This window comes from Gavia stellata, chromosome 32 (genome assembly GCF_030936135.1).
Source record: "Gavia stellata isolate bGavSte3 chromosome 32, bGavSte3.hap2, whole genome shotgun sequence".
Classification (NCBI taxonomy): Eukaryota; Metazoa; Chordata; class Aves; order Gaviiformes; family Gaviidae; genus Gavia; species Gavia stellata.
The window spans coordinates 2,484,842-2,737,268 of NC_082625.1; the positions used below are offsets into that span (position 1 = coordinate 2,484,842).

The 252,427-nt window shown below is 42.4% G+C and overlaps 13 protein-coding genes across 14 annotated transcripts; 7 read left to right on the top strand and 6 right to left on the bottom strand.

Annotated features, from left to right (window-relative positions):
* The first annotated feature begins 8,232 nt into the window (after nt 1-8,232).
* On the top strand, nt 8,233-63,119 carry CPAMD8 (C3 and PZP like alpha-2-macroglobulin domain containing 8). The gene is made up of 43 exons (XM_059831744.1): nt 8,233-8,315; nt 10,617-10,768; nt 12,039-12,061; nt 14,528-14,693; nt 14,833-14,885; nt 15,374-15,391; nt 16,374-16,428; nt 16,558-16,671; nt 17,501-17,585; nt 17,879-17,987; nt 18,459-18,686; nt 18,857-19,027; nt 19,439-19,567; nt 21,874-22,063; nt 23,370-23,542; nt 23,652-23,801; nt 23,912-24,073; nt 25,475-25,617; nt 26,619-26,684; nt 30,048-30,279; nt 30,935-31,088; nt 31,694-31,836; nt 32,301-32,352; nt 33,040-33,338; nt 33,764-33,989; nt 34,561-34,737; nt 37,488-37,569; nt 39,115-39,271; nt 39,757-39,831; nt 41,838-42,003; nt 42,547-42,633; nt 43,569-43,705; nt 44,083-44,238; nt 44,644-44,706; nt 45,086-45,324; nt 48,615-48,702; nt 54,195-54,269; nt 55,007-55,112; nt 55,202-55,312; nt 55,984-56,196; nt 56,662-56,736; nt 61,821-61,989; nt 62,296-63,119. Coding segments are annotated over exons 1-43 (5,553 nt in total). The 3' UTR covers nt 62,297-63,119.
* A 4,238-nt stretch (nt 63,120-67,357) lies between these two features.
* Nucleotides 67,358-69,188, bottom strand: F2RL3 (F2R like thrombin or trypsin receptor 3). The gene is made up of 2 exons (XM_009818377.2): nt 69,098-69,188; nt 67,358-68,433 (listed from the first exon to the last, which is right to left on the bottom strand). The coding sequence occupies exons 1-2, from the start codon at nt 69,186-69,188 to the stop codon at nt 67,358-67,360; spliced, it is 1,167 nt and encodes a 388-aa protein (XP_009816679.2).
* Nucleotides 69,189-74,744: 5,556 nt separating this feature from the next.
* SIN3B (SIN3 transcription regulator family member B) lies at nt 74,745-88,537 on the bottom strand. The gene is made up of 19 exons (XM_059831665.1): nt 88,439-88,537; nt 87,627-87,733; nt 86,893-87,046; nt 85,611-85,874; nt 85,073-85,216; nt 84,721-84,843; nt 84,178-84,267; nt 83,619-83,737; nt 82,678-82,885; nt 81,830-81,946; nt 81,228-81,466; nt 80,783-80,966; nt 79,967-80,561; nt 79,284-79,453; nt 78,549-78,722; nt 78,178-78,270; nt 77,762-77,856; nt 77,108-77,312; nt 74,745-76,728 (listed from the first exon to the last, which is right to left on the bottom strand). The coding sequence occupies exons 1-19, from the start codon at nt 88,535-88,537 to the stop codon at nt 76,498-76,500; spliced, it is 3,411 nt and encodes a 1,136-aa protein (XP_059687648.1). The 3' UTR covers nt 74,745-76,497.
* Nucleotides 88,538-89,361: 824 nt separating this feature from the next.
* On the bottom strand, nt 89,362-102,620 carry NWD1 (NACHT and WD repeat domain containing 1). The gene is made up of 18 exons (XM_059831635.1): nt 102,537-102,620; nt 101,712-101,828; nt 99,834-100,122; nt 98,170-99,442; nt 97,561-97,764; nt 97,219-97,378; nt 96,608-96,725; nt 95,962-96,126; nt 95,234-95,428; nt 94,669-94,791; nt 94,293-94,492; nt 93,884-94,156; nt 93,474-93,564; nt 92,921-93,075; nt 91,928-92,201; nt 91,000-91,556; nt 90,155-90,263; nt 89,362-89,651 (listed from the first exon to the last, which is right to left on the bottom strand). The coding sequence occupies exons 1-18, from the start codon at nt 102,618-102,620 to the stop codon at nt 89,362-89,364; spliced, it is 4,677 nt and encodes a 1,558-aa protein (XP_059687618.1).
* An 8,613-nt stretch (nt 102,621-111,233) lies between these two features.
* TMEM38A (transmembrane protein 38A) lies at nt 111,234-116,639 on the bottom strand. Of its 2 annotated transcripts, none has more exons than XM_059831770.1 (6): nt 116,516-116,639; nt 114,120-114,276; nt 113,352-113,536; nt 112,623-112,710; nt 112,388-112,505; nt 111,234-112,079 (listed from the first exon to the last, which is right to left on the bottom strand). In XM_059831770.1, exons 1-6 carry the CDS (start codon nt 116,637-116,639, stop codon nt 111,858-111,860), a joined length of 894 nt encoding a protein of 297 aa, XP_059687753.1. In that variant the 3' UTR covers nt 111,234-111,857. The 2 variants fall into 2 exon arrangements, with proteins under 2 accessions (XP_059687753.1, XP_059687754.1); XM_059831771.1 differs by lacking the exon at nt 116,516-116,639 and adding an exon at nt 114,649-114,902.
* Nucleotides 116,640-116,960: 321 nt separating this feature from the next.
* SMIM7 (small integral membrane protein 7) lies at nt 116,961-119,378 on the top strand. Its single transcript, XM_059831791.1, has 5 exons — nt 116,961-116,998; nt 117,093-117,134; nt 117,237-117,289; nt 117,933-118,023; nt 118,610-119,378. The coding sequence occupies exons 1-5, from the start codon at nt 116,973-116,975 to the stop codon at nt 118,623-118,625; spliced, it is 228 nt and encodes a 75-aa protein (XP_059687774.1). The 5' UTR covers nt 116,961-116,972; the 3' UTR covers nt 118,626-119,378.
* A 2,053-nt stretch (nt 119,379-121,431) lies between these two features.
* Nucleotides 121,432-142,853, top strand: MED26 (mediator complex subunit 26). The gene is made up of 3 exons (XM_059831852.1): nt 121,432-121,506; nt 139,690-139,764; nt 141,110-142,853. Exons 1-3 carry the CDS (start codon nt 121,432-121,434, stop codon nt 142,802-142,804), a joined length of 1,845 nt encoding a protein of 614 aa, XP_059687835.1. The 3' UTR covers nt 142,805-142,853.
* Nucleotides 142,854-146,540: 3,687 nt separating this feature from the next.
* On the top strand, nt 146,541-150,689 carry SLC35E1 (solute carrier family 35 member E1). The gene is made up of 6 exons (XM_059831754.1): nt 146,541-146,937; nt 147,586-147,656; nt 148,050-148,187; nt 148,876-149,001; nt 149,503-149,748; nt 150,208-150,689. Exons 1-6 carry the CDS (start codon nt 146,541-146,543, stop codon nt 150,439-150,441), a joined length of 1,212 nt encoding a protein of 403 aa, XP_059687737.1. The 3' UTR covers nt 150,442-150,689.
* A 5,797-nt stretch (nt 150,690-156,486) lies between these two features.
* CHERP (calcium homeostasis endoplasmic reticulum protein) lies at nt 156,487-167,481 on the top strand. The gene is given in 17 exon segments (XM_059831778.1): nt 156,487-156,525; nt 156,628-156,801; nt 157,379-157,560; nt 158,300-158,437; nt 158,671-158,822; nt 159,188-159,299; nt 159,653-159,742; nt 160,336-160,570; nt 160,917-161,095; nt 161,500-161,929; nt 163,867-164,105; nt 164,946-165,079; nt 165,372-165,458; nt 165,761-165,910; nt 166,043-166,159; nt 166,645-166,739; nt 167,288-167,481. Coding segments are annotated over 17 exon segments (2,733 nt in total). The 5' UTR covers nt 156,487-156,500.
* Nucleotides 167,482-169,917: 2,436 nt separating this feature from the next.
* C32H19orf44 (chromosome 32 C19orf44 homolog) lies at nt 169,918-174,748 on the bottom strand. Its single transcript, XM_059831636.1, has 8 exons — nt 174,701-174,748; nt 173,785-174,426; nt 173,166-173,523; nt 172,514-172,590; nt 171,669-172,140; nt 170,725-170,820; nt 170,428-170,594; nt 169,918-170,004 (listed from the first exon to the last, which is right to left on the bottom strand). Exons 1-8 carry the CDS (start codon nt 174,746-174,748, stop codon nt 169,918-169,920), a joined length of 1,947 nt encoding a protein of 648 aa, XP_059687619.1.
* A 397-nt stretch (nt 174,749-175,145) lies between these two features.
* CALR3 (calreticulin 3) lies at nt 175,146-179,123 on the top strand. Its single transcript, XM_059831637.1, has 9 exons — nt 175,146-175,281; nt 175,406-175,507; nt 175,660-175,863; nt 176,554-176,648; nt 177,425-177,634; nt 177,748-177,861; nt 177,952-178,095; nt 178,751-178,843; nt 178,956-179,123. Exons 1-9 carry the CDS (start codon nt 175,146-175,148, stop codon nt 179,121-179,123), a joined length of 1,266 nt encoding a protein of 421 aa, XP_059687620.1.
* A 1,883-nt stretch (nt 179,124-181,006) lies between these two features.
* EPS15L1 (epidermal growth factor receptor pathway substrate 15 like 1) lies at nt 181,007-221,989 on the top strand. The gene is made up of 24 exons (XM_059831707.1): nt 181,007-181,036; nt 186,240-186,281; nt 186,509-186,598; nt 186,946-186,993; nt 187,686-187,781; nt 188,401-188,463; nt 189,364-189,489; nt 191,061-191,120; nt 191,459-191,695; nt 192,300-192,457; nt 192,934-193,090; nt 195,490-195,575; nt 195,976-196,048; nt 196,585-196,746; nt 197,611-197,808; nt 198,086-198,250; nt 200,411-200,534; nt 200,660-200,710; nt 201,083-201,219; nt 202,268-202,328; nt 202,707-202,789; nt 204,195-204,327; nt 216,824-217,029; nt 221,640-221,989. Exons 1-24 carry the CDS (start codon nt 181,007-181,009, stop codon nt 221,784-221,786), a joined length of 2,733 nt encoding a protein of 910 aa, XP_059687690.1. The 3' UTR covers nt 221,787-221,989.
* Nucleotides 221,990-233,533: 11,544 nt separating this feature from the next.
* On the bottom strand, nt 233,534-235,975 carry KLF2 (KLF transcription factor 2). The gene is made up of 3 exons (XM_059831812.1): nt 235,892-235,975; nt 234,849-235,740; nt 233,534-234,418 (listed from the first exon to the last, which is right to left on the bottom strand). Exons 1-3 carry the CDS (start codon nt 235,964-235,966, stop codon nt 234,243-234,245), a joined length of 1,143 nt encoding a protein of 380 aa, XP_059687795.1. The 5' UTR covers nt 235,967-235,975; the 3' UTR covers nt 233,534-234,242.
* Nucleotides 235,976-252,427: the final 16,452 nt, after the last annotated feature.

Here is a 252,427-nt window from a genome sequence, read left to right on the forward strand (position 1 = left end):
AGTGCTTGGGGATGTGCGCTCATTGTTTCAGAAGAATCACAGGCAAGGATTTGAGCATTCTGGCCGTTCTTTTCCTTAAACTGAACACTTGCGTAATTCTTTCTACAAATGGTAGAACAAGTGTTGGATAAAGCATCTCAGCCTGTCCAGGAAAGGGTTTAAAACTATTTTGAACTGAGGCTTTTCCATCTTGATTTTTCCTGAATATTCTTTCTAAGTGGTTCTGTTTTGGCTCTTTGCAGAAGTGTTTTAGGCTCCTCCACCTTGAAATAGCCAGAGATATTAGATGCTGTCATACTGAACACTGTAAAACAACAACAACAAAGAACTGCAAAATCACTGGAGCAGGAGCTAAACAGATGTGACACCACTTATTTTGTATTTTCCACTTATTTTCTGACCATGTCACATGCTTTGAATCTGGTTGGAGTCCTAAACAACTTAAGGGCTCTTTTTATTCAGGTTATGAATATCTTCTTGAGTTTTTTGATTTGTTTTTAACCTAGAATTAATAGTGTTCTCCCTTCTGTAACTTGTATCAATGTAGAGATTTATGTTCTATCTGAACTTGTGCAGTACTTATTACCTATGTATTCATCTTTTAGGCCAGAAGTTCTTCTTGACCAATTTTTAACATTCATGTGTCCTGAGGTGCTTTTTTTTGGGGGGGAGGGCATGCTTTTTCTCTCTTCTGAAAGCAATGGTGAAATGAGCCAGCTGGGTCTGAGAGCCTGGGTGGGAAGAGGGGAGCACAGAAATGTAAGTACTCGTCCCCTGCAAAATTCTCTTAGTTGTTTAAAAAGCAATTGGCAAAGATCGTTTTAAGCTAAACCTAGCACAGATTGCCCTGCCCGAATTCTGGTATTTCTTTGGGAGCTCTGACCACATTCTCTTCAGTTAAGCTGGTGTTGCCTGACTGTTTCGACCACCAGCTCAGGAGGGCTGAGTCAAAGCATTTTTTGCTGTAATTCCTGTGCTCTCTGCGATAGGGTCGCCAGGGTCAACGCAAGGGAGCATCCCTCTTGCCTGTGGTGCACTATAGTGGAGCTGCAGCCCAGGAGATGATCGAGGCCCATTTGTCTCTTCACCACCACCCCCCATCCCTGTGATTCTTTGTTCACACTAGCTTCAAATGGAGCTGATTCTTTGCTCATCAACAGCAAGTAAGCAGCTCATGACCCCAGCAGATGTTTCTGCATTTTAGGCTAATGAGAACTTATTGGATTACTGCAGTCTTCCCTGCCTCGAAGTAAATACTACTTTGTTGGAGATCCGGAAACTCATACTGAATATGATAAACAAACTGCTGGCTGGACTGTGATTGCCAGGACATGAAAAGAGTTCCACAGCGGCAGAAGATCTAACAGCTCTGAAATGCACCACTGAGCTACACCAATTAAGAGTATTTCCAGTGATTATGTGAGCATTCCTGTTCAAGTCACAGAAATGATTTTAAGTTGTTTCTTCCGCTGCGTTTGTGTGTGGTCTGTAAAGCAAGCACAAGGATGGAGGACGAGGTTTGCAGAGTAGTCTCAAATACTTCTGATCAGTTTCTTTTAAAATATTTCTGTGATTATGCATATGCGAGACCTACCAAGTTTCCTGCTATTTCAAAATCTTAAATTTCATATGTTAGGGAAGTAAACACAATTTGCCTCTTAAGACATAACTAATTTTTTGTTGATATAGATAACGTGTGTTTGGAGATGGCCTGTAGGATATTAAAACTTTAATTCCTTGTTTTAATATCTACTGCATGTGAGGGGGTGGGAAGGTAAACAGTTGATTGAACAGTAGAGTTTTCAGGAATACTACCCTAAAAGATATTCTGTCTGTGGCACTTAACCTTTTCAGCAGTCAGGCTTTGTTGTGTATTTCTTCAGAACTTTTTAGACAGTATTTCAGTAAGTGAAATGGTGAACAAGTAACTACAGGAGTGCAGCACTGATCCCCAGCTAAACCAGGACGAAGCTTATTAGCTTGACCATACAGCAACGTTAGTACACTTATACAACTCCAGTGTATTATGGACAGGGTAAGTATATTATCTGTATAGGCAGTACCCAAAGATGTCGAGAGCCCTTAACCCTTTCTTGCTACCTTCTTTGTCTTGAGAAATTTGTCTTCACCTAACTGAACAAAATCAAATTTCTCAAGTTAATATGATTGGTATGATAAAAGGACACCTCTACCCATTCCTAGTTATAAAGGTGTCCAGTTTAATAACTCTTCAGTGTGGAGACTTCACAACCTCTCTAGGTCCCTTATGTATAAAGCTTCCACCAAAAACTAGATTATGCATAAACTTCTATTGCATCAGTCATATGTAGAGGCTGAGAAGAAAACGGAAGTAATTTCTTACTAAATGTCTTAATGACAGCCACTTCTGATCAAGCACAGTGCTCTGTTCCTGTTATAAATCAGCATCTGCCCATATGAATGATTTCTTAGTACTGTTTCAGTCATTTTGTCAGGAATTAAAACGTTATACTACCATGAAAGATCAGCCTTGCCTGTTCTGTAGGTGATTAATAAGCATTTTTGGCAGAACTATTTAATAATTATATTCTTGATATCATTATCCTGTTGTTATATGCTACTCGGATTACATTGTTATTTGGAATGTGCTCTTTAATTATCCTTTCCTTGTAATTTTGTTCTAGAGATGCTTGTATTCCTGGGAGGCAGGATTGGTCTTGTTCTACCACTCTGGACTGATATAGTTTCTGTTCAGAGGCATTATCCTCATTGCTGGTAAGCTTCCAGTAGTATGGCAAAGCCAACAGGACACTTCTTTTGCAGTTACCAGTTTCTACATTAGATATCTATGTTTGGCTAACAGAAAGGAGGCTGTCACAGAAACACAAAGGGAGAACAAAACTCGGAGTTAAAGAAATGGGTGTGGGTTTTTTACCATGAATATAATGCTGTAAAAATTAACCAAGACCTTATTCTTGTCTGGCGGTATGTAACAAATGCCCCAACCCTGGCAATATTCAAGGCCAGGTTGGATGGGGCTTTGAGCAACCTGGTCTAGTGAAAGGTGTTCCTGCCCACGGCAGCAGGGTTAGAACTAGATGATGTTTAAAGTCCCTTCCAACCCAAACCATTCTGTGATGCTATGAATGTTTTTCCATTGGGAAGGGTGGACAAATGATTCTGGCTTCCCTAAAGCTGATGACTTGTCTGTTGTTTATTATTTTTCACCCACCTTCTGCTGAAATCTAGTGCATACAGGACTTAATGCAAAACTAAATAATTAATAGCCTTGTTTTTACTGCAGCATCTTTTCTTATGTGCACAATTTACACATGTATTCTCAAAATCTTTAAATAAGTGAGTATTGCCTCCTGTGCCTTTAGGTCTGGTCATCTGTGTGACAAGTTAGTGATAATGCTTGTGCTGAGGCAGTTAACAAGGGCTAATTATTAATGGCATGATCCTACCCCTTGATTCTTGTGAGTAGTCTTACTGATTTGAATTTTGCAGTTGAGGGGGGGGAAAGCAAAAGGAGGCACAGCTGAGAGCAGCAGTACTCAAGAATTAGTATTATTTAGAGCTTAGTGTTAACTCTATTTTTCATTTGGCAAATACCTGTCTGATAATTTAACATTGCACATAGTTTATTTACTAGGTAGATGGGACATGGAGGCGGGGTGGAAGTTCTTTCTTCTGCAGAGTAATGATGAGAATGTACAAGCAGTCAGGATGTAAATTAGATCTAGTCAGAACCAATATAGATGTATTCACACCTTCTTCTGTAAACTTCAGTCCCTCCCTCACCTTTCTGACACACCAGTATAGCCATACCAATCCCCTGCACACTTTCAACCTGGACAAGAGCCTGAGATTCCTAAAATTTCATGAGGAGCAGAATTACATCTTTTGTAAACGAAATAAAAATCTGAACTATGCACAGTGCAAGCGGGTGGGTGAATATGGCCCATAGATTTGACTGATGAATAGTTTTTATACATAAGCAGTTCTTACAGAACTTCCTTTAAACTCCTAACTATTACCAGATGTGGGTTGCAGGCGGCTGCTGGAATTCCAACACCTGTTGCATCACACTGAATAGGATTCATTTTGGCAGGCACAGAAAATTCCATTTCAGTAACTAAATAGTTTGAAATGATATCTAAAGCCTCCTTTTTTTTTTTTTTCAGACCAAGCTGATTCTAGCCTTATTTACAGGATTGCACATACTTTCATAATTAGCAGATGGTTTGCAGTCTTTAGAGACTGTAATTGCCTGATATTTCTTGTAGTCAGTAAACATCAAATAGAAAATCTTCAATTTGGAAGAAATCTCTCCTTTAAAAAAAGTTAACAATGATTTTAAAGGTCTGTGCTCCACAAAATGGTAATTTCTAGCTGTGATTTCTGAAATGTAGAAATACACTGTTCTGGGTTCAAAAATATTATAGTATTATGCTGAAGATGATGGAGCTCCATTTTAGAAGTGTACTCTGCTGCATTCATCAATTCGTTGCTGAATCATGTTACTTCTTCAAAGTCCATACCCAGAGCTTTTTCAAAGATAAAATGGGGGATGACTACAGAATGGATCTTTAGTTGCACTTCGTGGGTGTTTGAGTACATACCCCATAGATCTCAGGCATGAGTCTGAAAGGAACCGTTTGTGGGTCTGCTCTATAAAGAGGTATGGATTAAGTGTAGAGAGAATTATTTTATTGAAAGCACGAGGCTGTTTCACACAAAACATACCTGATCTCTGCAGGACTGTTATCAAAATCATTGTTTTGATTGGTGAGGCATTGTACATCAGTTATAGGCTGCTATACCATGAGAACAGCAGAGGTGCTTCATTTTTGTTTTGCCTCTTTGTCTATAATCAAAGGATTCCAACATGTCATTAAGTGTTACCCTTAGGAAGGAGGCTAACATTAGTATGGCTACTTTGCAGACAGGAAAATATTGAGGCATACAGGGTTCTGTGGATGTATCTGAGAATATAATGAAGCTGAAAAATAATTTGGAATTACCAGATTTTGCTTTATCTTTGCATGTTTCTGTTTGTCTCAATAAAAAAAAAAAAATAATTTCCCCCTTTAATGTACTTTCTAGTAAGTTGCTTCTCATAAAACCTAGCTGGTTTGCTTGGGAAATGATCTCTATGGTTCTAGAACTTGAAGGAGAATGCAGCAGTAAGGAAGAATCCAGTCTTTTAAATTATTTCCATTTCTGTTTAAGTTTCAGAGGCCAAGCTTTGTTATAAAACAGAGTTATTTTTATTAAGAGTATCATAAACTGAAGTGCGAACTAGCTTTGACAGAGCTGGTGCAAGTAAATGTTGATCTCAACTGTGCCATAGTTGCATTTTGTATGGAGAAAGAGAAGACTAATGTTCTAGCGAAACATTTGTGGAAAAACACAGCTATTAAAAATATCTGAATGGCGGGCATTATATTTAATTCCATGTAAAACCAGTGTAATGCCAGTTGAACTGACATCACCCCAAAGAATACTAGTGCAAGGTTTGTGGAGAGTGTCCATGTCTTAAACTAATTATCATAATCTAACAAAACACATTACCTATTCTTACAGATACTGCCTCACTTATATCCTTGACCATCATAGCCAGTACAAGCTAGTACGTAGCTAATACAGCTCCTAGTACAAGAATAGTACCATTTGAGTACGATTAGACGTTTCTGAGGAATGGGAGATCAGAGGAAAAACCCAATATGCTTTAAAGATGGAGAGAAAAGATGAGTTAGGAGGGCCTCTTTTTGACTTCGTGCTTTCTTGCACGTGTCTTCAATTTTGGGCAAACAAAAGAGTCCCTTGGTAGCTCTTGTAGCGTTGTTTTGTCATGGGAAGATACGTGAGCAATGAAGTGAGTAGGAGAGGAGCAGTTGTGCTTAAATAGCACAGCTCAAGCAAAATGGATTCAGCTCACATTAATATTAAAAGCTGAAAGCTGCTCCAAGACATTCTGCAACTCCTCCCACAGATGAGCTATAGCTAGAAAAATCCCATTAAAAATAAATAAAAATAACCTTTCCCAAGGTGGTGAACAATCTAAAAACTTCTTGTTCAGTCATGAGAGCATAATTCTGATGTTCTTATTGTATTGAATAAAACTCCTTCAATTCTCCACCCTCATCTTGACAATTAGGGCAAGTGTTAGAACTGTATCTGTAGGCAAACATTAGTAAAGGATTGTTGGTGTAGTAAGAGTGGTTTAAATGGGTAATTTCCTTAAAATCTTCTAAACTTGCTCAGCTATGATTTTAACTGTCATGTCCAATCCTAAAAACTGTAATGAGCCTTGCAAAATGCACAGTCCTTTTGATTTGAGACTGTTGTTTAAGTTGTCTGGTATAAAAAGTATGCCTCATCTGAAAATTCCGTAAAGCCCTACCCTAGCTTTTTTTTTTATTTGACAAAATCTTTTCCTTCCACTTCTAGACTTGTTATGCCTCTCCACAGAAATAAGACAATGCTGTTTTAAGATAAGTTTAAGTAGGAAAATGTAGCCACACCTAGCAGTGTTAGCCATTACTGAAGATAATCTGAACTTATCAAAAAGCTTCTGAGTTAATGATTTTTATATTTTTTTTAAGAGAAGTCATATTAAAATTAGGGTAAGTTTCAAACAAGACAAAAATTTAGGCACCATTTTGTCGTTCTCCTGGCTATGGACTGATCAGCCCCTGAAGTCCTAGTGCTGAAGTAGTCAGGGAAACCTCACTCCTTTTGATGACTTTGTGTCTTTAGGGAATGGACTGACTTGCAGAAAATGTGTTAGTTAGTAATGATACTGCTAAAATATATGGTGATTGAAATAATTTTAAGAGGGGGAAAATAATTTTAAAAGTTTGGCAGCTTTAGCAACTTGATTTGCTGTTTTTCTTGTCAGAAGCTAGAAGAAAGGGCCTTTGGTAAGCTATCAAGTTGACTTTTGGATACAAATCTGTATCTTTGCTAAATAAAATGCTAGGTTCCGTATCAGTGATTTTTAGAAGAAGTGGAACTGAAGTTCGAATAACAGAGCTAACTTAGAAAAAAGAAATAGTAATTTATATTTTTTTTCTGTTTTCCGAGTAGTTTACCTTAAGCCAGGTGTGTAGTGTTGGGGGAAAAAATATGATTCAAACTACCTACATTGAGGGTATTCATTTATTCCTGGGGGAATAAATGAAATGTGCTTCAGCTCTGAAGCACATCTGGGATCCTGGCTTGCCTGCGTTGTCTCCAGCGAAGACTGGAGAAAATCATTCCTTGGTATCTATATGCAGCATTTAATCCGTCACTGTGAGACATGGCATTTATTGTGTCACCCCGACTCTGCTGTCGCTTTGGATATGCTTTTCGCGATCTGTGTAAGGTCTACTCTGAGGCTGCACCCTCTTCTTCAGACTGGTGTAGTGAGAGCTCCCCCTCCTGTCTCAAGCCCCTGTAACCACTGGCTAGGACAGAGGGATGGAGATGGATAGATTAGGGCCTAGGGATGGAGGAGGATAGAGCAGCATCAGTCCTGGCACTGGATTTTGAGTTGGAAAGCAGTTCTTTGGCAGTGCTCGGTGGAGCGCCTCGGAGTACAAAGGCTCAGTTAATGGGACCAGACCATGCAGGGGGTGCTGTGCCCTGGCCCAAGTTGGTGGGACCTGTAGGAACCTAAGCTTTCGCAGCTTTCGCAGCTCTTGCAGCTGCGTGAGGTGCGCCGGCACCTTCAGGGACTCGGGGAGGAAGGCAGAGAGCGCGGGCAGGTGCTCTCCCGGGGCTGGTTGGGCTGGCTAGAAGAGGAGCCGGTGCCACAGCAGCCCTCAGGGAAGCAGGCCGGCCAGGCTAGGCTGTCAGGGCTGCAGAGAGGATGGTGAGGGTGCGGAGCGGTGCCTGGGGCCGGCAGCCCGCCGGGGCCGGGGCCGGGGCCTGGCGCCGGGCGGGCAGCGCACCTGGGACCGGGCGGGGGCGGGCTGCGGCCCGCGGCCGAGAGGCGGAGGTGCGGGGCCCGGCCCCCTCCCCCGGTGCACGCTGTCAGGAGCAGGCGGGGAGCCGCAGACAAAGAGCCGGGGCCGGAGCCGAGCGGGCACCGGGGCCAGGAGGGGGCGGCCCGGGGGCGGGGACGCGGCGGGGGCGGCGGCCAGAGGCACCGGGGAGCCGAGCCCGGGAGCGGGGCGGCGGGGAAGCTCGGGCTGCGCTCGCCGGGAACAAAAGGCTCCTCCTGCCCGCGGAGAGCGCCGTGGCCTGGGGCTCCGGAGCAGCATGCCCCGCAAGGAGCCCGGCTGCGCCTGGGGGGTCCTCCTGACCCTCTGCAGCCTGAGCGCAGCCCAGCCCCGGGAGAGGCAGTAAGTACCGGGAGGAGGTCGCGCACCCTGCGGCGGGCGGGGACCCTCGCCGGCCCGCGGGCAGCCTCCCTCCCCGTAAAGGGTGGCGGGGAGGGGGACGAACCCCTCCGCTCTGCGAGGGGCTCCGGGGGTGGCTGCACCGGCCACTTAACAAAGCCTGCGGACAGTCCCCTCGAGGGGCTGGGGTCGGGGAGGCGAGCTGCGGCGGTTCCCGAGCCGAGCGGCACGTTTGTACTCGCCGGTGCAAAAGTGCATAGCACAGGGAAAGAAAAAAAGAAAAAAAAAAAAAAAAAAGAAGAAGAAAACCTCCTTAGCAATACCTGCCTCTAGCTCCTCCAGCGAGCGGCTGCAAAGCTTTTATCTGCGAACAATTATTTAAGGAATCCGGGGTGTTGCGCAGGGGCTGCTGTTGTGCTTGGGATGGTTGAAGGTAACGTTGGTTGCTCCCGAAGAGCATGTGAAGCATTCTTGGGGGGAAGATCATCCCGGGAGAAACGTTTCACGGCGGGGAAAGTTCAGTGGCTTCTAGAAGTTGAATCCACGGCTCGTTCCAGTGTATTTAGGTTAATTTTGATTAAGGTTTGCTTTGTTCTTTATCCCTAGCTTATTATAGCCCGTCAACATTGTGAATAGCTCCATTAACTGAGTGCCACGGAGAACTTATTTTCACTTGCTTACTAGAAAATATTTCACGTCCTGCCAAGTCTTGGTGTAACCTGACAGAGCTGTTAGTCAAATGCGCTTAAAGGATCTGTCCAGTCACTGTCCAGTTAACTGTTTAATTGCCAGGTTAAATATTTAATATCTAAATGCCAATTATTAAGTGATTTAAATAGCCATATCAACGGACTGATACTTCAGAAAGAGTTGCAGCAATTTAGAACAATGTGAATACATGTGCTTCACACATGGCACTGTAGTGCTGTGCTTATGTGACAGTTTGAATCTAATCATTTCATACTGGATGCAGATGGTACTCTTTCTCCCTCTGCAACTAGATCAGCTATGTCTTTCTTACCAAGAGTTTGCAGGCTAAGTAGTAACTTTTAATAGTTATTTATTATTGTTCTGATGAATTTTCAAACCTGGCAACCATAAGGTTTTGAATCTGCAAGTACCCCATGCAATTTAACTCAAATGCCACAGAGATCTGAACTTCCTTTGGGGGTAATGGGATCTCCATGGCAATGAGGCCTGCTGAGAGAGAAACATGGGGTTGGAATTTGATAAAAGATGACTTGGGGACTGTAAAACACCATCATCCTCATCCCAAAGTGATAATTAATCATGAACTAAAGCAACCTGACTCATGGAACTGTAGAAAGGCATGGGCTGAGAAATTGGGCTTAAAGAGTCATATGAGGAATTGCCTCATTTAAAAAAAATCCTTTTGGGTAGAAAAAAACTCAGAAAGGTGTTTCATGAAGAGAATATGAATGTGTTGCTTACAGCCCAACGCATCAAAGAGCTCAGAGTCTGTAAAGCTTTTAGTTGACGAGTTCATGGCATGGTGCCATTCAGCACAGAGGAATGGTACAGATTCCATTCAGAAACACAGGGATTGTAGTATATTTGGGAGGTCGTCTAGGGTGGCTTTAAAACTGTGTGTGTGCCTGCTAAAAGAATTCCTTTTTGCTGGGGTTTTTAAACTTGCAGGACATAATTGTTTGAACAAAAAAGTGGTAGCAGAACTGAGGATTTGAGCCCAATCTTCTAACTGCAGTTTCTGGGCTGCTTCTGTCTAAATTGGAAGTTTAGATGTGTTACACGTGTGAGAATCTGACATCTAGAAAGTGCTGAGTATCAGCACTGAGAGTCACCTTCTTTTTTTATACATCAAGTTGAACTATGAAAGCAGAGCCATGAAAAATAATTGAGGCAAAAATGTCGGAAGTATCTAAATTATTTCAAAACAAAGCATTATCTACAAAACTGTACTGGAGGTTCCGGTACCTCCTTATTCTTTCATGAACTTCAGATGGTTTTTATGATTAGCTAGTTGTATAGTATTGCATATATTATATATACAATAAACATCAACATTAGTATCTTTATTTGAATTCTAAGGATTTGTAAGCCACTTAGGCTCTGGCTCTGTTCATTTCTATGTGCATTCTGTGTTCATTTTATGCATATTAGATATAGGCCTAGACTGCTGGTGGTTACAAATGTGACCCTATGGGGCAAATATGTTACAGAGTAGTCTGCTCTTTTCCTTTTGTAATACATAAAGTGGCTTACAAATAAAGATTACACTCCTGTTGCTGTTCTTGACCATCCACTTCCAATTTTGCTCCTCAGGGGCTATTTGATTGCAGCACCTTCTGTTTTCCGATCTGGTGTTGAGGAAGCTATAAGCGTAACCATCTTTAACTCTGTCAAGGAGACAACAGTCCAGATTCAGTTAGTAGTCAAAGGAGAAACTGTGTCACGAGGCCATGGAACAGTTCTGGGTGAGTTCCTGTTATTCTGAACTTGAGAATTCGTTTATAAGTTGAGGTGCTGTGGGAGCACATCAATATCTCTTAGAGAATTGCTTTAGGTGATAATGGAACTGGAACAAAACTAATTTTTAATTATTGACTACCGCTGAATGTTCTCAGTTGATTGTGCTAATGTGGTTTTGATGTATGTGATCTCAAACATCCAAGGCTGATAATTTTGGAACACCAAGACATACAGAGACCCTGGGTAACTGATATTCAAGGGTTTTATAGTGAATATCTTTCATTTTGAAACCTGAATGTTTGACCTTGGGAAGCATTATAAGGAATAAGTATTTAAAGAAAAAAATGTAAAATCTACATCATCATCATCATCATCATTTTCTACCCTTATTTTAAAATGAGTGCTGGAAATGCAATCTCCCCATCTTCAGGACTGAGTATTGCTGAGAGAGGTGATAATCTTTGTGCAGTTGGATAAGTCTTTAAAATCCAAGACAGATACCTCTTTGTCCTGTGTGTAAAGACAAAAAGTGTTTTGATTATGTCCAACTTCATACTGAATGAATTTACATTAGCAAAAATGAAGTCCAGTAGCGCTGTTCTACCACTCCTAGTAGTGGTGTAAGCTGTAATGTAGACAAGGCTCAGGCAATCAGGGTCTTTAACCATCATGTTTTAACCCTTCTGTGTGTAAAAACTGGGAGTTATATAAAAGCCATTTCCTTTCTTGGAACAGATTGTCTCTGGTTTTATCCTCCCCTTGTCTTTTGAAATTGGCTGATAATTGCTAAGCAATTCAAAGGGAGTGATGCTTACACATGTGGACAACATATGCTAAAGAGAAATTTTAGGTATGGCTGTATCCAGCAATCAAAATAGATTCTATGAGTGTTTGTTTTGAGAATTTTTCAAGTCTCAAAAGAGACCAGGTCCTTTTTACGGCAAAATACTTCTGTAAGCAAAGGATGCCCTGTGCTGAAACCTCAGCCTTGGTGGTACTCTCTAACCATAGAGCACTTTGCAGTTTGCCTTGGGCAAAAATTGTGAATATTTGTGGACCAGGTTTATTTTGGAGGACTCTACTAGGTCCAACTTGCTCACCCTGCAGATTGTTTTACACAGTGCAGGAAAATTACTTCAAGTGAAATCATAATGAAGGGGTATTGCAATTAGCAGCTCTATGACATGGGGTCTCCTTTCATTCAACTGCAAATGTCTAAAATGTTAGTACCTTAGCTTGAGAAGAATAACAGTCTTTCTCTCTCTCTCGTTTTAGATAAAGGAACAATTAAACTGAAGGTGAGTATCAATTATTTTAAGATGTTTTTGGTGAAAGCATGAGGGACTTGCCTTCAACCACATCAGGCATTGCTCTCCGAGCAGCTGCAGCACAAATACAGGTCACATTCTGGTGCACACACTAGGGAGGAAGCAACCTTCGCAAGAGGAAGAGTGGAGAGTGAGAAGAACAAAGCTTAATCCATCACAGCTCATCTGTCAGGCCCTTACACCACTGAAGAAAATCAGTGGCTGAATCTGTGGCTCATTGCTCAACATAAAGTTCTATATTGTGGTCATTTTATAAGAATGGCAGTACATATCGTTATGTAAGTGACATGGAGCACTGGACAGACCACAGAAATCCATAGAAATGGCAGATTATTGAACATTCTGTCTCTGCTAGTTATTCTGGTACTACTATATTATTTATAAAACATAGGCTTTCACTTGTTTTTTCTACATTTTAGCCTTTGATATTAGTAATATTTTTGCCATCAGCATAGTCCATAAAATGAAGCTTACCCATACTAAAGAGGTGGAGGGAATGAAAACAACTTTTTATTTTGAAAGAGGATTTGTAGTGGAGTGAAATGATGATGAATTTAAATGCAATTCTGGCAGAGGGTTCTAGTAGCCATTAAAAAGAAATGACATATGGTTACCTTAGTAAATCACACTTTTTAAAGCAATATCTGGCTTTCTTTGAATCGCTAGGATACTGGAGATCTGGAGTGCAGTGAAAGGTAGTTGTTCTTAGAGCAGAAAGATATCCTGTGAAAGATCTCCCCTGCTTTGCACCTTGGGTCAATTATCCTTCCTCATGCCAAGGAGTGAGCTAAATGCTACTAGTTCAGAGTTCACTGAAAGAAGTTATTTAGTTTATGCTGTATGTAGGACTAAGTGATACCATGCAGAGAAAAATGAAGCTGTTTTCATGATTTCTGTGAGATAATTTGGCTGTGCTTCCATGCTAGTACAGGACCTTTGTCTCCATCCCTCTTCCTAGATCTTTGAAAAGTGGGGTGTAAATTCAAAGCAATATGAGTTTTCAGTCTTGTTGTTGATTTAAGCACCACCGAAACAGTTGGAACTGGAAGAGGTGTATTATGTTTGGTGATTTGCAGTGGAAGATTATTACTTCAAATGTAGGCAAAATGGAGCTGGACTGAAGAACAAGCCTTAAAAGCATTGGATCTCTTAACTTAGTCAGGACTTGCTTTGGAGTTGTCATTTCTGATGGGAGGTAAAGCGAGTGGGTGGAACAAATCGTATAAATATTAAATTGTGATGTGCTTCTGGAATAGCAGCAGCTAGTACTGTGCAGAGCTGTAGCTGCTGGATAGTATGCTAGATTGATCACTGTAGCATATGACCTTGGGGAAAAAAAAAATCCATATTGCATCGCTAGCTCTTGACTGAAGCTGGTCATGTCTGAATGAGTCTTTTTTATGCAGTGCCATAGGAAAACCAGTCTGTTTTCTTTGCAGTGGATCCAGGTTTTTGGGAACAGTTCTGTTGTATTACTGCAGCACAGCATAGATGCCTTCACTGCACCTACTGCATCATCTATGTTATCACTGACCTATAAGTAAACTAAAGCCTTTGATTTACAGAAGTCTAACTAGCCTGGTGATGGTCTGTCGTGACTGATTGGATCTCCTCTGCCTTGGTGGCATACCCCAGAGTTTTCTTTGCCTTCTCTGTAATTGCTATATGGCTGATGTCTGTCCTGCCAGTAGTTAAACTGTGTCTGGGAATTAGGTCCTAGACAGGCTTTGATACTTTCGCCCTTTACTGGGCTAATGTACAAATATGTAAGTATCTATTCCTTTCATTTCAAGAAGATATAATATAGACCTGTGTAATAGGAATCATCAGCAGTTATATCAAATGCTATAGATTTCTTTATCCAAAGACTGTAACTCACTGTTGAATAATATCTGCAGTGTCATTGCTGATTTCAGTTTTATTTTTTTTTCCACTCTCAAATTATGAGCTATTATCATAATATTTCCGTATTATCAGATTTTTACTTTGTAATTTTTAATCTAATGTGATTTTAAAAGGCTTTTATTTCTCTGAGCAACTGGTTGAAAATGTGCAAGCATGCATGTTTTGGTATTTTTTGTGGGGTTTTTTTTTCCTCTATTGGTAGAGCAGTGTGTTCCATAGCATGGTTGATTTCTGCATGTAACACACCTTCTTTAGTGGAAGCTGCACATGTAGATCAAATATCACTTTGCTTGAGTGATAAAGAAAGAGTAGAAGAGAATTTCCTGCCGTGTTTGTAGCATGACTGCCTCCTTTTGAAGTTTATACATTGTAAAAGATCTAGTATGTTCTTTGTTTTCTTTTTATTACTAACACATAGTTACACTGAAATGTGGCAGGTGGCTGCTCTTTGCTCACTTCAGTGTCAATTATATTCCCCAGAAAGCTCAAAGGCTTTTCTGTGTCTTCCTCACCTCGTGGTCTGTTTTCTAGGTGCCTTCAGGACTTCGTGGACAAGCACATCTAAAAGTCTGGGGCAACCGGCATCTAGCAGAGGAAGGCTACATTTTTCACAACTATACCACAGTAACCATTGATAGCAAAGGATCATCTGTGTTCATCCAGACTGATAAACCTGTCTATAAACCCAAGCAGAAAGGTAAAGTGACCTTGGAGATCTTGCCAGGTGCTAGGGCTGCTTTCAAGCAAAACTTTTTTCCCAGGGTAGATTCTAGGATGAGATACTCTGTTCAGTGTCAGCTGTGATGACTAATGAATTTCCTCTTTTCCTTTTTTAGTGTTGATAAACCTCTTTATGGTGACTTCTGACTTGAGACCAGTCAATGACAGGGTAAAGAAAACTGTTTTCTTTCACGCTGTAAAATATGATGGAATGCTTGGCAACCTGTATTTTATTCTAACGTACATTTATGCAGAAATATACTTGGATTTCTTAATCCATTTAGGCATATCTTTTGATCGCTTGTTGTTATTTACAATTTAGGTTTTTTTCATTTGGTCACATTACCTGAAGGAGAACATACACTTTTGTAGGGCTAGCAAATACAATGTAACTATGCCAAAGCAGTTAGAAGAATTTTTTCAGAGATTTGCACTCTATTTAGATAATGCATAAATATATAAAGTATTACCTTTCCAGTTAGCTGAGTGAATGAAACGTATGTTTCTCAGGCTACTCTTACCAAAGAAGAGATATTTAAACATCGTCCCTTTGGCCATCGTACCTTGCTTATGTCAACTGAGCAGTTCATCACAAGAAGCAGAAAAGTAGCTTTGTTTCATAAAGCCTTTTACTCTTTTTTTTTTTTTTTCTTTCAGATTGAAGCTTATGTGGTGGTGAGTATCTGTCTGCCAATCATCTAGCATGTATCCTGTAGAGGCACAAGATTCTTGTAGCCTTAAGAGGAACAAGTCATATGTCTGTACCTTTTCAAGTCCATTATGGCCATTCCCCACTGTAACCTATGCAATTATTTCTATCCTGTGTCTTTAACTGATCTTTGTGCCTTGCTTTTTTGTTATCACCAAAAAATATACTTGTTTTCTACTTCAGTTTAAGAAATCCATTCCCATTTTTCAGCCTGAGAAGAATTGGCTAGTTTCACTGGGGTTTATAAATGTAACAGTCCCACTCAATTTCTCCCTTCTTTCCAATGCAGACACACTCCTATCCTTCATCTGGCTGGGCTGATATAGCAGGGCCAATCTCATCTCTGCACCCAAACATTATGATAGTGGACAATAGAAATTCATGGCAAGGAAAGGGTGCTCCTGTCTTCTTCCTTATGAGGTGAATGAGAGGTTCCTTCTGTGTCTAGTGTTTTTTTTTTTTTTCTTTTTTAAACCATGTGTTTTCTTTAGCTGTCAGCAAGCGGAAGAATTCACCCTCTTGTTTGCATTCAGTCACAGATTTAATGCTGACAAAAACAGTGGGATTAATTTCATCTGACTTTGTCATCTAAAAATTGTCTTGCTAGTCATACGGCTCCCTCTGTGAATAGAAAGAAAGCATCTTCAGAGGCCGGTTCATGCCATCCAAAATAGGTGTCTTAAGATAGGTGGAAGATCTGCTGCTTGACAGTGCTTACTTGTGTGCATTGGCTAAAGAAGCAGTGTCCTTAAATGAGTACTGAATTTTAGAAAGCAAATACCCCCCGGTAAAGTATCTTCAGAAAATTTTCAACAGATGTTATTTACTTTTGAGCTGTTAGTGAAGTGTATGTATTACAAAATGAAGTTCTTTGTTGCAAACTAAGTTAAATGTATTAGTGATATTCATTTTCACTGTGATGTTTCTCATTCCTAAACCACTGTGCAGGATCCTCGGGGGTCTCGTATGATAGAGTGGAGCAATTTGAAGCCGTTTTGTTGTGGTAAGTTTTGGATTCTTTTTTTCTCAGTGTGCTGTTATTTGCCTTTGCTTATACTGAGTTGTGTTCAATAAGCCTTGACAAGGGCTGATGAGTGACACAGAGTTCACAGTATGTTATTTCCTTTTTCAGGGATTGTAAATATGAGTTTTCCTTTGTCTGATCAGCCTGTGTTTGGAGAATGGCTCATCTTTGCTGAAATGCAGGGGCACACATACAACAAATCCTTTGAAGTTCAGAAATATGGTGAGTTGTATCCAAATCAACTTTCGCTATAACCCAAGCGCATTTGGAAGAACAAAGCATTATGAAATGTTTTTACTTGAGATGAAACACCTGAGAAATAATGCATTTAAAATGTCATGAGGAAAAATTCTTCAGAGACTATGTACTTCAGGGCTATAGACACTTACAACTTAACCAAGCCCTTTGTTCACGTCCTCCACACTTCATAAAGTAAAGGACCTGAAATGGAGTGTCATATTACACGATCTATTCATGTAACAAAGATTTGATTTTGCTTTGAAAAACTCTTTAAGATGCTTCAGTCTGTCAGTGCTTTTCTTCCTTTCCCAGAGCCTTCCTTGGAATTCTGAATTCTTTTTTTGCTACCGCCCTTTTCAGTCTCAAAGTCCCTCTGTTTGATGAAAGGTGGGCATCGTTACACCCAGCACACCATCTATGGCATCTGACCTGATCACACAAGCATTTCTAGACACTGGCAACTGCTAATATCTCAGCTCTGTTCCTGACACATTGTGGAGGAGTCAGTAGCGAGTTGTCCTCTTTACCGTGTATCTAAGAGAAAAAGCTTGGGCTCAAATCCTGGAACACAGATCCCTCTGAAAAGAAGTAAAAATCTAAGGGTGTGTTGCTAAGGTCATCTTGCCAAGACGGTCGTGGTTTGCTACTTTTCTTGATTCATTCTCTGCTGAGTGCTGTCCTGCCTCACGTTAGCTACACTGCCCTCATCTGACCATAAGCAGTGATCTTGTCAGACCTGTGTATGCTTTTGCTATAATCTGGACAATAAGATCTCCTTGAAAAGATTCTGTTGTATTTCTTTTCATTGTAGTATTACCAAAGTTTGAGTTGCTGATTGACCCCCCTCGCTACATTCGTGACCTTTCACTGTGTGAAAAAGGAACTGTCCATGCCAGGTAGGAACATGTCCCAAATAAAGTTTCATTACTATAGACTGTAGTACAGCCACAGGATGGTGCAGTCACTGGAGCTTGGATCTCATCTGCTGCAGACTTTTCAGGTGATTTCTGCTCATCAGCAGAAGCTTTCTTATGTGAGAGCCTTCATAAAACGTTAACAATAACAAGCTGGAAAACCTGTGATATTTTTTTCTGTTTTCTAGATGTGCATGTCACATGGTACTAGCCTTGATATAATCAGAAAAGCAGAAAACAGCTGGAAGTTTTTCATTATCTTCTTTCCATTTCAGATATACATTTGGAAAACCAGTGACAGGAAAGTTAATTGTCAATATGACTATAAATGGCGTAGGGTACTACAGGCATGAAGTGGGACACCCTGTCCTCAAGACCACCCAGGTGAGGGAGACCAGTGAGTCAGCTGTGATAAAATGCCTGATTTGTACTCTTTGACATTAATACCATAGCTCTATTTTATGTTACTGATGGGAGATCAGAAAATAAATGAATAAATGTGATAATTGGGTCCAGCATAATAAAAATATTACATATTTTTACATGGTATGTTTATGATTTGGGGGATGAGAATTTGTTGACATTGTATTAATCTGGTTTTAGATCATATGGGCCTCAGGGAGAACATGAGAATGAGGGACTGTGACAGAGCTAGTCCAGACTATGGATAAGGGAGGAAAATGAAACTTGCTTTCTTTCCTCCTTCCTTCACCCACTCCCCAATTAATTCTCTCCACATCCTTTAAAAATACTGCTGCAAACTCCTATCAAGTGCCTACGCTTTAGATTTGGCTTCTAGATCCTTTTTGAATGTGAATGCAAACTTACGTTTCCATTCCCCAACACACTTCGTAGATTGATGGCTCTGCTGTTTTCGATGTGTGTGTGAAAGACATGATGCCAGCTGATGTTCCAGAACATTTTCGAGGCACAGTTAATATCTGGGCCACAGTGATCAGCTCTGATGGGAGCAAGCAGGCTACATTTGATGACTCAACGCCTGTTCAGAAACAGCTGATTGAAATCAAGTACTCCAAGGATACCAGAAAACAGTTCAAACCTGGACTGCCTTACAAAGGAAAGGTAAGATTAAAAGTAGAGACACTGACATGTGGTTGATGTAAGGTTATACTGACCTTATCTAAGACTGTTACTCTATGATCTGGTATGTTTTTCCCACCTGCTATTTCTGTTACTGACTGAAATTGCCTATAATGTAAAACCCATTGTTCTATAAATTAAACACTGTGTAGGTAGAAGTCACTTACCCTGATGGAAGTCCAGCTGACAGAGTCACTATCCGAATTAAAGCTGAACTCACACCGAAGGACAATGTTTATACAAGTGAACTGGTATCAAGAAATGGCCTGGTGGAGTTTGAAATCCCCTCTATCCCTACAGCTGCCCAATATGTCTGGCTGGAGGTGGGTGAAAGCTCTTTATAGGATTAACGGGCTTTAATGTAACTAATCTTGTCAAACCTGCACTTTATAAATCAGTGCTACAAACAGGAAATCAGTGCCTTTTAGCTTCAACTTCTTGATTTAAATGCAGCAAACACTTGCTTTGTTTCTTGCTGCCAATAGAACTGATGTTGATAACCATCATGAAAAGATGCTGCTCCAAATACAGCTTAACATTGAAAAGATGCTCCTCCAAATACAGCTTAACGTAGCAGTAAGGGTCCAATATTTGGAGAGGACTGTTGCTATGTAAAGATGACAAGAGATGAACATCTGGAAATTACAAAATGGGAGGTGGGGATACAGGGTAAGAAGAGAGTACAAATCAGGCTTTCTATGCATGCATAACATTCAGATGTAACTTTTGTTAAGACCAAAGTGACAGCGATTGATGGGAAACCCTCTGGGGATCAATATCTGCCAAACTACTTGTCCATCAGTAGCTGGTACTCGCCCAGCAAGTGTCACATCCAGCTCCAGGCACCAGATAAACCTTTCCAGGTATGTTGGTTTCATATTCCATTATGGCAACAACTGCATTTCTTGGCTTAAAGTACTTTGTTCTAATTAAATATTTCCAGCCATTTCTGTTTCTGGGATCTTGGACTGTTATTGTTTCCACTGCAAAGGTTGAAGCAGCTGCTTTTCAACCACCAAATAATTGCTCAGTGTGGGCTGCACACAGTTCTAAGCAAAGTGCCTTTGATGCTTTGTGGAGCATCTCATTCTCCTTTGTGTTGTTGGGGACACGGAAGAGAGGGTGGGTATAGGCATTGACAACATGTAAGTTTTTCATATTTGAATGTATGTTCTGTGCACCTCCGGTAACATTCACATCGTTTTCACCAAACAATTCATATGTGCTTTAGTTCAGGTCAACGCATGCTGAAAGATTGGAAGTGAAGTTAGTGGGAGTGGCTTAATTACTAAAGATCCAAATTAGGGCTATGTAGTCTCACTAGAACTTCCAGTTTAAATCTCAGCTGGATCTGTTTAGTCTTCAGTTATGGAACTATGAACATAGTTATCTTGTTTTCTTTTGTAATTTTTTTGGAGCATCTCTAAAAATGTAGTCCTTCCATATAAAAGTTGCCATCATCTCTCTTTTAAAGGAAAGATCTGATTTAACCATGATTTCTGTTGCATATTGTTTTCCTGAGAGTTGTTTAAGGTTTGTTGTCTACCCAAGAAGATGCTCTGAGGGTCTGCATATTGCTTTGTGGGGGAAAAAAAAAAAAAAAAAAAAAAGGAGAAAAGTGGGTTTTGGCAATATACACACTTAGATTTCTGTTATCAGCAGATCAGTCAGGTTGGTTTCAGACTCTTTCTATCCAATAAGAGCATTTTATTTTTTTATCATTGCATTTCATGGTAGTTAAATGGCTAATTAATCTTTTACAGGTTTCCTGAGGTATGGAAAGGGGATTATACACTGCTAATCTGAACACATTGTTCTTATTATAACCTGATTAGAACTAATTCTTCTGTGGGAAAGCTAGGAGTTGGATGACCAGCTGATGTGGGAACTGTTTCCCTGCTTTGCCAGCTCTTACTGGGTGTTCCAATTAGCTACATTCATTTTTTTAATGAATTGTTTCATCATTTGCACTGGGGAATTCTTAATACTTCAAATATTTAATGTCACGAGGCACTTCTTGGACTCTGTGGCATTCTCACTGTATTTAACCATTAGCTCCTTCTATTCAAGTCCTTGCCATTTTGGTTTGTGTCATATGTACATTCTGGCAAGGTGACACTGTTAGTGCTGAAGAAAGAGGTTTTTCAAAATATTTCATTGGGATTTAACATTGCTATTCAGTCTTAGCAGTCTTAGTTCGGCATTGCTATGCTTTAAATGCCAGGAGGATCAGGAGTGGAAGTTGCTGAAGAAATCCTACTTAATACAGGTGTTAGCTGCTCCTCATATCCCGGAAGCAAGAAGTCTGTGTTCCTAGGAAAGTCAGCTGCTCCACAGAAGGCTTATTACTCAGCCAGACATGACAGTCCTAATCCCGTGACTGAGCACTGACGTCTATTCTGTTGGGATTGGCAGTATTCGGGAGATTTTGTCTCCAGGGGATTCAGTACTTAGCGAGTACTTCTGGGTATAGGACTTCGGTGCACAAAAAGTACAGGAAGTCAGTGTGCTGCTCTGAAGCCTGTTGCGGGCATCAAATGAGTTTACCCCGAAAAAAGAAGCTCTCTTCTCATTTATTTGTGTGTTTGACAGCTCCTTGAGTGCCAGACTTGCAAATTAATATCAAGACTTGTGTAATTTGAAAGCATTTTCCCTGAGATCTATTCCCAGTAATTTCATGCCACATTGGTTATGTTCAAATTAGTATTTGCCATACGTAAGTAATCACCATGTATAATCTCAATTAAACTGCAAAGACTATCAAACGCACATCCCTTCCCACCCCCAGCCCATCTCTTTTTTTTTTTTTTGGGCTGGACTACTAAAGGGGTGTCTAAAATTCAACTAATTCTGACAGCTGCTCTGTGCCAAAAGGCTTAACTTTCAGGATTCCAGAGATTCCTTTATTGTTTTCATTAATGCGTACAACCCCCCAGCCCATTCTCCTGTTAGACTTGCAGGGAGTGGAGAGCTGAACACAGGCCCCTTTTTATTGTGAAAAAAGTCCATGAAAACAGTGCTAATGTAATATACTTTCCAATGCATACATTTCTTAGGAGAGGGGTCACATCTCTTGTGGACTGAATCCCAAATAGATTTCTGTGCTTTATAAATAAAAAGTATGCATTGTAACAGACCAGATCTTTTGCTTTTCTGTCTCTGGGTGCAGGTAGGAGAGGAGGCTTGGATTGCAGTGAAGTCCACATGTCCTTGCAACTTCACTCTGCATTATGAAGTGGCATCGCGAGGCAACATTGTCCTTTCAGGACAGCAGCCCAGTAACATCACCCAGCAGAGGAGCAAAAGAGCCACCTTTCCCTTTGAGAAGAACATTGATATCACACGCTTCCCAGGAACAGGTAGCTAGCATCAGCAATGCAAACGCACCCCTATTTTCAGGGAAAAACAACCTTTCTGCAAACCTAAGTATCCTCTTTTTTTGAAATTGATGCTCCTTAAAGGGCATAGAATAATTTTGTGCAAGAAAAATAGTGATATCCATTGCACACATAGTTACACAGAAAAAAGCTAAATTTCTCCAAGAGGGATAACTCTTGGAGAGTTTTCTCTAGTCTTTCTGTAGTCTTCCTCTCTTCAGAAAACTCTAGTCTTTCTTAATATGCTTGGCTTGGGGTCAGCTGAGTGATAGGGAAGTGTATGATGGGGCTGATGCAATTTACTAAGCTGCTTGAGCTTAAACTAGGAAGAGGACATTAGATGGACTGATAGCATGGATCAGGCTAAAGGAGATGATCATGCAGTTAGCATGGGGAAGAGAAATGAAGTGTGGACTCCTAGTTTGTATAAGGAATAACAGAAAGATACAAATCTAGTGAATTCAGGGAACAGGGGGATAAAGAATGGTATGCTTGGGAAGATGCATATAACAGCTGCCAAAGGAAAAGTCTGTCTATCCTAGTAACATGTCTGCAATAGCAACCAGTTTCAGGTAGTTAAGGGAAAAGTAAAAGAAATTTCCCTAGATGTACCCACCCAGCTTCTGGTAATCAATGGCTTAGGAATTTGTAATAACTTTTTGCACTGAAGGTTGGTTCTGAGTTGTTATATTTACGGGTTGCCCAGAGACATTGTGGTTGCTCTGTCATTGGAAGTGTTCAAGGCCAGGTTGGATGGGGCTTTGAGCAACCTGATCTAGTGAAAGATGTCCCTGCCCACAGCAGGGGGTTGGAACTAGATGATCCTTAAAGGTCCTTTCCAACCCAAACCATTCTATGGTGCTATTTAACTGCTGCTAGTGAAACAATGCTCTATAAACTGCATAAGCCTTTTTCAAACCCATTTTTACTTTTTTTTCTCAGCAGCGTTCTGCAGCAATAGATACCCTCTTCTGTTTATTTTAAATGGCTTGATAACTTAAATGTATATTTCCTTGATTTGATGTCAGGAAAAACACTGGGTAGTCATTCTCTATCCGCCTTCTCCATACTGCTCATTACATTACGGGTGCTAATTGCCTATCAGCTTACACAAGGAAAAGAAACAGGAATGGAAAAGATTCTGAGTTCAAGAAGAATGTGTGCAACAGGAACAATGGAAGGATGCAAGTCCTGGGTGGAGAGTTCTGTGCCTCGCAGCATTTGGATGGGGCAAGAAGAGAGTGATTTTTGATACATAACGCTGTCCTTTTTACAATTTCTTTTTTAGCACCTACCAGTATCCCTGCAGCAGAGGTTGAAGTTTGCATGACATTCCTCCGGTTCTCAGTAGTTCACAACATGGCTCCCTTGGGCCGCCTTTTGGTGTATTACGTCAGGGAGAATGGAGAAGGGGTCACGGACAGCCTGCAGTTCACTGTGAAGTCCTCATTTGAAAATCAGGTATTGTCAGTGTAGCTAGTGGAGAGGAGGGGTTGGTGTCTTCTTACTCTTTGTAGTTTTGTCTGCTGATTATGAGTCGACATAATGGGATTTAATGTTAACTGCCTAGGTTGCAGTAGCTCTCTCAGCAAATGAGACCAGACCTGGTGATGTTGTGAACATCAAGGTCAGAGCTGCAAAATCAAGCTGCGTCTGCATTGCCACTGTGGATAAGAGTGTCTACTTGCTGAAGACAGGTTTTCAGCTGACAGCCAGTCAGGTAAAAGGAAGCTTAAGGCACTGATGTCTTTTTCTTAATACTGCTATCCGCACTTTACCTTTAGTAAGTAGCCTTTATACAGGACAGCAGTCTTTTCCCTTTCCCTGCAGGTTTTTCAAGAGCTTGCAGAATATGATGTATCTGATGCTTTTGGAGCTCCAAAGGAAGAAGGGCACTTCTGGTGGCCAGGCATGTCCTCACGTAGACGCCGTAGATCTTCTGTCTTTCCCTGGCACTGGGACATCACCAAGGATGCTCGCTTCGCGTTTACAGTAGGAAGAATCAGCCTCACTTCTCTATGGAGTGTCATTTTTACTTTCATGTTTGCAGGATAATTTTCAGCTCCATAGGCCATTTTTTTTTTCACGTCAGAGCTGTTTCTTCAGGGGGTAGGCTGAAAAATAATTTCTGAGAACAGAGTACACTGTTCCAGCAAAGTTATTGGAGAAATGTGCTTTGATTTTGATCAGTCTTGACGAGAGGGCCAGATATCCTGTTGGGTGAAGGAATTCATACTGATGCTCTGGAGAATCAGACAGGGGACCAGAAGGTTCCTTCGGGCATGGGTGAGCATGCAGATCTCGTCTGCACTGACCTTGACAGGGAAGGAAGGTGGAACATAAGTCTTTCCTTAGAGCCTTTTCCTTTTTAGACTATCCTTTGGAAATCCTTTAAACTTCTTTCCTGCCCCAGTTCTGCCAGCTTCTGTGGCCATCTGTGTGAAAGATCAGTAATGTTTTCTTTGCATGCTTGATCAGGTTACCCTGATCCTCTGTCTCTTCATTCTTTGTCCTTTCTGCAATTTTAGCTAGATTGTTCTATTGTGTTGTCTTAAGCCTCATAGGCTTCCACATATTCCCCCAATGCCTCAGTCTCTTAATCATAAACTCTAAATCCTCATTACTGTTCACTGCTGCAGAAGTCACTGCTGCTTCTCTCCCTGTGATCTGTTGGGGTTTTTGTTCTGGTGCTTTTTTTTCTTACCGAGAAGCATAAACTCTCGGAAAAAGATACATACGTTAATAGCTGGTATGCATGCATTGCTGTATACCTGATTTGTAACAATTGGATGTGTATATAAAGAGAACAAAGCTCGTACTCCCTTTGGTGTCTGGGAACTGCTGTCTCTTATGAATAAGTGCATTTAGGGGACAGAGCTGGCAGACAGCTTTCTTTAAGAATTCTGTATTTTTACTGTGAAGCTGTGTGGACAGTTTCCATTTTGTTTGGCATTCCTGGTAGTACAGAATTGGTGATGTCTGATGTGAGAGCTGCCTGCTAACTGCAGCAGAACACACTGGAAACATTTAGGAAGGGTAAAAAGCTGTAATGTAGTATTCTAGGGGAAAAATATGTTTAATAATTTTTCACCTGTAGCTGCCTGACAGTTACACATGCCCAGTAATGTTAGATACTGGTTTAAATGAGTTTTCCAAGCAAACAAGAGCTTTCTCATAAAACCTCTGCCTATAAAGTGCCTATGTATTTTCACATTAACAGTCATTTTTAGATAAAGTTTTAAAAAATTCTCAAGTTTCAATTGAAATTTACCCTATAAATGTTGGAACAGGGTTGGGGGATTCTATTCAGAAGTGGTTTTATTGGTACATGTTTAATTTTTTTTTTTTTTTCTTTCTGGTTTTTGTTTTGTGGTCTTCATTTTTATTGTCTAGGAAACTGGCTTGGTTGTAATGACTGATATAGTCAGCTTAAACCACAGACAGAATGGAGGCATGTACACAGATGAGGCTGTCCCAGCTTTTCAGCCGCATACTGGGACACTGGTGGCTACAATGCATTCTAAGATAGCACCAAGGTAACATTTTTGTTGTAATGCATATTGTCTATGATACTCTTAGCTATTTTTTTTTCTATATTCTGTTTCCCACTTCCATGCCCTCAGGAAATTGCTTGGTTTAGACAAGGTGGCGGTGGGAAAACTCTCTTCCATTGCCTTGATAGACCTAACAAAAATTATAACTGACACTATGTTAAATTTAAATTAATTCTGGAAAAATGCAAAGTAGTATTCTTCAAAAGGATAATTTGAAACTCTCTGCATATCTCAGTTTTCTGTGAGTTAGTTGCTGCTTCTCAATATTTGCAAGCTAGCCCTTGTTTTGCAGAGTTGCTCATTGCTCGTTATTTTGACCATTCAGCTGGTGGTCAAAATAAATAAAATGAAGGACTGCAAGAAGAAAGTCATGAAATACTATGAGTAACGCTGCAAACTGAGGATGTGCCTTCCCTTTGTGTTCTGAACCACTGGTGGCCTCTCTTAGCAGAGTAAGTTTTGGAGGTTAGTTAAGAAAAAGATAATGAAGCATCACAGATGTAGAAAAATGGAACAAATTATGAAAATATTAGAGGTCAAGACAATTCCAAGAGAAGAAATGGAGGGGAATAAAATGTAGTGACCGTAGTAACTGCTATTAGTAAGGCTGTATCATGGAAGTCACATGCTTTATATGCTCCCTTTGATTTTGTTTGGTGAAAGGATTTGGATCATAAAACTTTATTTTTTTAGATTATATTATTTACACTAGTTTTTAAGTTTATCGTATTTATACTTTTTTTTAAAATTCTTATTTATGTCTCCAGACTGTCTGATGTGTGTGTGCACAACGGGATCATTTGGAGAGACTATGTAATTTGTGTTCTGAATGATACACCCATTCACTTTTTTATGATTCTGTGCTAGCTAGAGTTTTGGTTGGTCATGTGAGCTGCATTCAGGTGATAACGCTGATTTATCAGTTACTGTTAAAACCGTCTTATTAAAAGAATTAATTGCAGAGGACTTATTTCTTGTTCTAGCAGAGCAGAGAAGAGAAAAAGAACGTTCTTTCCTGAAACGTGGATTTGGCACTGCCTCAATGTCAGGTATTGACAGGGAATTCCCTTCATTATATCCAGAGGGTTGTATCCTCTTCAACTGTGGAAAACAAAGCTATTTAAAATCTCCTGGAGTTACACTGACATTTTCTGATTATTTTTTGTTGTTGTTGCTTTTCTTCATTACTGCTCTAATCAATAACCTTTCTCTGTAATGCTTCATCTGGTCTTGAAGTGTGTTCACTTACTTAAAGTTGAACCTGTCAGTTGTGACTACATTGCAACCCATGTGTAATGTCACAAACAGAGGAGTATCTTCAGGGAAGAAAAGGAGCAATGGTTTGGTTCAATGCATTTCTAGGTTTATACTCACTTATGGTAAGGGTGTATCAACAAGTTATTGAAGAGCAAGTGAGGATATAGGTTTGCAGGAGCTACCTCTTGCATAAGCTTCCCTCACAGTAAATGCAAGTCAGACTGCTCTTGCAACAAAAAGGGACTGTAAGATATGAAGTGATGATGCACTTCTTGCTCTGTGCTAAAATCTTCATATGAACCAGAATTCTATGTACTACCTAAGAGAGCAATGGGTAGTGGGAAACCTTGCTAGAGTTCACAGTCAGGAGGCAAGACCCAGCCCCTCAGAAGTGCCAGTTTCCCTTTACAGTGGGGAATGAGTTGGGTCTGGATTTGTGTCTGGACCCTAGGGTAATCCAGAAATGTCAACTTCAGCGAGTGCTAGTGTTTTTCTTCCTTTCCACCCCTATTCTAGTATCAATTGCTGCATATGCTTTAGTGGGAAAATTATCCCAGAGTAATATGTGTGAGGAGATAGAGGCAGAATAGCTGCTTCTGTAAATGCTGGTATAGCCTAACCATGCACTGGTGAGTATTCTGTATTGATCGCTTTTTAAATTGGACAGGGCCCTTCTCTCTTTTTCATCTGATGCAAGAGCATCTCCCCCAAACCTTAATTTACTGCCCAATAAATCATGGTTTCCACCTGGTACAACTGGAACTAAAAAAATTAATAAATGGATAACTAATCTCTCCCAGAAACAGCACATCTAGGATAATTTGAAGCAATTATTAAAAGGCTTCTCCAGGTTTGGAAGTAAACTTCATTCTCAATAAATTATTATAAATTAAATTTGACAGGAACTTGCAGCAAGTGTATTCAAATCTGTTCAATTGAGCATGAAATATGCTTTGTAGAAATACACAAAGAATTCCAAAAGTGCCCGTTTAGGCCTCAGCAAGCTGGGGCAGTTAATTGTAAGTGGGAGAGTGTGGAATAAAAAGTTGCAGATTGCATTTTCTCCACTTCATTTCATTAGAAACAACTAAGTTTTGAGCATTCCTTGATTTCCCCTCTCTTGAACAGGAAGAAATTTTTTTTCTTCTACCATTTATAATTATAATATACAATCCTCAAAAAAGAAACAAAAGCCTAATGTCAACTTCCCAAACCAGTTCTAAAAATTCCTAAAGCCTGGCTGGAGGGTCTAATGGCTGGAAATATGTGTGTACCTTGGCCCCCCGCCCAGAAGAGTAAGTGCCCTCATGTGTGAAAATAATGTTAATGCTGGTTATGGGCTGAAATCCCAGTGGAAAGAACATCAGCTGCAACAAATTGTCCGGTTAAACAGACTGGAATACTGCCAGTTCTGGAGCTAGGACACCCTTCTGCTCACTCTACAGGGCTGAAGTTTTTTGCAGGGACCAGCTTCCTAACTCCAGTTAGGATGAAGACCTAAATATTAAGAAACCATTGTGCTTAAAAGAAGTTAAAATAACTTGGTGCTGTCAAGTCAAGTGCATTTCCCAGGCTCTCCACTCTGTAGTTTGATCTGGGGAACCACATTCATTGGCCAGAGTGCTTGGAGACTGACTGAACCTAACATGCCTATTCAAAGGCATAGTGATCAATAGTTCTTTTATCAAACTATTTGTTGTAATACTTTTCCTACTGTACCAGAGCAGTATGTGGTATGCTGCCTAGTTAGTGACAGTTACAATAGCTTAGGCTCATTGAAAATTACAAACAGTTGATTTAGATGTTGAAAGTAAAGATACTTCTTTGATACCTAAAATGTGAATAACCTTCAGTTGAAAAGCAGTGAAAGCGCAATTCTTCAGTTTGTCCTGGATATGAATCAGGAGGTATCGCAGCATTGAAAGACAGCATGCTATGCTGTAGACTTGCAGAGCTTATTCTGAAGATCTCGCTTTCTCATTTTCCATGCCAACTAAGATGCCCGTTGCTCTCAAAAGATTGCAGAGGTAGCAACATGTGTATCAAGCTCTGGGGAATAAATAAGAACTTGAGAGAAAACAACCTTAGGGTGTACTCATAACTGCACCAATCATCCTGCCAGTTGAGCCATGAAATAGCTTTTGTTCTTGCTTTAGAGGAAATGTTTTCTGTTCCAGGCAAGGCCAAAGCTTCTTTGCAGGAGGGAAATAGCAAAGTCTGCAGAACAAAATTGAATTTCTATTATTATAAAGCATGGAAGAGGATACCAGGTTTATGATATCCTGTTGTGGTATGCACAGTAAAGCTAAATACTCAGAATAGAAATTTGATTTTTAATAATTAGTTTCAATCCTCATTGGAAGAAAATTATGTTTTTGGAAATTTTCTGAGTCAGGCATTCCAAAAACCAATGAACCAAATGAATCAAAATATGCTCCCCTGGACAAGCAGTTGCTGAACTTGGTGTCTGGAAAATTTCTCATTTGCCCTTATGTTCAAGCAGAGTCTGCAATGTGGTAATGTATACAAGGACAATGGGTTCCAACAAAAATTATTCTTATTTCACTAGCTGTTAAATAAATTATTGCTGAACTGGTTTTATCCAGGACCTCAGTGTAGCCTTCCCCTTCCCCTTCCCCTTCCCCTTCCCCTTCCCCTTCCCCTTCCCCTTCCCCTTCCCCTTCCCCTTCCCCTTCCCCTTCCCCTTCCCCTTCCCCTTCCCCTTCCCCTTCCCCTTCCCCTTCCCCTTCCCCTTCCCCTTCCCCTTCCCCTTCCCCTTCCCCTTCCCCTTCCCCTTCCCCTTCCCCTTCCCCTTCCCCTTCCCCTTCCCCATTCACCTCTTAGAAAAGTGACTCTATAGTGAGGCTGCAAATGCCTGTAAAGCTTTTAGCCCAGTAAGAATTTGTATGTTAGACTGTGTTTTGCATAAGCAACTACTTGCTGTTCTGCTCCTTATAAACGTGCATAGGTCTCAAAAAAAAACGATAGAAAACATTTTGCCTTTTATAAGCTGTTGTTCAAAGCAGACACTGATGCTATCGTGTAAGTTTGGACCTGGAGGGAATTCCCCAAAACATTTGGCTCTCTGTTCTTTACCATTCAAAAGCATTTCATTAATCTGACCAACCCATGCTGTTCCCTGTTCTCTTTCGTAGTAATATCTCGGGAGAAGCACAGCTGCACGTGGAAGTGCCAGACTCCATCACTACATGGATAACTGAAGCTGTGGGTCTGTCTGAAGAGAAGGGGTTGGGCATTGCCAGTCAAACAGAACTGAAGACATTTAAACCTTTCTTCATTGATTTCACCTTGCCATACCACGTCATCCGGGGAGAACAGACCAAAATCCCACTGACTGTCTACAACTACTTAGCTGTCTGTGTAGAGGTAATGGCCCTTTTTATTCCTGTTGCTAAGTCACTAAATTATGTTTTATCATCAAAATTTCCTAAGTGATCTACAAGTCATGGTAGATAAGGTGTAGAGAGAATGTAGTGATAAGCTCAGCATAAATGCTTTGAACAAGATAAAAATATTGCTTTTCAATATGAATAAATGTCATTGCTTTATTTACTTTTAGCTTCAAACAACTGTAGTAGTCTACTCTGAAGGGTCTTGCAACACTTCAGAAAGGCAAATATTGAAAAATGTAGGGAAGACAATTAGGAAGCTTATGCTGAACCACAGAGAAGAATTTCCTTCATAATCAGAAAGCTGCTAAGGTAGTTTATTTTGCAAGAATATTTTTGGGTTTGTTTTGTTGTTTTTTTTTTTTCAAGAAATCCTGTCTCCCTAGATGTTTTCTTCTTCTCAAACTCATTATCTGTCTAGCGCCAGCAGTATCATTCTGAACTGCTTGTAGAATTGCTGAGCTGAAAGTAATGCTGTCAGTCAAATATATTACTAGAAGGTTTGAAAAATGAATAATTTGTGCATACTATGATTTTTATTAAGCATTTTGTGGTTTTCAGATTTGTTTTATATATATTAGCTGGTGTTGCAGCTGAAATTAGCAATAAATGGCATTCAAAAATTTTCACAGGTGCATGTGAAGATTTCTGTTCCAAAAGGCATAAAGTTTGTTGGACACCCTGGGAAACACCATCTGACAAGAAAGAAGTGCGTTGCCCCTGGGGAAGCTAAACCCACCGCTATCGTTTTGTCCTTCAATGAGCTTGGACTGAGCAACATCACTGGTAGTATAGAAATAAATATAGCTTGCTGCTTGAAGGAGTTTTACAAGTGTTTCTTTTTCTTCCTCTTTCAGAAGAAAATTCTTATTTCCCTAGTACCCCAACGTGGAATCATTCATTCCACTTGCTGCCAACTTAGCTTTTCAACCTCATTTGTTTCTAAGAAACAGATTCTATAGCTGTGATGCATTGAAGAATATATGAACAAACTTCAGGAGGTTCCCTAGTCATCAGTTTTCCTGTTGTGTGATATGTTGTCATGTATGGTTTGGACCTGTTACATCTCCCTGAAGAGATCAGTGGAAACTCTTAAATAAGAGAATAACAACAAATTCTGTACGTCTTTCAAGAAAATAATCACAGTAAAAATTGTGCAACACTGGAAACTAGGAAAAAGTTTCTCTGTTGCTCTGTGACTGTCCAAATATTGTCCAATTTTAGATGTGACTATTCAAATACTTACGGAATAAAGGTAGTAAGAGAGCTGTAATTACAAAATGCTTGACGTATTGTTAATCAACTGTATCTAATTAGTTTAGATCTTCACTTGAACTCCTGAAGATCTTCCTATCACAAAATCTCTGCTGCTTTTCCCTTCTGTTTCTTAGCAAAAGCTTTTGCTTATGGGGGAACTAATTGCTGTCAGGATGGGATGCAGACCTTAAAGAATGGCAAGCACTCAGAGGACAATTATATGGACAAAAAGACCCCAGTGGGAGTGGATTATGTTCGCAGTAGTGTTATTATTGAGGTAAGAAAATATGAATTTGTAATAATTCAGAAAAAAAAAATTATAAATGCTTGGGCAAATCATGAAAGTTTTTAGGTGGTTAATCAAATGTGAATAAGTTTATAAGAATCTTCAAGTTCATTTATGGTATGTTTACATGATTGGAAATAATCCATTTTTGTGGTACACGTACAGAAAGAGCCCATTTGGTTCTCAGTTCGTGCTGGTGAATCTTCAGTACTGTTCAGAAGAAAAATTATGCTTGCTCTGTTCATCTAAGAAATATGCTGTAATGTGAGATTCGATGGTAGTGATTAGTATATATCTAGCTAACAGAATACAGTGTAATAACTTTTTTCTATAAAGGATATAAAACTCTGTACAGCATCAGAATATTATTTATGTATTTTGTAAGTAAAACTGAATAGCCGTTATTGCTAATCCAAGCACTGCATTTTTATGTATGGATTTCTGTCTTTATATAGCCAGAGGGACTGTCCAGGGAATACACCTATAGTGTGTTCTTCTGCCCAAATGGTAAGTTCATGATTTGAATGGGATATTAAGTTTGTTTGATTTAGTTATAAATAGAAACATGTGGCTTCATCTCATGGAAAAAAAATTTAAAAAAAAAAAAAAAATCTTTGTTTCCATTTCTCTGTGATTGATCAGTTACGGTGTGTAGGAGAAACTTTTGCATAGAGTCTTTCTTACCTGGCTGGCTAATTACGAATTTGCTCTAACTGCCCAAGTGATTTCTGGAAATGGCAATTAAATTCCTTTACTTTATGAAACAGTTTAAGTATTCAGCACTGTGGACAGTAACTGTGACTGTACTATATTTTCAGTTGATGTTTAAAAATTCAGTTCTGGAATCAGTGTGTCCTTTCTGCCTGAGATTTGGATAGCTCAAAGTTGGCTCCAGTAGCTACAGAGATGCTTTTGACCACTAGATTAGAACTGAAAAATCACTTACAGACTTCATAAGAAAACCAGCTGAGCAGCTTAAATTGAAAGATCTTCTATATTGGAAGGGGGTATAAATAGAAGGTGGCAAGAAACATCCACGTGTACTTTTGTAGTTTCTTTAAGAGAAGCTGGAAAAAAGAACATGTACTTGGGAAAGGTCTGTTTGTTTAAATTTTAGTAGTTAGCTATGGGTTATTTTTGAAGTGTGTGAGCTAAGCTCTAATTCTTACAACATTCCATTATTTTTCTGACTAGAGAAAATACACATTTCTACACCGAACAAATATGAGTACCAATACATGCAGAAACCTGCCCAGATGACACACTTTGACATTGCTGTGAAAGCACACAATGATGCTCACCTGGCCTTGTCCTCTGGTCCGCATGACATGGCAGAGATGACTGAGATTGTTATTGGTGGACATCAAAATACTAAAACATGGATTTCCATAAGCAAAATGGGTGAGCCGGTGGTCAGCAGGGACACACCTGGTATCCTCTCCTGGGATGAATTCCGCAGCTTCTGGATCAGCTGGAAAAATGGAATTATCCAGGTAGGAATTTATCTATGTAACGGTCTGGAAGTCTCTTGCTTTCTTAAATAGAGTTTGAGCGCACATACGGCAGATTTTCATTAGGCTTGTTGTAGAAGGCGAAAGCTTCATTTCTGTTGCTTTTTCTATATGAATTCTTGATCAGGCTGTTTTAATCAGAATATATCTGCTTGCCACGTTATGTTCCCAGGATCTCAGTCTTCAATGTTTTTAGTGCTAAGTGTGCTGAAAGCCTTGGAGGTCAAGCCTGTGGAATTCTCATTAAACTTCCTTGGATTGTTTTGTGGGTGGGAAAGAGAAAGGTACTGGTGCATCTACGATGTTCTCTGATGCACACGTAAGTTACTAGGTCCAAGGACAGATGGCAGACTGACCTCATATGTGTGGGTTCTTGGAACTGCATGGGGTTTTTTTGTTCCTTTCAGGTTGGCCATGGTACTCGGGTGCTAAATGAGTCTATTATTGTGGAGTGGACAGTCCCCAAACAGCTTGAGGTGAAGTACATTGGCTTTTCCACAGGCTGGGGGTCAATGGGAGAGTTTAAAATTTGGAGAAAAGAAGAGACTGATGAAAATCACAATGAAGCATTTACTCTTGGAGTTCCCCACAACATAATTCCAGGATCAGAAAGAGCTACAGCTTCAATAATAGGTATCAATTATGAGGAGGTATCACTAGGTACCAGTTGTCAAATATGAAGAGATAGTCCAGCTGTTACTTGCTTCTGACCGGTATTTGAGTAATACAGATCAGATAAGAATAATCATAGGTAGTTACAAATGTACGTGCTGCTTAATTCTGGGACAAATAATTGTTTGGGGGGTTTTTTTGGTCACTTGTTTGAACCCTATTTGGGTTGACAGTGACTTAAAGTTGATACCATCCAAGGGCTTTGCAGAGGCACTGCCTGTTAGGATCCATAGTATTCATTTCATAATCATCGTAATCACAAATTGTGCTAATTGTGTTCCAAACTAGTAATCTAAATTGGGAAGTCATGGATAATCAGACTCTGAAACATTAAATTTCTTTATTCCAACAAGAGCTTGAAGAGCTAAGACTTAACGTTAGAAGGACTTCCAACTTACAATACAGTTTATTTAAGCTGACTATGTGTAGCTAGTAGAAATTAGTGTAGCCAGGTGGGTTTTAATCATAGGACATCAAAAGGAAGTAAAGCGTAATTCCTTGATGCTGAACATGGCGCCTCTTTTTCAAACAGGAGATGTGATGGGTCCTACACTGAACAACTTGGACAAGCTTTTGCGATTACCATTTGGATGTGGGGAGCAGAACATGATCCATTTTGCCCCAAATGTTTTTGTCCTGAAATATCTGCAGAAAACCAAACAACTGAGTCATGAGGTGGAGAGTGAAGCTACTGATTACCTTGTTCAAGGTAATTCATGACACTTACAAGCCTTTTCTCCTTCTATAAATTGTAAGTTAGAGAGTTTTACTAGTATCACATTGTCCTTTCTAATCAAGAGTATCCCGAGTGGTGAGGATTCATCATTTCTTGTAGGATAATCTCACAGGTTAACAGATTTTGGTGGCAAGATGTTTTCCCTTGATATATGTAGCCTGTGTTTCCCTTCAATAACTCCTGGTTTGCATGCTTACTGATTTCTTTTTTTTTAATATTTTTTTTTTCCTTTGGCAGCTTATTTCTATGTTTAAACATTTCAGAAAGGAAAATAAAATTTAGTAAAAATCTGTATATTTAGGTTTTTGCCTAATTCCTAAATTGTCTTTCCGGTCCTTTAGTCACTACATGGCTCTTCTCTGAACTGTGTCTTTAACAGTATTTCCTTAGTAACAGTATACCCAAAATCAGAAGTTAGTATGCAAAGTAGTTAACCTAGAGCCATATAACGAAGGCTTTTCCTTGTCCTTTCAGTGTCCTGTCTATCTCACTAAACAGCTCAAAGCGATCTATCTTTTTATGCACTGTTTTTCTCAGCATTTGTTTGGGAAGAGCCGCGTGCAAAATAGTTTTATAACTAAACACAATTCTCAGGACAAGTAAGAATTCAGAGATCATTAAAAACAAGAATGACCCAAAGGGACAAAGCTGTTTTGTGTATGAGTCAGACAATAGTCATGTCATGAAATCAGAGGTGACAGGATTAGGTGGTTCTCCTCTCAAAATATAAATATAAAATGTAATATGTAATATATTTCTTGTATTCAGCAGCAACAGCCCAGTGCTGCTTCCTTTGTCTGGCTACAGTTGTTTCACTTTGTAATTTTTTTGTGCTTGCTGATAGCAGTAAGACAAAGGGAAATTTTAATAGTCTGGGTCAGTGTTTCCTTTGCAATATCATTTGCTTTTGTTTCTTTTTATGAATCTGCAAACCTTCCAGGTTTTTGGCTCCAAACTCTGCCTGCTAATTAACCCTTACAGAAGAAATCCTCAAGAGTTTTAAACTTTTCTGTGTTTACTGGAGCCCTGCCAAGTATAAGGTTTAGATGGGAAAGTCTGTTTGCTCACTCTAGAAGGCTTTTGTGACTTACCAAGCCAGAAAACTTTTTCATCATTTAGTCATCCATTGTACAAAGTGCTGATACCCAACAATTCCCATATAGTCCCTAACCTTTAGAAATGGCCTGAGCTAAACCAGTCAGTAATTTTTCTACTTTCCCACAATGCAGTTCTATAAAAGCAGGTGAACAGGTGAAAACTAGAAAGGTGAACCTCTCCAGTGAGTCCAAGCATCTAGAGGAGTGTTTAGAAAACAGAGGATTTCAGAAGAGCAAGCAAGACATAAAGTCTGTGCCACTATCAACCTAGCAAGCAAAGAAGAATAAATGTAAGAGCAATGAAGCATAAGTCAACTCAAAATGAACATTCAAATAAAAGAACAGAGACAATTAGAAGACTGATGTAAAAATACGAGTACTTAATTTTTCCATATAACACGCTGGAAATGAATGCTTAGGAACAATTCAAGGAGGAAGTGCGCAGTAGTAAATTACATCTGAGGCCTATGTAGAAGAAAAGCAATCGAATTTAATGTAACACCTGTTGTTTGGAGGAAGAAAAAAAATAATACTGTTATTTATGCTGTCACGTATATATCCCACAACTCCCAAGATGTTTTTGCTACAAGAGCATCATTAATCTCTAGGACTTTGTTCCTTCCATGTTTCAAACCATCCTATCTACATTCCCTATAAGCATTGCAAGGCTAGAGAGCAACAGGAAAAAGTGTAGGAGTCCTGGGCAGCCCTTACTCAGGGATTGTGGAGCTGCCTGTATCTGGAGAGGACAACAAAGAAACTTCATCTCCGGAAATGAAAAAGTAATCCATTCCCATAAAAATGTCATGCGGTGTGGAATAAAATGTCTATTCATGTATCGGAGAATTAAGCAGGCACTAACATCTTTGACACGGTCTTCTTGCAGGTTTGACATATCTCTGTATCAGAAATACCCTTTCTGAAGGGTTTGATCCCAACAGGCGTTTGTCAAAGTGTGTATTCTGTATTCCTCAATATAGAGGCTTAGAGTGCTTTATTAGGATGGGCAGTTCACGGTTATAAGATAAACAGGTTTAAGAAGCAAATTTTTTTCCTAACAGGAAGAGCATTTTGACTATCTTTATTTTCAATCTCAAAAGACATTCCGGTAGAGAGTTCCTATCTTCAGCATTCAACTCGTTAATAACTGTTGTCTAAAACAAGCCTTATAAGACAGCCCTAGTAGCTAAGAAGTGTTTGTATACGTTAAGATCACAGCTGTTATTGTCATGTTACATTAAGCAACAGCTTTGGAGAAAAGTCTAAATCCAGTTGTATCAGTAAAGGAAAAAAAATTTTCATCTGCATGATGCTTTCAGTAAAATGGAAGGAGAATGGCTGTATGCTTAAGTAAAAAAAATCTTTAATACTGCATCTTTTCAGAGGGGTATCAAATTTTTAACATTTCTACTGGCCAAAATGCAGTAGTTATAGTCTTACAGATGTTAGCCTGAATGGATTTCTGAATAAGCTACAGCGTATGTACTCACAGCAAAATAATAGGTTGCCTCGGGCAGCAGAATCCCTTACACTAGTGCCAGATGATCTGAGTCTTCATTCACTTTACATACTTGTTTATCTCTGTGTGAGGATTTTGGACTCCCCCAGTTCTTTTGTGACTTCCAGGCTACCAGCGCCAGCTGACCTACAAGAGACAAGATGGTTCATACAGTGCTTTTGGCGAGAGGGACTCCTCGGGGAGTATGTGGTGAGTTGCTATTTAAAACAGAGTTAGAAAATTCAGTGTTTGCTAAATGGGAAAAATACACAATTGGCAAGGAAAGAAGTATAATTTTCCAGCTTCCATCATGGTATCGCACACAGTAGAGAACAGAAATAATACTCAGTGACTATAGACTTACTGCTTCAATGCTGCTGAGTGTTCATGCTACACTAGTAGGTCTATGTTAGTTGTTTCAGGACTCGAGGGCAGTTAAGGTAGTCACATCTATTAATATGTCCAGGCTTTATGCACAGAAACTATAGTTAAGGATCACATTTGGTCTACTGGAGTTGGAGTAGCAATGTATGGTGCATTTAAGCACCTAATTCCACTAGGGAATGGAGCTTCACCTGAAGCATGTACAGAGAAACTTGCTGTCTCTAGAAGTGGCAGAGGCTTCTACCAGGGTAGAAAAAAACCAAACACCAAAATCAACCCCAAAAAACCCAAAGAAGTTTTTCTCCCAAGTGCTTTATTTTATATCCACTCACAGGAATATAAATGGAATGGTATGGATTTATGCCCTGAGAATTGAAGTGCAGGACCTTTCAGAGTCGAACAATATGAGAACCAGAAATTATGAAACTGAGAAATCAGCTCATCTCACTGATGTCCCCCTTAGGAAACCGTGGCCGTTAGGGTGGTACCTTACATCACGTTAGTGTGTTAGTTGACTATAATGTCTCAGATATAGTAGATTCTTGTCCTCCTTCCTTTGCTTGTGCTGTCGTTTGGCTTCTCCATCTGCTCTGTATTTTGCTTTAAACTGATTTTTCTTCATGAACTCATCTGAGGGGTAGTACCACTTCTATGATGCTGCTGTCTCACTGTTTCTAAGATAGTAAACTTTTATCTTGGATCTGGCATCTCCCAGTCCCTAGATGTAAAACATGGTGACACAGAATTACGTAACACTTGAAAACTCCCCTGCCAGGCAGCATGCTTTCTACCCTCCCATTCCTCAGAGGCTTGTAAAATGAATGATTCAATCTCCCAAAGCTGGCCAGAGTTTGCACTTGTTGCATGTCAGAGGTTTAGAATTCCAAAAACACTTCTGTTGCTTTCTTAAGTCTTAATTCTGTATAAAGTCTACCACAGCCTCAGACTTTAGCAAGGGGTCTGAATTTCTTTTTTAATTAAGACAGTAAGAAAATTGGAAAATTTACTCCTCTCTTTACAAATAATTCCATATTTATAAGGATATTGATTCTTAATTTAAAAGCTTTAATAATCTGGGTAGCAGATGAGCACCTATAAAAGGGAACTGAATTTCAGAGTGTGTCATAACTAAGACAAATATATCTTCCAGTTATACTTTTCAATTTAATTTTTTGACCCTTAATCCTGCTCTTATCCAGAAGTTTGGACAGCGTTCAGGTGCTTTTATGTACCATTGATGATTTAACAATATTTAGTGTTTCCCCAACAAGATTTTTAGAATTTGTGCTTTCTAAGAATGTTGTTTTCCCTTTACTGATACATTGTTCTGAGGGTGTTTTCTCAGTAAAGATGATAAATTTGTGTTTACAGGCTAACAGCTTTTGTCCTCAAGTCCTTTGCACAGTCTCGTGGGTTTATTTTCATTGACCCAAAAGAGCTAACAGCTGCCAAAGACTGGATCATCCAGCATCAGAAAGAAGATGGTTCTTTTCCTGCTATGGGCAGGATACTGAATAAGGACATTCAGGTAAAAACTATACAGAATCAAAATCATGCAATAGGTGCATGTTTAAAATAATAATAGGTGCATTATCAAAGCATTAAGTGATGCAGTTTCCTTATGCCTAATATGAATATTGCAGTTGAAAGGCTATAGAATAGTATAGGAAGAACCAGGAGAATTTCAGTTAAACCAAGTCTATCAGAAACATATCTGTGTGCTGTCCCATGAGAATGGAAAACAAGATGTCAAGTCTTAAAAAACACTTCAGAATTATGTCTCAAAGTATGAAGTTATGTGTGTTGAGTGTGTTCTCAGGCTATTGCTAGGGAAGGAAGCTACAACCTTGGCTTGGGTTCCTAAATTTTATACTACTTATGTGCAAAGGGAAAGAAGTTCTGTGATGCCACAGCTTCTCTTACAACATATTCTTTGTCTTGCTTCAAGAGTCTTTTTATCCAGTGTCCTTTTCTCTAGTTTTCACTCAGTGGTTTGTGTTCATTGCCCTCCAGGGTGGAATCCATGGTAAGATCTCCCTGACAGCTTATGTGGTTGCATCTCTTCTGGAAACAGGTGTAACTTCCGAGGTAACAAAAAATTAGTTAAAACAGCTCTCGCATTCTACATATTCTAAAAAGTCTCTCTTTTTTTTTTTTTTTTTTTAAACTTGACTTTACCGCTGTTCATTTTCAAAGGTTCTGTGCTCACTAGAGTGATAGCATCCAGGTAACAGAGGCTGTTGGAAAGCCTTGAGATTATTCTAAAGTTGAGGAATCAGTTCTGAAGTTATTCAAGGTGATGACCCATCCTTCAACCATCAGCTCAAGGTTTATTCTACCAGAGGAAAACTCTTCCCTCCAACCCCATCCCCCAATCTCTCCCAGAAATGTCTGCAAAAAATGTTTTCTGCCTTGTAATTTCAAGGTGTGGTTGCAGCCTATGCAGATGCTGGTAGCTTGCCTGTAAGTACTCAAACTTTAACTAGCTAGCTTAGTGCTAACAGCACTTTAACTAGGGCCACATAGGCTTCAGGGATCCAGAAAACTTTTGCAGTCTGACTTTGCTGCAGTGGCCAAAATGCTACTGCTATTAGATTACGGTATCTTTGGAGAGCTGCGCTCCTGTAATGTGCTGGATTGAGGACTCTGGAGAAAAATGTTTCTCTTCTTTGTAGTGAGACAGAACAGGAACACTACAGAAAAAAGAATAGCTATGTAGGAACGTGCAATTACACTGCATAATTTTTGAAGTAGGAAAAAGAAAAATCACTTCCAGTACAACTGGCGTTTTAGAGAGTCCTCCTTAAAACTCATGGTAAAAACAGTGCGCCTCTCCTCTGTTGTGGTTTCTTTTTTGCCTGCATGCAATTTCACTAGAATGGAGATGCTCAGATAACATCATAGTTAAACATTCCTGCTAACTATGACTGGGGAAATGCCCACTTGCAGATGTGCTGAGCAAGTCGTGAATAGAGTTCCTCACTTGCTCTTCAACAGCCAAGGGAAAGAGTGGTGGTGGGCGAGTAGGTCTGTACAGGTAGAACTGGAAGATTAAAACAGAAGGATTTTTGGATGTTGCAGTGTGTCTTGGTGATCTGTACTCAGAAAAAAGGATTGCCCATTCAGGCAAAACCCAGTGAATTTATGAAGACTTTGAAACAGTAGCTGCCAACAGCAGTATCTATTCAGAAACGCTCAGCACTTCTGATGGCATCCCTGTAGAGCTTGAAGAATGAGACCATGCTGCCACTGCAGATAGCCCCTAACCCCCAGTTCTTGTTGGAGTGTGGAAGCCCTCAACCTTATTAAAAATGAAAAAAAAAAAATTAGAAAATCCTCAAATGCTCATAGAGTAACTTTCTGCCTCTCAGTCAGCAGTGTCCCCCGCCTTCCCCAAGAAGTGATGTGATGCTCTCTCTGGGCTGCTGTGTGTCAAGACAGCCCTAGCATTTTTATGTGCTGGAAGTGCAGTTTATGTGGATCTAATGGTTTTCCTAGAGGAGATTTGCAAGTGTTACTAATGATCTTAGCTAGGAAATGAGGAAGGGGAAGGTTAGTGCCACAGGGAAATCAAAGGAAACCAAATTACATCAAGTCCAATTAAATTGTTTCTATAAATTATCCGAGCCACGTTCCTACATGGTGAGGTCATTGAGGGAGTTAATAAAACATGTTTGTGGCTGCAGGGACCCCTGGGAACCTTGGCCTTTATTATCCTCTGGCGTCTGCTAGACGCTCCAGAGTGTCAGGAACGCAATCAAACATACAGTAGAGAGCTCGCTTCTGCTCTGTTCATCTGCTGCCTTGCAGGGGCATGAAATTTTTTCAGCTTCAGGGGGGAATAAATGTGTCTCAGTGTTAGTCTAGATCATTCTTACTATGCTATTTGCTCCTTTTTTGAATCTGTGATGCACAGCTTTTCTTAGGGAAAGGAAAGCATTAGTGTCATTCTGCAGAGAGTTAACTGCATCTTTCCTAGTTGTGGTTTTTTTTGGCTTTTTTTTAATGGACACAAAGTAATGAGAAATAAAGTGATTCTAACTTCTAAGATATAGAGGCTGGTAATATGTCTGGGCTCTTTCCCCTAAATATAGGAAGAAAGAACAGCTGTTGAAAAAGCAAAACACTTCTTAGAGTCCAACTTGTATTCAGCAGAAGACCCCTACACTACTGCCTTGATTGCTTATGCCCTGACACTGCTACACAGTCCCTCTGCTGCTGTGACGCTGCGGAAAATGAACAGCATGGCTATTACGCAAGGTACTATGCTCCCGAGTCCAATCTGGCAAGTCCCTGAACTGGCAATCCTCATATAGGAACAAGCAAATAGCCCTTGCTACTTGAATGATATATTCGAGTTACTGGAGAGGATAGAGCCTATAAGATGAGGTCTTACTCATGGCAATCTGACTTTGTAAGGCAAGAGTTTTCCCGATTCTCTGTAGAGAGGGCCAAGTACCTTAGTTGCATACATGCTGAAGGAAGGCGAGTGTACCAGAGGCCCTGCAGTGACTTTCCTGTCAATATGACAGAGTTTGCCTTGTAACACGTCACATTCCCTGATGGTGTATTTTAATCTAAAATCCAGGAATTACCTAATTTGTCACACTGAGCCATCTTTGTAATTGCAAAGGGAGCCTCTTGCCCAAGGGATGCTTGTCTAAAAGGAGGGACAGTGCAGTTCAGGGCAGGAATCTGTTCTTTGAGTCAATGCAAAAGTAGAATTTAATTCTTCCCATATACAGAGGCTCAGCTGCAGTCCTGCTGTAATAATATACATATTCCACTGTCCCATTTTTCTAGATGGCTTTACACACTGGAGCTTGACAGGAACTCTTGTTACTGATGAAGATACCTTCATGGGATTTAATGACGGTCTCTCTCAATCAGGTACTTATGCTCCAAAGACAGAGATAAGGGAATGGACTGCAACAGCAGGCCACTGACTGCATGTATTCTTGTGAATTGTTTATATAATAGAAGGTATTCTGAAAATGGCAGTCAGTCAGGGCAGGGTCCGGAAGAAATGAGAACTCGTAAGAGGCGGGTAATGTTATGCTGAAAGAGCTGGTTAAGAGCAAATGAGAGACAAAGCTAGATGTGGTCAAGACAGGACTGGCTTTTCAGCCCCAGCTATCTCACCATTTTTCACTCCAGTTTTATAAAGACAGTGAGCGATACAGAAGAGTGAGAGCCATGTGGGATTCCATCAGGGAGGAATCATTTGAAATGGAAATCTGAGAGAAGTCAAATACATTGAATTTTAAAGCTGTTTAGTTTTGTATTTTCAAATAGACCTAGGGATTTTATACCCAACTTTTATTGCAGTCACTGGCATTTCAGCTGATTTCCTAGACTTTAACTATCAAAGCCACAACAACAGTGAATGATGCTATAATTTTCAAGTCACGTAAAGCCATTGTCTCTTCTAACATGATATAGGTGCACCAATGTTCAGGAAGGATCTAACTGGATATTGTATGAAAGTCCCTAGGACAGGAATACAGTATGGGCAGCAGCAAACTAGAACTGGAGTGGGAAAGAAATTACTTATGGGGTACAATCAAGTAGAAAAAAGGTTATCTATTGTGTGAAGGAAACGGCTTATGTTGGAAGCAGAGATATCTTTGGAAGATGATGCGTCTTGGGTGCAGACATCTTTCAACTTAGTTTTTCTCTTCCTGTGTTTACTTTTACAGACTCTTAACTTTTTTTTATTTTTCAGTTAATGAATATTCATAGAACTATCTCTAGACCTGCCCAGATTCTCACTGCTAGATAGTATTCTGATTTTATTTTTTTTTATTTCCCCCCGCCTCTTTCAGTTGTTTCTGCAGAAGTAGAAATGACATCTTATGCCCTTTTGACGTACACACTCCTAGGAGACGTGGCCTCTGCACTCCCAGTAGTAAAATGGCTTTCACAGCAGAGGAATGCACTTGGAGGATTCTCATCTACTCAGGTGGGCTGCATCCAAAAAAAGTAGCTTCAATGCATGCATAATCAGTTGTAGAAATCAATTGATTCAGGAATGGTCAATGTAGAGTTTCCGGGTAGAGTCTAGGCAGAAACTGTCTGTGTCCTGGTAAGAAGAAAAACTTTCCAGTGCTCTTTACTGCTTCCTTCTGGACTGATAATTTAAAAGGAACCTAGACTTTGTCCTTACAGATGCCTTTGACAGCAAAAGTGAACAAACCTTGATATTTCTTTTGCTATCTGAATTAATAAGGAAGATTCTTCTACTAGAAGCTGATGACTGTACAGCATAGTGCTTGTTTATAAGTTTACTATGCTCCTGTATTCTTCACTATTCTGATCTCTCCTTCTTCTGATCCCCAGGACACATGTGTAGCCCTGCAAGCTCTGGCTGAATATGCTATCCTTTCTTATGTTGGAGGAGTCAACCTCACCATTTCCTTGGCTTCTACTAATCTAGACTACCAGGAGACATTTGAGCTTAACAAGATGAATAAAAAAGTTCTCCAGACCGCAGTGGTAGGTGGTTTTGTGCTTATGTAGCCAAATTTTTAAAGCGATCCATCTGAGCTGGGTTCTGAATGACAACTCAGATAAGTTCAGTAATGGTAAAAGCACAAGTTAAACAATGTGAGATCTTGGGACTTTCTGGGGTTTTATGGCTGTGTTCTGATGTGAAGGAGGCAGCACTCAAAGTTAAAGGCATTTTTCACCATAACTAATGCCTGATGCTTATTTTGTGCTGCTGCTTGTTCCTACCACTGTTGAATGCAGGTGGCTGAGAAGAGTAAGCCATACTCATTCACTTCTGCCGTCTTCTTTGTAACTGGAAAGATCTTTTGTACAGAATAAAGCTAAAATTGATATTAATTTCCATTCTGAGTGCCATGTCTTGTCTGTGTCTTAACTGTGGATTCTCCCCAGATTCCCAGTATTCCAACGGGGCTGTTTGTGAGTGCCAAAGGTGAAGGCTGCTGTCTGATGCAGGTAAAGTTGCCATGGGGCTGGAGAAAGCATGTGAGCAGGTGATCTCTAAACTCACGGTCTGTTTGCTACTTTCTAATCCCAGTTTGCTATGAGGAAGGAGTTACGCTTTGAATTTCTCTCAAAGTAATTATATAACATGGTGTTGCTTTAATTCATAGAAGTAAATGTGGTTGTACTAGGGTGAATCTGCTCTGGTACAGCTTTACCTATATATAAACTGTGGTGTAAAGCCTCTGTTGCCTCTGTGCCTGCCATTACCTCTCTCTGAAGAGATCTGGTGTTTATGCTGGTCTTTAGGGAACATTTGTACATGCTATGAAATGTTGGCGTCTAATAAACTGCCCTGATTTGTTTTGGTTTTCCCCCCTTTCTGCTACAGATTGATGTTACTTACAATGTACCTGATCCTATTGCCAAACCAGCTTTCCAGCTCTTGGTTAACCTGAAGGAGCCAAAGTCAGAGCAGCATCTTCAAGCTCCAAATCTCCTGCGGTCTGTCTCTCCAGATGAGAATCGCTCTGAAGCCTTGCACAGAGAGAGGGCACTGGTGGATGATGATGACCCAGCTTCAGATCAGGACCATCGGGAATACAAAGTCATACTGGAGACATGCACTAGGTAGGAAATGCCATCTGCATCATGTCCTGCCTGTTTCTCAGAAACCATCTAGTTTGCTGATCAGCACATCTATACCGATACATTCATTGATACAGGAAAAATACCAAATTCTTTCTCGCTGCACTGTTCGTATCTCAAACAGTGTAAGATAGAACACCTCACATGCAGAATACAGAATTTCAACCATAATTGTGGGTTGTAGGACAGAGTTATTGCGTGGACATTCACAAGCATTGTCTGCTGGCATTAATAATGTTAGTGTTAAGTTTATGTCAAAGGTAGAGAAACAAGAACAAAATTTACAGAGAGGGCAACACCTTGGGGTTTTGTCATTAAGTTTCATTATTGCTTCTCCAAAACTTGAAGATGACAAATTGGATGTCATTTGCTTGTGTCAGGTGGAAAAGAAAAAGTTCTGGATTATTTTCTAGGCCTTCAGTAACCGGTTTTCCTTAAAAGCCAAAAAGAGCTAGGTAATTTCAACTGGTTAACTAATATCTTAAACATGTTGATAGTTTTATAAATATTATTGCCTTGACTTTAATGTTTGAGTTGCTTATTCTTTAGTTTTGGATACCAAAAACCTAACAGAAGATGCTTGTTGCCATGGTATGAATTTGGAATCTATGGTAAAGGCACAATACATGCAGATATTTGTTAATAAGCTCTCTAAAGCTCATTGCTTATCTCCTTGTTCCATATAAAGAAATTAAAAATAAGTTTTAAAGCTGGCATGATACTAAAGCTCCAGAAGTTTCATTCCTAGCTCTCAAAGCACTTTGCAAAGACATTAGCAGTTCGCTCTCATTTTACAGATTGGGAAACTTAAGATATAAGAGAAAACAGCTTGCCTGTAGACAAACAGCAGCAAGAATAGTTTCTGACCTGTATTCAATCCACTTACATGTTTTGCTTAAACATGTCAGTATTGCTGCAGTTATCAGGAGTTGCTGATCTCTTTACGAAATGTTTTGGTTTTTAAGGGGGTTGTTGGAAAGTTGGTCCAAAAGAAGGAAAGCCACAACCAAAGTAAATAGGAGAGCTTACAGCATCCTACTGTTTAACAGAAGAAACCATTCCCAAGAATTTCATAACTATTCTGCATATCTGTGACCAGGAGCATGGCAGGTGGTGGGGCTACAGCTTCACTGAACTGAAACAGCACAAATCAAGTGAACAGCTCAGATGTAATTCATGGAAATGGAAAACTTTCACTCCCCTATCAGTTTCTGTCTCCTTCCTTCCTGCAGAGGCCAAGTCATACAGTGACTACAGTCCTGAAAAAAGTTGCAGTGACTCCAGGCAAAGAGGAGGTCTTGTTATCTCTGTCAGCACACTTGCCCCTTGCTCACATGGCCATGTTGCTGGCAGATACATTGCCTCTCATTGCCACGAGCCTGTGTAATCCTGGGCCAGGCATTTTTCAGCCTAGTTGAATTCTTCCTCGCTCCAGTAACAACAGCCAGTGACAAGGAACTCAAACTCATCAGCCAAAAGTTTGCTGGGGTCGGTCTGGCTGTGTATAACACAATATCACTTTCTCAACCTCTTCTCCCCCTGCCTAAGCATTGCAGCTTGCATTGGGGAGGTAGTCTTATAAAGTCTTGTCAGTCCCTTGAAGATGCCTGTAACTAAGGAGGCTGCCCTGCATCAACACAACCTTTCTGTTGTTATTTCTGAAACTTCTGCCCTGGGAATTGCTGGAGCAAAGACAGAAATTTGAGAGGAAGCCCAGTCCAAGGAGATTGATTGCTTGGAAAGAAAACAAAAGCAAATGAAATCTTCTCTTTCCTCCCCTTCTTCCTGTAATGATGCTCTTTTAACTCCTTCATCATCTTATTTAGACAAAGTGAATAGAGGACGACATCTGAATGCATCTAAGGATGACAACTGAAATATTTTGAGCTGGAAGTGTGCTTCAGAATCTAATTTTTTTTAAGTGTTGTCTTGCTTAGTGAAGTCCTGGAGGCACTTTTGAGGAGTTAGGAAGAAAACAGTATGGGAAATTGAGGACTGATATAACAGAGAGTGGAGAAAAATGCAGGTAGAGATACTACAGGATTTTTTTAGGGAGTATGGTACATGTAGTTAGATTGGGATTAACAAGGCTTAAAGTCTCTGGGAGACTGTCAGCCCTGAACTGTCTTACACAGAGCCAGCTGGATCCGTCCACAGACCATCCCATGCTACTGTGGGCGTATGAGCTTGGGTGTGGCATTACATCCAGGTTGGCTCTGTGCAAAGCTTCAGCAAACTTGCATGCCCACCCTAGCTGTGGCGGTCTCCATATAGAGGCCTCCAAGCAGCCCCACAGGAGCCAGTTCAGATCTGGCAAATTTGGTTCTGGAAGCTGCCTACTGAGTTTTCTCAGTGCTGGGCATGAGCTAATAAGTCCTGGGTCCAAGCTCATTGTCTTTGGTGCAACTAAACAGCAAACAGGTAAGCTGCCAAGGAGGGATAGTTTAGAGCTGACTCTGTGTGAATGCAGAGAAAAGGAGCATTGTTCTGGAATTAGCAGGAGCTTCTTTGTTACGGCGTCAACTCTTCTGCCATGCTGCAAGAAATTGAAATCTTTTGCAATGGCCCAAAGAAACTTTCTCTCCACCCCTTGCTGTGTTTTTTTTTTTTTTATGCACACTTCAGCAGTAACAACAACTCTGAATTTCAGTGGTTTTTTGGAGTCTCCATTGGTATTATAGAGGATGATATAGGCAGTGAATTCTTTAACACTAGTTACTAGAGAGTGAGGTTGCTGACTCATTAGCAAAGACACTTTTCTCAGTGTCGATTAGATGCCGGAGGGAAATGGCCATTTATGAAACCCCAGGGTTGAATGACTGCCTGGTATTGGGAAGTAACATCCCTCTTACACCACAATCCATTTACAGCCCTTCACTTAGGGAAGAACGGAAGTTTCTTCTACTCCAAGGGGTTATTCCCTTTTACCAAATGCATTTTCTCAGTGACTGAAAAATGAGGCAAGCAGCCCCACAGGACACTACATCCTTCTCTTCCACTTTTCTGCTTCCATTGGCCTGGACATCTCCTACATCTCTGCCTTCTGTGAATTGTGCTTAATTTTTGTTGAATAAAAGCAGAAAAGAGGATTTTGTGAAGCAAAGTAGACTGTGGCTTTCAACAAGTCCTTCAAAGAAGAGTAGATCCTTTTAGGTTTTTTTCCTCTGAAGTTTGTTTCAGTTGTTCTCCATCCTGAGTTGTCCATGTACCATTTGTTACCTCGGATCCTGAGTTTGTTTTCATTCTTTCTCTCTTTTTGTTCTCATGGGAAGATGGCTGCACTCCGGATCGTCTAACATGGCTGTCTTGGAAGTGCCATTGTTCTCAGGGTTTCGTGCAGATATTGAGAGCCTAGAGCAGGTAAGATGCTGTAATGGGAGTGCAAGGCATGATCTTGGGCCAGGACCTGGCTCTCTTAATTGGCAGGGATTCCCTTTGGGGAACAATAGGAAGCAAATCCTATTGGATGTTAGAGCACTGTCCAAAAAGATGCAATTAAAATTGGGGGGGAGGCAGGAGATTTCACTTGTCAAAAAATATTTATCTGAAATGAGTAAATGGATGTTCTGAGCAAGATTAACAAATTTACCGAACATGGCCAAATGAAGGTTTATTACTGAGCACAGTGCACAGTAATTAAATGAGACCTATTTGGAAATGCTGAAGTGAAAATGTGCTCTAACAGGAGCTGTTTATGGCTTCTTAGTGGGCTGTGTTATCTCCAACATCTGGATTCCATTTCTTTGGAGGCTCTGTGTCTTGGAATTTTTTGCCTTTTTTTTTTTTTTTTTTTTTTTTTTTCCTTCTGGGAGAACATCATGTTTATTGCAAGCCAAACTGAGGTGGACAGAATGTGCCTCTTACCCAGCCAGCCTTCTAGGGGAGATGAACTGTAATCTTTAGCTTTGCTTTATATTTTGTGGAAGCATTACAGCGTGTTCACTGGTGGTTTTTGTGCTGCAAATAGAGTTTTTAAGGACTGTGTAACTAAAGAGGTCTAATCCTTGCATCCTTGAGAACTGGTAAAGAGCTAAAAAGTATTTTTCTTCCAAAAGATCTCTTCCATTAATAACTTTATTGTCATTATACTGGGGGGGGGGGGGGGGGCGGGCGGGGATTTGGGGAAAGAATTTAGAATATAGGCAGTTTAATTTGACATCCTAATTCAAGGAAGAGTGCACATTGCTTTGTTTTCTCTAGGATTTCACTTGATTTGGCTAATTTATAATACAAACACCATTGCATTTTCCTGGAGAAAATGAAACCAATATATTCCTCTTCAGGGTCTTACAATCCATGTCAAAATCTGCTGTCAGATAGTCTCCTGGGATGTCACTGAAGCCAGAGAAACTGGTGTATTAGTCCCTGAGAAGAGAATTGCATCCTTTCAGTATTAGGGAGCTGTACTGGAATACTTCTGTACAGAGATCTGTGTTGATCAGATAGGAAATTATTCCTGTAAAGAGAAATATAAAAGTTATTTTATATCCGTTCACTAGCTGCATGTTGAGAATTCTGGTTTCAAATGCATGTATGTAAAATGTATCTATTTTTATTTGCCTGTTGACTTTTGAGTGTGGTGTTCTCTCTCACATGCAACAAATGGTGCAGCAAACTGAATATGGCTATTCAGATGAGGCAAGACCATCAGTAGGAGGTCTCCAGTATCCCTGTGGTAAGACAAAGGAGGAAAACTAGGTGAGGAGGCCTGTAGTGGGTTTGGTTACTATTTTATCTCCTCCTGCTGAAGGTGTTAGAGTGACAGTCATTTGTACTGCTTTCAAACAAGTTCTTTTTCACAGTAATTTACATAAGTAATGGCAGGAAAAAATATGGATGGAAACCTCACTTAGGACCAGAGAACTCAAGATGGGACAGGAGGAGAGCAAGATATCTTTATGCTGTTAAACCCATGGAAAGTTTTATCAGCAGAGGACAAGGAGGAGTAAAGGGAGGGAAAGAGTTGAAACAAAGAATGCAAAGGGGTTTTCATTACAGAAGAACAGAGAAATTGTTAGGTTAAGTAACAAATCCCTGTATTCCTTATTTTTCCTGAAATGAGCTAAGAAGAAATTACAGACATAGCAGCTCCCATTGTCCAGGCTGTACTGAGTGAGTGTCTCCTTTACCAGTTTCAGCAGGGGACAGAGTTAAGAGTTTCTAGGCCGAGAGTCCTGAGAAGGACCCGTAAGCTCATGTGTTACAAGGGGCTGCATAGGTTCTGTCATTGCAGTCCTTGAACTTTTTTTCCTTTTTGCCAAGGCAGCTGTGCTCTGGTCTGAGGCTTGCTTACGTGGCTGGGCCAGGCAGGTGTCCCAGATAAAGACTTGTAAACCAAACATGCTTATTTTGGATTTAGTTACTACTGAAAGGCTGCTACATGCAGCAATCTGCTCCTGTGCTGTGCTGATGGTTTACGCTAACCCGTGTTCAGGGCATGTTGTACACGTTCTAAGTAGGGGAAACACTGAAGACAATTGTGAATATATGATTAGCATTAGGATATACACTCTGCAAGGGAATTCTGATTCTGGTTCCCCAATGAACTAGCTGTATAATGTTCCAAAACACTTTTGTTTGCAGTACCCCTTATTCTCTCTTGTCTTCTAGTGTGTTGCCATAATCCTCGTGCTCTGCAACACCAGCTTGCCTCCGATGTTCGGTTTCTCATGGCTTCAGAGATTCTTCTGTCACATTCAGTGCCATCTTGTGGTGCCTCAGCACTGCTAGTTCTTTGACTAGGTGCTGGTCCTCACTCCTAAATCGGAAACAAACAGTGGCCCTGTGGAAACTAGAGCAGAGAAACAGGGAGATGTGTCCACGCTGCTCATGTCAGATAAATGCGTCAATGTCTGGGAAGCACCATGTGTCAGCTTCATGCCCTTCCTCCGTTCTGTCATGTCCCTGAGCCTGGCCTGGATGGAAGCAGTCAGAGGGTAAAAGCAAGCTGCCCTGCTACCACGCAGGAGTTATCTTCTCAAAGCTGAATGAGCTCTCCAGCACATTAGGCTTTCTGTAGTACTAAGCAGATGAGGTGGTTGTGCTTTCCCTTGTGGCATCTTCTCACCTGTCTGAATCTCGTGTTCCTGCCTCTATGGGTAAAGAAGCAACAGAGTCACAGTGTAGCCCCATCTGTTAGGGTCTCTGGGCATAGAACAGCAGGTGCTTTGTCTTCCTTTCTCCTCCTGTTTTAATGGGAAAAGGAGCTGATTCTCTTTCTTAACTGGGAAGGCTGAGCTCGTGCAGCACAGAGCTTATCCGAGTTAAGTCCTTGCAAATCTCAGAAGGATGTCAGGTACTTCATGCAGTGCATACTTCTTCAGTGCTTGTCAGGTACAAATAAGCTGGTTGAAAACCCACTGTTTTGAAAGGTCTTTGGGTAAAAGACTGTGTAGTTGGTGCCTTGATTTGGAGAGAGGATTCTGCACTTGGGATTCAGTACTAGGTAGTCCATTTCTAAAACCAGAACAGAATTACTTACTTTGGGCAGTAGGAGATTTTGCTAAATTGGGAAGGATATTGCATCTCCAAAGGGGAATGTTCCCCTTGAAGAGCTGAATTCCATCTTTCTTATTGCAGAAACCCTTTGCATCTGTAAAAATGAAATGTAGGGACAAAGCTCAAGCATATATATAGCTAGGCAGTGAAGATGCAGATACAACCCCTATGATTTATTCACGGATATCAAATGTGTATCCAAATCATGCTGACAAAACCGAAATTTTTCCACTGATGACCCAGTACTAGTTTTGTCTTGTATTTTGGACACCACCTTCAGCAGAGCCCTGTCATTCCCACTGCTGCAGTTTCTTGTTACCCTAGCCATATCCCTCACCTCCTGGCGAGGAGGGGTAGGGCTGTAAATCAGATTTCCTTGTTTGTTGTTTGCCCTCACAAGGGAGCAGTGTGCGCAGAGCGGACCCACGTGCAGCTCCGGGGCAGTGATAGTTAATGAATGCTCTGTTGCACGTTGAGGGCAGCCCCCCTGGCTGTGCAGCCACAAATCCTTCTAATAATGCTGGGTGTCGACAAGGTCAGGAGGTCGCCACAGGCTGGTATATATCAAGCTTCACCAGAAAAATGCAACTTTAGCTGAGCTGAGCATTTCCCGGTGGCGCCAGCCTCTCCAAGCCCTCATAAAAGGACTGTCTGCAGCCATCTACTGCTGAGTAATAACAGCCACCATCAGGCCCCTAAAATTATAAGGACAAATTAAATTGGCCCTTTCCATATTGTGTGGGACTTAAACACATGTTCCTTTGCTTGTTACAGTAATAGCAGGAAGCTGTGTGCAGGGTTTTACAACTAGAAGCACTATGCTGAAGAAATTCACAGTTAAAGCTGTCGGTAGCAGGTTTGGGCAGATTTTGGTAGAAATTATTTTTGCTTCATGTCATTCTTTCTAATGCATAATAATAATGCTTTGTCCTCCTTTCCACGGGGTTTTCATTCTGAGATCTCTCAAAGTAACTTAGGAACATTAAAAATAAAAAAAAAAAGCGCCAAGGAAATATTATCCCTATGTCCCAAAAGGGATTGTCTGACGGAGAGGTTAAAGCAATAAGACAGTTTGGACAATAGAATTGAAGTATCTGCTCTGGCCCTAACTCCACTCCCCAAACTGGGATTAAAACACAAGAGTCCTTTTCCACAGACCGTCATCCTCCCCAGCTTCTGGATTAAATATTTTTCACATGATAGATGTGTTCTGAATACAGTTTATCAAAACAGTAATGACCAATCGGCTGACCAAGTACATACAGCATGACAGTCATTATAATACTGAGATGCTAGTATTCCAAATACGGAAAATCATAGGAGTAACTCCCTTGGAAATTTTAAAATAAAACTTTATAGAATTATAGCAGATGGTAGGATTTATATTTTGATGGTGATTCATTAGCATTCTGTACCAGGGAGATAGCTACTGGATTCTTTGAGGTGGTGCAGTAATTCCATAAACAAGGGCTCTTGCACTTTCCTCTGAAGACCATGATCATGATGTACATACAGACCTGCAGTCAGCGTGAGGAGATGAGCTAAAGCGTTTTCACAAATGGCTGGGGTAAATTAGGGGCAGTAGCACCCCAGATGCGGGAAGTACTCTTAGATTGTGTTCTGATGCTCCTTAGGTATGCAGATTGTCCCGGTAAATAAAAAGCGTAAGAAGAGGTAGTCTGTGGGCCTGACTGGTACAATGCAAATTACAAATCCCTGGGCCTCAGAGGGAGAGAAGATGAGTACCAGAGGCCTGGCCTGACCCCATTCGTCAAAAGGGAGGATGCCTAGGGCTCTTTCAAATGGCTGCTCTTTTCAAATGTAAGGATTAATTTTCCTGGCAGAAGAATGTTTTGGATTTTTCAGCTGGTGGGAGAAGGGGACCTTTAATACCCAGTGTGATCCAACAGCATAATTCCCTGGCGGTCTGAAGGAGTGTAAATAAGAGACTTTATCGAGTGTTTTGGGGTCTCTGAGGTCTTGCTTGAGCCTTGGTACTGAAAACAATCTGGGAGCTATTCAATTAGATTATGGATGATATGTCAGGCATGGTCTGAAGGAGATAAATGCACCAGGGACCAGGAAGAGCCCTCAGCATTGTGCACCTTGCAAGCATTCCTCATCAGGTCACAGAATAGAACACAGATGGCTTTTTCCTCAGTATGACACCAACCACAATCCTCTTTGCATTTCCTCTCCCTCTTACTGAAACATCCTCTTGCAGCAGCAGAAATCCCTGGGTTTTAGTGTCTGATCAGTTTTCCAAGCAGTCTAAAATCTTTCTTCTGTAATTTCAAACTGTTTTCTATAAAATGAGATGAAACTAAGCCTGTTGATTTTTTTTTTTTCCCCAGTTATTGATGAACAAGCAAATTGGATTAAAAAGATATGAAGTGGATGGAAGAAAAGTCCTTTTTTATTTTGATGAGGTAATGACTTTGTTTCTTGTAATTATGTTGCCTTTTTTTGTTGTTGTTGAAAGGCGAATGACCAGCAGATCAGGCATAGGTACACTGCAGTGATGTTGATGGTCCCTCACAGATGAGGATTCCCATGCAGCTTTAACTGGCCAGTTGCTTGAGCCTCTTTTGAGGCAGGTAGGTGTTGTGGTTTTGGTTGGAAACCAAAGCATAACAGAGGCAGGTGACTAGCTTCAGCCCATATAGAATTTCTGGGCAGATATCACTTAGTTTTTGCCTCAAAATAATCTCACCTTCAGGTACAACTAGCATTGCCTAAAGGATGGAGTAAAAATGCAGACTAATTCAGATCTCGGAGCACATACCTGAGAGTGGAAGATGAGATCTCTCCCAGCTTGGTCATCAGCAGTAAATTGTTAGCTAGTTGCATTAACAAGCTGGATGATGATAGGAGTGGTGTTAGTTAAGCCAGAGAATACAGCTTGAGTTTCAGGTTTGACTTTCTGACATTGTTGTATGGCAAGTATGTGCTTTCAAGGCCAGCAAAGCATCACGTATTTTAATTCATCCTGTTTGGCTTTTGTTCATTGTCTTTGTCTCTATAGCTAGTATTGGAGGTGTCTTCATTCTCCCCAAGTGTCCAGCACAGCGTGTTACATTAGGGGCACATGCTACGCTTATTTGTCTCTCTCTTCACTTAAAGTGCGTTTTTTGTTTCAATGGGTCTTTTACATCATTTCATACAGATTCCTAGCCAGTGCATGACCTGTGTAAAGTTTCAAGCTTTCAGAGAGCATATAGTTGGGAAAACAGCTCCTGTTCCTATCAAAGTATATGATTACTATGAGCCAGGTATGTGCCTGTTTTCCTTTGATTTTTGCCAGCATTAGAGCTCTAGGCATGAGGCTCAGTTGTGATTTCTCATTCTTACTGGCCTGCAGCTTTTGAAGCAACTCGTTTCTACAACGTGAGTGAAAACAGTCCCTTGGCTCGGGAGCTCTGTGATGGGCCAACATGCAATGAGGTGGAAAGCTCAGCTAGCCAATGGGTTGGTAAGTTGCACCAAAGCCAAGCAGATTTTTTGGAAAATAGAGCCCACAGACATACTTTCCAGGAGTTCAGAACTCAAAATTATATTTAGAAAAATGCTCTATCTCACTGTGTTAGTAGAAGTTTTACAAAGGTTTGTGGGGTAGCAATACTAAACTTATGACAGCCAAACAGACCAATGTAGTCTGCTCTTCAGTCACCAAAGTGACTAGTATTTGCTTCAGAGGCAAGATATAATGTATAATTTTGGAAGAACCTGCACAAGGTGAGATGTGTTAATAAATGTAAAGGTAAATCTTTAAAATGTAATTTGTTTTTCTTTCTCTAAAATATCTTGCTATAGAGTTCTTCTATTAACTGTGGGGAGATTGAACAATTTCGTGCATCAGTGAAAGGAATTACTTTCCCCATAAACTATATGTTCCTATCTGTCCTCTATGTCACACAAAAAAGTTGCAAAATATCTGGAATCTGCTGCAATATGGTTCTTTCAGAAAGACAGCTTTATTCTCAGAGCTTTTTGTTCGACCAAGTTTGTAAATTCTTATGAGAAGTCTTAGGGAATTCAAGATGAAAACTTACATCATAGAAATAGAAGAAAATTGCCACCTGATCTTTCCCTTCTCCATGCTATGCAAAAAGATTGCTTTGGATGTTTTTGTTTACTTTTCAGGCTTTGTTCACTCTGGACCATGCAATAACATTTTTGGCTGCTTGGAGGATGAGTATTTTGAGCAGTGCATGTGTTCACGAGATTGTGGCTATGATGGGGAGCCTGTATGTGGATCAGACGGACAGATTTACCCGAACCATTGCCAGATGGAAGTAGCATCATGCAGGAATAATACAAGGATAGAACAGATGCCCATGTCTCAATGTTCTGCCTGTAGGTTTCATTCAATTCCCTTTTCTGTTACGATCTAGTTGCAGAACGCTACAAATCCTCATCTAGGCAAATGACAATTACATAGGTGTGGTAGGGAAAAGAGGAGAATTCAAAACCTCCTATGTATTATTTTGCTGCTCATACTACAGGGAATTAAGTTAAAAGAGCAGCTGCCTTCCTGCTTAGCTCAGAATAACTGGTCTTCTGTTCTCGTGAATACATGTTTTACTAATCAGGATGAACTTCGGAGAAAATTAGTGATACTGTTTTATCTGAAGTGAATAATCCTAGATAAAAATGACATCCATGAAATGTAACATTCTTTGGAGATTCTGCATGGCTTTCTAAATGTGCAGTGTAGTAGCTCAGTGAACTGAGTATGCCACCTCTGGAAATGCAAACATTTTCTAGAGATTTGTTACCAAATTTTATGACCAATGCATTTATTTTTCTTTTTATTTACAGCCAAGAATTTGCCAGAAGAAAGGGAGACACACTCCCACACAGCTGAGCAACCCACTGTTCAACAAACTCCAGCAGGTAATATTGTACCCTTGCATTTATCCAAGGCCTTTTTCTTTAGCAAGGTTAAGGCTTATCCCATCACTGTATGAAAGTATATATGGCTCTTAAGCACATTTAAGTAAAGGTGCTGAATTTCTTCATCTTTTAGAAAAGGCAGGACATTCAGAAATCGGAAAAAATGAAGAGGTCAAGGAAACTTAGTCTGTTCTTGAATAGTTACCCTCCTAAGTCTTCTAGTCCTTTTCCTTTCAGGTAATCTTGCATGATACCTGCTCTATTCAGTGCACATGCAAGATTCAGGTAATTGTTCATAGGAGTGGGCAAGTGACCCTCCTATTTTCTCAGCCTTGGTATGTTTGAACAACACATGCTCTGTGATCTTTTCTTCAATATTAAGCTGGAAAGATCACATTTAAAACCAAGTTGATGTAATATGTTTCAACAAACAACTGAACAGGACATGACAACAGACCAAACCATCGCAAGAACTAGAATCCAGGTGGATTAACTTTGCCTCTAGCAGTTCTGTGCAAAAATTGAGCTGGCAGTCTTGATTCTCTTGGAGATGCTGTTTAGAATAAAGGGCCTTAGTGAGCAAAAATGTTAAGGTCAGTAGATGGAGTAGCCAGGAATTTGGCGGCTCATTTTATTTGGTGCTTATATTCATACACTTTTTTCCAAGACTCATGTCGAACTTGCTCATGGCTCACAATAAATCTCACCAAGAAGCAGTGGAGGGTCAATAGAATAGTTTGTTTCATGCTGTTTCTAGTAAATAAACTGGACTAGATTTTTCCTGGCTCCTTTCCACTCATTAATTTTCCCCTGGCCTCTAACTCTCCTAACAAATCGGTAAAACAAGTTCATTCTTCCAGAGAAGACTCTGTGCCTTCTCATGTCCTTCTTGTGCACCAGAGTTCAGACTAGCATGTGTCCAACATGAGAGACACCATCCTGTTCTCTGCCCTTCCTCTGTTCGACAGAAGTTGATGGACAGTTTTCTTATTAAGGTGTAAAAGCACGGTGAATATTCCATTATGACTATTTCTATAGGTCATTCAACCTTCCAGTGTTTAATGTCTCTCCTGTTTTCTCTCCCTTTGTTTCTGGACTTAGCGTGAATATATACATCAGATTGCTGTCTGTTAGTATAACTGAGATGAATGCTTGTTGCTTTTTATTCTGTGCAAATGCTATGTACTCAGCATGGAAACTGTTTGCAATCTGAACCCTTTAAAGCAGCATTCCCAAACTGCTCTGTAGGGCACTGCTGTTATGCAAGGCCATGCTAAGTGTTTTGCTGCTGGTCTACAAAATGGGACTGCAATTACATTATTTTAAAATAAAAATTTGATAGTAAAAAATATGGTTACCTGGGGAAAAAAATTGTGGAACTTGACAGTAGTCCACTATCCAAAAATTTTCAGAACACTGTTTCTGAGATAATCTGCGTTAAAGTATCTGTCTAAGAAAAATAACCCTCCGGTTTCTGTTCTAAACAGACAAAAGCAATGTTGGCTCAGCAGGCTATCAATAAGAGCAAAAGTGGAAATTCTGATTTTTATTTTTTTGTGCGTGTGGCATTTTTATACAGCAGTTAGATTAACAAACCTGTATGCCATAAGGATATATTTGTCAAAGCACAAGCATTTAGAGCTGGCTTTGTTCTAGGACCTGTGAGTGTTCAAGTTGAGAGTCTTCTGGAAGGCAGATACTCTTCTGAACTGAGCTGTCTGAGCAGCCATGGCAGAGTGAGCATTCAGAAATAAAACTGACTAAATCCTGCATCAGGAAAAGCGCCCAGCATGTGATTTTCATTAATCCCCTGGGCTCCTCTCAGGTCAACCACACGGTACATGAATCAAAGTTTAACAAATGAATGAATCCCTCCGTATACATGGGTCTCATTTGGACTCACTGGTTTGTTAGCATTGAAGCATGTGATCGGTTTAAGTCGGCTCAGGTGCTCTGGGTTTCTAGGGAAAGTTCTGATGAGCCATGTCTAAATCTGCGATTTCCTAAAAGGATGCAAAACTCCAGGAGCCAAATCAAGCTTAGGGCAGGTTGGTGAAACTGCCTTAGTGTGTTAATCTTCAGGAAATACCATTTTCTTGGAGAACCTCGTGGTGTTTATATTGTCTGAAATCCTTCTGTATTTGCCATATGACTTGTGCAGGCTCAGCTTGGTTTGATGGATGCTTTCATTGTTAGCTCTTGTCTATGCTACCCCAGCAATGGAAACAATGAGAGCCAGCTTCTTTCCAGCAAACAGTGGCGGACTTCATAATGTGTTGGGGCTCACTCTGGCAAACACAGGCTTGCAGTGTAGTTCCATATACACCAGTAAGTTTGCTAGAATAAACAACAGCTTTAGAGATATGCTATTCAAGGTAAGCAATTGTATATAGATGGTCCTGGAAAATCAGGATGCAGTGCTTCTACTAGCACCTAGCTATTGTCATAGCATTTTAAAATGCCTTTCAAAAGACTGCAGGAGATGTTACAGCAAGTGAGGCAGAATGGCAGAGGTTTGATCTTAAAACTGTAGCCTGTTTTGCACAGATAGGTAAATCCTCTTTGCATCTTTAGAAATACTCTCTGGATTGAGAGGGGAGTGTGCAGGGTGACAGGACTCAACTAAAACAACTCATGTCTGAATCACCTTCCTCAGCTGTTCTTTCTCACAGGCGAATTACTGAGACTTAAAGGGATGGAGCAGGTTTTTGATGAGTAGCATGGACCTGCCTCTGCCTCTAAGCATTGAAGCTCTGCTAGTATGCTTTCACAGCCTGTTCCAGTCATATTTGTTTGGACTGACAGCTCCTGGAGCAGGATTTTGGTTGCTTAACTGGAGTATCAGTGTTTCGAGTGCCTCTCTGTCTGTGGCTTTCCCAAGATCGTTGTCACACTAGGCTGCAAAAATATGGGTGGATTTCAGAGCCTTAGTGATCCTCAGTAGCTCTGATGAAATGGTGCTTTGATTGCTTCCATAGATCATTAACGCTGTTCTGAAATTCCCTAAATCTTCTCTGCCGAAAGTGCTAAATGTCTAGCCACTGATGTTGGAAGACAATATGTTGATATCACGGTAACGTCGGGATTCTACATGCATTTGATGGAAAAGCAATGTCGAAGCGTGGGGCAGCAGCACTCAGTGGTATCAGTGCTGCTGTGGTGCTGCACTGAGCAGACAGCCCACCCAGCTTCAGGCTGTCTCACCCCCCCCAGCCTTCTCCCCGCAGCTGGAGCTGTGTCATCTGTACAGTTCTGCTCTAGCAGTTAGAAGGGCCAGTAGCGGGAAGAAAATTCTAGGTGGAATTATGATACTTTTATTTCGTGGTGGTGGTGTTATTCTTTAAAAACTGAAATGCCATCGCCCATCACTAGCTCCGAACAGGAACATCAGAGTGAACTCTGCTTCCAGGTGGAATCATCTCGCAACACTCCGTGGCAGGCGCATTATTCACAGGACCGCTGTTCTTTTAGGATTGATTGAACTGGCAATGGGCCATTTTTCCTTTCACCCATCGGTGTTCAGCAAACATTGGCTTAGGCACAAACGTTTGGAGATGGGGGGAGTGGTTTGTATGCAACAGGAAACATCGGCCTTTCGTCTTTGCTTTGACTCCAATGCCGCATTCCTGGGAAGAGTGAGGTCTGTGATGTTAATTCTGTCCCTGGTGGACAGCAATCATCCATTCATAGAACGAGCTCATGATCTGGCAGGTTCTCGCATGGAGAAGGCCAAGAAGAAGTGAACACAGAGACTGACTCCGCTTTCAGGCAAGCGTTCCCTTGCCTAGGGCTGAGCTTGTTGCTGGGAGGATGTGGGAGACATCAGTGAAGAGCCTTCAGATATTTTATTTCTAGAGAACAAACATTTTCAAAGGCCTTGACAAGTGTTCTCCTTAAATAAAGCCAACTTTGCGGGGAGGGAGGAGGGGGACTTTTCCTCCCCGCAACAACTGCGTTTCAGTGATTGCTTTGGTTTGGATTAGAGCAGTGTATACAGAAAGCAAACAGGAAAGATGGACAGCTGAACTGGCTCAAGGAACAGTTTAGAAAACGGGGACCTATTGATAGTCCTAGAAGTTTTATCTTGCAGTTTTACCCTCTGGACAGTGAGCAATCACCCAGCATAGAGAGGCACAGCCTGTTTTGAGTGGTATATGTGCTGTGTGAGTGACCTGCCAATGTCTTAGTATAGACCGGAGTGAATGCGAGGAGGATAAATACGTGTTTCTGCCTGTGATGTGTCTGTTACTATCTTAAATGATGGAAGCTTCTTAGTGGTATGTGAGTGTGCTGAAGCAGATGTATCTCAGCTACTACTAGTTCACGCTGAGGGAGAAGTGAATGGCTTTGATGTAGGCTCCTGGACTGTTGTGCCACAATCTTCATTCTTGTTGGGCTGAAAAGAAATCTAGCTGCTTACACTGATCTGTTTCATGACACGCAGTAAGTAAACTGCTCCATCACAGTCTGCCCTCTAGCTTTGTAACTTACTTTTATAAAATGGCTTTTAAAAGAGCGCGCACATTACACATCTTCCTACGGATTGGTCTGTCCTTAACTGAGGTACTTGGCTTGGACCTAGTCAAAGGAGAGAGATGTGTTTTCAGGGTGCAGAGTGACTCATCTGTGACATTTGGCGTTCCCAAAGATACCTCTTACCTTACTATTTACAGGTCTCAGGGTGAACGGGTTCCTAACTTAAACACCTCAGTTAATTAGATACTTTAAAATAAGACTTTGAGATTTTTTTCAAATTATATGGCCCTTTTTTCTTTCTTTTTTTTTTTTCCCCTATGAGTCCTTTCATTTTTTTCCAGTGCCCAGGTCTCAGACTGGGAAATTGAAAATTCTGATTTACAGCAGCTTTTCTCCTTGCATGTGAATCTAAGCATGCGCATGCAGGTCCATTGACATGTGTAGCCTCCTTTACTCATGTAAGGCACTCATTTGGCCCCTGATTTGCCTCCCTGATTAAAATTCCTTTCCTTTTATGTCATTCACCTTCTCTGTGATTCAATATGTGATGCTGAAATGCAGTTTCTTTGGCTAAAGCACAACCTGAGACTCTGTGGTTTCCTTTCCAGCAGAGGAAGGCCCTCCGCTACAGACAGATCTGTCGTACTACTCCTATGAATATGACCCAGACCCCTATGCGTCGGAAGCTGACGTTTTTGAGATTGTGGCAGAACTGACAACAGCAAGCACGTTAAAAGAAGCGGACAAGATTCAGGAAGTAGTGACCACAGTAGAATGGTGAGCCGGAGAGCGGGGGATCATAAATCTGGTTTGAGAGTCAACATATAATGTACTAACTCATGTGTTGGGTCTAATAGATTCAGTTCTTCAAAAGGGGCATTCTTACAACTGACTTGCTAAACTCTTTAGCAGGAGCAAGGTCTTGCTAGGGCAGCATATAAAAGTCTTTGTGACCTGAATGTCTCCATCCCTCGCAGAATAAAAAGTGACCTTTTAAGCTTTTCTATGCCCAGCCCCAGTGATGTTTCACAAAGATATGTAATGGGAATGTGACTTTTCTTCATTATGTTCTCTTTTCAACAGAAATACATAATTTAAATAAAGAGAAGAGGCTCAGAATCAACTCCTGTATGAGTTTGTTCCTACAGACGACCTGCTGCAGAACAGAAACCGAACGATGACTACTTCCTGATGCACTCAGAACTGTAGGCTTTGCTGCCCCATGGGGGGGGACCTGGAGCGCTGAGGGGGACACTCAGCGTTATTTTTCTGTCAATTTTCCTGCCTTTTGTGCATCCTCTTTGGAGTACTTCCAAGGATGGGAGACCAATATGCTGTGCCCTCTAGGTGAGAAAAAATAGGGGCTGGAATTCAAACCTATAGACCATTTCAAAGTGTTTTCTCTACTATTGGGATACTGCAAATGCCATTTCCTAGCTACATTTAGAAGCTAAGTCCAGGCCTTGTGCTTAGCTGAACTGCTGTTTGAGGAAAGATGGCTGAGAAGTTTTTTCTCAGATTATAATAATAAAAATCAGTGTGTTTTGCTAATTATGACATAGCAAGAGGCTAATCATCTTCCCCAGCCGGTAAGTCTACTGCACCCACAACAATGTCCCACTAGAGAGCAACTTCCCTGGTGGCTCCACGTTCAGGGAAGTTGTTGGGAGGTACGTTTTACAAGAGAAAACTGTAATCCACTGTCAGGGCTGAAAGGCTTGACTGTCCCCCGTATGACTGCAGGCTTCAGGTGGGGAGTTTGCCAGCCATAGCAGTGACAAGGATTAGGTGGGTGAGCCCTCTTCATGTTGCACTATGTGCTGATAAGGGCTGCTTGCAGCCTTCTCAGCCCCTTTCCTCCTTGTAACCCTGGCATGAAAATAAAGCTGACCCAAGGCACAGTCCTTTTAAATCCTTGCCTGACTTCACCAATCACTTTTATTCTGCTCCCACTAAGATCCCTATACAACGGTTGTTCTGGATATGGTATCTATGCATAGGCCCTGGGTCTGCTGGCCAGTACGAATCAGTGGTGTCACAGAGACTGGACTCCCTTAGACTGACCTGCCCCAAGCAATGTGGTAAAACTAAAAACAAAAGCTTTGTGTTTCCAAAAGTACAGGAGCCAAGATTTTTTGGTTTCCCTTCCTGCCTGGAGCAGCATTGTTCTCTTTGGAGGAGTTACATGCAATTGCCTGTTGCAAAATAGTGTTAATATTTTATCTTCCCACTTCTATTGTTACCAGGACCCAGAGTGGGGTGGAAACTCCTTTTGAGGGTGTTTATTGGTGAATGGAAACAGGAAAAAGCCCAGCTCCATTCATTTTTAGGGCTTGTTTACACAGGAACCATGACAAGAATATATCCCAGCATAGACATTCCATTCCGGAATAAAGGCAGTTTTATTCCAGAAAAATGTCCACATGGGGACAAAACAGGAGCTATCCCAGAAGTTGGGAATGTGTAGTTTCCAGTCCTTTTTGTCTGGGGCCAGATATTTGCAGAATGTAGTTGACATGATGAAGGTCTGGGTCTTGAAGTTCCCAGAAATTTCAGAACTGCTTTGTTGGCAAGTTTCCAAGCCTTCCTTCATGGCTGCTCTGAGCTCTCCTCACAGGATCTTGACGTGGCTGCTGCCCATATGTACCCGCTGCCTCTCAGCAGAGGTTTTTGCCACGTCTCTTCAGTGTGCATGAACAGACCATGTCCTCACTGTGTCCGCACAGCACAGCGGAAGCACTGGCGGCTGCATTCCTGTCTGGCAGGTAAATAAATGCCTTTAAACTAAATTCCATCTCCTGTAAGCAACTGGCCTGGCAGACACTGGCTATTGTGTACACACACAGGACTGAGTCAATATTTATCCCCTGGGTAAATAACAGACCTAGTGTGAGCTGCAACAAGAGGGTTGTTTTTTGGGTTTTTTTTCTTTTCTAAATATCAAAGCTGCACAATACAAACCCTGCTGTTTGCTGGTTCCAGCCTCAGCTGTTTAATGCTTTGAGTCTGGGAAAATGAGACATTCAGTCACCCTGATAATGTCTGTGTGACTAGCTTCCCACAGAAGATGAGACCTATGTTCTAGATTCTTCAGTCTCCTGTCCTCCATCCCTTTCTGGCTTTAGTTTCCTTGTCTCATCCATTGTATGCTTCTGGATAGATACTTGGTCATTTTATATTGCTTGGCCCTCTCATAGATCCTTGGCCACTCAGACAGCATCACCACTGGGGACAAGGAGATGAAGGTAGGGAGTTTCAGCCAAGTATTAAACCTGACTTTCTTCACTTTCCTCAGGCCCTGGTCCGTGTAATGTACTAATTCAAGATGCAGACATCTCCCCATTGCTGCCAGCTAAATAATTCCTCCTGGTGGTGCCAGCCCATCAGTCACGGCCTTGTTCTGTGGGGTCTCTGTGTGCCAGTGCACTCACCTGTTTGAGGCAGAGGAGTCTGTCTTCTGCTTTACAACTAAAAGAAAAGCCTGAGAGACCTGGACCCTCAGAAGGCAAAGGCAGAGCAGCCTTAGCATCCGTACACAGAGACAGTTAGAACAGGAGTGTGAGGTAACGTGCCAGGGTTTCTGGAGCCTGACTTCACCGTGAGTGCTTCTTCACAGCTTTGGCGCTTTCAGGGAAATCACTAGTCCATCTGCTCTTGGCAGCCTCCGCCTCCCCCCTGCCTTGCCACACCGAACTAGCTCCTTTCTGTAGTTTAAAAAAAAAAAATCATTTTATGTAGGGAATTGAATAAAGGAACCTGCAATTACACAGTTGTGGTTGCCTTTTCTCCCCTGTCGCAGGAGTAAAGGAGCAGGTCTCTGCCCTCTTCTCCACCCCAGCTGATGGTCCCTCTGTCCACAGCTTTACCCTGTCCCAGATTTGTTTTTCGTGTTTCTTGTAATCATCATTAATTCTTATCTAGGGAAGAAAAATTCCTAGATTATTTTCCCTCCATTCTTTAAAATCCTACTTGGAATACAGAAACTCTTTAGGACTAGGTCCATGAGAACCACTGGACACAGCAAAGCCTTATCAGACTCAATGTTATTCAAAGGCTTTGGCCCAGTTCTGACTCTGAAGCTTATCAGTCACACTCCCATCCGTGAGAACACAAGGACATCTCAGCACTGAACACTTGGGCTCCAACTTTGTGAAGACCAGCCGATGATAGTTTGGAGAGAAGGGATTGATTTTTTTTTTTTCACCAAGGAAGAGACCAGCTTGGTGGTGGAAAGACAGCAAGGACAGCAGACCTTGCTGCTGCTTTGGGCTTTGAATTGTTTCTGGCTTAGAGACGTTTGTCTCCCTCTATCAGAGAGATGCTTCTCCTTTCCTTTCTCTGATGGTTCCTCATTGCAAAAGGAGAAAAGTGCCAGTGGATTTGTAAGATGCAGAGATTCCTGCTTACATCAAGTTATGTTACTGAATAGCTGCAGCAGTGCTAGTTATCAGTGATTTTTTGCTTGCAATCCTTTCAATGAAATTAATATTTATATATTTGTAACTGTACATTATGCAGAGTAATCATTACCGTGGTATTTATTTGAAAGCAATAGTTCCCTTGTTCTTTCTTCTCCAAGTGTTTTGGTCTTGCCTCTTTCCCTTCTTAATCAGCCCCAGTAGAAAACAAATACCAGAAGAATGTTTAGCTTGCTTGAAGAACAACATTGAAACAACAGCACTTGCTTTGCTGACGTTGACTATAGACACTTAATGCACAATAACCTGGTTTTCATTATTGCGAATAGATCAGCTATTTAGAAAACCTCAGTTCAGTTTGGGTTTTGGGGTTGGGTTTTGGGGTTTTTTAGTACTTGCTATTTCTGACTGAGGGGCAATAGCCCTGGCTACACCAGGTCTCCTGTGTTCGGTAGCTGGCACATCCTCTGCACACGCAGGACTGCACCCACAGGAGACAGGCTCTAGTTTTTCACCTGCATTTCGTCCCCGCACATACATGTACATGCAAACAGTTCTATGACCATTTTTGTTTAGTTCACACAAATCTTAGCAAGTCTGAGTCCAGAAAAGGGTTTGTTTTAGATTCTGATAAATGTTTTATTAAAAACTGATTTTAAGACAATCTTGTCTGTCTCTACTTATTCACGTTGTAGGCTCTGAGTTTGTTTGATCACAGGTTATGGTGAGGACAGAAGTCATGTCTGTACCAGTAAAACTGAAGAATTCAGGAACTCTAAGGAGGTTTATTGCTCATTTTCTACCTTGCTGCTTACTGGGATATGCCTTAGTTATGTCCGAGAGATGAGCTGGCTGCTTTTTGTCAGATTTGCAATAGGTTCCAATAAGCAACAAGCTTGGTCACCTGTTTCATAAGAGACAGCTCTTGATTGTGTGTAACGTTGCACAAAAGAAGCGTGGAGTTCTGGAGTGAGGGGTTTGTGAATTCCTTCTTTAATATTTCCCTTCAAAAGACATAATTTTTTTTAAAAAAAATCCATTAATACAATATTTGCCCCAAAGAAATTATGGATGCCAAGGATCATTTGCAAAAATAGGGATTAGTGAACGGGATTTTTACACTTGTTACCAACAATGGGCTGACATTACTATGGTGTTGCTTACTAATCAAGCCAAGAATGTACTTGCTAGAAAAGCCAGTGCTCTACGTTCTCTTGACAGACTATTTTAGATCAGGAGAGTATCTTTCACATAGGTACCTCCTAGTACTTTTGAAATGTTTAGAAATTTGATTTTGCAAGTGCCTGTTCTTTTTCAGTTTTAGGTGAAGGGAATATGCATTCAAGGACAGCAAGCAAGCAAGTCAGTAGGAGAAAAAGAAATAGAACACAAATAGCAATCAGTCTGCAAGATGCATTAGGAAAACCAGACCTAGGTATATTGGCAAGAGCATCCCTGGCAATATGTGACCAGATGAGAAGTTGCATGCAGTGTCCCAGTAACATATCTATACACGTTGAGCACTCCACGTCTTGTCTGGACTCCACACCTCTCAAGGAATCCTGTGGTCCAGGTTTATTCAGTTTTAGCCATGCAGACAGGAGAAAGGATTTGTCTCCTGGGAAATACCGCTCGCTGCTCTGGGATTGTGGGATTCCAGTGTTGTCTTCATCTCATCCCCAATGTATGTTGTGAGTGCCTTGGGAGCAGGGAGCTGGGATGGAGGCTTACGCCAGTGAATCTTTGGAACTTTTTTGAGGGAATGTTTCCTTGGAGGTTTTTAGGGATGTGGTGTTCTCTTTTCTGTGGCTGAAGAATCTCCTTCTCACCTTATCCCGGAAGTCTTCAGAAACGTAGTAGTAGACAAAGGGATCAGCGCAGCTGTTAAAGGTACTGATGGCCAGGCTCACCATGTAGCTGATATACAGGTTGCCATACAGCTTGGAGTTGTAGCTGGAGTAATGAACAAGCAGGAGAACATTGCTGGGCGTGTAGAAGGCCACAAGTGTGAACAGCACGAGAGCTGTGAGCTTCATAGAGTAGGAGTACCGCTTCCCACTGACCAGGAGGGCCCGCAATACCGAGCAGTAGCTGAACAGCATCACCACCAGAGGAGCGAGGAAAGCACAGGCGATCAGGCAGATGAAGTAGTAGAAGTAATACCCGTCATCCTCGTGCCTGGGGAGAACATCGTGGCAGAGAGTGATGTCTGCTCTGTACAGGGGATACGACTGCTGCTGCAGAGTCAGGGGCAGGGTGAGGACGGCAGCACAGAGCCAGATAGCAGTGCAGGTGCAGGCAGCAAAGGCAGGGGTGCGGAAAGAGCGTGACGAGAAAGGATGCACCACAGCCAGATACCGGTCGACGCTGATGCATGTAAGCAGCAGCACTGAGCAGTACATGTTCCCGTAGAAGAAAGCTGTTGTGAGCCGGCACAGGCCTTCCCCAAAGGGCCAGTTGTTCCCCAGGAAATAGTAGAAAATCTTGAAGGGCAGCACCAATACGAGCAGCAGGTCTGCTGCCGCCAAGTTCATCAGAAAGACAGTGGAGGTCAGCTTCTCCGCCCTGGTGGCCAGGACCCACAGGGCCAGCCCGTTTGAAGGCAGCCCCACCAGGAAGACGAGGGTGTAGAGGCAGGGGATGAGCCGCACCGTGACGATGCTGTCCAGCTGAGAGCGTGTGGCCTTGTGTATCAACAGGTACGTGACGTTGTTTATGGTTACCTTTTCCCCGGGGATGGCTCGAGGACACGGTGTGATCTCTGGTGTCATTACTTGCTCGTTGATGCTGTTCTGAGAGTAATCTGTCAGATAAATGCAGTCTGTTACTTGCTGTTTGTGCAGTTACCCTTGTACTTTGCAGAGCAGGCTGCATAGGTAATGCTTACCCCAAAGGCTATGGTTTTGCATTTTATGTTGGGGACCCTAGAAGTGGGAGCATTCTGTAAAATGCTGTTGTGTGATGGGCAGAAAAAGCTGGCTAACGGAATTAGGTGTGCAGGAATAACCATCAGCAACCTTACTGAAAATTTACACGATTCCTCTGTCGTGTGGTTTCCCACAGCTCACAAATGATTGTGATGTTGTACAACCATCAGCAGGCCTGGGAAACCAGAAAGCAATTCATCTGCCCAGCTTTCAAAAGAATCCTAGGATCTGGGGCCACTCCAGAGTAAAGTCATGGCTGTGGGAGTCTAACTTTTAGCTAAAAATTTCGGTTTCAAGTGCTCTCTGTTTTACTTCTCCTCTAATTTTTCTTTCTCTTTCTAGTTTCTTCCACCCCAGTTTCTTTCTCTTCTGTATCACCTTCTATCACCTCCTGCTTCAACTAGAGTACGCTCGAAGCTCAATTAGAGTGTGCTCCCATATGATCGCTTTAAAAAAATGAGTTTTCAGGGATCTCGTAAAGGTACCTAGTATCCAGTACTTTAAGAAGCAGCAATTTTTCGCCCAAAGATACACGCTCACCATCATAGTCTTGAGAGGCCAGGCAGAGTCCCCAAAAGGCACAGCACAGCACAAGCCTCTGTGACAGCCATCCACTCCTGAGGGTCTCCATTCTGCTGCGGGATCCAACAGTGCACTGCTGTGCTCAGAGCGGTGTGGGAAAGGCAGTGCTAGTGACCCTGCTTATGCATTTCCTTCTGTTGGTCCTTAACTCACGGAAGCACCAGGCTTATCCGTGAAGAATGAGGCATACGGGGGGCTGTCACGACATGCACGAGTATGTGTTGTCCAAGCAGAGACTCAGCTCCAGTGTCAGACATAGGACTGGGAGGCACATACGCATCCAGATCCACAGTACTTTGGGGCTGTACTTCATTGTCAGAGCTAGACGATGGCTCAAGTGACTCATTTGGGCCTCCTTCCTGCTCCAGAATATTCCTAGAAATAACAAATGTGGTCAGATTTGATGCAGTTTGAATTTGGTTTAGACTGTAAACTGTGCTTCTGACCTCCTATCAAGCATCTTTCCACTCAAGAGAGACCCAAGTGGCTCTGCGTGAGAGTCGAGGTCTTTCCCCACACCCTGATTCAAAATGCTTTCTGGTAGTACAAATTGAGGAGATACCATTCCCTCACAGAAACATAAATGAAGTGCAGGAGAGCTGCAGATCCCGAGAAAGCTTCCCAGCTCCCAGGGATCACACAGGGCTCCTGCACCCTCTTGTTGCAGCAGTTAAGGGTTTTTAGTGTCTGCCTTGCAGCCCCTGGATCAGGCTGGGCCTTTCAGAGTTCTCTTTTTCTTTATTTCTGCTCCTGCTCCCTGGCTGAACAGGGGGGAAAGCTCCTGCACCTTCCTTCTTGATCTCACTGCAGAGGTTGATTAAAAGTCCTGGAGGTTGGAGCTATTTGCATTTGAAAGGATCAGCACCAGCCTGGAGTGCCATAACACACAGAGAATAAGTGGCAAGGTCTCACGGCTTGACGGAGACACTGTGCTTCCGCTGATAAACTACCAGGAGCAGGGAGAGCAGCTCCATCCAGCAGGAAAGGGGCCTGACAAGGGTGCACAGGAAGTCTCTGCTGTTGGGTAGATAATGGTGAGTTTCAGTCACTCTTGCCCAAGAAGAGCTGTGTTTTTCCAGAGATGTGCAGTCTCCAGCCAGTAAACCCCCAAGAGGGCTGAGCGCTCTGTGTTAGCTAATAGCTTGGAGCAGCGGCATGCTGCTGCCACATATCTGCTGGTTGCATGGAGAAGACGACCCATATGATGTTGTGAGAGGGATTGGCAGATGTCACCTGAACCTTTAAGTTCCTTTGCTGCTTGGTCCCCCCTTCTCTAACTCTGTGAGGGTGTAAGGCCCTTCCATGCTCTGCCTTGCTGGGAAAGTCCCAAATCCTCTCCCATCGCCTGCATAAGAGCCCCAGCATGAGCACTTCCCAGTGGTCATCAAGTGGGTTGGCCAGTGGGGCAGGAGGTCGTGAGAGGTTGCTGGTTTTCAGGCTTTTGCTCTCCAGCCCCCTGCCTAGCTCTGCAAGGGAGTAAAGACGACAGAAGCTGGAGTCCGGGCAGTAGGAACTGTAAATTTGGTTTGGCAACCTGAGGAGTAGGTCATTTCTTTCTCCTCAGCTTATGAATGGCCTCCTCTGTGAAGGTTGCAAATCTGAGCCTGGCTGCTGTTTGATGAGATTCTTCTATTCCAAGGAGAAAATGATCCTATTTCCTTTGCTTTCACCATATTCCCACATCCTTGTGCCGAGCGTGTCGAGAGGTGGAGTTCCACTGGCAGGGACAGGGAAGATGCAATGTTAGATGTTTTGCTTTTGTGATTCTCCCAGGATTTATGAACCATTACAGAATGACTCATGTGGCCACATATTTTCCATGCCTCAGCCAGGATCCTTTCCATGCTCTGTATGCAAAAAATTAGACATAATCAGGTTCAGATAGTGTGCAAATCGCAGCCCTGCTTCCTATGGCCAGGTCTCTGGAGTGGAGCAGAGAGAGGTTACTCATTGCTGTATCCCTCATTTTTCAGATGCTGTGTGATCTTTAGTGACTGCTTTAGATGCAGAACAGCTTGCTTGAAAATTCTAATGCCAGAGGTTTGTCACGGCTTGTTAACATCTCTTTAAGTCGTATGATCCCTGCCCTGTGGGGTAACAATTTGGTTTTAAAGTAATTCATTGTGCAATAGATCATCTCCTGGGAGAAGGCGCTCTTTTATTCCATGGCTCTGAACCCAGAAGATGTAATGCTGGAAAACAGGCTAGGGATTTTAAAGCTCAGAGGGAGGGTACAAACACCACCTGGCCTGTCCCATACATCTTTAGGGCTTGGAAGAGCAAACTGTGGTAGGCAAATAATGGGGCTTGCTATTTCTGCTCTGTTCCAGCAGCTCCAGAGAGTTCTTCAGCTGCAAGCCAGCAGGTGTGAAGACCGAAACCTTAGCGCAGCTAATACCTGCCCCAGGCTGAGCTCGCCTTTGCGATGCAGACATGAGAGGCAGCCGACCATGGCGGCGGCAGCTGTGCCTTAGCGCCAGCAGCATGAAGCATTTCCACCAGTGTCAGCACAACCTCACATTTTCCATGAAGGCGATGCTGGCCCTGCCTCTCCCAGCCGCGGGGTGTGCAAGCATCTGAGCCCTCTCAGAACCACAAGGCACGGAAAACTTCCACTGACTATTGAAATAGAAACGATGGGCCTTTGAACCAGGATCCCCCCACCCCAGATTTGTCTTTGCAGGCTCTGGCATGTGCAAGACAACTTCGTGCCTTGGGCACTTCCTGACTTTGCCGTCACACCAACTCCCCTTCCTTTCACTTCGTCAGGTCTCTTACCATCACCCTGAGACTCTCCACGGCTCCAGGGAATCTCCCTGCCTCTCTCCTCTTCTGCTTGTTCCACTGGCATCCCACCCAATCTTTTCCCTTGGTTATGCCACACCTTTTGTGCTCACATTCTCCTCAGCACTTCTAAGCCTTAGCATAGAATCATAGAATCATTTAGGTTGGAAAAGACCTTTAATATCATCAACGCCAACTGTTAACCTAACACTGCTGCTGTAATACTTTTGGGGAGACAGGTCTTTTTTCAGAACTACTCTTCCACTTGCTTGCAGTTTTCACTTCAGAGTGTAGGAAGTCCACATGAAGCCATTTTTCAGGAATATTTGAAGTTTATTAGCATCACAACTCACTAGATGTTCTGGAATAGCTTCTTTTGGTCCTTTCTCAGCAAGATAATGACACTGGGGTAGGGGCTACCTTGTCTGATACAGACAACATCATCTCATTTCAGCCCTGGGTCTCAGGTGATTCTTTTTGGATTCATCCTTTAGCACAGGTATGGTTTAGAATTCCTAAATTTAGTCTTTTAATTTTGATGAGTGGAAGGTAGAGCGTACCTCTGGTTGCATTATGGTTGAGTTAGTTCTAATCCAGAGGAATGGCTAAAGCATGAAGAAGAACTCAACTCATGTTTACACACGTGCTTCTAGACTACCTCTCACTGGTTCGCAGCCCCATCTTTCTTTCTGTGCATCGCTGTAATACAGAACACGTAAAAAATTAAAGTAGTCCTGAAATATTAATTACTGAATGCAGGTACTCCCTTTAGCAATTCTTAACTTAATTTAGAAAACCATAAATTCTTATTCCATCCTGCAAACCTGAAAGATATTTTTAAGCTGCCTTTCTTTGTCGTTGCCAAAGCTGTCCACTTGCTCAGCTCTCCAACTGCTCTTGGGTGATGTCAGATCTGGCTGTCCCTCCCCTTGAGCACAGGGAACGTCCTCTTTGTGAGGAGTCCAAGACCTCTGCGAGAAGACTTGTGTAAAGTGGACTGTGTCCTCTGAGACACCACTACCATCATTCTAATCAAATTATTCCATGCAATTTATGCATCAGAGGATTGTTATTAGGAGAACAACAGTTTGTTTCCCTGCGAGCAAGTAATACGCTGCACAGAAAGCAGAGTTGCCTTTTGTTATGGCAACGGAAGTGTTGAGAATGATGTAAAGGAAACTCCTATCAGATCTGGGTCACATCACTACAGCTTAATTTGCAAAATCTACATTCATTTGTTGTGCAGAGCTCACAGGGAACACAGTTAAACATGTTATTACCCAGGAATTTGGGGAGGTTGAGGGAAAGGCGGGTGGAGGGTTATTTTCATGGTTGCAGTTGTATTGTCTTAACCTGTAGCAGATGTGCTTACAGATTTCGGAACTGGATTCAGTCACTTTTCTCAAATGTCTGTTGCATTTAGCGTGCGAGTACTTGGGGGCCAGGCCTGGACCATATTTTTGTGCCACACCTCTCACGGCAAAGGTGCTGCTAGAAACAAACCAATCTGCAAAGAGATAGGCTTTGCTGGCACTACACCCTGTTTTCTTCTGAAACCTATCTCTGCGTGGAGCAACTATGCCACCCCCTGGACTCCCGTGCTCTCCTCCCGTCGTGGGCCTTTGCTCCGAGCCGTCTTGGCAGCACACGGAAGGCCAGAGCCACAGGCACTATCTTCCTGCCTGGGATCTCCTATTGCAGGCTACGTGCAGGAAACTTCTTTCCCTTTTCTGTTAGCTAGTGCACTAGCTTACCTACACTCACTGTCCACTAACTTCTCCGGGTGCGTAAGGTTAAAGATGCGCTGCCTGCTGCCCACTGAAAGTCAGTTGGCACACATCGAAATCATCACATCCTGCAGCCCGTCTTGCAACTGCTTGAAGGGAAGTTCATCCAACTTTTCAATCGCATTTCTCTACCATTTAAAATTCAGTTTCAGGTGCAAGACAATCAATTCTGGGGATTGTCAGAAAGTTGAAATTAATTTAAAACAAATTTAAAACAGTGAGAGCTGCAGACTTTTAAAATCAATATTTTATTTTACTTGAATGTGCAAATAAATATAAAAAAAACTACATTCAAAGAGCTGGCAAAGCAATTACAAGCCCAAAAGCAAAGATCCTTCAAAAAAATGGAAGAACAAACTCTTGAATCAAGGTTGCGCTAGCAGATACACAGCGGTCGAGCTTAAACCCTCAGACGTTAGCAAGCCACTCTCAAACCTGCACTGCCTGCTTATTCCATTCACATCATTTGCTACTATCATTTTTGAGACAATAGCACTGTAAAGGGTGAAAGTCTTACTTAATCTGTTCAGATTATAAATTAAGGTTTACAAAATAAGGATGCTTAAAAATACCTGAAGTACACTTAAAAACGGGGAGATGGAACAGGACAGTGCACAGGTGCGGTACCCTCCCACACCCTGGTACACTTGGAATCAAATGCATTTTAAGCCACAAGTTGCAACCTATTTTCTAGTAAACATTTTTCTGTATCATAAAACCGTAAAATTTGGCACAGTTGTCATCTCCACTGGAAGACAGCAGAGAGGTGAACAGGACTGAGGTGTATTTTGTTGAGCTGTCTGGAAGCAAAAAGGGGGATACTGTGCTTTGCACTGGGCTTGTCCCCCCTGCTCCTCCACCCAGCCCTCACATAGCTACGTGGTCAGCGTCTTTTATCGCTTACTGCAACAAGAGCAGGGGAGGAACCTCCAGATCGTTTCAGTAACCAAAATTTAACAGAGACCCAGACAACGAGAACATGAGCTCTTGATGAAAAGTCCTCTGCTGGCAGTGGTTGTGCAAGTGGCCATGAATGCCAGAGACTGGCCTCCCTCCTTCCCTCCTACAGATTATTTTGCAAAAAAGACAAAGAGTCAGTACAGTTTTCTATTAAACGTACCCCAAAGGCCAATTTTTCTACTGTCAAGTGAGACAATTGCAAAACCAAATGCTGTACAGTGGAAATAACCCAGGACAAATCCTACAGGCTGCTACTTAGGTCTGGCAGAAATTATAACCTAAAAATTAAAGCCACAAAAAAATATCGGGGTGGGGGGCTTACTCCCCCAAAAGCCAGGAAAACATTGGAAGCAGAGCTGAAAGGAGGCTGGACCTGCCTCAAGACATTATGTTTGTAATACACTCCATGGACGGTGTGCTTGCCCTTGGCCCCTGAAAACAAGAGCGAAGTCACAGTGGGGTTGCAGGACAGACACAACTAAATTTTCTTGATTTTTCAATAGATTAAGTCAGACAATTGATGTAGTGTTCTGCACGGTTCGGGGTAGGTTTTTTCTTAGGTTTCATTGCAAAAAAGCTTAGATAGATCGAAGTACAGACGGTTCAGTGGAAAAGCTTGTCTACAATGGTTGTGGCTGGATCTAACACTGCCCATTACAGAGTTCCATGTGTCACTGCAAATACAGCATCTGTGCTGACCCAGCAGAAACAGCAAAGTATCTGGCACAAACCTCAGATCCACTGCAAACACTGTGCTGCAAGAGCTCCATCTACTGATGTTATTGAAGTGGTACAACCCAGCAGAACCACGGAGTCCGGGCATGCAGAAGGAAAGCGAAGCGCCTGAGAAGGCAGTCTCCAGAGGCTGCCGAACAACATGCAAAATACAAAAAAAAACCCAAAAAAATTAAAAAAAAAAAAAATTAGGCCAGACCTCGCAATGGATATTCCTCCCCACGCACACACTCCAAGCAGCTCCAGATCCGAGAAGGCAGAGTCTGCAGCAGGTCGTGAGTTCACGAAGCAACAACATGGGATCCGGTGCACGTCTGCAGAGGGGTAGCTGATGGGCCTAGGCTGTCTTGCGCTGCAAAACGCCCTCTTGCCTAGCACTGCAGCTCAGAGAGTTTCTTCCCCTTAGTTCATGCTCCAAAATACTTAGTTGATGAGTGAGAGTTAGAGCGTTTAGTACGCCATTCACACTTCTCTCAGTTTTGGCATTTTTCTCACCAGAGCACCAGTAACAAATACAGCATTCCTTGCTTTGTTAGTACACACAGATAACGAAGCAGCCCACAGCGGGGCTAGCGACCTGTGCCCGGTGCTCTCAGCCGTGCTGGCACTCGGAGGTTACACTGAAGACTTCTGCAGACTCCAAGACGGCATAAATTCAGGAAGATGGGGAACGTTAAACCCTTCCAAAGTGGAAGCAGCTGCCAGCATCTGCTCAAACACCAGCCCAGCTCCATCTCTCCAACAAAGCCACTAGTGGTAGCTTGCCCAGAGCCTGACGCCCTCACTCAGCCTTCCAGTACTGGCTGGTCAGCAGTGGCCTAAAGCTAGGAAACTACTAATAAGTGTGTGGCAGTGGCAATGCCAAGAGCCCTCTTCCTGTAAAGCTTTTAAAAGTCTCTTCATGATGGCTGGAGGATTACACTGCAAGGAGACAAGTCTATGCCATATGGAAAATACATCATAATCCAAAGTAAAATGCTGTTTGGATAAATATCATTAATACATACATTGCATTCCCACCACTATTCTCAGAGTAAATGTGTTTCACCAGCAACTCTCCTACTTGTCTTGGTGCCAGGAACAAGTCTCTGCTCACGGTGAAGCTGGACGGCGACTGTACTGAACTCTGTATCTGTTCACTGGGACCCCATGGACGTTCACCGTCTCACAAGTTGTTTTACAGGGCACCATCTCCTCGTCTTCGTCTCCCATTAGCCAGTCTTGAACTACATCAACTGCCTCCATGGTCACGTTCTCTTCTAGCCATCTATTGTGCCACTCTTCAAACTGCTGGTGATGCTTTAGCAGCACCATTGGCTGTACCTGAAAGCAGGACAGTAAAGATCACTGGGAGGTTTCTGGGGGAGAAGCCAAAACCCTCATCTCTTTGTGTGTCTGAGATGTGCATGCTTTACAACACAACACAAACAGTAAACCGCATACCTGCATTTAAACATCTCTATTTCTCAATGTTTGCCACTCCCCCTTAAAATTTGCATGGTAAAGTAAAGGCTGCTAAACTAAACCAAAGTACAGAGCATTTACCAGCTCTCCTCCGTGTTTCATCCAACACAGAGTAGTAACTTCTGGGTGTAGTTTGCAGGAATTCAGCCACAAGACTTCTTATTGGTACCTGTCTTTTGGCTCACATCCTCAACCTCTGCTACTGCCTGAGCTGCAGAGAGAGTAATAGGAGATGCACCTGCTTGGCTCGGCAGAGAGCTCCCCGCCTGTACATGTAATCCTCCGAGTTCATGATGAACATCATTTTGTGGGTGTTGAGCTTGAACCGGCAGTCCACGTTGCAGGCACTTTCCACCCCAATTAGCCTCTTCCAGGAGCTCTTCACTTCGCTACGCAGAGCTCTCACTTGCTTACACTGCCACTTGCGAAACTTTTTCAGGTTTCTAGAACAAAACAAGGATTAGGAAGCATAAGTCACACTTGTTGATCCATTCTCTTAAGCTAGCAGAGCTGACAGCATAAGTATGAAATTTGTATTTCCACATTTAGCTTTCAGACTTTCTCCAGGATCTTCCTCCATACACTCTGACAAATATTTAGCAAAATGGGAACAAATTAGACTACAAATTCCTCCCAGAAGGGACTGCTTAGACAGTCCCACCCCTTTCTAAACACAGTTTCATGAACAAACCTCAATGCAGTGGTCATAAATTTTTTTCTTCAGCATTCTTATGCAGTGCACTGGACTACAACAGCCCCTTTGGACCTCAAAGATGCCTGCATCTCCCTAGAGTTGCTTGTATGGCACATCACCTAAAATGACTGCCACATATGCAGAGAGGAAGCAGTACCAGCTGCTGCAGGTGTGACTCAGGAGAGGGAGCGCGCTCACCTTTGCAGAAAGACCGGTTTCAGTAAGAAGCCATCATTCTGGTTGTTTGGAGCTCCTTCTACCCCAACATACTGCTCCATGTAGTTAGCCAGGTGCTACACAAGAGAGACCAATTTCAAGTCAGATTTTGCTCTCATCAAGACAAACACCACTGCAAAGAACCAGTTTATTTCCAGGCTGCTTTTTTATGAAGCTGCTGGTATCTCACTCAGCCCCAAGCTGATTAATGTTGTAACTCTTTTGCTAACACGCCCATTTCTGTCAATGACCACAGCCCCACATGTAATCTTCCCACCTCCCAGGTAAACTTCTCCTCCTGGCAAAGTCTCACAGTTTGGAACAAGAAAGTGGGAAAGCATTCTTAGACATCTGCTTTGTCTGTGGTACAGCAGACTCCACGGTCACTGTGATATTACCTGGACCTCCACAGGATCTTCTGTCTGGGTTTCTTCCGTATCCAGGAGCTCAATGGTCATGATCACCTGTCCCTTTCGCTGAAGAAACATTACCTGTAATAAAGTTACAGGCACAAAATATTGGCCACATGGGTTCACAATAAAATGCTGTATATTCACAAGTCACTTGGACAACAAATATGAGCTAGGAGAGGAGTAAGCAGCAGGGCTTTCCAGTGAGCCAGTATGCCACTTTACTGTCTATGCTGGTTTTGGTACCTTCTCTCCATATTGCTCGCTCTCACCATTGTGGCCTTGGAGCTTCCAAACCCATTTCTCCCAGGTAAAGTGCCACAGTCACTTTACGAAGTTCCCTGGCAGCACATTCTTACCTTGAAACAGTTCTCATCTGCCATGCAACGTTCAGCCTTCCACTGATAGCTGGTCTCCTTTGCTGCCCGGACACACCTAGAGGATAAGTTACCTCCAGCAGCACCTCGCTTCCTTTCGTTCAAGTAGAGCTCAACAACCTTCAAGCAGATGTCGTCGCTCACTAGATGGTGAAGCTTCCATTAAAAAAGGGGGAATTCGGTCAGCAAGTCTGGGCCAAGAATTAACTCTAGTGTGTTATGAAAGGAGCACAAAACTCAGCACAGCATCACACCTCAGATGAAACAGCAAAGTTTTAACTCCAGAGACTTCACACATTTCACTCCTTTTTTATTACTTTGCAATAAAAGGAACAGAGAAGAGTGAGGGGCTGATGTGCCTTAACTGTAACAACACTACAATTAGAAGACAGATTTGAGTAAAAAGGACTGGACTTTTTTTTTTTTTTTTGCCTTAGATGTATTTTGGGAATGGCAGAATTTTGAGAAGACTGGAACTCAAAAAGTGCTGGAAAAGGCCAGGAAGAGTAAATCCCCTAAGGTGGCCCCTGTACTGGAGCTGAACTATCTCACTGAACTTCTGTTAAAGAGTGTTTCCCCTATGTATATAACTTTTCTATGAATTTGCTTTAAGTTTAGTGACTCTTGGCATTACAGGGTACTGTGAGAAACCTATCTGTCTATAGAAGGGAGATGTGCAGCCCCCCAAACACACAGCACAGCCATCAAATTAGTTACCTGGCGGACAATATTCTGCACCAGTTTGTCCATAGTAAAGCCAATATAGGCATGGATAGTGAACATCTCCCTCAGAGTGTCCTCGTACTGCGTTGGGTCAATATTCCCATCCAGCAGACTCCTCACCATATCCAGGAACGCGGGGTAGTACTCCTCCAGTTCCACCTCACCTGGGCAGGGGAAAAGTGCAGTCACTTAATGCGTGTAAGAAGCAGACAGAAGTCAAGAGATACAAGGGACAGCACTGCTCAAGAACCATGACATTCAGTATTGAGAACATGCTTACAGACAGACAGTTCTCTGTAAGGACTGCTGACAGACTCTAACAGTTTTATCTCATGCACTTCCATGACTGCCTTGTGTAGTTACCTATTTCGTTGTGGAGCCATTTACATTTTAAATGAAAGTAACAGAGTAATACAATAAGACACTTGAGAACATCTGACAACAGTGGGCTTGAGTGAAGTCTCTATGAACGATGTGTGAGAGCCCTCAGAAGATAAATTACAAACTAGCTATCCTGTTAGATTAGCTGTATCCACAAATCACAAATATAGTGGAAGTTTGTACCTCCATATTCCTTACAGACTTGCCTGCTGGTCTCAGTTACGCTGATATATACAATCGAGCACTAGCAACCATTAAAAGCATTAAGAATGGACTATGTCCCAGATTACTCTTACTTGGTTGCTTCAGTCTTAGTTCCATGGCTGGATCATTGGTTTTTTCTTTTCTTCCCTCACAAAGGAGCTTCTCTCTCTCTTTTTCAGTCCGATATTCTAGAAGCTGCTTCTGAGCTTGACGATAAATCTTTAGGAGCCTTGAGCACAGAGTCTGGTGAAGGCGGAGGAAGAAATACCAATTATTATTGACAAAGAATAGACTGTAAACATCATCCAGAGTGTTGTGGGGCTCAGCAGCTGTAACATCACAGAAGGTTGCTTTTGCCTCCAAAGGACTGCTTGGAGGCCCAGGCACATGTTTTTTCCGTAGCTCAGGAGTATCCAGGTTCTGCCCCTGATGGTTTTCTCTGTCCTCATCTGTTGATTCTTCAGAAATGCTGTGCTCAGGGGGCTGAGAGAAAAACAGCTCAGGTATGAAGTGATGCACTATCTGCCGGATGGTTGCTTGATCCTCCTTTTGGATGGTAGGCTGCCTTTTTACATAATAGCTGATAAGAGACGCTGCATCTTCCAAAATCTGCTTATCTTCATAGATAAAGATAAGATGAGGCTCGTTTGTGGACGAACTTCTCCCCTCTGAATGCTGCTCCTGATGCTGTAATCAAAGGACAAATAGATAAAGATCCTTCCAATCCATGCTCAAGAGCTATTCCTGCCAGAAGAAATAAGCCAGTATTAACGCTATGCTTGGGACAGCCATTTTTGACCGAGAACTCTTCAGAGCACTACCACTTCAACAAGGTCCCAGGTGCTACGTAAATGTCTAGATAATACTATAAATGAAGGACATACAGGATTATTTACTAGCATACGCACCTCATCATAGACACTCTCAATTTCATTCAGCAAGCTTTTGGAGCGCAAAGCTTTGGTGTCATTTTGTTTGAAGTTGACGGCCTGGTGGTCAAGGGACTTCAAGTAGGCTTTCTCATACTGCTCCCGCCAAATTTTGTTGAAACCCTGCTGGGCCTCCCGCCATTCCTCCTCTTTTGCTTTCAATCTGCATAAATGTATGATCTACTTCAGTTCAAAAAGAAAACCACAGAAACACACACAAAGCATTTTTAACGTAGCCAACTGTGATGCACCAAAAACTTTTCAGTGTTCCTGAAAGCAATAAATGAAAAAAAGCACCACCACCACTGAAAATGAGTTATCCTTTGAAATAACATCTACAGAGAACAGTTGTTTAAAAAGGCTTTAAAAATTCTGTTATCAGTTTCTTAGAGAACCCAGGTGAACACAGGAGAATGGGAATTACCTCTTAAGAACAACAGGAACTGCAGTAACCGGGTTTTTCTTAAGACTTTCAATGATCTCTGGTGCTTTATCACCATAGATGCGATAAATGGCCCTGCGCTGGATCACTTCTGATGTTCCTCCCAAGCAATCATCCAGCCGAAATTTCTCCTGATCCTCTTGAGTCAGTCGTGACAGTTTTTTCTGCACACTCTCCAGCACACGTATGGTGGCTAAATTGGTCTCCAAGACAACATCCAACTGTTAAAGAGTTCACAAAAGACACAGCCTAAGAACAGGCATAGCAGGAAAATGGAGACCAGCGGCGCCAGGTTTGTGGCATGCATTCCAGCCCCACTGGGTGGAGCTAAGAAGCATCAGCAAGGTTTCTTACTGGAAAATATACCTCCACCAGTTCTCCCAGAGGTAGCATGCTTTTCAGAACTGGACTCATGCCTAGAACCAACTGACTCCAAGCAAATGGAAAACACCAAACTCTAGCTCAAACCAACGAACACTAAGAGAAGTTGCAGTAACTGGCCACCAATTAATTCAGTCAAAATCCTCATAGCTAGAAGTTTTGCTTTCTGAGGAGGCAGAAAGGAAGCTGAGTAGCAGAAGTACCTCAAACCGCTCATCTTCACAGCGGTGCAACTGCTCCTCATAAGGAGTCTTCTTGGAGCTGACAAAAGTGGAGTCTTCAGACCAGGATGGAAATGAAACCCAGGTATCATTTAACACCTGCAACGGTGCAAAGACATGATGTTGAACAGAGCCTTATGAGCCCAGAACCGTTCTCATGGGGTCTGATACTTCTCTGTTTTATTTTTGCACAGTTCTTCCCTGAGTTTCTATTGGAAGTTTCAGACCTAGTTCACAAGTCACTGTCATGATGCTCCTCAGAAGATTAGAGGTCTGTGTGGAACTGTGCCAGGGCCCTGCTCAGAAAGCTCAGGAGCACCTTCACTATCATCTCACAAACCACAGAGATCGCTCTGCAGTAATCAGCAACTGTAAGTAAAGGAGACGGAGATGCCAACAACAGTGAGAAGTGGAAGCACCTATGCTGCAAATGTCTGTTCTCAGTGAGAACAGTGCCTAAGACACTGGCTCACAGGGCTCTTTCAGGAGAAAAACTGTTTCAAAGGCCATATTGGTCCACTGCTAGAAAATAAATTTCAGGCTATTTAATATTCTTTCCTGTCTATGGGAATAAATTTGTGTATGCACACAGACTCAAAAGAGATTAAAGTGAAAGACATGATTTGAGATGGGTTTAGATAAAATTAATAAAATGCATGTGGATACTCTTATTTCAATAAATTGGATGAGTAACTGATGTGAGATTAAAGCTGGCTAATCAGCATCAAAGAGGGGAATCCACATGCAGAAGCCCTAGCACTAACTACCCCACTTAAAGTTAGGTAAGTGCACTGTGTGTTCAGGGACTGAATAGGTTGATCCCAAGATACCTCCTTGCAAATGGCTGTTCTTCCACTGCATTTTGGCTGCTGATAGGTTTTTGGGAGAGCCCGGTAACTCGATCCTATACGTTTGCAGGAAGCATAATCAATTTCCCGACTCATTCCATCCCCAGATCGGTCGCTCAGTGGAGAAGCAAATGAAAGCTCTTTCACACCAAGAAAGGACTTGAACTGTGCAAAGAGTTCTGGGAATTTCCTTCAAAAACACAAGTAAGCGTATTTTGTTATTTCATTCTGACAGTTTTAGGGTGGCTAATGCTGCCATAAAAGTGAGGGAGAAAATCTAAACAAACTTAGCATTGCAGCGAGAAATCTTTCACCAATGTTTTAGCTCTGTTGTCATTCTCTCTGAATTACTTTAGGGTTTTTTTGACTTAGGGCAGGAAAAGAATTTCCCTTCACAACTTCACAAATACTCCCTTAACTGACTGAGGAGTCACTGATCCTTGCCGTATGACTCTCCCTCTTCTGTTGGAAGCCAAACAGCACGAGAGGCTCACATCAGAGCTAGAACTATTTATCCTTTTCAGAGCTCTGTTCTGAGATTTCGTGTTTGTACCCGTATCATATTTTGAGAGATTAGAACAGGGAGTGTGAACAGAGACCACTCTCATTCATGAGATTCTCTGCCCCAATGATTTAGTATAACATCAGGTAGTCTGCTGCTTGTGAGGCTTTCAACTGGATGCACAGACAGAGGAACATATCCTCCCCAAAATGCTCTTTAAGAGCTGTGTAGATATGTTAAAAGATTCAGATTTTATTACTCCTCTTTTTGGATTAGCCTTCAATTTCTTGCATGCTACCTAGGAGATACTTTCTGAAGTTAAATCCAAAACTTCAGTAACCAAGTTTGCAACGTCTACCAAAAAGTAACAGAGTGAGACCTAAAAAGTACGACACAGCAGAGAAGGCAGTCAGTAACTTACCCTAAAAATGGTGTAACTAGCTGGAGCAACTCAGAGCCAGAGACCAACTCCTGGTTGAAGAGAGCAATGCAACGGAGAAAATTTTCGTAGACTTCCTGACTCTTCAGCACCCTACGCACCTAAAGCACAGTTTGGAGAGAAAAGATGAGATCACTCGAACACCACTTTTATTTAGTTCATATTCTAAGCAGTCTGAACCATGGGTACAGTGACAAACTTCTGTCTACATTGCAACATAAAAAGAGAATATGCACAAAAATGCCCAGTTTCAAACAATAATCTAGTAACTACAGATATTACCATGAGGAAACATCACTGAAAAATAGAGAAAAACGTATCTGTAAGAGTCAAGCATTCAGGAAAAGGTTAATTATCAGTTTCTATTCATCTTCCAAACCCACCTGTTTTCTCTTTTCTTGGTCTGTCTTTCCCTACCACTTGAAAAGTCAGGCAATTGCTAAGTGCTGACACATGATTTGTATAGAAAACCAACCGATTAATAACCACGGAAATGATTGAAAGTAAGTCCACAGAATGTGAGAACAGGCCAAATACTGACCTTGTCAAAGAAGGAAAACTCTTGCAGTGTCCCATATTTCCCCACTGTCGCTACTGACAGATCTTTGGTACCTCGCAGTTTCATTTTCTTCTGTTAAAAGAACAAACAGTTATCTTTAAAATGTTGTGACTCAAAAGCTATCAAATTCCACTTTGCTGACATATAACAGCTCTCTGCAAAGGCTGAAACTCAGTATTTCCCAAATAGTGATCTAGCATTGCTGTGTCAAGTCCTCCACAGCAATGTCTATCAAATGACTCCCAGCTAAGAAGAAGAAACAACAACAAAGGATCACTTGAGAAAGAATTCCAAAGAAAGATTTCTTTGTAGAAGCAATAAATTGACCCTTTCCAGGGCCAATACGTAGTACAGAAGATCTTGATATTTAGTACTCAACATGTTACCGCACACATTTAAGCGTACTTTAAATATTCCCTTTTTCTACAGTAATTATTTTAAAAATAACTTTGAAATTTTGTTTCTCGTACCTAACACCTACATACCTCAAAGACGCTACTCATTACAACTTTATCTAAAAGATACCTTTGCTGGGCCAGAAACAGGACGCAACAGCAGTGGTCTGGATCGCTTTTTGCTGTGTTCCAGATTCTTCTCATGCTCGGTTTTTTGGACACTATTCACTTCACATGGTCCATTTCCTGTGAACTGAAGTAAATAAATAATGATTTCAATGTTCTCTTCTATAAATCTGAACAGAACAGAACATGTAGTTAAGTCACTTGTTCTGCGAAATTCCAAACAACGAAAAGGAGCAAAGTTCATCTACTGGCTGTATGTTTTCCCATAATGTTTTGCATTCCTAAAGCTTCTTTATGTATTCTACATACAAACAGAGAGCATTCAATATTCTGCCTTGTTCTAAGCATACACGTACCAAAGACCTTTTAGCCTCTGGGAGGAACTGTCCAAACTCAGAAAGCAGATCCTCCTGTCCCCTGAACAGATTTGCTACTTCAGTAAACACTTCTTCCTCTGACATGCCCCGAAAGGGTCGGCCTTTAGTGTTCAGCTGTTCTTTCTAAAAAAGATAGGTGCAGATGTTAAATAGAGTCAAAAACATACCTCACCATGCAAGAAAACTCAGCCAAAAACCTTTTGCTACGCAAACCTGAAGTAACCATCAGATAGCCCAAGGTTCTTACAGTGCATTCTTCACACAGAATATCACCAAACCAACTGCAGGTTAGTAAAGACAGATCTAGATATGACCCGTTTACGCCTCAGACCCTGGAAAGTTCTACAATTTTCACCCTTTTGTCATTTCACGTGAATATCTATGAGGCAGTTGTTGGATAAAGGCTAGTGCTTGGGAACTGCATAAGCCTGTTCAATAGGCAGACATTTCACTTGACAACTAGCCCTCAAACAGCTACAGTGCAAACCCACCATCGCTTATATGGAAGACTTTTTACCTGGTAGGTATGAAGAATTTCTAAAAAGGATCTGTAGATTTCTGGATGGTCAAGAAAACGTGTTTTGATCTTATTGACGTAACTGATAGCGTTATTGAACTCTACGGAATCAGACTCCAAAGGAATTTGGGATTTATCTTCTTTGTACGGAAGCTGTTGCCTAAACTCCTCGGAACAGTCACTGTGATTGTGCGAATTCTCCTGGGAGTAGTGCAACAACAGCCCGCTGCCAGGGAGAGCGCTGGGAACAGGCTCTGAGGGCACCTAGCGGCATAAGACACAGAAGGCAGTGACTCGTACAGAAACATCGGTGCAAGTTCAACAACAGTCTAGCGTCAGGATTTTCAAGCTGTTTAGCTAAGACAAATTACCATGTGAAGAAGAAAGACAAAAGATTTAATTAGCCAATAAATTACCCTATCTAGTTTATTAACACCATCAGTTAAAAAAATCCCGTAACTCATATCTGGCTTATGAACCATCTGACTCATTATCACTTTTGACTGTCACTGCATTATCCACTACGCTTGAGAGGGTGTACAATAACGTGCACTGCAGTTTCTGTTACCACTGTTTTATTTTAGAGGAACCGTCAGTTTTAAGAAACATATTAAAACATAAGGCTCTTAAAGACGCTAAATTTCTAAGCAGCAGAGAGATCTAAGGGAACTGAGATCTAAAAGATATTTACTGCTACTAATTAGAGTTAAACCACAAGTTTATCAGTAGAATTCAGGTAATAGCTCTGTTTCAGCCTCCACAACCACACAACAACAACAAAAAAGAAGCAGAAGCCAATATGTCTCCATCTGTATTACAGCAGATGTCTCATTGCAGGATGTTAGCAATTGCATGGCAATACCTGACACGTATTTTTTGCCTATTGCCTGAACACATTTCCCAGTTTCGCAGTGGAAGATTGGAAATGCGATTCTTCCAGGATCTCTTTTTGAAATTTGTCACCACACACATGACATATTGAGAATCTATATAAATATGTCAAGCCAATTACAATTTCAGTTTTCAAATCTGACTGAAGTTGACTGGAGTTGAAGTGGTACTTCATGCAGGAATATCATTCTTGCATAAGCTAAACTAACAACTGGTTTGAGAATAAGTGTTTCAATTTATATTATACCCATTATCATAGACTTTGAAAACCACGTAAAAACTTTAGCAACATGCAATACACATAAATCTACATAGCCTAAACTGTGCAAGAGGTGTGTATACCGACAGATGTAACAGAATTTATTTAGAGAATATGAGCTCTATAACCTACCTGACTATTCAAAGGTGACTGTATACTTAACTTCCCATTCTTTGGAATTTCTATCCTATAGCCCAGAGGGAGGAAAGCATTGAATCCTACAATGAGGTCGGGATGCTCATGGAAAAGCTGTGAAACACGTCGGATTACTCCAGGTGTGTCAATGCTAAAATTGAAAAGAGTTTGTTACTTGTGTCCAAATCAGAAATACAAGTTAAGCCTAGCAAATTACAGAGGTATGAGAAGCATCTGGCTTCTCAGAGACGCAATTTTTTAACAAGCAAGTTTGAGAACCTCAGACCTAGAAATGAGCCCAAGCAGAGGGAATGACCACCATCCACTGCAGCCTCATACTGGGAGCGTTACCCACAGAGAGGAGATATGAGTGTGCAGGTTACCCAAAACGGGCAAGACAGCCATCACCTCTAGGGCTGACAGGTCACAGAGGGGCTCTGCACTCAAGCTTCTTCACTTATTTTCCAGATCTGCATTTCAGAGCGGGAAGTAAAAATAGATTTGCCTTTTCCTGTGGATTTTGTCTCTGGAAAACGATGGGAGGGACAGAGACCCTCCACCTCCAGTGTCTAGCGATTGCACTACTGGGGACAGGCCAGCAAGGTGACCTGTGCGTCTGTGGAGGTGGAAAGATGGTGTGAGGGCTGGGGGACCCTGCAAAGGCAGAGAGACCCCCGCAAAGGCCGAGGGGCTCCCCGGAGCAGCCCTGGGGCGCAGGGCCTGGGCCTTACCTCTGGCTCTTGAACTCTTTCATGATTTCCAGGAAGCCGTTGTAGGTGGCGGGGTCACTGCCAAAGCGGATCTTCACCTGGTCCAGGTAGGAGAGCGCATCCTCCACCTGGAGAGTGAGAACGCGGGTGAGGCCCAGAAGAGGGGAACAGGCCCTGGGGCACCCCACGGTCCCAGAATGGGGGCAGGGGCACCCCACAGCACTGAGGGAGGTGGGAACAGGCCCCGGGGGGAGCCCCACAGCACCGGGGAAGGGGGGGCAGCTGGGGAAGGGGCACAAGGTACCAGAGGAGGAGGCCCGGAGGAAGGCAGGCCCCGGTGGGGCACCCCCGTACTGGGGAAGGTGGGCCTCGCGGTGCTGGAGGAGGATGGCAGGGCACGGAGAGGAGCCCGGTACCGGGGAGAGGGGAACAGGTCCCCGGGGAGGATCCCAGCGGTGTCGGAGGACAACTCCCAGGCTGGGGAGAGGGGGCACGGTATAGGGGAGGGGGGAACAGGCCCGAGGGGGCCTCACGTACCGGAGAAGGAGGGCGCAGGCCCCAGGGGACCCCACGGTACCGGGAGAGGAGGGCGGGGGTGCCCCACGGCACCGGGGGGAGAAGGCCCCGGGACACCCCACGGTACCGGCGGGGGGGACAGGTGCCGAGGGCGGGTTCGGCACCGCGGACGAGGCGGGGCAGGTCACGGCGGGGCGGGCAGGGCCGTGCCGGGGGGTCGAGGGCGGCGGGGAGCGGCCCTTCGCGGGGCGGGGGGGGAAGGGAGGAATCACGGCGGTCCCGGCGGGGACGGCCCCCGGGCCGGTCGCCGCACTCACATGCACCGGCAGCTTCTCCTGCGCCGCGGCCCGGCCGCCGCCGCCGCCGCCCCAGCGCGGGGCGCTGCCCCCCCGGCCGCCGCCGCCCCCCGCCGCCATGTTGGGAGTCGGGCAGCAGCGCGCCCCCCGTCAGCGCGTGCGGAGCGCCTGCGTCAGCGCGCACGGCGCCGCCGGCCCGCCCGCCCGCGCGCCACGGCCCGGCCCGGCCCGGCGCGGAACCTTCGAGGCCGCCGTCGGCGCCGCCCGGGAGCGCGCGCTGCTTCCGGCCGTTCAACCGCCATGGCGGGAGCTGCGCCTCAGGCGGCTGCTCGGCGGCTGCGGGAGGGGGAGCGGCGCGGCGCCGGCCCCGGTGAGCGGCGTGAGGGAGGGGATTACCGGGGGTCCGGCGCCGGCGGGGTGAGCGCGCTCCGGGCAGGGGGGCGCGGGGGTGGCGGTCGGCAGCGGGCTGGTGGGGCCGGGGCTGGTGGGGCCGGGGCTGGTGGGGCCGGGGCTGGTGGAGAGCCCCTGAGGGGGCAGCGGCGGCCCAAGTCCCCGGTGCCTCTCTGCCGGGAACCGGTGGCCCTCGCGGGAAGGCCGCAGTGCCGAGTGTCCGCCGGCGGCTTCTCCTGAGCTCCGGGCGGCGGTCAGCGGCCCGCACCGAGCTCTAGAGCCTGCTGTGGTGTAGCCGGATAACGTGGGGGTTTGGGGGGGGATTTGGGGGGGGGAAGTGTCCCTATTTACCTTTCTTAGGTGGTTATTACTGTGGTACTCGACAGCAGTAGTGTTCTGCCCACGGTATCAATAGACTGACTAACCGCAGCGCCGGAGTTTTCAGCAATGTTTAATATTGTCATTCTGAGACACTAAGGCAAAAGGATAGAAAGAGAAACCCACAAGCTCAATGCTGGGTGTTTATGCTGGTTTATCCTATTCATCTTTGCTTTTTACACCACTGAACAGGTTTGAGAGAGCTTGCTGCTCTGAGTCAGGCTCCCAGAAGAGTTTCCTTGCTTGTACTGTTGCTTGCTTGAGTTTTCCCTGTCTTTATTCCTGGATTTTACCGCACGTGTTGCCACGGTGTTCTGGTGTGGGTTATACCGAGGAGGGGTGGTCTTAGGACAGTGAAACTTCTCCCGAATTATATAACCAGCTTTTGTTACTGCAACAAATCCATCTGCGGTTGGTACGATTCTGTTAGCAGTTGTGTACACACACTGTACAGCCAGCAAGGCACCTGTGGAAACCAAGCTCAGAATAAGACATTTACTGAGTGGTAGGGTTGGACTTAAAATGTGACGCTTCCCTCAAACGGTCCCTTGTCACCAAACAATTTGAACTCAGTAAAACTGGGTGACATGAAGAGCAAGAAGGAGAGGGGAAAAAAATAAGCCATGCTGCTTGTTTCTCCTTAGAGCATTATAGGTGATTTGCATAATAGAAACTTACAGAAACCTTTCTTGCTTTGCCCTTAAACTGGCTACTGGTATTTGAACCCAGAATATCTTTCTCTACTATGTGCTGGAGTACTCCAGCTGTAGTCTTGCAATTGCAGCTTCCAGTCACAATGCTAATGCGCTGCCTCTGGATTCGGTATTCTAGCCTCTGTTCCGATACTGGCACAAACTGTTGCTGTATGGCATGTTTCCCTTCGGACAACACGAAGGATGCTACAAGCCTCTTTAATACAGGAAAGAGTACAGACTTCCTCGTAGTTGCTAGCATTTCACAATTACTCACCACTTGCGACATCCCAGACTGTAATGGAGTGATCCAGCGACCCAGTGTACAAGTACTTATCATCTTTTGAGAAGCAAGCACAGCAAATGCCTTTCAGGAGAGATGTGGGCTGGAAATAGACAGAGAGGATTAGATTGTTACACTGGTAAATGGAGGTTGAAGTGAAGATGCCTTAGAGTATTCAGTGATTATTCAATGCTTAAGAGTACAGGTAATAAATAAAGATTTTTCACAAGAGTGGTCCTGGAAGGAGGGTGGGAGGTGTCACAAAATAAAGCCCCTAGGTTGTGAAGCATTCTATAGCGTGCAGGAAGGAGAGCCTAGTATGACTGTACAAATGCCCGTGATTCCACCTACGGAAAGGAGTAGCTCAGACGCGTCTGTGGTGTATTGTCAGGTGAAAGCAACAGCATTGATCCAGCCTCCACCATCACTTTTCTTCCCCCGTGCTGGATTTTCCTGAGCTGGCCCAATTTACCCCGTCTGTTGCTATTGTTAACTTGTGAAGTCTCATTCTCTTCACTGCTTTGTGTCATCTAGCTTACACTGGCTAAATGAGCAGTAATAAGCTGTAGATAAGTAACTCCTATGACTTATGTTTAGCGTCAGAGTGGTGTTAACAGCACTCATTCACTTAGACAGCAGTGACACCTTGATAGGGTATCTAGATGTAAGGATGCTTTAAAATCAGACCTAGATTCTGAGAATAGCTTGCTGCCTGTCAGTTTGAACAGCTACATATGGGATTTAGGTATTCTCTTTGGGAGCTGGGAATCCTGTCAGCTGAATCTTCTCTGACAGCTCAGGGCAGTAATCAACTATTGACAGTCTTACCGCTGTAGTACCTTATAATAGCACATCTCGTGTTCCTGCTGACAGAACTCCAAGTCCCAGAGGCACTGCAGGGAATCTTCAGATCCACTGAGTGCCCACTGCTCTCCGTGGCTGCTTTCCAAACAGGAGATCTGGCTTCTGTGACCTTCCAAAGGAAACACTTGGGCCCGAGGGCAGTCATAAAGGAATAAGTCCCCACTAGTCATGCCATAGAGGACTCTGTAATCTGCAAGGACAGCCACTCTGGATATCAGAGCGCCAGGGATCTGAGTTTTAAAAGTGTAGGTGGGCCTGTCGATCACTGGGCATGGATCTGCAGGGATAATATCCAGCACAAGGACTAAATCGTCGTATGCTATGGCAAGCTGCTTTTCCTGCTTATTGATTGCCATGTCGTTGACTGGTTTCTGTGACTCTGGAGGTGGGATGCACGTGACATCCTGCCTGGAGTTCAGTGGAAAGACAAGGACTGTTCCAGATGTAAGCCCTGTGAAAAGGAGCTGGTTTTGCTCAGCTATTTCCAGGCATCTCACTCGGGCAGAGGCGTCCAGTGTGTCACACACTTCACCTGTAAAACAGAAGGAAATCAGCAAGACTGTTCTTACTCCAACTGCACGTGAATGTCTTCCCTCAGATGGGGCTGGTGATTGACTTCTTTCTTTGTGAAGTAATTTGCATATTATTCATATTTCCAATTTTCCCATGTCATAATAATAAGCTATTCTAGACAAAAGCTTTGGAGAGGAGATTAAAAAGCTCTCCAAGCCTGAAACAAATTTTCCTAAATCTCATGCTTAGAAAAAGCAGAAAGGAGCAGACTATGCTTGTCATATGCTCAGAAAACTAACCCTACCTTTGTTGCCTCTGTGACTTGTTTTGTTTCTCTCCTACCCCATATGCAGGCTTAATTTAATGCAGTGTTTCTGAGATGCAGTTCACCTTCTGTGGCATTCCAGATGACGACTTTCTGTCTGTCTTCAGGTTGGGTAAAATAGACATAGTTCCCCCCGTGGGACAGTGCAGTGCAGGCTGTAGTTGGGACAGGCGCCAAGGTTTTCTGCTGATGATTGTAAATGAGGTTCCACACTCTTAGATACGGTGTGCTGTGGGAGGCAGAAACCAAAGTGCAATCGCACAGGGCTAAGAGTGTTACTGGTGCTCCCATGCCATCCAGTGTGGCAGTCAGCAATCCCTGTTCTGATAAACTCCACACCTGCGAAAAGTTGGGGAGGGGAGAAGTCATCGGTGCCCGAGCTACTTTTTCCTTAGTCCTATTTAAGAGGTAAAACAACATACCTTAACTAACTTGTACAGAAACATAAGTAAAGTCAAAGGATAACATCTGAATACTAGAAGGCAAAACATTGCCTTCTTACCCTAAAACAAATGCTTGAAGCACCTGGAGCTATTCAGCACCTGGAGCTATTCAGCCCGCTTGCTTCCTTTGCTCAGAAAGATCCCTAATTAGATCCTGCACTTTTTGGACTGCACTGGCTGTTTACCTCTTTCTTTGGCAAGAGATAATGCTCCAGATGTTGTGTATTCCAGCTGGCTCCTGCTCGCAGATGGATAACAAGGCAGCTTTTAGGAGTTCAAATTTAAAGCATTTCAGAAATGAAATAGTATTTCAGGTCTTGGGCATACACTGGCTTGAGGCTGGCCCTCTGAATTGGTAGAGCGCTCTCCATTCAGTGTCAAAAATAAAAGGAGAACAGAAAGGCTTGAGGCAATAAAGAGGAGGGTCAATGGTCATCTTCTTCTTAGGTGTGTGGCAGTACTAGAAACATCTTCAGAACTGCAAATTGAATGCCCAAACAGGTTGCTGGGGATCAGGATGATCACCTGTTGGATTGGGGCCGTATTCTGTAAGCTGGATTTGTAAGAGATGCTTCTGATTGGGAATTTGCTCAGCCTTCCTTCCTTCCTTCCTACCTGGACAGATGCAGCCTGAGAACCAGTAACAATAATGCTGTTGCCAGCAGAGATAACAGCTGTATGAACCGTTCCTTCATGTTCCAAATCTGCTGCTAGGAACCTGTGGAATCCCTTTGGGTCTGCCAGGTACACTCGCACATACTCCTCAAAGCCTAAAACAATAACATGTTAGTTACTGGTTTATTGAGCTGGGGAAGTCTCTAATCCCCTTCAACACAATGTCCTTATGCATATGATTTAATTCCTATATTTCTTTAAAGATAAGCCCAAAGGGTAGCTTGGAAACCCTAAAAAATAATCATGCCAGCTTAAGTCCTTTTCACTACTTACATCTCACTTACTCCCTTGAGAAAGGGCTCCTGGTACACAGGCAATGTTCTGACTCTTCACAAAGAGAATTTCACCCAATCTTTGTTACTACCTTAGGCTCAATAGTTGAAAAAGGCCAGGCTAATGGGAAATTCCACATGCTGGCCCCTTTTAAAGGACCCTTAGCATGTGGGAGAGCAGCTATTACCAACATTTTCCTAAGGAATGGGTGCTATTGAACCTGCAGCAAGAATGGACTCATCTTCTGACACCACCACAAAGCAAACCCTTCCAGGAAGCTTCTCTAGCAGACTGTTTCCATCAGAAGAGATCTGCACAAAAATAAGGCAAGAGTAAGACATGAAGCTAGGATAGCTGAGCTCCCTCTCTCATGAAGGGAAGAGAATAGATTGGCAGTGAAATTTAATTTGGCTGCATGGTATTGGGCAGAGCTATAAGGTGCAGAAGGATAGAAAGTGTTATGCTTGTCTGTTTGGGAACTAGGATATGGAAGTCTGAGGAGGATGCTCTATTCAGAATGGAGAAAGAAGGCCTCTTGGTTACCAGATCCAAGTCTGGCTCAGTAAACCTCTGGATATTATAAGAAAATACAAGAAGTATTATAAGAAAGTTGAACAGATAGATGTGTACCATGGATAGAGATCCCCCGCTAAATCCCACTATCATCTTCCCTTGCTTCTGGATCAGAACACTGGACGTTGGTGTTTCTTCCTGTAGCCCTGATAGCTGACATTTGGATCTCAGCTCACCGGTGTTGCTGTTCCACAGACTCAGCATTCCTCCTTCAGACACGGTCATAATCACCAACCTTGGGCTGAATACTGCAGAACACATCCATGCATCTGACCCCTCTCCAGAAATCTGGAAGATGAGTTCTGCTGTTTCCAGGTGCCAAGCATTGACCTAGTAAAGAGGTGGCAAAAGAGATAGGAGTAGTGAGGACTGAGGTAGCTTTTCTGTCTACAACCTTTGTGATTGTGACTGTAAGTTCTAAAGTTCTTGTTCTTCCAGCACGCTTTAAGTTAAAGACTGGCCATACCTTTGTATCTGAAGAAGAATATACAATCATGTGCCCCTCATCCACGTGAAGGTGATGTGAGGGCTGTTCTTCCATATGTGTATCCTGGATAATAAACCTTGCTCTGCCAGAAATCAAATTCCAGATGCGCAGACTGTGATCCATGGCAGCTGAAACAGCACGGGTTCCTTTTCCAAACACTTTCACACATCTCACCTCAGCTATAAAATAAGATGAGGATTCACATAATGAGGGATTCTCAGTGCTTTCAGCAATTGGGAGAATGCTGGCAGCTGGGAGGTGCCTGTGTGCCTGCAGCTCAAGGATGGCCAAGCTGTCAGAGCTCTTTTCAGACATGAAAAGAGCTTTCCAACCATAAAAAGTGGAGAAGGCTCACCAGAGTGCCCAGGAAGGGCATGCAGCATCTCAAAAACTTCCATATTCCAGACAAGCATTGAGCCATCCTGGGAACCTGCCACCAGCAATCGGTAATCAGAACTAAGTGCCATCGCTGTGACACCTGCCGTGATACACAAAGAGGAGAGGCTGTTCTCGATACCACAGACAGAAAAGAGATTTTGAGATTGTTAATACGCTGTGTTTCCCCAACTGGAACCCCCTCTATACTGTCTGAACCCCGTAGCCTGTGCCAAGAGCAAGATTAGGTTCCCTCAGGCATATCTAGGTCAGTGTGTGCTTTTGTTGTCCTGACGACAAAATGACCCACTTTATCCTCATTTGTTGAAGCAATTGCCAATGGGACTGGTGCGTGACTGAGCACAAAGGCAAATGGGCCTTTCTCCCGCCTTTGTGCAGGGTCACGGGCAAAACTGTATTTCTACAGAAACAGATGTTCTCTCCTTCTTGCTCTGTTTATTTATTATGTTTCTTGGATCTCATTCACAACAGATGGATTATTAGATATCTTTTTGATTTGTATCTGTCTCCAGGACTAATCCTACCTTTGAGGAATCCGGTGAGCGTTGTGTGTAGGGGCCCCCCAGGCGGCTGGAGAAATCCGCACAGTGGAATGAGAACAGGGTAGGGACAGACACTGCACCAGCTTAGACACTGCTGGCACAGCTTCCCGATTACCTCCGGGTAAGAAGGTACAAAAAAAAGAAGTCTGGCCAACACTTCCGTGTATATTATACTCACTCCTAAGAGGGCAGAGACAAAAAAGCATTTTAGAACATGACTGTGGTGGGCCTGTGAGAGCTACCATGGTTGTATTTTGTGTGACGCACTGAGTTGGCCTTATCTGGCCAGGACCTTGAATAATATAAGGAAGGCTACAGTGTAAAACATGGGCAAATGTAATGGTGTGGCAGGATTTTTCCCCTGAGGGAGGAGTGGGTATTCTGGAGAGAGGAGCAGCACTGTGTACCCTCTCCTCTAGTTAGCTTTAAAGCTGCAAGAGAATCCGGATAGCTAACAGGAGCTTCTACTAGACGTAGGGCAACAGGCACTTTGGTCGTGGTGAACTGCTCTAATGAAATAAAATGCCTGTTGACAAAGAAGAAACCTCAGCTTCCCAAACAGAGGCCCTACCAGAATGAGGCATTTATGAGTCCTTTGATGGATCCCAGAACAGAGAATTTTGTCACTGGTTGTAATTCCTCAGAAAATTCCAATTCTTTCCTCTGGTAAACATTTGTGTCACGCTCGGTCACTCTGACAGAGCTGTTACCTTCAGGGCTGTGTATACTGCTGACTGCAGGCTTCAAAAGGAGAAGCGTGTCCTGCACAAGGCGTAGTTCTGGACAGCTGATGCATTCAGTACACATGGCAAAGTCATCAACAACGCTCTCTATTCCAGAGGCAATTATTTTACAGCTGATCCAGTTCATATTCCCTGCAGAAGGAAAGACTATTAGAGCAGAGAACATCAGCCCTGAGAATGCACAGTTATTCTGAAAAAACTGAGATAAAAAAATGCTTTTTTGGGGAAGGAGGGGATAGAAGGATTAACAGCCACTAGCAGTGGAACTAGGACTCATTTGCTGAGGAGGTGGAGGGCTCCCATTGTCACAGTTCCTTCTTTAGCCTCTTAAATGCTTTATGTGGTGGTTTTTTTTTTTTAATTTGTTAGGTTTTTTAATATGTTTTTCTTCTCAGCGTTTAGAGGATCTAGATCATTTCTTTCAGCTACTAAGGGAGTGTGGCAATAATTCTAGGATAACAGTTCGTACAAGTTAGTTTATTTCTCTTTTTCAAGCTTCCTTCCCACAGCGGTTGTTGATGCTGTACAGAAAGGTTGTGATTCTTCCCTGTGCCTGTAGGCATGAAGCACGCCTCTGCAGAGCACTGTATACCCCCTCTTGCCCAGTCCTTACCCAGCACATCCCGTTTTAGCTCCTCAACTCGTCCAGCATTAAGTAAATGAAATGGCAATTCACTCAACTTCCTCAGATTTGCAACAGTATCAGAGAACCAGAGTGGCTGAGGGGCTACCTGGGAGTAACCAGAACAGTGGGTTTGAGACATGGCTTCTGGATTAATCTGTTTGCTTTCACAACGTCAGTGCTAGATGCTATCTCATGGTATGCCAGGCAGCACTTCCAGAACTTTCATTATTTTCCTGTTAGTAGGAAACGTTTTTAATGACTCTAAATTTCTCTTGCTACAGTCTAAGGCAGGCTGCCTTTCTGCAGATGTGAATAATAAATTACTTCCTTGTTGCAGTAGCCTTTTACGTATATGAAGACTGCATGACAAAGTCTGTAAAATTACTTTAGATCTCCTTGGTTGGAGATACTTGTTTAAAAAATTATGTACATACATATACATAAAATATATATATCTTTGTCATTGTTGAAAGCGCTGAATAGTGTTATTTACTATTATTTCCAATGTCTTCTGATTTCAGACCCTGTCCAGCAGTCTGGAGACACAGAGCCCTGGTCCAGAGCTTACAGGTATGGAAATGCCTGCTGATATTCCTCACCTTCCTGTCAGCATTCAAGGTCCTGCTAAAGTGTGGCAACATAAGAGGTTTCTTCATTCCCCAGCTCCAAGTCCCCTTGAAGAAATCTGCCAGGAGAAAATGCCTCTTGATTTGGTCTTGTTTTGATAGATAACGATTCTGCACCATTTCAACAAATTGCCTGGGAAGGGAAAAAGTAGTAGATGTACTGGAACAGGGAGCTAGAGCTGGGTTTTTTCCAGAGTCTCAGCACTGACAGAGGTTCAGAATGGAGAGGAGTCTAGGCGGGGTGCCCGACAGCCCAGGATGGGAGCATCCCATACTCAGAGGTTTGGCTTATCATTTTCAGCCCTCTAAGAGTACCTGTGTGCAAAGCAAAGAAGGGTGAAGCCGTCTGCCTTCTGTTCTGCCAGGCACTCTCCCATGTCACTGCGCAGCCGTGCCCAGTGGAGAGGAGGAAGGCGCAGGATAGTTTTACTTGAAGGAAGGTGGCAGCGGTGAATCTTTGAGAGAACTTCATCGTCAAGGGATAAAATGTCCTTCAGCTCCATGTCTGACAGCCCATTTCTGCAAGTGAAGTGTGATAAATGAAAAGAAATTATTTATCCTCCTCCTTACTGTTTACACTGATATCTGTAGTGGAAGGGTGAGTGGTTTTTCTGGCAGTTCAAAAGCACTAGTCACCAAAAATCTCACTAGCTCACATGCACACGTGGCAGTCTCAGCTGACCCTGGATAAGCCCTGGAGATCAATTTACTTTTCCAAGTAATCCCAGAACATCTCCCTTCAAGACAATAGTTTAGGTAGGCTGCCAGGTATGAGAGGAATGTTATGCTTGCTAAATATATGTATGAACACAATCACAGGCTCATAGAACTGAGAGCTTTGACTGGTTTTGGCTGTATTTAGATGAATTCCCTATGGACAGCAGGAAGTATGGGCTGTTCCATCAGGGAGACAGCAGTACTTACCGTGAGGAAGCAATATAGCCAAGCACATGAGCCACAAGGACTGTGCCGTGTGACTTTTCCAGTCTCTCGCACAGACGATGCATGGCGTCCTGGGCTGTGCTAGCAATCACTAGTTCTGAAGGTGAAGTGTAAGATGCCCATTTTCTGGCTTCATGGAAGGCCAGCTTGAAGAGCAGGGCTTGCCCACCACTAGGGAAGCTCTGACGGAAATAGGCCCATTGCGTGGGGCTTAGCCGTCGTCTGTCTGACGCTAAGAGCATCTCTAGCATCTCCTCACCTTCCTCACTGGATAAGGGTCCTACTTCAAAGTATGCTTCAGCCTCAGGCACAGCGTGTTGGAGGGCTTTCAGAGAATCAGGCTCTGCCGTGGAAACGGAAATGATGATGTGGACCTTTGGAGGGCAATCTGTAGGGAGCCAGTGGAATCTGTGAGCACCATCAGCAGGAAGTAATCTCTCCACAGAGTCCAGGAACAACACCAGGGTCTGTGTGCTGCAATGGGAGATGGTGAGGAGGAGTTTACTGAGGAACAAAACTAAATCACTGCAAGCCTGTTTGGTCTGGGTTGGAGGTAGTGGCAAATCAAATGCTAAACACACTTGGAGACAAATGTCCCTCAGCAGGCTGTGAACGGCAGAACTGAGTTGGGATGTCCCCAGCAAGCGAATCACAATTACACTGTCTTTCCCTAAAACAGCTTGCACCCGCTCAGATAGTTTGCACATCACAGCTGTTTTTCCACAGCCTGGTGGCCCATAAAGGATGAGGGCTGTGTGGGTTTTATCATTGTTCTGCCTAATACAGTGAAAAATGTTATCCAGTAAATTCTGTCTCCCACAGAAAAATCTGCAGTTCTTCAGGCACAGAGCTGTGTGGTGGCCCAACTCCTGCAGAAGTTGCCTTGGCTCCTCGCTCATCTGTCCTCGGCATCGAACATTCTCTAAAACCTGGTGGTTAGTGACAGCAGTGAACTGCTCACAAAGTTGTTTCAGGTATTTATTATTCTCCTTGCCCTGAGGGTTCCCAGAGTCTTTACTGTATGCCAGTGTTTGTACTTTGAGGTGTTTGGGATAATGGCTTGCAATTTTTGCTTTAAGGTTGCGAAGCAGCTCATTTGCTTCACTCTCCAGATTGTCCTCTTTTTCTAACAGCTCACTGTTTGTCCCTTGCCCAAGTTGTCTGTTGGAATCCTCAACCTCTCTGAGGAATATGAAAGCCCCCGGGTTGCTCTCCTGGGTGTTGAGGAGACCCTGTTCAATCTCCCATTCAATCGCTACAAAAAAAAAAAAAAAAAGGGAGATGTGAGCTTTCGGTTTTGGAACAGAACACAGGAAAAGCCATCCATCAGCATTAATGTGACATCCGTTGGTCCTTCTGTATTTCACGTGATGCTAGCAGGTCAGCATTCCCCATGTCCTCTGAGGTAGGTGTACTCTTGGATGTGCAGGGAGATTGGGGCGGAAAAAGGAGAAAAATTTCTATCTGGTGTATTACTGTTTGCTAGTCAGCACCAACCTCCCCCCTCAGGATTCTGGATATGGCAGATAGTCTCTTCCTTCCCTGCGTCTTTCCTGTTGTATACAATCTGATGTTGTCTTGAAACAAACAGCTATCCACCCTGACAGCTCTGGTTAGAAGGACATTAAAGCCCTGCCAGAACACACCTGATTTGTGGTAGCAGTGCCTCTGCTCTGGGCCGAGCAGCCCACACCTCTCTGCCTTCCGGGCTGCCCCGCGCAGCACTGAGGCCAGGCGTCTCTCCAGGCAATGCCAGGCCTGCCCCTCAGCCGGCTGCAGCACATAGCGGGTGGGCAGCGCATTCTCATCCCGCCAGTACCACTGTGTCAGGAGCTGGGCAGAGTCCCCTGAGAGCTGCAGAGTGAGGGCTTCAAATTCCTTCTCCGCAATGAGCCGAGGCACAGTCTGGTGGCCATAGTGGTCCCCCAGGAGTCCCTGCAACAGGCAAAAAAGGTCCGGCATTCAGGCACTACTTCTGCAGTGACAGCGGGGATGTGGACTGGCTGCCTGCCTTAGCCCTAGGATTGCCAGAGAGGGCTGCTCAGAAAACTTGCTGGTAACTACAGCGCCTTTGTGGCTTCCATGTTGGATGGGAACAGCCAAGCAGAGCCCCAGCCTGTCCCATGGTTGGGGAGAAGTGGCTTTACAGCAGCTGCTCCTCAGGCCTTTACAGTGTGTATGGGGGGGAGAATGATGGAGGTGAGGCACAGAGCAGAACTGGTCTGGGGGCTTTGGCCAATGGTGCTGTAAGATTGGCTTTGGGGTGGAGAAGGACTAAGGGAACAGGACTGAGCCTGGGGAGGACTTTTGATTAGGACTGAAGGCTGGGCTGGGGAAGAAGGACGTCCTGAAAAGGGTCAGGATCCCGTATCCATGCAGTCTGGAAACAACCAAAATGAGCTCAGAGCGCAAACCCACAGTGTAACCCTCAAGCACTGCCTTTCTGGTGTGTGTAAAGGCAAGAGGGAGTAGTGAAACCTTTGTGGCTGGCTCTACTGAGATTTCTAGGTACACACTGAGAATCAGTCTGAGGGAGGCACTGCCTGAGTGCATGCTAGTGTCGTCTGCATATGCGATGCGACGCTGCTAACAGAGGTGTGAGCTGCAGGGAGCTCGGCGATGGTTTGCACTTACGCTGTGGTGAGGCTCTCATGGTCCATGGTCTCTGCCTCTCTGTTGCTGGTCTCTGGTGGAAGTGGCTCGGGGGGAAATGAGGCACAACTTGCACAAATACTTAATTGCTTATTTACTTACTTGTGGCTTCAATTATACCCCCTGGGACTGTGTATTTATTCTCTTTGTTCAGCAAAACCTTCCTGCTCCCTTTCTAAAACCAGAACAACCCGAGGAAGCAACCTGGCACTTCTGCAGGTGTCTCAACCTCTTCTCCCTTTCTGCAAGGCTTAAAATTCTGGGTGTGGGTTTCTGATCAGGGCTGTCACCAAAGCGCTTCAAGGAAGCTGAGGTGGACTGCTGCTGTGGGGAGCTTTCAGTGGTTAGAAGGAGTGATCGGAGGGATTTGAGTGAGGCAGAAGCGTGGAACAGGCATCAGCTTGCAGTGTGACACCCAGCCCTGTCCCTGGTGGTTGCTATGGCATTTTCATTTTTGGTTCTTTGCATGGGGAATTTGTATTTATTCCTTAGTTACCGAGAAAATCTCCTCAATATTGAGGTATTGGGCAGGAAGCAAGCTTGGAGCAAGAGCTTCTTGCTTTATGTTTGTCTCCATCTGCCTCTTATATCTGCTAGTTAACAAACACGACCCCTGTTATCTTCTGCTCTGAAGAGATTTGCTGGACCATATGTGTGTTCCTGTCTAGACTCCTTCTGTCTTTCAGGGACTACCAGCAGTTACTGACATCTCAGCCCCATCAGCTAGCTGGTTTGTGAAGCTGCTCAGGCAGGCTAATTACTTTTGAAAACCACCTTACTTGTCCAGTAGACCTTCTGAGTGCGTGTGGCTTGCCCTGTATGTCTCTTTTTAGCCATAGGGATTGAGCAGGCACCGCAGTGCTGGCACTTACAATGAAGGTGGGACCAGCTGACAGTTTCTGACAGGCTTCAATTTCCTCCAGAGAGAGTTGTGTGTTTCTGTGATCAGTGTCTACAAGCTCAGAAATACCCCATCTCAAGTCAATTACCTGCATAAAAATATTTTTTTAAGATTCTCAGACTAGTCAATACTATCATAAAAACAGTGACATGGGAAAATTAAGTCATTCTATCACGTTTAATTTTTAGATCAGTCTGAACACTAGTGGTATGCAACTTTAATTACTGGAACTCTGCAAGAGACGCTGAGATATTCAAAATCTCTCGGTAGGGATTTCTCCTGTGAAAGACTTAGGGATTTGGACCATGGGTAACCAAGTAAGCAACTTAGTCTTTCAGGACAAGGAATCTCAAGTCTGTAGGTTATTTGCTGCAACATTTCAAGCCTATCTTCTACCGTAGAAGATAAGGATCCCCCACGTTTCAATAGTCCCTTTTATGCTCTAAGTTCTGTGCAAATCAGTATAATTAGAACTAGTTCAACTACTGAAGTATATCCAGTGGAATTTATACATGGAACTTTTCTCCAGTTGAACATAGAAACAAAAGGATGATGTAAACCCTCATGTCCGGCTGCTTGAAGATGATTAGCCACCTAACTCTGCATTGAAATCCATACAACTCAAGCATACAAATATACTTCATCCAAAAGTTCTAGGAAATCGGTATAGCAGTATTTGACTCCTAGGAGGCTTCTAAGGAGATGGAAAACCTATGAGCGTTTTCAGGTTTTTTTTCTTCCATCCCACATATTTTGATGGCCTTTGGATAGGATAGACAGGAGAGAAATTATTTACCTCAAACATTAGGCCGTGCTTCTGACAGAAGGCCTGCGCTTCTGGGTATGCTTTCTCCAGGAGGGTCTCTCTTTCCATAGCCATGTCTGCATGGAAGGGTTTGTGCAGCACAACAGAAGTTAGGAATTTGGAGCCGGCCTGTCTACTTGACATTTTAGACCTTGCACTGAAAATGCAGTTCATGTTGCTATCGTCTAATCTGTGTTGAGTTTCATATAGATGAAATTGTGGTTAAGTCTTGTAAAACTGTGGTTTCCAGGCTTGTGCCCGCGTTCCTACATTACCAATGCGAGTGTGTTTTCAAGGTTCTATACTGGCTTGTCACACTGTGTTTTTATTTGGTAATATGAAAACTCTGGGTCTGGAAATTTTGGATTGCATAGTTATAGAATACAATACAGTAGTATCGATCGAGAAAAATATATTTCTTACATCGTACTAGGGTAAATCCTCCATCCTATTTTAAGATCACTCAGCCACGCTGCTGGCCATCTCGGCAGTGATAAATAGCCACAATAAAAGGCAATTCTACCCACAGGGAATCTTTTCATACAGAGTCAACTCTGTGAAATTTTTATGGCCGCTTCCCCTGCTGTGCTTTTTACAAGAGAAATTACCACTTTCTAGAAAAATCTTTTTGACACCTTTTAAGTGACATATTCACTGAATTAAATCAAACAACAAACTAGGTAAAGTTAAGATAAATTAGGAGGACAAAGCAAACAGGAAGAAGAGTAAGCGCATATATGCACACAAACAGAAGCATGAGTGCTCACTCCCAGCACCCACATGCATGCACCCTCTCCTGTTCACTGATAGACAGGTCATGGATACTGGTCACACCTGCAAAATTAAGAGACACGGGGAATATAAAGGACATTTTTCTCCTTACATATGTGTTATCATATGAGATTATAATTTCTTCAGAACTGGAATATTCTTTCCCCAGAATTATGCAAACATTCATGGCACTACATAATCATGTGATAAAGTAGTACAAGAGGGGATGCTAAAATTAGGATGGGGAATGGCTGTACCTGCAGCTTTCATTGGGGCTGTCTAAGTGAAAAGTGATCACTAATGAAGTCTGTGCCGGCATCAGATGAGGAAAGAGCTCCCTTGGGTTAGGAATTATCATGTCTCCACTGCTGTCCAACAGGGAGCAAGCACTCTCAGCGTAATACCCCTGGAATAATTCATTAGCTCTCACCACGGTTGCACTAGTTACGGGAAATCCTTGTATCGCTTTACACTCCAACCCACATGAATTCCAAACCTTACAGTGAGAGAGTGGGTTTAACTTATAACCCTGTCTTTTGGTGAAAATCCAGTCACATGTCACATCCTTCATCCCAAAACTGTTCCTGAAAATACATGAGGTCTACCACAACTTGGACAGGTGGTGTAAGTAAAATCTTACCACTAGCTGTGTCCCTATATGTCCACTAATTTCAGATTGTCTGCAGTTCTCATACATTCCTTCCAGCATCTGCAGCTGTAACTGTTTCTGTAAATGCTGACCTGTCTGCTTAGGCTGGAAACACCTGACTGTCCAAACAGCATATTCATCACGTTATCTCCTACTGGAAGAGATGCTGCAGTGTTTCCTTTCTTTGGAAGGCACTTTGTGTGGAATTGAGAGCCTGTCTAAGCCTATGTTTCCTTACTTAAAAATGGAGACAGAGTGAATGATTTTCAGAAGAACAGGAATCAGAGTTTTGTAATTCCTGAAAATCTGAGTCATTGCTCCCCCCTGCCAGTTACCACTTTAGGAGCTCAGTCTGGCAACTGTGTCCCAGTAGGCAGAGGAAGTGGGAAATATTTGGATATTGTCCAAGAAGAGAAGTTCTTCACAAATATATCTTGCTGTTACAGTGGTGGATGGGAATCAAATGTGTGTTGCCCAGGGTTTCAAGAAAGCCTGTGAACTTCGCTGTCTTGTGTGCAGGCAGGCATTGTGCCGCACTGAGCTGTTATTGCACAGTAGTGCCTATGCTGAATTTGGCTTCACTGCAAATGCCATCGCTAATGCAGAATTCTGCCATCTCTGGCATGTCCTCAGTGCAAATTGGGTGTGACAGAATAAAGCTGTATATAAAATGCAGCAGATCAGACATCTTCACTTTCAAATGAAGCTGCAAGCTTATAGCTTCTCTGCTAAGCATAGTAGTCTCACCGCATTGTAACACTTTGCAGACTCTAGCAGAGAGAGTGCCTGATGCATTGAGCAGCTTCAGGACTTTTCAGCTTATTTACCTGAAAAAACTGAGCTGATGAAGACTCGGACCAGGCTGGAGGGCTGCAAAGGAAGTGGAACCATCTTCCCACAGAGCAGATCCCGGCGTGTATCTGGACTGAAGCTCATGCTGCTATCTGGACTCCCTGAGCTCTCCTCAGCAGAGACTGCTCATTAGAGGGATGACTAATGGCAACGAACACCAGTCAGTGGTGCCTCTCTCCAGAAAGCTGGCTTCCTCCTTCTTTTAAGGAGAGTCTGGGAAAATTTCAGCTACTTTGATAGGAACAGTAGGAAATGGTTGACTGGCTGCACTGAGATGCAGTGAAACCTCACCGCATCCTGGAGTGATCCATCTGTATTTGAAGAGGACAGATATCTCTATAGCAACCAGTGTTTGTCACTTGGGCAGAATCCCCAGGGTCTCTTTCTAACGCAGTAAATGTGCTCCCTATCAGGTGCTGTACACCTGAGGTCCCTTTGTTCGCTACCCTTGACTATTTTAGAAATACTCATCTGTGTATTTCAGCATCAGGTAAGCCTGCCAGTACTAGTATCATTTATGGTTCAGGCACTCTCAGCCATTTAAAGCAGGTTTCTTGATACCCAGGGAGTATGCCTATGCCCTGTCACTATTTGCATTCTGTCAAGCTGTGCATAAAAGGCATTTAAACAGTGCACAATAAATATTCACTACTTAATGGCTACGTTTGGACTGGGGTACCACCCCCAAAAGAGCAGCATGTGGGAAAAGGTAGAAAGAAAAATGTAATTAAATTACAAAAAAACAGCAAGTAAGTAGAAATCAGAAAGAGAGAAGAAAAAAGACTTCCCGAGGGATACTGCAGCTAACAGTCGAACTCCAGTGACAGAAGCTGTTTGGCTGTTGCTCCTAGTTTTGAGTTACATAGTGCAGGACAACATCCATGACCCACCTGCTAATCCCCCCGCCGAGGGGATCAGTGTGTGCTGCTGCAGTGGTCACCTGTAGCGTCAATTGTTGAGCTCAAAGGCAGGAAACTGCAGCTGGCAACAAAGAACAAGTAGAAAAATAACGTCTTTGTGCATTCCAAGGGCATTTGGACAGGGAGAGAAGGTAACTGGTGCAAACATCTCAGCAGAGGCCCTAACAGAATAGGTGTCTCCACCTCATGTTCACAGAGCATGCTTTTCAATGTCTTTCTTCCATGCTGGTCTGTTTTCCAATATTCACAGCACGTTGCTATTTCAGTTTGTTTCAATATGTGTTTCTGTATTTCTTCTGTATAGCTTTTCCCATAAGAAATGCTGCTTTCTCCATGTCCTGTGGAAACAGAGATGGTGCTATACCAGCCAAGCAGATTCACTCACTCAGAACCACTTTCCGCTTCCCCATTTTCTCACAGGAGACCATAATCTATTATTTCTGTGGGTTTTGCCTTTTCCAGGAAACTGAACTGAGCATGTCAGAGAAAACCAGTATCAGCCAGAGCAGCTGCTGTAGTTTTTCTGTTTCTCTCACAAAATGAGATTTAAGAGGCTGGTGTCTATCCTTGTCTGTACTCCCTGTGTATCTCTGGCATACAGAGGAGTAATTAAAGAAAAATTAGTAATCTGTATTTATGGGCTCCTTTTGCAGACAATACTTGATTAATTTCCACAGCCATCTAGCCAAATAAGAAGAGATTAACCGACATCCTAATCTATCATAAATCAAAAAGGCAGGGAGACGAAGCATCTTACCTTGAGACAAACATTACAGAGAGCCTATATTAGGGTTTAGCCTACATTAGTCTAAATCTAATATAAGACAACATTAGGACTCTAAAGTCATGGATTTTTAGACTGTTCTTCAAGGCACTGCAATCTGTGACATGCTATACGCATCTCACACTGCATCTACCTGTCATTATTACTGATTCTTGTCACTAACAAATCAAAGAAATTTAGCTCACTCACTGATTAAAGCCGTTGGCTGCAGTGGGAGCAGAAGTCCCCAACTAGCAGATCTTTTGGTTTTTTTGAAAGTGAAGATCTGCCAGCTTGATTGAGAAGCATCAGGGGCTGGGATAATTGGAAAAGCAGCAGCTTGCTTTCTGCAGGAATGCAGCATGTGTGTTATGGTTTCTGGTGAGCTTTCTGTAATTTGCAGATCAAAACCAAACAAAATCAACCAACCAAATCTTTTCCAGGGGCATTCTGGATTTCCTCAGGCTATAAAAATGTTCAAGCCTCTAAACATATCAGACCTGTTTTCCTGCATTCCACGTCTATAGCCTACCTGTACCCTAAAGCTAAGATGAAATCACTATCTCACATTGAATCTTCCAAAAAGGTTACATTCACAAGCTCTGTAATAAATTTCCTCTCCATATTCTCTTTTGGAACATAAAGGAAAGAGATAAGGGTCATGATAGAAAATATTATAAATGGCACTTTTTCTAGGGACAGCATGTGAAAGATGCAAATGCACAAGTGTAAAAGAGAGACCAGACTCAAAGATATTCGTGAATGTTGATCTTAGTGCTACCAACATCTCCTTTTTGTCAGAAGTGTTATCACAGAGGTGAAGTGAGTAGCAACTGTGAGTCACAATGGCAGCGTGGGCTCTGGCATGATAGGGAATGTGTTTTCTCACCGTCTGTCTGTTCCATGAGCCATCATCCCCCAACAGCTTGCTCACAGACTGCTGCCTTTACAGACCATGTGAGAGCAGGATTAAATTCTTAGCTGGGAGGTAATTTTGTGGGTGTTTACCAAGTAAGAACCGCACTGTTGGTGACTGATGAAATCCAAACCCCTTTAATTGGCCTTTCCTTACTGTGGATGGGCACATGGGACAAACCAGATCTCCTCGGGGCCAATAGTAAGAACATCCTAAAGAGGCAAATATCAATGCTCTGTGTGCAGAGTGACTGTCTGGGCTTTGGTATCAACAGCATATTTTCTCCATTGCTAGTCGTTTGCCTTGTCAGTGTCCTGTCTTCCTAGCATTTGGCAGCTAATCACCTGGCAAGAGTTGAAAGGAACAACTTCTCTGTTGCTCAGGAGATGGCCAAGGTAACATCCATCTTTCTCTTCTGGGTCTTTCCGCTTAGCTAGATTATGTCATTTGGTTACTCTTTGGACAAAATGTGGAAGAGTGTACATGCTGTCATTAGTAATAAAAGGAAAAGGGGAAAACAAGAACACTGGTTGCTCTAGCTTGGCACTCTGTTGTATTGGCTTTGCCCTTTCTCACATAAGCTCTTCCATATAGAAATTCCTTCCTTTGGCCTCCCATTTTTTTTTTTACTTCAGTTCATTTACTGTGAAGAATTATTAAAGTTTTCTGTAAAATTATCTTATGGGTTTCATTTTTTCTACAAACACAGTAAGGGCTGTAGAGCTTTCCCTATCTGTGAAGCTGACCTGCCACGATGAAAAAGCTGTAGGCACTGGGTTTGGCTCACTTTATGTAACAGAAAAGGGAAACCTGTCAATCAACAAGAAATGCTGAGAGCAGCAACTGAAACACTTTGCTTTTTCCATCAGGCAACCAGGGCCTCTCTGAGGATTAAACCTATTGCTAAATTTAGCTACATCTCACTAGAGTTAGTATCAGGAGTTATCAGATCAGAACATCTTTGGAGGCAATGACGTCTGTCCTGTGGAAGTCTAAGCCCTGGCATGCTTCTCTCCTACCCTGTGCTGCAGCGGCGTTTGGAGCCGGGAACATTCTGCACAGCCAGCACAGCATGGGACTCCTGAGACATCGTAGGATTTTTCAAAGCACTTGAAATACCTACTGTCACCAGTCTGCTCTTTATTGTTCTGTCCAGGTCCTGAGCAAAATTTGTTCATAACCCTGAAATGGATGTCGTGGGAGAGGAGAATGGTTAAACCACATGAAACATTCTAGTGCTTTTTTCTGGAGTTGTTTTTTAATATGCATAAGGCTTGTACTGACCCTCTTTTCCATTGGCTGGGTCATACAGAGACTTTAAATCCCACGTGCCAATGCAGCTTATCTTCTCAACTGTTCTGATAAATTAAGGAGTATTAATAAGCATTTTTAAAGATTTAGATCTGGGGGGAGACAAGTGAAACCCTTCAGAAAATAAATAGCCCTTTGCAGGTCCTCATTTAGTGAGCCAGGTAGATCGACTGCATTGTGTTTTCCTCATTGCTCCCATCTCTGTGCCATGGAGATGGGAAGTTGCTCGGTCCCTCTAGGAAATGCCCAGCTACCGTTTTCATTCTGGTTGGAGCAGAGTCTTAAGGAAGAAGCATATGTACAGGTAAATTAGGGCTTCCCAGAAGTGTAGAAGCAGCCCTGCAGAACCCTGTGTCCGTGCAGCAATGGTTAAAATATGCTGCTTTTGAAAGATCCATCTTTGTTTCTTGGGATGAAGGACGCTTGTCTGGAATTGTGCCAAGGACTACCAGCGCTGAGCCATGGAAATTCAAGAAAGGTTCTGTATCTCTCACTATGAAAAGCTTCACTAAATGAAACTTGCGGCTCTTCTGTATGGCAGCTGTCTTCTCAATACTAATCCTATTCCAGATAAGGTACTTTGAAGGTTTACACAGCTTTAATTTTAACATCTCTTGGAATATTTCTCCTATCTATTCTTGGTTAGCAGCTATGATTTGACTCAGTCCAAAAGACTTTGAAGAGCAAGGAGTCTGGCACTTAGAAAGCAGCGCACCAGCTAACAGTACCATGCTAAATAAATATTCACGCTTGTTCAAAGCATTTTGATTTTTTTCAGTTTTAAACAGAAATACTGCAACTCCATATAAATATGCTAGAATTGTGTGTGTGTGGTTGTATGCGCATGTGTGTATTTACCTGTCCCAGGTGAATGTCCTTCCTTCCTCTTATAGTGACAAAAGGGAAGACAAGAGTCAACTGGTTCAAACACCAAAGGAAGTTAGTTTCCTTACTTCCCTCCCTGAAATCTCAGAAAGTCTGCTTGGATGACACTACAAATACAACAAAAGCAATGGACCGTTTACCATGTTATTTCCATTTAGAACATGCTTAGGCATACTTGTAGGACATATTGAAGTTTGAATCTCTCTCTTCAGTTAGAATCATTTTGTCATCAGGCCAAGGAGACTTTTGTAGACCAATGAGTGTGTGGCTTCTGCGACTGGCCAGAGTAAAAGAAACACAGGTATTTCCTCAAGTGCCAGTGGACAACCAGAGTCACTTCACAATTTTTATTTGTTGATGGCTTTTATAAAACAAAATTTCCCTTGAATCAGACATCTCATAGAACACTTACAGTCTTGCGCATGCTAGTGATACATCAGGCTTCAGTAGAGCAGTATCTGCAAAACCAGGCAGTTGACTTGGCAGGTAGAATTCCTGTTTTCTACTGAAGGGGAGGGAAACTCACAAAATTAAGGCACTGTCAAAACCCAAGCCCACAAATCATTTCACCTTTTGTACTGGCTTTCATCTGGTTGTATACAAGAATTTTTTTTTTTTTTAATTAACTGTCCATTTCAATTTTGAACAGGGACACACAAAAGAAAAAAAAAAAGCTTTTCTTAAATCCTCCTATTTATATTCCCAGTTGCAAGATGACAGCAGCAAACCTTAATGCTAGGGATGGCAGCGTGCTGCTTCACTGCAAGCCCAGAGCTACATCCCCACACATGCCATTTTCACTGCAGTGATCCCAGCCCTTGGTAATTAAAAAAACCTCAGAACAAGTTCTGGTCTTTTGGGTGCAATGCTTAAGATGACACTTTTAAGAATAAAATCAGTTACAAGAACAGCTTAAAACTTGCCTAAAAGTCAGCATTCACTAAGCAGAAGATGAACAAACTGACAGACTCCTCCCTGAGCCATGCAAGGCATTTCATATTCTTCTTCACTCATTGGGCATAAGCTGCTTTCACAGACCAGTACTTTGGCCGAAAGGGACCTGCAGAGTATAATTAATATCTTCAGCTGGTGTACTTTTATCAGTCCTTTAAAGTAGTTTTAATCAGCTGGTGTGAAGTCTACTTCTTCAGCCTTTATATCTTAATTTAAGAATATAGGAAATATTCCTTCCTGCATCCAGTGAGAGTGTTCAGGCTGTCCTTCAGCACACCAAAATCACTGCTTCAAGCACAAACCAGCACGTAGCTGTGGGCTTTGGACCATTCTTAGAAGTATCCAATTCTCTATTTAAAGATGCAACATTTTAAAAAAGCCAGTTTCAGGTCTATGAATTAGGTGCCCTGGCAATTATAAATAAATAGTAATAAATACTTATTTACACTCACACACCCTTCTTGTATCCCCCAGGATTACAAACAAACCAGAACCATGCTTCTTCCCTAGTTAAATATGATCAGGTTTGAGGTGGGACACACTATTATTAACAACGTGCAGCAACGCTACACAACAGTTTAGGATAACAACAGTACCAATACATAGCACTCGGAGCGTTTCACAGCTTCAAAGCTCTTGCAAACACAGACTTAGTTAAGAAAATGACAATGTTCTATCCATTAAGAATCAGAGGGAACTTGGTGAGAGAAATGGGTTTTGGCTAGGACACCACAGTCGATGTCCTTATTGCATATAAAATGTCACATTAGTTGGAGATATGGCAGATGTGGGAGCTAGGAAAAATTAGATCAGGCTCATATGAGACCATTTAATTTCCTTGAGTATGAAATCCAATTTCCACATTGATTGTGTCTAAACAGTTTGTTGTTTTGGTAGACATCAAAAAGGTCAATGAAAACTCAGAGGAACTTATAAGCTGCAGGAGCACAAACCATTACCTCCATTCATAAATGAACATAGTGAAAGATTTTACATCAATTGAAAATGCTGCATCATAATTGCTGACAGCTTGGGAACTGGCACCCACTTACCATCCTGGCACAAATCTACAAATCCCTGAAAATATGATCAGAATAGAGAGACAGAGACCAAGAAGCAAGCAGCAGCACAGAGAGCACAGATGAAATTCAGGGACCCGTCTGGCAGTGTCCTGGCTTCCACCTCTCCTCTGGAGTCTGAGAGAGGACTGGAAGATAAAGGAGGTCACAGGTGGCTTTGAGACTCAGCTCTGGAAGAATTTTCTTGGCCTATTTACTGTGTGGTTGCTTTTTTATTCAGCTTTTTTTGCTTTCCGTTTCCTTGTGCCTTCATTTAGCTCCTCTTTCGACTTTGCGGGAGGTGGCGGAGGATGGGAAACCTCATGGGAGGCCCCATGCTGATTATGGTGGTGACTGGTGTGTCCACTGGAAACAGAGCCAAAGAAAACTGGGCAGATGAAGCTTTCCACTGGAGCAAAAGGTGAGGCGTGAGAGTGAGTTGCCGTCATGAAAACCTGCCATGCAACAGTGAATACTTAAAGATCACATACACCAGCAATGAAATACTTACTAGTAAGGAGCATTCCACTTACCCCAGATAAAAGTCCCTATTGCTACATGACTGAAGGCTCTAGCACAAGGATCTTCTACCATATTGCCTATGTGATGGAGAATGTAGCCTATAATTTCCTGAGCAGATCTTCCCTGGTATGTACAGCCAACGCCTTCAGTAGTGGCTTAGGAAGATGAACACCCCCAGTTTAACTCTGAACCTTTCTCTGGTTCTGTAGATTTGTTAGCAACAAACCTGCTGTAAACTTACCTTGCAAACTATCATGAACATGGTGAAAAAGAAGATGAGGTTGGCTTCAGAGATAGGGAGCCAGTGAGTCCGTTGCAGAGTGAAGAGGATTGTGCCATACAGACTGGCCTTTGTAGGGCTAGAAGAGAAAAAAAATGAAGTTTTCTAGAAGGTTTGCATCGTTTGCATCCAGTTCTGATTGGTTCTTTAAATTCCATTTTTGGTCTGACAAAGAATTTACAGGCTACCTACTTACAAGGACATATGAAGAATTTCATTTTTTTCTGGCTTCCAGACCCCACGCAGCAGTTGCTCAAAGTTAGACATCAAGGCAACACCAGAACCTGTGAAACAGTAGAAGTAAACAGCTAGAACTGCCACACCAGAGGAGAGCTCTGCTGTCTTTTCTAGATCCCCAAGGGATATGGATAACCTAAGGGGAGCAAAAGGCTCATGATATTCTTCCCAAATTTAAAAGAAGTTAGCCTAAAACAACAGAGCAGGGCAAACGCTTTCTAGATTCCCTATAAAGTGTTCCCTGATGCAGGGAAAGGGCATTTGCCTTTGTTCCATTTACTAATGCTCAAATGCTTGCTCCAAATAAAAGCTAAAGGAAAACTGACTGGGCTGTTTCAACACTGATAGAATCCCCCTGAAAAGATACAGGCGAGGCCAGAGACAGTAGAACACAAAAGAAAGAATAAAGAATTCCTGAATTCTACACCCATGTTTGATAGTGACTCCAGTTCTTCATGCCTCCATTAAAGTTAGACGATGACTCAACTGACAGCCATTCCACAAGTATGAATAACTACCTGTGTTCTAGGGAACTTGATTGATTGAAGCCAGCTGACCACATCCACTAACCAGCCTGCTGGTCAGCACTCGCTGACGTGGTCACCTTAAGCTCCCCTCACAGATCCTCCCGTCCCTCCCCGCAGGGCTGGGTGCCTCCCTGCTGCGTTAAGAGTATCTCATGTTTCACCTTTGACCCATCCAGTAGCCATCATAATGAACCACCCGTGGTGGTAACGGTGATGAGCATGGTGGACCCCAGCTGCAATTTTGCGAACTCTGACCACCTCCTTCATTGCCACAAAGATGAGCTTCATAGGCAGAAAGCTAACACACTTGTAGAAGAGGTTCATGGGACAGAAGAATATCAAATACCTAGAACAAAACCACAGAGAGCTTAAGGACCCATTTGTTTGTCCTGATCTGGGACGTATAGAGAGGATTGATTAAGAGTACTGTGGTGATAGCCTGAGTTATGTCAGGGAGAAGGAAATGCTGGTTCTGTCATGCAAAAGCACATACAACCCACGCGCACTGAGGAAATTAAACTTGGAGTAACTGTGGTTAATTTGTGCACATTTCACTAACACGATGAAGAAAATGCCACCAAATCTTCAGCGTGTGCCACTCCTCTACTATATGTGGTATTGGTGCAGAGCATGCTGCTTTTGCGGTTTGGCCACAGTTCAGCGGCGGCAGCTATGAATAGAAATGCCCAGCGATTCAACTAGACCCAACCCATATAATCAAAGCATTTGACAACTGGTCAGAGAAACTGGAAACTAGATCTAGGAATACAAAAGACTACCTCACCCCACCTCTTCTTTCCCCTGTTAATCCAAGCAAGACAATAAATGTGTGTCACACAAACAGAATACCTCCCTTCACACCAGGCGGTTTTGTACGCAGCCAGCAGCGTCTCATGCTTAATAAATTAGGTGAAGTGCAAAAGACTCACCAGACTGCTGTGGCCAGGATGACACTGGAGTTATTACTGAAGTAATCAATAGGTGATTCTCCAAGTAACAGATCAGCAAGTATGTAACTTCCAAAGCAGTGGAGCATAGCACAGAGCCAGGAGGCAAAAGGGCTCTTACGAGACATCTCCACCGCTCCTGTGAAGCAAATTCTAAGTGAGAAGACGAATTCAGCAAATAAGCAGAAACTTCAAGACCCTCTAAGAAAGAGGCTTGCAGTGCATGTTCTCCAACAAAATAAGTCAAAGAAAAGTGCTTGTAAAACAAAATACAAAAATGTGTATTCTGTGAAGCCTGAACAAATACCAGATATTGTCAAGAAATTTTATGTGTGATCATAGCTTGCAGGCCCCCCGTAAGGTTTCAAATGAACTGAATCATTAGAAGTTTATGACTTGGCTAAGAGTTTATCTCCTGTATTTGCTGCTACTTACTCCAATCAGAAAGAACAATTTTTTCCCTTGAAATCAATGTCTTTTTACAGGCTAAAAATAAAATGCATACTAGTACCATTCTCTCCATTGCTTCAACCTAGGTGCCCTCTAGAATTCATGAACAATCTGTTCAGCTCTTTCATTCATAAGATAACCTGTAAAAATAGAACAGTAATTCTTAATCTTTATTTGAAAGAAGAGGATTTGAGGATTCTTCCCTGCTCCTGTACTAGTTTGGAAATGCCCTTTGAAAATACAACTAGATATTAAAACAGTGTTACTATTTGATAGTACATTATGGTCTCCTCCCACAACCTTCTATTGCCGTGGTTTTTTTTATTCTGCTAGCCATTTTCATCCACCTCTGTACTTCTTCAAGGAAGTCTCTCAAGAGCATCAGTTCTGTAAGATTGTTTCATCACCGTAAACTGCTCCAGAGTCCTTTGTGCAGCGTTTCAGATATCAAACTCTGTTCAACAAGCCAGTAACAGGCCATCAAAACAGAGAATGCTAAAATGTTATGACATTACTAGCAGTGGCCTACCTTAAATAGCAGTAAGTGAATCAGCATATGCTAAAACTATGACTGCTCAGAGTCTTCCATCCTCAGAGACATTTGAACCAGCTGAAGACACAGTGGAAGCGAGACAGCTGCAACAGCCATGATATGAAGCTAGTTCTATAGGAACCTGAAGTTTAGTCTGCGGCTTAAATTTAGTAACACTTGTTTTTCTTTGGCTCCCTGAAGCCATGCTGTCTCCAAGGAGGAAACGGGACATTACTGTCCTGACACTGATCTTCAGTGTAGGAGCTGCGGGATGAAGCAGTGTAGGAATCTAGTGAAAAGTACACCCCAGCCTTATCCAGTCCAAGTGGATTACGGGGCTTACATTTTTTTAAAAGCTATTTTCATAAGGGTTGCCTGTTAGCTGTTCCGTTCAGGACTTAATGCTGGAAGACAGCTGTAAGTGATCAGGCCTCGAAAACCCAGCACTTCTGTTTACATGGAGTTTAAATAGAACAGAATGTAGATTGTACAGCACAGAGACCTGACAACTGGAGGATTTCGAAATCATACCAAAGTGGATTTTTGTTTTCCCCTCAGTCATCGGGCAGTTACACTGAAAACTGTTCGAAACAGAGCATGAAGAGTGTGCACACTATCAAAAATACATAGAGAAGATGGCGTTTGGAAAAGATCAAGGCACAGTCAGACTGCAACAGTGCAGAAAGCGAAAGCCAAGATGCAGATCTATCGATCTTTACAAGATAAGCCCAGGAGAGCAAACAAAGCAAGGTCAGTTTGGGTGTCTGAGAACAGATTACGGCATGGACTGGAAGGTGGGAAAAAACCAAGGATTTACTTACAGCCTGTTTGTATATGAACAGGAGAAGAGTATTACCACAAAAAGAGAAAAGCCAAGCAACCGAAATGTAGCACTAGGTCCTGGGGTAGCAGCAAAGTGACTGAACTTAAATACTTCAGTGTGGTTGGAATCCAATCTTAAATAAAACGCAAGATTATTTTTCACAATCAGAGCGACTAGTTCTTGGGGTTTTTCTGCTTTATGTTCAGGCACGTGTCACAACCTCTGAAAAAAGCAATGCGGCGAGGCTCTCAGCCCCGAATCCTATCGCAGACACGGCACGGCGGCTGCTCACAGCGACAGCCGAGAGGTACGGACCGGGCAGGCAGGATTACCTGTTCGTGCCCAAAATACGGCAGGTTTGCGCCTCAGAAAACGTCACCCGAGTGCTACCGCCCTTCCCCAGCACGCACGTACAGCCCCGTGTCAGCCACCGCCCCCGAAGAGCGGCTCCCCCGACGCCCGCCCGGCCCGGCCCGGCCCGCCCCCGGCCCTGACTGACGGGGCTGTTTCCGAGGCGGCCGCCGGCTCACCCAGGCGCGGGCCGGGCGGCCAAGGGCGCGGGGCCGCACTCACCTGGCTCGTACTTGAGGTAGAGGACGGAGACGATGAAGTAGGCCGTGTCGAAGAGCGGGAAGACGGGCAGGGCGGCGAAGGCGGCCGCCAGCTCCCCGAGCTGCAGGGCCCCCGCCAGCTCCATGGCGCCGCGGCAGCGGGCAGCGCCGGCCGCCCTCCTTCCCTCCCTCCCTCCCTCCCTCCCTCCGCCGCTCGCCCCGGCCCGCCCCCGGCCCCGCCTCCCGAGGGACGTCCCGGGGCGCGGCCTCGCGTCTAACGGGGCTGTGGCGGCGGCGGGAGGCGTGACCGGCGCAGCCCAGGCCCGCGGGGCGGTTCCCTCTCCCGCCGCCGCGGCGGGACGGTGTCCGCACGCGGAGCACCCCCCGCCCCGGTCCCGCTGCCGCCCCCGGGGAGCGCAGGCGCCGCACCGGCCCGAGCAGCGCCCGCCCTTTCCGCTTCCGTCGCCCGAGCCGCCGCCATGATCGGGGACCTACTGCTCTGCGGGTAGCGGGGACGGGGCCCGGGGTGCCGGGGGCGGCGGCCCGGTTCGGCCGGTGCCGGGCGGGCCTGACGCGCTCTCTCTCTGTCTCTCCCTTAGGACGCTGCTGATGAACGCCGGCGCCGTGCTCAACTTCAGGCTGTGAGCGGGCGGGAAAGGGGCGGGGGAGGGAGGGAGGGAGGGAGGCGCCGGTCTGGGGGGGCCTTCACCCTACCTGATACGGCCCCCCCCGCTGTCCCGCAGGAGGAAGAGAGACACGGAGGGCTTCGGCGAGGAGTCGAGGGAGCCCACGACCGGTAACGGAGGGGACCCGGCAGCCGCGGAGCGGGGTGTGGGCACGGCCAAGCCTGCGCCCGTACCCCCGGCCGGCCTCTCTGCGGGGGGTTGTCCAAATACGTCCAGGAACGGGCGTTTTCTGAAGGAAATTCTTGGTTAAAGCATTTTCAAGGCGCCAAAGTACAAGTTTAGCCCCGTTTTGTTTGGATGTGCGTTCCTCCGTGGCTGGAATAACTGGCTTACTAAATTGCAACCTGAAATTTTCCTCCATGATGTTTACGTACAGGCATGACAAACCTAACTGTTGATCCCAAATTGGTGATTTGAGAAGAAGTACCACAATACACGTTCCTTTCTGCGTTTTTGAGTGTAGGTGCCTGTGCGACAGAGGTAACGCTCTGCTTACAGCCTGATTTCTGTTTTGGTGTGTAGTCACCAAATACTGTGACCCCTTTTTATCATTTATTGTTTGTTTTCCCACATGCCCTTAGCAGGGTTGCACTGAACATAGAATGGATCATTCACCTAAAACTTCAACTTTCAGGTTTTTGTTCTCTGACCTTTTTGGTCTTTTTTCTATGTCAGAGTTGCTTATGTTTTTCAGGTGACTTGTCAGTGTATTAGGTATTCTTCACATCAAGGGCTGCTTCTCTTGATTTTTAGGTGACAATATCAGAGAGTTCTTGCTGAGTCTCAGATATTTCCGAATCTTTATTGCCTTGTGGAATGTCTTCATGATGTTCTGCATGATTGTGTAAGTAACGCTGCGCAGCGTCTTGTCATTTGTTTATAGGAAATCGTATATGTTGGGGTTTTTCTTGCACATGTATTTCTTTCCGGATCTCTTTCTCTCCCACTCTGTTGTTCCATAATTCCTTTCCATTTCATTTGTTTATTTCAGCCTTCAAAGAGGCGTTGGTTGACCTCACAGTTTTTTGCTCATGTGGGCACCTGTAGTGCGTGAAAACCTTCCCTGCCAGTGTGGGAGTCATTTAGCCTTAGATGCAGCGTTCCTTGTTGTGGGTCACTTAGATAAAACATCATTTGGGTCAGCACTGCAGTTTATCTTTTGGGATGTTTTTCATTTTAGAGAGGGAGAAAACCCACCAAGTAATAGAACAGAATCAGCCTTGAGAACAGTCTGTGGAAACAGGTTTCATTTCTGACAGGCAGGCTAGCAGGCTGCTTTCCTTTCACTTACGTAGCTATATGGTCTGATGTATGGGGGAGCAAAACCGATGGCCGGATGGGCACTAGTGTTCTGAGCTGGAAGGGTGTTGGCCTGACTGTTCGTAATTGTACCCAGTTCTCATCTACTTTTTCTCTGTTGCATCCACTAGGTTATTTGGATCTTGAAAGTCATCCACAAACATGTCTGTTAACTTGGAAGAGACTTTTGGCTGGAAACATAACTTTTCTATAAACTAAAAGATTATAACTCTTTCAAAATACAGCCCTGGGATTGTGGCCTGTTCTTCGGTACAAGCTCCTAACACACTCAAGGGACACGTTCATCCTCTTCAGCTGGTCCTATAATAATACGGCGCATGCTGGTTTGCTTGCTGCCGGGGGATTGAGCCTTTAGGCCCCTGAACCAAAATCTTCAGAGTAAAATTATTTCAACTTTACAGAAATAATGAGAACTTTAAATTGTTTTGCTAGGCTTAGAGTGCGGTGCCAAGTAGGCAGGGTAGAATTGCAGCATGACTGAAGACCAGTCTTAAAACTCGGCCTTGTTAGTCACTCCCAGCTCATCGTGTGTCTCCTAATGCCACCAGTGTCTAGGTTACTTGGAAGTCGCACTTCCTCTCATTTTTATAAAGTTGAGCAAAGTATTGGTGTAACTTCTCACTATTCCATTTAGTTCTGTTGGAAAAATAGAAAAGTAGGATTAAGAAAAAATTGGATTCTCACCTTCTCACTGTTTTTCCAACAAAATGCTTTTTAAATTAAAATTTCAAAGATAAGATTTTTTTTTCTAAGCAATATGTAAGGGATTTGGAATAGGAAAAGTAGCAAAAATAATTCTATAAGCCAATCCTCAGAAATGGTTTTGGAATAATGTTGGACTTGGTTGAATAAAGTTGTTCTATTTAAGGGTAAAATATATATTTGATGCCGTGCTCATTTTGTTACAGGAGAAATCAATTCAGCATTGGTGTGTTCTGAGAAATTTTATTTAGTCTTATAATTGTGTCTGGCTTATTGTGTTATTTTTATTAAGTTAGCCTCTTTGACCAGCAACTTTTCCCCAGCATCCCCAAGATAATTCAAGAGAGTGCGCAATGCTGGGTATCTTTTAAATCAGACTGTAAACGATTAGCTGAGCTTCCTTAGCTTCGAGCTGTCTGACTGTTGAGGAGGGAGAGGCCTCGTTTAAATGATTCTGAGGCTCAGGTTTTAGTGAATACCTTGAGTTTTATCTGGATGCAGTCGGGTAGCCAGGCACAAGTGTTGGGCACTCGCAGCAATTTACTGGAGTCACCCTCTTTTGCGTTACCTGAAGTTTTTATGCTTTCTTTTGGGGAAAGATAGTTTGGGGAAAGGTGCCTTGCTGTAATCAACATAGAAAAAGGATTCTTCAAGTGTGGTTTGTCATGGCATCCAAACAAAATCCAGTGCTTTATATAGTTCTTGGAAAATATTTTCTCCCTAATCTTCATTAAACCAAGTCTTCCCCTGCAGTATAAAGGGGAGTGGGGAAAGTGGCCGTCACCGTCTGTGCATAACCCCCTGGAGAGCCCTGGGCTCGGCACTGCAGCGCTGGGGCTCGGTTTCCAACTCAGGGGTTTAATTCTGCACCGGATCAACCGTTTTTCTGAGTCAGAACTGACAGTCTGCTTTCTGAGCAACGCTTTGAATACGGGAAATGGAAGATGATCAAGCTCCACTGATAAATATGGACAATTTTATCGCTCTAAATTGATTATGTGGCTTAACAGCGTACTGTCGCCTCACGATCTCAGTTCAAAAGAATAAAAGTTGTCATTCAGCTCCTAAGCAGGTGCTTTAAAAATGACCAGTTAGTTTTGAGCTGCTGTTAAATGCTTTGCAAAGTTTCAGTGATGCTGGGCTGATCGCTTACCCAGTGCGGTGCAGGATACCTTGCACGCCAAGCTTTTTGTTGTACAGCTGCTCTTGTACCGAGTCCATTTTTGTATTCTAAGTTTCTGAAAACCTGACTTGCTTTTTAACTGTGGTTTCTTCTGAATCAAAGGGACAAGAGAAATGAGATGGCAAATATGTCTTTATGAAGAACTATCTGTTCGGTTCTTGTAGGGGTAGCTCTTTCCAGATTAACAGCTGGAAATCTGTAACTGCTGCCTCACCTGTTATTCTGAAAATAATGAATACATGAAGTTCTGCCGCTTGGCAAGGACTTTTAGCCGTAACAGTTTTTTCCAGAACACGTTGGGGCTTTTCACGACTAAACGGACCACGTTACTTGCCCGCGAGCCTGAAATAAGGCACGTACGATTGCATTAGCTCCGTACTACCCGAGTAGCGATGGTTTATCTCCGCTACTTATTCACTTCAGCCCTCTCTCCCCACGAGGCTTGGTCCCCTCACACGCCCGGGGCCGCCGCCCGCCGGGGGGGGCCGCCGGCTGGAGCACTGGGGGGCTGGCGCTCGGCGGGGACGCAGGGCCCGCTCTCTCCCCTCCGGGCCGGGCCCCGCGGCGGACGCCCAGCTTCCCCCCCTCCGCCGCCCCCCTCACCGCCGGCCGCCATGCTCCGCCGCGCACGTCCGGCCGCCCCTGCTCCGCGCAGGCGCACCGCGCCTCCGCCCACTACGCAGGCGCGCCCCCGCCAAGCCCCACTGCGCAGGCGCCCTCCGTGCCCGCCGGTGCGTGCGGCGGGGCGTCAGGGGCGCGCCGTACGTTACGGCGTCGGGCGTGTCCCAGGGTGCCCTGCGCGGGGCTGGCTCCTGCCCACAGTTGAGTTTGGCCCCGAGCGGAGCAGTCGGGCCCGGCCCGGTCGCGCCGTCGCGGTCCCCCCCGCGCCCCGCTCCGAGCGCCGCTGCCCCCGCCTCGCGGGGAGCGAACATGCGACTCCGGCTCCCTGAGGAGGCCGCCGCCGGCGAGTGAGGAGCCGCCGCCCCGGCCCGGCCTGGCCCCGCCGCCCGCCCGCCCCGGCCGCAGCCGCCCCGCTTCGCTCAGGCAATGACAGCGGCTCCGGCCCCCTCCCCGCAGCAGATCAGGGACCGGCTGCTGCAGGCCATCGACCCGCAGAGCAACGTGAGTACGGCCCGCCGGGCCCCGGGGCTCCCGTACCGGCAGCGCGGGGACGCCGGCCGCGGGCCGCCGCCGCCGCAGCCCCCCGCAGCCGCCCGCCCGCCCGCCCGCCCGGGGCTCCCGCCCCCCCGTCCCCCGCCGCTGTCCGAGGGGGCGCCGGGGCCGCGCGTCCGCCGCCGCCTCGCCTCCCGCCGGGACCGCGGCTGCGGCCGGGCTCCTCCCCGGGCACCGGAAGCCTCCGCTGCGGGCGGTAGCGGGGAGCTCCCCAGCGCCCTGCCCGCCCGGGGTCCCGCTGCCAGCGGCGCCTCGCCGCCCGCTCCCCCGAGCCGGGACCGCGGGGCCGCCCCGGCGGAGGCACCGGAGGCCTCTCCCCTCCTCCCAGGGGGCCGCGTCCGCCCCCCGCCGCACCGCCTCCCGCCGCCGCCCGGCACCCCCCGGGGCCCGGCCGGCGCTGCCCGGCCATGCGGCGTGCGGCCCGGCGGCCTCCCGACGCCAGGCCGCGGCTCGGGCGCGGCCTGCAGGGGGCTCTGGGCCGGGCTCCGCCGCGGCTCGCCGGGACCTTCCGGGGCGCCCACCTGTTCCTCGGCGCCTGCGGCCGCCTCCCTTCGGGGCCGTGGGGCGTCCCGGGCTCCGGGAGGGCTTCGACGGCGGCTTCGGGGCTCTGGTGCTGCTCCGGCGCCGACCGGCCTCGGTCTTCGCTTTTATCCTTCCCTGCAGCGCGCTAATGAGCTTATCTGCTCCTTCTGGGGTGCAGTGTAAGCACAGAAGTCGGCGTATATTTTACCCGTGAGTGGCCTTAACGTTTAAGGGGTGGTTATACAAAGTATCATTTACTCCTTTTAAGGGTTTTTTGGCACATTAAAGCAGTTCTCTGCTTAGGTGTTTATTACTGTGAGAGGACTGCAGAGCCTGCAATCTGTCAGATTTCTGAATCTTAGATCAACAGTCATCACAGCAGGATGCAAAGGTGGGTTTGTCTTGGCCGTCTGCAGTTTGTGGGGGCAGCTACGGGTGCGTCAGGCTGAACGCGCACGTGTGTGTGTTATTCCAGGAGGCTGGGTATGTGAAATGGCATTTTGCTTCTATTAAAGTCATACCTGCTTCTGTCTGAACAAGTGGGGGTTTTTGCAATAGACCCGTATTGAAGTCTTAAAGTAGCCAATAAAGTTATGGCCGTTTGGAAACGGTCTGGAGCCGCCTGCAATGTGACATGAAAACTGAAGAAAAATCCCTCTGACCTTGTAGCTTCTTTAGTAATCCCCCGTGATGTGCGTTTGTCATGAGCTGTAATATTACATGTTTGAGTAACAGCAATGAATTATAATGGTGATTGTGGGCTTTTAAACGTCAAAGTTGTTTGAGTTTGCAGTACTTTAACGTGGGTCTTGCTGAAATGTTAGTTAGTGCACTTCATGAATTTTGTTTGCTCCGAGCTCTCTTTTTGTGGCTGCAAATTTTTCCCTTTACGTTAGACCGAGTGTCAACCTAGTTTAATAAAATTCTAACGGAGCTATGGTTTCTTCTAACTTCAAAACTGTCAGCAGCAATGGTTACACTAATTCTGCTGTTACTTTGGCTGTGCGGGATTAAGCAGCCAAGAAACATATTTTGTGATGGATGCTTTTCCCTTTCTCCATACGTTAATGTTACATCATGCTGCGAACGTGCTTGCAGTTTGGTTGGGATGAGGGGGACCAGAAATACCCAGGCAGCTGTCCGCAAGGAGAGGTCAGAGCGTCAGTCAGTAGCTCTGCTGAGCTTCCAACAGGTCAGTAGCCCCGTAAGCTTAGGAGTAATGTACGTTAAATTATAATTCTACATACTTGATACTTATCCAGGGCAATAATTGGTGGCGGAAAAATCAGCCCATTGTTTAGAAATGCCTGTAGGCAGGGGGCTGTCTTCCATTTTAACCTCTTCTTCGAAGGAGAGCAGAGGTGGTGTAGTTGAGATTCATTGTGCAGGCTTAGAGCTCAGATTTTTTTCTCCAAAGCACGTAGAATACGTAGTAAACAATCGATAAAACTACCTGTCATGCCACTTTCACGAAGGGAAGAAAAACTTAAATTTTGAACATGCTTAAAAGCAGATTCTGAATTTAGTCTCACTTGGGCACCAGTGTGAAAGTATAAGAAACTGTTCTGACGTTTTCCCGCAGGAAGAAGTCAGTGCAGCCACGAGCTGCCTCACTTGCAAGTACCCACGGAAAACTCTGGCTACTTTCTTCTGGCTTTTAGAATCTTCTCCTAAAAGAAGTGGTTGCATTCAAACTTACAGAATTCATTATTGTGATTGACTTCCTTGTTTATTGAGGAAGGTCAAGCTTTGAGGCCCGGATTTCATTCAGGCTTTTCAATATAATTGTCGGTATGCGTATGTGCATGTTTCTGGAGGGGGGAGAGGGTGGAAACTGCACGAATGTTGTCAGGTGTGCAAAAAACAGTCCAGTTTTGTGAGGTTGAGGAGAAGGATATGGTTCTTTATAGTGCTTTACTGTGGGGCACTGTAAATTTAAGTTTCGCTGATACGTTCCCTAATACAAGCTGTTTCTGCGGTGTGGATATTCATTCCAGTGTAGCTGTAAAGGTCTTGTGGTATATACAGATCTTGGTTAACTCTGAGGTCCTGCCTTAAATTTCAAAAAAAAAAAAAAAAAGAGAGGTAAGTTTCCCTACCTGTGTGGAGCTGAACTGGTCAAAATAGTCTTTTCCCCAAGCTTTCAGAACCTGCTTGCTTTGAGAAATCATCTTCTGTGCCAACTGTTCATCTTTGTTTTAAATGCTACATAAAGCTGTGCTGACTCAGGAGCAGTGTTTTCATTGTACAAATGCATGTAGCACTTCAGACTTCTTCTAGTAATTGCCGCAGAATATATTTATAACTTAGTTCCACACACTTAGTTCAGAATTTACATGGGTAACCTCTATTTCAAAGGAGACCTATAAGAAATAGGCTATTTTAAAAATATTACATCATCTTGGAAGCCACCCGGGATGTCTGGTTATTATGTCTTCATTTATTCAGCCTTTTCCCCTCGAAAAAACATATGGACAAATTACTTCTGCTACACGACTTAAACACTAAGTATCAACATCAGTTTCTTCCAAAGCTTGTGCGTTAGCGGGAACGTACCAAGACTCGTGTTGGAGGGAAGCATGAGTTTAGTGGTGTCACCCACAAGGATGGGTGATACAATTTTCTTGCAGGAAAAATCCTTTTCCTGGAAGAACCGTGTAGAAACACGGTTTCTGGAGAAGAGTGTCCAAAACCTTATTGTAGCAGTCGTGTGAGGTCTTACAGGGGAGATACTCCTTGGTTCTGGTAGACAACGCTTTTCCCTTCGGGCCCCGTGTGCGGAGAAAGCACCTCTTCCACCAAGCAGAACACCTTCGCCTTGTTAAATCGTGCTCTCTACTCTTCAGGGAATTTATTACCTGATGTCAGGAATAATGAGATCTGTTAGTTTTTGCTCTGTGGGAAAGCCTGTCGTTTCCAACTGGCTGTTAGAATTGTGCTTGCAATTAAATGGTTCCTCATCCTGAATATGTAGCCATCTTTTCCTGATTTTAAATATTAGACAATAATTTAATTATTTGCCATTAATACCTCTCTGTGATGCAAACCCAGCTTTGGTTTGAGTAACAGCCCGTTATATGCTCACTGTGTGGTTGGAGTTGATTGTAAATCAGGCTGCCGTTCGTGCAGTATCTCAGGTGGCCTTGCTGCTCAGACCTTCAGGAGAGCTCCATGATCTGAATTATTAATAATAAATTGGTCCGTGTGTTGTAATATGTTAAGTAGCGCATTGGCCTGGGGTGATCTTCCAGTTGACGCATGAGTTGCATAGTTAAAGATGCTTCCATGGCTGTTTTCTGTATTGATTGCTTTACCAAAGTCCTAGAAACAAAAGCCTCTATCATCAGTGACAAATACACTTTCTAGAATTGAGTTTAAAAAAAGAGGAGAGAAGGTGCCAGGCGCTGCTGTAGTAATATAAATGTAGAGAGTGGAGGAAGACGGTGGTTCACTTCGGGAGGGTCTTGGTGATTTCTTTGGCCGCAGGGAAGCGTTACGTGTGGGCGAAAGTAGACTAGGCATGGCTTTTGCTTTAGCTTTATCCTTTTCTGTGAGGCCTTAATAAGCTTATCAGTTTTGAGGAAGCTGCAGCGTGCAAAGACTGGAACCTGTCGTACCTCTCACCATTTTTGTTTATTTCCTTATTGTAGCTCGTCTTGTTTCAAGTACTATTGCATTTTGCACATCAAGGCAGCGGGTTGTGTTTCAGGTGTGTGGTGAAACACGTGTGCTTCTGGCATTTCCTAATGTGTAGGGTCTGAAGTGTTGTTATCGTGTCAGTCCTGGGTTCCAGGTAAAATTTGGGCCTGTTGCAGTAAGTCCTGTTCTTTTCAGCTTCTTCATAATTCTAAATAACCTTAAATGAGGATGACTGCTTTTTTGATGCTCTGTATTGTAAACAGCTGGAGTCACTTCAGTTCACCTGGTTGAGGGTGGTGGTATAGTTGGTTTCTTGGCCTGGCTTTGCAGCCTTCCTGTCCACCTCTTTCCAAAATAGCTTGTTTTGCTTGGTGGAAGTATATTCCAACAGTGCCTGGGATGCTTACGTAGGTACAGAGTTTACCTAGTCCGAGTTAGCCCGTGTCTGGTTAGTTGCCTGGATAGTCCTGGTCAATTTGTTACTGGTGGTAATACAGCCTATTACTTTTTGAGAGGGTTTTTTGGGGGGGGATTAAAAACTTTTCATTTGCACAGTACCCCTTGCAGTAGTGAGACCATTATGAAATTTGAGGCTGCTGAGACAAAATCTGAGCAAACAAAAGTAGCAGGGAGTTTGGTTTGAGGGTCAAGGCAAGGGGAATGCCAGATTGCCTTTCTATTGTTAATTCCTTGAAACTCCACAGGTTGCAGTGATGATGGCAGTAGTCACTTGCTCTTAAGCTGTAATTTGAGTGTTTGCTTGGGCAGCAGTGACAATTTAAATAACACCCACTTCTTATTCCTGCTACACACCCATTTTATGTGTGCCGGTGCAACTATTTGCAGGATCATGTGGTGAACTGAACTGGGGAATTGATCAGGGTTTGAAAAAGAAAAGGCAACATGCATTTTTTTTCCCAGGTAGGTTTTGATGTAGCTCAATTACCTGATAAAACATCTGGTGCATCACTAATAGTACTGGCACAGGTGTGGTAGCAGCATTGGGTATTAAAGTGTTTAAATAAGTATGGAAGCTGAAAAATGGAGTGCCGTTTGCTTCCTCGTGCTTCCCTGCTGCCTTAGCAGGCTGGCTTGGGACCTCGGAGGAAAGAGGTACGTGTTACCTGTAAAAGTTAATCACACCTGTCTGTGTGTTTTGAGATGAGGGTGGATGCCTTGTGGTCAAGTTTCATTTGTAGACTCTTCATTGTCACTGTTGCTTGTGTGTGGTTCAAGGATGTCTGGAATCATCCCCTGGGCTTGTTGTGATGCAGTAGTGCAGGGGGTCGGCACGTGTTCCAGGGATAGATGCTGGGAAACTTCATGGATAGCCAGGAGGATGCTCCTGAGTAGCAACTGATGAGTAAGCTTCGCAACTCAAGAGTAAACCACCTTACACTGAAGGCTGTGTGGCTAATGCTCCAAATAATCAAAAATTGTCTTGGCTTAAACTCGCATGCTTATACCAGCTGAAATTGCCAATGGAGCCGCACCCGGCGGGAGAGCTGCTGTGATCCCCATCCACTTCCCCACCTCCAGCTGCACGTTCCTGTTCCCTCCCTTGTGCTGGGCCAGCCGAGGTACTCCCCTGGCCAAACCCTACCTGAAAGGGGGCTCCTCTGGGGCCTCCTCCCTGCCCTGGCTCCTCCTGGGCTCGGGGAGGTGGCAGTTCCGGCACAAAGCAGCAGTTGGGGGAGCGTGTGTGGCGAGGAGAGGTGATGGTGGGACAGTCCCAGGTGGTACAAGCTCAAGCTGTTGCAGAGCAGCACCCTCCAGCCAGACACCCCTCAGCTTGTCAGGTTGTTTCGTAAAAGGGGATCAGGCTTTTTAAATCCAAATGATAAAACTTTGCAGCAAGTAGCTGTCTGCACACACTATAGCATGGATCCTCGGTGAGAAATGAACTCTTTGATTGCTGAGGGGCTGGAGGGAGGAAGCACTGGGAGGGGAATAACTAATCTAACAGATTTTTCTTGATGCAACCACGAAGCAGTTTACTGAATGGAAGAACCAACTTTCTGTAGGTAGAAGAAACATCAGGAATAATCTCTGACGATCACCACGAACCACAGCATTCGACAGCTGATGTGTAAGATGCGCGTCCTTCCAGGAGAGATTCACTAAAACAAAATTCCCAGACAGCAAAGAACCCGAGGCTGCAGTTTCCCAAGTTGCTCTGACTTGGGGCAGCTGTGTTCCTGCGGCACGTTGGCACACAGTTAACCCAAGAAGGCGGGGAGCTGAGGCAGCTGAGCACGGGGTCCTGGGAGGGCTGGAGCTGGTGTGGGGCGGGCACACAGTGCAGCTGGATCAGCTCCTGCTGCTGAGGCACTGCAGCCTGACGCTGGCATGGGTGGGAGGGAACAAAATTGCTGTCAAAAGCTCCCAAGTGGAGCGAGACCCAATCTGTGTCTTAGAAAATATGGGGATCTTCGGCTTAGCTGTGTTTCAGAAGTCTGGACCTAGGCTAGGAACTCCAATTCATCATTTGTTAGGGTTTTGTACAATAAGTTGAGGGTGAGCCCAGTTCAGGAGCGCGTAAGGTGTGGGTTGTTGCCTCTCTTCAGGGTTTTTGGTATGGCCATATGACACAACAGCGCTGTCATCCTGGCAGCTTTGGCTCCTGATCAAAGTAGTTTCAGAGCAGCTGAAACTTTTTCTCCCAGTATCCTGTGAGGGGGAGAGCCTTTTCCAGTTTCTTCAGGGAGCTGCTGCAGTTGACAGGTAGAGTTTTCTCTTTTCAGGAACCACAAGTTTCAGGATAGGGCAAGATGGAATCGGTTCTGCCTACTGGGGAAATTTGATGTTAATTAAGAAGCACTTTTTTAAGGCACAGTTACTCCAATATATTAGATATGGAGTTAAAATTAATGTCAGTATAGTTTTTATAAATAAAAAACCCCCCATGTCTGTTTTGGCTGATAACGCTTTACAGCTATCTCGTCTAACCCATTTTGTGCTTGGTGATAACTTCAAATAAACTTTCTTCGGTCTCTATAACATCTGGTATGGTGTGGCCCCACTTATGCACTTGGTCTTTAAAGAAATATTTAAGGTAAAGGTAAGTACATTGCATGTAGGTTTGTTTATTCAGTGTTCTAACAGCTAAATTTTTCTTTCTGCAGGTAATTCATGCTTTCAGTGTTTAGAACAATATTTAAGTGCTAGCAAATTGCTTTAATTTGAGGTGCAACCTGCTAAACTTAACAGCATGTCAGTGCTTTCTGGGGCATGGCTTTCATGGGGCAGTGGTGCATGCTTAAGTGTGATTGTTAATATCAAAGTACACAATTTTCAGCATGTCCAAACGGTCGGGGGTAGAAATTTCTATTGAGGAATCACTGGAAGTAAAACGTAATTAGTTCTGTTTTACTGAGCAGAGTGGTTTTCTAACATAGCAGTTGGGCAGGAGAGGAATCCTACGTCCAAGTCTGTCTGTAGTATTCAGCAACATACTCAACTTGGGTGTATTTTGAAACTTTGTGCTGTGAAGATGATTGTGCAGAGGTGGAAGTCTTGTCTAAGAGTGACAGCCAGCACTTTTGTGGAGCTGCTTTCTCACACACTGTTTTCGTGCAGAATCAGCTTGGAGAGTATCATGACTGTGCTGCAGGTCTAAATAGATCTATTTTTTTTGAGGAGTGTAGAACTTCTGAAGATAGAGAAGCATGTTTTTTTTCCCAGGGTAGTGATGCACATTCCTAACTTCTCTTCCACAAACACACTTCCAGTGCATCCACAACCAGTTCGGAGTTTCTGTAACGCAAGCTGTCACTTAAGCGGAGCTCTTTGAGCTGGGTGGCATGGTCGGCATGTAACACTCCTTGTGCTGTATAAATTAATTGCATGGGAAGGAACATGGAATTTTTGTGTTTGTATATAAGTTATCATCCTGAAAGTTCCGGAAAAATGTATACCTCAATATTATGGTTTATCCTTGGAGAAATTACAGTTGATTCTTGAATAGAGTTGAGCATAGTGAGATGGAAGAGAAGAAGATGCAAGAGGTGATGTTTCAAATGTATTTGCAAAGTTGGGGTGCCTGCAGCTTGTGTGCTTATGGGGTGAGCACACTAGCTAAGAATCTGGCTGCATCATGAAAACTCGGTCTTCGTTGTCATGTGTATGAGAGTTTCAGTCTATCAAAGGATGAGCTCTTGGGTTTTTGACTTTGTGTAGTATTTTCTTCGCTGGACTTTTTAAGACAGGCTGCCAAGGTGCTTAAGCATTAGTGGGGCTTTCTTAAGTGGAAACCATGAAGTTTTTTGCTACTATGTTAGAAATAACTAGCACCCGGTTGCAGCTTCCTGAGTATCCTGTGTTTAAATATAAATAAAATGCTGAGGGGGTACTGGGTTCTTTTGTCCTGTCATGGTCACACTGGGCAATTGGCTCTGGAGTGGAGCTGGTCTTAAACCAAAGTAGCCCTCCAACTTGTAAGCTCTGCGATGAAAGGTGGTGTGCTTACAGTCCTCTGGGGGATGATTTTTTCCCCTGCCAAAGGTAGAAAACTCATTTTGTTTCTAAGTAGCTGCTAATGATTGTGACACTGCGTGGTATGGCACGTGGTATTCTTGACTGATTATCAGGGGGGTCATCGCTTTCCCGACAGGTTGTATTCTCCCGAGGGCCTGGACAGTCTTCGGAGAATGGAGGTATGTGGAAATGGGTGACTGGCAGCAGCATTTTACCTAGAAGTTGGTGAGAAATAATTCTAGGAGATGGGTAAATTGATTTCAATTTTTTTTTATGTATCCGTAAAACTTCTCTATGGTATGTGCTAACGGAAATTCTGTATTAGTAATTGCTGTTGAAAGGATACAGCGACTTGGTATTTAACTTTCCCAATTTGTAAGGCTATTTTTCTCAGGTTTTGTGAACAAACACACCACACTTAAATTCTCATGAGCAGTCATGCAAGTGTATTGCGTTTATATGCAATGAATTAATAAATTTTACAATGCAACATATTCAACAGGCTCTTACCTTAGCCTCCTTCATCATTTAAGGAATCAGCTTCCCTAGCATTTCGAAAAAGGTTGGCCTGCTGCGTTTAAAAGTACACCAATACAGTGATAGATGTTTTTTATTTTTTAAGGAAAGAGTGAAAAGTTTATATTGTGGTGACATCAGTAGGGCTTTTCTGTACTACATTCAGATATACACTGCTCCATGTTAACAGCTCTGGGTAGATATCCCGTGCGATGGGTAACATGATATTTAGGAACTTTGGAAAACTCTTGACCCTTTGAAGCCATTCTCATCAAGTCCTTAAATGCGTGTTGCATAATTTTAAATTTCTACTCGTTCTCTGGAGTGCATTAAGATTAAGCAGGTGATTGCAGAATGATTCTGTCCAGGCGATGCCTTTAAGGGTCATTCTCATAATCTAGTTCGGTGTCTGACTGCTCTTACCGTAGCGCAGGTAGATAATAACGGTGAGTTCATGTGGAGAGCTGCCATGCTGGGAGTGTCCGGCTCTGCTGGCACCTGCCTGTTGTGCATTAACTCTCGGCATTGGCTTTTCACTTCCCTGAATCACTGCAGTCAAAGTACAGGCTTCTGGCTGAATGAGTGGATCTCTCCTTACCATAGAAAGCACCAAGATCATGACAAATCAAAAGGGGCGGGTTTTAAGGCTGAATTTTCTGTATATTCTGTATTATTCTGCCTGAATAATCAACAAACTCTGCGTTTCTCTCTTGTTGAAGTAGGACCAGTTGTTCCAGTGACTTTGACTGCACAGCAACCTCATTTTATGGCTCTCTAAATTTTTAAGCAATAATTTTGAACTTCAGTTCATGGTTTACAATACATAGTAACTACCAAGATTCATCTGGTTAAAGTTTCTGTACAGGTGGAAGAGGGGGAGAAATGGTTATCATGTATACAATGAAACTGTGTCGTCGTTAGATGACCTTAGGACCAGTGTAGTGATTGGGTTTTTAGGGCTTGTGTGTCAGTGATGGGTTCTATGGGTGTTATTTATTGTGCTGAAATAATCTGTAGCGGTTGCTGCACCTGGGCAGGGGGGCATGTTGCGTTATTTCTTACTCTTTGGTTGTGCAGCTCAACACTTGACCAATCTCGTTCTGTAAGACATGCTACGTTATTCCACTAAATGTTAAACACAGTTGTAGCTGGCCCTGTAATCCGTAGTATTTATACCAGAAGGCGATGGATGTATAGGGCTGGGTCAAACCTATTAGTTTCCATGGTTATTCTTGTTTTATTATGCTTTGTTTTGGCAGGACCATGCTGGTTTAGAAATGTGCTCAGGTGTTGGGATGTAAAGGGGTAAGCATGAGGTGGCTGAAATGGTGATGTGAAGTGACTATAGAGCCTGAGTGGTGACGAGCCGCCTGCGAAGGCCAGGACAGCCTTGGGCATTTCTTCTGGGATCCCGTTCGCTCGGGGCACTGCGCTCAGGATAGTGAGCCTGCCCTGTGTGGTGGGGCAGCACGGGCCAGGGGGGCAGCAGGTTTTGAAGTGTTAAATTATATATATACACCTATATGTATTACCTGTATATATTACCTGTATGTATCTCTTTAAGAGGACAGAATTTAGAATTACTATTTTGAGTCTAGTTTGGACTAGATAGAAATGGGTGTTTCAATGTGTTTCTACTACTTGCTGTTCAGTATCTGTTCCCCAGGTTTGAATCATAGGGGTGTATGGCTGGACAGGACTTCATGAAGCTACGTGGTCCCATCACCTTCACTGAAGTAGCATCACCTATATAAAACAACTCCTTCCAGACTTGCCTAATCTGTTCTTAAACCTCTGTAGTGGCTATGGCAACTATTCAAGAGCTTATTTGAGTGTATTGGTAGGTCTCTGGTTATTCCTAATATGTAATCAGTATTGTTGCAAATTAGGCCAGTGAGCAGGAAAACAGTTGATCACCATTTTCTTTATTATGACTAATAACACATGGGAAGGCTTATTTCAAGCTTTTTGTGTCTCCTCCCTTTTTTTTTCAATACTGTGTGAACTGCGTACTTAAACTTTTTCTTATTAACCATGTTTTCAAAACCTCTTATCACTGCTCTCCTCTGAACTCCTCTTTGTATACCTTCTTCTTGAACTGTGGTGCCTTGAGATGAACATGTAATTCCAGCTGAATTTGATTCCTGTACCATTCCTTATCAGTATGGTGTTGAGTGAAAAACAAGACTAAAATTATCTTGCTTGCAGTATGCTGTGGTAGATACCATTGAGACTGTGCTTTGCCCTGCTGTGACAATGACTGCCTGGCTTTGTGGTCCACAGTACCCACTCCTCTTCTTACTCTGTTCCCTTGGATTTGTGCCACACGTCTTTCCAGTTTAATAGTGTTCCATGTAACTAACCTTCACTTCAACTGCTGGGCTTTTTAAATCAACCTAATAAATTTGTTCCCCAAAAAGGTTTTGCCCAACTTCATGGTCTGGTGGTTTGATTGGGTTTTTTTGTGGGGGGGGTCATGTTGCAGTGAGTCTTCTGTGTTTCGTACACAACTGAGGGGTAGGCACTACAGGTACAATTCTTGCCATGTTGTACAAAACGTTTAGTGAATGTTGAAGTTGACGGACGATTATTCCTCTCTGTAGTAACAAGAATGTCTTCCAATTACTGGCTAATAAATATGAATGGAGAAAAGTGTTACACTGTTGACTGTTTTCTATTTGCCTTAAAGACCTCTTCCTGTAGAGCAAGAGGACTTCCCGCGCTGTGCCGCTGCTGTTCTGTGAACCGCTTGTGTTCTGGGCGCGCGTCTCGTCTCCATAATCTGTATTTTACTACCTCTTCTATCTTACCTTCTAAATGACTCCACCGACAGCTACTCCTTTCATTGGGTGGTTTCCTCTGCCTCGCCAAAGTGTGGAGTGTTTTCCTGCTGCGTCAAGGGCCTCTGCCAGGGTTAGACCTCTCCTTTGGAGCTGACCGTGCAGAGAAGAGCTAGAGTGTTGATGGCACTTACCAACTGCTGTGGATTTGTGTCTCAAGGCTGTTTGTAACTGCCGGGGCAAACTGTGTTTTCTGCTGGCGAACTCCTCTTGATCTCTTGGCTGTTCTAGTCTCTCTACACCTTACTTCTGTGCATACGTACTGCCAAAAGGTAACAGAGGGCTAAACTGTTGTCTCGCTCAAGTGACATATTTCAGGTCTGCCGATTTCTTCGCAATGCGGTATTTTGTTGGAATCTGACCTTACACTTGTTTGATGATCCTGGCTTTGTAAAGTATATATGAGAAGGTATCTGGGTGATGTTACTTTACTGTTAAATAAAGCCTAAGTACAAATAAAATACATGCAAGTTGTTTTGACTCTAAATTAGACCTCAAAATTTTAAATCCAGAGGTAAGGATAAGTGCTTGCTGTGCCTAGCCACTTTTTTGACTGTTCTTGGTAGTCAAGGAGCATTTCTTCTACCTGTTGTTTTGCAGCACAAATTTCTGATTGGTTTTCAAAGCATGGACTCCAAACAGATTTCTCTGTCGTGGAAGATACTCTCAGTGGATGACTTTCAACCCAAATAGTTGATACCTTCATGTTTAAAGATCTGCTTTACTAAATACTGTTAGAAAACGCGCCTCCACCTTTAAGAATCTCTTTTGTGTACTGGTGAATATTTGAACTCCACTTAGCAAACTGACTTTCAAACATTTTCAATAATTATGAACAAAGTAGTGCATGGTCATCTTCTTGGTATGTCATTTCTGTGAATAGTATCTTGTGTTACCCTATCTTTAGACAACATCATGTCACATTGGGGGTAGGGGAAACTGTTAATAGATCAGTTGCAAGGAAACTGAACTAAATACCAGCAGGTTGTAACCTGAATTCTAACTTTGTGTGTTTGGTCTGTATCTTTGAAAAAATGACATTATAGTTTACTGTTCATGATATGTATTGTTAGTGTCTGCTATCTAATGCATCCTATATGAAGTGCTAAATAAACACTAAACTGCTGTATTTCCATTGCCGCATTGAAATAAAGCCTACTATGAATAGCAACTTTTCTCTTCTTACTTCTTATTCCATGTTTCAGATTATTATGCAATGAAGTAGCTTTTATACAAATGCACTGCTGGGGGCAAGATCGGACACTGATCAGAGACCCCAGGCCAGGGTAGGAATCCGTGCTTAGATGCAGATAATCACTACACTGCTTTGGAGAAACTAAACGTGAGCGGATGGTGTAGCTCATGGTGCTGTTGCTGTACCTCCTTTTGAATCGGTTATAACTGCCCAATAAAATGCTGCTGTCCCTAGGAGCAGGGGGAAGACAATGAAAAATAGTGCAAATCCTCCTGCGAACACCTGCATAGACCATACTGCATTTCTTATATTAATTGGCAACAGGAAACACCAACTTGGCAAGAGAGATCTGGATTTGTATCTGTAGGAAAGATAGAAAGATCTGTTTCGTGTTCCCCAGGGGGGGCACTTCTCTGCTTGCTTTTGTGAAATTGCTTTGATACTACAGGTGGGAAAATGTTACAAAACTAGTTCCTTTGAAACTACCAACATATTGAGTATTTCTAGCATATTCTGAGGAACTAAGTTGAAGTATGATGACGAATACATTCTCTCAAAGCCAGTGTCGTCTGATATAGCTGTATAGTCTGTTTCAAAATGCTCATAATGCAGTCAGATTATTGGTCATTATAACCTGTGATTTCAGGAGGATAATAGCGTTACACTTTGTTTTTAGAGAAGTTTCAGTGATTAGGGACTCCAGACATACTAGGCCAAGTTCAAACACACTTTAGAAACTTTTAAAGGTACTAATGTCACCCGTATGGATGACGATGATGCTGTGTCAAAAGGTGCCTTTTAGTGCTGTTATGTGAACTTTATGCAAGTTATTAAAAAGAGCCTTTCTAGCCAGAATCCAGTAGGATAGGAATCTGTATTAGCAGTTTCACAGCGATTTTTTTTGTAATTGTGCACGCAGCTCTCCGGTTTTCATGTTACAAGGAAATACCTCCTCCTACTCCAGGCCTGTATAACTTAAGTGTCTCAGCAATATCATCCTTGCTAACTCAGATCTGGTTTGTCATCTATCATGGTCTAGTCATGCGTGCAAAGATATTTAGAAACATCCCTGTGAAACATTAAAAAAACCCCAAAAAACTGCTTTATTCAAACAACTGCAACTGAATGTTCCGGTAACGTTTGTTTCTTAGGCAGCAGTGGAGCGAGATGCAGGCAGTCCTGTGTGTCGAGGCAGTCCTGAGGAAGAAAGAAAGGTGTTACACTGGTGCTTGTGTTGTGTTTTGTATCTGGACTGTTCTGTAGATGGAGGAAGAGAATCAAAGCGTAACATTTGAGTGTGCTAGTCCAAAATAAAACACGTCCCAGCACGTGGAAACGGTGATACCAGCTCACGTGCGGATGCTGAGTTTGCTGCTATTTTCAAATCGGCCTGGGAAGGAGGCGGTGGAACTGGAGGTGGCAGGGAACAGCTGGACATCAAACTTCCCGAACCCGAACGCACTTTTTATCCTTTTAAACTGCTGTGTAACACTTACCCTGAAGTTAGTTACTGAATTGTTCTTCATTTGTAAAAGCTAAAATAGGATTAAGGTGGCAGTTAAAAAAAGGAAATTAAGCTGCTTGATCTTTTCCAGAGAGTCCAGAAACCCATGCTTTTGTCTGAGGCTGTAGTAAAAACTTTGAGTGCTTAGCTTGGAAAAGATCTCAGATACTAGTAGTAAGCTCCAGAGTATGGCTGAATGACTTAAGGAGACTTGCATGGAATAAATAAGATTTGTTTTCTGTGACTGTCATTAGGGTTGGCTGGAAAGGATTATCGTAGCTGACTCAAAGCAGATGTTCTCCAGTAAACTTTTGAGTGAATTAGTCTGTGTACCAGTCAATCTTCACAACTTGGGGATAGCATGGGATAATTTGAAATGCCGTATAAATTATTCTTAGCTGTTTTCTGCAAGCTCCTAAATGTGAGGTCCTGGGGTTGCTTCATGGAAGTTCTTGGTTTGGGGTGGTAGTAACGGGTTGCAGTGTAAGCAGACAAAAGCAAATAGAAACTAAAAGGATGTGCAAGTTCCTGAGACGCTGACTTACGCAATTGTACTCTTAACCAGTGTCGGAAGAGAACAAGGTTGCCAAACTCCCTTGTCCCGCTCTGCTTTGTGTTACTTTACCTATCTGCTTTGTAGCCAATAAGCATTTTTAATAGCAACTTGCCGTTAATAAATTATCATTTCTGGTGCTGCTCAAAGTAGGATGATGTCCTGGTAGGTTTTGTAACTTCAGCCTTGTGTCAGTTATGTGACAATATATTAGTTTTATTAAGCCAGTAACAGATGGTGTAAGGTAAAGATACTGGTGTGCAACACTGATGTGCTGCTGTTATCGAAATGGGTGTCTTCACGTTGAATAGATGATACTTGAGGCGTTTTGGGGAGGTCATCTTGTTTTCATCATAGTGTTTAACTATACCACAAGAAATTTCATAGTCTATGTTATTTTGAAATAGGTGAATATGATTTTTATTACAAGCTTCTCTTTATGGCAATTTGGATGAAGCATTCCTAGAAAACTACACAGAACTACTGGGGAAGGGTGGAGAAGTTGTTGAACCTGCCTGAACTTTTTTTTTTAAGGAACCACACTTCCCTGTAGGTCAAAAAGAAGGGAAAATGAGAGGAGCTTCTTGCAGTTGATGTCGAGTGTGAGCCTTCGTGCTCCTTGCAGCAATGGCTTCAATGTGACAGCATGTTTTCAATTGGTTACAAATGTGTGAAGAATCTGAAATGAGTGTTTCGTGTTTTACCAGAAGTTGAGCGATCAGCACAGACTCAGCGGTGTAAGGCTGCTTTCGCTGTCTTAATTGGCACCGCGTGTCCCTCAGAGGAGGAAATGAAGTAACAATCAGTCTTGGTGTAGACCTGGTCTCCGGTAGGTTATTTAGCGTTCGGGGGCATCCATGCGTATTTGGGTATATTGAAACAAAGGCAAAGCTGTTACTGGAAATTCCCTGACCAATTTCATCTTTCTGTAGGTGTGTATATACGCGAGCGTATCGCTTTCCCCGTCTTGACCTTTTGATAGACTAAGGATCCTTTTTTGCCATCAGTTTGTCATTTAGATAATGAATATTTGGGGATTACCACTAACTGCAAAAATAATTGTGCCAATTATTGATGTGTGCAATACACAGAGCCTTTTTGCACCCTGGTAATTCATAGTCTAAAATACGTGTTGGGAAGGAGAGTATCATGTTTTGCAAGTCTACAAATGTTTGTCTGGAAACTCCCAGAATTGAGCAGTAGCTATTCTAAGCACTCTGGTTCTAGAAACTGGAAAAAAAATGGTGTTATGTATTACCTAAACTGTGGTGCTAAATCATCCTTCCTAGGCACTGAGGGCAGTGCAGGGATCAAAACATGGAAAAAAGTCAGTGCACTGAAGTGAAATAGTAAGAACTAAAATATGTCAAAGTACGTGCTATTGCTGCTTTAAAGCTTAAGCGGAGTTTTACCAGACCTGACTGGATGATAGGGCTTTAAATATCTGCAGAGGCATTGTAGTTCAGTGAAGAAAAGACCTTGACGAATTAATTCATCTTCCGTCTGAAGTTGGTTTTACAACCTGTAAGAATGATAATCATTGAAAGCCTGTATAGACTTTAAAAATAACTTTGATAAAAGTAAATCTAAAAATCAGGCAGTGTTTAATTGCTGACAGCTTTATCCAAGTGTCTCCAAGATTAAGCAATCCTGCTGTGATGGAGAAAACATTTTCTATGCACAAGATTTTCTGAAAGGAAGAGACTGCAGCTCCTGATTCTCCTGTTGTATCTTAATAAAAGGGTAGAATTGACTTGAAAAAGCTAATTCTTACAAACTTGCAGTCTTTTTAAAATGAAGAATCTTGCAGCGGAGTGTGTGCCTGGAAGGGCAGGCCTGCCTGATTATGCTCCTGATAAGACTTTAGGGTAATGTGGGATCCCTGCAGAGGTTCTTGCTGTGAGATTTTTCTCAGATGCCATTCACGTCCACTTGAGTCACAAATGAAATTAAGCAATAAATGAGACTGTGATTCAAGTTTTCATTTGCTTATCTTTTAAATCTATCTACAAAGGTGAATGAGAAATTCCAGTTTTTGGTGCTTTTAGCATCAGGTAATGGAAATACGGATCTCTGTGTAGTCTGGGGTTTCTCAATAGAAATTATGAAAATCACATTTGTGCTTAACGTCTAGAGATCGCGGCAGCCGCTTTTGCATGGAGCTTACTCATGCGTGCAGAAATGTTGCAGTGGAGCCCATCAGAAAATCTGATAGATGCCCTGTTAACGTAATGTGAATTTCTGCAGTTGCTCCTCACCATCTTACCTGCCGGGAAATACAGTTCGGGAGCGGTTGCAGGGTTTCCGAGGTGGCGGCAGCCCACGGCTGGTCCCTCCGGTGCTGGGCGATGGGCTGAGGACACCTACTGGGCACATCTCTGTTGCTTCATCTCTGCTCTTAAACTTGCAGGAGTTTGTACCTGGGATTTTAGACTCTTGGAAGCATCAAGATTTTGAACAAAATTGTAGAACTTGCGTGAATCTAAAGCAGTGCCTAAAGGAATGAATGCAAGATTTTGGATTTGACTCGTTGCTCCTCTTCTTGGTCCACTTGGCACTAACGTTTCCGGTTAAGCTGTGGGACAATTAACTATCGCCTTGGCCAGGGGTCTCAGAGCTTCGCTAGTAAGCCACACGGGGTTTATTGCGAATGTTTCCTTTAGTTTTACATAAGAGTGTGTTTGTTACAGCTCCTGCAGTTTCCAACTAGGTCAGTAAAGTGTCCTTGTCCCTATTCTTTGAACAATCAGCTCCCTGAAGCCAGACAGTGTGATAGTAATTTTGTGATTAATGCTTCCAGCAATTATAAAGTGGAAGCTCTTAAATTACATTTGATAACTAAGACCTGTACATGAAACATGAAGTGACTTTGTCTTCCTTGTTGCAGATCCATAACATGGTGGCAGTGCTGGAAGTGATCTCCAGCCTGGAGAAATATCCCATTACCAAAGAGGCACTTGAGGTATGTCACCCTCTAAACATTACTTGATTTTTGTGTGTATAAAAGGACTTTCTCCGCCTATCTAATTTCCATAAGAGCTTTTCTTGAAACAATAGTCTGATTGCAAAGGATTCACAATTAAGATATTATTTTGTCCCTCTCGTGCTGCTTCTGACATCTCAACGCATACACAGTGATTCTGTCTGGATTCAGATCAGTATTCTGTGCAGCACAGTTCCTGTTTGTGTAGGGCACTAAATTAATCATTACATGCTACTGATTAATTCTGTTGCATTCAGCAACATCACTCTGCTTGCTGAAGTACTGGTCACCTGTTTAGATGTTTGGTGACCAAGGAATATAGTTACTCTGTGTCTGTAAAATCAGTCTTAAATTCAGTCAAGTAGGTTTCAGTGCCTGATCTAGTTGGTGAGATAAGGTGTATTAAAAGCTGAAGTGTCGGGGGGGATAGCCGCTGCAGCCTCCCTGGCTGCTCTTAGAAACAGAGCCCAAAGAAGTTTTTATGGCTCAATTATAAAACTTTTTTCAATCTTAATATAGAAATTATTGATATTACTTGCTTTTAACTGTTGCTTAACTACAACTCCAGCTGTATTTCAACATACGTATCGCAACATGTGGCATACTTCTCTCTCAGTCCGGTCTATGTTTTCCTTTGAAGTGCTTTTCTTAAGTAATCTGACTTGTGGAACAATTCTTTGTTTTCAAACGTGCTTTGGGAGCAGTCAAACACTTTGTTTCTTTCCACTTACGAAACCACTTTGGGACACCCTAGGAACGCTTGTTTAAATAGGTGTTTCATACCCTTTCAAGATACTGGGGAGTGAAGGGAGAGGAGAGATGGAGGAAGAAGGTAGGCCATAAGTCGCACCCTGGCTAGTCAGGTTTGTGAAATGGAGATTTTTATTGTCAACGTATTACTGTAACAGGCGAAGACTCTGGAATTTTTTCTCTTGCCTCTTTCTGCAGATCTTACACTTTCATTGTGATAAACACGCACCTTTTCTGCCTCGGGTGCTGCATTTCCCCTCAAATCTGAGCTTGCACCTTTATTAAGATTCTTGCTGATTAAAGAACTCCTTTGTGATGTTTTTCACAGCTAATGGCTCTGGCGAGCCAGGGAATAAAGACAGGCTGACTTGAAACCTACAGTAGGTTTCATGTTGTGTGGCAGAGCGCTGGACCAACTGGACTAATCCTTTCCGAAAAGACTAATTCAACACTTAAATCTTTAGTGGTTTTTAACTAGGTATTCCTTAGGGTAAGCGTTACAAAGCAGAAATGTACCTTAGGAATTTTGCTTAGAATGTTACCTGTTTGTAAAACAGCTTTCCTTTCTTTATAGGAAACGAGACTTGGGAGGCTTATCAATGAGGTGAGGAAGAAGACATCCAATGAGGAACTTGCCAAACGTGCCAAGAAATTGTTGCGGAATTGGCAAAAGTTGATAGAACCTGTAACCCAGAATGAACCAGTGCCAAGAGGGTTGCCGAATCCACCTGGATCAGCAAATGGTGGTGCTCACAACTGCAAACCAGAAGCGCAACTTCCTGCTGTGGCTGGATCAAAGCCAATCAGCGAATTGAAAAGCAGGAATGATATACAGAAACTAAATTCTCCCAAAACAGAGAAATTGGGAAATCGGAAAAGGAAAGGTGAACACAGGGACGGGCATCAGGGCCCTCCTCCCCCCAAAGTCTCCAAAGCTAGTCATGAAGTATTACAAAACTCTTCACCCCCTCCAACAAATGGAATTGGAGGTAGTCCTGAAAATTTTCCTAGTCCTGTAGACGTAAATCTACATGCAGGGCCTGAAAGCAGCAGGACAGAACTCAGTGAAAATGATAAACACAATAAGATCCCAGTAAATGCTGTAAAACCTCACACCAGTTCTCCAGGACTTGTAAAGCCTTCAAGCACTTCCTCGTTATTAAAGACTGCAGTGCTTCAGCAGCATGATAAATCGGAAGAAACCACAGGACCACACCAACCTAAGAGTCCTCGCTGTTCCTCGTTTAGCCCTAGAAACGTTAGGCATGATACTTTTGCTCGGCAGCATACTACGTACTCACCAAAGGATTCAATGCCTAGTCCATCTCAAAGGTCTCAGTTCTTAGATACTGCACAGGTGCCATCACCGCCACCATCCTTGATGCAACCATCAACACCTCCAATGCCAGCGAAAAGACTGGAGTTCTCTCAGCAATCGGTAACTGAGGTATCGCAGCACTGGCAGGAGCAGCAGGTACCTTCGGAAAGCCAGCACAGGCATGCAGCAGGGACGCTTCAACAGCACACGTCTCCCAGCTGCAAAACCAGCTCCCACCCTGGGGAATCTCTCACGCCACACATGGGCTTTTCACAGGACGCTTCAAAAATGGACAGTGATGATGCTGCTTCAGGTTCCGATAGTAAAAAGAAGAAAAGGTACCGACCCAGGGACTATACAGTCAACTTGGATGGGCACGTGACAGAAGGGGGTGTGAAACCTGTGAGGTTAAAAGAGAGAAAACTCACTTTTGATCCCATGACAGGACAGATAAAACCTTTAACACAGAAAGATCCTTTGCAGGTAGAAATCCCTGCACTTACTGAACAGCACAGGACAGAAACGGAAAAGCAGGAGCAAAAACCCAACCTGCAAAGCCCTTTTGAACAAACGAACTGGAAAGAATTATCCAGAAATGAAATCATTCAGTCATATTTAAACAGACAGAGTAGCTTGCTGTCTTCATCAGGAGTACAGACTCCAGGAGCTCACTACTTCATGTCTGAATATTTAAAGCAGGAGGAAAGCACTAGAAAAGAGGCTAGAAAGACTCACGTTCTAGCTCCTAACAGCAAGCCTACAGACTTGCCTGGGGTCACAAGAGAGGTCACAAGTGATGACCTCAACAGAATACGTGAACATCACTGGCCAGGCGTGAACGGTTGTTATGACACACAGGGTAACTGGTATGATTGGACGCAGTGCATATCTTTAGATCCACACGGGGATGACGGTAGATTGAACATCCTGCCTTACGTCTGCCTAGACTGAGTACAGTTTTGCTAAAAATGCTTTTACATCTGCAGTTAGCAAAAATGGCAGACACTATGCCACTTAAGGATGGAGAAAGCCTCCTGTCCCGGACAAACAGGCCCAACGAGCAGAGGGTGTGAGGGAGCTGGTTCTTCACAGCTCTTTCCTTTAAATTCTCCTTTTGTGAAATGCTGCTACCAGTTTACTAACAATTGCAAAGGAAGGCATACGAAGGTTGATAAATTGAGTTCAAAACTCTATAGCGAGCCAGCTATAAAAAAGTGTTAGTCCCCAAGAAGTGAAGAGGATTTCCAGCACTTTCTGAATGCCGGAATCTTATTACAGGCAGGTACAGAGAAAATTGTGGAAGTTACCTTAACAAAATATGCATCTATTTATTTGACTTGATTTGGGTTTTTATTTGGCAGTGAGATATTCGAGAGACAATGTGCAAAAACTGTAGTTTTATTTGTATCACATCTCTGAACATGATTGCGTTTTTTAAAGTCATGTGGTACGGAGATTGGGTTTTAAACAGCAGGTGTTGCACTGCAGGCTGGGAGACCAGCTTCAGCTCAACATTCCATAGGCATCCACATATTTTAGTCTGGTTTCAGTTTAAATCCAGTCTCTGAGAAATGCTGCAAAAACTAGATGTTTAATGATATTTTTGATCCCACCACCACCAGCCAAATATTTTTCCTCCTTTTCCCTTCCTGCAAACTTCTAGGAAAAAAAAAAAAAAAAAGGAAAAATCACCTTTTCTAGAATCTAAATGTAATGAGGGTGCTACAAGTTTGTAACTGTACTGTGAGAGGGAAAAAGGAAGCCTGTTTGTATGCTGGAAATATACTTGTTACCATTCCTTTAGATATTGTTTGCCTTATGGATATCCATCATAAACGCAATTTGCAAAAACAAAGAGCCTTAGTGAATGTACAGTAACTAGACTTCTGTGTTCTTGGGATGCAGAAGGGAGCAACTTTGCTATTTGGTCCTTTAAGTGGACACATTGTGATATAAATGTGGAAATAAAAAAAATTTGCACAAAACAGTTTGTGAATTATTTATACTTAACTCATTTTTTTTCAAGTTTGCTCAATTCAGACCAGCTTAAGTGATCGTCGACACTGAGAATCCGTCGGAGCGGTGTGGTGAAGCTGAATCCCATCCGACGCTGTCGAGAGCAGCTGGCTGTTAGGGATATACAAGATGTCTTCCAAGTACGTTGGTGGTATTCAGTCGCACAGGTTGGATTATTTTTTAACTCTGGTTGCATCCAGGGTCTGGAGACTGATAACCCAATTGCTGTTAATGTACCTCAACGTCTACAAAGATCATAGTTCATCTTTTTTTCTCAGTAACTTTGTAATATATTATTCCTAATTGTTAAAATGCTTTCTAAAGCAGCCTGGTTCAGTATAAAAGCTAAGAATTTCTATTAACTGTAATTGCTTTAACGTTTGGGACTAGTTGTTTTCTGCAGTCCCCAGTGCGGGGCTTCTGTCCAGGGGAAGAGGGGAGGGGACACTATACCAAAAATACTTCTAGGTTTAGTGACGTTAACTCTGTTAACCCGTCTGTGCTGAATCTCGCCTCTCTGGAGAAGAGCCGTGGCAAGAGTTCTCCTGCCTTTGAGAGCCATGTCAAGCTCTTAGGTGATTTTAAAAGGGTGTTCCTCGCCAGGTATACGTTAAGTTGGTTCATTCCCTGGAATACAACTGATAAAGTCTGGTTTATTTTTAAGTCATTCTTGTTCAAACCTACTGCATTTGTGATCTGACTGGTATTGAAATGTGTGGGCGTCTCGGAAATCTTAACTGATGTCTGTTTGCTTCCATTTCTGAAATCAGAGGTCTGAGAGTGAAACCAGAAAAAGTGGTTACCAAAAAATGTTTCTAAGTGTATTTTCAGTTTACTTCCATTTTGTCCTTCTGCAGTTGATGAGGTCAAGCAGTGCGGTTTCGAGTTGGGGAAAGCTACTGTCTGGCAGTTCAGAAAGGTAGATTTGATGGTAGAGGGCTAAAAAGCTGGTTATCTTGGAAAATGCTTGGGTTTTGTTTATGTAAAAAATATTGTGCATCTTCTCTCGCCCCACCCCATCTCCCTCTTTCCCTGAATGGTCTTATTTAGGAACAGGGTCCGTGTTCTTTTGAGGCCTTTGAATATAGGGCAAATTTCAGGAAATGACAGACACTTTATAAAACCCATCTTTTTCTCCACTGCTTACATTTCTGATGCAATCGATGGCCCTTGTGGACCGCACTCGGTGAGGTGATGCCCTAAGTTCATCACTGCTTTCAAATTGCATCCAGCTCTCGGTAGCAAACTGACCGTGCTGACGCTCGCTTTGCCTGAGGGAGCGTCAGGGATTGGAGCCAGCCCTTTCCCCAGTGGTCCGAAATCGCTAGAGAAATTCACTCACAATGTAAGCTTTAAATCTTGTTCCATACCGAGTTTGTTCCTGCTGTAAGGGTCACCTCACTCGGATGTCATCCAGGGTGAGACGAGGCTTGACAATCTTTATTTCAGCATGCGAGTATAACCAGTTCTGTGAGCTCCAACAAATGTGAATAAGTTTACAAGGTGATATTTTTTTTGTCAATTTTGTAAACCAGTTCAAATGAAGTTTACCGTGTGCGTATCTGCTGTGTACTCTCATTTTTGCATGAACTCAGTTTCTCTGCTACCGGTTTATCTTAACCGCCTTACAAAGTTTGTTCTTCTAATCCTAGAATCTTAAATTAATACACTGCCATCTCTTTCTTGTCAATGGATGACATGAAGTGGCTCATCTGCAAATCTTTTGGGAATCGCCATTACCTAAAGTGCATGGTTTTGTAGGTACATGAATGATGTGGAAATGTCTTTTGACAGAGTGCATGGATGAAGTAGGCTCTAGAACCCCCTCCTGCTCGACAGGTACTCGCCTATCTTTTAATATAGCCAACGTTACGTATTCCTTGAGTTAGTTCTAAAGGTCGGGAGCAACTCTCACTGCCGCGGAGTACGTGACCTTTGCTCAGTCATGGCGCCGACGGCCCTTTTGGGTTTCCTGAGGCAGTCTTCAGTGGCTGCGCTGCCGTTAAGGCCTGCCTGCCGCTCAGGAGCACGCTCGTGCTGTAAAACCAAGCTCAGAAGAGCGATTTCTGTGCGCTCCTTGTACCCCAGCGGGCTTACTGTCACCTGTCAGGCTGCCTCTGGGCCCAGGCTGAAGCGCGGCAGGTCGGCCCTGCTGTGGAGGGCTCCTGCCCACCACGTCCCAGGTTTGCAGCGCGGGGAGAGCTGCCTCTGGGCCTTCATCTTGACTTCGGCTCTGGAGGCGGGGGTGCTCCCGGCAGCGCGGGGGTGAGGGCCTTCCCCGGCCCCTACAGCTCCCGTAGCTCAGCTGGGCTGAGCCCGCCCGGAGGCTCCCGGTCCTACCGAGCGGCTCCTGCAGCCGCAGGGAAGCGCGGGGGGGCTCGGCGGGGGGGGGGGGGGGGGGGGTAGCCCGGGGGCGGGCGCGGGGCCGGGAGCGCTGCGGGCCCGGAGGCACGGTGAGTGCGGGGCGGGCGGCTGCGGCCCCTCAGCGGCGGCTTCCCCCCGGGCCAGCGGGCACGGCCGCGGCGGAAGTGACGCGGGGGAACGGCGCGGCGGTTCCTGCCGGCACCCGTAGCCGCTGAGGCGGCGGTGGGCGCCCGCGCCGGCCCCGCCCCAGGAAGCGACGCGTTGGCGGCGGTGACGTTTCACCGGCAGCCGGGCGGCGCAGGGAGCCATGGCGGCCCCGCTGGCGGCGGCGGCGGCGGGCGGCGGGGGGGCGGCGGCGGCCGCGGCGGGGAGGGGGGGGCGCGGGCCGGCGCTGCGGGAGGGGGCGCGGGTGTCGGCGCTGTGCCTGGCCTGGTACGGGCTGAGCGCCGGCGGGAACGTGGTGAACAAGCTGCTGCTCGGCGGCTTCCCGCGGCCCGTCACCGTCTCGCTCTTCCACATCCTGGGGCTGTGCGGGCTCCTGCCGCCGCTGCTGCGCGCCTGGCGGGTGCCTCCCGCCGGCCCGGCCCAGCTGCCGCCCCGCGCCTACCCCCGCTACATCCTGCCGCTCGCCTTCGGCAAGTACTTCGCCTCCGTCTCCGCACACGTCTCGCTCTGGAGGGTCCCGGTCTCCTACGCGCACACAGGTGAGGCCCGCTGTGTGGGGGGAGGAGGGAGGGGGCCCGGCGCCGTGTCCTTACGCCCGGTGTGCGCGCCCGCGGGTGCCCGGTGGGATGTCCTGTCGCCGGTGTACGCTGGGGTGGGGGCACGGTGCGATGTCCTGGGGCCCAGCGCCCGGTGGGGTGACCTGAAGCCCAGTGTATGCTCGTATGGGGGCCCAGCGCGGTGTCCCGGTCCCCACTGTGGGGACCGGTGCCCCGTACCGGTGCCTGGTGCAGTGATCCAAAGGCTGGTGTGTGCCCCCGTGGGTGCCCGGCAGTGTCCCATGCCCCAACGTGTGCCCCCGTGGGTGCCCGGCAGTGTCCCATGCCCCAACGTGTGCCCCCGCGGGTGCCCGGTGTGGTGTCCTGAGCCCCCGTGGGTGCCCGGTGCGGTGTCCTGAGCCCCCGTGGGTGCCCGGTGCGGTGTCCCAGAGCACCAAGACCCAGCCCGTGTATGTATGAGTGCCCAGCACAGTGACAAGAAGGGATGAGCCAGCATGAGCTGAGGTTATGGCTTTAGTGGGACCAGACCTGAGTCCCTCCGCTATCCCCAGCACTCATCCTCTGCAGATGGTGGTTAATGGAGTTGGCCCAAACTTCGCGTCCCCACCAACATTTTCTTTCCGTTCTCAGTAAAAGCGACGATGCCAATATGGGTGGTTCTTCTTTCGCGGATCATAATGAAGGAAAAGCAGACGACGAAGGTGCGGACAGGTTTGCTGAGGTTTCTTCTCTTGGTGGTGGTTGTGGTGTGCTCTGCTGGCTGGGGTCAGGAAAGTTCGGGCTCTGGTCAGCGGGGTGAAGTTTGTGAGTAAAATTAGATTACACAGATTTTACAAGCTCCTTTTCCTTTTTTTGTGAATGTCAAGAAAATAGGCCTAAACATTGAGCAAGGTGATGTGCTCTGATACATTGGAGTTGTTATAGTGTGTATTGTAGTCACTTAATTTCCTCAAACTACAATAGTATAAAAGTTGATCCCTGGTTCTGTTGCTTTATTCTTCCCACTTTCCTCCCCAAATCAGTGGTATGCATAAACTCAGTTGACATGAAAATTCCTCGAAGACGTAAGCTACTCCTCTCTCTTCCTCTTTCAGGTGTACTTGTCTCTCATCCCCATAATAACTGGTGTCCTGTTGGCCACTGTCACGGAACTTTCCTTTGACATGTGGGGACTCATCAGTGCACTTGCTGCTACTCTGTGTTTTTCGCTTCAGAACATCTTCTCAAAGAAGGTAGTAGTTTTGCTGTTCGTAACACTAGTCAGTAGCACCATCCTTTAGCAGGACAGTGTGTATTTTCCAGTACACATATATATTTTTTTTTTTAAGTTGGCTTTGTAGTCAAAGGAGCCCAGAGTAATGGTTGGCTATTTTGTATGCCTGTTCTCTACAGCTCTTCCTACCTGTTGAAGCTGTTACACTGAAAATTGGGCAGAACTTGAGTTTATCCTGAGACTTTTCTTTACTTCTCTGCATGGATTGTTTTTTTCTGCTGACAGTTTGATAGTGCTTAAATTTAACTGTTCATTTGAAAGCTTTTAATGTATCTTGCTATATTAGATCCTTTCTCTGTAGTGAAAGAGTTAGTGTCAACACGAGGCAGTCCTTGAAATCTTAGAAACAAAGTTAAAATGTACGTCTTCAATCTATTTAGTTACAAAATGATTTCTGGTTTGTAGAGCACTTTAAATATATTGTTATCTTCTTAATACTAGGAGTCACCACTGAAGAAACCATTGTTTTTCAAATGAACATCTGTTTTTCTTAGGTCATCCTTATAGGAAATTCATGCTATAACAGTATTTACTTATTTTCATAATTTATCTGTTGTCTAAAACTGTTGCTGTTACGTGGCTCCTGAGTCTCCGCTGATAACGTGGGCAGTAGCTGAAGAATGATGTTTAATGATGTTTTTTGTCAGGTGTTAAGAGATTCCCGAATACATCATCTTCGGTTGCTGAACATACTTGGGTGCCATGCTGTGTTCTTCATGATCCCAACATGGGTTTTGGTTGATCTTTCTTCCTTCTTAGTAGAGAATGACTTGGTAAGTGTTGTATTTAGGAAACCATTCACTATTAAGAAAGAAAAGAGGGGGGGGAAAAACCCCAACAAACAAACACCACCATGCATATCAAAAAAGTGCACTTAAGTGTTTCAGTGTCGTTCCTCATCAGCACGGAAGGAACTGTTGTGAAATACCTGCAAACTGTTTCACAAAACAATATAAAAAAATAAGCATACTGTTTATCGTGAGAATTCAGGACAGGGTTAGGAGAGGTGGCTTATGTGACAGCGTAAATCTCAGGAATTAGTAGCTGGAGACAGGAACAAATGCAGCCAGAATGTGTGACACGAGTACGTAGGGAGATGTTTTCTCCGAGTTGGTAGTTGCAAATGTAACATACCTGGGTGCCTTTAGAGGTAAGCTGCAGATGTTCTTCCTATCAAAGGCAGGTAAGAAGTGACTCAAGCTGTATTTGGTTTTGTCTCTTATCTGAAACCTGAGGTAACTTTTTTTTTCTTGTAATGTTTGTCTTTATAACAGAGCACGATGTCTCATTGGTCCTGGACCCTGATGCTGCTTATAATCAGTGGATTCTGTAATTTTGCCCAGAATGTCATTGCCTTCAGTATTCTCAACCTGATCAGCCCGCTAAGTTACTCTGTCGCAAATGCCACAAAACGAATCATGGTCATCACAGTGTCCCTTATAATGCTTCGCAATCCGGTTACGAGCACCAATGTCCTTGGAATGATGACAGCTATCTTAGGGGTCTTCTTATATAACAAGGTAAGGGATTGGTTTGTTTGTTTATTTATTCAGGAAGCTCACTTGATACGGTCCAGTAGCTTTGAATGATTTTTTTTTGTACAACAAGTTAACGCCGAGCAGAACAAAAATGTAGAATGCATGGCATAAAACTTCCTTGCAGAGGAGGTACGTCTGTCACCTCAGTGAAGTACTCGGGTGCTTGGGTCAGGCAAGCTGTTAGGACTCTAAGAAACTTAAATTTTGATCTGAATATTTTCTTGAAAAATGAAGATTGGGAAGTAAGTCAAATCTCGTGAGCAAAAGAGCAGCTTACTGGTTTGGCATATAAGAGGAATGAGGTGGTTGTTAGGAGTCACTAATACTTTAAGACTCTAACAGGCATAGATAGTAGTGTAATCGTCAAACTGTGTGCTTTTTTCTAGCTATATGAATATGTTAGGTGATAGCTAAGAAAAACGTTCATTCGTTCTTTCCTAGACAAAATACGATGCAAACCAAGAAGCAAAGAAGCAGCTACTTCCAGTTACAACTGCAGACCTTGTGAATTTGGACCGGCATCGAAACACTCCTGAAAAGTCTCAGAACGGACTTACGGCATTTGCACAACATGGAGACTATCAGTATGGTCGAACCAATATCTTAACAGACCACTTCCAGTATAATCGGCAAAACTATCCAACGACCTACAACTTAAATCGTTTTGATATATAGAATCCTGGCAAACAGGTATAGACTGTGATATCAAAGTGTCCCCAGCATTATCAGAAACTTTTAGTACATCCATGAATGTAAAGCCATTTTATTGTACAGGTTTTGCAGAAGGGAAGATGCATGTGTAGTGAAAGCGGTACAGACCTCCAACTTCTGCTAAGCAGACCTTTAAACGTGAAACAGATCTGACACTGGAACTAAATGCACAGTGTAGCTCTTTGTACAGAGATTCTGGTGAAATGTGCGTACAAAACCAGAGTAAAATATCTGCTGTCACTGCTCCTTTTCAGAGTCTGTCAACTGATTATTCTTTTGGCAGCTAAATTCTGGCCAGTATTTTGTTTCCATGCTGGTAACATCGCCTTTAACTTGTTTTCTGATACGTTTTAATGATACTTTCTTTTAACGAAACTTTCAGAAAGAAGCGAAACTCGGGCGTACTTCTGGTTATCAGGATTTGTCTGTTTGAGGAGGATTGACTGACTTATATCAGTTGCAGATAGGTAGACCTGAATTCATCTTGGGCAACTACGAAACTTCATGTGGGTATTAACTACTTTTGTGCCTATGCCTTCGCTTTTTGATGACAAACCAGAAGTGTTTCTGACAGAGTAGACAGTAGAAAGATTGATCTCTTCAAGAAGCGTATTTCAGGCACGAGAAACGGAATTCTCTAAAATCACTGTTGTCCCAGTCACTGTAGGTAACAAGCAAACAGAGCTTAAGGTCATTGTTGTTTTCTGAATAACGTAGTCCTGTAACTTCAGACATTGCTCTTCCTTGGCAATACAGAAAACACCTTCACAAATAAAGTGTTTGGAATAATACGATTTTTTTTTTCACTTGCTTCACACCTGTTCTTACAAAACTCTTTTGTTGCTTTAGAAACTGAAAGGTTTAAGGTGTTTTCTTCTCAGTTTTATGCATAAATTATGCTCTCTTATATGATTCATATATTATGAATGCATTAAGTTGAATAATAATAATTCTTAATTGTTTCTTAAGTCTATCTTTTTAGCCCCTAATTGTTTTTTTAAGTTTCTTAATTACTGCTGTTGGAGTTGCTGTGTGCATTTAGTCTGACTTCCACTTTCCGCTAAAAGAAGTTACATTTTGTATCCTGCTCTGTTCCTGCAACTCCCCTAGCTTGAATTGTAGCTTGTTAAGAAAAGATTATTTGAATCAGCAGTAAATAGGTAATTTATGGTTAAGAAGAACTGATTCAGTTGGTATAAATGAACGTACTTAATTCTAGACAAGCTGATTGTTGCACGTCAGATACTGCATTTGTACATGAAAGGAATGAAACCAGTTGAACTTGGGTTTCACTGAATCAGATTGTTATTACTTTAGCAAAAGAAGATTTTAGGGGCCTTCTTAACAGAAAAGCTGTTGTACAGTGGGATTTTTGATAGCATAAGTATTATGTTTTTACTAGAAAGGTATTAGATACCGGTGACAAAATTTAGGGTGTGGTACAGAACACTCCACTTATTTATTGCTTTAAAAAATGACCATTTCTGTCATGTGAGACGATGATTTGGCTCCTTTCTGGATAATAAAGAATTTATTTTTAAGTGCAAAGTTAACCTGATCTTATTCTTTTGGCTGCCTGTGGAGGTAGTTCTGTCGACTGCGTTCCACCATACAGTCCAAAAGAGGAAATGGTCCTTCTGAAACTTCAGAGATGGGTTAAATATGCTGCTAATGTTCGTGAGCAGAACTTCCTTGACTTGACTGGAGTTGAACCTGTTCATGCTAGCTTAGAAGTTGGGCTTTTAGTTTAGAAAATCTAAGTAAATTATTCCCTAACCCAGGTTAACAAGAGCAAGATAATGAGGAAAAGCATTCTTTCAGATGAAATTTCTTTTCCAGTATTAATTTACATATAATTATTTCTTTTGAATATGGGAAAGTGCAAAATGTGTATTTCTAAGGCTCACTTCCCAACAGTTAAGTGCTTTTGCATACATGTAAAAAGGATTGTGTGGACTCTGGATTTGGATTAGGTTCTGGCTCTGCAAAAGACTAGTCTGAGGATGAGATATTTAGGCTGAGATTTTTAAGAGGGGCTGAAGTTCTCCAACTGCTTTCAAAGGGAGCTAGCTGTAAACTGTTAGACTCCTGTAAATGCTTCATTGTGTTCTTTGTGCCTCAGTTTCCTGTTTGGAAGTTGGAGATGATTCTTCCCTACTTCACAGGGGGTGAAATACCAGAAAGAAGTAGTAGCGGGGGCCCCAGAGATGTACAGGCATGCTATGAGTTCATCTGTACTGCTGGTACGTCTAGCGCTGTGCCATCTTCGTACAGTTTGAACTGGTACTTGGAATAAAGCTCCGCATACTTTATTGACAGATCAGAGGCTTTATTAAATATATTTAGATGGTTTCCTTTTAAAGAACCTAACCAGATCTTTTTGTCAAGTCTTTTCAGAGAAAGCTTGCACTGCACACTTAGTGTGGCGGGTCTTTAGCTCAGCTTTTTCTGTCAAGACTACGGCCACAGGTGAGGGCTTTCTGCTGAAAATACCTTGCCCCAAATTCCGATCTGGGCTCGTGGCCTCGCTGTGTCTCTGAAACAAACCTACTGTGCTTGCAGACCAAAAAGGGACTGACCCAAACCAAGGATATCATCCGTTTAGGGCCCGGAAAGGGAATCTTTTCCCTGGAGACGGCCTGACAGTGTTCGTGCTCTTCTAGTTCAGGTCTGTGGTCAACAGGGATAATTTTATATGGTAGAACATATAATTAAAACGGTTAAGGGAATCGGTTACAAGAGGTGGTTTTGCTGAGTACCTGAATCCGAGTCCTTAAGCAATATTGCCCACATTCAGGTAAAGGAAGTTTCTGATACTGTTGTAATATATATTTTAATCTTGGACCGCTGCAAGATTTTGTTTGGCAAGGTGAAACATTTGTTTTAACATGGTTTGTAAATTAATGACGTATTTAACTATGTACATAGGTCTGTAGAAAGTATGGAAACACTGGAATAAAAAGGGCGTATCTAGACAATCGTGTATAATGACCCTGTTATTAAATCAAAGTGAAAGGGGTTGGTTTGGGTTTTTTCCTTGCAGGAGGCTCTGGGGGTGCCATACATTAGTGGTAATGGCCACTTGCGAGAAATCGGATTAATGTTTTGCTGTATGGGTGTGACACCTCACTGGATGGTCAGGTAGACTGAAACTAGGATGACGTGGGTGCCATAACCAGTGTTAGGACAGTAGTCACTGGTATCCTTAGAAATGTGTTGATTTCCATTGGGCATTTCTAACATGCGTGTAAATACATCACAAAATTGGGAAATTCTTCCCCACACAGTCCTGAATAGTTCTAGAAATACCAGCGTGAAAGAAACCAATCTCTCCCCACTACATGTGGGTTTTCCCATGATAGCTCCATAGAGTATTTGGTGCTCTTTCAAGCGATCTTCAAAATATTTCCCTTGCAGATTCAGTCTTAGTACCCAGTAGTGATTAGAGCATCTTTATCACCTGGTAAAACGCTTGTGTTTTTTAAATATAACTGAATGCTAAATAAAATTGAGGCAATACTTAGGCTTTGTAGGTGTACAGTGATTTGTAAAAGTAGTGTTGGTGATTTGGGGTCAATTCATGATGATTCCTGAAGCTCAAGACCTTTTCTTTCTAACGTGTGTTCAAACCCACATTTTTCTGATGTAGCATTTTGCAGCAGAAGAAACTTCTGCCATGTAGCTATTTGTGAAAAAGATGCAATATAAATAAAGGGAAGGTTTTGTTTTTCTAAGGCTTCCATTTCTGAACCATGTTGTAAGCTGTTAAAAATAATTCTGGAATATCTTTGTGGTGAAGGTACAGGCTGGTAAAACAAATTTGTTAATCCTGAGATCACAGGTGTGTGATACAATCACATTGTGTAGGTATGCAAGTGCAAATACAGCAGTCACCACCCATCCTTTTTAATTTTTCTTTTTTTTTTTTTAATGTTTTATGTTGGTACTCTATAAATTGATGTGAACATGGGTGGTTTTACCAAGGAAAACCCAAACCCTGTACTCCTTACTGTATGAAATCTGGGACCTAAGCAAATGAACGCTTTTGCGCTGTTTTCCTGTTCTTATTTCAACTCTGTTGTTCTGTGAAGTTCCGGATGTTACTCGGCTGGCTTGCCTGTGACGCGCCCCTCCAGCCTGTCGATACCGCTACTGAAGCTGGGATCCCTTACAGGATGACGGGAAGAAACCACATTGGTGACTTCCAGGTACTGGGACTCTTTCCTGTCCAAAATAAATCAGGTGTTCAGATGGTTTTTGGTGGACACCCCTGTCAGGTTAACTGCAGCTTTTGGGGCACTTCGTGGATAAACCGTTGCTGCGTGCAGAGGAATGTGGCAGCCTGGACGGTGACTGCGTGGGCTCCAACAGGCAAAGCAGTAGTGTTCGTGTTGGGACGGAAGGCAACAGCAGGAATTTTGAAAAGTTTCTTAAGTATGAGCTAAGATTGGAACTTAATCTGGTCTTCTGGGGTCTGTGTTAATTTCCAGGACTGCAGGGCGATGTAAAATCATGGTCAGAGTCTGTATTTGCTATTTTTTTGGTTTTCGTTTGTTATTTGGATACATGAAAACATCCATCTTTCTGAGTTTTTATATTCTGTAGATAATATAGTGAGGTCTTCATGGTATGTCTTGTTAAGAATAAAAAAAGTTCTGCCTTTTTGTGAGGATGTCTGTGAGTGTTATCTGTGTGACTGGAAATCCTGTAAAGTGTAAATTAATGTCTGAAACTTAAGATACTGATTACAGCTCCAGATGAGCGTTAGGATACTCAGGTTTGCTTTTGGCCTCTTACAGTTCCCAGATGATCACTTCCACTTGTAGATTCAGCCTTCCTAAAATACTGAAGGACACCAAAATTATTTGGGGCTCCACTGTTGAGTTTTGATGTCTAATTCTCATATAAATGGTCTTCAAGTGTGGTGGGGTTCTGTGGGGTTTTTTGAATCACGTGAGTAGAGGAAGTTGAGCGATTTCTGCCATGCCTTCTACCTCTTGACTAGGCTGTGAAGCTGATCCGGTCAGTACCTTGCTTTTGAAGGAATGTTTTCCTGAATCCAGCAGGTATGTAAATGTGGTGTATTTTTAATCCCATTTTGAAAAATAATGGAATTATCAAGTGCAAAAAGGAAAGTTAAGAACCAGAAATGATTTGAACATTCTAGTTTTAACTTTATAAAGAAATTAAGTCACTTAAGGAAAGCAACACTGCCTAAGTATTACTTAAAATGTCCCTGCACAGCATCTGTGCTTTCTTTCCTTAACAACTGTATTTTTAAGTTACATTCACTCTGTACTGAGCGTCCTACACCTCCCCGTTCCTTTTTACACCATGCCGATGGTCTACGTAGCTGAAGTGCCACTGCGAAGGATTGTCCCCCAAGATGAAACACGTTAAATGACACGCTTTGTTCTAATGCTCTGCATTATTAATTCCTGGCAACTGAACTGCAGCTTGGACGTGGTGTTTTAAAAGTAGAGGAACCACGTGCTTCTCGAACTGGAGTGATCCGGCAGCTCTGCAGGCACCGGGGGAGCTGAGCGGGAGAGGACGAGGTCTCGCACGCTGCGGCCCAGAAGCAGCTTCTCCTTCAGGGGCCGGCGAAGGCGGTGCCTGTGCGAGCCTCGCTGGGGAAGGCCGAGCTACGGGCCGAGATGGCTCCTGCAGCGCTGACAGAGCGGCCTGAGGCCTTGCCCCGCGGGCCCTTACGCGGCCTGGCCTGGGCCTGGGCCTGCCCCCGGGCTCGGTCGCGGTCCCTGCGCCCCGCCGGGGCCGGTCCCTGCTCCCCGCCGAGCGCTGCCGGGGCCGGGCCTGCGCCTCCCCTCAGAGCGCCTCGTCCCGCCCGCTGCGCGCGGGAGGGCGGGTGGGAGGGAAACGGCCGCACGTCCCCCTGCGCCGTGCGGCGTCTCCATAGCGACGGAGCCGTAAAGCGCGGCTGCGCGTGCCGCCTGGCGTCTCGCGGCACTTCCGGCCGGTGCGGCCTAGCAGCGGCGGCGGCGGCGCCCCGTTGTCCCGCAGCCATGGAGATGCCGCTGCCGCCCGACGGTGAGCGCGGCCCGGGCGCGGGTGGAAGGGAGGGGAGGACGGGGGGGGGAGCGAGGCAGCGGCGGCGAGGCCGGCGGGGCTGACGGCGCTGCCTCCCCACAGACCAGGAGCTGCGGAATGTCATCGACAAGCTGGCGCAGTTCGTGGCGCGGAACGGGCCCGAGTTCGAGAAGATGACCATGGAGAAGCAGAAGGAGAACCCCAAATTCTCCTTCCTCTTCGGGGGCGACTTCTACGGCTACTACAAGTACAAGCTGGCCCTGGAGCAGCAGCAGCGTGAGTGGGGCCCGCGGCTTGTGCGGGGCCGGCGGCTCGGGGCCGGCACAGGGCCGCGGCGGGCTCTGCTCCCCTCCCCCGCGGCCGCTGGTTCCCGGCGCCCCTCGGCCCCGGCTGGCGGAGCCGCTTTTCTCCCTCCTGGCCGCGCTCTGACCCGCCAGGAGCGGGTTGCAGCCTCTTCCAGTCCTCTAAGCTCCAGGTAGTTGGCTGAGCCCCGCCCGCGGCTCTTCACGCCCCCCCCGTTTGTGGGTTTGGAGGTAGGCTGGGCTGCACCGCAGGTACCGGCAGTGCGGTGAGACGGAGCTTAACGCCTGGAGGGCCCTCAAGAGTAGGGTGGTCGAGCGCAGCAGCTCCAGGGGCTGGTCTTGTGTTGGAGTTGTTCCTCTCGAGGTGTGGGACGAGTTGCTGATACTCCTTTTTTTGCACCATCCCCCCCTTGACTGCACAATTTTCTTTTTGCATTAAGCAATTACGCAAAAAGTGAGGGTCTGTTTTGGAACCAGCACGGTTTTCACGTGTGGGCTGGTGGTAGCAGACTTCTTTGGGACTTACTTTAAAAGTTTGCTTTGTCTGATAGTGTTGTGCAAGCAAAGTCAAGATATCGAGGCTACCACACAGATCCAGCCACTGCCGCAACCGACTCTCCCACCGGCTGCACCTATCCCAGCTCCTCAGGGCACTCCTTCCGTGGAGGAACTTATCCAGCAGAGTCAGTGGAACCTGCAGCAGCAGGAGCAGCATCTCCTTGCCATGAGACAGGTTGGTTTAACTCACCTGGTTTATCCTAGACTGCCGGTGGCTGTAAAAATTAGGAGTGAAGAGGGAGAGGAAGGTTTCCTTCTGACTAGCGTGGCAGCATTGCATGTTGGCGAGGAGAGGGAGTATTACTTTGCTTATTTTTGTTCCGTGGCAACTGCTGTCATCTCCTTAGAACAGATGTATCTGATGTGCTAGCAAGATTGATCTTTGATTAAAACAGTTTATTTACTGTCTGAAAAACCTTGTTGGTTTGCAGAGCGGAATAAATCGTGACTGCTTTAATCTTTGGTTAATGCTGTAGGTTGCTGGGAACTGCAAGACATTCCAGCTTGTCCGATTCTGATTAGGGGTGGAAGGGCACACGTGCTTTGAACTAGTTGGTTTTTGCAGGTGTCGTTTTGCTGTTAAAGCTCCTGGGAACCAAACTGAAGAGTTCCTGGAGGAAAGCAGTGTGCCTAGATTATGTTATATACATTTAGGAGCTTCTTACAGTTACTTTTTTCACAATGGAGAGATTTTAGAGGTAGAAATGAACTAGACTTTTCCTGAAGAATGAGAAGAGTCTTTTCTTCTCAAAAACAAGTAACTGAAACATTTATTTGTAGTCAAATTGCTTGTAAAAGGTCTTCGTCTTCAAGGTAGCTACTTATGGCTGAGAGCACAGGGATACAGCAGCTTAGTTCTTTAAAAGAGTATCGGATGTAATACAATTCTGTCTTTTTTTTCTTCTTTTGTTCAGGAACAAGTCACATCAGCAGTAGCCCTTGCAATTGAGCAACAAATGCAAAAAGTTTTGGAGGAAACCCAGTTAGATATGAACGAATTTGACAACTTGTTGCAGCCAATAATTGACACTTGTACGAAAGACGCAATCTCAGTAAGTGATCTAAATCTGAACAGTTATTTGGTGGTGTTGTGGATTAAGTCTAATGTGAATTTGGAGACGATCTGTACAGTCAACAGCAGCTTCATTGTTGTGTTGTGTGGTAGGTGAGATGATAGCTGTTACTTGAAAACTTCCCTTCCTGCAGTTATTTCAGAGTTCTGGGAAGTCCATGGGGTGTGAACGCATTAGACTAACTTAAAATGCTTTAAATTTGCTTTTCTAAGGCTGGCAAGAATTGGATGTTTAGCAATGCAAAATCTCCTGCACACTGTGAGCTGATGGCTGGGCACCTGCGAAATCGTATAACAGCAGAAGGGGCTCACTTTGAGCTTCGGTTACATCTAATCTACTTAATCAATGATGTATTGCATCACTGGTAAGAATTGAATTGTGGTTTTCAGTTTGAAGTTTTGATTAATTTGGTGAAGTCTCTCTCCACTAGATACACTGTTAGTTTGTCTAGTCACTTTTTATTTTTAATGTGTTCATTATTTTTCGCAGCTTTCTTAAGATGTCCGTAGCTGACACAAAGATCAAGTGCTTTAATAATCAAATTCAGCTTTTACCTACTTCGTGTTTTTTTTCCTCCAGTTGAGACTTTACAGTAAAAACGTAAAGAGGGAGCTCTCCATTTTATGAATCCACTACTTTTAGTATAGTGGAAGTTGGGATGAATTGAATATTACAGTGCTCTTAGTGTTATGTTGAAAGGCGGTAACTCTTCCCATTCCTTTTCTGAAGCCAGCGGAAGCAAGCGCGAGATCTTCTGGCTGCTTTACAGAAGGTGGTTGTGCCTATTTATTGTACCAGTTTTCTAGCAGTGGAGGAGGATAAGCAGCAGAAAATTGCCAGAGTGAGTACCTGGGTTTGGTTTAACTGTATGCTTTGCTTCGTTAGGTTAGTGCTAGGCAAATTCACAAATGGGAGGATGGAAGAGGACCACTGAGATTTTTTTCTAGTGTGATTGTCTTCATAAAGTCTATTACAGGATGTGCTTTAATTCGTGTTTAAAATAGATTTTAAAAGTACTTGGGCTTTATTTAAAAGTTACTGTAATGATGAATGCATCTGAATCTTCGGTGTTTCAAAGATAAGTGCTGAAATCCTAGGTCTTTTGACAAAGCTAGAGACATAAAAATGCTGTGCCTCAATCTTTCTTTTATTGTTCATCACTTCTAAAAACCTTTCACTCTTGAATTTATGCAGCTTCTTCAACTATGGGAGAAAAATGGGTACTTTGATGAGTCAATTATTCAGCAGTTACAGAGCCCCGCTCTTGGACTTGGCCAGTACCAGGTTAGCCACAAAAGAAAAGTAACAGTTTTCTTATGTAAATGTTTCTCTTTTTTTGAAAGGTAAATACTAATTTCCACACACATGCCTTGAAGTTGTTTACAAGGGATTATGAAAATAATATAAAACATTCAATAATCTGGCTGCTGATACAATCCCGGAAAGTCTGTTTGCATTTGTAACTACTACAGTCATGTACATACTTGACAGTGTGTTCTCTTCTTATGGAAATTAATGTTTGGTAAGAAGGAAACTAAAGAAACTATAGCTTTAAATTGTATACGCTAAGCAGAAAAATTATTGTGGCAGCAGGAACTATTAATTTTTAGCATGAATAATGACTGCTGTTGATTTTAGCTGTATATGGAAGCTGGGCGTTAATACAGACAGTGGATTCTAGGCTGCAGAGAATATTTTGGAAATCTTCACAGAGCTTCATAGTGTGGCTAGGTTCTTCTGCCAGCAGGTTAGCCTGCATTCTCGTGCGTTTCTTGGGAGCGATGGAGGGCAATAGAGGAGCTTCTGAATGAGCAGATAGGATAACTGGTTTAGGTACGGCGTTAACTTGTTCTTCTTAATTTATCTCATTTTATCAGGCAAATTTGATCACTGAATATGCAACGGTAGTACAGCCTGTACAAGTAGCCTTCCAACAGCAGATACAGAATCTGAAAACTCAACATGAAGAGTTTGTAAACAGTTTAACGCAGCAGCAGCAACAGCAAATACAGATACCGCCACTAGAGAACGAGGTGAAATCAACACCCCCACCTCAAGCCCCCACAGCAGCACCAGCCTCCGCTCCGCCGTCTGCTCCGGTTACACAAGCAGGTACTAACCTGGTCTGGGGACCTGTGCAGAAATCAGTGGGTGGCATCATCGTGAGATTTTATTTTTTTGCTCCTTTTTTAGTAGTGAGGTACTGTGCTATGCTGGTTTGGTTCAGGCAAAAGCCTGAAACTGTGGAGGCTTGCAGCTGGTGCAGTCTGATGCTGGAATATAAAAAGAACCAAAGAGACGAATGTGAAACGGATCAGAAATCCTCTCTCCCAATAATAGATTTCTGCAGAATGTTCAGACATCCAACAAAATTCAGATGGAGCCTGTTGTAGGTGTGCTGGTCTTTTATTAACCACACGTGACCTGGATGCTTATAATAGTCTTCAATTTGTTTCAGATGACGGTAAATCTCAGCTGCCTCTACCTGGTTCTACGGAGTATGACACAGGAGGGTCTGGAGTGCAGGATCCTGCCTCTGGTGGACCACGTGGCCCTGGATCTCATGATCAGATTCCTCCAAATAAACCACCCTGGTTTGACCAGCCTCACCCTGTTGCACCGTGGGGTCAACAACAGGTAAGCACCACAGGTCTGAAACAAGATGTAGAGGGAGGTGGAGGTTCAGAATGACCATCTGGGTTGTGGAAGTCTGGTGAAAAGCTGTGGGAAGGTATGAATCCAGATTCAAATGCCAAGCTTTCTCATTCTGAGCCCAGTTCAAGGCAAAGTATAAATCATATTTCAGCTTGTCAGCCATCACGCTTTCTCTATGAACCAGCAGAACGGGAAGTCCTGTCTCGAGTACAGAGCTGTTTGGTTCAGTAGCAGTTTGGTCTTTTCCTGTCTTTTCTCTGAAGCTGCAGTTGTTCAGACCTTGTATTCGGAAAGTTCCTTCACTTGTGCATGTTGCCTGCAGGTTACATTTACTTAAAAAGTAGATTTCTTATTTTTTTTTTTTATTGCGGTCTTTATTTTTGTAGCCTGATGACCAGGTTTCTTATCTTCACCATTAGGGACCACCTCATTGTCCTCCGTGGAATAACAACCATGAAGGAATGTGGAACGAACAGAGAGATCAAGGCTGGAACAATCAGCGAGAGACACCTTGGAACAACCAGCCCGATCCTTCTTGGAACAACCAGTTTGAAGCACCGTGGAACAACCAGCATGAACAACCTCCATGGGGTGGGGGTCAAAGGGAACCTCCATTTCGAATGCAGCGGCCACCTCACTTCAGAGGCCCATTTCCTCCACATCAGCAACATCCCCAATTCAACCAGCCCCCGCATCCGCATAATTTCAACCGCTTTCCACCTCGCTTCATGCAGGATGATTTTCCACCTCGCCATCCCTTTGAAAGGCCTCCTTATCCTCATCGTTTTGATTACCCCCAGGGGGATTTTCCGCAAGGTAAAGTGTGTACCAGGCCAGGTTTTCTTACGTTGCGATGCTGATTGCCATTACAAAATTATTCAGTGCTTTGGGGTGACAGCTTATTCTTGGGGTACTGTTGTGGTTTGCCTCAGAAGTGTTGAGTTTGAGGGTTTGGGAAGCTATTGCTAACAACTCAGTAGGAAATACATGCAGAGTTGGAGGCTTCCTTGCATTTTGAGTCTTCCTTCCCTAACGGATCCAGATAACCTGAAATCGTAATCCAAACTCAAGTCAGCATCTCTGCAGGCACCCCTTTTGTGACTATTTCACTTTAAAAATGGTAAGCTTGAAGGTGAGAGGCAGCATTTGCTTGTAAATTTGATCTCCTGCGCATCAGGCCATAGATGAGGGCTCTTCAGCTGTGCCCTCCATAGATGGAGGAAGTTAGAGGAAGCCAGGCTGGAAGCATTTGTTCTTGCACATACATTCATCCATGCCCTTCTTTTCCTCTCTTTATTTTTACTGAAAAGCTCTCTAATTATCTGCCTTAAGGCTGTGTGGCCTGGTAGCATCTGGTGAAATGATCCTTACCTCCAGTCCTCCCTTCTTGTTTGCTTTGCTCTCTTGCTGGAACACAGGGATGTCCAAGAGCGTAGTCAGTGCACTGCTCACCTGGCCTTTGTGGCTCAGAGCTGCCTGCGGGCTCCCTCGTGAAGTCTGGTATAGTTCTGCCCCGATGTAGTTTCTATTTCACATGCAGAAGTTATGATTATTCTGGAATGATCCTTATCAACGTAAAGTCTAAAGATCACTGTGGTTCTGTATGACAAGCCACTTAAAAGAGCAATTACCTTGCTATGTAGGAGTTGCTGTTTTAAGCTTAAAAGATTCTCAATTCCCAAGTCCAAAAAACATTGAAAACCAATGAATTAGAGCTTACATATTTAGGATTGTGATTAACTTCTCCAGTAGAGATTGTTCTTTTTTTTTTCTCTGGGTTTGTTGTTTGTTTGGTTTTTTAAGAGTTGTGGTAGTGAGTGGGGAGAACAGCTTTTCTTGTCCTGGGGGAAGGTTTAAGCTCAGGAAAAGATGCTCTGTTTTGGATTGTAGTGGTGATCCAAAATATCTGTTGTTTCATGTAGAGTTGGAGGAGGGTATCTACTAAAACATGGCTAAAGTTAGGAAAGTGGTGAAACAATGACATCACAGACTGTGCTCGAGTTCTGATGAAGATGAGTCAAATAATACTGGCTGAAGATTGGGCAGTGGCTATAATGGCTTTTCCTGGAAAAACTGTTGGTCCTGCTGAAGGTGTTGATTTTCAGTCTTGCGTTTTTCTCTGCAAGTGCAATGAATTCAGCTGAGTGTCCTGGCGTTCATGGCAAATGGTTTGTCCATCAGCGATTGGGTGGATGTCATTCACTTCTCTGTTTTAACAGGATATTATCTCTACCTCTTCTCGAAATGCCTCTTTAAACAAAGTATTTTCTTGTCACCTACTCATGTGAGTTAATTCCTGCTGTATTTATTTCTTTATATATGTTGATTTGGCGTAGAGACAGAACTAATTACAGGTCCGTGCTAAGCCGTGGCTGTCTATTCAGGCTTCAGAAATAGATCCCACCAGTAGCTGCTCTGCTGCATCTGAAACCTTTTGTTCTTGAGCGTATCTTTTTCTTGTGGTATTTTTTGACCACAGTATGTCCCAAAGTAAACAGTGGCTTAGAGTTAAAGCATCCTGTTGTCTGGAGAGCGGTTGCTATGGCCAGGGAGGGAAATGCACTGCAAGATATTCATGAATGTGGACCTGTAGCCAGCCTCTAGTTCTTCAGTTCTGTTGCTTTTCTGGATCTGCAAGGCTCTGGGTGCCAAGATTTGTTTTTTAGGATAAATGCACTAATTGAAGTACATCTCTCTGATTGCCTTCCTTTCTCTGTAGCTAAATAAAACGTTTTAACCCTCCCACTCTGCAGAAATTGGACCTCCTCATCATCACCCTGGTCACAGATTGCCTCATCCTGGAATCAGCGAGCATCCCCCCTGGGGAGGTCCACAGCACCCTGATTTCGGGCCTCCCCCGCATGGATTTAACGGGCAGCCTCCTCACATGCGGCGACAAGGGCCCCCACACATGAACCATGATGATCCTAGTCTGGTGCCAAATGTTCCCTACTTCGATCTTCCTGCTGGACTGATGGCTCCACTTGTGAAAGTAAGTGCTTCCAATGGGCCCTGACGAGTAGGATTAAAAGATCAAAATCCCATGGTCGGTATTAGGGACAGTTTAACATGGACATTTATAATTTCAAATTTTTCCATCCAGCAACCATCAGCCAAAGTTGTTGTAGGGTATACATGGGCAGGCGCGGGGGAGAAGGTAGTGAAAATGGTAACATTTTCAAGTGTTGTGTCCCGGTGAAAGCCGTTTGAGGTCGTATATGTGAAAGAATAATTTACTCTTGAAAATTTTACCCCCATTTTTAGAAAATAAAAATCCCCAGTGATTTTCAGATGGGCAGAGGGACCTGGCAGTTCTGATGTGGCCACTGGGTACTAGTTTTTCGTATTCAGAGTTCTTTCTTACAAAGATGTTTTGCAACACTAATGTTACCTACACAAACAACGATGAGAACAGGAAGCATATCTGTATCAGCACCTTTGGGGATATATACATTTATGCGTTCTGTGTTTGAGATGAACAAATAAGTCTCTTCCATCTCTAACTTTGTGTTACTCTCAGCATACACCAGCTTTTTGCCAGGCTTCCAGACAGCCACTGTTATCACAAAGGTGGATAGATGAGATCTGCATTTTATCTACCTGGCGATCCAGTTAATGCTGCAACCTGTGTAGTGCTGGCTTTTCTCATAGAACTCAAAACGGTAGTGATAGCACGAGAAAGCATTGGGTCATCTGCAGAATCCTTGTTTCTGGACCATTTTTTATCCAGTAGTGAAATGTGAGGTCCCTACACAATTAAATCTATATTTATCTCTTCAGGTAGCCACCCCATGACACGTGACACGAATGTAATTTGTTTTGTTTCCGGCAGCTTGAAGATCATGAGTATAAACCTTTAGATCCTAAAGATATACGTCTTCCACCCCCAATGCCCCCCAGTGAGAGACTACTGGCTGCGGTTGAGGCATTTTATAGTCCACCATCTCATGACAGGCCTAGAAACAGGTAAGAGTAGGTATAGCTCTCAATATGGTAAGGAAAATGCCCTAAGAAGCTGTCTCAAACCACGAAGTGCCTCTCTCTTCCTTCGCCTGTGTCTTGGTTCTCCTCATGCTGAAATGAGTGTTCTTGTTGTATTTTAAACTGCACACGCTGTTTGAGCTTACACTGAGATTTGCGAGACCTTTTTGCCCAGGCCCTTTGTTCCCTACCAAATCTAGCGGAAATCCTGAACGTCTCCGTTGATCACAGTAGAATTTTACAGATGCCGGTTCTATGTGTGGTTGATTTATTGCAGTGAAGGCTGGGAGCAGAATGGACTGTACGAATTCTTCAGAGCTAAAATGAGAGCGAGGCGGAGGAAAGGTCAGGAGAAGAGAAATAGGTGAGAGATCCTGCCTGCTGCCTTCTGATGCATGCTGTTCGTTTGGAAGGTGCTAGGAATACCTTGGGCTAAATGCAGAGGGGAAGTCTGTTCAGCAACATGCTGATGGAATAACCGAGTTTTAGTTTGCTGGAATTTCTCTAATCTGCAGAAAAGAGTTTTTGCCACACTCAACATTTGCACTGGATTGTCTGCAGAAACACAGTGCTTGTGTGTAACTGGAATTTGATCAGAAGTATATCTGCATTTCTCGTGCTTCTCCCAGGAGTTTCACTGGGGTTTCTCTGCTTTTATCTGTGCAGTGGGCCTTCTCGGTCTCGCAGTCGGTCCAAAAGCCGAGGTCGCTCATCCTCGCGGTCCAATTCGCGATCTTCAAAGTCATCTGGCTCCTATTCGAGGTCACGATCTCGCTCTTGCTCTCGATCACGATCCTATTCACGCTCTCAGTCCAGGTAGAGTGCAGTGGGCTGAATCTTGGGAACTGGGGGGGGTGGGAAAAACCCCAGCCCTCAGGGTGGAATGAGGAACCCTGGATGTTGCTCTGGTAACTCGTGCGTCTGATCTCGTGTGCTCTCCCTTTCCAGAAGCCGGAGCAGGTCCCGCTCTTCTCACAGCCGCTCGCGATCACGGTCACGATCAAGATCGAAATCATACTCGCCAGGAAGGCGGCGCCGGTCCCGGTCTCGCAGCCCCACTCCTCCGTAAGCTTTTGTTTGTTGATTTCTCTTTTTTCACCTGGGTTGTTTGGAAGAGTACCAACAAGGGTGCTTTCTCCTAGGCTGGGGAAATGAAGCATTTCAACAGAGAGTAGAAAAGAAGATAGAAAGCAGATTTGGAAATTATTTATATGCTATATGTGCTTATAGAGAATATTACTCTGTTGTGGCGGCTTTTTGTTAAAACACTGCAACTATGAAGGCCTCGTATGCCTTCCTAGGAAGCCAGAGGAAATCCTCCGAGTACTCTCTGTGTTAGGAAGACTGTAGTGTTTGAGTTCCCTTGCACTGAGAAGCAGGGAGGGTGTTTCTGGCACCTTTTATAACTCCATTATCTAATAGCTTTATAAAAGAATAGCTTAACAGAGTGGATGGGATATTGGGTGTTAATTTTTAACAGAATATAAATGACCTTGCTTTGTGTCAGAACAGGATCACTTGTTTTTAATTTGTTCTTCTTATTTCCTTAGTTCTTCTGCCGGTTTGGGCTCCAGTTCTGGGCCTCCTATACCAGAATCAAGACTTGGAGAAGAAAATAAAGGCCATCAAATGCTGGTGAAAATGGGTAAGATGCTGTTCTGGAATCTTACACAAGCCAGGAAACAAAATGAAGCACCCAACTCTTGGATACAATTAATTAATGCATGTTCCTAAGTAATTATCCCCTGGTATTGCAAGGGCAGTGTAAGGCTATTCAGAGAGATGAGTATATAGAACATGGAGCAGCGGTGGCAGTTGCCTTTCTGGGAAGGGTATGGAGGACCTGGATACAAGTTTGGCAGCAAATAGAACTTACCCCCCTGGGGTGTTTCACCTCCCTACGGTGTAGATCAGCAGGGATGACAGGACAGATTGGGCTGGCGCTGTCTTTGCCCTTGCCCTCTTAAAGGCTTTTAGGGATAGAGCTGATGTTGTCAGCTCCCAGAATCTCTGCGTATTAATGCTTTTGAAATAAATGGGACAGTTCCTGTGTTGTTTCAGGCTGTCTGTAACCATCCTGCTGTATCAAATTGACACTTTGGTTGTTTCCAAAATGTCTGTGTGTGTCTGTCTTCAGAATTCTAGTAATAAAAAAAGTAGTTACAGGATTGCAGTGGTGTGTCCTTTCTACAGGATGGAGTGGATCTGGTGGATTGGGAGCCAAGGAACAAGGAATTCAGGATCCAATTAAAGGAGGGGATATCCGAGACAAATGGGATCAATATAAAGGAGTGGGAGTCGCATTAGATGACCCTTACGAAAACTACCGAAGAAATAAAAGTTACTCGTTTATCGCACGCATGAAGGCCAGAGATGAATGTAAGTGAATGTTTCTAAGCAATTTAAAAAACTGTTCAGACTCGGTAACGATTTTGTCCTATTTACTGTAGACTGTAAACCCAAATCAAAAGACTAGTAACTCTTAATTCTTTGTAATGCAATGGATACAACGAACCAACAGGTAAGTGGACGTGTGCTCTGATTATCCAGCACCTTTTCCTCCTCAGGTTGTGTTATAGTCTCGTTTCTGAAACACTAATTAATTAGCCTGTTCTGTGTAAGCCGCTTCCTGGCTGCAATACCAACATCTCTGAATGTTCCCCTTCAAAAAAAATAGGAACAATCCCAAAGGTAGTGGAGGGAGCCGTGCGACAGGAGGGATGGCTGCTGGAGCAGGAAGGTCTTTGAGGCTGGAATGGAGTTAGACCACGCTTACTGTTTGGCCCTGTCCAACTCCGAGGTTCCTACAATTAGCACTGTGTTCTGCCAAAGCCAGAACCGGTGATGAACTCCCCGGAGTACAGAAAAAGTGGAGGTGCTTCTTAAGAGGTGAAGACAATTACCCAAATGATGGATTTTTTGCAGAGAGTCTGTGTAACGTAGAATAACTACACTTGCCAATGTCTAAACGGAAAAAAATTGGCACGCTAAATGAAAAGTCACTTCTGCCTATGGCTGCAGTAGATCTGTGTAATAAAATGGGTTCAAATAAAGCCCAGAAGGAAAAACTCCTTGTTAAAGGAGCCCTCACTCCGTGACACATTTCAGACAGCTTAGGTAACTGCAGAATGTGTAAGAACTCTTTTCCCTATTGTTTCAGTGAAGCGTGAAACGCAAGACCCTCCACCACCCGAATAAGACTCTCTGAAGAAAGATGTCTTGCATCTTCTACAAAACATTAAACTTGTATAAATCCGGATTAAAGTCTGGAGGAAGTGACAAATGAATTACTTTTAAAACTATGGTGGAAAATGGAAAGCTATGACATGTACTTCAACACTTGTCGTTTAGTGTTTAAAAAAGGCCAGTCGTAACTATGACATGTCTAGCACATTTAAGAATTTCCATTTATTTTGCAAAATTTTTTAATTAGTTACCCATTTTATACTAGAATTAAACCCCACCCAAGCTATCCCTGGTGCAGGATTGTGATTCATTCATTCCTGTGGAATACAGACATTATCTGATACGGTTATGTGTTCTCTAGTTCCATAATGTATGTTTATTTCTCTCAAAAGGTTAATTCTATTTGAAGTGGAGGGGTGCTGCCTTGGGATCAAGTCAGACTGATGCTGAGCAGTGTATCCTAATGTCTAAATGGGGAGTGAAGCATCTAGTTCCAGTGCAGGTGACCTATGAGCACTGTGCGAGCTTGTTAGAACCTACCATACAACTTAACGCCCCTACACACCAGCTGCTGCAGTCACAACTCTGGTCAGAACACGAGGGTTAACTGTTCTAGCTTTTCAAGCGCTCTAAGGGATGTTCAATGCTTTGTAATGGAAGACATTCTTTAAGCTTTTTATATTTTTGTATATACCCTTTAATAAAAGCTAATTAGTTGAATAGAAGAGAATCCATTTTCTCTGCTCTGCAAGTTTCTAACAATGAAACATTCTTGGAAACTTCCTTTAATCTAAATGAGAAGAAATACCTTTTGTAACTGTTTCCAGAGACCACCAGCGAAAGCTGTTAGGCCCTTACACTGCACTTCGCTCCAGAGGTCTGCGTGGTGGTAACCTCTTCCCCAGTCACTTGTTTGTATAGCAGAAACCCTCTTAAAACCATCCAGTTAATATGGTGAAATATCAGTTTGTTCTAGATCTACTGTAGTTGTGGAACTGTAACTGTCTGTGAATCGGCATACAACACCTGTATGTTATCAACTTGTGAATTTTATTGTTTTGCCTCCCAATAAACACTTTTTTTTTAATAAAAAATAAAACGGTGGCTCATATTTCAGTAAATGGATTCCAGTACATTGGCTGTAAAGTCTTCCTTTTATTGAATTTGTCTTAACTTTGTGCGTGTTTGGTTTTGTAGTAATCTGACAAGGCTAATTACATTTAAACACTGTTCAAATATGGCACTAAAGTCAGGCTATGGCATTGTTCTGCTGTGATCATGTTCCTTGGGTGCTGTAGTACAGACATTCACTTCCACCGTGATCACAGATCAAACCATCGGCACGATAAACATGCATAGCGGGATGACTTACCAAGCTCTCTTTAGAGAGAAGTGTTTTCTTCGTTTCTTTTTTGCCAAACACTGACGCAGTCTGGCTGAAGGCTCTTACCTATCCCTACATCGTGTACATTACTAAAAAATCAGATATAGGAAAATAACTTATGTGTAACAAGATACATAGCAGTTAGTACAAATCCTTCCAGTACGCAGTTTATAACTTAATCTGTACAATTTGGAAGGGTTTCTTGTTCTCACTTGAGATCTGCAAATGTCAATTTTACTTAAAATTCAAAGAGTCAATGCAGTTTTTCCTCCTGTGCCTTCCGAATTTCTTCACGTGCTTGCTCAATTGTTAGAGGTGGGGATTTGTGATTCTTGATGTACTGCAAAAAGAAGTTAATATACAAATCTCGTTCTTACGTAGACAAATACTTTCTAGTATTTAATGAATAATAACTCTTCATGTCAAGATACCCACACTTTTCTATACTAGCAACAGAAACTGATACTTCTGTTGCAGCTTTAGGAAGATCCTTACTTGTTTGAGGACAGCTACATGCTACAGCAGAAAGACAATTTTTTCAAAACTATGGCCTCCAGTCAGACTTTATACAGAAAAAAAACCCTAAACTCCTGATGTGTTACTAATATGGGCCCAAGCAATAGAGTATTCTTCTATGTAGTAATTTGTTCAATGATAATATGAACTTTATGTGATTAATGAATAATACTGCAAATACTATAAGCATTTGGAAAGGAATATACACTTCCTCTATCTCGGCTGCTGTCTAGCCTATCATAAATACCTCTTTAGCCTCTTCCAGGGTGTGGTAGTGGAACTTCTCATTCTCTAATGACTCTACGAGGGAGACGTGGAGGTGCTGAATGTTCTCTACAAACTGCTGAGTCAACATCAAGTGCTGTTTCAACATGGCGTTTAAAACAAGAATGGACGGGCTGTACGCTGTCAAGGCTGCAAGAAAGGGAGAGTATATACTTTAGTGATACATTGCAGTCAGGTAGTAAGGGCTAAACGATCCAAGCAGGGGTTAGATGCATGAAATATAGTGAAACAGAATAGTAAGAAACACGTTTTTCAGTACCTTCTACTGCGTCTGTGCTGACGACGTGACTGGCAATAGGTACTGGATCAATGTAGCTGTTTCCTACAGATGGGTCAAGTACTGCGGCGGTGTTTGCTGCGCATGGGATAAAACCAGAATTAGTGGGTTTGGAGGGTGGAAAGGTTTAGTGCTAGAACTGGGTTCATCTTCAGCAGTCTCTTGCGACATCAGTTGCCGCAGAACCGCTGTAGAGCCTAACGGGGATTTCTGTCAGCCAAAAAACCAGCTAAAATAGTTCTATGACCTCTGCCATTTCTTTAGTCTTACGTTCACAACATGTGTCATTGCGGAAGGCATCTTTTCTAACCCAGAGAGAGTAAAAAATAAATGCTTTTGTACTTGAAGGAAGCTACTGTTTTCAAGCACACCCGAGTTTCTATTTTCTCCTCCTTGAGTGTGGTAAGAAGTGGCTCTTACCACTTTTTCCTTTAAGTGAAGAGAGGCAGGGAAGGAGCTGCCCCTGAGAAACAGCTAAAGGTCACGGCTGTCTTTTGTAAATGGGGCCATAGTGCTTTCCCAAGAAATAAATACACAGCGAAAAAGAACTCTACGATGGGTGATCCCTTTAGTAACAATACAATAGTATTGTTTGCAATAGTAAAGACACAACAAAAATGTTGAATTCCGTTTGAGAATAATCCTCAGGCTGTTGCAAGCTCTGTGGCTAACACTAGCTCATCCAGCCAGAGTTCCTGCTGGGGTTCTTTTAGCAAAAAACAGTTCCAAGTTCTTACTCTGTTGTCCAATCCCAACCTTTTCCACAGATAGCAGATTGAAGTGTTGGGCTTCAGAAAGTTTTTAATTTAATATCAGCTAGGGGAAGCTAGTGCTGAAACTAAGAACTCTATCAAGGCTGGCTAGGCTAGCGTATAAATATAAAAATGGAAAAACTGCATGAATAGGGCAATATCTCGTCAACTTACTCTTCGACCAGCAGTAGGTGAATGGATGCTCCACTGTCTGAACTGCAGTTTCTTTGACAGTGACTCTGTGTACCTGGTTGTGCCGCTCTCTGGTCAATAAAGGTGACGATGCTGAAGATGGGTGTTTTCCAGAATACGTGCAGCTCTCAGAATGCTCCTCTGACATTTTCGATATAGGTTCCCTGTCTGTTGTAGAGAGAGACGTTTCAAAGTCTTCAGAATATTCTGAATTAACAGTTCTCTCATCATGATCAAGATAATCCTGTTTGTGCCTAGGGAAATCTGCAGAAACTCCACTTAAATGCTCAGAGATTTCGGCTTCAGTCACAGTTTTTTCCATATCGCCTTCAGAAGTATCATTCACATCAGTTACTGCACTTGTCGTTTTAAAAGAAGCTTGGTCCTTTTCCATCAGGAATGTAACTTTTGGGGGATTTCTGTTTGATTCTTGAGTAATTTGAATGTCTGTCCCCTGTAAAACAAAACAGCTGTATGTCAGGAGAATCAAGAAAATATAACCTAGAATATTCCTCCATTATTCTTCATCTGTTCTGCTGCATATCACTGAGAGTTAGCTACTACTTTATTAGGAAATAAAAATGTTGCTCTTATGTGTCACCTTGCAAATTGTGCAGTGCTGTTACATTTAGTAAGGAAATGCAGACACTAAAAAAATAATTTGGTCAGGTTTCGGTAGACTGTAAAATCCTGATCTAACCCTTAGAGCTAGTGAGACATGCCCACCTCAGATCACCTATGAGTAGCACAGAAGTATTCATTTTAGAATATCCATCCTCCACCAAAGGCAGAAAGGAAATATGTGCTAGTCGGGAATTTCTACTTACTTTCTGCTTTAATTCTGCTGCCTCACTGGTGATACTTGGTGCCAAATCATCAAGGCTCAGGATATTCAGTCTGAAGTCTGTAATCAAATGACAAATCGTCATGAGAATTTGCATGAAAATTACAGTACACTTTCCCTTAAGCGAGAAAAGTGGGGAAAAAGAAATCAGTACTACATTCCTAGTTTAAAGTGTAATACTAAAAAGTAATAGCAGTCAATCACTCTAGACCTTTAACTTAGCAGCAGCTCTTTCTAAAGGTTCCACCTTTGCCTGTCAGTGGATCTGCTAACCCAAGTTTAAGAGATTCTTGCTGCCCCTCATTTACACTTGTTCTCACCCAGACCCATTAGTACATTGTCCCACTGATATATGAAAACTATTCTAAATGTTGTAATCGTTTTGCTGTCATAATTAAGTGTCACCCAGGGAAGCATCGTTAAACTGGACCCATTAAATCAAAAGCCAAGAAAAATACAAATATATTACACTAGAAAAAGAAACAGATCAACGTAATTCTTTTGATAAAGCCTCTGTTTATGTAAAATTACACTACTGCATCCTTTCAAAGTGAGCATTTGCCCATGTTTATTAGTAAATTTATCAGTACAATTCATGCCAAGTCTACTGAGACAATATTTTCGAACTAACTTACCATTTGAGCTGCTACTAGTTGAATCTTCTGCATCAGCTGCTTTTGAAAACAATTCATCTAATGATTTTATTTCACTTCGGTCACTTTCAAGAGATATTTGGCTTTGTTTGGTGTTGCCTGCTCTAGGCAGAGTAATCTTTACAGTATTGTCTTTCATGGAAGAAGACAGTGATTGAGATCTCATATTACGTCGTACTGACAGGTTTCTGCTGGCTGGTGAAGGTGTTGGTGAACTAACTCTACCAAAACCATTTTTCTCTGAGTCTTTGCTATGAGAAGAAGATGGTTTAGATACCTCTGTCGGCGAAATTGCCTTATGAGATGGAGGAGGCAATCCTGACGAAACTGGAGTCTTACTCTTTTGAAGAGCATGAAAAAGAGATTTATGTGTTACTTCATTTATTTTGTGCAGATAACTAAAAAGGAAAACAAATTATAATGGGTACAACCCAGTAATTTTAAAATGCGAATTGAAGTTAAAGCATATCACGAGCAAGCCACAAACGCAAAATTAAAATCTAGTTTCTGGTGTCATCTAAATAAAAAGTGACCTACCAATTTAAAACAATTTCAAAAAAGTGTAAATAAAAATACATAATGCAGTGAAGTCTGTATTTACCTTTCCACCCCATTTAGAATCACTTGCAACAACCCTCCGATTCTCATTTCCACTGGAAAACTCCAAAGAGCTCTCCATCAATTCTCTCATTTCCTCTTCATCACTATCCAAACCAAGCTGCTGTTTAACCGCAACATTCTTTTTAGGGCTTTGAATGCTTTCCTCTTCCTTAGAAAAGGCATTACTGAGTGTCGCATTTCCACTGGCGGTAGCATAATTCTTCAGATATTTCTTGCCCCTTGCACTGTGTTCACGACTGGAAGCAGATGAGAAGGACTCTTCATCCAAAGGTTTCTGGCCCAAGTCAGTGTTTTGCAATTCCATCTGCTTTTTTCGATTCATGATTTTGCTTTCTAGTTGTGCCACTTTCCTCAGAGCTGAGCTTGACCGCGTGTGGGAAGCGCTACCCGGAGTGCTCTTTGTTACATGTCTGCTCACTGTCTGCACCGTGCTTCCCGATGTCTGGCACCATTGGCTTCCATTTATGTTTTCGTTGCGCACCTTTAGGAATCTGCTGCGGCAGAATGGAGCTCTTCCAGTTTTCTCCAACTCTGTGTCAACCACAGAGAGGTCACTGCAGGAGCGAGGAGGGACGCCAAGCCCGGCTGGGATGGTTCTCCTACGGGGAGCATCGCTGTGGCCCTGCCGAGAAGAAGATGCAAAATGAAGAGCCCTCAGAGGCGGAAGCAGGCGGCCCACTTCAGTTCCCAGCTCCCGGCACTGGGCAGACACTCCCGCTCCCCACGGCCCTGCCCTCGCCCCAGCCTGTGCCGGCCCACCTCCCCCCCGTCTCCGGTGTGGGCTCTCCCCACACGCGACTGAAACACCGGCCCGGGGCTCGCGGCTGCCCAGGTACAGACCGAGCGCGGCTGGCGCTGAGGCAGGGCGGCGGCCAGGACGAGAGCTGGCGCCTCACCTGCCCTCCGCCCGCGGGAGCTCTCTGCACTCGAGCGATCGCAGCCATGCGGGACGGAGCGCCCTGAAACGGCCGCGGCTCCTAGAGGCCAGAGCGATCGTCGCCCCGCCGTATCCCGGACACAGACTCCCCAACATCCCGCCCCCTCATTGGCTCCGCGCAGAGCCCCCTAGCGCGCCGGCGATCCTTGGGCGTAACCAGCCAATCCCAAGAAGGCATACTGCCGCCGGCCCGTGAGAGCGCCAACTACAAACCCCAGCATGCATTTCGCCTCGCGGGCACGTGGCAGCATGCACCTCCCTCCGCGGCGCTAAGCCAATCTGATCCCCTATCATAATAGATTGGGAAAGCGCAGCCAATCAGGGCCCGCCATGGGGAGGGCGGGGCCCCGGGGGCGCGAGGCTGCGGGCCGATGTTAGTCGGAGGTGTGAGGGCGGTGGCGGCCATGGCTGCGGCTGGGCTGAGGGGGCGCGGTGGGAGAGCCCCAGCCGTCGTCGCGCTGAGACTGGCCCTGGTCCTCGGAGCCGCGCTGGGCTCTGCCCGGGCCACGGTGTATTTCCAGGAGCAGTTTCTGGATGGAGGTTGGGCGAAGGCAGGGGGATAGAGGGGGGCGGTGGGGTGGCTGCCGCTGGTGGGGAGGGAGTCCCCTCACTGTACCGTGCTTAACGACCCCACTCTCGTGTTGGTGCTGGCCTTGCGAGACAGCCAGCTGGCAGAAGAGGTGGATAAATTCTGAGTACAAGCCAGACCTTGGGAAGTTTAAACTCACTGCTGGGAAGTTTTATGGAGATCCAGTGCGAGATAAAGGTATGGGCGTTTCATTCAAAATACGCTATAATTAACCATCTCGAGAGTTGGGGGTTAGGCTTTATAGATGTGCCATGCATGGCAATAAAAGTATTTTTTCTTTGCAAATGGAGAAAAATGCAAGTTTGACTATTATACTAATATCTTCACAGGTCTACAAACTAGTGAAAATTCTAAATTTTATGCTATCTCCTCACGATTTAAACCATTTAGTAACAAAGGGAAGACTCTGGTCATTCAGTATACTGTGAAACATGAGCAGAAGATAGATTGCGGTGGGGGATATGTTAAGATTTTTTCCTCAAACTTGGACCAGAAGAACCTAAGTGGAGATTCACATTATTACATCATGTTTGGTGAGTTTATAGTTATTTCTTCATTACTAAAATTCTGTCACTGCTGTTGTGTGGTTCTTCAAAGATGGTTGTGGAAATAGTCCAAAAAACCTAAAGGAAGGCTGTCTTAAAAAAATAAGGATGTTGTGACTGTAAGGAGTTAGCTCTTCCATGCTTGAGAGATCTCTAAATATGCATTAACTAAATACATATTTATGCAAACATTCTGAGCTGATTTGAAGGACATAACTGAAAATTATTAGAGCGAGCTCAGAATAAAAGTAGTTTTTCAGCAGGTTTTTTTTTTTTAAGACCTTTAACTGAAACAACATACTGTAGGCCATTATCTGCCCTTATGTACTTGTATGTAGTTTCCAGTGACTTAGTGAAATTCGTACGTTTGTATGTCAAAGTGAAATTTGTCATTATGTATCTAATATATAGTTATTCAGCTTGTGCCATAGATAATTTTTATTTTGCCTGGATTTTTGTTTTCTGGGTTTAGTTCTGTTGCAGAACTACACAAAATCTAATTCTAAGGTTGATTTAGAGACTTTGAGTAGAAGCCACATCATCCATTAAGAATGGAATGGAATACATCAAAATAACGTGGCATGGGAGAGATGTCTAGCAGTATTAGAAGGAAAAGGTAAACAATCTGTATTTTTCTGCAAAGAAGTTAAGGATACAAAGTATATAATCTCTTTGTAGGGCCAGATATTTGTGGATCTGAGACAAAGAAAGTCCATGTTATTTTAAATTACAAGAATAAACCCCATCCAATCAAGAAATCAATCAGATGCAAGGTAAATACACATTTCAAAGATACATGAACTTTAAAATAAACAAGCTATAGCGGTATTAGGAAGAAAAAACAAAACAAAAAAACCCAACAACTATTCTAAATGTGTATCACCTTTGAGAAGTTCTACTTTTCATCATATCTTAAAAGTCATGTTAATTTTGGGACTTCAGATATTTCTTAGTTCATGATATGTTTGCAGTGTAATGATTGCATTCATAATACTTGATACTGATACAGGACGGAACAAGGTTGCAAGGGTGCTGTGTATTATTAAGAAATGTATGTCATTGTGCTTCTTAATTGTAACTTTTAATTCCGCATTTCATAGTGAGAGAGCACTTTCTTGTGATATAGCCAGGTTCTTACATTTATATTTTCACTATTTTTGCTTTTAACCTATGTAGTAAGCCCTTTTATGTGCCTTTGCTGTAGCTATTTGGGATAGAAATAACTTGTATTTGATATTAGCTAAAATCATTATCTGACACTATTTTCAATCTTTTGACACTTCCTCTTGCCAGTCAGATAGAGACTGTGTTTTCTTGCAACCATTCAGTTTTATTCAGACACCCAGATGGGAGGACTGGAAAATATATGTGAAAAAATGTCATTAATTTTGTTTCCCCCCCTTTAGGAGACTTTGGGAATTATTTTTTCTTACTACTGCTTGTGGAAAAAATGCATTAGAAACTACTATTTAAATTCTGGGGCGAGGCAGTTCCTAAGAGCTATATTTAAAGTTCTTAGAAAATTTTACTTGCTTTCTTTAAAACCCAGGTTGATGGATATACACATCTATATACTTTGATTATAAGGCCAGATCAGACTTATGAAGTAAAAATTGATAACGAAATGGTTGCATCTGGCAACTTAGAAGATGATTTAGATTTTTTGCCACCAAGGAAAATTAACGATCCAACAGTGAGGAAACCCACTGACTGGGATGATCGAATCCAAATTGATGATCCAAATGACATTAAACCTGAGGTAATTTGCTCTCCTGCATTACGGGATTATTTAATTTCTACTGAATGCACGCTTGATATAGTTGAACTGTGCACTAATTTTGCTTTCTTAATCTTCCTGTGTCTTTTTTAAAGGATTGGGATGAACCTGAATACATCATGGACACTAGCGCTAAGAAACCTGAAGACTGGGATGATGCTGTGGCTGGAGAATGGCATTATCCTATGGTCAAGAATCCTCTATACAGAGTATAAATATTCTCATAATCCTAGCTATGGATAACGCTTTAAGCAACTTTTCTTTGCCTGACTGTATTCAGAACATGTGGTTTTTCCTAGGGGGAATGGAAACCAAGGCAGATTGATAACCCAAATTATAGAGGAGTTTGGTCTCATCCACAGATTGACAATCCAAATTACTCGCCAGACTTCAGTATCTACAGCTATGAAAATATTAGCATCATTGGACTAGATATCTGGCAGGTGAGATGCCTTTACTGGAAAATAAAGAACTTTTCTCTCACTCAGTATATAGCAACCTGTTTACCCTTCGCATATAAACATTATCTACTGGTTTGGGATCTGAGGGACCTGTGTCTTTAACTTGCTCTTATTTAAATATGTGTACAAAATTGAAAAATCTGTAAGATGCACTGATCTGCTGTTGTAGTTATTCTTTGGGTGATAATCATCTACAGGTAAGTGAGGGGCCTAAACTAATTTGTGTAAGTGTTATAAAGTATGACTTATTTCACCTGGCTTGACGTGTGTGACTGAGGCTTCAAGCAGCTCAGTTACTCCTGACTTACCCAAAGATTAATGAGGAGAAAACTGCCCTCTGGGGTGCCTCTGAGATCTTCTTCCATCTCGGGTTTCTTGGCTAGCCAGTGATGAGACTTAAAACTTCTTAGAAGAGCAATGAAGTACCTAAAGTTAAAACAAGTTCTTTAGATTCTTGAAAGCAGTTGTCCGAAAAGAGCAAATTCGGCAAATTCTGTGCAAATCTGTGGGATTCTTATCATATATTCAATACAGAGTAATCATGTTACAAACATATTGTTAAAAAAGAAGAGAGATGAAAGCTCTTAAGAAAACAAAGAGGCATCCTCGGTTTTTTTTCCCCCCTGTTCCTTCAAAGGTGAGAGCTGGCACAATTTTTGACAACTTCTTGATAACAGACGATGAGGTTTATGCAGAAGACTTTGGAGATGAAACATGGGGAGAAACGAAGGTAACATGAAATTCTTGTGTCTGTTTTGGTTCTTTATTACCACATTTTAAAAATCCCCTGTCTAATCTGATCAAGAACCTATTGGTGCATAAAAATGAAATCTTAATATTAGGGTCCTGAAAAGGAAATGAACATAAAGCAGACTGAGGAAGAGCAGGAGAGAGAAAGGGTTACAGAAGAAAAATACTTTGAGCAGTGGTTTAAGAAAAAGCTAGAGAGCAAAAAAGAATCTGGAAAGGATAGAGCAGCGAGGAACACTGTCGAGAAGGAAGAGCTTTAATTGTTGTTTGAAAGAAGTTCACACTTTCTTAAATCTCTCTATAGAGATTTTGATAGTTTGTTAACAGCTTGTTGGAGTCTGCAGCGATACAGTTGTATTAACAGGATTTTTTTAAAAAGTCAGTGTTAAATTTTGTGACCAGTTTTGGTTATTTTTAATAAAAATACCATAACATAGTTAAATTCTCTATAGAAAGGTTGGTTTTTTTATTAACTGTATCTTAACCCTGCTACAATGTATTAAAAACACCTGCAATAAAGCACTAGGTTTTGGAACTGGTTTACGCTTTCATGGTTTAACGTTAAGTGTAAAAGTCATGCTCATTTGTGTTGAGGAAATATCATAATAAGCTTTTTACAATACTTCATTAAGGGGTTCAGCATGTCAAGTGTGTGAAGCATGTTTCACAACATACTTCACACTAAGGAGGAGATAAGCTCTGCTAAGCTTCTGTAGTAATTGTGCACCTGTCAGTGTTTCACGGATTACTGCAGCTGTATCGCTGCCGTGAACGCACTGTGGCTGCTCCTGGCTGGTCTGCCATGGCTTATCTGCTGATGGAACGTTCCAGCTCTCTTTGTCCGTGTGGGACCTGAGTGACAGGAGTCTGTCCATCCACAAATCTGTCTTAGAAGTGTGAATGTATTCAGACAATTTTTTTCCATTCACAAATCTGAAATGAATATATACAGTGCCTGGAAGCTGTCTTAAAATAAGTTGGGTTTTTTTTTTTCTGGGGGGGGGGGGGGGGGATTTGAAATGGTGAACGATGTGCCTATTTTTCTGTTTGACCTCTTGTAACTTGTTCAGTCACTTCCTTCATCCCTTATCAGGTCCTTCTGCTCTTCTGCATTTTCCCCCCTCCCCGCCAAGAGCTATGCTATAAATTTAACAAAAACTGAAGCTAGACTTCCAGAGCCAATGACTTTGCATTTACCTCCAGGCTCTCCTGACACTCCCTGGCAGTTTTGTGTGGTGAGGAGAATAGGGAGTAGGAGGACCTGTGGAAGCCCCGACTTCAGCCAGGGCAGTTTCTAGCCTGGGGAGTGACTGAGGTCACATTCTTTTTGCTTCTGCTTGTCTGCATGCTGTCCCTTGTCAAACAATTCCAGTGACCCTGTGGGGTGAAGAACTTCGACAGCTATTGAAATACAGTGTGGTGACAGTCACCCTTTACCTTTTTTCCTAAACAAATTGCTGTTGACCTAGCTTTTACATGGCCACAATGATCTAGCCTTGTTGAGGCTGCTGTTCAGTATTTATACGTTGCAGTCAGAGATTTGTTAACTTTGTTGTATTTGGTGCTGAATATTTGATCATAGACCTGAGGAAGCTTAATTTGGTGAAGTCTGTTTTGACACGGTTTAGTGTAATGACGTAAAATAACTAGGTTTGGCCAGGAGAAAGTTGGATGCAGCTCATCCCGCTAAAAGGTCGATCAGTGCCTTGACTCGGTTACCTGGAAGAATATTCCACAGGGCAGCTGCCGTCTCCCCTAGACCTACTTTGTCCGTAACGTAGGTAGGTCACCGCCAGCTTCGCTTGAGGCAGCTGGAGGAGAGCCGTGTCTGGGAGCAGAGAGCCTGCGGGGAGCAGGGGCTGAGCGCCGGCAGGAGGGGACCGCGACAGCAGCCCCAGCTCGCCGGGGTGGGGACCGCCTGCCCGGGACTGATAAGCCGCGGCCGCCGTGTTCCCGCGTGAAACGCGTCCCCCGAGCTGCCCGACGCGCTCCGGGCGGCGGCGGCCCCGCAGGCCCCGGCCCCCGCCCGCCGAGGCCAGGCCCAGCGGGGCCGCGCCGTGCCAGGCGCAGCCGGGCGGCCTCCCGCCGCCGCTCGCCCCGCCTTCCCCCCGCCCCGGCGGCTGCCCGAATCAGTGGGAGGAAGATGGCGGCGCTCATCCCCCTCAGCCAGCAGGTAACCGGCCCGGCCTGGCCCGGCCCGCGGGCGGCCGGACCCTACCGGGGGAGGGCGGCTGAGGGGAGACGCGGCCCTCTGGCCCCGGCGGTTGAGCGCCGATCGGGGAAGGGGGAGCGGGCCCTCCCCAGTGCGGGTCCCCCTCCCGCGGGCGGGTGCATCCGGGGCCGGGTCGGCGCTGGGGCATAGGCCCTGCCTCTCCCGGCGGCCGGGGGGTGGCTCGGCCCGCGGGGGGAGAGGGTCGGTGCGCGGCGGGGAGCAGGCCCCGAGGGGGGCGAGCAGCCCCCGGCTGTCCCCCGCTGTCGGGCCGGGGCTGAGCCTCCCGGGGCAGGCGCCGGCCGCTTCTGTGGGGGCACAAAAGGCGCTGGCGCCCTCCCCTCATGGAGGCGCCGGGGCTGCCCCCCTGGGGAAGGGGCCGGGCAGCACCGAGGCGTTCTGAAGGCTTTTCCCTCCCCGGGCTGCAGCTCCTGGGTTTGAGCTGCGGGGATTAACGCGGTCCGGTGGTCTGAGCTCCAGGGCTGGGCTGCAGGAGGGATGGGGCTCGCTCTCTGCTCGGGACTCTGACTTCAGTCACGTCACCCTGTTTTCTTGTTTGTAACGCGGGGTTAATGCCGCCTTTAGCTGTTGGGGTGTCAGGACTGTGCTTAATGTTCGGGCGGTGCATGAGTAGCGTAGCCACAGACGCGGGTCCACCAGTGAAGGACTCGGTATGTAGGAATGAAAAGGAGGTGTTCACCCATCAGCAGGAGAATGAGGCTTCTGCAGGGGAGGGGAAGACCCTGAACCTTGGAGCTTGTCTCACGCGAGGAGGGTGGCATGCCTCTGGGAGAGGCTGTGTTTCGAGCTCTGGTTTAATGTTTGGGATCCTTGGGTAGATTTTTGTCGTTACAAGTTTTTTGATTAATTTCTCGCCCAAATAATTTAAACCTGAACAGTGTGATCACTATTCTTTTTCATTGTCCTGTGAAGATAGTCCGTTTACTTATTTTCTTTAAAAGAAAATCAACACCACCCCACTGCCCCCCAATGCCTTGAAATTAAAACTATTTTCTACACTGTGGCTAGGCCAGTCAGGAATTCAGAACAACTGCTATTCATAGTTCAAATTATTTAACTGTATCGATTTCCTTTTAATAATGGACTTCTATTTCTGATACTCTGAAAATGTATCTTTCAATGGAGTTACATGATGCTTGGGTAGTATGTAATTTGCTGTGCATCTTATTAAGAGAGCACACTGCTTTTTAGCTTCTGAATAGCAGTAGGAGTCCTGATTAACATCTGTTTAATTAAATGAATGTGTTCAGAAACGTCTGAAAACATCCGTTTACATAAAAACTGCTATCAAAAGTTTCCAAGTGAAGTAATGTGGTGCAAAATATATATGTAAAATAAACTTTGGACTTGAAAGAGGTTGTTGTTGTGGAACCTCTATAGTATGTTGGTAAAAACGTGTCAAATACTTATTATACTAGAAATCCTGCTTCTGTGTTGTTGTTTAAATTCTAATTGATAATTGAGAGACTAGCATCAATGGTATTTTCTTTTGTATAACATAATATATTATCTTGAGGGAAAAAGGGCCACATTCTGTGAACATATCAGTAATTTTGACATACTATTTTCCAACTAATTCATTGGAAGCATTCTAGTTTTGCAGCTTTTTTTGCTATATTGAACTGTCAAGAGTAATCCAGCTGTAATCAGGGCACTAAACAGAATTTCCCTGGAAATTAATAAACTTCCTCTTTTAATAGCCTCAATTTCATGATTACTGTAGAGATATGTGCTAGTTGTAATAATGCCAGCAATGGTATTAAAAGGAATAGGAGAGGTTACACGTGCTGTAATGTTGAAGCATGTTCACTCAGAAAGATATAGAATAAGAATATTGATATCAACATATTAGGAGCTATAAACAATATGGGTAATTCAAGCGTGTGAAAGTGTTTAATTATATTTGTTTCATAAATTAATTTTATGATGGTTCTATTGTTCTATGAGGTTATGTTTTATGATGTTGTTATGAAAGAGAATTTAGATGTCTAACTTACAGTATACAAACTAACAGGTTTCAGCTGTCTTTGGTTCAACTGGCTATGCATAAAACCAGTTGAAAATCAAGCATGTAAAATCAGTTCTTGGAGTTAAACAACAACTGAAGCTGGATTTGATTTATCTTTGATAACTTTCTTTTCTTGAATATTTGATCACCTTATCAGTGGTCTTTCCACTGTGCCAGGCATGTTCAACCTACAGCCTCTGGAGGTTATGGAGAGTTATGTTAGAGGTATTGGGACAGTGCAGATAATTTTGTATCTCAGTCTTCTGAGACAGCTCAGGATACTCGGCAAGTGGAGTAAGGGCAAAGGTAATCTTTCTGGGGCAGCAGCAACCTTCTTTTGGCTCTCATCTTTGTGGGACACCTTGTTTTTTCCCCTTTCACAAGTACCTATTTTCATCCATCACATGATGTGACAAGAGTGGCTGAAAGACAGTTGTGAAATAGGAGGACACCAAGGAAAATAATTCAGCTGATCCAGAGTTCTTTGTGGCCCTGAGATGACCTCAGGAAAGAAGGCTGCTAGGAGCTGGCTTTATTAAATGTTCTGGTGGCAACAGCTTACTCTTGCCTTTTTCCCAGACCTGTGTTAAGGGATATGGAGACGTATCCATCTGCGTGTACTGCGTACAACAAATGCAGTGTACCAGATCTGCTGTGAGAGTGCAAGTTCAAGACCTGAACTTCAAATTTGTACAGGAAATCAACTTAAAGAGATCAAACAACAAGGCACCAGGGTTCTGAAGTGTCTGTTTGGGAGACGGTGTAAAGTGTTGGTCATAGATGACGTTTTGGGGAATATGGAGTAGGCATAGAAACCAGAGGGCTGTTAAACTGTAAGTTGAACTGAACCGCTGTGTAATAGGTTATATCCTTTGATCACTCATCAACTGCAAACTCTTCAAAATGTTTTTCTTTGATTACCAGCATTGACACTGTCTTGTGTAGGTTCCTCGTCGCCAGATGTCATCAAATTACAGAATCATCTTGAATGATAGTGATGTAGTCACATGTGGTGAGGGATAGGTAGGCAGCTATGCTATTTTTATCACTTGAGCCCATTTTGTCTGGTCTGCTTCATCACAGAGATGCAGTCATTTAGGTAAATCGGTCAGAGAGGCTTAATCTTTGTAAAACTCTGCAAGTAGAGAGTCGAGTGATGAAGTGCTTTCCAGCAGCACTTGGATGAATATATTGCTGTAGAAGAAACTTCACAGCATTTAAGCACATCACCCAGGATTCCTACCACCTCTGTCAGGTAAGTCAGCTGTATGTCATGGCTGACAATATCAAACGAGGATGACAAGAATGTCTGGTGATGGGATGAGATCATTCAGTACTGCTGCTGGAGCTGTTTGCTCTGCATCTTGGTATGAATCCAGTCTCTGCGTGCTTTAGGATACCCACCAAACTAGTTAAAGGAGCTTGTAGTTGGTCTTTGGCTAACTTCTCTGAGCCTTCTGATAAACGAGAGGTATATAGTTGGGTGATAGTTGGCTAAAACATACTAGATTTTATTCAGAGTTGGACAATTGCCTACTTTCACCTTTTCTCTGAAAGATGTTTCCTACTTTGGACAGGAACACAGTGCTTATCTATGCTGATCATTTACAAGCCAGCAAAAAGATGAGTCAGATTTATGAGTTACGGTCACAGCTTTCTTCTGAATTCCTGTCCAGCTTCTGGAAGAGCAAGAGCTTCTAGAGTGTACTGGTAGAGAATGCAGTGGCTTATTTTGTTGATGTATATAAGTGAGGTACATTTAGGATGTTTAGGAAGCTCTTCTGAAAATGCATGATCTTTCAAGCCAAGTAGAACAATTGATCTTGAAAGAGCTTGGTGTTCGCTTGCTTTTGATTAATAGGGTTTAGTTATTTTGGCTATCCCCTTAAATTAAGGTTTGGCATGTTTATTGTAAACTTAGAGGAAGATTCTCTTTGTGTAAAATAAAATTTCATGCTCTTCATTGGTCTTTTCTTTCACCATATTTCTGTCTCCCTTCCCCTCAGTGTAGGCAGAACATCCAGAAATCCGGGTGGATGACAAGAAAGAAAATAGCATTTGGGAGGTGACATACCAGTGATCAGAGTTAGTGCAAAATAATAATTCGTCAGATTTCTGACTTGTGTCCTGTAGGTGGAGAGCGGCTGTCCCAAGCAGGCTTTGGGACGTTTCAACGTCTCTGCGTCTCAGTCATTAAACTGTGTTTATTGGCTTGTTTTGTGGCTTGTTTTTTAAGGCCTTTGCCTGCTCTAAGGGGTGACTTGTTTGAGACTGGATTGTTACGTTTTTGCTCTTGGCATTGAGGCTGGAGAATGGTGTGGAGGTATAACTGGCACATGGCTAGAACTTGTGTGGCAGTTGTAGGAGGCAACTGAGAAGATGGGTGTTGGGGCTTCTGCCTATTTTGGCCTTTCAGTTCCCATTTGCTTGGAATGTCAGCAAGAGGCAAGAGCAATCTGCTTGTTTAGTATTCCGAGAGGCAGGGCCTACCTTTGTGTCTGCTGCTTTTGTGTAATGCAGTGATAACACCAAGCTGAAATCCTCAAACAACATTGTCAGGGAATTGTGACATTTGTTGATTAACAATTCATTCTTTTCTTTTCTTTTTTTTTAAACTCTGTTTCAGTTTAAGATCCTAGTCCTGAAAACGCGTAAACACAGGCATATTTTGATACCAGGGCTCTGTGTCTGTGTATATAATTGTCTGCTGAAAATATTCCATAAGTATATATACAATGCAGGAGGTAGTCAAGTCAGCGTTATGTTGAAAACTCTGCCTTTGATATCAGTAGTTCTCAAACTGTGATCTGAAATACCTTGGCAAAGAGTTCAAAGCTGTTCTACAAAATCTTATTACCATATAGTGTTAATTAAAGGTGTGAGTAGAAGTATGAATGCTGGTGAATAAGAAGTTTTAAGAGGTGACAGTAGTCTGTTGGCTGCAAGTTTTGGGGGATCTCTGTTATCCACACTTAGATTTCAAGTACCCAGTTTGGAACGCAGCAAATTAACACACTGTTTTATATTTTTGATAGAGGTAATACACAAAGTACTATACGCTTTTTGGGGTTTTTTGGTCAATTCTTAAAGGTGTGCTATCTGTGATTGCAGTTTCTTAACGTCTCTCTTGTTTTTCAGTTTTCTACTGGGAACCCATTATACGAAACTTACTACAAACAGGTAGGTTCTTAAAAAAGAATTTAAAAATGGAGTGCAATTTGCTCTTCCCCAAGATTTCCCTCTTTCTCCTTTCCCCATTGCAGTGCTAACGTTCTGTAAATTCTCTCTGCTGAGTGGTAATGCATGCTTGTATAACTCTTTTGACCTAGAGACAGGAGACATTTCATTTCTTATCTCTCCTTTCATAACAGAGATGCTTCAATTGAATGTGAGTTTTTATCTTTCAGGTAGATCCAACATATACGGGGAGAGTTGGGGCAAGTGAAGCTGCGCTGTTTCTTAAAAAATCCGGTCTCTCTGATATTATCCTTGGAAAAGTAAGTTGAAGGAATTAGGTAATGCAGCAATTATCTGTACACTTGCTTAAGTGCAGCTAACATTGAGCAAAAAGTTTGCAAAAAGGAATTTGGTGGAATGCAAATCAGATCCTTGGAACATTAGGTTAACCACAGATTGGTAATAGCTCCAAGGCATTGTTCTGAGTTTCACAGGAATCTAAAAGGAAATATTGTCTTGTGTGTAACACATTTGGGAATTAAATCACATTGAATGTCATAACTTGAAAGCTGCAACGAACAGTTCAAGAAGGCATACAATATGAACTGTTGAGCTGAGTTAAGCTTTATTTTAAAATCACAATGGCTTTTATTTTGTATCTCCACAGATATGGGATTTGGCTGACCCAGAGGGTAAAGGATACTTGGATAAACAGGTAAACAAAATGTGCTTGTAGACCTCTTACGTTACCTTTCACAGAGTAGCTTTGTTTGAAGACAACCATGATATCCATAGTAGTTATCCTTAGCTTTTTTTTTAAAGTTTCCTTTTATAAGATGAGTTTTTTTCCTAGCACTGCTCATATCCAAGTATATTACTCAGTGAGGCTGCTGGAGAAGTTTGGATCTAATTTTCTATCCCTCTTTGGTTTTGTAAATAATCAGTGAGTGTGATGTATAGATACGTAGTCACTGAGTCTTTAACAAATACAAACTATCATTTTATTTTAGAAGTCTTTCTTGCATGAAAAAATATAACTAGCATTACTAAAAATGGCTTGTAATATCAAATATCAAGTTACTTGTAGATATGGAGAATTTTTTTAAACATTATTAATTTTTAAGAAAAATTGTTGCAATTTGCTTAATTATGGGAGAGTCCTTCTTAAAAATTAGCTTTGGAGCTTTCTGTTCTTAGTTTCATGTTATTGTAAAGTTTTTCCTGAATCATGTTTAAAAGCAGTGGGGTAGTTGTCACTATGCAGTTAACTGAGGGGGCTATACATTTGTTGTTTCCATACATTACTGAGTTGCACATGTACCGTGTTAGTAAAAATCATGGGTGGGTTATTGAAGAAAGTGATTTGGACTGATTGCTTTTTTTAATATAAAACACTATTGTTTGTAGGGTTTCTATGTCGCGTTGCGCCTTGTAGCATGTGCACAGAACGGCCATGATGTTAACCTGAGCAGTCTGAACTTGACTGTGCCACCTCCTAAATTTGTAAGTATTATATACCTAACTGTATGTATGTACGTATTACATGAGAACTAAGGCTTCAGTTGGAATGCTGGAATAATCTTCTGTTTCCTAAATGTCACGGTTCTGAGACTTCAGGCTGCTGTCAAACTGTTCCTTAAGACAACTGCAGTCACGGCTGCCATAGTCCTGTCTTCCTGAGTAATATGTGCCAGCCCCTTCCTGGACTGCAAAACTGATGCAAGTTTAACTACGGTCAGCTTGTTCAGGAAGCTGATGTGGCTTATGAAAAAAGAAAAAAAAAAAAGATTTTCTTTTGGGCTAGGTCAACAGGAGTTTGTAGTAAAGGGCATAACTGCAGCTTTGTCTGCAGTAGCTGCTGTGGAACCTCCTTTAGCTTGTCTTAGTTCTGTGTTTGGGTACCTAATGCACCTAATGTCCTTATCAAGGTACGGTAATAGTATAAATCAGTATGACTTATTTTTTTTACTTGGGTGCATGTGCAGCCTTTTTCTTTTTTTCAGTGTAGTTAAGCTTCATGTCTATAACCATCTCTTAAAGCAATTAGTAAGGATTAGAGACAGAAGTGTGTGCATTTATATATATATATATACATATACATTAAAAATTCTTTAATTTTTAGCATGACACTAGCAGTCCTTTGCTGATCACACCACCTTCAACAGAGGCTCACTGGGCTGTTAGGGTAAGTGTAAAAGACAACACATTCCATTCATTCTTTAAAAGTAAATATTTTCCTTGTCTGTAATTTTCCCAGTGAGAGAATTTTGTATCAAATATATTTCCCATTTCAGAAGTCCTCCCTTTCTGATGACAGACTTGTGCACAATAGAGAATATTGAACTGTAGTTTTATATTTGAAATAAGTATAAAACAAGCCTTTGACAACCCCTGGTGTGATGTTTTTAAGACACAATGAATTTTAATCTTCTGCCTGGATTTCTTCCAGAATCCTAGTAGTAGGCACTTTCATGTTTGTATAAAGGACCCCCACTGAGAACAGCAAAGCATTTCACCAAATCCATCCTGAAGTATTAATTTAAAGCTTGAGTTCATATGTTCTAATTAGTATTCAGTGATACACACAATATATATCATTGGAAAAAAGTAACTTTTGATACATACATGGGGATATTTGTATTTAGTTAGTTTTCAAATGCACATTTCCCAAAAGGTAGAAAATTAATAAAATAATTTCTAATACTGTTTTTTTGGGTTTGGTTTTTTTTTGTACTTGCATGTTGTACTTTAAAGTGGGAGGCAAAAGAGTTTGTCAACGTTTGTTTAAAATCTAGTCAGCAGTGTTTTAATCAGAATGCATTGTCCTTTTAGAACACTACAGAAACACATCTTGTATGCTGCATGTTAAAATCTCTTAGCTATCATAACCTTAGCTTTGAAATTAAGCTCCTAAATCTAGCTCCATGGGGTTTACATTTAAATACAGCACGGTGGCACTTGCAAGAAAGCTTGGAAATTTAGAATTAATACATTACTGACCAGTCTTAATTTCTTGCAAGATCTCATTTTCAACACTCACACAGGCACACTTTTTTACTTATTCAGGCTATTTCTTACCAACTAGGTGGAAGAAAAAGCAAAGTTTGATGGTATTTTTGAAAGCCTTTTGCCAGTAAATGGTTTACTTTCAGGAGACAAAGTAAAACCAGTACTGATGAATTCAAAGCTACCTCTTGATATCCTAGGAAGGGTAAGTATGCTGTTTAGATTTAGCTGTTCTCCATTTAGCTTCTTGTAGTTGCAATGTTAAATATTTAAGTGTAACTTACCAACATAGATCAGGTTTTGGCTGAGATTTTACATTGAGTGCATGCTATAAAGCAAGAACATTAAGTAGGCTCTGAAGTCTTCCACTTAGAAATAAGAATAATAGTAGTAATTTGGGCCCTAGAGTAGGTTGGCTTCATTATCTCTGTATTCATTTTAAGAGCTGGAAATTTTTGTTTTGGTTGTTTAAAAACAAGAAAAAGCTCTCCTAAACCATAATAGCTTTTATAACATTATATTCAACTGTTTTGTCATTTTTCTAAATAGGAGTTATTAGACATACCATTAAATCTATCCACTGTTTGTACAAGAGAACACTTTAAAACATCCTAGTATATTGTAGCTGTCAAATTGTCAAGTATTTTTTTTCATGTATATTTATAAATACTTCTGAGATGAGTTTGATGCATCCATTGCATATTTGCAAGAGAAGCAAACCTTATAGTATTTTTCTACTTCCATTTAAAATATGTACTCTTTAATGTTTTGCATATTGATATGACTGAGAATGAATACATTCTATCTAAGAGCTGTATCTGCATTTATATACTTTCATCTCTTCAGGAAGAACTGCCTCTTTCTCTGTATTATCTCCAAGATCTAAGTATGACTTGTTTTAATTCTGTACTTGAATATTGTGAAGTCCTCAGTCTTGAAGGGCTTTGTATTTTATCTTGTTAGTGTCATGATAGAAATGCAGGAAGCTTTTTCCTGTTCCAGAACAGTTTGTGGACAAAATAGGGGACTGAGGAAATGGGCAAAGGCGATAAATCAACTAGCTTAAATTTGTACAGGGGTCCAGTGATAAAGCTGGGAGTAGAGTTCAGGTGATTGAGCCTCAGTCTTAGCATTCTCTCCGCCGTACTATACTGTCTCCAAGTTATACTGATGATTAAACAGTGTTAGCTGATGGCTGAGTATTACAGAACACAAAGTTTTGTATCCTTCTAAATGTCCTGCAAGTTTCGTTGACTGTACTTGACCTAATAATGAACTAAAGTTGATAGATGCTTAAATTCTCTCCTATAGAAAATTCGGGGGGGTGGACATATTTTTTTGACTAAAAATGAAAACTAAAAATCTAGGAATGGAATGCAAATTAGAAATGTATTGACTTTTCTAAAATATTTTAACTTTCTTATAAGACAAATTTGGACAATCTGCTAGCCCACGCCCTCTGGACAACTCTGAAAGCCACCTCTGGATGTTTTCGGTCAGCTTGATGACTCCTTAATTGCAATATAGAAAGATGAAAAACTTGCCTGTGTTGCATCCAGAATTGGTTAGAGCCACTGTTGATTCATGTTGCCAAAAAGCTCTAATCCAGTCTGTTTCATCAGAGACTGTTTAGCTAGGTCTAATGTAACTAATGTGATCTTCACAGAAATCTATTAGGAGTCTTTAGAGAGCATGCTTAATATGATGATGATTAACATCAAAAGCACAAAATGTAACTTCTTCTCTAAATCATTGTTTGTATCATAATTGCTGTAGGTCTGGGATCTCAGTGATATTGATAAAGATGGTCACCTGGACAAGGATGAATTTGCTGTGGTAGGTTGCTTTAAATTCTCAATTTGCAGTGTGTCTGCTAGGGCAAATCACTCAGTTTTTTCTCAAGAGCTTTGCAGCTTTCTTTGCTACAGTCAGCTGTTCTAATCTAAATTGTTCACATGGCGCTATTAAATGATCTTTCTCAAATCCATCTACTGACTCTTGCATGTGTCATCAAGATTAAACTTTTTGGAATTACATTCAAAATGATCTGCTCTGATTTATCTCTCTAATCATATTGTGTTTTGTTTTACTAATACATAAATGACTGACACTGGAAAAATCTTACTGCTTTTTCTTCTAATTGTTAATGTTATCTGACCTTTTTGCCTTTGCAGGCAATGCATTTGGTTTATAGAGCTCTTGAGAAAGAGCCAGTTCCTTCACTATTACCCCCTTCTCTCATACCACCTTCTAAAAGAAAGAAGACGCCTGTCTTTCCTGGTGCAGTTCCTGTTCTCCCTACAAGTCCCCCACCAAAAGATAGCCTCCGTTCTACCCCATCTCATGGTAGTGTCAACAGTCTGAACAGCACGGGGAGTTTGTCTCCCAAGCACAGCATCAAACAAGCACAGGTACAAATCTTTTTTCTTTTTTTTTCCTTTTTTTTTTTGTATCAGTAAACTGCAGGAAAAAATAAAACTGCTTTTTGATTTATGCCTCATGTGAGCACTTTTCTGAAAATGTGTTTGTTGGTGAGTGATTTGGATGGAGGGAATGAAATGAGAATGGTAAGACTTGGAAGAATGGAAGAAGAGCAGGTGAATTTTAGTCAGAGTGACCATGACGTAGAAAATATTATGGGGAATTTTCATTTTCCATGGAAAGTGAAACCACAGAAAGGCTTTATTCATATACCTGCTTTAGTACCAAAGAAGTTGTTAATCTGCCTTCTAAAGCTCTTGCGTTATTAGCATGAGGACTTAGTATGCATACTTGGGTTCATATTTCCAAAGAATGCATGTTTTTCAGCTGATGAATAGCTGTTTATCAGTATTTAATTCACATAAAAAATATTAAGCTATAACATTCATGAGAAATGGGGAACTACCTATTTACCAATCAGATTTGATTGTGCAAGATGTTCAGCACATCCGACTCTGAATAATGTCGTATATAGTCAGTGTGTTGATAAAGACTGTTTATCTTCTTTTGAAATACAAAAATTTTGTTTTACAGCCATCTGTGAATTGGGTGGTACCAACATCTGAAAAAGTGCGATATGATGAAATTTTCTTAAAAACAGACATGGACATGGATGGCTTTGTGAGTGGTCAAGAAGTAAAGGACATTTTTATGCATTCAGGTCTGTCTCAGAATCTCCTAGCACATATATGGTAAGAATTCCTTACTAGCTGTATTTTTGTAACTTGCTGATCTGGGAAGTCAGATTATCCAGCCAGAATTGTGATCCTAACATTGGGAAGAAAAAAAAAAAAACAAACCCAAACAAAAAAACCCAAGTTCTTTTGCTTGTCCTGTTGCCGTACTACGATATGTAGGCTATGTGGAAAAAGAAGGGAAAAATAAATACTTGCTTTGCTTTTCTGGGAGGGGGGTATAGGTCAGTCTGTGAATTGTGATTGTTCTTTGAAGTTCTAGTGCTCTAAATATTTTCTCAGAGTAACGCTGTTCTATTCAGTTAAATATGTCTAATAAAATACTGCTCTGTTTATGGAACTCTTTCACTAGAATAAGCAAGCTCTGATGAGGCCGAATCAAAAGAAAATTACATGTCTATGTGTATTTCAGGCTTCTTGGTAGAGGAGAAATAAGCTTTTCTTGTTTATAAGTATGATCTATTTTTTACCAGGGCTTTGGCAGACACAAGACAGATGGGAAAGCTAAGCAAAGATCAGTTTGCACTAGCAATGTATCTCATTCAACAGAAGGTCAGTAAAGGGATTGATCCTCCACAAGTGTTGTCCCCAGATATGATCCCTCCCACAGAGAGGAACACTCCCATACAGGTAAGTCATTGATTATTTGTAGATAATACTGAGCTTATGTGCTTTGCAAGTAATGGGCTTTGAGTATTAATTTTGTAACTTTTTTTTAATATTATGGTAAAGAATTGCCAACTTTTTTTTTTCTTATCTCCCCTTACAAAATTCTTTAATGTCTGAAAATATATGTAGATTTTTAACAACGCAAGACAGTAAGTAAAGAAGAATGCAGTAGAATATTCCATAAATAAAGGAATAATAATGCTGAGAAAAGCCTAGCATGGCAAACACTCCTTTGTCATAAAGAAGAAATTTTTTAAACTTCAGGGAACTGTTAAAAGCAACTGTAAAAGCTGGTTTAGTAGCCTGTCCCTGACTAATCAGCACCAAATTCCTCCCATGAAAATGTAGAATATTTTAGTGGCTAAATAAAGAGTGATGACTTCTTAGTTTCTGGGAATTGGTGGTTGATTCATCCCTTGTAGCATGACAGTCCGTAGTCCTATATCCATCACTGTTAATACCACTTTACTGGAGCATCTAATCTTTTACTGAACCCTGCTTTGTTCCTTTCCTCAATAGCATGTTAGTGTATTTCTGAAACTTAAATGAATAAATCTTCTGTCATGTCAATACATTAATCTTTTCTATAAATTATATAGTATTTTTCTTTACTTTTTTTACTTTCCCTAACCAGAAAGCTTTTGAGCCTCTAAAATGTATTTTAAGTGTTGCTGTTGCTCTGGTGCTTTTAAGGTTTTTCCTATATCCTTTTTCTATAGACTCTGTCAGGTTACTTGACCCCTGTAGGAACTGAGATCTCAGCCCTAACAGAAATGCGTCGTGTGAGTAATCGTAATGTCCAAAAGAATGCAAACTTGTTTATGTGCGCTACTTGTAACTTTAAAAAAGTTTATATTTCTGCACCTTCTCCTGTCTCTTTGCTCTTGTGTTCTGTGGCACTTGCTCTTGGCATGATGATAATGTCACAGTAGTGTGAAGTTGCCAGTATTGGCTGTTGACCCGGTGATACTGCTTCCTTCAACAATTTGAGATGCATTGGTCTGTCAAGAAGTTCTTTGACAGGCAACTCAGGGCTGACATGTTAAATTTACTCGTGTACTAGTTCCCTGAAGCTGTGGCAAATATACCTTGATGCAAGAGCTTTAAGCTTCCCATTATTTTCAGTTCATTGGATCTTTTTTTCATCTGCTGTGGTTTTAGATGAATAGAACATGAAATAAACTGTGTGTTACTGTGAACATAGCAGATTAGTTTTCAGTTCATGTGGAACAATGAACTGTGTTACCCTAAACAATGTAGCAGCTTATTTTAACTCATTTCATAATCAAATTGGGTAACACCTTATTATGATCTTGTACAGCACGCAGTACAGGTCTTTCCATAAATCTGTATGTAGTCTGAACATGCGAAAGTGATATTAGAGGCTTTTGATTTGCTAGCTTGAAGAATTAGTCTGGATTGTTGTTATTTATTATTACTTAATGGCATATTGACAAAAGAAATGCTCATCCAAAAATGAGGACTTAATTAACTTATTTAAACTGGATATTCACCTATTGTTTCAACAAAAAATGTCCATTTTACTATGCTATCTGTTTGTGGTTTGTTGTTTGGGTTGTTGGGGTTTTTTTGTATTGAATAAAGCAAAACTTTCTATGGTTATCACAGCAATCTCAAAGTGACTGAAGTAAGCAAATGCTACTTACTTCTTTTCGAAATGCTATTTAAAAATGGTAGGTCTCCTGATCTATCATACAGGCAGTGAGTTCAGCATTGCAGTTTTTGCTCAGTTGCAGTGATTTTTTTTTTTCCAAAGAACTAGCAATCCTTTTTATAATCATCACATATTTTGTACCAAATGCTGAGATCCTTTCTTAAGAACTTCTGATGACAATTTTGTTGCCTAAAAGGCAAGGGATACCCTCTGCATCTTCCCTAATCTACACCTGAATGGCTGTAGAAGGGACCCGCACTGCAGGAAATCGGGTATAATTGCAGAAATTGGCGTTAATTTATGGCAGGGCTCAAAAAGACTGAAATTGCAATCTGATTTCATTAAGATCCCTGGAAGCTTTGCTATTAACTATGGCAGAGCTGGGTTTTTAGTTTTTTAATTTTAATTCTACCATTCTCTGCAGTTTGTTGACATTGTGCATGTCCTTTAACTGCTGTGTATTTCAAATATCCCATCTGTTAAATGGGCATAGAGAAAATTCTCCTGTCTCGCAGGTAGAATTGTGTGGCGTGCTCAGTGGTTGTTGCATAGTAATTTCATGTCTCCCATAGAGTTTTGCAAATGCATATAATGAGAATTGTGTCCCACCTTCGTCCTCAGCCTTTGTAAAACAAGATCTTTTGTTATGACTTGGCATTTTAATAGACTATTTTGTTCTTAACAGGATAGTTCAAGTTCTGTTGGATCAGGAGAATTTACAGGGGTGAAGGAACTGGATGATATTAGTCAAGAAATTGCACAGCTGCAGAGGTAATAGTTGCGGAGTATTAACAAAATCTTGGAGTAGGAGAACCAATTAAGTCTATAGTACTGATGTGTCGTTACTTTTGTTTTCTTTTAGTCAGTTTATCATTACTTGTTACTGAAGTTGGTGACAAATCTCCCACTGATAACCTACAGTTAGCCAGTGACGTAAAGCCGGCCTGGATTCTACCAGGTGACTTCAGAAGATTGATTACGGAACAGATAGTATTTTTTGAAGAATAATTGATATGTATATGCCTTTACTCCTTTGAAGAATATATCAGAATATGGGCTGGCATTTTTGGCTGTGTGGTGTTTCCAGAAAAATAATTGATTTTTGCGTGCGCACACGTGTGTGTTATATTATTTAACTAATCACGAATACATGTGCTTTTTTATCATACAGAGAAAAATACTCGCTAGAGCAGGACATTAGGGAAAAGGAAGAATCAATCAGACAGAAAACCAATGAAGTTCAGGTAAAAACTCTTTATCATTATTAGTTTTCATTTTAATCTAAAATAATATATGGGGAGTTAAGCATTCTTTCTTCTGTCTTGTCTTATGTTGCTTCTAGGTAAGTCTTTCCTCCTTTCATGGGATTTTCCTCTAACTTATGGAAAGATCTTTAGTCTCCTGTTCTCCATCAGAAATGTTTTCTTCTGACTCTGGCTAATATAAACAGAAGATGATACGCAAACAGTTTGAGATGTCTTTTTTCCTTAGTGCTTGACTAACGCTGTAATTTAGGAAATCATTGTTCAAAGAGTATTGGTTTTGATAATTAGGATAGCTCAATTACATGTGCTCTGTGTCACAGTCTCTTTCCGTCTTGTGGGCACTGATTTGTTTCTTGATGTCTCATACAAGTTCCTGCAGAAACAAAATTGTACACATGCAGGGAATAGCCTATGTGATACAGAAAATCTTTTGGAGTTTGCTAGCTTGTTTGTGGTTGATCATTCCTATAAGACAACAGCTAAATGTAAGTTACAAACTGTGGAATTTTCCTCAGGAACTGCAAAATGATTTAGACAGGGAGACAAGTAACTTGCAAGAGCTAGAGGCTCAGAAACAAGATGCCCAAGACCGCCTGGATGAAATGGACCAGCAGAAAGCCAAACTGAAAGATATGCTGAATGATGTAAGGCAGAAATGCCAGGAAGAAACACAGGTGGTGAGTGTATGTTAATTCTGGACACAGTCAAGAGTATTGTGTCTTTTGTTGAAGGAAATTCTATTTATTTAATTAATAAGCTTGCTTTGTTTATTCATTTTTACCATAAATAGCAATTTCCACACAAATACAGAGGTCCAAGAAAGGATTTTGCTAACCTAAATACCTTTCATAATGGTCATAAATGGGGGGCTGAACAAGATGATCTCCAGGGGTCCCTTTCTACATAAACATTCTGTGAATATATCAGACATTTACTCAACCTAATGGGGTAGCTGCGAAGGATTATTCCTGACCCATGGGAAGTCCATGGGGCAGTGGTGCATATTTTGATCCTCATGTCAGTGTTCTGAGTTAAAAGTGGGTTTTCAGGGGAATACAATTGCCAACGTAGCTAGCATGTTATCTTAATGTAGAAACTTAGTGTATAAGGTCATGTAAGAAAGCGTAGAAGGAGAGTCATATGCAACTGTGTAATTTTAACTCTTACCAGAGTTAAAAATCAGCTTTATAATACTTGGGAAATGTTTGAATGGGAAAGGAGCCAAGTTCTGAAAACTGCAAGGTTACCATCTAAGAAACAGCTTTTAATTACCTTTATAATTAGTATATTAGTATATAATAGGTATTTCTGTCATTTAAAATATTAATATTTCTTGATTTTACTGAATGTCCTATGTGCTTTTATCAAGGATTTTGTGTAACGTAATAAGAAGCCCACAGTTCTTCATATGAAGTTCTTGTTATCTTCCTTAGCAGTTGATAGGTTGCTTTACAACTTTCTGTTATTTATTATAAAATCATAATCTATTAAGTTACATTTATTTCAAATTTCACTCTGATTTTTGTAACGTTTTGTTTCAGATTTCATCACTAAAAATGCAGATTCAATCTCAGGAATCAGATTTAAAATCACAGGAAGATGACCTTAATAGAGCAAAAGCAGAGCTGAATCGCCTCCAGCAAGAAGAGACTCAGCTAGAGCAAAGTATCCAGGCCGGAAAAGTGCAGCTTGAAACAATAATCAAATCTTTAAAATCAACACAGGAGGAAATAAACCAGGTATTCATTGTAGTTTATACAACTTCTTTTTTGCTTCTTGAAAGGCTAAGAGTTGAATGTCACCTACAAAGGTAACTTTTCAGAAGAGGAAAAAATACTGGTTCATGAAATAAGCCTTTTTGACCCGTGCTTAGTAGGTTAATTCCCAGTTTGAGTCAGGAAAAGTTCAACTCTGGTGGGGGGAAAATGCAACTGTCTGGCAACCATGTGTAATAAGAATGCAAGAATTACAGTGTTATTGAATGTGTAACGTACTAAAGCATTTTTCACTGCTTAGGCAAGAAGTAAACTTTCTCAACTTCAAGAGAGTCATCAAGAAGTCAATAAGAGTATAGAAGAATATAACGAAGCTCTCAATGGGATTCACGGTGGTAGTCTGACGAATTTAGCAGACATAAGTGAAGGCCTTGGGCAGACGGAAAGAAGCAATTACGGAGCTATGGTAAAAAAAAAATTACTGTTGTTTAGTCTATTTTACAATAATTAGGTTTGTGACTTGCACCTAATCTGAAATAGTTAAAATGTTTGTTTAGTTGGCTTTTAGTATGTCAGCAAATACTGCTACCTGCAAGGTAGAATCTCCAGTGCAAGGCAGGGCAAAGATTTTAATGCTGGTGGAAAACCTGATTTTCAAGCTTTGGGTTAGAACTTCTGCTAGGATTTTGTGCCTGTGTAACTGTAACAGTATGGATATGTAAGCAAACTGTAATTACATAAACAAAAAGAAAAGTTAACCCTTGATTTGTAACCTGTCACATCTTTAGTCTCAGGAAGTAGGTAGGACTTTATTTTCAATTCAAGTGTTCTGTTTTTTCCTAGCAAGTTCTCCAGTTTACCAAGATGATACCTTCTCTTACTGTAAAGTTCTCTTTAATCATGTATTTCTTTCTTATTTCTAAAAGAAGCTATACAAATTTCTCCTTTGTAGTCAGCTATGTTTATTACATATTTCAGTAAAAAACATGTTCCCTTCCCAAAATACATAGATAGTTCTCTTTTGCTTAAACAATGCCGGCATCATTTATCTCACTTTTTCTGTTTTCTCTTAATCAGTATTTTTCCCAATTCATAAGATCCTTCAGGTTCTTAAAGATTTTTCCGATCAATTTCTTTAGGGTATCTATTGTTGATTTGGGTATTTAATAATACTCTAAACCACAAGATTTTTCATTTTTTAAGCCTATTTCTTTGCTTTAAATAGAAAAGTTGCATACTTGCTTGATTCTACTTGCACATCTACTTGGTGCTTCCTCATTAGGGAAAAATGTTTTTCAGAATCCTTGTAAGCACAGTATTTACTGTGGGTTTAGTATGAAGTTAAATATATATCGTATATAGTGTATTAATAAATATTCAATAGGCATGCTACCTTTATGCCCTGCTTTACACTTTCTCTGTAAAAACAAAATGCTCAAAAGAAGAAAAGTGTAAATTTAAAACAACAATATATTGAGAGACAGGGTCTTAAAACACTTAGTGCTTAGTTTCTGTGCTTGCATGGCTTGCATAAACATTATGTTTAATTTCCAGTGGAAACTTCCAGATGTTTCTCTTACTTGCAAAACCTAAGAATCCCTTACTGGAAGAAAACTCCAGTATATGTTCATAGTAAATTTTTTGAACCATTGTGTCCCTTTCCTGTTTCTTAATTCTTCCTTCCTGTTCCTCCTCTCCCCACCTCCCTTCCTGCTGTTCTGAGAAGTATTAATTAAGACTTCTTCATTTGTATCTTGTGAAGGAATGAAAGAAATCCTGTATCTTTCTAGTGTTGGAGGCAGTGTAAGTGGGTAGTTGTTACTAGACATTTCTTGTTAGATTTGAATGGCTTTGGTTGTCAATAGAACTCTGTTGTACAGGTGCTGTATGCACATAGAACTACTGTGGCAAGGACTGGTTTCATCAGAGAGTGTCAAACAAGACAAAAGACAGGGGTATGAGATGCAAACGAATGCGACAAAGATGTTTCATAACTTTAGTTTGCTACTTGTTCATGCAGGATTTTTTTGTAACTTGGCAAAGCTATAGGTTGGCCTCCGCTGACAAACCTCTCTATCCTCAAAATGTTGGGGTGACACTCTTCCTGCCGTGTAGTGCTTTATAATGTGAAATCAGTACTTGGAGCTTCAAGGTCAAGAATGAGTTAACAAGAAGCAATATTGAGTATGACTACTCAGTAGTAATTTCTTGTATTTGTAGTCCACAGATGATTTGTGGATCCTTTTCTTTTAAACAGCTGTCTTACCTGAAGCTGAGCTGTCAAATAACTGGGAGAGAAGAATTTTTGGATAGTGTGATGGCTGGGGTTTTTGTTTGGTTTTGTTATTTAAGTATTTGAGAACTGAATCTATTAATATGAGACACAGTTTAACCTTTTTATTGTTATCTGTATATACTTTTGATGTTCTATGTAGCCTGAGGCTACGTATTTTTTTCTACTGTGTAATTACTTCTGCTGAGAAATCACTTATTCAGAAAGTTCTTTAGGAAGTAATTTTTAAGATCATTAAACAGGAACCAAGATGCCATAGAATTTCTGCTAAATGGGTAACTGAGCATTTTAATCATGGTAAGATACTGTAAAGTTTCTCCTCTTAATTTTTAGGATGATCCATTTAAGAATAAAGCCTTGATGTTTACCAATAATACACAAGAATTGCATACAGACCCATTCCAGTCAGAAGATCCTTTCAAATCTGATCCATTTAAGGGAGCAGACCCTTTCAAAGGCAGTAAGTGACCAATGGCTTACCTGAGACCTTGAAGACCAATTGTTGAGTAAATGATTTTTTCACAAACTTTTATTATCTTGCTAAATAGTGGATAAAACAAATAATTTTTCTATTCTGCATAGGTGACCCATTCCAGCATGATCCTTTTGCAGAACAACCACCTGCTCCAGCAGGTAATAGCCCTTTTGTTGACAGGACAGATGTGGTATACACAGTTTGTAGACAAACACAAAGATTTCCAAGGTTTCCCTGGCGTCAGATTTTTGGTTTGCATGTGGGAACTTAGAAACCTGACAGGGTGTGCATTCAGCATCAATATGTTAATAACATGCATGTTAAGTCCATGACCTTAATATAAACATGGACTTGTTCAAACTTAGTAAATACTGTGTTTAGAGAGGTATCTGGAAGTTTATCAGATTTACCAAATCATTGTGTGTTTTTATAAGAAAAATTACATCAGTGAGTATGAGGTCAAATATAGAATGGTTCATTATGGACACACTAGGTGCTACATTCTATTTACCTTCTAATACTCCTTCTAGATCCATTTGGAAGTGATCCATTTAAGGAAAGTGACCCATTTCGTAGTTCTGCCCCTGAGGATTTCTTCAAGAAACAGGCGAAGAGTGACCCATTTACCTCAGATCCATTCACGAAACCCCCCACTGTACCCTCAAAGGTCAGTAACTTTTAAATCTACACATAATAGATTTCTTTACTATTGACAAGCTTATTGTCTGAAAGCTAAAAGGAACGAAATAGCACTAAATACTTTTCTCCTAACTGATGAAATATCATTAACTTCATTCTTAAAATCAAGTATGGATTGTTAAGGCAATTAGCAGTTTGTTCTTTCCATTTCCATGATGATGATGTATATTTACCATGAAGATGCAGTTAGGTGGATTTTTTTTTTTCTCTGTTGGGAATTTCAACCCACCAGCATCCACTCATTCACACAATTACCTCCATTCCATCGATGTTTCTATTTGCGCAGTCACATAGTGAATCGGATCGAGGAACTGATCTGGCTAAAGAATTACTGAGCCACCAACAGACAATAGAGCCAACACAGTGGAAGGACTGCCCAGAACACGTTTGTCAAATGTATAGTCACAGTTCTTAAGCTGTCCTTACGTGTATGTGTGTGGTTGTTGGGGGGGTATGGATTTTTTGTTCTGTTCTTTAATTCTTTCCCTCACCCTTACGGCATTCACTGGCTGTTGTCACCCAACTGTTAGAACACTATTCCGGTATCAGTCAGTGGGAGATTAGTTTGTCCTGCAATATAGGTTTGTACTTAGATAACAGCAGACTTTTCAAACTGAACAGCAACTCTGTTTAAAAAGAAGCGATATACAGACTCTCTGTCTGTAAATGCCTGACCTGAAATTCAGTCTCTGTTGCTAAAAGACTGAACACTTCTGGCTGTAATTTCTTATTTTGCCCTGGTAACTAATATTGCTTGTATTTCAGTGTGACACACTTTTCCTTTGAATGTGTTTCGCTTGTAGGTACTTGGTGTTTTGTTCAATGCTACCAATAGCCAAATGCACTAATAATGCAAATGTCATATAATCAGTCAATTTTATCCCACTATATGTCCACTGAACAGAGTGGTCTGAAATTGGAAGTAATTTGTCGTAAAGCAAGAGGTTTTGATATGCATAAAAAGACAAGTGCAGAGTACAGCAGAACAGTAATTACATATATCTGTTCTTATTTAGCCTGACCCTTTTGAAAGCAGTGATCCTTTTACGTCTTCCAGTATCTCTTCAAAAGGTCCAGGTAAGAAGAAAAAATTTTCTCATGAAGCTGAATAAGGAGGTATCCCTTTCTGAAAGAAGAATCAAATGTAAAAGTTGAGAGTAAAGAAAGTGTCTTGTGAACTGTTGGCAAATATCATTGTGTCCTATTACGGATTATGAAGATGAAGTCTTTGTGTACACTATATACTTCACTTTTTTCTTTTTTTTTTTTTTTCTTCAAACAACTGGTAGAAAACCTATTGTTTTATGGAATTCTTTTTTAACATCTCATGCCAGGTCAAAATGCAAGTGTTTTTTAATCACCTGCCTGCTTTTGTACTTCATTGGCACCAAGTCATTCTTCATAATTCTTAAGTATTATTTTAAATAACTTTTTTTTCCCCCGTATCTGTTTCAGATCCATTTGGAACACTGGATCCATTTGGAAGTGGTGCATTCAGTAGTGGTGAGGGATTTGCAGACTTCAGTCAGATGTCAAAGGTAAAGGTTACAAGGAAAGCAACTGTCCTTTTAAAACTTTATGTACAGATACTTTGTTTTAAGGGTGTGAGGAGATTGTAACTTTTCAGCTGACAACCCACTTTTGTTAATTTTTTTCCGATCAACCTCACCAGTTACTTAGCAAAGCATTTTCCATCCATCTCAGATATAGCAGAGTCTTACCAAGACTGATAGATTCAGCAGCGATAAATCAACTTTTCACAAACATTTTCAAATACCAGAGGAGCAAAAGAAATAAATTCTAGTTTTTACTTGTAAGAAAAGGTAGTTGTTCCAGATATATTGATATATTTCACTGTCCAACCTTCCTCTAAGTCCTGAAGTCCACTTCTTGGATACTTCATCTCTCATAGTATCCTGACTTGTTCTTAAACTTCTCCATGAGTACAGGGAACCAGAGGAAGGTGGAAAACATTTCATAGCTCTTAACAGAATTGCCGTTTCCTTGCTTTCTTGTTATAAACTGAGTATACAGGGTATTTCAAACAGAACTAGGTCCTTACCTCCTCATCTGGATCAGTCAGTCTGCCATTAGCTTTCTGAGGTGGAGTTTGGAATTTACAGTTGACATCAGCTGCCCAAGTTTTTACACTTAGTTCCACAATAACGCTTGAACATTGTAGCGTAAATGTTAACTAGAAAATAGATTATCACTTTGACTAATTAAATTTGTATTTTTTTTCTGTGAGGGTTTTAGCTCTCCACTAGGTGGCAACAGCCTGTACAAATATTGATGTGTTTGGCTGGAGTTAGAAGTTTTAGCGAAGGTCCGAATGCGAGCTTTAGCTTTGCCTACAAAATTCCTCTTTCTTCATTTGAGGATGAAAAATTTCCCTGCATGGCATAATTTTTTGTGCCTTTTTAATCAATAGGAGAGTCCTTCACAAAAGCCAGCTGGATATAGGAAACATTAAAAAATATGGTTTTAGAATTTTCCCTGAGCTTTTACAAAAAAGACTAATAGCTGTTTGTAACTTAAGAAAAGCTTGGAAAAAAGCTATCCATTTTGCAGTCTACCATGTTTTTCCAGTTTCTGTCGTGGTTCTGTTTATCAGAGTGAAGGCCACACTGTAGTATGACTGTTCATTGCCAAATAGTAAAAAGTAGTTTTACTTCCTTTTATTTTCCTCATCAGCTTTTTGCTAGGACTAAAAGTTCTTGAAGTACTTAAGTGATTGAAAGCATAAGTACTTTTGAATGTTAATGAAATCCTAGCACCCCTGTCAGTGGGCGTTAGCCTCTTACACTGCTGACATAATTCTATAAATCTGTCCTCATTGTTTGAAGTTAATGCTTTTACTTGAATTAACTTGTAGCTTTCATGAAACAATAGGTATTCAACAATGTGCTTACATTCTTCTTTCTTTTCTTTTTTCTCATGTAGTCAGTAGCTTCAGACCCCTTCGCCTCCTCTTTTGGAGGGATAGGATTCTCAGATGACCCTTTCAAAAGCAAATCAGACACGCCAGCATTACCACCGAAGAAAAATGTCCCTCCACGACCCAAGCCACCCAGTGGTAAGGAGCTTTTCTTTCTTTAATAGCCAATTCCGCCAATTTTCTGTATATTATTGGACATCAGGACAAGTTGACAGTCTTCTATCTCATTATCTTATATTTCAAGCGTGGAGCAAGGTATGACATTATCAGTAAATTGGCAGAAATCATCAGTAAACCAGACTGGAACTCTTCAGACTGGAAAACAGCTGATTAGAGCATGGTATGATAGATCTGTAAAATCATTTGTGGCAGGGAAAAATGGGGAAAAAAAATTTCTGACTTTTCCAAGTAGGCAGTAAATAGCACCTTCAAAATAAACAAAAAGATTTGGTTTTATACAATACTCTAAATTTAGGATTTTTTTTTTTTTTCCAGAGAATATGGTGAATGCAAAAAAGTTTAAATGGGCTTTGAAAAGAACTAGATAATTCTTACAAGAAAAATCCAACAGGGGCAACAGGGTCTATCAAAAGCCAAAGTACTGTCTCTGGCTCCTGTGTTGCTGAATGTCTGCAAGGTAGTCTGAAGTATGGGTGTATCTTTACCTTGTTTTCATGCTCTTCCTGAGGCATCTGCCACCAGATACTAACAAGAACAGAGTACAGGGCTAGATAGACCTGTCCCGATCTGTCCAGGTATGATCATTCTTACATCCACACATTGCTGCATTAATTAAATATAAAACACTTTCTGAATATATGGCTTGTTCCTGCTTCGAGTCCATTATGTATGGAAATTCTTAGAGATGTATGAATCTCCTGAATTGAAAATAAGATCTCTTTTAATGGAGATCCAACTTCTACTTGTTCACCCTCCCCAGAGTTGATTTTCAAAATATTCAGATACCAGTGAAACTGTTTTAAGAACTGAAGCCACTTAACAACAGTGGTATAGTTCAGTTAATACTAGCAGTGAACATTTAGCCGGCTTGAAAAAAAAAAAAAGCTGGATTCTGCTTATGAATAGGCACATAATTTTGCACCAAACATGTGGGTCAACATCTAGTATTCTCGTGTATCCACTGACAGTGTTAGGAAGCATAATACAAAGAAAACAGATCCATTATGAATGTCTTCCTGTCTAAATATATGGATGGTCTCCCTTTCTGCTGTTGCATTTTGGAGCAAAGCCTGCACCCTGCACCCATCCTGTTTATAACAGGTATTGTTAATCTGGCTGGTTTTGCAAACTAGTTGTGCTAGAACTAGCTCCTTGGATAACATAAGAAGTGCTTTCTATTACCAGGGTATCCTGAAGATGTCATTACTTATCACATAGATTGGTCCAAGTTTTGGAAAATATTATTTAATATAGTAGACTTTTATAAGCAGGCAGTGATTTTATTGCTCAGAGATGATGATGCACACTAAAACCTTGAAATCAAATGATGAGGTTTTGTGTAGGTGAGTATTGATGAAAATTTGTCAGGAAATGCTCTAGGATTATAGAAAAGATCTTGAAGCGGTCTGTTCCATGCTTGCTTTGTGTAAATATTTTCCACTATTGAGGTACTAGAGAGCCTTTAGTAATTAAAAAAAAAAACCATAATATGTAATGTTGACAAATATCAACTAATGGGACACCAAAGCAGAAATATAAAAGCTGAAAGTAATCTTATTTGCCCTTGTGAATGATGTTATTTTTCTTCCTTCATTTGGTTTTCAAGGAAAGTATGTAAATGGCCATCTTTTTAAGAAATGTCTACATTAATTAGTGTTTAAAGAGCCTATATAAAGTTGCATGAGTCAAACAAATACTAAATATACCTGTATTATCTCTTTCATGTGGTTTCTTTCTATTTCTTATTCGAAACACGATTATTCCAAGCAAATACAGTGTAATAGTAGCAGCAAAGATGAGAAATACATGCTGTAGGATTGACTTGCCTACATGGGGTTTTTTTGGATTTTTGTCTCTTCATTCCCTCTTCTGTACATATTGAGGAATTTTGGAGAACATTTAGCTTTAATAATTTGTTTTGAATTTAGACGTGTGCACTCAGCCTTTAATCAGTCTTTAAAAAAATTTCTTTAAATGCGTACCTTCCCCTCTTCTTGGGAGACAAAATATTTGTAAGGTTCCGCTGCTCTACCAAAAGCAAATGTTGTTATGATAAAATAGACTAAGGAGGAAACAAAGCAGGGTTTTTTTAAAGCAAATGAGCCTCATGTGCTTATGCAGTTATACTCCTCCCTTCCTTCCACAACTAAGGCAATCTTCAGTGGTTACTTAAAGCATGAGAAATTATATAGTAATACACTGCGATTCTAGCAAGAGATACAGGCGTACAAGTGTGTGTTAGAAATGGGAACGCTGCTCAGAAAACAAACAACAGGCAAGAAACTTCCGTTGTTTCTTACCTTTCTCATTGGTCTGTTTAATTAAAAAACAAGTATGTGATAAAGATCTTGCTGAAGGATGAATAAATGCTAGTTATTACCAGACAAGTTTACCTTTCTGTTCCCAGTTTGTACTCTTTTTAGTAAAACTGTTCTTTCCATTGGAGGGGCTTTTTAATATTGGTTTGCTCGCGTTTTGTTAGGCAGATGCAATGAAGTTCTAATATAAAGCTTTACTTGTCCCCAACACTCCACAGTCAAGTAGAAAATACTAATAAATATTTTTGCAGAGCATTGAAAGCTGTCTGATTTCCCAAGTAGTGGAAACTAGCAAAACCCACCAGGGATTGTTCCTGATTCAGTGCTTTTCTATATGCAAAGCTTTTTAGGAGTTATGTGACATGCAAGCATTATCTGATTGATCTATCGAGGTATTGCAAGGTGTCCTGGCTGATCAGGGCATGGCCAAAGTGTGCCACAGTCCCCATATTGCCCACGTGTCTATGTTTTGTCCAGATGAATGAGGAGTTGTGCCTCAGGTCTTGTTTCTTCACAAAGACAAAGGCAGAGCAAACCTTTGGAACTGAACATGAGGCTGGGGAAACTCTTTAGGTATAGTCTCTGTTTACCATTTAGTGAAGGTCAGGTTAAAAGGGCTTCAGATGCACCTGGAAAAGCCTGTAAAAGGAATATGTGGTTCAGATTAGCTGCTCTCGTATAAAGGCTCTGGAGACCATCTTCATACCATGCTCAAGGGAACTTCTCTGCTACTGCCAGCTTTGTCAGTAGCAGGACGGCAGTGGGTAATCATTGTCTGGCCTTATAAATCCTGACCTGTTTGCTGGCTGCTTGTAAAGGGAAGATTGGATGGTTGTTTTGGTTGGTTTGTTTGTGTTTAGTTGGTGTTTGGGGTTTTTTCAAAGCTTGGACATTGAGAAGCAGCTGTGATCTGCTGACTGTATTAGCAGATACTTCAGTTCACAGCTGTCTGTGGTTGTTACTATCTGGCAAGGGGAGGCAAACACTTACTGTGTGGCATGGATTAGACACCCTTGAGATCTGTATCTTTCCCTTCTCGAAAACTAAGGTTAAGAGAGGGGATGACAATCATGAGATTATTTCCTTAAAGTTGTATCTTAGGCCGTATCTCAGGCTTATGCTTGTTCTGTTCTTCATAAATCATTTTCCTTCTTTCTCACTCCTTTTTGAACCGAAGTCTTTCAAGATCTTTTAGATGTTACACAGTCTTAAACTGATCCTTGCCTGGTCCAAGAGAAATTTCATATGTTTTTCTGATTAAATGCTCTATTGTGTTTTTTCAATATAACTATTTAAAGGTAAAGTGCAGAATCTTTAAGGAGAATTGGAGGAAGGCTAATAAATCAGTGAAGAAAAATAGACAATGACAAGGAGAAGGTGTTTCAGAAGCAGGAAGCCTGGATACCAGTGTACATCAAAGCTCCAACATACCTGTTACATGCAAAGATTTGAAAAATTAGTATCTCTGTCCCTTCTCTGGTTTAAGATTCTCTTTTTAGATTGGGGAAGATCAGCTAAGAAAAAGCTCTTTAGCTCTTCTGACTAGACTGTTCTAATACAAATCTCCAAGGGAGTATGTGCATGGTCTTTCTCTTCAGGAATGCGTTCATTGACCATGAAGTTCCTAACGGACATTAGGTTTCGTACAGCTCCCCTGAGACTCGGCTGAAGTAATTTGATGTTCACCAGGTGGTACTGGAGAACTTGAAGGTTTCTTTGGAGAGAAGTAGAAGGTTTTCTATATTTATTGATGCTGTATTTGAATAATGCTCAAAAAGCACCAAAAAATTATCCAGATATAAACAGGCCTGTGCTTTACATAATGGCTATGATAAATGGAAAACAAGACAATATTAATTACTTATATTAACAAAAATAGTAGTGACAGGGATCTAAATTCCAGGGCAAATTATTTTCTCAAGCTGTCCTAAAACATAGCTAAGTTTTGTAGATTTATAAGTAAATTGTCACAGAGGATTACCTGTAGTGTTTAGCACTACTGAACTTTTGGTGGCTTTATATTTCACACTAGTTCTTGGGTTTTGCTGGACTTTCGTGTAATTAAGACTAAAAAAGTCTGAAAGAGCTGATACACTGAAACCTGTCAGTTAAAATGTTTTTTGTAGGTTCTCACAGATTAACAATTATGTTTTCTACCGTGAGCTACAGATTGAAATCAGTCAGAGTTCACCGCTAACTAGTTTCTAGGTAAAAGTTGTTGATTACAAAAAGAGAGAAACAGATTTTTTTTTCTTTTTTCCTTTTTTTTTTTTAAAGTACAGGAAGTTGCTGTGTGGGTGTCAGTGATTGGGTTATAAGTAAAATTCAATGCTCTAGTGCTTTGATCGTGGGACCTACTGCTTTTGCCCCACCCTTACCACTTCCTTTAAATGCAGCACCATGCATTCCACATTGCGGTTATAACAGTACTGTTAAACAGTGATATTAGTGGAAGAACCTTCACCACTAACCAGTGTGTAACCTTCAACCTCTTCTAAATTTTTATTGCTTGCTTATAGTGGTTTTGACCTTTTTAACCTTGAAAGAGTATAAAAGTCCTAAAAATGCAGGAAGAAAGCGTACTTTGCAATTTCAGTGTGCTTTCTTCTTGCAATGATTATTTAATAAAACCAATTATTTTTATCACTCTAGCTTTCTTTTAGTCTGTGTAAATGTTATAAATTGTATTAGATATATTGTATATTAGTGACTAATAGAGGTGGTGGGTATTGTATTAATAGTGAACTTCTTCAATGCTAATGTACTTTTAAAAACTCAGTTTTTCTTTAGGATGCCAATACGTAAATAGCAGAAAAATATCATGTAACTTGGAATTCAGAGGACTACATACTGAATTCATCCTGTGTAAGAAGGAAATTAGTGGATTTATTTAGCTGCTATTTGAAATACAGGTATTAAAATAAATGATAGTGGGAAATTATTATTCCAGACTGCACACAGTGAGTTTGTCAAAGAACTTTGGCTTTGGTTTTTTGATCCATTTATTCTTTGTAGCTCTGATGTATGATGGCAACTGAATTTATAAATTGGCATTTCAGAGGTTAGTGGTTAACACCTCTGTCTTTGAGTTAAGGACTTCGATTATGTTCTCACATTATTTTTATGACTGGTAGTGGTTTTGAAATGTCAAAATATTGGAAAAAACCTTGAGAAGACAGAATAGGGGACTAACTAGCCTACCTTGAATTAGGAAGTTATCATTCCCATCCCTCAGAGATACCTGGCTTGTGTGGAGCGCCCGAAGACCTCAGTGCAAGCACAGAGGTTTGCACAGTATTTAATACGAGTGACTAGAAATTATTACAAAATAAAAGTAATTATATTATTGATAATAAATTTAACCAGCCCAAGGTGTTAGGGTTCAGTATTTTTACCAAATCACAAATTGCAAAACTGCTGGATTTTGCTGTCCTACCAACAAAGTCAGAAAAGGCCCTTACTGACTTAAGCAAAATCTTACTGATCAAGTCCTATTTTTTTCATCTTGCCAGTTGGCAGATAAAGAGAAGCGATATCTGAACCTGTTGATGGCTTAAAAAAAAATGAAAAAGGGTCAGGACTCTATTAAAGATCTAGTAAGATCTTCAGGATCTTAATATTTTATTGACCTAGTCTGAAAACTCTTTTGGTCGTGGTGCGTATTGTAATCCATCATCTACAGAAATAATGGTTCCCTAGTTTTGGGTGAGGATGCTTTGCCCTTTCCTCACAAGCGTGGTTGCTGGAGAAGGTCATTGTCAGCCCCAAAGAAGCCAGAAATGCAAGAAAAAGTAACAGCCAACTCATAGAACAGCTTTCTGTTCTGTTCGTGTGGTGCGTGGACCTTGGAAGGTAAACGTAAGATAGATTTGCCCACTTAAGTGCTTATGATTAAGAATGTATACTGAAAGAAAATATTCCGAAGGCAATTTGACTTCAGAGCTTTAGTGAGTGGATACCCAGATGGGGGATGCACATATATTCCAGGCTTCCCTGGACCAGGGTTGTCTAACTAGAAGCTTTTGAGCTAGATTCACTCTGTGGGATGTCTTTTGCACCCCTCAAACCATTTTAGATGCCTCTTACTACTACTACTACTACTGTGCATAATCAGATGCTTAATGCTGTCAGCCACACCACTATGCTTGCACGAATCGGGAGGGCAGTGCAACCAGCTCACGGAAAGGCAATGTTTGTACAGCCCAGTTCTGCTGCTGTCTTCCTTTGTATTTGATGCTTCCTCCTCCTTTATGTCAACGATAAATATAGTTCTTTTTCGTATGTGTCACTTCTCTAAATTTAAGGCATTTTATGGTTTGTCTGTTTCTACCATTTTAGACTTATTTTTCATCTATAAAGCAGTACAAGAGCACTGTCAGTTCACATTGACCTCATATTGATAGTTTTCAGTGAGGAAAAAAGAGCATAGATCTTTGCTACTTTTTGAGCTGGGCATATAAATGTTTTTTTAGTAGTGTTTGTTTGCCTATGCTGTGTCTCCAGTGTCTCAATTAGCTGAAAAGACTTCACAGTTTGTTCAGTATCTTCTTAAAAAAAACAGGCAAACCAAATACTGAATGCTTTGTTGTGTGCACTTACTGATGTCACTACTTGAAAGAAAACGATGTCTTATGAACACTTAGTGTTTAAACACATCACATTTTTGTGGCCATTCTTTTGACTTGCACCATGTACAATGTTCCCAAGATATGAATTTTCATAGAAATTTGTTCTGTGTATTTAGTGAGATAATTTTAAGAAGAAAGAAGCCATGCTAGGTATAATAGATGTAATCAGGAGTTTTGAACAAAAGAAAGAATTATATTAAGCAATCAGAAAAAAATGGAAAATAATTCCCTTGCATTTATTTGCATGGGCATATTCAAGTTGTGGGGATCAATTATTTGGTCTAGAGGAGAGTAGAGAGTTCTGTTCTTTATTCATTGCTTGATCTCAGGAGTGTTATGTTTATTTGAGTGGTATGACACACCTGTTTCCTTAGAGCTTCTTGAGTACCCAAGGTTATGCACAAGTAGCACAGTGCCTGTTTACCTTTATTTTTTCGTCATCTGCAGCCGAGAGTGAAAAATTCAGCCTCAAAGTTTGTGATTGACAGAAAACTTCTTCTATTTTTCATGCCTTCTGGAAGACCTGACAGTTGCATTAGAACACAGGCATCCCCTGTTGTGTGGGATAAATGACTCATGGGTGGAGCACCTGCCCAGCCACAAACTAAAAATTCCATTCACGCTTTGATTCTGTTGTTTATGCTGATCTCTCACAGTAAAGATATTTCGGTACCGATTGTTGAAAGAGGTTGTTCAGCATCTGTTTCAGAACAGATTGTTAGGCTGAATGTATAACGATTTCTCTAACCTCACCTTTCAAGAAGTTCGTAGTTTTCAGAATATTTCTCTTAAGCTAAAGTTCTCAGAGTTACGGGCTAGCTCAAGGTGCGAATTTTGCAAATATTAAGCAAAAACAGTTTCGAGATTTTTTGCATAGGAAAAATTCTTCCTTCTGTTCCTAAAAATATATATTGTTATTTTGTGCAAAGAGCTTTATCACCAAACAGTTGAGTTTGAAATACAGTGCAGAAATAACCCCTGTTGAGGGCAAATACCTTTGCGTATTCTGTAGAAAATTGGTTTTAATTTAACTAACCTTCAAGCACATTTTGAAAACTAGTAATAATTTTTCTATAAGCTCCTAAAGTTCACAGTTTGTGGAAGTTTTACTCTGCATCAGTGGAAGAGATGGATAATTTAACAGCGTGGTGAAAATCCTGCTGAGTAAGTTAGGAATGATACATCAATTTGGTAAAGTGTCAAGAGAAAGATGTGCTGGGAGGCACCTCACATGCTGCACAGTCTCCAAAGTTTTCTAGAGTAACATTTCCTCTGGCATACAAAAGACGTGAGAGGCAGGAACTGTTGTATTATATGTTCAAATATAACCGCAGGTATGGACTTAACTCACACTATCACTACTTATCCTATGTAGCACGACTCTGACTTCTTAAAGCATATTTTTCACTTTAGAAAGTTTCCTGGAAAGGACTGCTTGTTTAGTGAAAGTTTAAAGTCATGTCATCTCATCTCTGCCCTGTTTGCCTGTGGCATGCACAATCCAGTCTTCAAACACATGAGAACATGCTGCTTTTCATAATTCAGTAAGGTACTCTTCTAAGCAGAAAGTTAGGACCATTGTTGAGACACAGAATATAGAGAAAACTATAAGTGCTTCACTTCATCGTTTCATTGTCAAGATCTTGTAATTCAGCAAGACAAATTCTGTAGTTGCATCCTACCGGTGAGATTATATTTGCCTTGAACTATAGATGTCAACGCTGAAGTTTGCTGTGGGGTATGAAATTAGATAAACCCTTCATATGGGTGGAGTTCACTATAAGTTAACAGCATTTGCTGTGGTAAACCATTTTGTTCATCATCTCTTTTTGCTGAAGTGAGTCCTCGGTGTGGTTTGGGTGCACCACTTGGGTAACTGCTGAAACTGCTGTGGTTTCAGAATAGGACCTGTTTTGCTTTTTTCTGAACTTTTTTCCCCTGAAACTATTAGCAGAAAAATCAAATAAGTAAGGGTTTCAACTGTGTGCCTGCACTTTCGTACTGCCATACCTCAAAAACGATGAGCAGTATCATGTAAGAATGTAACATTTTCCAGTGAATAGAAGATTAATGCAATCTCAGTTACTACTAAGAGTATAACCGGTGTCCTTCAGTTCAGTTGGTGATTTTTTTAATGTGGTTTGGGTATTTTTGCTTTACATTATAGAAATACTGTACCCACACTCTTGACATACTAAACATGGGAATACAAAAATATTTGTGTACTTAAGTATACACTTACTGCAGTGGGAGATTCACACTTGATGTAAGCCAGCGAGGATGTCAGAAGGAGAATTCTGGTGTCGTTATTACTAATTTGTGGCCAATAAATGAACAAATTTGAACATCTAACTGAACCAAACAAACTCTTGCCAGGCCTCAAAACCATGTTTGAGTGTGGCAGGGTAAAACAAATCATAAGCAACGTAGAAAGTGTAGTGAAAGAGGGCTCGTTGAGGACTCTGTTGTGAGTGCCAGCCAGGATTGGCATAGTCAGCGTGGGCACTGCCCTTAAAATTGCTCTGCAAAAAATAAATTTGATTTTATAAGGGTTTCCCTCGTTCACTTTTTCTTCAAAATAACAAAACTAAAGCCCTCTCTTCTAGTCTTTAAGATACAAAAACTGAAGAAAATGACACCCACGATGCAAAATGAAAATTTTCCATATTATTAGCAGTAACTCTAGTAGTATTTGTGGTGACATTTCCTTCACAGCAGAGTTATTCTTTGTGATCCGTTGTGAAGATGAAGCATGAGAAACCCCGATGCTCTTGGTGTCCGTTCCGAAACCACTAGGGGCTTTGTGCAAAAACATTAAACAGGCCACCTAGAAAAAACAGCTTTGCTGAGCAAATAGGTTGCAAACCCTGCGTTTGTATTAACAGTCACCAATTCCACAAAGTGGTTTCAGCAGCATCAGATTTAACCTAAGAAGAGGGCAGCTTAAAATGGGTCGTTTTTGCCTCCATCAATCGAAATTGATTTGGGGCAATACAGGGTGAAGGATACTCGGGGGCATTTGCTTGCTAGTAACTGGCAATAGAGGGGGGGGGGGGAAATGTGTAGAGGACTCTTGTTTTGCGTGGGCCTTAAATTAGAAATGCAGATACTTTAATTCTCTTTGTAATTTAAAATAATTTAAAATCAGGTAAAAAAATTTAAAATTATTTGTCCTTTTATCTGGAGGATTACATACAAAATGCTGAGTTACTCATATCTTAGCAGATTTGCTTAGTTCCCTAAGACTGCATAGCTGTGACTGAGGGTGCCATCTCCTAAAGGCCATGGTGCTGAGCGTGATGTAAATGCAGCAGTCCGTTTCAGAGAACAAAACGCAGCCTCTGTTGATAGGAAAGGCAGTTTGAAACTGAGGTGAAGGAGGGTCCATGCTCGTGGGGAGAGCAAATGGTGCTGGTATTTCCTGTATATTTTGTCACTTCCTTCCATGAAGGACAAATCGCTGGTCTGATCTGCCCGTCTTTAGAAGTCCCACATGTGGTTGCTAATACGGGTATCCGTATATCCTTGCCACATCTGTTAACCAGGATGGAGCACATACCGACCCATGAAAAATAGTACTGGAGTGAACTTTAAGAGATCTCGTTTATCCTCCAGCTTCAAGGCAGCTAAACCAGTGTGATTTCTAGAAACAGTTTCTCAAACCTCATGGACGTGATGATGGAATGCAACAAGTTCCCAAGGCAGTCTTGAGTATTCTTAAGTTTTCAGAATGTTAAAGATTGTCCAATATAAATCTCCCTTGGTAAAATCTAAATCCATTAGCCTTTTTATTGATGGAAGACTTGCCTATGGGACTATGATCAGGTTCCCCTTGAATACTCTTAAGACTAAACAAATCCAGTTATATCTCCTACTGCACGGATCTTGTTTTCTACGCCTCTTTCTGTCTGCTTGTTCCGCTGTGGACTTTCTTGTTTCACATTTTCCCTGAAGCGCAGTGCCTGCAGGTGGTCACTGTATTTCATCCGAGGCCTGAGTCTGCCATAAGCACTGCACTAATGAGATAAGAGTCTGCGTGATTCCTTCAGCTCCCCTGTAAATCTGAGCCTGGATGAGTGTGAGGACTATCGGCCCCTGCACCCTGGCAATCATTAAGGAGGTGCCGCCGGCACGGCGCGGAGCCCGCTGATGGCAGAGGGCTGTATGTCTGGCAAGCTGAGTGCAAGGGAACTTCTGGCTGGCCCCTGGGATGGGAGAGGCTGAGCCGTGATTTAACGGCAGGTGAAGGCAGGCTGCTGGATAGGTTAGTTATTTAGTGCAAGTTTGCTGATCTTTATTTCTCTTTGATAAATGAGGATTTCCACAGATTTGAGCAAATATTATAAAGTTCATGAGCAACTACCAAAGTACCTTCTGAAAAGCTCTCAGGCTATGTCTTAGACATGCCAAGTACACACTCTGAAATCTGGGGGTTTGACTCCATTTCTCTGTGCTTTCCTGGTATGTGTATCCCAATGTGAGTAAATTATAAGATTACTATTAAATTATAGGTCGAAGAATTGGACGTTTGGAAAAAAAAAAGCTTTATTAATGCAAATAATGTATGTAATTCAGGTTATTATGCAGGAAGTTGTAAATATTTGTTTCTTTTAAAAATGTTTCTAGATTTTCCTTCATCATTTGTCGAGTACACATTTTAATCAGGATTGTTCATCCAAGGATTATTTTCCCTGGAGGCTGGATTGTGTACCTGTCAGGAGCAATTTTTATTTTTATTAAGAGAAAAAAAAATCACGTTTATCTGTTTAGTTATTTGACCTAACTAAATAGTACTTTTTGCAAGGCGAATTAAAAATTAACCATTGAGGTTCTAATTGCAACAAATAAAATATACAGTCATTATTAGCATACACAATAGTTCCTGTGGTTTCATTTGTTATTGAGTGGAATATAAGAACAAGCAGTTACCTACAAAAGGTGGGTTGCCCAGCAAGCACCCCAGAATGAGGTGATTTCTTAATCAGTCTCTTTTCCCTTGTACGTGTGGTGGTAGAAGGATAAACCAGTTCCAGGAGAAAAACCAGAATGCATGCATTCTATAAAGTCACTGATAAGTTACTGTTTAATTCTATTTAACATGATTAATTACTTATCTTTAGTGATATATCTTTTTAAGTATTTTGTCTTTTATGTAATCCCAAACTTAAACTCGGAATGTCTCTAATCCTGGAAAATTAACTAAAGTCATACTTGTCAAATTCTTCTGACCAAATGTATTTATATTGGGTTTTATAACTTAAAATCTTGATGGTATTAATATTGCAGTATGTATAAGTAAGATAATAAATCCATTTAAATAAAACAACTGTTGGAGATGACTTGCATTGAGAAATGAGTGTCATTATATTTGGTTAAATTTTAAACCACCCCAGGAAGAATGGATGATGCCAAAGTGTATCAGCACAGTTTCCTATTTAAGGGGTTTGCATTGTCCATGGTAAGTAACTTCTCTTTTTCTCCTTTTGTTTTTTTTCCTAAACTTTCCAGGTAAAAGTACTCCTGTAAGCCACCTTGGGCCTTCAGATTTTCCCAAGCCCCATGATCCATTCCAGCCATTTGGGGCTGACAGCAGTGACCCGTTTCAAAGTAAAAAGGGGTTTGGGGACCCATTTAGTGGAAAAGATCCATTTGCTCCCTCCTCTTCAAGTAAAACTTCTAAAGACTCTTCCTTGGGGTTTGCAGACTTCAGCTCTGTAAGTTAAGTTCATTGTCTCTGAGCAAACCACTTTCTGCTCTGCTTGCAGCAATCTATTGGGTTTTTGTTTTAACTGCAAACCTACTGTTCACTGGCTTCTGTCTCCTAGTACCTTCATGCTGTCCTCATTGTTTTTGTATTAATATTTCTGTAATAAAAAGGCATTATTTCAATAAAAAAGAAGTTTCATACTAAATTTTAAAGGGTTTATTTGCATTTAAATTATTTTAGTACAGTGTGCCTTTACTCACAAATTCTTTGTAGCAGAACCTGTGTATTGTTTTTGTTGCATGGAGGCTATTTTGTAAACTGATTTTTGGGAGCCAATGATGTACAGATTCAAAAACAATTGTTGAAAACATTTATATAGCAATTTCGCCATATCCTGAGAAGCAAATCCCTAAAGGGAAAGATTCAGTAAAGTATTTGTAATTGTTTGTGAAAAAAGTTCTGACAATCCTGTCACAATGTTTGCTGTATACGATGGAATGTGGTCATAAAGATACATATATGAGACAGAGATTGAAAATTCAGCTGTTGAATTTTGTTCCAATTACCGATATTGTAGAAAAGCCCTTGTTAGACAAAGAAAACAAAATTGTTTTGTAGAACCAATATAGAAACATCCAAAAGACAGTATCAGGAGGCTTGAAAGCAAAGCCCAAGTACCCACTCATTAAAAAATACCAGGGTTTCTAGAAGCCTGGCTTTGTTTTTAGCACTGGCAGGTACGTCACTGAATTGGAAATCGTTGTAAATGTAGTAGTAGTAGTGTGGTTCTTATTGCTTCCATGAGTAGATAGAAATCTGTTCCATCCACAGCCTCAGGCTTCTTCCTCCTTTCATGTGTTTTTGTTCTGTCACATTGCCATGCAGTAAAATTGCCAACTTAATCTGTTACTTAACTGTGATGGACACAGTTCCGTGTTCAACAAGTGGAGATCTTTAAGCTGAATCTTTCAGGTTGCTTATTTTTAATGTTTTTTCCCCTAGTTATTAGTTAATAGTAAATGTGTATCACTTTCCTATTTGATATTGTTAGTTGAGGTCATCTGTGCATACTTTTAGCTGGCCTCAGTGCTTTAATTTATCTATGATACTGAAGACGTCAAAGTTCAAGATACTATGTATGCTTTACCACAGTTAGTACTAGCCTGTTGAATTTGCACAGTTAAATTCTGTGATTGTATACAAACTGGTGACATTCTTAATAAAAATAAGACGCAAAACTTGCTTTATCTGAAATTTCTTGAACAACATCTAATTTCTTCCTTCAATGAAAGACAAACACTGGAATGGAATGACTGTTACCCAGCTATTGTCATCTTACTTACAGACTGCATTTCTTAAGTTAAGAGTGTGTCTTACACTGCGTGATGTTATCAAATGATTAACCAAAATCTCTGATCCCCATCCCAGTGGGTGCTCTAGTGTTAAATTTGCTGTGCCGTCAGGTTTTCAGCAGATGAGATTAACTTTAGAAGATAAGGAAAAAGTAGGAAAAATGAGATCTTGAGCAGTAGCCACTTACAATTACTGCTAAGTGGCATTTCATCCAATGAAATTAATTTTTTAATCGGTTTTGTGAATTGCTTTCTACTGCTGTAAGAAAAAAAAGAAGTGTTAACTGAATTTGACTGAAAAGAGAGAGACTTGATCCCTGTTCTTTTCAGTTTGTTGGGTCCTTTTTTGCATGCCTATAACACAATTACGTTGCTACACTTGATAATCCCTAATCCTTCTGTATGAAGTCTTAAGTGTACTAGTTACCTTGTAATCAGCAGGAATATTGTGCTTGTCTTTGCCTAATGTTTGGGAAACTTAGTTCATAATGGAAATTAAAAGCAATTTTACTTACAGAAGGTGTTTTGACAAACAGTTTGAGTCCATGGAATCTGAGAACAGAATCACAGAATCGTTCAGGTTTGAGTAATCGAATAACCTGATTTTTAATTGGAATTATTTACTGTTGCAAAGAAGTAACATGAGGACCTTCACTGGATTTTAGTAGCACTCTAGAAAATTTGGCTTTTTTAGAGATCCTGGCAAATTCATGCACCCAGAGTTTAAGTATATTCTCATTGCATTTTTAACTTTTCCACTGGCACTAAATACAACTCTTTGGAACAAAACAAAGTCTTTTGGTAGCTCATATTTGAGGTATTTCTAGGTTCCAGCTTCAGTTTACAGAACAACAAGAAAAGCAATCTTTCTGCCAACAGAAAGCTTTTAAATTTTCAAGAAGCAGAGCTGAACTAATTTTTTTCTCTTAATGTAAACTGGTAATTTAGTAAACACAAGTCAGTGTAGCTTTTTGTGTATTTGATTAGTTTTGCTGCAGTCTGCTGTTTTCCTCATTTATGCCTTGGGTCTAACTGTACTTCCGAAAAATTAAAAAAAAAAAGAGAGGTTTTTAATGAAATGACAGATACCTGATACATATTTATAGACTTCTTGAAACCTGAACATATGCAAAAAAAAAAGTTACTGTATTAAATGACTTGTAATTCAGTTACATTACCTTTTTATAGGCAATCTGTGCAAGAATCAGTGGCATTAATGAACTGTTGTGTATTCCACTACCTAATGGTCAGAATTATGCTCCTGAAAATTTTACTTTATGCTAGCCATTTGTAATAAGGCACATCCAAATTTATTTCCAATGAATCACTTGCCTATTTTTCCTTTTTTTTTTTTTTTTTTACTCAGCACATTTAACCGCAAAAATATAACTTGTGTACCACAGACAAGTCATAATTGGGACTCTCATAAGCTTTGGAAGACTTATCCTAAGATGTAAGCTATATAAGTAAAACATTTTTTTCTCAACATTAAAAAAAAAAAAAAAAGACACCCCAGAGGGTTTGACCAAAGCTTATTGTATTTCTGAAAATAGTAACTGTTACTCTCCATCCCAGCTATATGATCTTTTTGAATTCTTGGAATAAGTGAAGTCCTACTTCCATTTGAGTCCGTCTTTACTCTATCTTGAAAAAAATCATCTATTTAAAATCTTAGTGAGCTTGTAAATCTTACCTGACGGCTGACATTATTTAAATGAGTAATGATAGTAGGTTTTCTTCATTTTAAAAGTAAAATATCATAAAATGTGTGGCACTTTTATTGTATTTCAGTAACATTGAATGCAAAGGTCCTCATCTAAATTTTGATAGGAGTGAAAGCAGAGGTACTGTTTGAAGAAAAGTAATTTTTAAATAGTCCTCTTTTTTTGCATCAAATCATCTGAAAAATCATACTGAGAGAAATAAAATAAGGAATTTTGAGCATCCAGAAGCACATAGATGCAAAGCGTAATTTAACTAAATTAGGAGTAAATGGGAATTGGACTTGGGTTGAAAGAAATTCGAATAGGCGCATTTAAAATACGAATTACAGATACAATGCAGAGTGGAAAAGGCAGAGGTGGGGGCCATCGTGTAGTACATATGCCTCTAGGCGTATATTAAATATTCAGTATTTTAAGCTTGTCTGGGAAGGTGTAGCCCTATCAGCTAGTGCAATGGCGTATTTTGCTGAGTTCAGAGTTACTGTGTTGTGGACCACAGGGCAATTTTTGCAGTATACATTCAGCTGAAATGGAAACTATAAATTCTGTGTTGTTTTCTCTTCCCAAAAAACCCCAAATAATATGTTTTCCTGAACATTCAGAAAAAGATAGTACAAAGCAAATTTTAGAAGTGGGATATAATGCAGACATTTGCATGCAGCTGTGTGAACGCTTCTGTTAACATCATCCTCTTCAGCTAATGCTAAAATTAAACAGTAACAGATTATATTTTAAATTGTTATGATTTCAATAAAATATTTTAATATTTTGTGCAAAAAGTCCAAACAAGCAAACTTTTGCATGCTTCAATGGTAAATACTGGAATATAATTTTGGAACAGTTTTGCTGCAGTGTGCTTAAATATGTTTTGGGAAGCTCAATTAGGCTTAGAAGCTGAATGTTACAATGTGTTACATTTCCTTAGTGTTTTCTGCTGAAGTCAATTGGATTCTCTTACATTATTTCTTACTGGAAAAACTTGGCACCTATTTTATGAACAGTAACAGAAGCACTTTTTGTAACTTTTGATTTGGTGATGAAACTTCCCACAAATCGGCAGTCTCCAGTCTCATTATTAAAACCCCTCACCCTTAGCAGGAAATACTGCAATAAAACTCTCTGCAGTGGAGTTGCACAAGAGTAAATAACTCTTGTTTTTACCAGCTATTTACTATTCTTAAAAATGGTTGTAGGTTGCTATGCTCCCAAACCACTAACTTGCTTTTTTTGTGTTTGTGGAGTTTTTGTTTGGCTCCAGTCCCCTGGCCCTTTTCATACACAGCTGAGACATGGATACAGGGACATGCAGCCCAGATGGGTTAGTTTCCTGGTGGGAGGAGGAAGAAATTAAGGAAATAAATTAAAGGATGAAGTGAGGAAATCAGTGAGTGAATTTTTACCTTAATCCAGAAGAATTACCCTAAGACAGCTTGGTATACTTGATTCATACATTTAATAAGTCTCATTCGTTGTATTTTTCACATAATTTCTTCCAGCTTTTTGGTAAATTTATTAATTTCTTTTCCGTTTTCATTTTTTAGTTTGGAAATGAAGAACAGCAGCTGGCATGGGCAAAGCGTGAGAGTGAAAAAGCAGAGCAAGAAAGACTAGCTCGATTGCGGAGACAAGAACAAGAAGACCTTGAGTTGGCTATTGCACTCAGTAAGGCTGATATGCCAAACTCTTAAATAGAGGTTCTTTGGCTCCACCCTGTCCAAGTGAAACCTTTAAACATGGCTTTTATAAAAATACTAAATTCTTGGTTTATGTTGCGAAAATAATTCTAGTCACCTTCAACTCTAAACAAGACTGGCTGGTTATGTCAAACTGGGCTCTGTGTGGCTTTTCAAGTGCATAATATGCAGGAAACACTGTATAAGCTGTATTATATGTTCTAGATAAAATTTACTGCTTGTAAAAAATTTAACGTATGATCCTAAGATACTGAAAGCAAAGTTTCTTCATTCGTCAGACAATGTTGCATATAGTAAACTGCAACTTGTGAATCTGGCTTTTTATTACCTGAATTCCATTGGGTTTTTGAGGCTGCAGTATGAATTTCAAAGAAAATGTCGTAAAAAGGTAATATTTATAGAATTAGCTTTCACTTGTTACGTTTATTTAATAATTCGTGGTAGGCTAATCAGTATGTCATCTGCGTCAAAGTCTTCAGCATAAATTCATTATTAGATTCTCCCTTTTTATCCAGGAGATTTGGCTTTTACAAAAGAATCTGGCAATTTATATATGATGAATACAAACATAGTGAACTGTATAAAATACTATGAGTTTGAAGTCTCTATGAATGAGTAGTAGTTCTAATTTAAATATTTGTTTGCATTGAGTTTTAATAATTGTATGTGATGTTGTAAAAGAGGGAATTAATTCAATCGTAGTAAATTGGACAAATAATTTGGCAATTAAATCATTAGGCAAAATCTTGCTTTACCTCATAAGCAGATATGATTGCAGGATTGTGATACCAGTTTGAGTGCTACTTTCATGTAAAATCTAGCAATGGAAAACTTCGTAAGCTTGAGCGGTGTTTACCCCTACAAGTCATTTCACCCTCTTTTGCTCCAACCGCCAGAACATAAACCATATTGTTTGTGTTACCCAATTGACTGTGTGAGACAGTCTTTACCTCTGTTTCTTGAATTCCACCTATCTTATATTATGGGGTTACAGATCAAACGTAATTTAGCTGAAATAAGGCCAAGTTGAAACAGATTTTATTTGCCAAATACATGTTCATGCGTAAGTTATAGAAGTACTGGTAGACTGGATTGGCTTTAAAATACGGCTTGCAGTAGTAAGTCCAAGTAGCACAGGTTTTATATACACCTGTAGAACGCAATACTTCCACCTGGTAAGGATAACACAGAATGTGTTTTACATGTCATATATAAAATAAGTCCTTATGATAAGTCTGTGAATTATTTACTTACTAAAAATGCCTTTTCTGATTACAGGAATTCTAAAACTTCAGTTGTCTTTGCCTTGGACTTTTATGTCTAAATAGACTAGGTATCTAGCACAAAACTTTTAAAATGTCCTTAAAGTATATCTGCTTTCCTACCCTTGGTTCTGTAGGAATACGAAGCTTCGCAGTCTGTGTTTTTACTGATGCAGCCCTTATGTTACAACATTTTCTCTATTTTTTTGAAAATGTGGTATTCCTTCATCATCTTTAATGCATTTGTATTTTTTATGTCCTTGCTTCCTTACTTCTATTTTTCATAATACAAAGATAGTGCCTGTTCACTGAATGAAAACAATCTTTCCCCGTTCCATTGTAATTGCCTTATTCTGGATGCTTTCCTTACACAGAGATAAGAATCAGATTGGATCGTTTTCATCGTCTTAGTCGTTTTCGGCTCTGAAATGCAGCTAAGATGTGGCATTTGTTGTCTCAGGCTTTTGTGAGTAGGTATATGGGTGAGTGCGTGTCTGTGTATGTGCATACACGCACGCGCGTGCGCACCCATCCATTTACATATGCAGCGATACATATGACAAAACTGAAACCCCATATCTCAAAACGCAGTTTTAGGAGTCGCAACTCCGTTTGCTCTGTGTCTCCCTGCTAATGGTACTACAGATAACGTGAATCTTTAATTCCTCTGAGAAGGGGAGAAGATGAATTCTAGTATCAAAAACAACCATATAACAATCTTTAATATAGTGTCTTTTAATGACCTCTTTGGAATCCAGTAGAAGATATTTCTAATTTTACAGAACCTGATTTGCAATCCCTTCCCATTGTGGTAATTTTTCTCACAAATATGTTAGATTAAATGATCAAGCATACTAAAATGTCAACAAGTCCTCTTTTCTGTTGGTGTACAGGGCTTGAAATCTCTGAGAGCAAACTTGGGTCTGTCTGTAGCTAATGTGAGATAAAACTTTTGCTATGAAAGAGCAATTTTCAAAATTGAATGGCTGCAGGATTCTCAGTGAAGTTAAACAAATTGTATCCATGTGTAAGAGTCTCCTGTTCATTTTCATTTGGGCCTGAGTCTTCGTGGTGTCTCTTCTGCTCCAAGAAAACCCCATTCATATGTAGTGCCATATTAGAAAGGAAAACCGCTTTTGGGCTACTACATGGATGATGTCACTCCAGTGGGACGGGGTGGATGAGCTAAATAGCTTGATTCGTTTTCTGAGTTATGTACCATAACAAGACTTTCTGCTTCTTTGTCAGTGCTCTAAAATACTGTAATTTATAATGCTTCGAAGGCAATGAGTCGGTGTTTTCAGGATGTTCAGCAAGAAGCCAGAAGTGTGAATTAATCTAGCATTCCATATAGCGTTAGAACTAATTGTTCATTTTCTTATTTCCTTATTGACTCATTCTTCATATTTGCTTGGACAGTAACAGAAGATCCAGCAAATGAACAAGGACAGAACGTGTCCTCTATGCACAGTGTGTTAGATTTAGTAGCCTTAGGTTTACTCTTGAGTCAAAATTTTAGACACTGCAGTAGAAGAAAACTTAGCTGTGATTTCTCCCCATTGTGTTTAATACAGTTTTCCGTATAAAAAGGAAGCTTACCCACGTCTTCCCTTACGCTTGTAACTCAGTGCTTTGTACGATACCTGCACTTGTTCTTCTACGACAAAACTTTTATCGCAAGACATTGATCATCTTCTTCCTCCAGAACAGTGAAATTTAAAGCACAAATAGGCCTATCGCTATTTGGGCAGATATGTACAATGCAAGATATATAAAATGTGAGTATACACAATGCATATACAGTGTACATTATGAGATCCATATTATTTGTGTCTAGGTGTGTGTATATATATATAGTGTATTGTATAATGTAATAATAGTGTGTGTATATACTATATACATCCACATACTATGTCTAGTATATAGTTACTTGTGCTGTACATAAAATGTATATATACAATGAATATGTAGAATATGCATATATATTCTATATATTAAAGCTTGTGTGGATGTATGTATTCTCTAAACAGTGATGGATACAGAAATGGAATTTTTACAGAAATGCAGATTAGATCATGGCTCTTAGAATTTCAAAGTTCTGGTGAAAGAAAAAAAAAAAAAGGAGAAATGACTACTTCTAATAAATTTGTTTCAAGATTACTTTCATTGGCATGAAAAACTGTGTTCCCTGGCTGTGCCAAGTGTAAGAGAGAAACCTGGCAGAAAGTAGGCATCATCTGCACTGGATGTGATTTCACATTCTTTTGAGTTTTTAAACTGTCTTTGAAATGCAGGCTCAATTTCTGATCTTCTTGCATGTGATGGTCATGTCATCTTTTCTTCTTTCTCTAGGCCGAGGCAATGATTTTTCTCCTACATTTGCTTGTAGTTTCACTTCTCTCTCTCTCTTTTTTTCCCTTTTTTAAAAATTATTTTTAAGGAGCTATTCCCATACACACATACACCCCAGACAGTCGCACGCTAAGGTGGAAAACATGTTTTTCTTGCTTCATTCCAGTTATATAGGTTGCACATAATTGTCATCTGGATTTCAGCTCTGTTTTTCCTCTGTTTCCACCTAAGCCTTTACTTCAGGAGGAATGACTATCCATTGCATTCTTGGCTTTGAGGAAAGAATGGAGGTGATTCTACTTTCTACTGGGATAAGTTATTAGACTCTGTGGTACATTGAGCAATCACAAAGAGTTTAGTAGGCTTTTATAGTGGCACATGTGTGTTTTATACAGAGTATCGTCACTGCTGGAATGACTCATGGAAAACCGTGAATTGCACACAGCACCGAGGCACAACAGTTAAAACAGGAAAGACGGACAATTATTCACGTTGAACCTACGCATGCAAACTTTGCGTGTAGGACACAGGTATTGAATTACCCACATGATCCTTTATAGACCAGTATGTTCACATTTGCCTCGAGTGGTTTCCCTAAGTTATATTCAAATAGTCGTGTTGTAAAACATACCAGTCATTCTGCAATAAAAACAGATGCTCATAAAAGTAGTACTTCTACAATAATGCTGTATGAAATATTTTTATATTGGCAAATTTTTCCTTATGAAATCTCTGCCCTATGAGGATCATCAGTCCTTACTGTATTTTGTTTCATGTAACGAGCTCTCAAAGTGTAGGAAATTCCAAGCTGTGTCTGACTGTGTAACCTTTTTTTTTAATTCCTGTTTGTGAAATCTGTTGTCAGAAATTTTGTAGAAATTATTTTGTCATCTTATGCTCAAAGATAATGCACTTTTCTTGGATTCTTCTTATAATCCTTTTGGGGTTACTATTTCTTCTTTAGTGTTTCTCCATTGAGAAGAGTATTTATTCTGTAGAACCCAGGCCCAAGGAATTTTGGTCCAAGTAGAGGTGTTGCTTTCCCTCGTGTGAGAGTTTGATTTCTCCCTCCTTCTGCATTTTTTTCTTCCCTCTCAGGAATTTAATTTCTGTTTAATCCTCATTTAGAGTTGGAACTCTGTTGAAGTGAATCGATCTGTGCTAATAATGATCTAGTTCAAATACCTTCCTACACCAGTGGAACAGCTAAGTTTTTGTGGTGTGTCAACCATTGCATCTCTCTATAGACTTCACTACAAACAACTTTTTGTAGAAAGGAATTTTGCTTGGAGTATGGTGGAATCATAGAAGATTTATTTTTAGAGTAAATATGTTAACTATTATTCATTGACGCACCTGTTTTATCAGTTGGTATACTGCTCTTTTTACTTGAAAGTTTTATAAATAAAGGCTAATTTGTTATAAAATGGGATTTTCATTTTTCCAACTTCTGCCTTCCCCTTTAAGTTTAACTTTAAAAGGAAAACTCCTAGTGACTATGGTTCCTTCTGCTGTTACAATTATAGAGTGCTCTTCTGGTGTCCCTTTTAATACGACGTTCTTTAGTCTGACCTAAACAAGGTGGAAACACAAAGTGGAAACTGCAATGTTGACCTAAATTTGACTAATATCTCCAAATATGTACATTATTGTAGTTATATTTATCTTTCAAATATCATAACAAATTGAAAGGCATTTTAATTTTAACCCATCTCATGTGTTTATTGTTTAATATAATAAGAGAAATGTTATTGTTTAATATAATAAATGAAAAGTTACTTTTTGGAGCTCTGAGACTTCGGCAATCTTTCTTTACTTTTTTTTTGTCCATGATTTCACAAGCTTTTGTGTCAAATTTATGAATCTTGCTTTGAACAACTGCTTGATTCTCTGCGTTGAGATCTTTTTTTCTTTTGGCTGGCGCATTCTGCGCACTGTTTTCCCTTCTGTCCTTCCCCTTCTTCCTTGTCCCAGCCACGTTTGGTCTGTACAGACCAGTCAGAAAATCCAATGCCGCACCCTTTCCAAAACAATTTGTGTGCCGCAATGCTAAACATCCAGGCAATTCATACTGGGAGGGGTTAGAGAGATCACCAGAGACAAACCCTTTCTGCTTGCTGGAAAAACACACCTCACTATCATACTATTCGACATTATTCATTTTGACTCATCGTTCTCCCATCTGTTTGTTTTATTTACTCTGCTTCTGCACACATTGGCATGGTTAACTACAGAGTGCCAAGGCAGGTTTCTCTTGAAATTGCTCTCCAGCAATATTTTTAGTACGTTGACATTTTGAAGCCGGGATTTGACTATAGTGTGTCACAGACAGGCACAACTTCCTACCCAACTTCTCTTGTCATGTAAGGCTCCTCTTCGCTTACAAAAACGTGGGCCACAGCTCCGTGTTTTGCTCCCACTGAAGTTTATGGAGTCTGACAACGTACTCATCCGAACACCTTCCCAAATACCTGCCCAATTCCATTGTCCATGCCTAATCCGAAAGGACTCTCTGTGCCAGGCATCGCGGTGAGGCCAAGAGGCCCTTCACTGGGAAGGGAAGAAAAGCGTAGGCATCTTGTTTGAGAAGCATTTGCAAGTGGAAACTCGAACATAAAGGAGCTCCAAGCTATGAGCCCAGCTGTTAAACCTCAAAAACAAATATAGCAGTTGTTGACTGTACCTAAATACGACCCAAGCCCAGCTTGTGTTGTGGAAGTCGGAGCTCTTGGAGCCCTTACTGCCGTCCCTACCACTGAAATTGCAGTCATATTTTTCTTAGGGAGGCGTTGCCAGGAGGAAATTGCTGAATCTCCCGTCTGCTCTACGTGACTATCAATTTAGTCACTCTAAACATCTTTTACCTCCTGTCTGGTTAGCATTTTTTTAATGTAATGACCGCAATTAAAACTTTTTATTGGTGCTGATACAGCATCTCTTACAAATGCTATAGCCTTCCCTATTGAAATTCTCGTAACACTCTTTGCCAGCTGCAAACGTGATATATTTCTGCTGTTCAACTTCTCATAAATGTTGTCCTCAATCACAGCTTTTCAGCAGGGAACTGTGCAGAGGAACAAAGCCCAGTCCTCTCTCTGCCCATCCCTTGCGCCCGCAGGAAGGGTGCCCAGGCATCCCATGTCCCTTGTTTTGCAAATGCTTGCAATATAAAATCATTAACATATCAAAACCCACTTATGCTGTCATCGTCCATGGCCGTAAAAAAAAAAAAAAGTGGTTGTTGGCATTTAAGGATTTTTTTGGTGTGTTTTGTTTTGTGTTTAAGCCTCAGGCTCAGTAGCTTCTTGCCTAATATATTAAATGTCACCGGGGATGTCCAGTGTGATATTCCAGATGTTTCCTGATGACATAATGATAGGTCAGAACTCCAGGAATGCTCTGAGCTGTAAGAAGTGCAAGAAACCAAAGTAAAAGGGATTTAAAGGGATACCGTATCTAATTATAAACCCGTAATAGGTAAGTTGTTCTGCAATTTCTGTGTTGCTGAATTTATGCCTACTACAAAGGGCGGAATACTTTTGATTTGCTAAAAGGAATTATAATTGAAGCCGGTAAATGGGCAGGTAACTAACGCTATCTATGGTTACAGAGTAAATGAAAACTTTGTTGCTCCTGCTCTCGTTGTGCTTGGAAAGGTGGTTTTGTCAAAGTTAATACATCTTCATTATATAAAGCAGTGCATATGACTCATTTTTTGCGTCTACATAAAATATTATAAGATCAAATAATTGTGGCTGAAAAGTCAGACCTCAAAAGATTAAATCAAACACATTTTCTGCCTAAGAAGTTTAGGATAAATCCCTGCCTCCTCTGTGCGCTTCGAGTCTGGAGTACTGTCTCGTGGCAGAGGCTGTTCCCGATCTCAGCCTGAAGAGATGGGGAATTGGTTGTTTGGGATCAAATAGTGCAGAGCTTTACGGAGTCTCTGGGAATCAGTAAGTTGAGCCAGTTACCTCCAGGGCCTGTGAACTGTGTCTGGCTACGTGCTTTAGGTTACTGGTGTTTGGCTTGTAAATCTATTCCTTCTCCTCCAAATCTATGGGAAGCACGTTTCTGAATGGATGCGTGCCCAAGCCTGGGTCTTCAGTCGTGGCAGAGAGGGGTTGCCGCAGTCCCAGCTGGTTTCAGGAGCTCTAACCCCTCCGCTCTTGGCACGCAGGATGAGTCCCGGGCAGGTGGGACCCCTTGCAGACCCAGCTGAGGGCGGCTGCTTCAAGGACACGCAGGAATTTTAAGGTTTGTGGATGCCACCAAGTACGTTTCGGATGTTAGCAACGGGGATAGCTTTCTCCCTATTAAATCACGTGGGGTTTGGATTGAGTTTTCCTCTTTATGTTTCCCCCCAACACTGCTAGTTGCCATAGCGATGGCTGCATGACTTTGTTGTAGTTGTTTTATTTAAATATAGCAAAAGAAATTGCTAGAGCTTGAGATTCTGGCTTCGAAAATTCCATTTAAGACAAGCCTAACAGCTACTCTGTGTTATAGGTGCACAAAATAGCTTTAGAAACCACAGAGCTTCTACCACAGAAAACCACAGAACCGCACAATCCTATAATTTGAAGAATGGACAAACTTTTTTTGGCACTTTTTGTGGATGGAGGACCAAAGTTTAGAGCGAGCCAATGTTTTCAGGCAGTTTCTAAACGGCTGCGAGTAACCAACGACTCGCACAGGCTGAAATCCCCCATCCCTGCACAAGGTGAGCTATGGCCAAACTCCCCCCGCCCCGACCATCTGCAAAACTGCAAATCTAAAATGAACGTCCAGAAAAGCCGGAGGGTTTCGAGTCCCGCCTTGTACTTTAGGGTTTAAAAAATGGATTTGAAAGCGCCCTGCCCGCCTGCTCGCAGGGTGCTGGTGTGGTGCTGGGCTGCTTTGCAGGGCGCTGTGTCTCCCTGGAGAGCTGGAAGGCGGCTGCGCCGCTGCAACTGCGGCAGGACGCGGTTCTGGTCTGGGTGCTGTTTCAGCAGCAACGGACTCTGGGTTACGGTGTTTTCTGAAGACGATTTCCCATGTAGTACAGATTTAACTGACTCTTCTGAAGTCAGCAGGTGAGAGAAAAACCGTTTTCAGCGTAGTGAAACACAGCGCCCTGAAACCCAGCGTGGAATTAACTGACTTTAAACAGTAACTCCTCTGGATGGTGTCTCGAATCCAGAAACATTTGCTAAAACTTTCACTAGGAACATTGTGCAGGATTTGCTCGTTTCTGTACTTAAGGTGCTCTATCTAATCTGGCAATCCATCTTGCAAGTATAGCGAGCCCACCACTGTTGTACCTTATAAGAATACGTGTGAAAATCTTGTTTACAACGGACTCTACATTTCCTCCTATCAGGTTTTATCTGCAACTTCTTTTTTTTTCTTTCCCTAATGCGTCAGAATCAAATCCAGGACAGCTGCAGATCGAAGGGGCAGGTCTTCGCTGCGCGCTCCCTGGGAGGCACCTGGGATCCTGGGGCTTTCGTGTTCATTAGAACAAAATTACTTAAAAGATGATGACCTGATGGGCTATTATTAGAAGCCGTGGCAGAGCGTTAGTGATTTCCTGCTGGCAAGGGGAGGCTTGGTAGGTTGGTGAAATCACATTGACACATCTTTGGATGTACTAACTTAAGGTAATTAAAAAAAAAGAAAAAGAAAGTTGACAATTGCTCATAATAGAATGTGAGGAGAATGAGATCAGCATCTGTCTTTCTGCTACAAGACTATCTCGAGATTCAAGAACCTGCAGTTTCCTGTGAAGACCACACAGAAATTATCATATACGCCCTCCCTTAAACAATTAAAATAAAGTTGGTCATGAGCTTTTATTAGTGTTTTGCCCTCCCCATCCCTCCCCACTTTCAGAGGCCTGTATTTATATATATTTTTAATGGGTCTTTTTATATTTATATGTGAGAGGATGGCTTTGCCCTGTTTTCGGTTGAGTTGCAACAAATCTAAAGGCTCAGAGGACACAACCTGCTCATTTGGACGACGTGAACAGCACACAGCAGAGCATATCTCCACCGTTCATCACAACTTGAAAGTTGTTTGGTAACACGGTATCATGCAGATAACAAGTGTCTTATCTGAAGCCCTTCTAGCGAACGGGGGCAGAGGCAGCAGAGGTTATGACCCTCACAGCTAGACTATCCACTGGAGCAAAGGGAAACTGGGACGTTCCCATGCGGAGGTACCGGAGGAGGAGCACCCATTGCGGTGGGTGCTACAGAGGAGCCGCACAAGTGGGTTTTTTTAAGGGTTGGTGAACACAGTAACATTTATCTCTGCGTGCAGGCACTGTGCAGCGTTCATATGCTATAGCTCTCTTCCCCCCTTGTAATTTGGGAGGATACAGAAGTGGCCAGCCCAAGGGCCACCTAGCCCGGCGTCAGCCCCTGGCAGAGCTCGAGAGAGGTGGCTGGGGCCGAGCAGAGCCAGATAAGCATGTCGTGGTGCTTCCAAGCTCTCCCCCACTGCTGGCGAGCTCTGGCTGGCGACGAGTCCTGCGCCAGACGCGGGGCTGTGCACCGAGGGGTGGCCGTACCCACTGCAGAGAGGTGTCAAACCTCTGCCGCTTTCTTTTCATTACGTTACAAAAGAGGGACTAGTTTTAAGATTGCACTGTATCACCTGGGAATGACTAAAACCATGTGCAGTTCTTCAGAAAGAGCAAGGGAAAGCCAGGTGACTATGGAAAGGTAAGGGTAAGACTTAATCTCAAAAATTGTCTTCTTAAGGTTATAAACACCGAAGGACATGCTGAAATATGAAAATCTTCGGCTATGGGGAAAGAGAAGGAACTACCTAGAACTGTTGCAACAATGAATGTGCTAATTTTAGAACATCTTTAAGTCATCCTCACTTTCTGGAATTAGATTGTGCAATTTTTTTTCTAGCAAATAAATGAGTTTTGGTTTTAATGAAGAAATGTTAAATCTCCTTTATATTTCACTTTGAAAGAGCTATAAAAGTGAAATGTGGAACTCATTCTTCCATGTCAATGATTAGAAGCCCGAAATACATCTGTTCCACATGAACAACTGCAGACTTTGCTTTCACAGAAGAATGGCTATATTTGTAGTTACTTTAAATGTATTCCTGTTGATTTCATTCTTGTGTATTCTAACTTGTAAAGTCAGAAAAATGTCACAACCTTGATTAAAATCAAGTTCCAAGTATCCAGATGTTAAGGAAAAAATGCTTCAGTTATCAGGCTGAATCTGCATACCAGATTAACAGGGATTCTGTTCTGCTGGTATCAAGGCTCACCACTAAACCGTAGCTGTAAAAAGAGAGGGTCCTCATCAGAGTTTCAGCGTAATTGCACAGATGATACACTGCTTGGACTTACGACCTCATTTACAACTGCGGAAGAGCTTTTGGGGGGCTCCATTTGCCGTGTTGCAGCTATTCGCTGCTGTAGCTACTGCAGTATCCGGTTTATTTCAACTTCGTTTTCAGAATCCAGACCCCTGGCTAACTTATTCTCCTTCACAACAGCAAATATCTTTCTTAACAACTCCTGAAATCTAGGTGGGATTCAAAATTATTAAGCGGATTTAAGTTTTTGGGAATGAGTTATGAAGGTATTTTTAAGCTGTGTTGTGAATTTATGTTTAAATTCCACTACTGTTCTATCAGAATTCTGCACTGAGCTCTTGAGAGCAAGGATAATTTATGTACAAGAATGCCTTAAAATAAGCCTCCGTAATTACAAAAATGCAGTGTTTAAATTTATAGTAAAAACCCACACACTGCTGGCAAAACTGTAACTGCATCTGGAAAACATTAAGGATGCTATTAAAATAGTCTAGCATAAACTAGAAATGAGACTGAAATTACAGTGTTGCTTACTTAACCATTTTTAGGAAGTATATTTTGAATGTGATCTACTTTCCTATTTGATTTTTTTGATAAAACCCTGTATTGTATCTTGTTTACCACTGAGAATGACTTACGTGCTCTGTTATCTGTTCTAGAAAAATCGATAGCTCAGATTTTTTTAAGCGTCTGCTTACAGTCGTTGATAATTTAAAACATAATCAGGTGGTTGTTGGTCCAGCCATCAGGGGGAAAAGTACCAGGGAGATCTCAAAGGAGAATAAAAACCACAGCAATTAAAAACTTATTTTATTAAAAAGATGAAATGTTTTCAAACATTGAAAAATTACGTTTTTATAAAAACAGAAATAGGCAAAATACCCATTTGTCTTCTATTTACATATACAATATTTCTCATTGTATAAAATTATTTACAATATATAAAAAAATTACAGTAAAATAGGTTATTTTCTTACAAGACATCAAGCCCTGTACTTCTAGTGTAGATCATGGCAAACAAGAATATTATTGCACCTGTGAAACAAACAGTCTAACAATAGGAGTGTTCTCTTAGCCATGCCTTCAACTGAGATCTAAAATAACATCGTTAGCTACAGTAACATTCATTTAATCTCTTCTAGGGTCAACTTCAGGCAGTTTCCATACAAACATTGTCTTGTAAAGCTTAGGACTGGGCAGTTAGAATCAGAAAAAAACATATTTACAGCTTCTTCTATACAATCTGTATGGAGTCTTACAGAGTTTACCCTTCACAGAAGCTGCATAAATAACCCCTATTCTCCTGACCGGGCCGGGCAGGTTCACTGATACAGTCAGATTCTCTGCAGGAGATGACTGGCTAAGCCTCCTTGTGTCAAATCCTCCTCAGCTTCCATCGCCAGAGCGTCGGTGCCTCCCTACGTAGTACCAGCTACAAGTTTTTAACGCTTCTGCACCTGAGCAGTTAAATAACGTCCGCTGTTGGCAGGTCGAGTCCCTAGGGCTACATGTGCCGTTTCATGTGCAAAGCCAGGTGGTCTGACCTGGAGAAGGCCCTGTCGCAGAGGTGGCACTGGAAGGGCCGGTGGCCGGTGTGCTTGCGATAGTGACGGGTGAGTTCGTCGGAGCGAGCGAACTTCCAGCCGCAGCCTTCCCAGTTGCAGTGGTAGGGCTTTTCACCTGTTGGAGAAAGCAGAGAGAGCGTGACTCAGCGCGGCACTCCCACGTACGGGCAGCATCACATGCTAGGCAACCTTCCGAGTTTATCTCAGCGCGTCCTTTTATTTGCTACCAAGCCCTTCTACAACAAGATCCAAGTGCTTTTAAGCCAAACGAGACTGCTCTAGCAATTCCTTTACTAACCTATACCTGCAGAGAAAAATCTTTTGAGAGAGGGCGTTGGACGCCCTTAGAAAAGCTTCGACCTACGTATGCATGGGAAAACCCTTAGATATTACAGATCTGACCAGCTGTCATAGCTCAACCGTGACTACTCCTGGACTTTAAGAGAGTACGTGGTTTAAGCGCAGGCTGCAAACTCTTTTATACCGGTGGCTATCACAACCGGCAAGCAGCGCATGGCCGGATGAAGGCAACCAGCCCTGTTTACCTGTGTGCGTCCTGAGGTGGGCCTTCAGGTGCGAACTCTTGGTGTAGGTCTTCCCGCAACCCGCGTAGGTGCACGTGTGAGTGGCCGTCCTCTTCCGCGGCCAGGACCGACGTCCTCTTTTTGGTTTGGAGTCCAGCAGCTCCAGAGGGGAGGACGGAGGGGTGAGCATGCCTCTGGGAGCGGAGGGTTGTAAGGGCAGGCTGTCCTCAAAAAGGCCAAACTGGGAGGTGTTCTGGTACTGGAGATGGGTCTGCGGGTGGTGGAAGCCGGAGGCTGGGTGGTAGCTTTGCTGGAAGGACACGGACGAGGGGCACATCATCTGCGTGTGGCAGTCAGTCACCATGAGGTCGTCGGGGCTCAGCGGGGGCGTCTCTGCCCCGGGGATCTGGGGGGAGCTGGCCACCCGGGGCTGCTCATAGGCCATCATGCAGGTCGCATTGCCCTCCTGCTTGATCTTCGGGCAAGCCTGGGGCACCAGACCCAGGACCGGTCCATAATTGTCCATGTCGGGCTCGGGCTTAATGTTCTCAACGAACTGCGGGCCCCCGAAGCTGGGTGTCACGAAGAACCGCCCGTGGACATTGCCAGGAGGGCAGTAGTTGGAGTCCATCTCGGAGCGGATCATCTCCGGCACGATGCCGGCGTTGTAGGGCGGGGGGCTGCCCTGCTCCAGGGCACTGTAGCATCCCGGGGACGGGTTTGTCTGGTAAAAGCCGCCGCTCTCCCCTTGGGCTGGGGGATAGTCCCCACCGGCTGCGCCCTGGCCGTAGCCGTCGCTGCCCATGGAAAGGATAAAATCCAGCACGTTGTTGAGATCTTCATCCTCTTTGCGCGGGGAGAGGCCGCCCCAGGTGCCGGCGGGGGTCTTGGCCTCCTGGTCGCACTTCCACCTCTGCGGGGGAAAGAAAAAGGAGAAGGTTAGAGGTGGCGTTTGAAGTGGGGGGGGGACTGATTTCGGGAGAAGCGGGGCCGCGGCACCGCCGCCGACCCGTGCGATGAGCCGCGGCGGCCTCAGCGCGGCGGCGGGAGGGGGCGAGACTCACTTCGTGGAGGGCTTTCTCGCGGCAGGGGCTGGCGAAGGTGGCGAAGGAGGGCAGGATGGTGTCGCTCAGCGCCATGGTGCGGCCGGGCGGGACGGCGGACGGCGCGGCGCGGCGAGCCGCCCTCCCCACCTTATAACGCGGGCGCGGGCGCCCTCAGGCCAATTGCAGGGAGCGGAGGAAACGCGTCCCGGACGGGGCGGGCGGGAGGCAGCGGCTCGGGCGCAGCCTAAATTTAGCCCCGGTATAAAAGGACGCGGCGGCGGCGGTCCCAGCCCGAGCGGGGCGGAGCGGAGCGGGGCCGGGCCCGGCACGGCCGGCGGGCCCCCTCGCCGCCTTCCCCTCCGCGCGGGGCTCGCCGCCGGGCCGGGGGGGGGGCCGAGGAGCCGTGACCCCCGCCGCGGGCCGCTGCCTGCGGCCACTGAGGGGAAGCTGAAGGGTCTCTGCCCCGGGGACGCCAAGGGACCCTCGGGAGCTGAGGGGACACCGAGGGGTCTCTGCCTCCCTTGGGGACGCTGAGGCATGAGGGGCCACGGGGGCGTCCCAGCCCTGGGGACACTGAGGGACCCTCCCTGACATAAGGGGACCGTGTGCTGAGAGACACCGTGAGGGACCTGCTGCGGGATGGGGGACACTGGGGGGACCCTGCCCTGGAAACGCCAAGGGACCATCCATGACACAAGGGGACACTGATGGATCCCAGTTCCGACAGAGACTGTGAGGGTTCTGCTGCGGGATAGGGGACACTGATGGATCCCAGTTCCGACAGAGACTGTGAGGGTCCTGCTGCGGGATGGGGGACACTGAGGGGACCCTGCCCTGGAAACACCAAGGGACCATCCATGACATGAGGGGACACTGATGGGTCTGAGTTCTGACAGAGATTGTGAGGGTCCTGCTGCAGAATGGGGGACACTGATGGATCCCAGTTCCAACAGAGACTGTGAGGGTCCTGCTGCGGGATGGGGGACACTGAGGGGTCCCTGCCCTGGAAACACCAAGGGACCATCCATGACACAAGGGGACACTGATGGATCCCAGTTCCGACAGAGACTGTGAGGGTCCTGCTGCGGGATGGGGGACACTGAGGGGTCCCTGCCCCACAGACGCTGAGGAAGACACCGTGAATGAAGGGTTTGACCCCACACACCTCACAGCGACTGCCCCACAACCTGGTCTCATCCCTGGGACACGTGATGGGACCGGACCCAGAAAACAAGGGGGGGAGCGGGAGGTAACGAGCACAGCGCGGGAGGCAGGTGCTCGGCTCCACTTGGGCAGGCGCGCTGGTGAGCTGGTGACAGAGGCCGCTGGCGCCGGTCACCCTCGGGTCTCACGGACCCATCTCAGTACTGACAGAAAGGTGTTTAATGCCACTCTTGTACAGTCTCCATGTGCGGAAAATGTTGGAGACGCGTTTAATGGAAGTTCAGGTCTCTAGCAGAGTTTCCATTTGCTGCACAAAGATTGCCAAGATCAACGTTTCCCTATGACATTATGAGAGAAATAATGCAAGTAGCTTCTGTGATCTCCTCTGGTTGTAGCCAATTTATGGTCCTGGGCTGGATTTTTCAGAAGGGAAGACTGTTCTCCTCCCTTACCTTGGCCTCTAGCTCAGATGCCCAGTCTGAAGGAGCTATTCTCCAATAATTTTTGATAACGTGCCCCAGGCTCCCATTTTTGAGGATCACGGCTGCTTGGCAGTCATCCAAGAGCAAAAGAGCAAAAGTGGCAATTCTTAAAGGAGGAAAAATGATGGTCTATCACAGGAGAGACTGATTCTTTAAGAGCCTGTTCAGAGAAAGAGCTATGCTTTCCCCTTACCTCCTCCGTATTTCCTTTGCAATCACTTCTAAAAGGATTTCTAAGTGAGCTGGAGATCAGAAGAGCGCAGGCGAACAACTCTCACTTTCATGCGCTGTGTGCCCCGTGAGGGGAAAGAGCGATGGCCTTTGATGGGCTCTGGGTCTCAGAAGCATTTTGAGCATGTTCACCAGAGCCCGTCCCAGGCTTGTGGCTGTACGCAGCCATCTCAGGAAAGCACGGTTGCTAGGGTGAGTAAATGACCTTTTCAATAGCTACACATGTTTTAAAATAATGAATATCTCTTGTTTAACTTTCTATACTTTTTATTCTAAAAGTTCACAGGATGGCCAGGAGGAGCAGCCAAACTTCTGTGACTGGAGCAGAATCAATACACTGAATGCATGGTAACGAAGTACACAAAGATGTATGACTCATAGCTATGTAATGTCACACTTGTGTAATCTTTCAATGTAAACTCTTTTCCTCTAATAAAATGTTAGCAAGTGTACAATACGTATATATGGTGCTGTGAGTCAGCCAAGAAAATATACTCTGATGAATTCAGAATGAATGTGAATGTTCCCTTGATAACACACCCCGAATGTCTGTGTCAGTTTATGTGCTTGTGATTTCAGCAACAGCTACAACAAAATATTTTGTTTCTAGGATATACAACTGTACGTGTACACTTCACTGAGAAGCTCCAGTCGGATGCTGTCTTCCAGTAGGCGCTGGAAGGACATTTGTTTATAGCACTGTACTGACTCTGTCACCTAACTGCGTTTTTTCTATGCATAAAGGAAACGTTTAGTGGGTAGAGAGAATGAAAGCCAAGTGCACAAAATAATAAATTCACTGCCTTTAGTTTCTTTTTGTTTTCAAGTAAAGCGGCGAAGCTAAAGAACTATAGCTATACTAAACCTGGTGAGACGAATGTGAAAATTTATTTACGTTGTGAGTCGCTAGCTCTGCACAAACTGAGTACAACTTTGCCGTGACCTTCCACTTGGTCCACGATCGTTGTGCTGGCATTTTCTGGCTTTTTTTTGCTGTATGCAACGCTTATTTTAAATATCTAAACCCAAGACGCTGGCACTGATCTCACTTATGGCAGCATAGATCAGGAGTGATGCCACCGGTGTATAAATGTGAAGAATGCGAGATTAGAAAGTATTTGTTAATCTGCTGTGGGTAGAGGAGAGCTAAATGATGTGTGATTTGTCTTCCAGCCAAAGTAAACACAGGCTCAGCCATTTTTGTATGGCAAAGTTGATTTTTCTAGGTGTTGCTGCTGATCTCTCTTGTTGCTTTTACATCAAGAGAAACTTTTTAAGGGGCTGCAGTCAAGATTCCCCATGTTAATAGAAGCATCAGAGCTGGGGCTGGGGGATGAACTGCACCCCTGGTGACACACTGCAGCTGGATGGGGTGGTGAGGATGCCCACGTCACCTGGCTGCTAGAGCACTCTGAGTCATTACAGAACTCAAACAAACAAATAAAAAGCTCCTTTCTCATGGGATTGTTCGCAGAAAGGCCTGACCGCACCAAGAGCAAAGGTAGTAACAGCAGGGTAAACGAGCTGAGAATGAGACCTCTTAGCACCACTCTTCAAAATCACAATAGTAGTAACATTGTGAGCAACCACTTCATATTTAAATGAGACAAGCATTATCACAGGATTTCCCTGCCTGCATCTCAAATTGCCATAGTTCTGTTGACTATACATTTTTTTTTGCTAACTTACTTAAACTGCAGATTCTGAGTTAGTACTTTTTCGAGTCTGCTTTCAAGGAAGTGGATAAAATGATCTAAAAAACCACACAAAATGAAATATGCAGGCATTTTTTTGGAGAGGCATGTCTTAATTTGGGGAGACTGATTTAATCCCATAGGCCTTTTATTTGATTAAAGTAACATCATGAATTAGTTTGATAAAGGAGCCTCTTTGATCAGACCTTTCATGGATGGAGTTGGTTCCCATTCAGGGATTTCAAGCCAAAGGTGAACCATCTCTTTGATACGCTGAAGTTGAAGGGGCTCATTAAGTTTTTAGTACAGCATATTTTCCCTTAATATTTGTTGTGATTCTCCTCTGAACTATGTGCGTATTTTCAAAACCTTTCTTGAGGTTTGAGCCCTGGAAAAGTGGAGCAGCAGACAAATAGGAGTCCCCCCTCTTTAGCCAAGGACTGCACTTGTGCACTGTCGGTCATGGTATTGCCCTGGAATCTCACCCACGAGTAATGGTTTCGCAAAGCCCTCCTCTGCCCCAGCTCTTCCACCGCATCTCAGCCTCCCTGTCAAGGGCACCACTATGTACGGTTTGCACTCAGTGCTGGCTTGAGGCTTTTCCACTAGATTTCATTTATGGCAATGGTGACAGCAGAACACTTGGGGCGCGGGGGGGAGACTGGAAGGTGGAACAGAGCCCTGGGAGGCCGTGATGGGAGTGCTGGTGGGCCACCGTGCAGGGCTGGGAAGCATCACGAGGTGCTTGGAACAACTGGGAGGAACCCAGCGTATTTAGGGCTGCACAGGTGGAAGGCAGAGACTGCAAAAAGGTACCACGAAAAGTGGCGCCTGACAATTGCCTTCTCCAGAAGAGCAATTTTGCTGCCCTCATTTTTCTACCCTTTGGCCTAGGTAGGAACCTATTTTTGTCTATGCCAAAAAGCAGAGCTGCTTGCATTTTTCATTCCTAGAAGTATGGCCTTAAGCTTGTCTGTATGGCCATGCGTGCTGTTTGTTTCTGCCTGCACAGCGACGCAGTTATAATAATTCTTTACCACTGGCATGGTCTTCAAATTATGTTGCACTTCCTTGATCTTTGTCATCTAGGACTTTATCAGTAACGGTTTCTGTTTTCTTCCAGGTCATTGTTAACAACATTGAATGGTAAGTGATGATAAAAAAATACCAAGAACTAATAAACCTGCTTGATGAGAATTTAAATTAGATTTCAAGATGTATCAGCTTGTGTTTGGACCGATTCGCGTGTGCACACCATATTGATTTGTCATGTTCTTGTTTCTTACTGTGAAAATCATACTGCACCGAGGCAAATCCTTACAGAGATTTGCCTGTTACGTCAGCACCGCTGCCTTATTTAAAACACCATTGTCATTAACTAAACCATCTTTATTTATAATTCTTTTTAGGTATCAAGTCCTTCCAGTCTTCTGCCCAGGTTTATATAATGCCGACAGGCATATCTGGGTCATTCTGTTTACCCTGTTAAAATGTTGACATAATATTAACATTCTTCAAGTCACCTGGGGCTTCCCCACTGTTCTGAACTTGATTGATAATAAACATTAACCATCTGGATATGTCCTTAGTTGGTTCTTTTGAAACGCTCACTTATAAGTTACCCAGGCCTGGCAACTTAATATTGTTTGAGATGAGTAGCAGTTGTTTTAACATCCTCCTTAGTTACTGGAATGGAAAGTATTTCAACATCATTATTGTCTGATCTGAATACAGCATCTGGCTTTTTCCCAAAGAGAGAACAGAAATATTTTTTAGCACTTCCGCTTTTTCGGCATGATTATTGACAGTTCTATCATTTCCATTCATTGTGATGGCAATCGCAATTCGGTTTAGTGAAAGCCTTATTAATGCAGTTCACGAAGATTAGCAAATGTCAGGCGTTGATACTTGCACCCACTGCACGCTTCAGCGAGGCAGACTTCCATCGACACAAAGGAAGAATAAGCTTCAATTCCATTTCAATAAATAAGTCAGCTTATACAAAGAAAACCTTTCTTAGAAGTATGCAAGAAAATACTGTTCCCGTCATTAAAGTACATTCATGGTTCAGTAAATCACGTGAAAAATCAGCAGTTCAATGAATTTAATCGAGGTAATTATGTATTGTTACTTGAGTTTGCTGTGTGCAGAATGATAGCGTTCAGCTGTAAATGATTTTTTGTCATTTTTGATTTGGGGACTCTTCAAACCTAAACAATTTATGCCAGTTTTTTAATTATCAGCTTCGATTAGGTATGTAGTTGTGTTTCTGCCAGCTTTTACTGATGTGTGTGCTGAATGCACACATGTTGTATTGCAGATGTCCCTTTCAGCTGTCAATTAAAAACACATTTGAGAGCTCTTTTCTTTTTTTTACAGAACTGTGAAATGATACCACAGTTTCAAAAACTCTGCAAGCGTATTTAATTGTATTGGTGAAACTGCTTAAAATACCAGTCACTGATTATGACTAGCAGTTTTCAGTTGTTGCCAAATACTTTTTATTACAAAATCAAATCTCTAGTTAAGAAATGGGCAATCAGGGCGTGGAATAATAGGGGCATAGGTCGGAAAGTACCTATGTGGTTTCATTCAGAAATATTATTGTTACTATTAACAAACATGGAATAGTCCCCACGGAGTCAGGACCCCAATAAGATGAAACTCAATTAATTCTGGAATAGAATGGGTGTTAACACTGTGAGATTTCATTCTGGTCACGTCTTTCCTGGTCTGCATTTTAGGAGAGAACTTACCTCATTGGCTGGAGATGACAGGAGAAAAAGTAAAATGATGTCTTATCTCTTATGTCCACTTGGAACAACTAGTAATGTTGTAAGACATGCAAAGTTAACTGGTTTTAGAAGTGAGAACTGTGTTTGGGGTTTAATTAATGCAGGAAAAAAATTCTGCTTGAGGGAACTTCAAAGAACTCATCAGATGCACTTTTCTCTCTTTTTAATTTGTGAGATCTGTTGCAGTCTGAGTCAGCACGGCAGATGCAGATGGCCTTCTTAGCAGATTTTTTTGTCACTTTGAAGTTCACAGGTTTTCACTGGGAGAGGGGGAGAGAAGACTGGACAAAGCTTAAAGCCAGCCACAAGAAGGGAATTACTTGGAAGTGAGGAAGGCTTTGGGTTTTTTCCCTCATTGACATGCAGAACATCTTTATAGCTTATGGTTTTATCTGATAAGTGGAGGTTTATTCACCAAATATACAAAGTAGGAGTTCATATAGGGTGTAGGGTGGAAAGCCTTGTTTGACGTGATGAACATGTGGGGTTTAGTTCTCGTTTATAAAATACCTTCTTTGTACTGCACCTGTATTATTTATTAGTCATATGTCCTGCAGTTGAGTAATGGGAAATACTGGAGCAAGCATTTCATTAACTGTGACACTGTTAATTGGTATTGCTCGCTGCCTGGAATTACTTTCCCTGTTTGAATACATGGAAGTATGAATCAGAGCTTAGTGAATTAGCCAGCGAGAGGAAGACAGGCATCTTTGCATGATAGGCTGTATGTATAGAGCAGCTGATCTCATCTGTCTTCCTGGACTGCAAAGTCCTTCTCAGACTTAGATCACTGAAGTATTCAGAATGGTATATATTTTTTTCCATGATCACAATTAGTTATATCATTATGATTAACCTTTGAAACTTCAGTGGGATATTTTGGGACAGACTTTTTTCCAGACGCTTGTGTCCATTGTTGTGACCATTTTTTTGCTTGAGCTATTAATGCCTACCTTTTAGGATATTTATATATTTAAATTCCTGGATACATCTGAGTGCTTTGTGTCTTATAGAAAATGCTTTCTATTCAGAAACAAAACTTCAGCTTGTTTTTCATGCATCTGAAAATTTATTCCAAATTGTTTAGCTGATATGGCTTCACGGAATGTCACACTTACTGCTGACAATAAGCTCCAGGGTGGAATTAAGTGGCAGTCTTCAGGGTTGATTCTGATCAAGATTATTAATATGTGGTGCTATAGCAGATATAGTATATACAGCAATTATAGTTTAAGAGAAAAACGCTGTTGAAATCCCTTGAACGGTTACAGCTATTCTTGAGCAATAAAATGCTTTTCAAGGGACAGCCTAATACAATGCAACTTTGTAGAATGAGTTGTGAAATTTTCGTTTCATTTGCCACATAAGGTGCCAAATAAATGTTTGCAATAAAAATACAAGCCTGGGAAGAATGTGTTTTGCCAATTACAGCATAACGTGGGCTACAAAGAAGTGTTCAGAATGGAGTTCAGTATGGATGTTAGTGTCAGGTTACAGCGGGGAAAAGGGTGCCTTAACTTGCCAAATAACCAGTGTGTTCTTTACCCTGCATTTGCAAGGAAAATCACTGCCTTTGAAAGAAAAGAGATGGGTCTAATTCTATGCAAAATGAACTCAGGGAGGAGAAGCAGGCAGTCTTCTGATGGGTGAGAAACCAATGCATGGGACTGCAAAACACTGATTGATGGTGGCCAACCCCTTCAGCTGGTGGTTGCCACATTTAGCTCCTCCAGTTGGCCAACGCCGGGCGAGGGGGGGCACAGGGTGGGATTAAAGCTTCTGTAGCAGAAGTGGTACAAGCCACACTGGGCCCAGTGGTAACAATTTAGGGGGCCCGCTCTCCTATTGCTCAAGAGCTTGCATGATTCACCCTGTTCCCTTTTTTTGAGTTTCATATCACAGAAAACCGAGTTATTTTTCAACATAACTTTTACTTCAGCCTAAAGTTAGATACCGAAACACTATGTCCGTAGCTACAGCTTAGCTCAGCCTGACGACGCTCTTGAAATAAAGCCTAGGATGCCGCTTGCTGAAAACATCCAAAATAAGAGCTATCTTGTGCTCGACTTCTTTGCGGACTGTTTTCTGTCTTCTTCTGCTTAAAAACCACCTGCTCCGATGAGATGGCAAAGTGTCTCATTCACATGAAATCAGCGCGAAGCAGCCAGCCAAGAGGCAGCGGCGTGTATGAGCGAGAGGGGATCCTTTGCAGCCTTTATATACCAGAGTTATTTTTAACCACAGCCTCCATGCTTATTACAGTGTTTCCTCTCTCAGACGCTCAGGAAGCCCACTTGGCTCTGTTTCCTGCTAACATGCGGCCCTGGCTCACAAAATCTCTGAGAACAACAGGCCTGAGACTGCTCGGCTCCATTAAAAAAACTGGCAACTTTTCAAGCCCTGACAGAAAACCTTTGAAAGCTCTGGATTTCCTCCAGCTAACGTATGAGGCTCCTACATCAGTGACAAATTAGACTGAAACAGCACAAAATGCTCCTATGTAAATAGCCTTTTTCTGCGTTCACCCTTTTAATAGTTCAAACATTATTTATAGTTATTTCTCTGGATGGAAAAATATTTTTATATTTTTCCAAAGATGGTTCTAGTGAAATGTTTTCCTTGTTTGTTTGGTGTTGGTTTTTTTTTTTTTTCTTTTTCCTTCGAGATTTTTGTGACAGTTTTCTTAGGCTCCAGGAGCAACCTTTCCTTCCTGGAAACCAGGACAAAATGGCTGTTGTGAGTTCTTCAGTAAAAGGCCTGTGTCCAGCACTGAGCACAAATCTCTAAACACTGCCATTCCTCAACTGTTAAATAATAGTTATAACAGGCACAACTGAGTTCTGATTTCCTGAGAGACAACAGAAGAGGTCAGTTGCACTTTATCGGTGCCTTTACCCATGCGTTTTACGTGTACCATTACTCCTTCGTATTTTATTTTTCTTGAAGACTTATCACTGCAATTCCAAAGGGACTCCTGCTTCCAGAAATGCTTTCATGTATCGGCATAGATGTGACCTCCGATGCTGAGAACGCTGTTTGCTCCTGAGTTGATATTTTACAATATTCTAAGAAATCTTACCATGAAGCGACTTCTCATGTCTGTCAGTAATAAGGACTTGGAATCACAGATGATAACTCCATAATATTAGACTTACATGATTTTCTGATTTTCTAGGAGTATTTCCAGTAGCCTCATCTTTGTCTGGGTCAGCATCACCTTAAGGGTTATGTATTGCCCTGGGCATGAACAAGAATCATCTGTAACATCTACCTGGCCTTTCAAGTCCCAGTATTTTATCTCAGACACCGGAGGGACGAGCGTGGTCAGCGGGAGCAGGTTCACTGGAGCAGGAGGATTTCCCTGACTGCCCCATTTTCTTGCTAGCTGGGCAGTAAGGTGTGTTTGTTTATTCTCCTCCCCCCATTTTTAATCCTCCATAGCTTGAGCATGTAGGCTAAGGAATTGTAAGGCTCTGTTTGGACTTACAGGAGAGAGTGATGGAGAATTCATCCCACCCTCGGATGATATGGCCAGTTCTTAGACAGCTAAAGGCAATTGCAGTTAATACTATTCCAGCTCTGTGGATTTGTGGAATTCCCTCCTATTTTCTTTTTCCTTCTTAAAGGATTCTCTTCAGTCCTTCAGTCTCTTCAGTTGCACCCTGAACCACTAGGTTATGCCTTATAGAAAGAAAAAAATAAATTTGTTTTTTGTTTTCAGGTTGTTTTTGTACAACAGCAGCATTTTTGCCCTCTGCCTTTCCCTTGCAGCTTGGCTATTGTGTGAGAGCATCTCCAATGGGAAAGGTCATCTATATCATGAGGAAGAGAGTAAAATTAATGTCTGTTTTACTGGTCTCAATAAGGCTGCTCAAGCATCTGTGCTTTGCTACACCAGTGACAACAAAATACTGAACTGGGAGCTGGGTATATCAAGCACGATCTTGAATGAGTAACTACCACCATCTCTCAGATGACCCTTATTCTGATTGAAATCATTTTACTCCCAAAGTTATCTACGTTTCACACAGATGTGGTTAACTTTTGCAGTTGAAAATTACTCTTATGAGAAAAGAAAAATGTAAACAGTTTCTAGATGTGACAGGGCTGAATCTCATGTTTTGTAGTTTTTAGCAACTCATTCTGCTGTTCACTCATCACTTGTTTGGGGCTTTTATCTCTTATCATACCCAACAAATGGACTTTGGCTGTGCCACGGGCACTCTCCTATGAGTGAACCCCGGCAAGCAAGTCCTTTAAATTCAGGGTAACATTTTGGCAAATGATCCTTATTTTGCAAACGTAAATTTGGTAGTTACAATCATAGCTCATAGCATTTGCCCGTGTAGTTTACGGAACAAGTGGTATGCAATAGCAGATTCACGTTTATTTTCAGGCAGGAAACCAAGAGTGCAAAAATGCATCATGAACTGAAGGGTCAGGGTGAAGGCTTTTTAAAAAAGAATCAAGGTGGTTGGGTTGCGTTTATCACGCGCAGTCAAGCGGTCTAAAATTGACTTGTTTTGATGCTATTTGGAGCTCACTGTAATGAAAAACTGACTTTGTGCAGATCGACTTTCTGCGTCACAACCCGTCTTGGGATAGTAATACCAGCAAGGACAATTAGTTTAACTGTCGTTCACAATTGCTGTTTGTTTGTACGTCGTGGTTTATGGTAGAAACTGCAGGACAGCCTTCCAGTCGAGCTCTTGCCAGTGGCCTCAGTAATTGCCCACTAGTCACTGAAGGACAAACTCACCAAGGACTTTCAAAGCTAAGTTACCCTCCTTCAAATATAACTGAAATTTATAGGTAGCAGCTTCTAAAATAACTCACATCACTACCACCTCCAAAAACAGCTCTGGGACCATGTGGCCTTGTGGTTATGGCTCTGGGGTTGTGGTGATGAAGTCAGAGATTCAAATCCAGTTGTAGGGAGATAAAAAGCTTCAAAGAAAGTGAAACTGTTTTTGCCTTGATTATGTGGAAATAATAACACCTCATTTTACTTACACCTGAAAAACAAAATTCATAGATAAAAATAAGGTATGGTGCAGAATACCATGTCACGTCAGGAGATGCTCTGTGGAGAAAAACATGTGGCTGGTATGAAGGGAGCTCGTTCCACTTCACATGTCAGAGGGATTTGCTTCTCTTGGTACATAATAGCCAGGTGTAGGGTGATAAAAGTCAAGGTCTGAAGCCTCCACAGGCAACACAGTCAGAGACTAAAGAGGTCCACTGTATTTTTCGATGTTCCTTTTGGCTGACTGACTGTGGGCCTGGGGTTTGAGATAGGAAAGGGCTTTGTTTCCTTGCTTGCTCAGAGCTGCCCAGAGGTTTCTCTAAGCTCTTAGGGGCGGTTTGCAGTGCATGGAGGGTGCTGCATAAGAATCCCATAGATGCTATGCTGAAAATTGTTATTATTGTAAAATAACAAGTAAATGTAAATAGAATAATAGCTGTATAATTGTACATTATACAGGCTGAGGGTGGACAAGGTGCTTCCCGCTGCTAGAAAGCTGCTTTCTTGGACTGCAGTATCTGTGTCTGGGCTCACATTTTGGGGTCCTTCTGCTGTGGGGTCCTGTAGGTTTTAATGAGTTGTCAGACAAAGCAGACCTGCTTCAGGTGGAGGACTTAAGAGGTTGCCACTCTGGGCTGGCCAATGTCTCGGGACCAAAACAGCGTCCTGTAGAGAGGGATGTGTATGTTTATGCGCACACATGCATGCACACGAAATGTATTCAAGTGCCTCAGGCCAAAGAGGAATCTAAACTTGGGCTAAATGTAATTAAATCGCTGAGTTATTTGGCACGAGGAAGCACACAGGTCTTTTCAGATAGAAAGCTCTGACTTCCCCCTCAGTATGCAGAATCATCACGAAGCCATTGCTATCCTCCTGGGTTATGCCTATAGCCAGTTGATACGCTTCTAGGGGCCTCGATGAGAAATCCTTGAGGGAATCTCCTTCAAAAACTGGGCCAGCTCTGACATGGCCTTCAGGAGGGACCTGCCCACCCCCACACACACTAAAAAAAAAAAAAAAAAAAAACAAAAACCCAAACCTCACCAAAACCCCAGCCTTATGATGTTAACTTTTAGGTTTTGTATCTCTCACTGACACTGCACTAAGGTCCCACTGTTCACACATGGTACGAGAGGATTTTTAACTTAAGCTGAGAGTGAAAGCCAAGTTAAAGTCTCACTTCTTTGTACGCAGGACGTAAATGTGACGGCATCTTTCAGGGCCTAAATGTCTACAGGCTCTCTGCTACAGATCATAACAAGAAGAGTCCATGGTGCTATTAATCCTAAGAATAGCTATTATTGGGTTATGATGACATCTAGAAGCCCCAAGTGAACTTGTCACATTTTTCTGATTTATTTAGTAGCATTTCAATGGGAAAACATAGAGGTGATAATGAGCATCAATGGTACATACTGTCTCTACAGTGCACAGGGAAAATCCAAACCTGATTCATCAGTGACAAGCTTGGCAGATTATTTCTTGAACTACATCAAGATTTAGTCTACAGTACAGGCAAGTGCTGAAGCATTTACAGAAAGAGAACTGATGTTTCCGTTGTTGGAATCCAGTGGATATTAAAGATGTCTTTGAATTTCTACAATTAGAAGGAGCCAAATAAAAACCAAATAATTTTCCAAGCAGATGGCCTTAGCCCTCAAGACCAAAATTATCAAACTCCCTAAGTAGTGGTTTTAAGATAGATGTTAATGGATCTTTGAGCAAGAAGCATTAGTGATCTGGACTACAGCAACATTTTAATTAAGAAGTTGTACAATAACAGACTCAAAATGTAAACTTCAAAACATTTAAAGTCTAAATTACTGTGGGTTAAGAACTGGCATTGAGTATGTAATTTTTAACATTCCAGACTGCCTTCATTATAGTTCAAGAAGCCACAGAAATACACCGTTACGAGCCAGGAATAGTTCTTCCTTTTATTTGGAAAGAGAATTACAGAGGGAGCTATTGGGAACTGAAGTTTAGTTCCTAAAGCAGGAGCAGGCTACAATATTTTTATACACAACTGCAACCACAGACTTGCACTCATTCAAACATGCCGGACTAAATGGTGCCGGCTGTATAAATACTCAACACTAAGTTAAAACACAGGTTCTTTTTTATTTCAGCTTTGAAGGTTTATCATGCTATTTCTACTTTTGCAATATCATTTAAAGTCTAGATGCCTTATGTATATAAAAAAAAGAGTGCTAGTAACTTAAACCTACAAATTAAGACCATGGTTCTTCAGTAGGTTTGGAGAAAGGCTGATTCCATTCCGGTCATTGTTGATGGACACAATGCTTGCTTTCATTTGTGAACATGCGCTTAAAATTACAAAGTAAATCCTTCTGGTTTTGTTGTAATTTTTTTTTTCCAGCCAGTTACTCCTCAACTGCATCATAATACTCATATAATCTTTTTTTCAGAAATTGGACTCACATAACTCGTTGGTATGCAAAATATGTAAGGCCCCAGTCTGCTCTGAATTACACCCATGCAAACCGTTGAAACTTAAAAGGGAATTTAAAATATGCATGAGTAAGGAAAACAAATGGAGCCCTCAATTTGCAAAGCGCTTTGAGATCTTTAAAAGATCTTTGGACGGTTTATTACCTGTGCCCTCAAGGCAGGGAGGAGAGAGGATCTCATACTTAAATTAGGATTGCCCAAAACTAGGTTTTATCGGTGCTTTTGATAAACCCGAAGGGGTAGGAGCAGCTACTGTCCCACACTAACGTTCTAAATTAACTACAATTAATTGAAAAGCTCTAATGGAAAAATATCCTAAATCTCACGGCTTGTCAGAAATCAACTGTCATTTTGTTTTGCCAAGAGCAGTAAATAAACCCTACATGAATAGACATGAAAGGACTTTCTAGAAGTGGTTGGCTGCGATAATTCCACTCAGGAAGCTGCTGAAGAGCTGCAGAGACTGGCTGCCCTTGTGTTTGCCGTCTCTTTTCCCCGGGTTGTTATAAAAGAGGGGGAATTGATTTTGCTTTGTAGTGTTCGTTGACTTGGATACATGGAGTTGTGCTTCTGAAGCCTTAATTCTGGGAGAGAAGACTTTTTACATACTTTATAAACTGTTTTGACTATTTTCAGATCGACTATTGAACCACAGTGGAAGTGTATGGATTCAAGATATTTCTGGTGATTGTGTAACTGGAAAAAACTGTCCTGATTTTAAAGTATTTTTGGCATACAAGTGAAAGTAAATAAGCAATTTTAGAGACTCACTGGAAAGTAATTGCTCCTGCAGGACACTAGCTGTGCCAGGAACTCTGGCAGATGCACTGAGCCCTCACTATTAAGCTTCAAATGAAAGCATTTTTTTTAATCCAAAAGATCAAAACCAAGGATATATAATCTAAAATGTAAGGAATTTGGAAAGAACGGATGCCTGTGAAGGGAAATGTCTAAACATATGAACTGCATTAGGAGGGAATACAATGGAAGAAAAGCCTGATAAGCTCCAGAGACACCTTGGCTTGCCACGGTGGGTAGCACGAGCTGCGGTGGCAGTGACACGACCATGACACTGGCAGTGAGGGTGCCGAGAGCCCAGAGGCTGGTGAGACACAAACCTCTGGGGTTATCAGAGGTGATCTTGGGCGGCTCAGCCCTGCAAGAGCTTGGACCAGCTGAATTGCTGATGAGGATGACAGGAGAGAGAGCAAGAGCAAGAGAAGCACCTTGTTTTGGATGACAGCGAACCACCAGGACGGCAACCTTTCGATAGGAACAGTCTGTCCCTGCGCTTCCATCCAGTGATTCATCGGTGACTACGAAAGAGTCATAAAAGCACCACTGTCAGCTAATGTGTCATTAAAGGAAGTGTTCTGCTTTTTTTCCTAAACAAGAAGTTAACAAAGTATTATTTTTCACTGCCTTCATGCTGTAAGCTGGCATTTCAAAGGCTGAAGCTACTGTCCTTTGTTGTTGCTTTACTTGCTCATCTTGAAGCTGTAATTGAATCCACCCAGGCTGTTTTGCAGGCCTCCAAACTGTCAGTTCTCTCTGCAGCTCTTCTATATAAAGCCCTGCTATTAGCTCCAGCAGCTTAACAGTCCATCAGTAAACCTCAAGGGGCTGTGGACAGCCACATACTCTGTAGTAAAGGACACAAGTGGCTTTGAAACTGAAGCCACCTGCAGAAAAACTTCAAGAGATGTATTTGGCCAACCCCCTCACTCCCCCCAAGTTTTGTTTTTCTTTTCTTTTTTTCTTTCGACCAACGTTTGCTTGAGCTGCCCTTTTCCTGGGTTCCCAGCCTGGGGGCTATGGCACAGCAGTGATTTTTTGTGGGGTAGATTTATCCTGGATCTTTGTAGATGCTCATTTGGCAATCCAGCCCAAATGGCCACGTCCAAAGACGCTTCTTTCAAGCCTTCTTGAAAGGCTCAGAGTACTTCAATACAGGATGACAGATGAAATAAAGCATTTTTAATGTTTCAGGATGCATGGCTTTGTCTTCAGGATTTGTATCTGGGTTCAGTCAACATAGGATCAAAGTATTAAATCAACCATATGAGCATTAGCTCTCTATTTACTCTAACAGGACATTCAATTTCCTTCTTCTGAGATGCACCAAGACAGGAGAGAGGAAAGCCTCCAGAGAGTGAAAAGCTTCCAGGTTACAATAAAATGCCGTCCAGCCAGTGAAATTGAGGTATGTGCACATCTCTGGTCCCATTTCCCTGAAAGTCAAGCTGTGAAGCTCAGCTCCAGCGCGGTCGGCCGCTCGCTGCACACCTGCTCCCTCGCAGCCGCCAAGTAAATGAAAGTTGTTTCCCTCCTTGCAAGCAGCGAGTGAAAAAGCTGTCTGTGCTGGCCTCAGGTTGGGTGTGGTGGGTTTTTTTTCACTCAGTGCTTTCTGCTTTTCTATAAAATACTGTCAGGGACAGTAAGTATGAGGTGCTGCAATTGTTACTATTAGCAAAGGTCCAGTTTCCTGACTCACAGAGATTTAGAACATCATAACTCATCTTTTATTGGTACTTCAGTTTTAGAGCAACATAGTTAAGTCATTGCATTCTGATTAAATTATGTATATACATTTATATACATATAAAACATTTATATATAACCTATGTGCACACACACACATGTATAAACCCAAAGAGTTTATCTGAGAGGTGCACTGGAAGAAGGCT

What these genes read in the sequence shown, in the direction of transcription:
- CPAMD8 (XM_059831744.1), top strand. Translation starts at nt 8,233, where the DNA reads ATGCCCCGCAAGGAGCCCGGCTGCGCCTGGGGGGTCCTCCTGACCCTC. An exon ending in CTGTCCTCAAGACCACCCAG is followed by an intron (nt 17,988 to 18,458) that starts GTGAGGGAGACC and finishes CACACTTCGTAG; the next exon opens with ATTGATGGCTCTGCTGTTTT. An exon ending in AGCTACAGCTTCAATAATAG is followed by an intron (nt 33,990 to 34,560) that starts GTATCAATTATG and finishes TTTTTCAAACAG; the next exon opens with GAGATGTGATGGGTCCTACA.
- F2RL3 (XM_009818377.2), bottom strand. Translation starts at nt 69,188, where the DNA reads ATGGAGACCCTCAGGAGTGGATGGCTGTCACAGAGGCTTGTGCTGTGC. An exon ending in GGCCTCTCAAGACTATGATG is followed by an intron (nt 68,434 to 69,097) that starts GTGAGCGTGTAT and finishes TTTATCTGACAG; the next exon opens with ATTACTCTCAGAACAGCATC.
- SIN3B (XM_059831665.1), bottom strand. Translation starts at nt 88,537, where the DNA reads ATGGCGGCGGGGGGCGGCGGCGGCCGGGGGGGCAGCGCCCCGCGCTGG. An exon ending in CTAGTTACACCATTTTTAGG is followed by an intron (nt 82,886 to 83,618) that starts GTAAGTTACTGA and finishes GTGTTTTTGAAG; the next exon opens with GAAATTCCCAGAACTCTTTG. An exon ending in TTGAGAGTGTCTATGATGAG is followed by an intron (nt 80,562 to 80,782) that starts GTGCGTATGCTA and finishes CTTTGATTACAG; the next exon opens with CATCAGGAGCAGCATTCAGA.
- NWD1 (XM_059831635.1), bottom strand. Translation starts at nt 102,620, where the DNA reads ATGGCTATGGAAAGAGAGACCCTCCTGGAGAAAGCATACCCAGAAGCG. An exon ending in ATTCTTCTTCAGATACAAAG is followed by an intron (nt 94,157 to 94,292) that starts GTATGGCCAGTC and finishes CCTCTTTACTAG; the next exon opens with GTCAATGCTTGGCACCTGGA. An exon ending in GCGGGGGATCTCTATCCATG is followed by an intron (nt 93,565 to 93,883) that starts GTACACATCTAT and finishes ATTTTTGTGCAG; the next exon opens with ATCTCTTCTGATGGAAACAG.
- TMEM38A (XM_059831770.1), bottom strand. Translation starts at nt 116,639, where the DNA reads ATGGAGCTGGCGGGGGCCCTGCAGCTCGGGGAGCTGGCGGCCGCCTTC. An exon ending in ATCCTGGCCACAGCAGTCTG is followed by an intron (nt 113,537 to 114,119) that starts GTGAGTCTTTTG and finishes GTTTTGTTCTAG; the next exon opens with GTATTTGATATTCTTCTGTC. An exon ending in GAAATTCTTCATATGTCCTT is followed by an intron (nt 112,506 to 112,622) that starts GTAAGTAGGTAG and finishes TTTCTCTTCTAG; the next exon opens with CCCTACAAAGGCCAGTCTGT.
- SMIM7 (XM_059831791.1), top strand. Translation starts at nt 116,973, where the DNA reads ATGATCGGGGACCTACTGCTCTGCGG. An exon ending in GGGGACCTACTGCTCTGCGG is followed by an intron (nt 116,999 to 117,092) that starts GTAGCGGGGACG and finishes TCTCTCCCTTAG; the next exon opens with GACGCTGCTGATGAACGCCG. An exon ending in GTCGAGGGAGCCCACGACCG is followed by an intron (nt 117,290 to 117,932) that starts GTAACGGAGGGG and finishes CTTGATTTTTAG; the next exon opens with GTGACAATATCAGAGAGTTC.
- MED26 (XM_059831852.1), top strand. Translation starts at nt 121,432, where the DNA reads ATGACAGCGGCTCCGGCCCCCTCCCCGCAGCAGATCAGGGACCGGCTG. An exon ending in CCATCGACCCGCAGAGCAAC is followed by an intron (nt 121,507 to 139,689) that starts GTGAGTACGGCC and finishes TCCTTGTTGCAG; the next exon opens with ATCCATAACATGGTGGCAGT. An exon ending in TTACCAAAGAGGCACTTGAG is followed by an intron (nt 139,765 to 141,109) that starts GTATGTCACCCT and finishes CTTTCTTTATAG; the next exon opens with GAAACGAGACTTGGGAGGCT.
- SLC35E1 (XM_059831754.1), top strand. Translation starts at nt 146,541, where the DNA reads ATGGCGGCCCCGCTGGCGGCGGCGGCGGCGGGCGGCGGGGGGGCGGCG. An exon ending in GGTCTCCTACGCGCACACAG is followed by an intron (nt 146,938 to 147,585) that starts GTGAGGCCCGCT and finishes TTCCGTTCTCAG; the next exon opens with TAAAAGCGACGATGCCAATA. An exon ending in GGGTCTTCTTATATAACAAG is followed by an intron (nt 149,749 to 150,207) that starts GTAAGGGATTGG and finishes GTTCTTTCCTAG; the next exon opens with ACAAAATACGATGCAAACCA.
- C32H19orf44 (XM_059831636.1), bottom strand. Translation starts at nt 174,748, where the DNA reads ATGGCTGCGATCGCTCGAGTGCAGAGAGCTCCCGCGGGCGGAGGGCAG. An exon ending in CTCCCGCGGGCGGAGGGCAG is followed by an intron (nt 174,427 to 174,700) that starts GTGAGGCGCCAG and finishes TCTTCTCGGCAG; the next exon opens with GGCCACAGCGATGCTCCCCG. An exon ending in CAGCACAGACGCAGTAGAAG is followed by an intron (nt 170,595 to 170,724) that starts GTACTGAAAAAC and finishes CCTTTCTTGCAG; the next exon opens with CCTTGACAGCGTACAGCCCG.
- CALR3 (XM_059831637.1), top strand. Translation starts at nt 175,146, where the DNA reads ATGGCTGCGGCTGGGCTGAGGGGGCGCGGTGGGAGAGCCCCAGCCGTC. An exon ending in CAAATGACATTAAACCTGAG is followed by an intron (nt 177,635 to 177,747) that starts GTAATTTGCTCT and finishes TCTTTTTTAAAG; the next exon opens with GATTGGGATGAACCTGAATA. An exon ending in TCAAGAATCCTCTATACAGA is followed by an intron (nt 177,862 to 177,951) that starts GTATAAATATTC and finishes GGTTTTTCCTAG; the next exon opens with GGGGAATGGAAACCAAGGCA.
- EPS15L1 (XM_059831707.1), top strand. Translation starts at nt 181,007, where the DNA reads ATGGCGGCGCTCATCCCCCTCAGCCAGCAG. An exon ending in AGGCTCACTGGGCTGTTAGG is followed by an intron (nt 188,464 to 189,363) that starts GTAAGTGTAAAA and finishes CTTACCAACTAG; the next exon opens with GTGGAAGAAAAAGCAAAGTT. An exon ending in AATCTCCTAGCACATATATG is followed by an intron (nt 192,458 to 192,933) that starts GTAAGAATTCCT and finishes ATTTTTTACCAG; the next exon opens with GGCTTTGGCAGACACAAGAC.
- KLF2 (XM_059831812.1), bottom strand. Translation starts at nt 235,966, where the DNA reads ATGGCGCTGAGCGACACCATCCTGCCCTCCTTCGCCACCTTCGCCAGC. An exon ending in GCGAGAAAGCCCTCCACGAA is followed by an intron (nt 235,741 to 235,891) that starts GTGAGTCTCGCC and finishes TTTCCCCCGCAG; the next exon opens with AGGTGGAAGTGCGACCAGGA. An exon ending in CCACCTCAGGACGCACACAG is followed by an intron (nt 234,419 to 234,848) that starts GTAAACAGGGCT and finishes TTTCTCCAACAG; the next exon opens with GTGAAAAGCCCTACCACTGC.